The sequence below is a fragment of the Rhinolophus sinicus genome, chromosome X (genome assembly GCF_036562045.2).
Source record: "Rhinolophus sinicus isolate RSC01 chromosome X, ASM3656204v1, whole genome shotgun sequence".
NCBI lineage: Eukaryota > Metazoa > Chordata > Mammalia > Chiroptera > Rhinolophidae > Rhinolophus > Rhinolophus sinicus.
In genome coordinates this window covers 72,707,014-72,995,371 of record NC_133768.1, presented here as the reverse complement: position 1 = coordinate 72,995,371, position 288,358 = coordinate 72,707,014, and the positions used below count along the sequence as shown (strand labels likewise).

Sequence of the window (288,358 nt, the reverse complement as noted above, 5' to 3'; positions counted from 1 at the left end):
CTAGTTGTGTGTACCTCTCTCGTGGACACCCAAAGTGACCTGTGTATTGAAATTGTTAGCCTGGGAGGAGGGGCTCTGTCTTGGATTAACAGTGAAAATTTCCCCTGCTCAAACAGATCCATGGGAATCTGTTTATTATCAAAACACTTTTGGAAAACTGATGACAATTTTTACAGGTAAGAAAAGTTTAAAATAAAAATTTATTCTTTATAAAATTATATTAATGGCTAGTTCATATTTTCTGAGGTGGGGGCAGTGTTATGGGAAGGAAAGAGCACCAGACTTGACTCAGGTACCTGTTCAGGTTCTGTCATTTATTATCTATAATATCTTGGACAATTGACTTAGTTTCCTCCTCTCTAAAATAGGGACTGTCTTTAGCCTATCAACCTCATAGCTTTGTTGGAATGAAATTTAAGCAGTTACTTATATGATCAAACCACCCTGAAATTGTAAAATTTCATAGTTGAATTTTAATAAGCACTGTGAAAGGACCTTCAGTGTAACAAACAGTCTGCCTTTCAAACGCAGACACAAGCCCCAGAAATTTCTGGGAGAAACTCTTGGAGATCTGGCATAAAAGCCGTTCGGGTAAGTTACAACAGAAACTAATGCTTGTGACTTTATTCCTAGAGGTAGCTGAAGTATTTCCTTTTTTTTTTTTGTTTTCCCAGCTTTCCTGGATACTCCATTTCCTAATCAACTATGAATATATGAGCAGTAGCTTTGCTTGAGTTGCTGGGAGTGATGGCTTTGGTAGTTGCCATTGGCAATGGCTTACAAAACCTTCAGTTCATGCTATTGCTCCAAAGATAGGCTGCCTGCGTGTTTGAGTACAATGAACGTGTTATGCCACTGTGAATGCACTCAGCATGCTAGGAAAATGGGTTTTCTCCCTAGAAATCACTTTAAGGATTCATACTATTTAAATTCCCAAAAGATATGGAAAATTAAAAAAAATAAGTTATCTAAAATCATGGGCAAGCTTACAAATAATCCATAAAAGCAATACCACAGACATAAGAACAACACTAAAAATGGCAGGAGGAATTCCAAAACAATTGCTGAAATATGAAAAAGTAAAATGAAGACAGTCATAGGAATAAAAATAAAATTATTAAGAGAGTCCCTTTTTACTTTTAAGAAAGGGGAAGGGTGAAGATGCGAGTGTTGATGTAATCTATTATATACTTTTTGTGTACTCTTCCCCCTTAAACATAAAGAAACCTATAAATAGGTCGGTGAGGAGTTAGTAGAAAGGAAATTGTCTTTTACTATTGCTAGAGGGTACAAATTATAAATGTTGATATTTCAAAGCTTTCTTATATCTATTTTTGTGAATCCATGAATAGTACATGCAGTTGGACACACCACAACTGAAACCAGATAGAATATGATTATGATTAAAAAGTATGATTAAAAAGAGTATGATTAAAAAGAGAGAAATGGGCAGAAGATTAAAAGAATTAACCGTCTTGAAAATGCTTACAGAAATTAGAATACAAAAGTACAAATCTTTGGTTGTGTTAGGATGATAACATTAGACATGATTTTACTCTTTTTCATTTTTGCAAATGCTCCTTAAAGGGCTTACATTGTTTTCAGATTTTTCTTTTAAGTTAAGGGTTAAGGCAGTCAGAGAAAAAAAGAACGATTAACTTCAAAAAAGAAACAATGAAACTACAATGTGATAATATTGTCAAATTGCTGGAAAAAAGAATACCAAAAAAGCAATCTAGAATTTGATATCCACCAAAAAAATCTTTCAAAAATCAAAGTGGACATGCCCACACAAATACATTCAATTGATTTTTGACAAGGTACAAAAGCAATTCAATGGACAAAGAGCCTTTTCAGAAAATGGTGCTGGAACAATTGGACATGCAGAGGCAAAAAGTGAACCTTGGAGGTGGCCGGTTATCTCAGTTGGTTAGAGCGTGGTACTAATAACACCAAGGCTGCCAGTGCCATCCATGCATGGGCCACTCTGAGCTGTGCCCTCCTTAAAAAAAAAAATGAACCTTGACCTAAAGTTCGTATCTTCTACAAAAATTAACTCAAAATGGATAACAGACAAATGTAAAATATAAATTACAAAAAAGTTCAGAGAAAAACCATACCAGTAAATCTTTGGGATGTACAACTAGTCAAATAATTTTTAGACTTGACACCAAAATCACCATACTATAAAGGGAAAATGAGAAATTGGACCTCATCAAAATCCTATGAATTATATGAAAACTCAAACTATATACTGAGAGAAAATAGTTGAAAAATACATAGCTGACAAAGGGATCGGATCTAAAATATAAAAAGAAATCTCAAAACTCAACAGTAAAAAAAAAAATCCAATTAAGAAATGGCCAAAAGACATGAACAGACATTTCACTGGAGAAGATGTACACATGGTAAGCAAACACATGCAAAGATGTTCAACATTATTACCTATATCAGTTTGCTAAGGCTGCCATAACAAAATACCACAGACTGGCTTAAACACAAATGTTTCAACTTCTGGAGCTGAAAGTCTCCAGAATATCAAGGTGTTGGCTGCTCTCTTGAAGCCTCTTTACACGGTCATCCATCAATGCACACGTGTCCCTGGTGTCTCTTTCTCTTCTTATAAAGACACCAGGTGTACTGGATGATGTTCCCACCCTAACAGCCTCATTCCAACTTAGTCACCTCTTTAAGACCTTATCTCCAAATAGTTAAATTCTGAGGTACCGGGAGTTGGGACTTCCAACATGAGTTTTGGGGGCACACAATTCAAGACATAACATTAACCACCATGGAGATGTAAATTAAAACCACTATGAAATACCATGACATGCCTATCATTTTGGCTAAAATATAGAGGACATCTAATGCTAGAGAGATTTCAGAGAAGCTCGATCACTTTATACATTGTTGGTGGGAATATAAAATGGTCCAGCCACCCTGGGAAAAGAGTATGGCAGTTTTTCACACAACTAAACATGCTCGTGCCGTACAACCTAGCAACTGCATTCTTGGTCATTTATCCCAGATAAATGAAACCTTTTGTTCACACAAAAACTTGTATATGAATGTTTATAGCAGCTTTATTCATAATATCCAAAAATTGGGAACAGTCCTGAGGTATTTCAGTGGCAGAATGGTTAAACACACTGGGGCACACCCACACCATGGAATACTACTCAACAATACAAAGATACACACGACAGCTTGGATGAAGCTCCAGAGAATTGTGGTAAATGAAAAAAGCCAATCCTCAGAGGTCACATACTGTATGATTCCATTTATATAATATTTGAAAGGATAAAATGAGACTAGGTTACTAGTTTCCAGGAGTTGTGGCGGACGGGAGGGAGATGGATGTGGCTGTAAAAGGGCAGTACCAGAGTGCCTTGTGATAGAGAACTGCTCTGTATTTTGGATGTGGTAGTGGTCAAACAAATCTATTCAAATGATAAAATTGCATAGAACAAATATGCTCACAAATACAATTAAAACTGGAGACATTTCAGTAAGGTCAGTGTACTGAACCAATGTCAATTTCCTGGTTTTAATATTGTATTATATTTATGCAAGCTGTTATCATTGGGGGGACCTGGGTAAAAAGTATATGGGGTCTTTCTATATTATTTCTTAGAACTGCATGTGAATCTAAAATTATCTCTTAAGACAAGTTTTAGAAAAAGGTGAACTAAAGGTTTTTTCAGACAAATAAAAACTAGGAAAATCTGTTATGAGCAGACTCCCACTAAAAGAAACATTAAATACAAACAATCCAAGATGGCAGCTTACAGATGCAAGTAATGAAGAACAATAAAAACAGTAAATCTGTTGGTAAATCCAAGTAAATATTGACTGTATGAATCAACAATAATGTCATGTAAAGTCAATATATACAGAGAATTAAATTACACAGCAACAGTAGCAAGTAAGTCATGAGGAGAATAAATCAGGTTAAAGGGTTGATGCAAGAAGCATGAACTAAAGATTAAAGATAACAAGAATCATTCATAATGACAATGGATTCAATCCACCAGCAAAAGATAAGCTTTTTTTTTTTTTTTAATTTTAACATACACGATAACTTAAGACTCAAAAATTTTAAAGCAAAACTAATAACATGGATGGATCTAGAGGATATTATGCTAAGTGAAACAAGTCAGGCAGAGAAAGGCACATGCTATATGGTCTCACTTGTTGACTACTAGAATTAGTGGGGTGATCACATTGCAAGGTAAAAAATGTCAAATCTTTATATTGTATACCTGAATCTATTATAACTAATATAATATTGTTTACCAACTAGACTTAAATAAAAAAATAAAGAAAAACTTGATAGAAATAAAAGTCGATATAGCCATAGTCATAGGATGATTTTATCATACCTCTTTCTGTAAATGACAGAGCAAGCAGACAAAAGTAAGTCAAGCTATAGAACTGTACTGTCCAATACAGTAGCCACTGGCCACGTGGAATGACTGAGTAATTGAAATGTGGTTAGTCCAAGTTGAGATTTTCTGTAAGTGTAACATACACATTGGATTTCAAAGATGTAGTATGAAAAGAATGGGCAGTGAGAAGTAGAGACAGGTGAAGTGGACAGGGGAGGAGGTCAGGAACGAGTTGCAGCTCCTGTCCTGCAGAGACCCAGAGCCCTGTCCACTGCTGCCACTGGCCGGGCCCAGACTCAGAAGAAGCAGTAAACCACACCTTCCTCCATGATCTGATGGTAATGGTGGTGGCCACTCCAAGCCAGATTGGCTGGTCTCAGGGTCTTCAGGCCCGACTGTCAGGCCTCAAGGAAGCTCTCACCAAGTTACCAAGGATCCTGTCTGGTATGGCAGGGTGAAAAGAATGATGGCTACCCAAATACCACAGAAGGCCACTAGGGGCTTCAAGGACTCAATTAAGGAGGGTCTCTGTGGACCCAAGCTCAGCCCCTTTTTCAGGCCACAGAGCCATGCAGATCCTGCACCTGGGGTGACTGCTGTGTCTCATTTGGACAAGACTCCACCTCATGAATTTGGGGGTGGGAGGGCACAATTCAGCCCATAACAGCTAATAAGAACATAGAAGTAAGCTCCACATCAACAGACATCAGGGAAATACAAATCAAAACATCAGTGAAATATTACTTCACACCCATTTAGGGTAGCTACAATAAAAAAAGACAGACAATAAACAGTGTCGACAAGAATGTGGATAAATTGGAAACCTCATACATTGCTGGTGAAAATGTAAAATAGTGCAGCCACTTTGTAAAACAATTTGGCAGTTCCTCAAAATATTAAACAGAGAGTTGCCATATAATCCAGAAATTCCACTCCTAGGTACATACTTAAAAGAAATTAAAACACATGGCCGCACAAAAACTTGTACCACAAATGTTCACAGCAGCATTACTGAGAATAGCCAAAAGGTGAAAACGACCCAAATGTAGATTAGTTGTTGAACTGATAGATTGCGATATATCCACACAATGGAATACTACTCAACAATGAAAAGGAACTAATTGCTGATAGTTAGTTACCACATGTATGAACCTCAAAAACATTATAAGTGAAAATAGCCAGATGCAAAGGACCAAACATTGTATGATTCTCTTTATATGAAATGACAAGGAAAGATAAACTGATATAGATAGTAAAAGGAAATCAGATATTCACATGGAAAAGAATGACACTTGACCTCTATCTCATACCACTCACAAAAATTAACTAAAAATGGATTAAAGACTTAAATATAAGATCTAAAACCATGAAACTCCTAGAAGAAAACAGAGGAAAAAGGCAAAAAGTCTCATTGACATGGGTCTTGGTGATGATTTGGAAATCACACCTAAAACACAAGCAACAAAATAAAAAATAAACAATTGGGACTCCACGAAACTAAAAAGCTTCTGCACAGTGAAGGAAACCATCAACAAAATGAAAAGACAACCTATGGAATGGGGAAAAAAAACATATTTGTAAACAATCTATATGTTAAGGGGTTAATTTCCAAAATATATAAACAATTCATACAATAGCAAAAAAAAAAAAAAAAAAAAAAAAAAGAGCAAAGGACCTAATTACCCATTTCGCTAAAAACGATATACAAATGACAAACAGGTACATGAAAAGATGGTCAACATCATTAGTCACTAGGGAAACGCAAATTAATGAAATATCACCTCACACCTTAATAGGCCATCATCAAAACAAAAGGAGATAACAAATACTGGCTAGGATGTGAAGAAAAGAGAACCCTTGTGCACTGTTGATGGGAATGTAAATTGGCACGGACACTATGGAAAACAGTATAGAGGTTCCTCAAAAAATTATAAATAGAAATACCATATGATCCAGCAATTCTGGTTCTGGGAATATATCCAAAGGAAACAAAAACACTAATTCAAAAATATATGTGCACCCTCATGTTCATAGCAGCATTACTTACAACAGCCAAGATATGGAAAGAACTTAAGTGTCCATTTATGGATGAATGGATAAAGAAGCCATGTATATATGTATGCACACACACACACACACACACACACACAGAGGGTGTCAAAAAATGTATACACATTTTAAGAAAAGAAAAAAACTGTATTAAAATCATAATACTCAATATATACTGATAACAAAAGATGAATACAAGTCACATTTGACTTCTGCAATTACAAGAGGTGCTCAAAGTGGTTACCATCAGCATCCAGACACTTCTGATTACTGCAAACTACTGCTTGAGCAACATTGACCAAAATGCTAACATCTCTTAAAATATGTATATATTTTGGGTGTGTATGCACATATACACACAATCCGATATTATTCAGTCATAAATATTTAGGAAATCCTACCATTTGCATGGACCTTGAAGGTATTACGCTAAGTGAAATAAGTCAGAGATAAACAAGTACTGCATGATCTCCCTTATATGCAGAAGCTAAACAAAACAAAACAAAACCCACACACACACAAAAAAAGAGATCAGATTTGTTGTTACCAGAGGCAGGGGGTGAGGGGAGGGGGAATTGGAGGAGGAAGGTGGCCAGTTATAAGATAAATACTTGGGATGTAATGTACAGCATGATGGCTATAGTTAACACTGTTCTGTAAGATACAGGAACGTTAAGAGAGTAGATCCTAAGAGTTCCCATCACAAAGAAATTTTTTTTCTTTTGTTTTTATCATATCTGTATGAGATGATGGACATTCACTAAACCTATTGGGGTAATCATTTCACAATATATGTAAATCAAACCATCTTGATATACACCTTAAACTTATACAGTGATCTAAGCAAATTATTTCTCAATAAGACTGGAAAAAAATTAAAAATCAGTGAAGATGCTAAAACTCTTCGTAAAAGACGTAAGAATGGCCCATACGTACATTAAATGATGCTGAACTGCATTAGACATCAGTGAAATACAAATTAAAACCACGATATGAAATTCTACTACACACCCTACAGAATGGCCAAAATTAAAAAGTCAAAATTTAAGAACGCTCAGTGCTGGAGAGAATGTGGTACAACTAGAGCTCTCATATATTGCTGATGCGAATGCAAAATGATTCACCTAATCTAGAAAACAGTGTGGAAGTTCCTTAAGAGGTTAAAAATACATTTACATGTCCCATCAATCCCATTTCTGGGCATTTATCCTAGAGAAATGAAAACATGTTCACAAAAAGATTTGTATGCAAATGTTCCTAGCAACGTTATTCATAATAGCCAAACCTGGATACAACTCAAATGACAATGCACAGGTGAATGGATATACAAATTGTGTTACATTCATACTAATGAAATACTACAAAGAATAAACTTCCGATATGGACCACAGCATAGATGAATCTTACAGGCATTATACTGAGCAAGATATGGCAGACATAAAAGAGAATGAACTGTGTGACTCAATTTCTATGAAACGCTAGTAAAGATGAAATTAACATATGACAGAAAGCAGATCAAGGGTTGCTTGGGCCTGGGGGTAAGGGCGGGACATGGTTGGGGAATAAGGGAACTTTATTGGGTGTTGAAAATGTTCTATACCTTGACTGTGGTGTGGTTGGATACACCACATGTCAAACTCATCAACATGTACACTTTAAATGAGTGCATTGATTTGTATGTAAATTATATACCTCAATAGTTTATTTTAAAGGAAATCAGAGAAATGCAAATCAAATCTGCAATGAGATACCATCATACAACGACCAGGTGACTAAGATGAAAAGAGGTAGACCATTCCAAGTGTGGATGAGGACGCAGAGCTATCAGAACTGTTGATTACGATTGACTGGGGTATTAGTTGGTACAGCCATTTGAAATACCACTTGGCATCTATGATCCCTGCCTCCTGATGTTCACGCCGTTGTGTAAGCCAGTCCCCTTGAGAGTGACCGCGACCTGTGAGTTGCTTTTAACCAACAGAATATGGCAACGGGGATGAGATCACCACTGTGAGATTATGTTACATTATGTAAGACACTGTCTTGCCAGCAGATTTGCCGTAGAGACTCCTTGCTGGACTGATGAAGTAAGTGGCCAATTTGGGGAAGCCTACTTGGCAAGGAACCTTGGGCAGCCTGAAGAAGCTAAGGGCAGCTGGTAGGAGCTGAGTGAAGCCTCCAGGAACTGCGATGGCTTCCAGTTGACTACCAGCAGAAAGCTGGGGCCTCCGGACCACAACCATAACGAAACAAATTCTGCCAACAGCCTGAGTGAACTTGGAAGTGGATTCTTCCCCAGTTGAGCCTCGACATGAGAACCAGCTTGGCTGACACCTTGGTTGCAGCCATGTGAGATCCTAAGCAGAGTGAGGCAGCTAAACTGAGCCCAGAATCCTGATCAACTGAAAGGGTGAGTGAGATAATAAACGTGTGTGTGGTAATCTGTTACACAGCAATAGAAAACAAAGTGTCCAATGTTCATTCCAGCCTCTTAGTGTGCCTTCCTGTACTACTGAGGCTAAAAACCTAAAAGGATACTTCCCAGATTCCCTTGCAACTAGGATTCTGGATATATTACTGGCCAATCAGATGTGTACTCGTGAGACTTGAACGACAGACGGGAGTTGGAGGCTATGCTACTGCCATTTCTGCTGGTAAATGTGGTTGTGAAGATGTTTGGCTGTTTAACTGCAATTTAGTCGCTAGCTATGGGTATTGGGAAGCTTGGCATCTATTTTGCTGATGTAAATCATAGCAGTTGGGGCATGGATCTAGAGGTAGCAGCTGTAATGTTGGCTTTTCATCATAGCAGTGGGAAGTAGCAGTTTCCTAATTGTAGAAGAATTAGCAACTCCCTTGGTGACCTGGTTCTGTGGTGTAGCTTTGGAAGTTGTTCTTGAAAGCTCAATTTAGAGTCAGTCCTCTTGATAATTCTGTAAGCCACTTAATGTCTGGTAATACATCTTTTCCTGACTAAACTAATTAGAGTGAATTCTGTTCTCTGCAACTGAATCTTAACTAACATAAGACGGAAGTCCTCAAGTGATAACTGAGTTAAGTGTAAATAAAAGTTTATCGTAACAAATAGTAATATGTAAACCATTTTTCACGTTTATTATAATAGATTTACAACATGTAGTTTTATAAAGACAAGTAAAGCCACCTTATAACATATTTAATTTAATGTATAAGGTATAATGTACTGGTTCAAGTTGACACAGATAAGATTTTTAATATTAAGAACCCATTTGCTTAAAAAGGTAGCAACTATAAAATTACGTGTTTAGCTTATTTCTCCTGCAGACTCAGAAAATAAATGTTTATCTCTTTAACTTGTATGTATAATCTTTTTGCAACTAAAAAATCTCTTTAAGTATTCAATTATAATTAATCTAGACTACAGTACTTAGGTAATCTTCAATACTATGACTTTAAAATCATACTAAATATTAATAACATATGCTCTTAAGAATCTTTTCTGTAAATACAATTGACAAAATAGTCAACAAAGTATGTGCAATAGTGCCTTTGTACATGAGCACAGAGCCTTGTGTCTTTCTTAGAGCTACTGCAGTCTAATTTATCAATCATTGCATAATAGTAGATATGTGGTAGTTTACATATAAACTATTAACTCCAAAATGTGCACATGTTTTGGCAAATCATTTCTGAGAAAAGGAATAGATGCTTATTTACCAACTATCTCTTTAAGTGGTATTTTCCTTGAAAAGACAAGGTTGAGCAAATCATTTTAAAGACACTACTAGTAAATGCTTGGCTGAGCCCAATTCATGACATTTTGAAAGGGTCTACTTATAAAATCTTGAGTCTCTCTGAAAAGAACATATTCTATGGTGACAAAGCCCTCTGTGTTAGGCCTTGTTCACAGTGGAGTTTTGCCAAAGGCAGACCACTCGTATACCAATTTCTTTCCAGAAAGGGAGACTTGTTGGGTCACTCTAAAGGATGTCTACCCTTTCTCTGTTTCACATCCAAAAAGTCAATGGGATTAAAACCAAAGTCTTTTGTGAAGAAAGAAGCTGCAATGGATTTCTCCCCACAATTCTGAAATCAATTGATTAATAAATTGCTCTTGTCAGAAACAGCGCAGAAGGTTAGACAGGTGTGTGATTTGCTTTTTTTTTTTAAAGTGCTAACAAACCTTATTATTTCTACATGGACTTTCATTGTAATGGTAATGACTAATATATAAGCAGCATAAAGTACATAGAAATTATACATCTAAATCAGATAGTCAGAACTTTTTAGACAGATACCAGCAATTCTATACATTACCTTAACAATCATTATAGACAAGTATACTTTATGAACTTGCGAGACTAATACAATAATTCAGTCTATCTAACGTAACTTAAAATATAACTGGTGAAAATCCAAAATCTAAAGCTAGAACCAAAGCAGTCACAGGCTATTCTGAGACAAATGCCAGAAACCACAGTGCTCCGAAGCATTTCAAGTAATTTCTCAGTTTCATGAGACCTATACAGTTAATTGAATAGCTTCTTAATCCTTCTGAAAAGGCTGGCTTTATCCTGCTTAAATCTAAATCTAATATTGTTTTCCCTTATATTAGCCCTGCCAGAGTTTTGAGTTCTTGCTTTGTTTTTATCAGTAGCAGTTAGAAGAGTGAGTCAGCAGCTTCTGAACTGCTCAGGTAGGGAGAATTCCAAAGTTACGAAAAAAAAATATTATTAGAGGACCGAATGAGATTAATTTTAAAAAGTTAATACTATTTCAGTTAGGTAACTTGAAAATGAGTCCCCCCCATATGGTAATATTGTAGATAATTAAGACTATAAATCCAAGAGCCTGGTTTTCTAAAGCATTCTAATAAGACTAAGGCAATTTGGAAAGTAGCATTTATCAATATGACATATCATCATCACTAATACTCAAACATAACACACATTTTCAAAATTATTGGTCAATTCATATGTAAATAGCAGCACAAACAAGTAACTTCTTACTAAAGCGATATGATGGCGCCCTCTGGTGGTACCATTTAACATAGTCCCCTGATATTGCATATCATGTGAAATATAAAATAAAAAGTACACTGGTATTGGAGAATATCAAAATTAGAGATTACCGCAAAGGAATGAATCACTGTTCTTCCAAATAACTTTTTTAAACCTTTGAGCACATTGGTAACAAGATAAATCCCTGATTTCTACTCCCAGGAATTAAGCTGACAGCTACAGGAATCTTAGTAAACTTGTCTGATAGGCAATTCCTGTTAAGAGATTTACATCTTGGTTCTAGAGCTTAACTGAGAGATTTTTGCATTTTCTAGTTTGGCTTCTACATCTGTGGGTTTCTCAAAAAACTTCACCAATGCTGGTTCATTCAACAAAGATGCAAGAATCTGTTCAAATGCAAATGACCACTGAGGTTCTTCCCTGAGCAAGGAGGGATCTTTCTCCAAGCTGCTCTCTGCTTTCTCCTCACTGGCTCCTCTAGAGGCACGAACTGTACCAGAGAATCCTTTGGCTGATGATATAGGGCTATGTAGTTTCCTTCCAACTTCTTCCATCCTGAGCAAAAGGCTGGTCACAACAGCAATGGCTTGATATAATGACTCTTCTTCACGGTCCCCATGAAATAAGTTATAAAGGGTCTTTGAAAACTGAATAAATTGTGACTAGAAGACACAAGTTAGAAATATCACATTTGATATTAGATTTAGCAAATATAAAGAGAACTTAGAAGTGAATAGTCTCCTATTTAGAATTTGTACTACTTAACCTTCACCACAGAAGTTACAAGAACTGATAAATCCTCAATAAACCTTGGTTCTAGAAAGATGAGTATCAACCATGGAAGAAAATTCCATTTAAGTCATCTCATTTGTTGCCTAAAAGCAGTATATTATATACATATATTACATATTTAATAACTTCTGGACAGTTTACCTGACAGCATTCCTTCAGTGTTAGGTGGTACTTTTAATTAGGTAAAGTCCCATTTTTCCCTACATTAGATCATTCATTCATTAACCAATCTTAATGAAAGGATTAAGATGAGATCCCCTTGATCTTCTCAAAGGGCTAGAGCCGGCAGCTCAACAGGGATGACTTAAATTTAGGGAAGAATGTTTTGGGAACTATCTAGTAGTACAAGGTAGCTCCAAGGGGCTGGGCCCATTTGGACATGTTTCTCTTTATAAAGGCTGAGGTGAGGCCCATGTGCAGAAATAAACTGGATTGTTTGCTAATTTCCAGTGGATAATCCATAGACATTCCTAGAAGATATCTGTCACTTAAAAAAAAAAAAGATTCCAACACAAGAGTCCTGTAAGTCAATCCTACCAGAAAAGTTTATCTGTAAATACAAAGCAAATACGAAAGGACATACTTCATAAAAATATATTGTACAAACTTACAAGTTTTATTTCTTTTTTTCTTTAGTCTGTAGTACTATTTATAAAAATTTTAGAATACACCTTATTGATTCATTTTAAAAAGTACTTATTTAACTACCAAATTACCTATTCTACTGAGAAATACTAAGCTATTTGATAGTTCTCATTTTGGTAAAGTTCTGGGAATCCTTAGTATCTATACCAACAGATTTTCAGTAAAAAAAAAAAAAAAAAAAGAATAAAGACCAACTGAATACTGTGTAAGAAAGAGACAGGTTTAGAATTTTGTCAGTACTAGTCATTAGTATAGTTTGAGCAGGTTCGAACACATGCTTAGGAACCAGGGTATGACCTATTTCAGTAACTTCTTATTCCTAGTAACTAGCACTGGGTGTGTCATCTAGTAGGCACTAAAAAGGTTTTACTGAATAAATGTACATTTCTAATAAAGCTGGAAATAGAAAACACTGAAATACACACACACACACACACACACACACACACACAGAGGGTGCCAAAAAATGTATGAGATCTCTTAAAATGTGTTTACATTTTTTTGGCACCCCGATATATATCCATCCTTTCTATAGGTACAAATGTTGTCACAGCAGAGGAACAACACTGAAACACTAGATGCATTTCAGTGTTAAAAATATTTGATCTCCCTCTTCTGTGCTCATGTAAAACTTACAGAGATGATACATAGATTACTTAACTATTTTTGTAATAGCATGTTAATTATTTTAGAGTTGTATACACCCACATTCATAAAAATAAAAAACAAGAACCTAGAATCTTTTCTTTGAAAGTACTATACCTGATTCATTCTTGGTAAATCTTTAATGTTTTCTTCTTTTTTGGAAAGCTCATCTTGCCACTGACTTAGATATGCTTGAATATCAGCTTTTCCTTTGCCTGAATGAAGGGAACAAAACCATTCCATAATAAACAGCTCACTGTATTTCCCCAAACTCAAAAAGAATAGTTGTAATTGAAAGACATTTCATTGAGTTACAAGAGTCTACCATTTTGAATTCAGGAAATGATCTGAATTTACCTTTTATTTCACCTACTGGTTCTCAGGATGCTTCGCCATTTCCACTAAACTAAAACTTTTACTTTGGGAAGGCTGGGGACTAGGGAAGATGTGAGGAGAGATTGAGAAGGATGCATTTTTGATTAAACAGTGCACCCTGGATTGATCATGCAAATTTCATGCAGACATTCTCATACATACTACTAAGTTTAAAATAGCTTCTACATGATGTTCTTAATATGCAAATACTGAAGTGGTCTATGCTGGCTCTTTCTCAAAAATTCAAGACACTACTTATTCATTCATTCCTTTGAAGAGTTTAATCAAGATGATATTAATGTGACTTTATTAATAATAATTTAAGATTCCTTAGACAATTAGATGGGGGTACTGAACAACCTGGGTAAGTTGTCATAAATAAAGAGATCTTCAGCAGTTATTTTGTAACTGTTACTCAAAAACATAAAATGATGGACTTTTCGAGAGCAATTTGACAGCCTCTATTAAAATATTAAATGTGTATATTGTTGGTGACTCAGAATTCACATACCTCTATGAATTTACCCCATCCTAAAGAAATATGTATAAAAGTATGCTAAAATTTAAGCATAAAAAAGTTTGTTGCACCATAGTTTGCAACATAAATCATTAGAAACAACTTAAATATCCATCGGTATTAGGCTACTATGAAAATAAATTATGGTACAACCAAACAATGGAAAACTGCAACCATTAAAAAGAATAAGATAGACCCAACTGTATTAAGCTAAAATGTACTTCTGTAATGTTCCTTTAGTTTCAAGCAAACGGCTGAGTGAGTTGTCCATGATATATCGCAAAATCAAAAAAAGCAAATTGTAGAACAGTATTTACGGAAAGTTTCTTTTTTTAAAAAAAGAGAGATGTCTATATATGCTTGTGTATAAATAGGTCTGGAAAGGATATAAACCAAAATGTTTTCACATTTACTTTAGGGTGGTATTGGTGGGGGTATGAAAACTTCTGTACTGTTTAAATTTCTTTTACAAGGATTACCTATTACTTTTGCAATTAAAAATAATTACCTTTAAAGAAAAAAATTAAGCAATTATGGGTCATTTACTATTATAGTTTTATAACTTCTGAGACTTAAGTACCAAGATAAGAAAGAATAAATTGTTAAACTAACATGAAGGAACTGAAAAAGCTTTCAGGACAAATCAATAGCCTTTTAAGGGAATCTGCTTTTCCCCTGTGTGTAGTTAATATTTACAAAAACAGTAACTTCATAAACTAAATATTTCTAGATCACAGTACCTTTTTCAGGGCTGTTTTTTACTGCTTCTGCTTCCTTCTCATTTTCAAGCTTGGAAACTAGAGGAAAAGAGGACAACTGCATTTTGTAAAATATTTAACAAATACCTTTGGAAAGTAAAATAAGTTTTGATATAAAGACTTATAAGTACATGTTCTTTTCTTTAATTCAGCAAACAAATTTTAGTTGATGTGACCTCCTGTCATTAGAAGACAAAGTACTGAAGAACTTTCATAGTAAAAAGAACATCCACAGGGAAAAAAATCCTAGAGGGAAGTATACCAAATATTAAGTATTTATTTCTGCGTGGTATTTCCTTCTTGGTGACTTTCCTCAAATTAAATTGTATTACTTTCACTATTAGGGAAAAAAAAAACATACTGGAAGCCAGAAGACTGTGCTAATAGTCCTGACCGTGGCAATAACTCACCGTGAAATCCTATACTCCTTCCTGGGCCTCAGTGTCCTCATCTATAAAATTAAGTGTTGACTAGATGATCTGTAAGGTCTCGTCAAACTCACTGTTCAAACACTAACATAAGTATCCATAAACATATATTAGTCAGGACTTGCCTCTCTATAAGACATTCATATTCATGGAAAAGAAACAAAGGACACAAAAATAAGTTCATAACACTTCCAAATTATGTCCTGGAGACAGACTCATCCCTGTCTCTTACACCTACAGTAATGTATAATAAGTATTCACTGTTTGAATAACAGCTATGACCTTTAATTATCAAAGATTCCATTGTCTTCGTTGCATTTTTAACAAGGCATGAAAATGATCTGATACATTTTAGAAATTTCTGCAACATAAGTAGGAACAAAATGCATTTTCTTTCTAATTCTCCAGTAAACAAAAATTTCTATACATCAAAACCCAAAATGCAGTTTAGTCAATCAAATATTTATGGCGTATTTACCATGCATTTAGTACTGTGCTAAGTGCTCTGGTAGCACAGAAGAAACAAGGTCTGATTAACACAAATTTTACTAGAGGTAGCTGGGTAAAGAATATTTAAGCCAGGAAGATCTCTATGAGTGACTAATCATCAAAACAGATACATTTTTGAACAGATATTTACCATGGAGCTGACTGAGATAAAGTAATTCTTCCTCAGAAAGTTCATCTCCTTTTGAAGTGTCCTTAGATTTCACCTCAGTATAAGCTGAAAACAGATAACCCACATATCACATTTACTAACAATGAGGGACAGACATAGGCCCTGTAATAGGTCAAGTAAATCTGGGGGCAGAGAGTTAAACAAAGGGTTTCTGAAAACGAAAGACACATTAAGAAATGTGGAAGTGGTACTACTTTACTGTATAGCAAATAACAAAAATACTGATCACGTTGAGTTCCATTATTTCTCCTACTTGCTTTTTAATAGGTTTCTGAGAGCCATTACAAATTGAAATAAGAAAATCTGGCATTTGGAAATCTCTGAAAATGTGACTTCAGTCATTTAAAAACATCTTCAATAATAAGAAAAAAACATGAAGTTGAGTGCTCTAACAAATACGTAGTGGTTTCTTTTTCTATTTTTGATTCTTTGACTGAAAGCATATTCATTCCATGACAATATTAGACTTTTTAATAGCAATTTGAGTTGACAATGAAAAGGCCTTCATAATTAAATTACTAGGTTGTTTGTCTTTTGTTTTTTAATGCTGTGTTTGTGATCTGAGAGTGTGAAGAGTTAAAGATGGCTTTTACATTTTTCGTCTGGTAAAGAATGGTTCCTGGCTATCCTGGGAACACTCTTAAAAGAGAGCCCAGGTGTAGCTTTACACAAAGCTGTTTGTTTTTGTGAATTGCTTTATCTAAGCTAGAAGGTACTTTTGCAATGTTCCTTTAGTTTAAAGCCCAAGACTGTTTTCCAAAAATATGGATCAGGCCTGGAAAAGGCAGCCTCTTAAGGTGAGTGGGAAACACTTAAGTAAACGGAATGGTGTGGCAACACTGAGGCAGCGTGGTAGAATAAAAGGAAACCTGAGCTTTGGAGTCAGACCTCAGTTTGAATCCCAACTATGCAATTTATTAGCTGTGTGATCTTCGGCAAACAATTTAATATTTCTGACACTTAGTTTTTTTATTGTCTAAACTGGAAGGATAATACCACCTTTCAGGGATATTGTAAGGACTAAATATAAGAGTGCATGTGAAGCAGGGAGCATTTGAGATCTTGCTCCCCAGCATATGTCATCAGTTTGGCTCAAATAAATAAATTCATAAATATTCAAAAAAAAAAAAAAAAGAATGCATGTGAAGTAAATGCCTTGACAGAGCTGGTGCTGAACAAATGGTAGCTTTTATTTTGTTTCCTTTTCCAAATGTTTACTATCCCTGCTGCCTGGTCTCATTTTTTCTGAACAATTTGTAGTGTTTCACAAGTTTGGCAGTTTGTCTAAAGTTAAATTCTACTCTCTAATGACAACAACAACAATAAAAATTCAACAGTATACCAATATTTAAATGATACATAGCTCTTATATACAAACGATTGATCACTAAATTGATTGACCACTATCAGGAAGGAAAGCTGTGAACCCCTCTGTTACACAAACTCTCTCCCATAGATTTCACTGTACCTATACATCAGCAAAAGTACTGGTAGTACGATTCATGGGCCACAATAAGGGAACAACCTCATGTCATACTGAAGATTATGTTACTATGCTAAGTGAAATAAGTCAGACCAAGAAAGACAAATACCCTATGACCTCACTTATATGTAGAACCTAAAGAACAAAATGAACAAACAAAACAGAAACAGACACATAGATACAGAGAACAAACTGATGGCTGCCAGCTGGGAGGAGGGGTTGGGGGGTTAGGTGAAAAGGTGAAGGGATTAAGAAGAAAAAAAGAAAATTATGCTATTTGTTAAAATGGAATTATATCTGTAATTATATTTCTTAAAATGGAATCAACTCCTGTACATCATTAAAGACTGTTAAACTCTTACCTGGAGGAATATGCAGCTTAAAAAGCAGCTTAAGCTTCTCAGTAAAACTTCCATTATACATTATGTCTGTTCAATAAAATTCAATAGAGAATAGTCACATACCCAAAGAACATTCAATCAGTTCCGGCAACACAGATTAATTAAGGTGCAGATATCAACCAGGAATTAGAATTCAGAAACCTTTTGTTACTTAAGCTAACAGTTAAACAACCACCCAGTTAGCCAGATTATCTTCTAGTGTATAAGCAAAACACCCTTTATCAGAGGGATAAAATGCTCTTCTGTTGATCTCCCTTTCCCCAACCGCAGATTTCTTTTTTCTTTTGAATGCAACCTTATGCCTCATTTGAGGAGAAAACTCCTCTTCAAGGGGCAGTCCCTGGTAAGAAAGCATGCTGGGGTGTCTGGAAAAGAAAGGAATGACAGAACTGGTGGCCCATCTACAAGCACAACATGTTTGTTGGATATTCCTCTATCACTTTCCTAGGCTATGCAGTTGGATTTTTACTGAGGGGGATATCCTCCTGAAGTATATCCATTTGCCTGGGTGTGGGAAAATTGGGACATCCTCTTTCTTCATGTTAACCGTTAAAACATCCATATTTAACAGCTTGCTTTTCTGGAAAGGTAGGGGCAAAATGAGACCAATATACTTAGGTTTAGCAACAAACACATAAACTGTCCAGTTATTGCTAACGCTGGACACAATGTAACTCAGGATGATAAAAATCTGACCAAATCTGCAATAATAGGCAGTACTAAGTATTTCTAGGGGTACCTTTATGCTTGCTTTAAAAAAGAAAATTATTGGACACCATCCTACCAATTGCAGAGGAGAATTCTTTGAAGTTTATAAGGCAGTCCGAGTTTTCATCCAACAATCTGAATGTCCATAAAGCTAATGAGTCTCTGTTCGCAGAATGAGCCCAGGGACTCAACAAGTGATACAACACTCTGAATTGCTGGCAGTCAATCTGATACTGTTCCAAATATGGCAGACTGGGGTCATGGTGCTTTAATATTGGATAACTCAAACACCAGTAATAAGTAAAAAACAGCTCTTTCTATTAAAAACAAACAAAAAAGGAGAGTCATTAAATCAGAAAAAGTAATTTCCTAACTTTCTTTTAAACATGTATATTAAATTAATTAAAGATGAGATATTTAAGCATGACTGTGATAAAATTCTACTAAAAGAATATTGTTTTTTATTTAAAGAAAAAGAATACCTTAAAGATGACATAAAGTTCATCCAATTCATGAAGGCTCAATTTCACATCTTGAGATACAACACGCAACTTTAAAAAGATTAAAATCAATTTAGAATTTAACACTTCAGTATATAAATTATCTTTGAATCCATTTAGAAATCTCCCTCTACCAGAATATTTTTATTCTAACTTTAAAAAGGAACAAGAAAAGTAAATGAACCTATTTTGCCCTTTATAAAGGTAGTATATAGACTACAGTTGAATTCTACTATTATGTACTTTGACCTTCATCTTTTCATACCAGAATCACTGCCGAAGGACAGCCACTTAATGTCTATAAATATAAGCAACAGTATTCGAAGTCTCATTCCGTATGTTCCTCACTTGCCACATAAGCAATTTGTTAATTCACCACGAGGGGTTGTCACTAAACACTTCAAAGGTATTGGGAGATGTACAGTCCCTCTCTGGGCCAAAAAAACGTAATCCAAGAAGTAACAAGCTTAGAAAAAATATAACTTTAACGTACCCCATGAAAAATAAGTATAACGGTACAATGATTTTGGTATTTAAGAAATTTAAAAGTGAGGGTAAAAAGGCTAAAATTAATGAAAGGGGAAATAAAAAAAAACCAGTAGGCTCAATAACTGGTTAATGGAAAAAAACAAGTAAAATAGACAAATACCTGGCAAGTGGGATAAAAGTACAAATAAATATCTTTGAGAAGGAAAATGATAATATAAACATAGATACAGGGGTTATTAAAAGTGTCCAGCACACAGAAGGTGGTATTAAATATCTGTTGAATGAATTCCATAATCTTTATATGAAACGGATAATTCTGTAGGAAAATATAAATGATCAAAATTAACTCAGGAATAGGAAACTCTGAATAGACAGAGTTAAAAAGGTAATCAAAGACCTGCCTCCCATCAAAAGGTAGCAGATACAGATAGTTTTACAGGCTCATTTCTTCAAATTTTCAGGTAACAGATAATTCCTATGTGATCTAATCTATTGCAGAATATAGAAAAATGTGACTTATTCCAAAATTCATTCTAAGACGAGAATACAACTCTTAGATGAAAACTAAAGTTAGCACACACACACAAAGAGAAAAGTACGCCAATGTCACTTTAACATAAATGTATAGAACCTAGCTAAACTACCAAAATTATCAACAACGTGACCAAATAGGATTCATTCAAGATCCAACAGAAGTCTAATATTAGGAGTTCTTTAATATAATTTACTCCATTAATAAAGTAGAAAAATACATAATCTCAAGGTATGGAAAAGTCACTTGATCAAAGTTAACAGTCAATACTGATTTTTGAAATACCAAAATCTTTTAACCTAGAAACTGAATGAAACTCCTCAATCTGACAAAGGACATCCTTTAGAAATCAACAGCAAACATCACATTTAACAATAAAATGCTAGAGGCATTCCTATGAAATTCAGCAGTAAGAAAGTCTACTCTCACTGCTATTATTTAATTCTTCTCTAAAGATGATACCCAATATAGTAACACACACTCACACACACACACACACACACACACACACACACACACAAACAACAACAACAAAAAACCCAACCTAAAAAATGTATGAATATCAGGAAAGGTCAAAACTCTAAGACTAGACATGATATGCTTGCCTATTCAAAAAATTTGAGAAATTAAACCAAAAAATATTAGAACTAATGAGAGTCAGTTACACAGCCACTTAATAAACAACATATGCAAATCCATAGCTTTTACATACACAGCGATAAACAAATTAGAAAATGTAAAGGAAAAAATGATCTCATTCATATTAGCAACAAAACCTCAAATGCATACCAGTAGATAAACCCAACGAGAAATGTGTAAGACCCATATATGAGAACTATAAATACTTACTAAAGAACCTTTAAAAAGACATCATTAAAATGGATATTAAAAACTTTTTAAAAACCTCACCAGATTTCAAAATGGACTATAAAGCCATACTAGTTAAAACAGTATGGTGCTGTTGCAGGAAAAAAAGAGACTCCAGGCATAAACCCATGTATGTATATAAGTATTTAGCACATGAAAAAGGCAGATTACAGTACAGTACAGTAGGAATGGACTACTCAATAAATGGCATTTAAACAATGGGTTGTTTCAGTTGGAAAAGAAATACCATTCGAGTCCTACCTCACATTGTAAACAAAAGATACTTTACGTGTATTACAGAGCTAAATGTTTTTTAAAAAATCAAAGCAATACCAGTACCATAAGCCAATATGACAAAGTATGTTTACAAATTATACAATTTTAAATAGGAAAGGCCACTTGCTAAGTTTGACATAAAACCAACACAACATGCAAAAAATAAAAGATTGAACTATGTAAAAATTTGAAACTTGTATACTCTGAAACATACCCTAAAGAAAATTAAAAAAAAAAAGATTAAAGGGAAATATTAGTCACAAATATAACTGATAAAGAATACCACTAATATATAAAGAGTTCCTACAAATCAATAAGATAAAGACAACCTCACAGAAAAATGGGCAAAGCCTATAAATAAGCAATTAAGAAATGAAAGAAGCTATGTGATCAGTGAAATAAAAAGTACAATTTTATTTTTTAATCTATCAAATTGGTGCAAATTAAAAACAACAAAAGAACAAGACAAACAAATGAGAAACAGAAACTCATAGACACAGACAATAGTTTAGTGGTTACCAGAGGGTAAGGGGGGTGGGGGGTGGGGGGTGGGAGATGAGGGTAAGGGGGATCGAATATATGGTGATGGAAGGAGAACTGACTCTGGGTGATGAACACACAATGGGATTTATAGATGATGTAATACAGAGTTGTACACCTGAAATCTATGTAATTTTACTAACAATTGTCACCCCAATAAATTTAATAAAATAAAATTTAAAAAAAATTAAAAAAAAATTTTAATATCTGATGTTAGTGGGAGTGTGGGAAAAGGGGAATCATTACACACTGTTGGTGGGATTATATTTGGTACAAATCCTTTGGAGGACAATTTGGCAGGACCTGTCATTTTAAAATGGGTAAACCCTTTGACCCAGCTTCCACTTCCAGTAATCCACCTTACAGAAATTATAAATGTGTAATAATAGATATGCGAGGATGTTTAGATAAGGTATTATAAGAGCAAAAAATGTCATACTAAATGTATATCCACATATATAGTTAAATAAAGTACAGCATATCCATACTATGGTATACCATTCAGTACATTAAGGAAAGTGAGGTAGCTATGTATGTACTGATATACAATGACCATATATTTTTTGACTGAAAAAAAGTAAACTGCAGAAAATGTCAAGAACCATATGACTTCACTCATATGTGGGATATAAAACTGAAAACAACAAAGGATCAAGACAAGCAAACAAACAACTCATTGACACAGACAACAGTTTAGTGGTTACCAGACGGGAAGGGGGAAGGGGATTGGTAGATGAGGGTAAATGGGATCAAATATATCATGATGGAAGGAGAACTGACTCTGGGTGGTGAACACACAATGTGATATATAGATGATGTATTATATAAGTGTACACTTGAAAACTATGTAATTTTACTAATTATTGTCACCCCAATAAATTTAATAAGAAAAAAGTAAGCTGCAGAACAAAATGACTGGTATGATCTCATTTAACAAACTGTATTACCACCCCCTACCACACAAGCGCGCGCGCACACACACACACACACACACACACACACACATTTATGTCTATAGATCCACAGAAAAAGATGTGGAAGGTTATCTGCCAAGTCATTTTAATATTGGTTACTCCTGGGGTAGGGAACATTTACTGTTTTACATTTCTATAATGTTTGAATAATTTACAATGAACATATATTACTTCAGTATTATTTTTAAAGTTAATTTATAAAAACTAAAACAAGGAGGCTCTATGCTATTATAATTATATTACAGCAACATCAGTGATTTAATTGAAATCTAAACCCGGAATCTTCAGAAATGTTAACTTTCCCAGATTTGTACCTCTGAGGACTTGGCTTTTAAACAAGTAGGTTTACAAAAGCAATACATATACTTATGATAAAAGCTCAAACAGTACAGAAGGATACATATACAGCAAAGTAAAACTCTCCCTATTCTGATAGCAATCTGTTAATTCTATTCATCAGAGGTAACCAATATTAAAAGCTTCTTATGTAGCCATCCAAATATTAACAAGGAGAGAATTTCAAACACACTGTTTTCTACCTTTCTCACTTTACCTTAGGTATCTTAGGATAATAATATGTATTACCAACATTGACTACTATGTAGGTCTGCTGTTCTTATTGATGGCGCACATCACAAATATGTTATGCTTAAGTGGGTGCATCATAACATTCACTATTGAAGGTCAAATAATACAAAACATATTGGAGAAACCAGCATAATTCAATCAGAAGAAAATAACTTATTTCCTCTCAAAAAATTTATAGTAAGCTAAACTGTGGCAAGAATCTAGCTCAAAAGTTTAGTTATTTTCATTTTCTTTACATAGAATGATAATATTTTAAGGGAAGTAGAAGAAAAAAATGTTACTCCAACTGGGTTTCCCCCATTGAGTGAATACTCACCACATTCTGTTTTGTTGTTTCCTCTAGGGTCTGTATCACAAACAACCTATTTCGACAGCGCATGCTGTATATATCTTCACAACAAATATTACCATATTTCTGTAAGAAATATGGTTTCAGTGGATACACATTCATAATCAACAGTCACTTCTCTTACAACTGAATTTCATCAGATTCAATTCTCAGAGGCCTTGGTTCTATTTTGAGCTATTTTCCTAACTTGTTCAGTGATTATGCAAATTTTCACCTCCCACATTTGTTTTTCCACATATTCACTGAGAGCATTCCATCTACTATGTGTCTAGGCTAAGTACAAGATCATTGGTAAAATTCTTAGTCCCTAAGGAGAGAATAATTTTCACCTTTTTACATAGTGATAGTTAAAAGTGGTCATTATTTGTGAAAGTAAGAGAATCTAATATCATTTAATGAAAAGCAAATGGAAGCAGAGGAAGCTATATAACCTAGGAACAGTTCACAGAACTCATTTTTAAAGTGAATCGTATTTTAAATGATATCTTTACTTGCCTTAGTATCTTACCCTTAATATACCACTAGAGACATAACTATAGTATTGATTATTTTAAACATGCTATGCAATTATATTTAAGGTATTAAAAATCTTACCTCATTTGACTCTCTAATCAAATCTGTAATATCCACTCTAATATGACTTTTTCCATCATTCACATTTGAGCCTTGCTGAACACTTGAAGGCAATGGGCTATCCTTATTAGTGACACTGTCAAAGAACCTATCCAAAAGTGATAGTAATACAAGAATTAGTGGAAGCAAAATGCAGAGAAAATGACAGCTAATTTCTCCCTAGTTAGTCAGAGGTTAATTTCAACTATGAGGACTAAGGAAGGTCTTATGAAGAAGTGGAATTTGAAAATGACACGGAATTAGTAAGACACGGGAGTGGGGAATGGGATGGTGAAGAAATTATTTCAGAGGTAGGGAGGAAAGTGTGATGGAAACAAACAGATTCAGTTTAAGGCAAATAGCACAGAGCCCAGTAAGGATGCAATATAGGGTATGTAGAGGCATGTAAGGAAAAATAAGAATAGGTACTCCTAGGCTTTAACACAGTGAGTTCTAAATGCTAGAGTGAGGTATTTATATTTTATTCTGTACATCATGGGATTTTATGTACCATTGTAACAGTTACCCAATCAAATATTCATAAGTAAAGCTCAGCCAACCTGATTGAAACCACTTGAAAACCAGAACAATTTCCCCCACTGGATATTAAATATTAGCAACTATCCATCCCTCTTCAAATTACTTTTACACAGAGACACTTTATAGCTCAAACTGGGACTATGAAAGTTCCAGCATAATGAAACAACAATATCAGTGGTTTACTTCAAAAGCATTTACTTTTGTTATATTCTATTTGAAAACAGAGGAGTGCCTTAGGCCTAGCTTTTTCATTCAACTAGCTTTGTGACCTCGGGCAAATTGTTTCAAGTTTCTAGGGCTCAGTTTCCTCATCTGTAAAATAAGGGGACTGAACAACATAATATCTAAAGGGCTCTTTGGATTTAAATATTATGGTTCTTATGGTACCTGTTTAAAGCTGTCACAGCTTCAGCATCATCTTTACATGCCAGCAATTTGTCTAAATTATAGTCAAGTATTGCCAATCCCAGTTGTAAAATGGCCTTTATTCCGTCATAGAAAAAACAGTCCACCACATTTACTGCACTTTCAATAGGTAGCACGCTAATAAAAAGTGTGAGGAACCATGAGAGAGAAACTGAGGAAAAGAATGTCATATCAGTCATGTGTTCTGTCAGCTGGGGAAGGTGATCCCTAATAAGTTCTTCAAAGACGGCCTGATCCACCAGGGCACCTGGAGAACATAAAAAGAAGTTTAAAAATTAATACCTTTCAAAAGGACTTGTTTCTGATACTTCCCACTTCTATTACTATAGTATGCTGATATATCTCATTTCTCTTCCTTAAATTATGAGCCTCTTCAGTGCGTTTTCTATGTTTCATGTATGTCTTTATCTGCTACCATGTTTCCCCGAAAATAGGACATAGCTGGACCATCAGCTCTAATGTGTCTTTTGGAGCAAAAATTAATATAAGATCTGGTATTATATGATACTATATTATATTATGTTATATTATATTACATTACATTATATTATACCTGGTCTTATATTATATAAGAACCGGTCTTACATTATATTAAAATAAGACTGGGTCTTATATTAATTTTTGCTCCAAAAGACGCATTAGAGCTGATGGTCTGGCTAGGTCTTATTTTCAGGGAATCACGGTAGCAGAGGGTCTTGCATGAAGAAGCACTTGAGAAAGTCAATTAAAATTCATTTGAACAATTATTTATTGAATTGTTATTATGTGTATCAACCTGCACGTGTTATAAGAGATATACCAATTACTGAAATGGTCTCATCTTCAAAAAGCTTAATATCTAGTAGAATGTAAGATAAATACCCACCTATAATGAAAGGCAATACAATCAATATCCTAGCCATGATACTGAAGGCTTATGAGGGTACAAAGGAGAGACCACCTATGATTTTAAGGTAGGTGACCATAGATCTATAAATATTTGATGACTGAAGAAAATATTACACAATTAAGGAAACAACTTGATCCCTTTCAAATTTTGAAAATATCTATACAAGTCATATAAATTTGGAGATTTTAAGCTGATTCAAATCTATCTCTCATCAAGAAACTATTAAAAAATTTCCAGCAGCTCTCGATGCTTCAGATCACCACTGTTTTAACAATATGGAGATAATAAACTTAGAATTTCTATTTTATTAAGAAACAGGCCAGGTACTTTAGTCTTTAAAAAAGTAACATATTAATTTTCCCAATTGTTATTCAGTACAAAAAGCTCTTCTCTTGAGCATGTCAGTGAATGTGACATTTTGATATTGCTTGCATTTTGTATATTTTAAAACCTAATTGATCAGTTCTTCCATTTGATAGGTAACTGGATAGACAACAGGCATATAAATTGTTTGGAAAAGAAATACAGTTATATATGTTTATGTGGGGTTTTTTTGTTTTGTTTTTTTTTTTTTACCAATTATTCGACGATTAAAATAATCAGGCAACATTCGTTCACACACAGCAACCAAAAGCCAAAAAGCTTCTTCCTCTTTTGCATACAGAAGCAACACTGAAGTCAAAATGTTCATTGCCTAAAATTCACAGAAAAATAAAAAATAAATACCATCATTTATATCTCCATTCACTTAAACTGCTTTTCAAAAAAAAGAGCCCTGTATCGATAACTTTCTTTTTTTAATTAAAGTTTATTGGGGTGACAACTGTTAGTAAAGTTACATAGATTTCTCACAGTATATGTTCACCACCCAGTCAGTTCTTCCATCACCATATATTTGTGTATCAATAACTTTCAATGAATAAACAGGACTGATATGTAACACTTATGGGTGTCCCACCCATTATAATTGAATCTGTGGCAGAGAGTGCTAGCTATTCACCACAATCCATCTCCCCTTCTTCCATGGTATCTGCACATACGTGTGCTCAGCCACACATTTTGCAGACTTCTATGTGAATAAGTGTGGCCATGAAACCAAGATCCTTCAGTAATATGTAGGTGAAATGATGCGTGCAGCTTCCAGGCCTAGGTGATCAGATCTCCCCCAACTGTTTCTCCACGCTCTCTCCTCCTGCCCCTGAGTAGTAATGGCAATGAAAGAGCACCTTGGAAGCCATGTTTTGAAGATGACAGAGCCTGCTATTAGCCTAAGTCCCTGAATAATCTCATAGAGGAGAGCTACCTACTGACTTAAATACTTGCTCTCCTTTGTTTATTCTTTTAAGTAAACTTTTATGTTTTGAGCTATTATCTGTTTGAGATTATTTGTGTTAGCAGTCCAGCATACCCTAATTAATGTAGGATTTTTTTCAGTGATTCTGCTACTGCCCACAAAATAAAATTCAAACTCCTGACCTATCCCAATCTACTTTATTGATTTTTTTCTCTAACTACTTCACTTCATTCACCATACATACACTTCTACTAAATAGAACATGGTCCTATATACATTCCGCATCTACCTCTACCTGTATTTGGTTACATTGATCTCTTCACCTGGAATGTTTTCATTCCTTTTCCATACATACAAATTCCACAAATATGCAAAATCTACAAATGTTTTCTCTTCCATGAAGCCTTCTTTGATTCCTCCAAGTGCAAATAATTTATCCCTATTATAAATCCTGATGGGACTTTATATTTCTCTAATAATCTGCCTCATTTGTTTTTCATTTGCCAATGAATGTTTTAATATCCTGTTTCCCCAAAAATAAGACCTAGCCAGACAATCAGCTCTAATGCATCTTTTGGAGCAAAAATTAATATGAGACCAGGTCTTATATTATATAGTAAAATAAGACTGGGTATAATATAATATAATATAATATAATATAATATAATATAATACCAGGTCTTATATTAATTTTTGCTCCAAAAGACGCATTAGAGCTGACTGTCTGGCTAAGTCTTATTTTCGGGGAAACACAGTACCTACCAGTCTATATATTTTTAAAGTGAAGACCCTTATCTGATTCATCTTGATATATTCTTCAGCACCTAGCACAATATAATTTACAAAGCAGGAATTCAATAAACATGCTAGATATAAAAGAAAAATGAATTAATGAAATATTAATTCTCCTAAGTATTTCCACTACCGTTCTACTTAGATTAATAATATCCACTATCAATTGCTGCCCACCCGCTTGTCATTATTATCACAATTTTTAAGCTAGTGGAGCTGGATTTGATGTGATTGTATCACCTGGAATAAGGACACAGTTGGACTCATAACGAAGTCATACCTGGCAGTATCCAATTTTGGGATTCCTGTATGCGTAAGCAGTGAGTACCCGTCTCAGAGCAGATATGCCAGTGTCACTCTGAAAGGCTGGGTGCTCAGGCAGGGAGCGACGCAAATCACGTTCAATTTCTTCAGTAGCCAAGTTACAGGTCCCTAAGGATTGCTCAACCACGTCAGCATAATAGCCGGGATTAGCAGCCATGTCATTAACAGCACCTGTCAAGATGATTGCATTGACATACAGAAGAAGAAGAATATAATAAAGCTACTACTTGTGTATGTACACAAAGGATTGGAATACCTTTAAATTTAGTTTTATGCTTAAGTAGTATGTGAGCACAAACAAAAGAAAAAGCATCACACTAGAATCTGTAACATGAGGACCCCAATTTTATCCAACAGAATAACATTTTCATGAACTGTTTTTTCCCCCTTAACTTTCTTTTGACACTAGAGATAGACATCTGACCCCCAACAATTAGTTATGTCTTGCCTGATAAATTAATCTGCTCAGTGGATAGATGAAGTCTGACAATTAAGTTCGCGAACTCATCCTAGGAAAACGTGCTACATAGCTCACTGCTGAATATCACTATGGTCACTTTCGAAGAACTCCCCTTGGGAAGCTATGCACCAATGCCAGCACCTAGTGAACCCTTCAAAACAATTTTGGAACTCTTTTTCTGGAAAGGCCATAGGAGCTGTCATCATATTACCTTGCTGTCCTGAATGTCATCAAAATGTCTTCCTTTCAATATTTCCTTTATCTTTGGGTAAAGAAAGAAGTCACTGGGGGCCAGATCAGGTGAGTAGAGAGGGTGTTCCAATACAGTTATTTGTTTACTGGGTAAAAACTCCCTCACAGACAGTGCCCTGTGAGCTGGTGCATTGTTGTGATGCAAGAGCTCCTTCAGGACCATTTTTGCACACACCTTTCCCATGCCAAGATTTTCAGTTAAGATTTTCCAAACTGTTTCTCTATCGATGTTTACTTGGTCTACTATGCTTCTCACAGTCAGCCAACAATTTTGATGCACAATTTGATGACTTTTTGCAATGTTATCGTCAGTTCTGCTCCTTACTGGCTTCCCTGACCTCTCTTCATCAGTGATGTGTTCTGTCCCCTCAGAAAAACGTTTAATCCATTTGTATACTGCTGTTTTCTTCATGGCATCATCCCCATCAACTTGGACTAGCATGTCCCTGATATCACCTCCAGTCTTGCCGAAGTTTAACAAGAAAATTAATGTTTGTTCCTTGCTGTAATTCAAGCTCAGACATTCTTGCGATGGCATACAAAAACATGCAACAATAATGAACACCACTCAGCAAGACACCGCCAAACATCGACACGAACACAGCTGTGAGACACTGATATACCAAGGTTATGAAACCTTACTGAGCTGTTTGTACAGTGCTGCCAACGTAAGCACATGTTGACAAGTTCGCGAATTTAATTGTCCAATCCCGTATAGGTAAGTACACATAACTAATGCACCCTCTTTGACTGGTCTGGATTCATGATGAATAAGACTTTGTCCTAGCCATCTTTGTAAATATTTTTATTTAGCTTGGTACATAACTCCTAGAAGGGGCATAATTCATGTCTGTTAAATAAAGTGAATAAATATAATACCTGAAAAAAGCATCCAGAGCTCTCCTCTTAAGGTCTCTGGAATCCCTCTTATAACCAGATCTTGAGTCTTTTTGGTCCGAAACATGCTAACACCACGTCCACATTCTGCAAATAGGATGTTCCATGACTGTTCCTTCATCTTTTCTTTTAACTACAACCAAAAAATAAAATAAAGTAAAATAAAATAAAAAATAAAATAAAAATCAAAGCAACTAAACATAATGAGAAATTAACTTCTTTCAAATAACTTGATAACTGTCTTCATCATGACACAATACCTATGGAAATCAAGAACAGAAGATCAAAAGCAGTATCCAGGGGCTAACACTGGACCACTGTCATCACAAAAATCTTTTAAATCCACGTGAACATAATAGCTTTAATGTACTACTTTAATTCTTAGCTAAACTCATATAAAAATGGAAAAAGCATTACACTTAGAAGGTAAAGCTTTGAGCCATCATTCTTCCCAAATCACTTCGATTAGGACTGATTATAAATCTATGCAAATGAAACCCAATACTCAACTTTCATCTTTTATCTTAATTCATAATAGTCCTTTTGTGTAATGGAACCAACCATAATACACAGTAGTACCTGCTGGAAAACCTTTCCAAGCCCCAAAAGAAGAGTGTTCAGTTGTAGCATCTTCTAGTCTGCTCTAAGATTTTTATTTTTGATCAACTGTTTTAGTCCATAGATTTAAATATTTTGTTTCCCTACCATTTTGGAATTAAGAGTCTCCAAATTCTGAGGGTGAAATACCGTCATTAAGGCTTCAGTGTTCACAGTTTTACTGCATTCTCTCTGACATGTTAAAGATTGTACCTCAATATTATCAGATGGGTCTGCAGAATCAGAACTTACAGGGACCTGAAAAAGAAAGAATGCAATTGTCTGAAATGTATGTTTAAAAGTTTCTGCAATAAAAGGTGCTAATGCTTTATTTTTCATTTATAAACCACAATCTAAAGCAATGTCTTAGGGAGACATTGTTTTTCTATCAAAATTAGAGATGTCAACAAATCAATGTCTGGAACAGGAAACTCAGGACCTCAGTGAACCCCCTCGACTACAAAAGCAACAAAATACTGGCAAAACATAAAAAACAAACAAACAAAAAACCACAACAGTTCAGAATGTAGGAAATTAACCACAGGCACAGAACAAACTGAAAAGCATGAATTCAATCAAGTAAAACTAATGAACCTCAATGAGAACACCAGAGTCTGTGAAGTTTTAACTCGAGGCTATTCCCATCTGTCACCCTCCCAAGCTCAGAGGTGTGGTAGTGATGAAAGCCAGCATCATCACAGCAAAGAATCCTTTGGAGCTTCATTAAAAGCCCCATGCCCAGGACACAGTCAATATTTTGACCAAACTAGCAGCTCCCCGGAAAATCTCCATTCCCAGGATGCTGTTATCATTTGATTTCATTCAGAGCTCAGCTCTGTGAGAGAGAAGCCCCTTCCCCACAGCATTAGAGCAAAGCAGAGCAATCTTCTGATAACATCACAGCTGTCTAAGGCTACTTCATTATGGGGCAAACAAGACCCTGGCTAAAAATGGAAAAGGAAGACCTGGAGAATCAGATGACCATAGGGAACTTTGAAAGGCGCCAACATATTCTTGAGTATCTAAATGTATGCATGCATGTGCAGGGCTCTGAATCTGCCCAGGAAAGAAATGGGACAGGAGGAAGTCCCAGTCACTCAACTCTGGCAGACTTTGGAAGTAAGAAGTGAAACCTAAGGCTGATTTATAAACTGCTGGAAGTTTGAGGTATACTTTTGCACAAAGATCCCCTTGGCAAAGGTGGAAAATTTCATGGTTCAAGGCATTTAAGGAAGTCTTCTGACCCATCATTGGCTGACCACTAATTTATACTGACTCTGGGTGATCCAAGGAAGCCACGCCTAAAAATAAGAACATGAAGTATAAACAAAAAAGCAACAACAAAAATGTCCCTGAGGGGACAGAGTTGTTGGATTTTGTAAAGTAAGAATGTAAAGCAGATGTTAAAGAACTAAAGAAAACTACCTTCAAAAAAAAAAAAAAAAGATCCAGTTAAAAAATAGGTAAAGATCTAATTAGAGACCTTATCAAAAAAGATATAAAGATGACAAATAATAATTTGAAAAGATGCTCAACATCATGTCCTCAGGGGATTGCAAATTAAAACAACAATGAAATACCACTGCACATCTATTAAAATGGTTCAAATCCGAAACACTGATAACACCAAGTGCTCCTGAGGATGTGGAACAACAGGAACGCTCTCTCATTCATTGCTGGTGGGAATGCAAAACAGTATGGTCACTTTGGAAGACTGGCAGTTTCTTACAAAGGTACGTACAGTCCTACCATATGCTTAGCAATTGTGCTCCTAGGTATGTACCCAAATGAGTTAAAAAGTTATGTCTACACAAAAACCTACACATAAATGTTTACAACAGCTTTACTCATAATTGCCAAAACTTGGAAGCAACCAAGGCATTCTTCAGTAGGTGAATGGATAAAACATTGCAGTATATCCAGAACATGAAATACTTTTCAACAAAAAAAAAGAAATAAACTATCAGCAAAACTAAGGGTTTTTTAATTGAAAAGATCAACAAAACTGACAAACGTCTGGCAAGATTTACGACGAAAAAAGGAGACAGGACTCCAACAAATGAAATTAGAAACAAAAGAGGACACATTACAACTGATACCACAGAAATACAAAGATCCTAAGAGACTACCATGGTCTCATTTATACTACGAAAGATTTTAATTTTGATGAAGTCCATTTGACTATTTTTTTTCTTTTGTCATGTGTTTTTGGTGTCAAAGCTAAGAAAAAACATTGCCTAATTCAAGGTCATGAAGATTTAGTCCTGTTTTTTAAGAGTTTTATAGTTTCAGCTCTGACATTTATTTAGGTCTTTGATCCATTTTGAGTGCCTTTTTGTGTATGGTCCAACTTTTAGAGAAATTAGCAAGACTGATCAGATTTTACTTCTGTCCTCATATCAAACTAAGGAATATCCTGGGTACATACATGAAGAGAAGGGAAGATTAGAAAGTTGGGGTAATAAAACTCTTGATGGCCAACATGAAGGTTCTGTGTCTGGAACTGAGATGTATGTGTGTGTGTATACACACATACATATGTATATTACATGTGTTCATTGTGAGTTTCTATTATCAAAGGGAAAGTTAGTCTTATCAACACTGCATTATAATTGACTTAAGCATAATAATCTATAACTGACTGAGCATAATCTTTTCAGTCTCTGGAGAGAGAGGTAAAAGCCTCTATAATTCAACTCAAACAAAATAATATAGCTAGTAGAGTCAATGTTGATTTTTCTTTGAATTTTTAATTACAACATAAAAACTTATGATAAGTTTTATCAACGTACTAAAAACATGAGGTTCCTAGGCACTGAAAAAATTAATTTGAAACTATCTACGTTTCCATGAAAAACACACTAAACATCAAAATCAGGCCCTTAACTGCTCTTTGCTAAAAATATTTGCTTCCTCTACTATTTTACTAGTAAACAGATATGCCACTATTTTGCTTTGGGCTAGATTATGTAAACAAGGCTGACCCAATTGATACTAAATAAAAGATATTTAGAGTGGTTTAAAATTGCTGTCTCTCTACAGCAGTAAGAGAGTCCTTTTCCTAGGCCTTGTTGAATTCTCAAATATAGTTTGAGTTGTTAAAAGACATGTTCTATGAAAGTACAAGATGTATATATTTGATAAACAACACATACAGTTAAGAAAGATCAAATAATAACAGTCCTGTAATAAAGTACGGTTTCCTAAAAAGGATAAAAACCTTAATTTTCACTTCTGCTTTATGATGTGACGGAGAGAATACGGTGTTTCCCCAAAAATGAGACCTAACCGGAAGATAAGCCCTAGCGTGATTTTTTCGGATAACATCTCCTGAACATAAGCCCTAATGCGTCTTTTGGAGCAAAAATTAATATAAGACCTGGTCTTATTTTCGGGGAAACACGGTATAATTTCTTTGGTTTTAGTCTTTTAAAAAAATAAACCTAAGTATCAATAGGAAAGGTACTATGAATTCTATTTGAAGTAAGGGACCAGAAAAAAACACAAACCTTTATTTCAAAATGATTTGGTTGATGTATAATTACCTCTGTACTAATATCATGATATTGAGTTGAAGCTGCCCCGCACTTGAGCCTGAATTTTGCCACCAGTTGTTCAAAGTCTTTAACTTCACTGAAGCGAAAAGCTGTTTTTCCTTTGATGCTAATGATGACAGATTTGCTGGAATCATTTGTCTTCTCTATAGCGAAGACCTGGGGGATAAAACATAGTATAAATGAATCACATTTTCCCTTGTTGCTGACACCTTCAGGCAAAATGTGTTTAGCTTACTCTTTTGTGGATAAAAGTTTAGGTCCCTGGTATGACTAAGAAACAGACTTTGCGTACCACTGATACAAGTAACCTCAGTGTGAGTTATTTCACTTCTTAAGGAAAAGGTGTAACTAACATGTTGCCTTTAAAAATGACAATACAAATGTAAAAACTCAGTGCTGCATTGCCAATATCTTATTTCTGACTTCCATAAAAGCTATCAATTCTATTCTTTTTGACTGTGCATATCAAAAGTGATAGTCTAAGTTTTGATATTCATGCCACAAGTGTCTGAGTGATCATGTTCCACTTTGTGTCATCCTAATAAACCCTTATGTTGTTTCTAAATTTTTTATTTGTTCTATTTTCACTTTCAACAAGAGCTATTAAGGATCTTATCCTAGTATTCTTATATTGAAGACTGGAACTCTTATCCTGAAGAATAATGCTGAACTTCAAAAAATGATTATTTAAAAATTACTAAAAGGATGTTATATACTGAGTTTTTAATAACTTACAGAACTAAAGGGCATTTTACTCTGTGAATGATAACATTTTCAAACCAAAAAACTGATAAGTAACCAAATTTACATTACCTCTCGAAATGGAATGATTACACTACATAGATTGCCATCCTGGCTAGTAAAGCAGATATAGTTTTCAGAAATGCACATTTTGCCACGAGCATTGAAGTGGCTGAATGGTACCCATAAGAAACATTCATGCACTTCTTTCAAAATTTCTTCTTTGGGCAGTCTGAAAAAAGCATTAAACTGCTCACTGTGGGCTCGATCTTCCAGACCTCTGCAGGAAAGAAAAAAAGGTGGGGGTATAGCTTAAATAATGACATTTATTTATTTATTTATTTATTTATTTATTTATTTATTTATTTAATTTTATTTTATTAGTTTCAGGTGCACAAGACAAAGCAAAACTTAGACGTTTATCATTTATATCCCTCACACTGTGTGAACCCCCCTGCCCCTATCCACTATCCCTCTGACCTCGCACAGAACCAATACATTTCCACTGTCTCTATTCCTAATGCTGTACTCCGCTTCCTGTAACAATATACATACAAATATATAAATATACATACATATATATATATTTATATAAAATTACAGTTGGCATTCAGTATTGTTCAGCTTCAGGTGTACTGTGCAGAGATCAGGCATCTACATCATCCCTGAGGTGGTCTCCCAAATGGGACAAATGTCCATCGGATACACTACAACATCTTTACATTATTGATTACGTTCCCCAAATTAATTTTCAAAACCCCGTGGCCATCTTGTGGTTACCGACTATTTTCTAAACTTCTAACCTTCCCCTTATCCCCACCCCCTAAGAAACTGTGGTTCATTGATACAATGGAGTATTACGCAGCCATAAAGAAGAAAGAAATCTTACCATTTGCAACAACATGGATGGACCTAGAGAACATTATGTTAAGTGAAATAAGTCAGAAAGAGAAAGACAAATACCATATGATCTCACTTATATGCGGAATCTAAAGAAAAGAATAAGTAAATGAACTAATCAGAAAGAGTTTTGGAGACATAGAGGAAAACCTGAGGGTAAATAATGACTTTCAAAGTGAACATATGCCTATGTTGATTCATCTAAATGCACTGTAAAGCAGAAAGATTAAACACTATGTGCGATGTTCTTCAACAAATTATAAAATGGAAGAAACACACTGATTCCTAAAAAAATTCATTTTGTTTATTCTCTTTTCCAATTTTATATTATTAGTGGATTACAATGCACAAAAAGTTAGAGAAGACAGAGGTCTTCAAACCATCTGTTAAGGGGTGATTTGCTATAAGATTATATTATTATTATATAGTCATGTGAAAGTGGATATGGCTAAAACCAATCTTGGCAGACAATAATTGTTATATCTGGTTATCAGAAAATCAAGAGAGTTAATCATTTCAAACAAAATGAAATAATGAAAATTTATGGCATCAAAATTTAAACAGGAAAAATAGTGCATAAAAGATAATATTAAAACTAAGTGAAGCAAAAATGGAAATGGATGTTTAAAAAATCTAAAGTACAGGCAAGATAAAACAACACTTCTTGACCAGAACAGGACATAGGATAGGTCTCAATAAAAACAGATGAGTGGTTTGGTGCTATATAAATATATAAAGAATAAGTGCTTAAAAAAGTACAATTTTTTTATTGTACTTCATAAAAATGGAGTATGAGATACACCTCTGGAAATCTCCAGTGGAATTTACAACAAAGTGAACAACGATAATTCCACAAAGGACTCTGTGCGCAGCAGACAGGTAAGGCTAAGACACACACAGCTGAAATCACCTAAAGGTGGGCACACTGGACAAGCAGAAGAGGAGGAAAGGGGGAAGTACAGTCACGTGGGCTGGGCTGGCGCAGGAGCAGACCTGAGTTCAGTGCTCTGAGCTCCCTGCATCCCGGAGCTACTGCAGTCATGGGAGAGGGAAGAACTCGGACTGCTAGGGCTCCGTTTATGGCCCACAGTCCTGCCTGAGGGATCAGCATGTTAACACGGCTGAACACAGTGCACACGGCAGAGACCTCTGAGCAAAGACTGAGGGAAGAAGGGTGAAAACAGCAGTTTAAGCCCTCACTGCCTAGCAGAGGGCGGAAGGCTTAGGCTCAGAGCCTAGCCACCCCCTCCCCACCCTCCAAGAGCTCGCCCCACCCCCACCCTCCCAATGCTAGAAGCTGAACAGTAGCAGTGTCAGATCAAAAGAACAGAATATTTGCAGTTCTGAGAACTGAGGCCCTCAGCCATGGAATTGCAGCCTAACTGGTTCCGGCAAAGGGGAGGGAGCCTTGGGTGAAGGACTGGCTGTGCTGGTGGTCACTGCTATTGCTCTGGGCCACCTCTCACAGCCCACCCTGCCCCAGCCCCCACCTATCTGGGTGGATCCCTGCAGGAGTAAACAGAGTCACTGAAACACACTGGCCCTGAAGCTGATGCAGGAAGAGCTTTGAAACTTCAGAAGCTCTCCACATCATCCCATGGAGGTGATGTCCTGTGACCCAGGCGACCTTTTCACAGAGGAGAAGCCTGCCTTCCAGGGAATCCCCCCGTGGCGAGAGAAGCCGGAACAGTGCAGAGAAAATATAACACTACAGCATGGGAGAGAACAAAAGGCTGCAGTCAGAGAGAAAATAAAACATTTTACCAACACCTACTGAAAAACAAAAGAAAGATCTCTTCCTATCAGCCTGTTGCAGAAGCCAATCCTGTAGATGCCTAGGAAGAGAAATAATAATTCATTAATTGCCATGAATAACCAAGGTAACAAGACAGCACAAAAGAAAATGAAGACTCCAGAAAATGAACTTAAAGACATGGAAATATGTGATTCAAATGACAGAGAATTCAAGATTGCAGTTCTGAAAAAACTCAACGAGATGCAAGAAAACACAGGCAGTTTAATGAACTCAGAAACACAATCAAAGAACAAAATGAACATTTTACCAAAGAGATTGAAATTTTAAAAAAGAACCAAATAGAATTTCTGGAGAGTAAGAACTCGGTGGAAGAAATGAAGAATGAAATGGCCAGCTTGGGTAACAGAGTTGCCCAGAGGGAGGAAAGAATCAGTGATACTGAAGATAGAAATCTGGAAATGACACATATGGAAGAAGAGAGAGACTTGAGAGTTACAAGAAATGGAAGAACTCTAAAAGAACTTTCTGACTCCTTCAGAAAGAACAATATAAGAATAATGGGCATACCAGAAGGAGAGAAAGAGTGAAGGGAACAGAGAGTATATTCAAACAAATAGTCAACCAGAACTTCCCAAACTTGTGGAAAGAACTGGATCCTCGAATCCAAGAAGCAAACAGAACACCTAATTACCGCAACACCAACAGGCCTTCTCCAAGGCACACTGTATTGAAGGTGTCAAAAACTAATGATAAAGAAAGAACCCTCAAGGCAGCCAGGGAAAAGAAGATGGTAACCTACAAAGGGAAGCCCATTCGATTATCATCAGATTCTGCAGCAGAAACTCTACAAGCCAGGCGGAAATGGAATAAAATATTCAAACTGTTGAAAGAGAGAAATTATGAGCCAAGAATAATATATCCAGCAAAGATATCCTTTAGATGTGAAGGAGGAATAAAGACCTTTCCAAACATACAGAAACTGAGGGAATTTTCTAACACACGACCTGCATACAAGAAAAACTGAAGGAAGCTATTTGACCTGAAACAAAAAACAAAAGAATACAAAACCATGAGTAGTATTATGAACAGACAGAAGCAGGAAATGGCAACCCCTACACCGAATAGGACACTATACACTTAAACATAACATACAGGGTAAAAAAGGAAAAGAAAAAAACAACAACACTTACAAAAAGAGGAAAAAGACAACTTGCTACTGCAGCACAGAAAGTAACTCACAGCATAAACAGGGATAATTGGTGCCAACAAAAACGTAAAAGAGGAGAGAGTAAAGGTTGAACTGGCACAAGAGAATGGAGAAAGCAAGCATACTGAAGTAAATGGAATACTCTAAATATCAAACTTTCTTTTGCATAAACTTAATGGTAATCACTCAAAAAAAATCCAGAATTGAAATATATAACATAAAAAAGAGAAGAGATGGAAAAATCATAGAATACCACCACACTGACATAACAGACAGCAAAAAAAGGTGAAGAAACAATGGAGACACCATCCTACCAGAGATAGATTGATAGGAAATTCCCACATATCAATAATCACCCTAAATGTAAATGGACTGAACTCGCCAATAAAAAGGCACAGAGTAGCACATTAGATCAAAACACTAAACAAACGTATGCTGCCTCCAAGAGACACATCTCAGCTGCAAGGGAAAATAAAAGACTCAAAGTGAAAGGGGGGAACTGACACTCCAAGCAAATGGTTTCCAGAGAAAAGCAGATGTAGTCATACTGATATCAGATGAAACAGACTTCAGGATAAAAAAGGCAACAAGAGACAAAGATGGACATTTGATAATGATAAAGGGGACTATACAACAAGAAGATATAATAGTCATCGATAGTTATGCCCCCAATCAGGGAGCATTGAAACATACCAAGCAACTACTAACAGAACTAAAGGGAGAAATTGACCAAAACACAATTATAGTAGGAACCTAAGTACATCATTGACAGCTATGGATAGATCATCCAAACAGAAAATAAATAATGAAATATCAGCCCTAAATGACACATTAGATGAAATGGACATAACTGACATTTATAGAGCATTACATCCTACAACATCAGACTATACATTCTTTTCTAGTGTAAATGGAATATTCTCAAGGACAGACCATATATTGGGACATAAAATCAACCTCAGCAAATTTAAGAAGACTGAAATCATACCAAGCATATTCTCTGATCACAAGACTGTGAAATTGGATAGCAACTCCAGAAAGAAAGCAGGAAAAAACACAAATACATGGAGATTAAACAACACACTTTGAAAGAACGACAAGGTCAAAGAAGAAATGAGAGGAGACACCAAAAGATACATAGAAACAAATGACAATGAAAATACACCCTACCAAAATTTTGGGGATGCAATGAAAGCAGTTTTAAGAGGGAAATTTATACCATTACAGGCCTATCTCAAGAAATAAGAAAAATCCCAAATAACCTCACATTACACTTTAAAGAACTAGAAATAGAGGAACAAATGAAACCCAAAGTCAGCAGAAGGAAGGAAATAATAAAAATCAGAGCAGGACTAAATGAAATGGAGAACAAAAAGACAATAGAAAACAGTAACGCAACAAAGAGCTGGTTCTTGGAAAAGATTAATAAAACTGACTAACCTTTGCGTAGAGTCACTATGATAAAAAGAGAAAAGACACAAATAAATAAAATCAGAAATGAAAGAGGGGAAGTTATCACGGACACCACAGAAACACAAAGGATCATCCAAGAATACTATGAAGGACTATATGCCACCAAATTCAATAACCTAGAAGAAATGGACACGTTCTTAGAAACATATAGCCTTCCTAGGCTGAATCACGAAGAACTGGAAAATCTAAATAGACTGATCCCCAGTAAGGAAATTGAATCAGTCATCTGAAACCTTCTGAAAAGCAAAAGTCTTGGAACAACAGATGGCTTCACTAGTGAATTCTGCCAAACATTCAAAGAGGATCTAATACCAATCCTACTCAATCTCTTCCAAAAAACTGAAGAAGAGACCATACTCCCTAACTCATTTTATGAGGCCAATATTACCCCGATACCAAAACCTGGTAATGATAACAGAAAAAAAGAAAATTACAGACCGGTATCTCCAATGAATACAGATGTAAAAATCCTAAACAAAATTCTAGCAAATCGAATGCAAGAATGCATTAAAAAGATTGTACATCACAACAAAGTGGGGTTCATCCCAGGGGTACAAAGATGGTTCAACATCTGTAAATCCATCAATGAGATATACCACATAAACAATATAAAGGACACACATTATATGATTATATCAATAGATGCAGAAAAAGCATTTGATAAGACACAATATCCATTTATGATTAAAACACTTAATAAATGGGTATAGAAGGAAAATACCTTAACATTATACAGGCCATATAGGACAAACCCTCAGCTACCACTATAGTTAACGGTGAAAACTGAAGCCCAATGTTCTATGTTCAGTAACACAACAGGGCTGTCTCCTATCATCTCTGCTTTTCAACACAGTACTGGAAGTGCTCGCCAGATCAATCAGACAAGAGAAAGGAATAAAAGCATCTAAATTAGGAATGGAGAAGTTAAATTGTCACTTTTTGCCGATGACATGATGCTATATATATATATCCCTAAAGACTCCACCAAAAAGCTTTTAGAAAAAATAAACGAATATAGTAAAGTTGCCAGCTACAAAATCAACCTACAAAAGTCCCTTGATTCCTATATACTAACAATGAAATCTCAGAAAAAGAAATAAAAATAAAAAAAAAATTCCGTTTGCAATTGGAACAAAAAGAATAAAATACCTAGGAATAAACTTCACCAAGGATGTGAAGACTTATACACTGAAAACTATAAGACATTTTTAAAAATAAATTTAAAAGACACAAAGAAATGGAAAGACATTCCGTGCTCATGGATTAGAAGAATCAACATAGTTAAAATGGCCATATCACCCAAAGCAAAATACAGATTTAATGCAATCCCAATCAAAATCCCAATGGAATTTTTTAAAGAAAGAGAATCAAAAAAATCATCAGACTTGTATGGAACCATAAAAGACCTCGAATAGCCAAAGCAATCCTAAAAACAAGGAACAATGCTGGAAGTATCACACTCCCTGACTTCAGCTTGTACTACAGGACAATAATAATCAAAACAGCATGGTAGTGGTAGAAAAACAAACACAGAGACCAATGGAATAGAACTGAGAACCCAGAAATAAACCCACATAAATATGGACAGAAAATTTTTGACAAAGAAGCCAAAAATGTACAATGGAGAAAAGACAGCCTCTTCAATAAATGGTGCTGGGTAATTGGTAAGCCATGTGCGAAAGTTGAAACTAGACTGCTATCCGTCACCATGTGCCAAAATTAACTCAAAAAGGATCAAAGACCTAAACGTGAGATCTGAAACAATAAAACTCATATAAGAAAACATGAGTGCTAAACTTATGAACCCTGAGTTCAAAGCACATTTTATGATTTTGACCCCAAAGGCTAGGGAAGGAAAAGCTAAAATAAATGAATGGGACTATATCAAACTAAAAAGCTACTGGACAGCAAAAGAAACCATTGACAAAAGAAAGAGGCCACCAACTGAATGGGAGAAGATTTTTGCAAACAATGCCTCCGATAAGGGGCTAATATCCTAAATATATAAGGAACTCATATAACTCAACAACAAAAAAACCCCCAAACAATCCAATTAAAAAATGGGCAGAGGACCTGGACAGACATTTCTTCAAAGAGGAATACAAATCGCCAATAGACATGAAAAAAATGTTCAACATCACTAATCATCAGAGAAATGCAAATAAAAGCACAATGTGGTATCACCGCACACCAGTTACAATGGCTATCATCAACAGTACAAATAGTAACAAGTGTTGGAGAGGCTTTGGAGAAAAAGGAACCCTCATACATTGTTGGTGGGAATGCAGATTGGTGCAGCTGCAATGGAAGGCAGTGTGGAGGTTCCTCAAAAAATTAAGAACACACTTAACATCTGACCCAGAAATGCCTCTCCTGGGTATCTACCCAAAAATCTGAAAACATTTATCCGTAAAGGTGTATGTGCTCCAATGTTCATTGCAGCTTTACGGTGCTGAAGACATGGAAGCAACCAAAGTGTCCTTCGATAGATGAATGGATAAAGAAGTTGTGGTATATATATACACAAAGGAATACTATTCAGCCATAAGAAAAGATGAAATAGTATCATTTGCAACAACATGGATGGATCTTGAGATTATTATGCTGAGTGAAATAAGTCAGATAGAAAAAGTACAGAACCATATGATTTCACTGATATGTGGTATATAAAACTGAAAACAACAAAAGAACAAGACAAACAAATGATGAAAAGACAAACTCATAGACACAGAATAATTTAGTGGTTCCCAGGGAGGAGGGGGGAGTGGAGTGGTAGATGAGGGTAAAGGGGATCAAATATATGGTGATGGAAGGAGAACTGACTCTGGGTGGTGAACACACAGTGTGATATATAGATGATGTATTACAGAATTATACACCTGAAATCTATGTAACTTTACTAACAATTTTTACCCCATCAACTCTAATTAAAAAAAAAATAGTACAGTTTTTCTAGAGGCAGTAAACACTTGAGCTAAGCAGCAATGCCATCTGGGGTAGTTAGTAAATTATGCAAGTTCTAACTCAAAGCCAACAAAGTTAAAACTAAATTTATCCTCCCAGCATATACTATTTGAATATGAGGCACTTCATCATATCTTTCAAAATAATTCTGATAAATATGAAGAGACAACCATATTAATTTTTACCCCACTTAAAGAGTAATTTGGTGGGTTATTTCCCTATTACTTAAAAGAGTAGGTGTATTTATATCAATGAAAAGATGTCCATGATATATTATTTTAAGTGGGGGGAAAAAAGCAAATTGTAGGATATATGATGTTTAACCCAATTCGTGGTTTTTTTTGCAAATATTTTTAAATTCATGCATTAAAAAGCTTGGAAGGATATACACTGATTTTAATTATTGTTATTATGTTTCTGTGTTGTTATACATATTTGGAAAAACAGTAAGCCAAAGCAATAAAGACATTTCATTTCATAAAAATGTCATCTGGGGACTAAGTCTAAATAAGCTGTTGTTCCTTTCAACTTACTAGAGAAAAAGGATTTAGATATATTTGATTTTCAATAGGCTCTCTTAAAAATGCAGAGACAAAAATGCATGTCCTATATCTCATTTAAATATCACTGTCCTAATGAATAACTCATTGATAGATGGCCTTTTAGAGGACATTTTAAGGGAAATAAAACTGCTAAATAGTTTATTTATGGTGGCCAATCAAGAAACAAACTACGAAAACAAATGCCCAACTACAACATAAGTAGGATTCTTAATTTTATAGAGTTCTATTCATAAGTCATGCACACTGGGACCTAATTTTGGTAATAGGTGTGAAAAATTCACCTCAATGATCTATTTTCCAGAAAAGCAGGCAGGCTCACAAAGGAATTCTTATGCATATAGTTTAGGAATGGTTTAGGAATAGGCAAGAGGAACGATTATACCCAGTTAGAACTATATAGTAATCATACAGCCAAGCGGATCACTTATCCTGGTTTATCTATAGGACCATGGCTTAGGTTCCTCTTACACTTTCCCATTTAGTCTATACCCTCATTCTCCTTGTCAGAAGCGGCTTTTACTAGCTATTTCTGGATCCTCTCTTCTCTCTGCCCCCCTTTGGCATGCTCATTTCAGTCAAATGTTCTTAGTGTTGAGCAGGACGAAAGAGTCAGTTTCAGCAAACCAAGGAGAGTGGCAAACACCTATTGGACAAATACTTCTGATGCAGGCACTAATAATGATTAACATTTATCTACTGCTTTATATTTTACAAAATGCTTTCATACATTATATTGCTCATTGCAGGTAGAAATGACAGATGAGAAAACAGAGGTGCTGAGAGATTAGTACTTGTACAAGGGTTGTTCTACTCTCATTCTAAAGCCCATGGCTCCGCTGACTACACTAACTTGCCTCTTCATAAAAAACAAAACATAAAAAACAAAACAAAGCAAAACAACAACAAAAAAGAGCTCTTTCTAAATTATATTTGAAAATAATACATTTAACAATTTCAGACCCAAAACTATCTATACTACTCATAGAAATTTAGAGTTAGACTAAGAACACACACAAATCTCTACATTTCAAAAAGCACTCCAGGGCAAATCCTACTGGGATCTCAAGAAATAATTTTCAAACCTAACTTCTATTGTTTCTTAGGATTCAATTTCAGGGTGAGGATACTACCTGTGAAATGCATATGAATAAACTAAAACACACACACGCACACACATTGATAACTAACTCCAAAGAAAAACTATCATGTAATATAGAACAGTTAACTTTTACCGCTAATTAATGCTACTGTTCTTTGGTCAAGCAATTCTTTAAAAAGTAAGTATTAATTAAGCTTTGAATACCTTTTGGTGATTTGTAGAGGATCATCAAGGATTGGGTCATCATCAAATGTTTCCTTATCAAAAAGTCTCTTTATAGCATAGTTTGCCAGCTGTTCCATCAGAAGGTATGTTTCATTAATATGCAAAAACATTGAAAAGTAGTGACTCTCCCCTTGGGAACACACATGAATACTCTCTGTCAGTATGACATTTGAAGTCTTTTCAAGTTTTGAGACTGCATCCCAGGAGATAATGAGTTTTACTGCAATAAGAGTTATAAGCAGATACCATTAAATTTCTCAATATTTATTAATGCTTATCAATCAGGTCTTTTGAAACAATATTTAACTATTTGAAAAATGCTATGAACAACTAACATACTTGCATGCAAGATCAGTTATAATTTTGAGTCATAACCATGAACACACAATAATTGGTAACTCTAGAAATAGATACATACCATATTTAGCCATGTATAATGCACACTGTTTTGCCCAAATTTGTGAGGGAAAAATAAGGGTACGAATTATACATGGGTAGTACTAATTCTGTATCTATATAAATGCTTTTAATTCTTTTATTTACGCTAATGAGTTAAAAGTGTAACTCTAGAAATCAATAACGATAGCTATATGCAAAATAATACCCTGGAATACGATGATCGGTTTTGTTGAACTTACGACAAACTTGCAATGATGAAGAGTTCTTGGCCTTCTATGATACGTAAATTTGTTACCGGTATATAACATTTCTTTTACCATAATATGTTAAAAAATAAATGCTATAATTCCTTTATAATACAAAAAACAAGTACCTAAATGTAAACAAATGAACATTTGAATTAAAAAATTAAAACGAAAGATTTTTTTCCCTGAAAGTTTGGGCTAAAAACGAGGGTGTGCATTATACACAGGAGCACATTTTGCATGGCAAAATACAGTAATTCTAAAGATTTCTAAAAATATGACTTGATATTTAAATCTGTTACTTTACATAATTACTGATATACAAGCTACATGTGTACTATCAACAGTACTGTTTTATTCTTCTTTGTAGCTGTGGGACATTAGGTACTATGGCTACTATATTTATATTGTATATTTAAAACAAGGATTAAAACATGGACTGAGGAAGGCGGGTAGTTTAGAACAAGGGAAAAAAGGAGTTATACTCATATGTCACCATCACCATTTAATATTCATTCACTTCCCACAATATGCAAGGCATTCTATACATATTTCTAATGATTCCTACATTAAGCAACCAGCCTAAAAAGGATACTTTCTTTAGATGAAGTGAAATGTCAATGTACAATTTAATTACCCTTAATATCAATCATATTGTTTATATATAACCTAACACCACCAAGGAGTTGAGAGTTCCTCAGCAAGTTCAAAGTCATGGTAAGCAATAGAAACCACTTACTTTCTGATCCCAACAAAAAAGAATAGAAGCTCAGAAAGTTGGTGCTGAGATACAGCCAACCCTGACAAGGAACCCGTCCTTTCCAATAACTGCATGAGTAATAGGTCACTAACTTCTCCTGCTCTGGTAAACCAAAACATTTTTCAAATTTCAAAAGGGCTTCTCGAAATTTCTCAGGATCATCTTCTTTTGCAAAAGACTGTTTTCCCTCTTCAGCAATTAATCCCTAAGGGAGACAAAATATTTTCTGAAAATTAATAATTACCTACTAACAAAAATATATTTTATATGTAAACAGTTCATTGAACACAACTGTGTATATCTATGCAGGTACATGTATCATATGTATATATGTGTATTACATACTTAGGGTAGAGATAACCAGATGTTCTTTAATTTTGTCATTAGGCTTTTTCCAATGCCTCATAAACAGCTACGAAAAATACAGGTGCTAAATACTGTATTGATTGGGTGAAGGGTTCAAACTCCAAACTCAAGAGACAGTGAAATGAAAATATCCCTACGACAACTCACAAGGGCACCAAAGACTAACCACTGACTACAATTTTCTTTAGCACTGATTATGACATTCATATGTGTGCTTCTGATAATCCTGAAAGGTGCCAATAAAACAATGACCTTCCATGCAGCCCGTGATCCTCAAATAAGTGGGAGAAAGATTTTTGTATTCCATCTATAAATTATATCCATGCCACTTACTCTTATCTTTCCTTGTACAAAATTAGTAATATCTTCATTTGAATCAAACACAGATAAGGTCTTCATGATATTTTGTTCCAACCAATCCCAGTGTTTCGTTATTTCTTCTCTGTTGGCTCCTGATTAATAATGAAAGAGAATAAAAGACTCAAGAAAAACTCCGCAATGAAAGTGTTCTCGATATTTTCACACTTAGTTTAATAAAATTATAAAAAAATGCATTTGCTCATTTTCAAAAATTATGATCATAAAAATGTATTAGTTATTCTCTACTTCGTCCCTATTATTTCGCTTAGCATAATAACCTCAAGATCTATTCATGTTGTCACAAATGGCACTATTTCATCTTTTCTTATGGCAGAACAGTATTCCATTGTGTATGTATACCACATCTTTATCCAGTCATCTATGGAAGAACACTGGTGGGCATGAACACTATTTTTCATTATAAATAAAAAGAATAAAATAGTCAATGAAAGAGGAGAAAAGTAAATACAACTTGAGAAAAGATAAAATTCTGAAAACAAGATGCCAGTAACTACTGCCTAAAATAATGAGTATCTTTTAAGAGAATATATAGAGTAGCAGAACACAAATATACATAATTTAATCCTTGGACTTCAAATAATAGTATTGTTCCTATAATCTGTGTGACTGTAAACAGCATGCACATGGCAAGCCTATGCTCACTGTGGATTTCAACTGTGGCAACTCTATTTCAGAAGATATGTAGCCTTTGCCCAGAGTCACCCTTAAATTAAAAGACCTAGTCATTACTGGTGCAGCCACTATGGAAGGCAGTGTGGAGGTACCTCAAAAAATTAAAAATAGAATTACCATATGACTCAGCAATCCCTCTCCTGGGTATAGACCCCAAAAATCTGAAAACATTTATCCGTAAAAATATATATGCTCTGATGGTCATCGCAGTGTTATTTATGGTGGCCAAGACATGGAAACCACCAGTGTCCTTCCACAGATGATTGGATAAAGAAGTTGTGGTATATATACACAATGGAATACTGCTCTGCCATAAGAAAAGATGAAATCGTGCCATTTGTGACAACATGGATAGATCTTGAGATTATTATGCTAAGTGAAATAAGTCACACAGAAAAAGTCGAGAACCATATGATTTCACTGATATGTGGGATATAAAACTGAAAGCAACAAAGAAACAAGATAAAGAAAGAAAGAAAAACTCATAGACACAGACAACAGTTTAGTGGTTACCAGAGAGTAAGGGGGGGGAGGGGTATGGTAGATGAGGGTAAAGGGGGTCAAATATATGGTGATAGAAGGAGAACTGATTTTTGGTGGTGAACACACTAAGTGATATGTACATGATATATTACAGAATTATACACTTGAAACCTATGTAATTTTACTAACCATTGTCACCCCAATAAATTTAATAAAAAAAAAAATCAAAGGGCAAAAAAAAAAAAAAAAAAAAAAAAGAAATTTTATGAGTGGTTAGAAATTCTGTAGCCAAGGTTAAATCCATGTTACCTGCTGAATCAGGGTTAGGTGGCTTATTGAAGGTCAGATTAAATAAATTAGCTCTGGGTTGCTTTCGTTTGAAGAACATTTCTATATCTATCAATCTCTCCATAGAACCCACAAACCTTTAAGATTTCCCCAGCATTGTGGATTAGACAAATCTCAAGCAAAAGAAGTATCTTGACTTCTTAGTGTTTTAGGATATCCGGAGAGTGACACATTAAAAATTTATTAGAACGGCAAACTTGCCTATTTCCTACAATTCAGTTAGAAGTGTGTTCACGTTATTCAAGTCGCCATACCAAGTATAATAATTTTCTTTAATGAGCTACATATAAAAACCATGGGAGGGGACTCGGGGACGAGGCTTTGTGCTGGCGGGTAATGGGACACCCACGGCAGCAGTGCGGTACCAGGGAAGGGCTGCTGCTTGTGTGGCCCTGGCCACCTCCCCAGGCCCAGCCCTCAGTGACAAGGGAGCTCTGAAAGCCAAAGCTGGAGCCAGGCAAGGCCAGCCCTGACAGGGGAACCCGTGGGAGGGCTTCCTCCGACCCCCAGCCAGGCCGCCGGCCCCCTCCCTGAGGAGAGCAAACCGGGTGGTTACCCCACCAGAGTCATTTGGGTTGGTTGCCAACTCTGAACATATTGCAAACATCTGGGTCACAAGACTGCAGTATCTAATTTCTTATAGGAAACATACACTTGATATATTAGAAAGTAGCTAAGACAACAAGAGGATTTCTTGGGTTTCACAAATGTTTAGTGAAATTGATGCAGATAACCTGGGACATGTAACTCTGTGTAATATGGCACAGTATATCGAAAACCTCAATCCTGGTTTAAACACTAGCAAAACTGAGCTTAATTTCAAAGAACTGCACAAATTCAAGGACAAAGCTGGTACTGAAGTCACAAAGGAAGAATTTGTTGAGGTTTTCCCATGGGCTTTGTACTAGACCTGAAATCTATTTCCTTTTAGTTCAGTTTTCAAGCAATAGAAAACCACCCCAAACCCAAAGGATGAGGTGCCAAAGATGTGGTGGATCACTATGTCTATGTGCAAGTTCATGGAATCCCTGCTGACTGTGCAGAAGAAATGACAAAAACTGTGAACCAGCATGGAGATGCTCCCATTTTTGACGAAAGCTTTGAATTTCAAATCAAACTACTGGAACTGGCTGTGGTTCACTTTATAGTACTAGATGATGATGACACTGAGGGTGAATTTATTGCTTAGTGCACTATTCCTTTTGAATGTTTACAGACAGGCTACTGCCATGTCCCCCTGCAGTAACTGACTGGAGAGGTCCTAGCACATGCCTCTGTGTTTGTCCATGTGGCTATTACTAACCGAAGAGGAGGAGGGAAACCTCATAAAAGGGGCCTTTCTGAAAAGAAATCAGGGAATATGCAACTTCGAGAACACTGTGGATTAAAACTGTAGATGAGGTGTTCAAGAATACCCAGCCCCCTTTATGGGATGCCACTGCAGCATGCAGTGGTGTCACTCAAGCTCTGTGGTCTCTCCTCTGTGGCCAGTCTCGTGCAGTACATGCTGGTGGTGTCCTCCCCACCCCTGCTTTCTGGGGCCTGGTAACACACCCTGGGTGGTCCTGAATCTCAGTGAGCAGTATCCCACGATGGAGTTGCAGGGAATCATGCGTGAGGTTCTAAAGAAGACTGTAACAACTTATGACACGATGATCCAGTCCCTCAAGGCCTTGACTGAAAATGCAGATGCTGTGTATGAAGAGACTGCACAGTGTCAGAAGGCAGCCATGGAATCCCATCAACACTTGCACAGCATAGGTAACCAGGAAGGTTGGAAGGAACGAAAACTCCAAAAGAAGTGGAGAGCTTTACCTGGAATATTACCATCTTAAAGGGACAAGCAGCTCTTTTGAAATATGCCAAGAACCAGACTTTGGGGAACCTAAAACAAATCCATTATGCTGCTGTTTCATGTGGACTGAATAAACCAGGCATAGAAAATGCCAGAGCCTGGAAGTCACACCTGAAAAAACAAACAATGAACCTGGAGAATGAGGGAACTTCCTAGAAATCATTATGGAGTTTTAACTCTGGGATCAACTGTAGTCAAACAGAACATTTCCTTTGCACTAGTGAAAATAATATTTGGGATTTTAAAGCACAAACAGAATAGCTAATTACGGTATATTAAAACTGTGAATGTATGTAGCAATCTGGTGTGTGAAGGCAAATAAACTCTTTAACAAGAAATTATATTCCTGGTCTAAGTATGTTATATTTATATACAAACACATCATAACCCAGTTCCATTGTAAACAACATACTGTTCACTCTAGTTCCACCAAGGGAAAAAACACTTTCCTAACTGAAAACAATTTCTTAAGATGGAAATGGATTGTAATGCCAAATTCGTATTTATTGGAGAAAAAGCTAGTCTATGCATTTTATATATGTGTGATTGCTAGAGTCTCTGGGTTACCGATGATTCTCGTGGCATGCCTGTCGAGCCATAATTACTAAGGAGAATGTAAGTGGACAGATTTCCTGAATCTCCAGGAACCTTGCTAGGCTATGGAGTATAAGGAAAATGTGCAATTGGACTGAAGCTACTGGCTGAAGACATGTGCTGGGTATATATACGCTGTAAAAGAAACCAATATGGAAGCAACACATTGTAAATAGTTTTTCATTGTATGAAACAGTGTTCACAATAAAAATGTTTCATGATATTTCTAAAAAAAAGCCATGGGAAATTTTTAAGGCGTTTGTTCTGGTCCTTTATGTATAAGAAGCTTCATTAGTAGGTAACTACTATATTTCTGCATCAGGTCAATTTGGAGGAATAAGTTATATAATCATTATTTAAATAAAAAGTAGAAGAGACATTTTTTTCTAAATAATTTCTACCAACCAGATTTAAAGTCGAGGTTATTGGCGTCTCATAATGTCAGCTGGTGTAACGTCTTCTTCATTTTGTTTAAATAACATTCAATTTAAGAGAGCCAGAAGAAAACATTCACCAACAACACTGAGGGAATTTAGAGGGAGATGCAGAAAACAAGCCACACATCTTTAAAAATTAATTGTATGCTGTAGCTATATGTTCACAGATATAAACTATCCAAAAGTCACATGAATTTTTTAAAAAAAGTGTGTCTACTTGAGAAGAGAAGGGGAGAAAAGAGAGAGAAAAAGAAAAAGGCAGTTGTTCAATATTAAAAAGGCCAAAAATCTGGGATTCTAAGTTAGACCAACATTATAATGGCATCATAAAAAAAGTAAGCTGTCATTGCGTGTTTTTTGTTGTTTTTTTTCGGGGGGTTGCTTTATTAGGAAGAATTATCCTAATTCCTTTTCTACTCACAATATAAATATGTGGAAGGATCTGAACCTCCCAGCAGGAATGAATATGTAGCTTTACCTGAAAGACATCCTTTCATATTTCAAGTATTTCAAGAATATGATGTCTTTTGTGAGAAAATATGTGTGTAACTAAAGAAGATTCAATTTTTCAGGCTTACACTTTCTTAGGGGAGGACATTTATGTTTTGGGCATGATTCTCCTCATCTGAGTGATTACAGATGAAACAAAGTATTATTTCATGTGAAAGTTGTCATCTTCCCTGCAGTTAAGTGAAGCAGGAGAATTAAGCTGAAGAAAGGGGTCATACAGCAGCAGCAAAGACCAACATTTGCTCAGAAGCAGCCCTGCTGCAACACATGCTTCATTCAGGTGCCTCACACTAATTGATTTTTTAAAAAATCATAATAATCTGTAGCCTTTCTTAAGTAAACAATTAGAAGTCTTCCTATTCTCTCAAAGTAGAGTTGCACATTTAACTCATTTCTAAATCAAAACAACTGGGGATTATAAACACATCGATTCAATTTATTAGTACCCTTATTTGTTTGAATTATAGGTTTTAAAAATCATACTCACCACATGCAATTGACAGGTAAACTTGAGAATCTGGTGTCTGGTGTAGAATGCGAAATGGAGCTACTTTAGCAGTTGAGTCTAAGACTGAATCAAGAGTCCCAACAAGAAGCCCTGTTGTAATAAAGAGACTGTTGAAATAAGGATTTTACAAAACATAGTATCAATAGCACTTCATATGACAAAAAACAAAACAAAAAACAAAAAACAATGGATTTACTTTTTAAAATTCTAACTCAGTTTCCTTACAGAGGCTTTTCTTAAATAAAAAATATATATATATATATATATTCTGGATGAAGATATTACACTGTTTAGATGTGAGCAGTGCTTCAGAAAATGATCTTTCAATAAAATAAGTCAGGTTCAATTGTCCAAATCTCATGATATATTTATAGCACTTATATACCTCCTTTACAAGGTTCTGTATATAGCAGATAAGAATGTAGATTCTGGTACCAGAGACTACCTGAGTTTGAATCCTGGCGTTATAAAAATAAAATGAGTTATTGTTACATATAAAACATTTAGAACAATGCTTAGCACGTAGTAAAACCCTCAATGTTAGCTAATACTATTACATGAGAAAATCTTAGATATTTAAACAAGATAAAACTATGATTAAAATAATTAGGTAAAGGGGTGGCTGGTTGGCTCAGTTCGTTAGAGCACAGTGCCCATAACACCAAGGTCATCAGTTGGATTCCCATATGGGCCAGTGAGCTGCACCCTCTACAACTAGATTGAAAACAACGACTTGACTTGGAGCTGATGGGTCCTGGAAAAACACACTGTTCCCCAATAAAGATTTAAAAACAAATTGGTAAAGCGGTTTTCTTTTTAACAACTCTTAATTCAATTGGGAATTCAAGGCTTCTGATCAATTAGTTCCAATTTAATGATCTGATAATATTGGCTGCTCCTCCCTAAAACAAAGTTGGCTGTTTTCTTGAAAAACAAACTAATTTTTCCCTTAGGGTCTTTGCTAAGCAATTCTCTTTTTACCTGCAAATGCTAACGCATGTCTTCTACTAGCACAGTCCAGCTAATTTAAATTCGACATTTCCCCCATGAAGACTTCACTGGCAACCTCAAGCAATAATGCCTTCCTTTTCTCTGATTACTTACAGCACTTAAAGTCTATACAACACAACCTATCATTTTGATTATTAGGCCAGTTATAACAACTACTTGCTAAATGTTTCAGGTGTATTAATCTTGTCTTCTTACCTAGATTATCAATTCTCTGAGGACAATAACCACATCTTCTACCTCTGGGTTTGTATCCCTAACTTTTAACATATTGCTGAGCACAACAGGAGCAAAATTTGTTGGCTTTAACTCTATCAATGGGATGGCTGAAATATATAAATCTACCTCCCTTTTCTGGAAGCTTTGATTGGTTGAGTGTTGGTTTTGCTTCATGAGGCATTTATCTTTAATTTAGCATACAGATTTTTGAGAACAAAATTAAGTCAATTATAAAGCAGGTTTTTGGCTATTTTCCTATCTTTACCCACTTAAAAGGAGTTAAGATTTCAAGCAGGCTTTGAATGAGAATATAGGTAGGTTGGCAGATGTGAGGAAGTTATCATAAGCATAGCGGGAGGTAAATTAGAAGAGTAGGAGATAGAAGAAAGAGATAAAGAGAAATTTGGCTCAGCTAAAAGAAAAGAGTGGGAGAGTAGATATAGGAATTAGTAAAAAGCAAAAATAGGGGTCACAAAAGCAGCATGCATAATATCAATCAGCAACCTGACAGAGGGTTTTGATAGTGGGGGTAAAGTATTAAGAAAAAAGATTTGGCAATGGCAACATGTGAAGATGATAGAGAAAAGAAGTTATCTGATAGAAAAAAGTTACTGTATGAATTTTTGTTTAAAAGAACAGAACCAAAAGAGGTTAACTTTCTTCAGGTTGAAAACAGAAATCAAGTGTATGACTGTGTATGAGGTCTGCCAATTAAGTTCGTGAACTTGTTGCAATGATGTCGCTTACCTTTTTTTTTTTTTTAATTAAATTTATTGGGGTGACAATTGTTAGTAAAATTACATAGATTTCAGGTGTACAATTCTGTATTACATCATCTATAAATCCCATTGTGTGTTCACCACCCAGAGTCAGTTCTCCTTCCATCACCATATATTCGATCCCCCTTACCCTCATCTCCCACCCCAACCCCACACCCCTCTGGCAACCACTAAACTATTGTCTGTGTCTATGAGTTTCTGTTTCTCATTTGTTTGTCTTGTTCTTTTGTTGTTTTTGGTTTATATACCACATATCAGTGAAATCACATGGTTCTCTGCTTTTTCTGTCTGACTTGTTTCGCTCAGCATTACTCTCTCAAGATCCATCCATGTTGTCACAAATGTTCCTATATCATCTTTTCTTACTGCGGAATAGTATTCCATTGTGTATATATACCACAACTTCTTTATCCATTCATCTATCGAAGGACATTTTGGTTGTTTCGATGTCTTGGCCACCGTAAACAAAGCTGCAATGAACATTGGAGCACACGTGTCTTTATCTCTAAATGTTTTCAGATTTTTGGGTAGATACCCAGGAGAGGGATTGCTGGGTCATATGGCAATTCTATTCGTAATTCTTTGAGAAACCTCCACACTGCCTTCCATAACGGCTGCACCAGTCTGCATTCCCACCAACAGTGTATGAGGGTTCCTTTTTCTCCACAGCCTCTCCAACATTTGTTATTATTTGTCTTGTTGATGATAGCCATTCTGACTGGGGTGAGGTGATATCTCATTGTGGTTTTGATTTGCATTTCTCTGATGATTAGTGATGTTGAGCATTTTTCATATGTCTATTTGCCATTTGTATGTCCTCTTTGGAGAAATGTCTCTTCAAGTCCTCTGCCCATTTTCAATTGGGTTGTTTGTTTTTTGTTGTTGAGTTGCATGAGTTCCTTGTATATTCTGGATACTAGCCCCTTATCGGAGGCACTGTTTGCAAAAATCTTCTCCCATTCAGTTGGTGGCCTCTTTATTTTGTCAATGGTTTCTTTTGCTGTGCAGAAGCTTTTAAGTTTCATATAGTCCCATTCGTTTATTTTAGCTTTTACTTCCATTGCCTTTGGAGTCAAGTTCATAAAATGCTCTTTGAACCCAAGGTCCATAAGTTTAGTACCTATGTTTTCTTCTATGCAGTTTATTGTGTCAGGTCTTATGCTTAAGTCTTTGATCCATTTTGAATTAACTTTGGTACATGGTGACAAATAGCAGTCCAGTTTCATTCTTTTGCGTGGCTATCCAATTCTCCCAGCACCATTTATTGAAGAGGCTGTCTTTGCTCCATTGTATGTTTTAGCTTCTTTGTCAAAATTATCTGTCCATATTTATGTGGTTTTATTTCTGGGTTCTCAATTCTATTCCATTGGTCTATGTGTCTGTTTTTCTGCCAATACCATGCTGTTTTGATTATTGTAGCCCTGTAGTACAAGCCAAAGTCAGGAAGTGTGATACCTCCATTATTGTTCTTTTTCTTAAGATTGCTTTGGCTATTCGGGGTCTTTTGTGGTTCCAAACAAATCTGATGATTTTTGTTCTATTTCTTTAAAATATGCCATTGGGATTTTGATGGGGATTGCATTGAATCTGTATATTGCTTTGGGTAATATGGCCATTTTAACTATGTTGATTCTTCCAATCCATGAGCACGGAATGTCTTTCCATTTCTTTGTGTCTTCTTCAATTTCTTTCAAAAATGTCTTATAGTTTTCAGCATATAGGTCTTTCACATCCTTGGTTAAGTTTATTCCTAGGTATTTTATTCTTTTTGCTGCAATTGCAAAAGGAATTGTTTTTATTTCTTTTCTGAGATTTCATTGTTAGTATATAGGAAGGCAATGGACTTTTGTGCGTTGATTTTGTAGCCGCAACTTTACTGTATTAGTTGATTGTTTCTAATAGCTTTTTGGTGGAGTCTTTAGGGTTTTCTATATATAGCATCATGTCATCTGCAAAGAGTGATAATTTAACTTCTTCATTCCCAATTTGGATGCCTTTTATTTCTTTCTCTTGCCTGATTGCTCTGGCAAGGACTTTAACACTATGTTGAAAAGCAGAGGTGATAGGGGACATCCTGTCGTGTTCCTGAACGTAGAGCAAAGGGCTTCAGTTTTCTCCATTAATTATGAGATTAGCAGAGGGCTTGTCATATATGGCCTTTATTATGTTAAGGTATTTTCCTTCTATACCCATTTTATTAAGTGTTTTAATCATAAATGGATGTTGTATCTTGTCAAATGCTTTTCTGCATCAATTGATATAATCATATGATTTTTGTCCTTTATTTTGTTTATGTGATGTATCACATTGATGGATTCGTATGTTGAACCATCCTTGTGCCCGAGGATGAACCCCACTTGGTCGTGATGAATAATCTTTTTAATGCATTGTTGTATTCGATTTGCTAGAATTTTATTTAGGATTTTTGCATCGGTATTCATTAGAGATATTGGTCTGTAGTTTTCTTTTTTGTGCTGTCCTTACCAGGTTTTGGTATCAGGGTAATGTTGGCCTCATAAAATGAGTTAGGGAGTACTGTCTCTTCTTCAATTTTTGGAAGAGTTTGTGCAGAATTGGTATTAGATCCTCTTTGAAGGTTTGGTAGAATTCACTAGTGAAGCCATCTGGTCCCGGACTTTTGCTTTTGGGAAGGTTTTGGATGACTGATTCAATTTAGTTACTGGTGATCGGTCTGTTTAGATTTTCCAGTTCTTCATGGTTCAGCCTTGGAAGGCTATATGTTTCTAAGAACTTGTCCATTTCTTCTAGGTTGTTGAATTTGGTGGCATATAGTCCTTCATAGTATTCTTGGATGATCCTTTGTATTTCTGTGGTGTCCGTGATAACTTCCCTTTTACGTTTCTGATTTTGTTAATCAGTGTCTTCTCTCTTTTATCTTAGTAAGTCTAGCCAAGGGTTTGTCAATTTTGTTAATCTTTTCAAAGAACCAGCTCTTTGTCACATTAATTTTTTCTATTGTCTTTTTGTTCTCTATTTCATTTAGTTCTGCTCTAATTTTTGTTATTTCCTTTCTTCTGCTGACCTTGGGTTTTACTTGTTCTTCTTTTTCTAGTTCTTTAAGGTGTAACATGAGGTTATTTATTTGGGAGTTTTCTTGTTTCTTGAGATAGGCCTGTAATGAGATAAATTTCCCTCTTAAAACTGCTTTCGCTGCATCCCAAAAATTTTGGTAGGATGTATTTTCATTGTCATTTGTTTCTATGTATCTTTTGATCTCTCCTCTAATTTCTTCTTTGACCCAGTCCTTCTTTAAAAGTATGTTGTTTAATCTCCATGTATTTGTGTTTTTCCCCGCTTTCTTTTTACAGTTGATATCCAATTTCAAAGCCTTGTTATCAGAGAATATACATGGTATGATTTCAATCTTCTTAAATTTGTTGAGACTGATTTTATGTCCCAATATATGGTCTATCCTTGAGAATGTTCCATGTACACTAGAAAAGAATGTATAGTCTGATGTTTTAGGATGAAGTGCTCTATAAATGTCAATTATGTCCATTTCATCTAATGTGTCATTTAGGGCTACTATTTCGTTATTTATTTTCTGTTTGGATGATCTATCCATAGCTGTCAATGATGTATTTAAGTCCCCTAGTATAATTGTGTTTTGGTCAATTTCTCCCTTTAGTTCTGTTAGTAGTTGCTTGGTGTATTTGGTGCTCCCTGATTGGGGGCATAAATATTGATGACTGTTATGTCTTCTTGTTGTACAGTCCCTTCACCATTATGAAATGTCCATCTTTGTCTCTTGTTATCTTTTTCACCTTGAAGTCTGTTTCATCTGATATCATTATGGCTACACCTGATTTTCTCTGGGTACCATTTGCTTGGAGTGTCAATTTCCACCCTTTCACTTTGAGTCTATGCTTGTCCTTGTAGCTGAGATGTGTCTCTTGGAGACAGCATATGGTTGGGTTTAGTTTTTGATCCAATCTGCTACTCTGTGCCTTTTTATTGGTGAGTTCAGTCCATTTACATTTAGGGTGATTATTGATATGTGAGGATTTCCTGTCATTCTATCTTTAGTTTTCTGGTAAGGCTGTGTCTCCATTGTTTCTTTGCCTTTTGTTGTTGTCTATTATTTCTGTGTGGTGGTATTCTATGATGTTTCCCTCTGTTTCTTCTTTTATTTCAGTATATATTTCAATTCTGGATTTATTTTGAGTGGTTACCCTTAAGTTTATGTAAAAGAAAGTTTGATATTTAGAGTATTCCATTTTCTTCAGCACGCTTACTTTCTCCATTCCCATATTCGGTTCAGGCCTTTACTCTCCCCTTTTTGAGTTTTGTTTGCCACAAATTGTCCCTGTTGATGGTGGTCGAATAGCCTCCTTTAGTATTTCTTGTAGTGCAGGTCGTGTATTAGAAAATTCCCTCAGCTTCTGTATGTCTGGAAAGGTCTTTATTCCTCCTTCATATCTAAAGGATATCTTTGCTGGATATATTATTCTTGGCTCATGGTTTCTCTCTTTCAATAGTTTGAATATTTGGTTCCACTCCATCCTGGCTTGTAGAGTTTCTGCTGAAAAATCTGATGATAATCTAATGGGCTTTCCTTTGTAAGTTACCGTCTTCTTTTCCCTGGCTGCCTTGAGGATTCTTTCTTTGTCGTTGATTTTAGACATCTTCAATACAATGTGCCTTGGAGAAGGTCTGTTGGGATTGAGGTAACTAGGTGTTCTATTTGCTTCTTGGATTCGAGGGTCCAGTTCTGTCCACAAATTTGGGAAGTTCTCATCGACAATTTGTTTGAATATATTCTCTGTTCCCTTCTCTCTTTCTTCTCCTTCTGGTATGCCCATTATTCTTATATTGCTCTTTCTGATGGAGTCAGAAAGTTCTTGTAGAGTTCTTTCATTTCTTTTAAGTCTCAAGTCTCTTTCTTCTTCAATTTGCGTCATTTCCAGGTTTCTATCTTCGATGTCACTGATTCTTTGCTCCATCTGGTCAACTCTACTACCTAAGCTGGTTATTTCATTCTTAATTTCTTCTATTGAGTTCTTAATCTCCAGAAATTCTATTTGGTTCTTTTTTAAGATTTCAATCTCTTTCGTAAAATGTTCATGCTGTTCTTTGATTGAGTTTCTGAGTTCCTTTAACTGCCTATCTGTGTTTTCTTGTATCTCGTTGAGTTTTTTCAGAACTGCAATCTTGAATTCTCTGTCATTTAAGTCACATATTTCTGTATCTTTAAGTGCCTTCTCTGGAGATTTTTCACTTTCTTTCTGAGCTATCTTGTTGCCTTGGTTATTCATGGTGATTACTGGTTTACTATTTCTCTTCCTAGACATCTACAGGAGTGACTTCTGCAACAGGTTGATAGAAAGCGGTCTTTCTTTTGTTTGCCAGTACTTGTTGGTAGAATGTTTTATTATTTCTCCAACTGCAACTTATTTTTCTTCTCCCACACAGTAGTGCTATGTTTTCTCTGCACTATTCCAACTTCTCACGCAATGGGGGGATTCCCTGGGAGACGGGCTTCTCCTCTGTTAATAGTTCGTCTAGGTCACAGGGCGCAGTGTCCCGGTGGGTATGCGGAGAGCTTTTGATGTTCGAAAGCTCTTCCAGCTGCTGATTCAGAGCCCATATATTTCAGCAGTTCTGTTTACTCCTGCAGGGATCCGCCCAGATAGGTGGGGTCAGGGGCGGGGTGAGTTGTGAGAGGTGGCCCAGAGCAATGGCGGCGACCACCACCACAGCCGGTCCTGCTTCCACTGCTCTCTCCCCTTTGCTGGAACTAGTTGGGCTGTGAATTTGTGTTTGCGGTCCACAGATCTCAAAACAGCAAATTTTCTGTTGTTTTGATCTGACACTGCTACTATTTCGCTTCTAGCACTGGGCAGGTGGGGCGGGGCGAGCTCTGGGAGGGTAGGGAGGGGGCGGCTAGTCTCAGTGCCTAAGGCTCCGTTCTCTGTTCGGCAGTGCGGGCTTAAACCACCGTTTTCAGCCTTTTTCCCTCAGTCTTTTCTCCGAGGTCTCTGCCGTGAGCGTTGGGTTCAGCCGTGTTATATGCTGTCCCCTCAGCCCTGTGGAGTCCTGGCGGAGCCCTAGCAGTCCGATCTCCCGCAGCTGCGGTAGTTCCGGGAAGCAGCGAGCTCGGCACACTGAGCTAGGTCTGCGTCCTGCGCCCGCAGCTCCGTCTCCGCGCACTTCTCCCTTTCCTCCTCCCTCCACTCGCGCGAATCTCCCACCTGTAGGTGATTTCAGTCGGTAGTGGGCCTCTTCGTGTTGCTTGTCTGCTGTGCAGGGAGTCCTTTGTGGAGTTTTTGTTGTTCGATTCTTTGTAAATTCCAGGGGAGCTTTACAGAGGCTCACCTCACTCCGCCATTTTTCCGGAAGTCCCTCGCTTACCTTTTTTTGATATCAGAGAGATTATTCATTATGCATTTGTACCAACTGGACAAACAGTTAACCAAGTTTACTGTTTGGAAGTGCTGAAAAGGCTGCGTGAAAAAAAGTTAGATGACCTGAACTTTTCACCAACAATTTGTGACTCTTGCATCACAACAATGCACCAGTAAATAAATAACTATATTGGAACACCCTCCCTACTCACCTGATTTGGCCCCCAATGACTTCTTTCTTTACTTGAAGATAAAGGAAATATTGAAAGGAAGACATTTTGATGACATTCAGGACATCAAGGGTAATACGATGACAGCTCTGATAACCATTCCAGAAAAAGAGTTCCAAAATTGCTTTGAAGGGTGAACTAGGCACTGGCGTCAGTGCATAGCTTCCCAAGGGGAGTACTTCAAAGGTGACCGTAGTGATATTCAGTATGAGGCATATAGCACTTTTTCTAGGATGAGTTCGCGAACTTAATTGTCTGACCTCGCATATAAATATACACATAACTCGACAAAATTGTCAAAATAAAGCAATTATAACTTCAAATAAAAGCATTTATTAAACATAGCACTGTTTTATCTGCTAGATTTGCTTTTTAAGAACTTAAATTCAAAAAAAGTTTTCAAAAAAGTATTGTCAAATTCGTGAAGAAAATCATTTAATTTTACCACATTTGAAATAAAACTAGCTCTAATCTGATTTCCTTATTTACATACACTAGAAAAAAGTAGTATTAGAAGAACAGGAGAAAGAACAGAGATAAAGTTTGACTGAAAGATGCTCGTGGGAGTATGGACGTGTGAGGAACAGAGAGGAAAGGAGAGGCCACAGATAATCACTCCTGAGTAACATCGTAACAATTAGTTCTCTGATAGAAAGTTTTGAGACTGGGGACAAAGGGGTCAAAATCACTGGCAGGAAAGGTCATTTCTTTTTGCAGCAGAAAGGTTTACAAGGTAACTGCCGTACACTGTGTAGAAAGGAAATTGTTCAGTTTTTGTAAGTGCATTAAATCAGGCAATTAGTATAAAACTATGCAACAAATAATTTGGAAGCTAGTTCTAGAATACATTTTCTAGTCACTTGGGGAACTCTTCCAGCTCATTAAGCTATAATAATCAAGTCTTTGCAAGTCATTCAGGAATTAATATGTGCCAATGTCTGGGTTCTAAAAGTACAAAAAAAAAACACAAGCTGACAATCTTGGTTTGCTTTTCCATATACACAGAGGTTTATCATCTGACTGCCTGAACATCCAAGGTCATGAATCAGCCTACCCATGGGAAGTTCTATAGCTATAGTAAATTGGGAAGAGAACAGATACTGTCTTTCAGCTGTGTGAGAAAAGAAGAGATTTAAAAAGATAAAGAAATTCAAGCCATCCGTTGAATGTCTGTAACTGAGTAAGGTACCAATGTTCTAGGCCTTATTAAAGGTCTATAGGGTTTCAGGAGCATCCTGCCATACCAGTAACATGAAACTTCTTAAGGAAATTCACCACCATAATTGATGTGAAATACTTTTTACTAAATGGCATAGCAAGATAATAAGAAAGCAAGGCTCTATGATTAAAAAAAAACCAAAAAAACAAAACAGGCATCTTGCAGGTAATGATTACTGTCCATGGACCAATGGCTGAATGGAGATACAGCACCACTGACTTTGAAGATGAAAGATATCTTGACAGGTCATGTAGTCCAATCTCCCGCACATTCATCTACCCTATATTACCCCTGATAGCCTCGCTTTTTCCTTTATAACTCGAATTTACTTCTCCCATGGCAGCATATATTGGTGGGAATTTCTATTAATCAGAAAGTCCTTTCTAAAATATGAAAGGATTTATATATATCAAATGTTATAGTCGGGGCTGGCTTCATGGGCTTGTGACCTGCCCATAGGGCCCCATGCCCACAAGGGCCCCCATGATTTGGTTAAATGCTTTGCTATCACCATATGGAAATTCTTAATTTTCAAACAAAAAGCCCTACTTGTTCATTTTGCACTGGGCCCCACAAATTAGGTAGCTGATACTGGTTATAGTGGTTTTCTCTGGGAAGTGGGATAATGGGTAATCATTATTTTCTCTTTTATACTTATACATGTTTTCCAAAATTTTTACAATAAACACCTTTTTAACCTTTTAGAAAAAATAAAGCTATTTCTTACACTTAAAAAAAGGAAGATCTTTCTTAGGATAGATAAAATGCTACTTCTTTGCAATTTGGGGGCAATACAAAACATACTATACTCTATTCAACATGATGGGTCGTCAAATATGATTACAGCTATCTTGTCTCCTCTTGCTTATTCTTCTTTTTCTTCTAGCTTAAAATACACCCAGTTCTTTTAACTGTTTGTTGTATGAAACTGTCTGGGCCTCTTATTATTTCTTCTACCATTCTCTTGTCTATTTGTCAAAGTCTCTTATAAAATATGTCATTCAAACCTGAATACCAGGTATGGTCTGAACAATTGCAGGTTTATTATATTGTGGGCTTCATGGTTCTGTTAGTGCAGTCTAAGATCATACTAGCTTTTTAAGCTACTACATCATATTATCTTACTAAGCGTGTGATCAACTAACCTACTTAGATCATTTTCACAAATATAAGAACCAATCTAGGTACTCTGTCCCATACAGCTGATTTTTAAAAACCTAAAAGCAATGTACATTTATTTACTCATGTTAAATTTTATCTCACTGATTTCAACTAAGCATTCTAACTTGTACAGATCTTTCTGAATCTTGATTTTATCTTCTATGACACTGATTCTCAACCCAAACTGCAAATTTGAATCATTTGGAGGCGTTTTTGAAACTACTCAAGCTCAAGTTTTCAAACTATTAAAGTCCAGAGATCCTAATTTAATTCATCTGGAATAGGGCCTGGAGATTCTATGTTCCCCTTAATTTTGTATTATAAAAAATTTCAAGATTAAGTCATAAAATGGGGGCATGAGGTGAGTCTCTTAAAATCTCCCCTGGAATTTACAAAAAACTGAACAACTATAACTCCACAAAGAATGCCCTGCACAGAAGACAGGCAAGATGAAGAGGCACGCAACTGAAATCACCTAAAGGTGGGCAAATTGGGCGAGCAGGGGAACAGGGAAGCAGGAAGTGAGGTCGACGTGGGCCGTGCGGAAAAAGGAGCAGCATGGCACAGGAGCAGACCCAGAGCTCTGAGCTCCGAGTTCCCTGCATTCCAGAGCTACTGCAGTCACGGGAAAGGGAAGAACTCGGACTGCTAGGGCTCCATTTATGGCCCACAGTCCTGCCTGAGGGATCAGCATATAACACGGTTGAACACAGTGCACACGGCAGAGACCTCGGAGCAAAGACTGAGGGAAGAAGGGTGAAAACAGCGGTTTAAGCCCTCACTGCCTAGCAGAGGGTGGAAGGCTTAGGCTCAGAGCCTAGCCACCCCCTCTCCACCCTCCAAGAGCTCGCCCCACCCCCACCCTCCCAATGCTAGAAGCTGAACACTAGCAGTGTCAGATCAAAAGAACAGAATATCTTCAGTACTGAGAACTATGGCCCATAGCCATGGACTTGCAGCCCAACTAGTTCCAGAAAAGGGCAGGGAGCTTTGGGTGCAGGACTGGTTATGCTGGTGGTCACTGCCATTGCTCTGGGCCACCTCTCACAGCCCACCCCGCCCCTGGCCCCACCTATCTGGGCAGATCCTGCAGGAGTAAACAGAGCTGCTTAAACACACAGGCTCTGAATCTGGTACAGGAAGAGCTTTGGAACGTCAGAAGCTCTCCACATCCCCCACCCACACAGAGGCAGTGCCCTGATATCCAAGCAACCTGTTCACAGAGGAGAAGCCTGCCTTCAAGGGAATCCCCCATGGTGTGAGAAGCTGGAACAGTGCAGAGAAAATATAACACTACAGTGTGAAAGAGAATAAAAGGCTACAGTCGGAGAGAAAATAAAAATTCTACCAACAGCTACAGGAATACAAAAGAAAGACCTCTTTCTAACAACCTCTTGCAGAACCTACTCCTGTAGATGCCTAAGAAGAGAAATAATTATTCACTAATTGCCATGAATAACCAAGGTAACAACACACCTCAGAAAGAAAATGAAAAGTCTCCAGAAAATGAACATGAAGACATGGAAATATGTGACTTAAATGACAGAGAATTCAAGACAGCAGTTCAGAAAAAACTCAACGAGATGCACGAAAACACAGGCAGTTTAATGAACTCAGAAACACAATCAAAGAAAAAAAACACCGAACATTTTACCAAGAACATTGAAATTTAAAAAAAAGAACCAAATAAAATTTCTGGAGGTTAAGGACTCAATAAAAGAAATGAAGAATAAAATAGCCAGCTCAGGGAGTACTGTTGACCAGATGGAGGAAAGAATCAGTGACATAGAAGATAGAAATCTGAAAATGAAACAGAAGGAAGAAGAGAGAGACTTGAGAGTTAAAAGAAATGAAAGAACTCTACAAGAACTTTCCGACTTCATCATAAAGAACAATATAAGAATAATGGGCATACCAGAAGGAGAAGAAAGAGAGAAGGGAACAGAGAGTATATTTAAACAAATAGTCGATGAGAACTTCTCAAACTTGTGGAAAGAACTAGATCCTCGAACCCAAGAAGCAAAATAGAACACCTAATTACCTCAACCCCAACAGGCCTTCTCCAAGGCACATAGTATTGAAGCTGTCAAAAATTAACGACAAAGAAAGAATCCTGAAGGAAGCCAGGGAAAAGAAGGCGGTAACCTACAAAGGAAAGCCCATTAGGTTATCATCAGATTTTTTCAGCAGACACTCTATAAGCCAGGAGGGATTGGAATCAAATATTCAAACTATTGAAAGAGATAAATTATGAGCCAAGAATAATATATCCAGCAAAGATATTCCTCAGATATGAAGGAGGAATAAAGACCTTTCCAGACGTACAGAAGCTGAGGGAATTTTCTAACACTGGACCTGCACCACACGAAATACTGAAGGAGGCTATTCCACCAGCATAAATAGGGATAATTTGTGACAAACAGAAAACATAAAAGGGGGGAGAGTAATAGCCTGAAACAGAATACGGGCATGGAGAAAGTAAGCATACTGAAGAAAAAGGATACTCTAAATATGAAACTTTCTTTTATATAAGCTTAATGGTAATGACTCAAAAACAAAATCCAGAACTGAAATATATAACATAAGAAGAAACAGAGGGAAAATCATAGAATACCAACACAAGGAAATAATAGACAGCAACAAAAAGGCAAAGAAACAATGAAGACACAGTCTTACCAGAAAACCAAAGACAGAATGATAAGAAATCCTCATATATCAATAATCGCACTAAATGTAAATAGACTTAACTCACCAATAAAATGGCACAGAGTAGCAGACTGGATTAAAAAAAAACAAAAACAACTAAACCCAACAATATGCTGCTTCCAAGAGATACATCTCAGCTACAAGGACAAACATAGACTCAAAGTGAAAGGGTGGAAAGTGACACTCCAAGCAAATGGTATACAGAGAAAAGCAGGTGTAGCTACACTGATATCAGATGAAACAGACTTTGGGATAAAAAAGGTAACAAGATACAAAGATGGACATTTCATTATGATAAAGGGGACTATAAAACAAGAAGACATAACAGCCATCGGTATTTGTGCCACCAATCAGGGAGCACCAAAATATATCAAGCAACTACTAACAGAACTAAAGGGAGAAATTGACCAAAACACAATTATAATAGGGGACCTAAATACATCATTGACAACTATAGCTAGATCATCCAAACAGAAAGTAAATTAAAAAATATCAGCCCTAAATGACACATTAGATGAAATGGACATAACTGACATTTACAGAGCACTTCATCCTACAACATAAGACTACACGTTCTTTTCTAGTGTACATAGAACATTCTCAAGGACAGACCGTATCCTGGGACATAAAACTAGCCTCAGCAAATTTCAGAAGATTGAAATCATCCCAAGCATATTCTCTGATTACAAGGATTTGAAATTGGATAGCAACTGCAAAAAGAAAGCAGGAAAAAAACACAAATATGTGGAGATTAAACAACATTCTATTAAAGAATGACTGGGTCAATGAAGAAATAAGAGATCAAAGATACATAGAAACAAATGAGAATGAAAATAGAACCTACCAAAATTTCTGGGATGCAGTGAAAGCTGTTATAAGAGCCTATTTCAAGAAAGAAGAAAAATCACAGATTAATAAACTCGTGTTACACCTTAAAGAACTAGAAAATGAGGAACAATTGAAACCAAAAGTCAGCAGAAGGAAGGAAATAATAAAAATCAGAGCAGAACTAAATGAAATAGAATAGAAAAAGACAACAGAATAAATTAATGTGACAAAGAGCTGGTTCTTTGAAAAGATTAATGAAATTGAGGAACGCTTGGCTGGACTCACTAAGATAAAAAGAGAAAACACACAAATAAACAAAATCAGAAATGAAAACGGGGAAGTTATCATGGATGCCATAGAAATACAAAGCATCACCCAAGAATACTATGAAGGACTATATGCCGCCAAATTCAATAACCTAGAAGAAATGGACAAGTTCTTAGAAACATATAGCCTTCCTAGACTGAATCACGAAGAATTGGAAAATCTAAATAGACTGATCACCAGTAAGGAAATTGAATCAGTCATCTGAAACCTTCCCAAAAGCAAAAGTCTTGGGCCAGATGGCTTCACCAGTGAATTCTACCAAACCTTCAAAGAGGATCAAATACCAATCCTGCTCAAACTCTTCCAAAACATTGAAGAAGAGACAGTATTCCCTAACTCATTTTATGAGGACAACATTACCCCAATACCAAAATCTTGTAAGGAAAAAAACAAAATTACAGACTGATATCTCTGATGAATACAGATGCAAAATTTCTAAACAAAATTATAATAAATCAAATGCAACAATGTATTAAAAAGGTTATACATCACTACCAAGTGGGGTTCATCCCAGGGGCAGAAGGATGGTTCAAAATATGCCAATCCAACAATGTGATACACCACATAAACAAAAGAAAGGACAAAAATCATATGATTATATCACTTGATGCAGAAAAAGCGTTTGACAAGATGCAACATCCATTTATGATTAAAACACTTAATAAAATAGGTACAGCAGAAAAATACCTTAACATAATAAAGGTCATATATGACAAACACTCAGCTAATATCACAATTAATGGTGAAAATCTGAAGCTCTTTGCTCTATGTTTACGAACATGACAGGGCTGTTCCTATCACCTCTGCTTTTCAACATAGTATTGGAAGTCCTAGCCCGAGCAATCAGGCAAGAGAAGAATAAACGGAATGCAAATTGGGAATGAAGAAGTCAAATTGTCACTTTTTGCAAATGATATGATGCTATATACAGAAAACCCTAAAGAATCCACCAAAAAGCTATCAGAAAAAATACATGAATACAGTCAAGTTGCCAGCTACAAAAATCAGTGTATAAAAGTCCATTATATTCCTATATACTAATGATGAAATCTCAGGAAAAAAAACAAACAAAACAAAACAAAAAAACAATTCCTTTTGCAGTTGCAACAAAAAGAATAAAATACCTAGGAATAAACCTAACCAAGTGTGTGAAAGAACTATATACTAAAAACCATAAGACATTTTTAAAATAAAATGAAGAAGACACAAAGAAATGGAAAGTCATTCCATGTTCATGTATTGGAAGAATCAACATAGTTAAAATGCCCGTATTACCCAAAGCAATATACAGATTTAATGCAATCCCTATCAAAATCCCAATGGCATTTTTTTTAAAGAAATAGAACAAAAAAATATCAGTTTTGTATGGAACCATAAAAGACCCTGAATAGCCTAAGTAATGCTAACAAAAAAGAACAATGCTGGAAGTATCACACTCCCTGACTTTAGCATGTATTACAGGGCAACAATAATCAAAACAGTATGATATTGTCAAAAAAACAGACACACGGACCAATGGAATATAATTGAGAACGCAGAAATAAACCCACATAAATATGGACAGAGAATTTTAGACAAAGGAACCAAAAACATACAATCTTTGGAGAAAATACAGCCTCTTCAATAAATACTGCTAGAAGAATTGGAAAGCCATGTGCAAAGAATGAAACTAGAGTGCTATCCGTCACCATGTACCCAAATTAATTCAAAATGGATCAAAGACCAGGGCAGCTGGATGGCTCAGTTGGTCAGAGCGCAAGTTCTGAACAACAGGGTTACAGGTTCGATTCACACATGGGCCATTGAGTTGCGCCCTCCACGGCTAGATTTAGGACAGTGAGCTGCAGCTGGGCTTACAGAGGGGCAGCCCGATGGCTCAGTGGGTTGGAGCATGGGCTCTCGACAGCAGGGTTGCTGGTTCAGTTCCTGCATGGGGTGGTGGGCTGTGCCCCCTGCAGCTAAAGGTTGAGACCAGCGACTGGACTTGGGACTGGGCTGTGCCCTCCAAGTCGCTGTCCTAGATTGAAGGACAACGACATGGAGCTGATGGGCCCTGGAGAAACACACTTTTCCCCAATATTCCCCAATTTAAAAAAATGGATCAAAGACCTAAACATAAGACCTGAAACAATAAACTACATAGAAGAAAACATAGGTACTAAATTCATGGACATTGGGTTCAAAGAGCGTTGTATGAATTTGACTCCAAAGGCAAGGGAAGTAAAAGCTAAAATAAATGAATGGGACTATATGAAACTTAAAAGCTTCTACACAGCAAAAGAAACCATCGACAAAATAAAGAGGCAACCAACTGAATGGGAGAAAATTTTTGCAAACAGTGCCTCCGATAAGGGGCTAATATTCAAAATATACAAGGAACTCATGCAACTCAACAACGAAAAAACAAACAACCCAATTGAAAAATGGGCAGAGGACCTGAAGAGACATTTCTCCAAAGATGACATACAAATGGCCAACAGACATATGAAAAAATGCTCAACATCATTAATCATCAGAGAAATGCAAAGAAAACCACAATGAGATATCGCCTCACACCAGTTAGAATGGCTATCATCAACAAGACAAATAGTAACAAGTGTTGGAGAGGCTGTGGATTAAAAGGAACCCTCATACACTGTTGGTGGGAATGCAGACTGGTGCAGCCACTGTGGAAGGCAGTGTTGAGGTTCCTCAAAAAATTACGAATAGAATTGCCATATAACCCAGCAATCCCTGTCCTGGGTATCTACCCAAAAAATCTGAAAACATTCAGAGATAAAGACACGTGTGCTCCAATGTTCATTGCAGCTTTGTTTACGGTGGCCACGACATGGAAACAACCAAAGTATCCTTAGATAGATGAACGGATAAAGAAGTTGTGGTATATATACACAATGTAATACTATTCAGCGGTAAGAAAAGATGATATAGGAACATTTGTGACAACATGGATGGATCTTGAGAGAGTAATGCTGAGCGAAATGAGTCAGACAGAAAAAGCAGAAAACCATGTGATTTCACTGATATGTGGTATATAAACCAAAAACAACAAAAGAACAAGACAAACAAATGAGAAAGAGAAACTCATAGACACAGACAATAGTTTAGTGCTTACCAGAGGGTAAGGGGGTTGGTGGTGGGAGATGAGGGTAAGGGGGACCAATATATGGTGATGGAAGGAGAACTGACTCTGGGTGGTGAACACACAAGGGGATTTATAGATGATGTAATACAGAATTGAACACCTGAAATCTATGTAATTTTACCAACAATTGTCGCCCCAATAAATTTAATAAAATAAAATTAAAAAAAAAAATTTAAGAATCAAATTACCATATGGCCCAGCAATCCCTCTCCTGCGTATCTACTCAAAAAATCTGAAAACATTTATCCATAAAGATATGTGGGCTCCAAAGTTCATTGCAGCTTTGTTTACGGTGGCCAAGACATGGAAACAACCAAAGTATCCTTAGATAGATGAACGGATAAAGAAGTTGTGGTATATATATACAATGGAATACTATTTGGCCATAAGAAAAGATGAAATAGTATCATTTGTGACAACATGGATGGATCTTGATATTATAATGCTAAGCGAAATAGGGAAAGTGGAGAACCATATGATTTCACTGATATGTGGGATATAAACCTGAAACGAACAAAAGAACAAGACAAAAAAATGAAGAAACAAAAATTCATAGACATAGACAATAGTTTAGTGGTTACCAGAGTAATGGGGGAGGAGGTTCTAGAAGAGGGTAAGCAGGGTCAAATATATGGTGATGGAAGGAGAACTGACTCTCAGTGGTAAACACATAATGTGAGATATAGATGATGTATTACAGAATTATACACCTGAAAGCTCTGTGATTTTCCTAACAATTCTCACCCCAATAAACTTTAATTAAAAAATTCAAACAGATAAATAAATAGAGAATAACATATTGAATCTTCTATGTGTCCATAATCTAACTTTAATAATTACCAACATTTTGTTAGTCTTCTGTCATTTACCCCTCCTAGAATATTTCAAAGTAAATCCCAGACATCATATCATTTTACCTGTGAATTCTCTAGTTTCATTTAGTTTGTTTTAAAAGGTTGTCAGTTGAATCTAACATGCAGCCAGTGTTGAGAAAACTGATCTATGGTATTAATTGTCCCTTTCAATTTTCACACACCTGCAAATTTGGTAAACATTTCTTTTTTTTGTACTGGCCAATGAAAATGATAATCAGGTAGGACCAAGGGCTGAGTGTTGGAGGAGAAGCCAGTAAAACAGCATGGTTTGAAAATGGCACTTATTATCAATGTGCTAGTTTAGTACACTTTAGTTTGACAAGTGGTTCTTTCTGCTTGTAAACTAGATTGAGGGCACTGCGTAAGGCAACACTGCTCTAGCCACAGAAGAGTCATTTAAATGAACTTGCTAATTACAAACAAGATTTATTTCCGGAGAACTGACTCTGGGTGATGAACACACAATGGGATTTATAGATGATGTAATACAGAATTGTACACCTGAAATCTATGTAATTTTACTAACAATTGTCACCCCAATAAATTTAATAATAAAAAAAAAGATTTATTTCCATTCTAAGTAAAATGTTCTGTTATAAATTCTGGCTATAGAAATGATTGCTGAAACTTTACAGTGAATTCTGTATCTTGTCATAAATTGCCATGTTTACAAAGTCAAACAAGTATACCTTTACTGAATTTTTTATAATCTCAACTGTATTAAATGTTAATGAACAAACTAATTAGTAAACTGCCAACACACTTAGTAGGAAATACATTCAAATAGGAGAAAGTAGTGTTTTCAGTAGAGGTTGTGGGTTTTCCTAAAGCCATTGCTTTTGCTACCAGATCTAAGTCCTTAAAACAGGACGGTGAATGCTTATTTTAGAATAATCAAATATCCACAGTTGGCATTTTGAAAGCTGCCAACTTTATACTAAAAGCTTTGGAAAACAGTTAATATTAAGTCTTCTTTTGTCCTGTTTTCCCTCTCTCTATAGTCTTTTAAAGACATTTACTTGGAAACTGGAAATATGTAAGCACTCATTTCCTTCCCTAATTGAAATATTTGCTCATTAAAGGATTTAAAAAAATTGTTAGGGAAGTAACTGATGCCACAAAATGACAGAATACAAGGGCATGTGGGCAAAAAAAAAAAAAAAAGAATACATGACTTATCAATCAAACCCAGCTACATTTCTAAACATTAAAACAGGGAACTATGAGAATTGTCACCATCTTTATTTACAGCACCTTCTTATACTTTAAAAAGTATGCATCAATGTACAAAAAGAGTAGTCCACAGAAAATTAAAGAAAATACAATATCTGAGTTCCTAGGTAGGTGCAAAGCAACAAGCAAGTGTGGCAGCAAATGAATAAATTAATTAGTATAGTACTTTAAAAACATCTAGAAGTAAAGCTGGCTATTATTTTGGTTAGTTCAAAACAAGAGGATAACTAATACAATGATAAAAATCAACAAATGTGATTATCCGTTGTTTTAAAACTTCACTTCTTTATAATGGAGTAAGAGAGAAAAAAGAGCAGGCTGGAGTTGAAAGAGCAGTGGAGGCAACAAGTAACAAAGGTTTAATTCTCAGGTCCCTTTAATTCTCTATCTCAGGTTTTCATCTTCCATAGATGAGGTCATTGCTCTTCAACATTTTCTAGTTGCTAAGGGCACTATCTCCTGAGTCTCATATTTTCAAACATAAATAAATGAATCTGGAATACTTGCTAAGTCCCCAACAACTGCAATTTTCTTTTGCTTTTATACTATATTATTCCTCCCACTTAGAATGTCCTGTCCACCCCATCCCAGATACTGTTAGTGCTCACAGATGATTGATTTAAAAAAAAATCCAAACTGGTTTTTGGCAAGTTGCACCACAGATGTCATACAGGAATTCTGCCAGCAGAATACCACCTATTGTTATTAATCACTGCTTCTAGGAAATCTTTGTATCATTTAACAGGACATCTGATGAGAACTTACACCAGAGCTGGCCTTGTAAAATCGCTTCGGAGGTTTGAAATGGCCCTTATTCATGACTACTTAGAAGCCATCTAAACCAGGCTGATATTATTGATAACCATAGTAATTATATATTTGTTTGCTTATTTGTTTATTATCTGTCTGTTCCACCAGATTATAAACTGTGAGGGCAGGATTACTTCTGTTTTATTTCCACTGTATACCCAACATCCAGTACCGTAGCCAGCTACTTCCCCTACTTCTCTGCTTCCCTTTGCAGTAAAATCTCTAGAAAGAATTATGTATATTCACTCTGACCCCAAATATCTGCTTGGCTCGTACACTCTAGTCCTTCTGGTCTCTGCTCATACTATGTTTCACCGAAAATAAGACCGGATCTTATATTAATTTTTGCTCCAAAAGACACATTAGGGTTTATGTTCAGGGAATGTCATCCTGAAAAATCATGCTAGGGCTTATTTTCCGGTTAGGTCTTATTTACAGGGAAACATGGTAGGTCACCTTAAAGAGACCTTCCCAGACCAAATTCATATAAAATGCCAGCCCTCTCCCCTCTCTATCATAATTATACCTTACTTTTTTTCCTCTTGGTATCACTCATTACCACCAGCCATATATATTATTTGCTCATTTGTCTCCCTCAACTAAATGTTAGCCCCACAAGAACAGGGATTTTGTTTTGCTCACTGCTGTTATCTCCAGGACCTAAAACAGTGCTTGGTTTTAGACGGCACTTGTAATTATCTGTTAAATGAACATATCTTGTACCATCACATTTCCTTTTGTGCTTACATAGTGGCAGCAAAAAGGAGAAAACTGGGTAAATTTTCTAACGTAAAGGTAATATAAAATCCACGTCATATCTGTACTCGCATATAACTGCATGGGAAACATTATAGTGCCCTTTATTTTATTATTAATTTTTGGCTTACCTTACATCCACAGTCCTTCCACAACTGTCCACCAGAAGCATAGACTTTCACCAGTGGAATCATTGTTTCTTCTTCAAGTATTACGTTTTGAAAAATGTAACTAAGATAACTAAAGTTATATGTACTCTTCAATAGCACTCATTAAGACAAGTGCTATTTACATCTATAGAAGCTCTATTTGAGAATTTCTAGGTTTTGGGCAATCATAGAACAAAAAGAAATGCTGCTGTGATATTTTATTCTAATTCTTGTGCATTGTTCTGATTATAAACCATAAATGCACAATCACTATCATACCAAAATTCTTGAATAATTAACTACCAGTGTTTTGCTTTTGTAGTGATATCATTGCATACTGGACATACTCAATGTTACTACTCCAAATCAATTTCTATATACAACATGGGAAAAGAAATTATTAGGGCAAATGGTATAAATATAGATCCTCATTTGGTCTTCAGATTCAGAAAATGGCACTTACCATCTTACTCCTCTTTAATAGATAAATTAATATCAAACATTTACATATTTGTTCACAGGTTTCAAAGCTCATTTGACTCACATAACAATGCTGTGTGGTAGGGAAGATAAGTTTTGTTCCCATTTAATAGATGAGGAAACAAAGCCATTATAAAACAATTACAAATGAACAGAGGCATACAAATATTAAAGAATCAGGGAAGATACAGGGTTAATGGGGTAAGTGTAGTCACTGGACTTGGTAATATATTTATGTATTTGTGGATGGTGGCTTATAGTTAACTTATTAAAAAGAAGCTCTCAGAGGGTAACCCCTGGAGAGGGCAAATCACACTGTGTCCCCAACTAGCAGATCTTCCTAAATCCTACACACTAGAGTGCTTAATAGAATGTAGCCCCATAATTCCACTCATGTAGTAGCTCTCATTTGCCAAGCAGAACAAATTGATTTGTACTTAATAAGCCAAATATGCATAAATTATTTTTAATCATGTAAAATCTGGTCCTAAATTTAGATGCCACAGAAGAGTCATTACAATTAATCAGGCCGGGGGAACAAGGAATAATGTAAGGTAACTGCAAAAATGCAGAATGGTGAAATTACTTCTCTAAATGAAAGAAATCACTTTATCTGTAAAATAATCTTATGTATAACAATTTTTTCACAAGATATTCCCCCTGCTGTGAAGAAGGACAATTAAGTAAAATAAAGTTACACAAATGGTAAGTAATCTACCAGATAGCCACTAGAAGTGTTTCAGAATTTAGAAAAGGACCTGAGAATTCTAACTTACAAACGAGTCTCCTGCTATAACTATACTAGGGTTCTCTTTTGCCCAATTTCATTATTATAAAAAAACAAAACAAACTACAAACTAGAGTCACCAAGTCCACAGCGAAAGTCATTACATTGCTAGTGGTTATTGCTAATTATCACATGGCAAAGAAATGAAATCTTAAATAAAGTACAACTATTAACACTTCTAGATGGTCATTATCTTTTCTTCATTAAACAAAATGTATAAATAAATCTTTTAAAGGAGTAGCACATAACATTAGATTTTAGAAAACCAAATGGGCAAAGGCAAGCTTATGCTGGTACACAAACTCCGTGAGAGCTAATCCAAATGTGGATTTGTGGTAAAGCAGAGCAAAGCTCTTGACTTCACAATTTTAAGTAAGAATATAGTAATTGAGCAGCCATGAAAATCAGCACACACTTTAGCTCTAGACCAAAACAAAAACAAACAAAAAAACCCCCAAACTTAAAAAACATCTTTGCTCCTTTCTTATCCATTGTTTAATTTACATGAAATATAGTGGCAGTTCTCACATGGTAATTTGAAGCATCTTGATAATACCACAGGTAAAACAATCATGCAGAGATATAAACCGACCACAAAAATGGGCCTATGGATATTCTCAACATACACGTGTGGTAGAAATCTTGGTTTATTTCTTCAGGCATATCTCATGGGAGTGGGTGGGATAGAGAGGAGAAACTGGTGCAATTGGTCCATGCTTTAAGAAAGCATTTCAAATGAAAAACCACAGAAAACAAGGAGTGATTATTTAAAGGAAATGTGCAACAAGTAAAAAAAAAAATTTAATACATTACAGTGATTTGATTCTCAAGAATCTGATTTGCCTATTATTTTTCAGGAACACTGTTGTACAAAGTGAAATACACTTCTTAATGTGGGCAAATGTGGGTAAATGTTGGCAAGAGCACCAGAAAATTTCTGATCAAATAAAATTATGGGGAACCAAAATATTATGCTGCAACATGGGGCTATAAGACCTATTTTAAATATATCCTGCCCTGTTCTCAATGGACTCAAGAGGATAAATTACATCACTGGGTAATTATGAACACTGATCCTCAAATTTTAATCTGGAAAATATATGCATCTATTAAATGGAAAATTCTTCTGCAAAATAGCATTTGCAACTTTTAAAAATCAGAGAATGACAAAATGTCAATATTAACAAGACAATTTTTCACTACAATATTTTCAAAAGGGCCTTTTTAGAAGCTGGATAAGATGAATAGGTCTTACAAGATTAAAAAAAAAAAATGTCCTGTAGAACCTCAGAATTTTCTCCACCCTGGGGGCGGCTTGAAAAAAAAGGAAGCACACATTTATTACCACATCTTAACAACACATATTACTTTGGCACTTATAGCTTTCATTTTATCCTCTCAACTCTATGAGGTAGACATCATTTCACAGAAGAGGACAAGCAATGTAATCTCCTCTTCCATGAATCTTTATCCAATCCTTCAGTTATTTGGTTCTAACTATAATTTACCTGTTACTAGTTACTGGTTATAACTATAATTTGCCTGTTGTACTGGTTACTTCCCCCTAACCCCACCTTCTCCCTCTTAGGCGATCTTATGGGCACTTCATGGCAGGGAACTGATTCTTAATTGTCTTTGTACCCTAGTATGCCATGTGGCACATAGTAGGCACTTACAGCTGAATAAATAAAAAAAAAATTGTCAAATGTCATTCAACAAGTAATGAGAGTGGGACTAAAATGCAGCGTTTCCTATTCTTTGGCCCTCTTCCTGCTACATCACGCTGCCTAAATTAAGCCTGGTCCAGCACTTCAAGGCCACAACACCAAACTAGAAATTGTCACAAAAAAGAGATCTGGTCTCCCCACTGTCCAAAAGTTTAAATGCCCTGCCTGAGACGAGTGGTCTCAAAATAAAATTATTTCCTGGCTTCAAAACACTTAACCAAGGAACAGTTTTGATTTGTAAATCAAAGAATTGAAGGCAGGATGGCTTAAGCGGGAAGAGTTAAACCTCTGTTTGTTTAATTGGTTTGCTTACAACCATGGCTTTGAAAGAAAGAGCAACGCCACTCAAAACCGAAATAAATTACGACAGTTACTCTGAGAGGGGATCCCAAGGACTGAAAACTTGGAGATAAAGTACAAGATGCTAAATTGGAAGAGGTCAGAAATTTTGGGACCTCTCCTATGTTCTCCCCCACAACTTCCCTAATCTCTCACTTGAAGCGTATCCCTCAGGATGTGATTGCGGTAATTTCTCACCGTCGTCCCTGCCCACCACTTACACTCCTTAGGGTGGTGATTATCGATAGTGGGTTTTGTGAAAGAAGTTAAATCCACAGTAGCGAACTGGCCCCAGTCACCAGCCTAAATGCGAACGGTCGAGGTCTAACACTCGTCATCAGCCCCCTCCCCCATGGGAAGCGACAGGGTTAGTACTTTGCCTCAGAAAGAACATCTCCTCCCTTTCCTGTCCCAAGCAAAGAGCAACTGCTGGTCCAGTGAGACATTCTCAGGACTCGGGGAGGGCAACGCAAAAGTGGTGGCAGGAGAAGAACCCCTGTCCCTCCACCCAGGGTTTAGGCTGGTTCGGGCGGAGGGTGGCGACGGCTGTTCTCACCACCTTTTATGTACCAGCGACCCCAGCCCTGAGGGGTAGGGGTGGTCACAGCTTACCTGTGAGCCCCCCTCCGCCTTCCTCTCCGTAGCCCCGACGCCGTTGCAGCACGAAGTAGTCGTTGGACCTTTCCATCAGCCACAGCTTGAGGGCATTTTTCAGGAGCACTTCCTCAGGCTTCAGCCACATCGCCAAGAACTTTGTGCCGCCTGCGAGCAGCGCCCCAGATGCCCTCCTCACTTCACCCTCCACCTGTCTTTTCCCCTCTACTTCTCCTGCCACCAAATCTTCCTCAGGCGGCAGCGGCTCAGGTTCAGGTTTTCCACACTACCCCCAACCCTCCCTTCTCTCCCACGTAGGCAGAGAGATTGCCAATTCCCTCCCACGGCGCTACCGCCCGACTGGAAAATAGTCCCGCTTCTTCACCTCCTGGGAATTGTAGTTTCCTACCAGCATTTCTGTGCTCAAGGCGCTGGAATGTGGGACTACACTTCCCACAATCCAATGGAGTGAGAACTGGGAGGGGTGCTTTCAAAGTGGGTCCCGCCACCAGTTAAGTGTATTTTGGCTGTCTAAAGTTTAAAGAGGGATTTTATTTAAATAAGTGAGCCCCAGGTATAAAAGTTGCTTCTTCTCATTCTTTTACAGCCAAGGGTGTTAAACTGTAGAAAACAAAGTTTCTGGAATTTTGGAGTAGCGAATGGCCCATTCTGGGAAGCAACAGTAGCAGCAACTAACATTGAATGAGCTCTTACTAGTTACTATGTACTAAAGCGATTGCGTGTACTTTATCTAACGTGATCCTTACAGAAGTCTTGCGAAGTAGATTGCTTCAATTTTGCACATAAATGAAAGTGCAGACGGATGAATTGACTTATCCAAGTTCACACAGTAAATGGAGTCTGATACGATTTCTTGTCTAATTCAAAACCTTCCTTAGATTAAGCTCTTTCTGTCCTTACAGGAAGAATATAAACTCTCCTGAAGCCACACAGTTTTCTTCACGGTGTGAGCCCTTTCTTTCTCTCGCTACCCTCCCCCCCATCTGTTTACTTAATTACTGTAATCAGCCACAGAAAATGTCTGACTTTCCTTTTCAGGATCTAAACAATTTATAAGCTTTTTTCTTTCTTTCTCAAGCTCTTTAAGAAAAAAAATCCCTTTCAGTGCAGCCTTCACCTCCTTGTACCTTGCCAATGATACACAGCTGCTTAAACACTAAGGTGAATGAGGTCAGTGATTTGCATGACATTGCAGTGAGGAATTATTTGAGGGACGTTTTTATTTATTGCAATAACTAAACCCACCAAAATCAAAGACTGCACTAAAGTGAAGTTAGGTTTATAAGAAGGAAGGAATTGGGAGGCAATGTACAATAAACAAGGGGCTCTTGGCAAGCTATGTTGAGAATGAAGCCTCAAGGCCATTTGGCTAAAAAGGGGGAGGCGGTGAGACACACCCAAATGCCAAGTCATAGAGCCAAAGAACTCTCCCTTGGAGCAGTGTCTCTGGTGTAAACCTCAAGATGTGGACCAGGTCAAGGGAGGCAGATGTGCTAAAAGCAGAGAATTTTCTTGGGTGAGAAAACGGGTCAATTTGCAATTGTCACAATTAGTCCCAAGTAGCTTTCTGGAGAGGAGAAGAGGCAATCCTCCCAGGGCCCAAACTGCAATGTATCCCTGGGAAAAACCTTCCCAATTTGGATGTGTATTAAGGAAGATAATTTCTTTTCCTGGTGAAAGATCAGTAAATGTAGCAAATGTAGAGAGATGTGAGATGCCCTTCTTTTTTACCTTTCCTTCACTTTTTAAAAATCTTCCCCATCAAACCACATTGTTTTCCAATATCCTACAGGTTAGAGTTGTGCAAGGGCTATTCAGAACTGGATGGTTCCTCTGCCTCTTTATGGCAACTCCATCCAGATATGCCCACATGTTCCCTGTTATAGAACCAGACCCACTGGTGGCTCAGCAGGGGCATTTAGAGAGATCCTGCTTTAGTAAACATTTCACTGCTTATGTAAAGAAACATTTTTTATTAGTTTCAGGTGTACAAAACAATGTAATAGTTAGACATTTACACCCCTCACAAAGTGATAACCCCTCCCCCAATCTACTACCCCTCTGACATCGTGTATAGCTGTTACAATTCTATTGACTCTATTCCCTATGCTGTACTCCACATCCTGTAAAGAAACATTTTTGAAAGTAAATTGCTCCTGTGATATAAATTTTGGCTTGATCATAAACTGTATTTTAAGCCTTTGCAAATAAAAGTGTTTTTCTGAAAATGCCTTAAAAATAGATCATGTCACTATTCAATATTCAATTGTGCATGCTAATATAAATTGGTTTTAGGAAAGGAGTGGAATTACAAACTGCTTTGGATATCATTGCTGGTACTATATTTGTGTGTGTGTGTGTGTGTGTGTGTGTGTGAGAGAGAGAGAGAGAGAGGGGGGGGGGGGAGAGAGAGAGAGAGAGAGTCTTCATTGAGAAGCTTGCACATTTTTACATCCTTACTTTACAGATGAAGAACATGAGGCTCAGAGAAGTTCAGTAACTTGCTTAAGGTCACATAGCTAAATAAATAGCACAGCTGGGATTTGAACCTAGATTTGTCTGACTACAAACCATGACACTATACTACCTATGCATATGATCTGTAAATACCTCAAATACAACATGTCCAAAGCCAGACTTATTTCCCCAATATTCCCTGTGCCCAGGGTTGTTCCTTCTACTAGGTTCTCATAGTTCGGAGCACCACTGTTTACCAAGATGCTCAAGCTAAGAACTTTGGAATAATCTTAAACTTCGTAGTCTTACCACCTCCACTGTCACATATGCACACCCTTCTAATTCTTTTTCAAAAGCCCATCCTATTCTCCTATTACCACTTCAGATTAGCGCCTCACTTTCTGGCTATACTATTATGGTAGCTTCCCAACTCATCTTTCTGGTTCCAATTTTGCTTTCTGATATATCTCAGTCACATATTTATTGATACAATATTATACCATGCAGAGATGAATAATACCTCATTTATCCAGAGTCAGTCAGTCTTCCAGCTGGCCCAGGCTTGTAAATTATAGCCTCAAACAACTATGTAAAAAGATACTAGGAAACCCCAAATAGCAGTTCCTAACACTGTGCCATGGAAAAGCTGAGGATGTCTCTCAAGGTTTTACTGGCTTCTTATTTAAAATGAATTTCACAAGCTTACTTGATGCTTTAGGGTCTAAAGCAGGTTTAGAAGCAGTAAGAATAAAAATGGGAAGAGCACTGTTAGAGAAGAGCCTTTTAAGGCTTTGCTACTCAAAATGCAGACCATGGACAAGCAACGCCTGCATCACCCAGGAGCTTGGTATAAATTCAGAATCTCAGACCCCATTCCACAGCTGCTGAATCAGAGTGTGCATTTTACCAAGGCCCCCAGGTAATATGTAGGCACATTAAAGTTTTAAACACACTAATTTAAAGCAAATTAGGTATTTGAAAATCAAACTCTACAACAAATCGGAGGTGATTACTCATGTTTCCATTAAGAACTACGCAGGCATCTTTTTAAAAATAAGCTCTGTTAATGAATTTTAGGTGACTGAATTGCTTTTCTAAGAAAAGTTTATACCAGGACATGCCAATTAAAATTTTCTAAGGCAGTGGTTGAGAACTGAGATATCAGAGAAGAAATTGCCACTACCCATGCTAAATCCTATTTATTTATATATACTACTTTCTAACCATTAAAATCTAGGTATGTCCACAAGTGTCTCACATTCATGAGATTGTATGTTTCTGTAGGAAAAAAAGTTCAGAACTAGTGGGTACGGTTTCTCAAACTTTTCACTTAATTAGCTGTATGGTAGAGGACAATGAACATTTATCTTTGGAGGTCAAAGGGCCCAACATAATCATGAATTTCTTTTAAGTCTTATGTAAACCTAAATTTTACATTAGTATGTTTTTTTGTGTGTTTTTTTTTGTTTTTAAATTATGTTTTAAAATATTTTTAAAATCCACTCCAGAAGAAGAGGTAAGGTAAACAACTCAAAATTTGTTATAGCCTACAGTGATAAAATTTCTCCAGATGTTATAGAACTTAATTAAAATATTTAGTAAATGAACAAAAACTAGATATGGGGGGACGGAGAAGGAATGTTCCTAGCATTCCAATTGTATCTTTAAATGTAGTTTTCGTGATTTCCCTGGGAACCATGTATGAGGTCAGACAATTAAGTTCGAGAACTTGTTGCAACGATGTTGCTAACCTTTTGCTTTCAGAGGGATTCTTCATTATGAATTTGTACCAACTGGACAAACAGTTAAGCAAGTTTACTATTTGGAAGTGCAGAAAAGGCTGGGTGAAAAAAGTTAGATGACCTGAACTTTTTGCCAACAATTCGTGGCTGTTGCATCACGACAATGCACCAGCTCACATGGCACTGTCTGCGAGGGAATATGTAGCCAGTAAACAAATAACTGTACTGGAACACCCTCACCTGATCTGGCCCCCAGTGACTTCTTTCTTTACCTGAAGATAAAGGAAATATTGAAAGGAAGACGTTTTGATGACATTCAGGACATCAAGGGTAATACGACGACAGCTCTGATGGCAACTCCAGAAAAAGAGTTCCAAAATTGCTTTGAAGGGTGGACTAGGCAGTGGTGTTGGTGCATAGCTTCCCAAAGGGAGTACTTCGAAGGTGACCAGAGTGATATTCAGCAATGAGGCATGTAACACTTTTGTCTAGGATGAGTTTGTGAACTTAATTGTCAGAACTCATATATTCCTATTTATGAGATAATACAACCTGACTTCTGCTAAACTTACAAATAAACCCTCAGAAAACTCCCCTTGCTTAAGTTAGACATTCCCGATACATACAAATATATCTACTGCCACTTAAAGGAATCCGCTTATATTTTGATTATACGAGAGTAATAAAGTCTGTTGCTCAAACTATCTTTTTTTATTGTCAAAGGATAACAGCTAGGAGAAAATTCGCAAGTTACATGGCATTCCTCTCCTTTGTATATACCCAAGAGAATAAAAAACATACACAAAGATTCATACGTAAATATTAATAGCACCGTTATCCATAATGGCCCAAAAGTGAGACTGACCAAGTGTTCACTAACTGATGAATGGATAACCAAACGTGGAATAGCCATACCATGGGATACACGTATTACTCAGCAATGAAAAGGAATGAAGCACTGATGCACACGTCAACATGGAGGAACCCTGAAAGTATTATGCCAGGAAGAAGCCAGTCACAAAAGACCACATATTGTATGATTCCACTTACATGAAATGTCCAGTATTGGCAAATCTATAGAGACAGAAAGCAGATTAGTGGTTGTCTGGGGCTGGGAATGGTAGCAGAAATTGACAGCAAATGGATCATGAGGGAACTTTTTGGGGTGATAAAATGTTCCAAAACTGGATCATAGGGAAAGTTGCACAACTCTATGCATTTGCTCAACATCACAGAACTGTACATTTACAATGGCTGAATTTTTGGTATGTAAATTATACTTGAATATGGCTGTTAAAATTTAAAAAGATTATAAATTCCCTCCCAAAAGAACCCCATAAAACTTAAAATAATTAACTCTCTAAGACTATAGGCCTTGTTATATAGCAGCAGACACTCATACACTTGGCATATTGCCAAATAAGACATACGTGTACCCTGGTTTGATAATCATGGTTCTGAGGCATTCCAAGCATCTGTTTATTCTTAACATATTTTATAAAAGAAGGAGATGTGCTTAACTCTTTAACAGCATCCCAACAACCACACCTCTAAAGAGAAGGCTGAAGGTAAATAAAACTTTAAAGTAATAAAATGCCTTAAGTCTTAGGAGGGATAAAGATGGCCTGGCATCAAGGTCTTTTTTAACCTTATATTATCCGTGGTCAACCTTATTATTTACCTGACTGACATTTAAAAAATAATTCATGGTAGGTGCTTTTATATTACAATGGCAGCAGTTTCCATGTAATGAAATATATAAATGTATATCATACTAAAGTTTTAGTTTTTATTGATCAAATATATCAATTACCATTTATATGCAACCAATTTTTTACTCCCAAATCCAAGCATATATTAAAAGTTAGTATATGATCACTAAACTTAACAGACAAAAACTTTTATTGGAATATTTTATTTACATTTTATATTTAAATAGAATCAATACAAATCGGGATATATTTACAGCATTTCAAATCAGTGTACAAGAATGCAATGGTTTCATCCATTCTACATTTAGCAAACAAAAATACACGTCTGTTGTGTCTTTACCTAAATTCTGCTGGAATTTGCACTGGAAACAAAACTCTAAAACCAAAGATAAGCCACACAGAATAAAAATAAAGTGCATTTTTAAATAGTTCTATTTAACTTTGGTGGATGAAACTTCAAACTTTATATTAAGGCACCTGGAATTCTCCCCTGTCCCCCAATTCTTTTTCAAACACCAAGAAAATGCATTCACGAAATTTATAGCTACATGGACAGAATTTTAGTTTACCTAATGTAATTTTAGCACATTAAGGTAGAATGTAAACCCAATTTTCAAAGTCAATGTTGTTTGGAAAACATTTTCTACAGACTGATTTCTTCAGGCTAACTCATACACAAAGATCAATTACCAATTTTGTGTGACTTATTTTCAAGTAGTATAATTTATATACTCTGCTTATGAAAATCACATAAGTTTGAGAAATAGTTATACAACATTTTAGTAAGGAAACTTGTCAAATCTGTGTCACTAATATACCAATCAATTCAGTCCAGTCCATATTCTCTGATAAACTATGCTTGACACTTACATGAAGTATATTTAGCCTAATTTAAAAAACAAGAAATAGTTAAAATGAATATTTTCCTTTAATCTTGTTCTATCAACTTAATGTAGCTTAAATAGACATTTCATGAAGTACTAACCTAAGTTTGCATTGCTTTTTACAATACAATTCCAGATCAATATAAGCACCTGGAGAAAAACCCTGACACATATAGCCCAAGCTAAAGTAGTAGTATTTTTAATTAAGATACTATCATAAAATAAAGTGATTATAGCTACTTCACATTTTAAAAGCAACAGGTTTTTATAAGAAAATTTTTATAAATGAAAAACATGACTACTTGAAGAGAGTTTTGAATGTTTAAAAATCTTGCTATCACTATTGAGAAGAAACTTGCCTATGAAAAACATGAGTTTGTGGGAAAAAATTAATAGATTAAATATTTTAAGCCATTTAACTATAGCATAATATTAGTCATCTCAGCACTTTCAGTATCATTCTTATTTTATTACATTTATCCAGTTCATTAATAGTAAACTAGGCCGATTGGCAGCTCTGTTATTACTAAAAGTTCAAGTTTTCTATTGACACAGATTTTATGATTTAATTTCTCGAACAGCAGTCACTTGATCAGGAGTTTCATCTTCTTCAAAGGTTGGGTTGTCAATATGAGGAACAACATCCACTGCCACGGAACTTGCTTCATGGTTTACCAGCTGTAGATTTTCATCTTTAGAAAGAAATAGCAATTTTAGGATGATACTACCTTTCTCTTCTTTCAAACAATATTCAACACTCAAGTCTAAGAAGCCTTTCTTGTCTAATTCCACCATACTCTGATTATTACATTCATTCCCTGTTCCTTTAATAATTATATGATTTATGCCATGACTTACATAAAGCACATATGGCATTATTATATTTACAATTGGTCTTTTTTAAATTCACATGTGTGCTAACATCTTCCTAGATTATAGCCTCCTTAAGAGCAAAAGTTATGCCTTCTGCTTCTTCTCTGTCCTAAACACAAGTTCTTAAACCTAGCTTCACATTTCAATCATATGAGCACTATAAAAAATCACCTATGCTTTTTCAAGTGCATAGATAGATAGGCAGACAGATAAAAAACAAAAACAAAAAAAAAACAAAACAGAAAGTTGGGGAGAGTGCCCCAAATGGAATACAAACGGTAATAAATGAACGTAATTATATAATATAACCATTAAATGTATAACCATTTTGAAGAATTGTATACCTGAAATTTATGTAACTTTACTAACAATTGTCACCCCAATAAACTTGAAAAAAAAACAATTAACTTAAGTAACTTTGGAAACAGTATTCTGACTACATCGTATAAGGCTAAAAACAAAAAGAACTGTACACTAGTTAGTGAAATTGTTTTTCACAGTGTTGTGAGTTAGCAATATTGAAATTATTTTATGTGTGTTCTAGGATTGAACAAATAAGTTACTGTATTGTAGATAATGAGAGCCAGGTTTCTCACTGTTAGTGAGAGGGAAATTACAAATAAAGAAAAGGGAAGGCTAGAATAAACTCTGTATTGTTGGATTGGAATCAGATGTCTCAGTATGTGCTCACTGTTTTTCAGATAGATAGATAGATAATATAGATATATAGATAGATAGATAGATAGATAGATAGACAGATAGATAGATAGATAGATTGAATTATGTACCATGTTTCCCCGAAAAAAAGACCTAGCCGGACAATCAGCTCTAATGCATCTTTTGGATAAAAAATTAATATAAGACCAGGTCTTATTTTATTATAAGACTGGGTATCATATCATATCATATCACCAAGTCTTATATTAATTTTTGCTCCAAAAGATGCATTAGAGATGATTGTCTGGCTAGGTCTTATTTTCAGGGAAACACGGTATGTAGATGAGTGTGTATATTTGTGTGAGTATATACACATATTTCCTACCTTTGTTCATTAAAAGGACTAACAGCAATCACACCCCAATAGCAATGAGCATACCTAGTGCCTAGATCTTGGTTTTGAAATACATAAAAGGCCCCTTGAAAAAAATGACTGATTCAAGGGCTACGGCAAGGAGAGTATAAGATTAACCTAGATTCTAGCCTAGAGGTCAGCAATCTATAGCTTGCAAGCCAAATCCATAGCTAATAGTGGTTTTCATACTTTTAAAAGGCTGTAAGACAAACAAAAAATGCAAGAGAGACTTATGGCCTTGAAAGCCTAAAATATTTACTATGTTGCCCTTTACAGAACAAGTTTGCCAATCCCTGGCCTAGAACATTTTGTGGTGCCAGAAAGTAAGGAAGTGCTCAACAAAAAAAAGAAAAAAGATGGAGTGTGTTAAAAGAAAACAGAAACCAACTTGAGGGAGTTCTCAATGACCAAGTCAAGGATAATTTAAGCAATGAATAAATCATGAGAATAACATTATAGAATAAAAGAAATACCTATGAATCTATACTATTATAAATAAATAATTGAATAAATAAATGAAAGAAAGATAGCTCTTCCTTTAAATAGAAACTTAATGTAGAAAGAAGGATGGAAATAAAAAAAATCACCATTGGCACACACTTCCATAGTAATTATTGCAATCAAGGAGCATCAATGATTGCTAAAATTAGTGAGTAAAAGTATGATAAGAAACAGGATATTTGCATAGTCTCCAAGTGTCTCTCTATACGATAATTGATGATTATGAAGGAAAAAGAATAGTAACTTTGAAAGGAGAATCTTGGCAGATACCACCTTAACCAATTGAGCAAAGTTAAAACCATCAGTAATAAGAAATGGACATCATGTGTCTCATTATATGGTAAGAGGCAGAGAAGGGCATGACATAATTTCTGTGATATTCTTGCCCCATATAGAAAAGGACAAGGAATTTAACCATTGGGAAATGGCAGAGGAATTGAAATTGAGGGACATTCTACAAAATAACTGACTAGTAGTCTTCAAAAGTGTCAAGGTCATGAAAGACAAAGACTAAGGAACAGTCTTTAGTCTTTGAAACTAAGATTAGAAACTAAGAAGCAATTACAACGAAATACAATGTGGACCTCTCAACAATTTGGTTACAGAAGGAACATACCCAAACATAATAAAGGCCATATATAACAAATGCTAATATCTTACTCAATGATGAAAAGCTGCATGTTTTCCCCCTAAAATCAGGAATAAGACAAGGGTACTCACTGTCACCACTTCTATTCAACATAGTACTGGAAGTCATAGCCAAAGCGATTAGTCAAGAAAAAGAAGTAAGAGCCCTTAAAATCAGAAAGGAAGAAGTAAAACTGTCTCTGTATCCAGATGATATGACCTTATATAGAGAAAATGCTAAAGACTCCACCACACGACTATTGCAGGATACAAAATCAACATGCAAAAATCAGTCGCATTTCTATATACTAACAATGAAATATCTAAAGCAAAATAAAGAAAATCCTATTTACAATAGCATCAAAAACAATAAAATATTACGAATAAATTTAACCAAGAAGGTGAAAAACCTGTACAATGAAAACTGTAAGACATTGATGAATGATACTGAAAAAGACACAAATAAATGGAAAGATCCCCTGTTCATGTATCAGATCAATTAATATTGTTAAAATGTCCATACTACCCAAAGCCATTATAGATTCAATGCAATCCCTATCAAAATTCCAATGGCATTTTTCACAGAAATAGAAAAAAACTATCCTAAAATTTATATAGAATGATAAAAGACCCCAGATAGGCAAAGCAATCCTGAGAAAGAAGTGCAAAGTGGGAGGCATCACATTTCCTGATTTCAAACTACTACAAAGCTATAGTAATCAAAACAGCACTGGCATAGAAACAAACACATAGATCAATAAAACAGAACTGAGAGCCCAGATGTAAACCCATGGACATGCAGTCAACTAATATTTGACAAGGGAGCCAAGTACTCAATGCGAAAAAGATAGTATTTTTAATAAATGGTATTGGGTAAACCGGATATTCACATGCAGTAGAATGAAATTGGACCCCTACCTAACACCATTCACAAAAATGAACTCAAAATGGATTAAGGATTTAAACACAAGAACTGAAACCATAAAACTCCTAGATGAAAACATAGCGAAAAAGCTCCTTGACATTGGCCTTACCAACAATGTTTTTGGTAAGCAACACCACCAGAAATAAAAAACTGGGACTATATCAAATGAAAAAGCTTCTGCACAGCAAAGAAACAATCAACAGAATGGAGAAGGAACTTACAGGATGGGAAAAATTGTCTGCAAACCATGTATTAGATAAGGGGTTAACATCCAAAAAATATAAGGAACTCACACAACTCAATAGCAAAAAAACAAGTAATCCATTTTAAAAAATGGTCAGAGGAATTGAATAGATATTTTTCCAAAGCACACATACAAATGGCCAACAGTTACATGAAAAGATGCTCAACATCACTAATCATCAGGGAAATGCAAATCAAAATCAAAATGAGATATCTCCTCACACTTGTTAGGATAGCTATTATCAAACAGACAAGAGGTAAGTGTTGGCAAAAATGTAGAGAAAAGAAAATCTTAAGGCACTATTGGTAGGAATGTAAATTGGTATAGCCGCTATGGAAAACAGTATGGAGGTTCCTCAAAATATTAAAAACAGAACTACCACATGATCCAGCAATTCCATTTCTGGGTATATATCTGAAAGAAATGAAATCACTATCTCAAAGCGATATCTGCATCTCCATGTTCACTACAGCATTATTCATTATAGCCAAGACATGGAAACAACCTGTGTCCACTGACAGATGAACGGATAAAAAAAATGTGATTATATACAGAGGGTGCCAAAAAAATGTATCCATATTTTAAGAAAGGAAAAAAACTGTATTAAAATTGTAATACTCAATATACATTGATAACAAAAGATGAATACAAGTCATGTGTATACATTTTTTGGCACCCCTGGAATACAGAATATTGTTCAGCTATGAGAAACAAGGAAATCCAGCTGTTTACAACAACATGGATGGAACTTGAGGGCATTCTGCTAAGTGAAATAACTCAAACAGAGAAAGACAAATATTATATAACCTCACTTATATGTCGAATCTTAAAAAAAAAAAAAAGCTGAACTCATAGAAACGGAGAGTATGATGATGATTGCTAGGGGCTGGAGGATAGGGGAAATGGGGAGATGTTGGTTAAAGGGTACAAGCTTCATGTTATAAGATAAATAAGGGCCGGCCCAGTGGCTCAGGCGGTTAGAGCTCCATGCTGCTAACTCCGAAGGCTGCCGGTTCGATTCCCACATGGACCAGTGGGCTCTCAACCACAAAGTGCCAGTTCAATTCCTCAAATCCTGCAAGGGATGGTGGGGAGCGCCCCCTGCAACTGAAATTGAACACGGCACCTTGAGCTGAGCTGCCTCCCGAATGGCTCAGTTGGTTGGAGCGCATCCTCTCAACCACAAGGTTGCCAGTTCAACTCCTCGACTCCCGCAAGGGATGGTGGGCAGCGCCCCCTGCAACTAAAATTGAACACGGCACCTTGAACTGAGCTGCCGCTGAGCTCCCGGATGGTTCAGTTGGTTGGACCGTGTCCTCTCAACCACAAAGGTTGCTGGTTCGACTCCTGCAAGGAATGGTGGGCTGCGCCCCCTGCAACTAGCAACGGCAACTGGACCTGGAGCTGAGATGCACCCTCCACAACTAAGACTGAAAGGACAACAACTTGAAGCTGAACAGCACCCTCCACAACTAAGACTGTAAGGACAAAAACTTGAGTTGGAAAAAAGTCCTGGAAGTACACACTGTTCCCCAACAAAGTCCTGTTCCCCTTCCCTAATAATTAAAAAAAAAAAAGTATAAACTATCGAACAAAACATGGAGATACATTTAAAAAAAAGATAAATAAGTTCTGGGGATCTAATGTACTACATGGTGACTACAGTTAATACTGTATTATATACTTGAAAGTAGCTAAGAGAGATCTTAAATATTTTCATCACACACAAAATTTTTATAACTATGTGAGACGATTATTTTTTTAACCAACAGTAGTGTGGTAATCATTTTGCAATATATATGTGTATCAAATCATCATGTTGTACACCTTAAACTTACACAATGTTGCATGTCAAGTATGTATATCTCAATAAACCTGGCGGGGATGGGGAAGGAAATGCAACGTGGGATCCTGGGATAGAAAAAGGACATTAGTAGGTTAATTGGTGAAATTTCAGTAACATCAGTAGTTTTGTTGATATTTTATCAGTTAATTTCCTGGTTTTGATCACTGTATATGTTTATACAAGATGTTAACATGTTGAAAAGATGGGTGATGGATATATGGTCATTCTTTGTATTATTTTTGAAACTTTTTTTTGACTCAGCCTGAAATTACTTGAAATTAAAATTAATAAAATTAAAAAAAAACCTGGTCTTGGTCCCACCCCATATGGATTCTGATTTAACTATTCTGGAGTAGAGCCCAGGCATTGCTAATGTTTAAAGCTTTTTTGAGTGATTCAAATGTGCAGCCAGGGTTATGAACTAAGGGCCTTATTCAGTGGTTCTCAAAGTGTGGTCCCAGGACCACTAGGATCATTATCACCTCGGAATTGTTTAGAAATGAAAATTCTCAGGCCCCACCTCAGATCTACTGAGTCAGAAATTTGTAGCTACTCTATTTTAACAAGCCCTCCCGGTGATCTGATGGGTGCTTAGGTTTGAAAACCAATGCTCCCAGAGACATCATCAAAATAGCAGCGTGAGGTGAACCTCTGTAAAGCTCCACTGGAATTTACAACTAATCGAACAACAATAATTCCACAAAGGTCTCCCTGCACAGCAGACAGGCAAGACGAAGAGGCCCACTACTGAATTCACCTAAAGGTGGGGGAATCGCGCCAGCGGGGAGGAGGGAAGGGAGAAGTGTGGAGACGGAGCAGCGCGGGGCAAAGGATGCAGACCTAGCTCAGTGCTCCGAGCTTGCTGCATCCCGGAACTACCGCAGCTGCGGGAGAGGGAAGAACTCAGACTGCTAGGGCTCCGCTTATGGCCCAAGGGCTGAGGAGGCAGCATATAACACGGCTGAACCCAACACTCATGGCAGAGACCTCGGAGGAAAGACTGAGGGAAGAAGGCTGAAAAAGGTGGTGTCGTGCGGGAGACCCTGCTCGATGCGCCATGTGTCGTGCGGGGAGGCCTGCGGGGTCTCTGCTCCCGCTCCCCACATAAAAATGCAGGATATGGTGAGGCCAAAAAGGAATACCAATGGAGCCATAGGTAGGGGAGTCATACCACTATGGTCTCACTGGAGGCTGGGTTCACCGGACGTGAGAACTGCTGTCCGTTTTTCTGCCAACCGACCAACGACTCTCCTCCACTCTCCTCGGCTCTGTTCCTCGGTAGCCGCAGCAGTTATATTCGCGGCCAATTGGCTACCTGGATACAGCTGAGGAACAATCAGCCACAGCTGATGGCCATCCACCACCCGAGCCAGCACCCTTCCATGTGAGGCCAAGAGCCTGTAAACTACTTTCTAGGTCTCTGTCCCCACAGGTGGTTTAAGCCCTCACTGCCGAGCAGAAAATGGAAGCCTTAGGCACTGAGACTAGCCGCCCCCACCCTACCCTCCCAGAGCTCGCCCCACCCCCACCTGCCCGGTGCTAGAAGCAGAACAGTAGCAGTGTCAGATCACAAGAACAGAACTCTTGCTGTTCTGAGAAATGTGGACTGCAGACACAAATTCACAGCCCAACTAGTTGCAGCAAAGGGGAGGCAGCTGTGGAAGCAGGACCGGCTGTGGTGGTGGTCGCCGCCATTGCTCTTGGCCACCTCTCACAACTCACACCGCCCCTGGCCCCACCTATCTGGGCGGATCCCTGCAGGAGTAAACAGAACTGCTAAAACATATGGGCTCTGAATCTGGTGCAGGAAGAGCTTTGGCACTTGAAAAGCTATCCAAATACCCACACGGACACTGCGCTCTGTGACCCAGGCAAACTATTAACAGAGGAGAAGGCCGTCTCCCAGGGAATCCCCCCATTGTGTGAGAAGCTGGAATAGTGCAGAGAAAATATAGCACTACCGTGTGAGAGAGGAAAAAAAGGGCTGCAGTCGGAGAGAAAATAAAACATTCTACCAACAAGTACTGGAAAACAAAAGAAAGACCTCTTCCTATCAACCTATTGCAGAAGCCACTCCTGTAGATGTCTAGGAAGATAAATAATAAATCAGTAATTGCCAGGAATAACCAAGGCAAAAAGACAGCTCAGAAAGAAAGTGAAAAGTATCTAGAAAAGGAACTTAAAGATATGGAAATATGTGACTAAAATGACAGAGAATTCAAGAATGCAGTTCCGAAAAAACTCAACAAGATGCAAGAAAACACAGAAAGGCAGTTTAATGAACTCAGAAACACAATCAAAGAACAACATGAGCATTTTAAGAAAGAGATTGAAATTTAAAAAAAGAACCAAATAGAATTTCTGGAGATTAAGAACTCAATAGAAGAAATTAAGAATGAAATAACCAGCTTAGGTAGTAGAGTTGACCAGATGGAGGAAAGAATCAGTGACATCAAAGATAGAAACCTGGAAATTACACAGATGGAAGAAGAAAGAGACTTGAGACTTAAAAGAAATGAAAGAACTCTACAAGAACTTTCTGACTCCATCAGAAAGAGCAATATAAGAATAATGGGCATACCAGAAGGAGAAGAAAGAGAGAAGGAACAGAGAATATATTCAAACAAATTGTTGATGAGAACTTCCCAAACTTGTGGACAGAACTGGATCCTCGAATCCAAGAAGCAAATAGAACACCTAATTACCTCAATCCCAACAGGTCGTCTCCAAGGCACATTGTATTGAAGCTGTCTAAAATCAACGACAAAGAGAGAATCCTCAAGGCAGCCAGGGAAAAGAAGATGGTAACATACAAAGGAAAGCCCATTAGATTATCATCAGATTTTTCAGCAGAAACTCTACAAGCCAGGAGGGAGTGGAACCAAATATTCAAACTATTGAAAGAGAGAAATTATGAGCCAAGAATAATATATCCAGCAAAGATATCCTTTAGATATGAAGGAGGAATAAAGACCTTTCCAGACATACAGAAGCTGAGGGAATTTTCTAATACACGACCTGCACTACAAGAAATACTAAAGGAGGCTATTCGACCACCATCAACAGGGACAATTTGTGGCAACCAAAACATAAAAAGGGGAGAGTAAAGGCCTGAACCGAATATGGGAATGGAGAAAGTAAGCGTGCTGAAGAAAATGGAATACTCTAAATATCAAACTTTCTTTTACATAAACTTAAGGGTAACCACTCAAAAAAATCCAGAACTGAAATATATACTGTAATAAAAGAAGAAACAGAGGGAAACATCATAGAATACCACCACACAGAAATAATAGACAACAAAAAAGGCAAAGAAACAATGGAGACACAGCCTTACCAGAAAACTAAAGATAGAATGACAGGAAATCCTCACATATCAATAATCACCCTAAATGTAAATGGACTGAACTCACCAATAAAAAGGCACAGAGTAGCAGATTGGATCAAAAAACTAAACCCAACCATATGCTGTCTCCAAGAGACACATCTCAGCTACAAGGACAAGCATAGACTCAAAGTGAAAGGGTGGAAATTGACACTCAAAGCAAATGGTACCCAGACAAAATCAGGTGTAGCCATAATGATATCAGATGAAACAGACTTCAGGGTGAAAAAGACAACAAGAGACAAAGATGGACATTTCATAATGGTAAAGGGGACTATACAACAGGAAGACATAACAGTCATCAATATTTATGCCCCCAATCAGGGAGCACCGAAATATACCAAGCAACTACTAACAGAACTAAAGGGAGAAATTGACCAAAACACAATTATACTAGGGGACTTAAATACATCATTGACAGCTATGGATAGATCATCCAAACAAAAATAAATAACGAAATAGCAGCCCTAAACGACACATCAGATGAAATGGACATAATTGACATTTATAGAGCACTTCATCCTAAAACATCAGACTATACATTCTTTTCTAGTGTACATGGAACATTCTCAAGGATAGACCATATATTGGGACATAAAATCAGCCTCAGCAAATTTAAGAAGATTGAAATCATACCAAGCATATTCTCTGATCACAAGGCTTTGAAATTGGATATCAACTGCAAAAAGAAAGCAGGAAAAACACAAATACATGGAGATTAAACAACATACTTTTAAAGAATGACTGGGTCAAAGAAGAAATTAGAGGAGAGATCAAAAGATACATAGAAACAAATGACAATGAAAATACATCCTACCAAAATTTTGGGGATGCAGCGAAAGCAGTTTTAAGAGGAAATTTATATCATTACAGGCCTATCTCAAGAAACAAGAGAAATCCCAAATAAATAACCTCATGTAACATCTTAAAGAACTAGAAAAAGAAGAACAACTGAAACCCAAGGTCAGCAGAAGAAAGGAAATAACAAAAATCAGAGCAGAACTAAATGAAATAGAGAACAAAAAGACAATAAAAAAATTAATGTGACAAAGAGCTGGTTCTTTGAAAAGATTAACAAAATTGACAAACCCTTGGCTAGACTCACTAAGATAAAAAGAGAGAAGACACAAATTAACAAAATCAGAAATGAAAAAGGGGAAGTTATCACGGACACCACAGAAATACAAAGGATCATCCAAGAATACTATGAAGGACTATATGCCACCAAATTCAATAACCTAGAAGAAATGGACAAGTTCTTAGAAACATATAGCCTTCCAAGACTGAACCATGAAGAACTGGAAAATCTAAACAGACCGATCACCAGTAACGAAATTGAATCAGTCATCCAAAACCTTCCCAAAAGCAAAAGTCCGGGACCAGATGGCTTCACTAGTGAATTCTACCAAACCTTCAAAGAGGATCTAATACCAATCCTGCTCAAACTCTTCCAAAAATTGAAGAAGAGACAGTACTCCCTAACTCATTTTATGAGGCCAACATTACCCTGATACCAAAACCTGGTAAGGACAACACAAAAAAAGAAAACTACAGACCAATATCTCTGATGAATACAGATGCAAAAATCCTAAACAAAATTCTAGCAAATCGAATACAACAATGCATTAGAAAGATTATTCATCATGACCAAGTAGGGTTCATCCTCAGGGCACAAGGATGGTTCAACATCCGCAAATCCATCAATGTGATACATCACATAAACAAAATAAAGGACAAAAATCATATGATTATATCAATTGATGCAGAAAAAGCATTTGACAAGATACAACATCCATTTATGATTAAAACACTTAATAAAATAGGTATAGAAGGAAAATACCTTAACATAATAAAGGCCATATATGACAAGCCCTCAGCTAATCTCATAATTAATGGTGAAAAACTGAAGCCCTTTGCTCTACGTTCAGGAACACGACAGGGCTGTCCCCTATCACCTCTGCTTTTCAACATAGTGTTGGAAGTCCTTGCCAGAGCAATCAGGCAAGAGAAAGAAATAAAAGGCATCCAAATTGGGAATGAAGAAGTTAAATTATCACTCTTTGCAGATGACATGATGCTATATATAGAAAACCCTAAAGACTCCACCAAAAAGCTATTAGAAACAATCAACGAATACAGTAAAGTTGCTGGCTACAAAATCAACGTACAAAAGTCCATTGCCTTCCTATATACTAACAATGAAATCTCAGAAAAGAAATACAAAAACAATTCCTTTTGCAATTGCAGCAAAAAGAATAAAATACCTAGGAATAAACTTAACCAAGGATGTGAAAGACCTATATGCTGAAAACTATAGACATTTTGAAAGAAATTGAAGAAGACACAAAGAAATGGAAAGACATTCCATGCTCATGGATTGGAAGCATCAACATAGTTAAAATGACCATGTTACCCATAGCAATATACAGATTCCATGCAATCCCCATCAAATCCCAAAGGCATTTTTTAAAGAAATAGAACAAAAAATCATCAGATTTGTTTGGAACCACAAAAGACCCAGAATAGCCAAAGCAATCTTAAGAAAGAAGAACAATAATGAAAGTATCACACTTCCTGACTCTGGCTTGTACTACAGGGCTGCAATAATCAAAACAGCATGGTATTGGCAGAAAAACAGACACATAGACCAATGGAATAGAATTGAGAACCCAGAAATAAAACCACATAAATATGGACAGATAATTTTTGACAAAGAAGCTAAAAACATACAATGGAGGAAAGACAGCCTCTTCAATAAATGGTGCTGGGAGAATTGGATAGCCACGTGCAAAAGAATGAAACTGGACTGCTATCTGTCACCATGTACCAAAATTAATTCAAAATGGATCAAAGACTTAAGCATAAGACCTGACACAATAAACTGCATAGAAGAAAACATAGGTACTAAACTTATGGGCCTTGGGTTCAAAGAGCATTTTATGAATTTGAACCAAAGGCAATGGAAGTAAAAGCTAAAATAAACGAATAGGACTATATGAAAATTAAAAGCTTCTGCACAGCAAAAGAAACCATCAACAAAATAAAGAGGCCACCAACTGAATGGGAGAAGATTTTTGCAAACAGTGCCTCCGATAAGGGGCTAATATCCAAAATATACAAGGAACTCATGAAACTCAACAACAAAAAACAAACAACCCAATTGAAAAATGGGCAGAGGACCTGAAGAGACATTTCTCCAAAGAGGACATACAAATGGCAAATAGACATATGAAAAAATGCTCAACATCACTAATCATCAGAGAAATGCAAATCAAAACCACAATGAGATATCACCTCACCCCAGTCAGAATGGCTATCATCAACAAGACAAATAGTAACAAGTGTTGGAGAGGCTGTGGAGAAAAAGGAACCCTCATACACTGTTGGTGGGAATGCAGACTGGTGCAGCCGTTATGGAAGGCAGTGTGGAGGTTCCTCAAAAAATTACGAATAGAATTACCATATGACCCAGCAATCCCTCTCCTGGGTATCTACCCAAAAAATCTGAAAACATTTATACATAAAGACACGTGTGCTCCAATGTTCATTGCAGCTTTGTTTACGGTGGCCAAGACATGGAAACAACCAAAATGTCCTTCGATAGATGAATGGATAAAGAAGTTGTGGTATATATACACAATGGAATACTATTCGGCGGTAAGAAAAGATGATATAGGAACATTTGTGAAAACATGGATGGATCTTGAAAGTGTAATACTAACCAAAATAAGTCAGACAGAAAAAGCAGAGAACCGTATGATTTCACTGATATGTGGTATATAAATCAAAATCAACTAAAGAACAAGACAAATAAATGAGAAACAACAACTTATATACACAGACAATAGTTTAGTCGTTACCAGAGGGTAAGAGGGGTGGGGGGTGTGAGATGAGGGTAAGGGGGATCTAATATATGGTGATGGAAGGAGAACTGACTCTGGGTGGTGAACACACAGTGGGATTTATGGATGATGTACTACAGAATTGTACACCTGAAATCTATGTAATTTTACTAACAATTGTCAGCCAAATAAATTTAAAAAAAATGTTAAAAAGAAAAGAAAACCAGTGCTCCAATAGAACTTAGCACATGATAGGACACAGAGTCATGAACTAATCAATTATATGTTTACAGAGTTATTTAAATCAACTATCACCATAATAATCAATGGTTAATAGGCAAGTTTCCCAAACTAGTAATACATAATCAGAGATAAATCTATTCTAGGTGGTCATTTATTCAACACTTATTTGAGTATCTATTACGTGGTAGGCTGTGCTAGGTGCTGGATATACAATAATAAATAATAGGATACTGTCCCTACCCAAAGGAACTTTTAAAAGTTTTAATATAATCGAGTATAATAAGTACAATGATAGAAGTTCTATGGAAGCAGACAGTACGGCCACCCATGTGAGTCAAGGGAGGTTTCTCAAAGGGGGTTTAGTTTTAAAAGAGGAATAGGAGTTAAAGTGAGTTTCCCCGATTTCTTGTGGGAGAAAAAGCGGAAGGAATGGAATGGGCAGAGAGAAGATAGTGGCTCAAACTAAGACTGTAAAATTAAGGTTGGAAATTAGGGAATGGATTAGAGAAAAAGGATGTAGAATCAATTGGAAGTGGGAGAGGGAAGAATCAAGGATCGCCTTAGTTTCTGGTTTGAGGCACCTGGGTGTGTGTTACTATCATTCATGCAGATAAATAATACAGGAAGAGGAACGTGGATCATCATTTCACTTGCTTCTCAAATTCTCTACAAAAACTTCTACTTACCACCCTCCTCCATAAGAACAGAGCACAAAAAGTAGGTTGGAACTTTAACAAGCCTAGCAATAAACTACATTATCTTGTACACTCTCCTTTATCTTCTCTGAATTCTATTACCATACAGTTACGGGAATAAAATCTCATCTGGGACAAATAGACAATGATTCTCTATTATAGGTAGAATATTCCAGAGATTATTAAGATTCTTATGACGACTTTATAGTCTAGGATATGTCTGAAGATTAGATTACACGCAACACAAGGTTTTCATTTGCATGACAGTATTTCTCATGACATCTTTAGAAATGGTATTTATGGCACTGATAGGCCTACAGAGGACAAAGGTTTATGTTACAGGAAGCTGACTTTTGACATTTCGTAAGTCATGTTGACATTTAGTTTTTTTCCTACTTGTATGCCAGAATTAGGTTATCTCAAAATGAGGATTGAGAAAAAATGTTCACACCATCAAAAACCAGGAAAATGGTGGAAGTCAAAGAAAGGGAAAATAATTTGTTATAGGGGTTTTCTCTTTCTAAGGAAAAAAGTAACATAATTCCCTAAAATTTATTTACTGCTATGACACGACTATGTTGCAATACTGATTTACATGAATTTGAGAATAATATATAGTATCCACACAGGATACATTCCAAGACCCCCAGAGATGCCTGAAACTGTGGATAGTACCGAACCCTATATATACGATGGTGTTTTTTTCCCCCTATACATACATACCTATGATAATTTGTAAATTAGGTACAGTAAGAGGTTAACAATAATAACTAAGAAAAAATAGAACAATTATAACAATATACTGTAAAAGTCATGCGAATATGTTCTCTCAAAATATCTTATTGTACTATACTCACCCTTCTTGTCATGATGTGAGACGATACAATGCCTTATGTGATCAGATGAAGTGAGGTGAATGACATAGGTATTGTCATATAGCATTAGGCTACTATAAGGGTTACCTTAACACAAGCACTGTGATGCTATGATAGTTGGTCTGACAACCAAGGTGGCTACTCAGTGACTAATGGGTGGGGAGCATATACAACAGGAGCTTTCATCCTGGTACTTAGAATGGTGCACAGTTTAAAACCATTTATTTCTGGAATTTTCAGTTTAATATTTTCAGACTGTGGTTGACTGGCAACTGAAACCATGGGAAGCAAAATGGAGGATAAGGGGGCACTACCGTATTCAATTTATTTTTCAAGGTTTGTTCATTTCATGGTAAGTAATCAACAGGTGGCAGCACACAGCACTCTTAGTTTTGATCTGTGCAAAAGATGGGTTCCTGAGAAGTTGTGTATAAATCAAGCTTTTGTAAACTGAATTATATTTTATCATTTCAGAACTTCTTTATCTTAACTTCTGATTGATCTGCAATAAACAACAGCTTCAAAAATTCAAAGTTTCTCCTTGGTCTTTGTATATTAATAAGCCAACACTTAAATGTATCAGAGAGAAACTTTACAATAAATCTTTTGCTTCGGTGAATAATACCCACTCCTGATGCATTTTATCTGGTTCAGGTACATTTGAATATGCGTATATTAACTTAAGGTAGGGGTGCATCCTGCAGTGCATTGTTGTTTATAGAAAAAAATCTGAAATGTGTTAATGGATGAATGGAACAAATGCTAAGAAGCAGGACTATGACCCACAATGGATCCTTTGTGGGGTACTTGACCCTCAGCATGGTGCTTACTTGCTGACTGTACATGTTCCTCCAAAGGTGGTTCATCTGCTCCCTGAACTGAAGCATATCCGGATGATGCAGTCTCACTGCGATCATCCTCTTCATGAGGAGAGGCACTGCTGGATGTGTCATTGGACACAGGGACTTGTAAAGACACCGATCCATCTTCAACACCCACCTTTGGAAAGCATTTGAACAAATTAAAAGACTGTCAGAGTACACACTTTTCCTTGCCATATCACTACAAAGTTTCTTCCTAGGTGACTCATTATAGCAATGCTTTTAGCCTTATAAACCTATAATCCCTTTTGACAATCACAAAAATCTCTTTCTGGTCCCTGCCAGAGCAGTTAGAGTAACTGGGTCCACCAAAGGGGCAAAAGATGTTACAAGCAGATTGTCACCATATCTGACATGTTCATCTGGGTGGTCCCAGCACTTCATAATATAATGCCTGGTCCAAGGTAGGCAATCAAAAAAAAAAAAACAAAAACAAAAACAAAAACAACAACAACAAAAAAAAAAACCATGTTATTCCCTAGGGGAATTGAGAATCACTGTCTTCTATATATCTCCTCAAATTGGGAAGATTTTGTTGAGCTTGACTTTCTGTTGTGTGTATTATGATAAAGGTAGTTTTTTTTTCATTTACCAAATATAATTATAATTTAATATTTATTGTACTTTCTGAAATAATACATTCTCCTAAGTTTGGTTGCTATGCAATAGTAAGAGAATAAAAAACAGAATAGGGTATCAGAAACCAGTTGGTATTTTAAATGGTTATTACTTCAAAATCTGACCAAACAACAAGTACATTTGAGGAAAAGGAGGAAGAAGGAAAATGGAGGTGATCCAACATGGCACCTCACTGTTACTATGATATAAATAGATCAAACTTTTGTTACAAACTCTAAAGCTGGCACATTACATAGCTAAAAAATAAGGATGTTAGTTTCCCAAAGGCCCAGGTAGATAAATAACACATAGCTTGAGTTCCTTCATATAAATAGTTTAGCAATGTTTACCTCAATTCCCAAAGCTTTGAGTATGTCACATTTGCACATGGGGCAAGTCCTATGTTCTAACAGCCATGGGTCAACACATGTCTTGTGGAAAATATGGCTAATGAAGGAAAAAAACAACACATACTTTAGTTATCAGTTATGAAATAGCAACTCTTTGCCTAATATACTACAGGTTACCCTGTAATTTTACTTAGTCTTTTAACAGATGCTTTTTCCCCTTTTAAACATATTACAGCATAAATGCTAAGGAGACAAGCAAGCAAAATTTTGAAATTTCATAACGTGGTATTTTTAAATATAAAAGCCCTATTATTCTAGCTTCAAAAGACATAGTTTTAGTACTCATTACTTGAAAAATGGCCAAGATGCTACCTGACCTAAGACTTTGCTCAGTATTTCAGATCTTAATTATCTTGTTCCCTACTGAGCACAATATTGTGGTGATACTTTAGGCAACGTGATACATTCCAAGAGTACCACTATTTAATAGCTGAAAGAAAGACTATTATGAACAACTTTCCAGAGAGGGATAATAAAAAAACAAAAGAATGAAGACTTTCAAATAAGTGCTAATAACTTGATTGTTTTTTCCTTAATAGGATTTTTAGAATGAATTTTAATTAAATAATCCAGTATATATATGTAAAATTGTTGTGCTGGCTAGGTTCTAAGTTTCATATGGAACTAGTTTCCAAATTGTACCAGATTTTGAAAACTTTATGTAATTAGCCTTATACCAATTTCAATGATATTAAAAAATTAAAGCATTCTCTTATATTTAAATGAAAATAACCTAAAAAGAAATACTTTATTCACATCAATTTGGAAACATTCAAAATAGTTTCTCCCCATTACAATCATTTTTGTAATTCAGCAATTCTTATTGATGCTATATACGAACATCAAACTTACTTGCAGGTTAAGATGCGCACCAAATCATTTGGTTTATACAGTTCAATACACACAGCACAACTATCTCCATCTGGGCCAATTTCCTATGAGCAAATAGTTATTGTTACACTGATGGATAAGAAAAAGTACATTAAGCTACAGAGAAAGATCGGAATATACACGTACTTAAATTGCATAAATTCTTATAGAAGGAGGGATGTCATATCACTACATGACTATGTTTCAATAACAATTTTAAATTATATAGAGTTAATTGGAATCTGAAAAAAAAAGTCAAACTTATGCAAACAGAGACCAGAAAAGTGGTTGCCAGACGTGAGGGTTGGAGAAAATAGGGAGAAGTTGGTATACAAGTAAAAAGTTTCAGCTACAAGATGAATAGGGTCTGAGGATCTACTGTAAAACATGGTGACTATAGTTGATAACACTGTATTATATAAATTGAAATTTAAAATAAAATTATTTAGACTTAAAAAGTTAGAAGAATAAAGTCAACCAAAAGGGGAACAGGACAAAGGAAACATGGAACATTGATTTAAACTGTTTTTCAATTTACAAAATGTCATTTGTATAAATTCTATAGCTATGTTTTTCCATTTAAAGAAAATCAAAATATAATTCACATACAGTAAAATTCACTCTTTTTAGTATATAGTCTTGCAAGTTTGGACAAATATTTTAAGTTCCTATAGTTTTGGCTTTTCCAGAATGTCATACAAATGGAATCATACATTACCTAACCTTTGAGTCTGGCTTCTTTCACTTAACATAATACATTTGAGATTCATCCATTTTGTTGTGTGTATCGGCAGAGTCCCCCCTTTATGTTGCTAAATAGTTTTCTATGATATGGATATACCACCATTGTTTATCCATTCACCAGTTGAAAGGCATTTGGGTTCTTTCCAGTTTTCAGTAATTATGAATAAAGCTGAACAATTATGTACAGGTTTTTATGTGAACATATATTTTTTCCCCTCTAGGGTGACTATCTAGTATTGAGATTGCTGGGTTCTTTGGAAAGTGTATGTTTGACTTCATAAAGAAAGTGCCTGTTTTCCAGATTGACTATATAGTGTATTCTTACCAGGGAATGCATGAGAATTCCAGGTATTCCACATCTTGGCCAGCTCTTGGTATTGTCAGTTGTATTATTTCTAGCCATTCTCATTCTCTGGTACAGTCCAAATCATGAATGTGCTGTGGTATCTCATGTGGTTTTTATTTGCATTTCCCTAATAACTAATGATGATGAGTATTGTTTTATGTGCTTTTTTGTCATCCATATATATTCTTCAGTAAAATGTCCAGTTTTTCCCAGTTTTTTCACTGGATTGTTTTCTTACCGTTGACTTTTGAGTGTTTTTTATGTATTCTGGGTACAGCTCTTTATCAGATATGGGATTTGGAAATATTTTCTCCCGTTCTGTCACTTGTCTTTTCAGTCTCTTAATAGTGTCTTTCAAAGAGCAAAAATTCTCAATTTTCACAAAGTTAAATTTCTCATTATTTTCTTTAATGGACATGTTTTGGTGGCACATCTAAGTAATCTTTGCCTAAGCCAAGTTATGAAGATATTTTTCTCCAAAGTTTTCTTCTAAAATTTTTTTTTAATTCTAGGTTTTATATTTAAGTCTGTGATCCATTTTGAGTTAATGTTTACAAAGAATATAAAGTATGGATTAATGTTCATTTTTTTTTGCATATGGATAGCCAATCATTGCACATGAAGAGCCAACAACTGGCTATCCTTTTTTTATTGAATTGCCTTTGTACATTTGACAAAAATCAATTGACCACATGATGTCTATTTCTGGACTCTCTCTTCTGTTCCATTGATCTAAAGGTCTATCCTTTCTCAATACCATAATATTTTGACTACTGTAGCTTTAAAACAACCCTGGAAATCAGGTAATGTGAGGCATCTAAATTTGTTTTTTATCAAACTTGTTTTGGTTATTCTAATTCTTTTGCTTTTCCTTATAAACTTAGAATCAACTTTTCAATTTCTACAAAAGCTCCAACTAGGATTTTGATTGAAACTGCATGGAATCTATAGATCAGTTTTGGAGCAATTGATATTTTGACAATACTGAGTCTTCTGAACCATGCACATGGTACAGCTCTCCACTTATTTAGGTCTTCTTTGATTTCTCTCTTTCTTTGGTGTTTTGCAGCTTTCAGTACATAGATCTTGTATATATTTTGTAAGATTTATACCTATGCATTTAATAGTTTTAGTGCTATTATAAATGGCATTTTTTTATTTCAATACATTCTATAGACATTTTTTGATACGTGTTTTATACATTGATGGTAGTTTTCAACTGTCGTAAATCTGAACATCGATGTTCAAGTAAAGTTATACTGAAGTGTACTGTATTAGTTTCCTGTTGTTGCTGTAACAAATTACCATTACTTAGTAGTTTAAAAGAATACAATTTATTCTCTTCTTGTCCTGCAAATCAGAATTCTAAAAATCAAGGTGTTGGCAGCGCTGGGCTCCTTCTGAAGGCTTCAGGGGAGAATCCCTTTCTTTACCTTTTCCAGCTTCTAGAGACTGTCAGCATTCCTTGCTCATGGCCCCTTTCTTGCATCACTCTAACCTGTTGCTTCCATTGTCACATCTCCTACTGTCAAATCTCCCTATTCCTCCCACTTATAAGAACATTGTGATTACATTTAGGACCCATCTGGATAACCCTGAATAATCTCCCCATCTCAGAATCCTGAATTTAATCACACCTCTAAAGTCCTTTTTGCCATATAAGGTAACATTCACAGGTTCCAGGAATTAGGACCTAGATATCTTTGGGGGCCATTATTCAGTCTACTTCCAGCATCAAATAAATTTTAAAAAGTCAATAAGGTTTATAAATGGCAATGAGAATACTACTTGGAAAAAATATCCAGCTTTCACAATGGCTTGCTAAGCACTGCTTTAAAACAAAAAGCCTTTTCAAGTCATAAATGTACCTTGTCTCCTTGTTTCAGTGTGCGTAGTTGAAGCCTTCCAATCGCTTTTTTAGCATCAGCCTTTAATTGTCTCTGTAATTTAAAAAAAAAAAAAAAAAAACAGGTATCAGAAAAATGTGTTTTTTTTTTAAATAATGAAAAAGGTAGAGGATTAATAAATATTTATGAGGTTAAATGAATTTTAAAAGATGAGATTCAATTAACCATAATATCCCATTTATCTGATATCAGGCAGGATTTTTCAAATTACCGAAATTTTTCACTTATATTTCCCTACCTTCTTAAATAGTATCTTTTGGCTACAGTGGTAAAGCTACGTGTCCCTGTTACAAATGAATTCAGATGCTATGAATTTTCAAAGCAATTTTCCTGTTTTCAAGCTCAGAGAACCTTCAAGGATGTCTTTCCCATTTTTTTTTTTTTTTGAACTGTTTTTTGCTTGGTAGAAAATGCACAGGATTTGGATTCAAATGGACCTAGATTCAAAATGTGACTTTGTCACTTGCTAAATTAATAATCTTAGATAAATCATTTACTCCTTTGAGTTTGTTTACTCATCTATAAAATGAGGATTAATACCAACTCTGACAGCGTTATTTGGTATTGGGGGGAAAATACTGTTTATAACCACTATCGCCTTATGAGGAGGGTAGATTCTGCAAGTGGTAGGACTGTTTTTTTCCCCCACTGAGCATATACCTAGATGAGTCTGGACATGCAAAGGCAAGCCCCAGGCTCACTTAGGGAATAAGGACTAAAATATTATACATAATTGAATCAGAAGGGTATAGGGGGAAATCCAAGAGGTGAGGGAAAGATAAGAACTATAGTAATCAATGAGAGATTGTCCTTCGTGGGGTGAACTGGCCAAAGGAAAAAACTCCCAGATGGTATGTGATATTCGGTGTTAATTTGAAGTTATTTGTAATGCCACAAAAAGTTCTTCTGTCCCTTTCATTAAAATCTAGCACATACTGAAATACTTCAAGTGAATATAATTTATGTGTAAATTGAGGAAGAGGCTAGATTTTACACCTGGATGGGTGCTGTGTGGAATAGAGAGATATAGCATGTGCAACATGCCAAAATAATAAGCAGTCTTCTTACTTTGAACTGCAAAATGAAAAGAAAAAGAAAAAAACTTGGTAGAAATTCAGTAAAAATGAGGCACTCAGAACCAGAGGTCACTGTGAGAATGTAAACAGCTTCCTCATCCCACTATATGTAGCTTCCCCCCTAGCAGGAACACCCACGCCTGACATCTAGGTTATGTGAAAATTAAAGATAATATAAGTAAAGCATCCAGCATAATGTCTGGCATATAGCAGACACTCGAGAACTCGAGAAAATGTTTATTAGGTGAAAATATAAAGTACCATTCATCAATAAGCCTTACAGGTTCTTGTAACTTGTTTATACATATCTGTAGCAAATATATTTTGGAAGGGAATAATCCATGAGTATAGGTACGTGAGGAAGTATCTTAATGCCCAAACCTACCTCCTATATATCATTTTGTGAAAGGCATGTGGCTTAATTCCAAAGAGATAACTAGTCAAACTATTTCGTTGCTGTCACAGGAACAGCAGAAACTTCTCAGATTGTTACCTCACTAGGAAATATAGCTTATCAGAAACAGTTAAAAGGCCCAGTCCTCAGAGGGAAAAAGGTGCTAACTGAGGTCCTTTCATTCCCACTTAAGGACTTTATTGTGAGTTAACTCACAAGTGGGATTCTATGATGGTACTCTATTTTGAGCACACATATTTTCCTTTTATTTTGTTACTTGTGTCATAAGTAAATAATAGAGTGACAGTGAAAGAAAGTACACTTAGGATCGTTAGAGCTAGAAAAATGCTTAAAGTTCACCTAGTCTGAAATCTGACAGGTAAGAAAACTGATGCTCAAAGAGGAGGAATGGCTTGCTTAAAATCTCGGAGTTGGGTTAGTGTCAGTCCCACTGAAACCCAGAGTTAAGTGTTCCTTCTGCTGAGATTTTTTTCTTTCTTTTTTTTTTTTTTTTTTTTTTTGATGTAGGCTTGGACCAGGAAGCTAGTACTACTACTTCCTTATGTTTATATAATTATTATATAATATAAAAATATTTTTATATATCTTACCTCATTTAATCATCATAACAACTATCTAAGGAGATAATGCCCCCATTTTAAAGATAAGCAAATGGAGGCTTGGAAAACATCAAGAACAAAAAAAACCCTTGTCCAAAAGGGCATGCAGACTCTAAATGATAGATATGTTATTGAAACTCTGTTCTTCATATTCCAAGATTCCATTACAATACACCCATCCATAACTTAGCTACCTTATGAAGGTTTGCCGACTCCTGGATTCTACGGTTTGTCACATAGTACCCAGTCCTTACAGTGAACAACCAGTATGCCCACAGGATCCTGGCCCTGGCCTAGACTTCCAGACATTACTACTTTCTTTTCATACAGATCTTGAGTTATTTAGACACCAAGATGAGGAAAATGCAAATGATTAAAAAAAATTAGAGCCAAGAAGAGAAAACAGGAAAAGAAAAAAAAAATGTAGTTGATGATGTCTTTGACAATCATTTTGCACTTTGCCTTTGGAGCACTTCTGATTTAGGTTTAAGCAACAAGTTCTACGACACAACTGGAAAAATGCACTCACAAGGAAGTGATAGATCACTAGTATATTTACTTGATTAAGTCTATATAGTCTGATTTCTCATTCCAAAACATTCAATTCAATACAGTATAAATGGCTGAGTCTCCAATGCTAGTGCTTATCAATTTATTAGGAACGAATGCTAAATATATAACTAATTACATCCAAGACTAATGCAAATGAATTTGAGGGATGGTATCAAAGGGAAGCTTTAAATAGCCAAGTCTTCGCCAATGAGAACAGAACTTACATGCAGACCAATGTCAAAAAAAAAGAAACCAGTGGGGGATACAAAAATACAAGGTAAAACCCAAGGTGCTAGAAGATCCTAAGCAGGGGACTTGATTATGAAGGATTTCTAAAAGATTTGCAGGACAGTAGAAACCAATGTTTAACAAAGCAGCCCTGGAATAAACAAAAAAATCCTTTAAAAGGAAATTTGGATATTTCCAGTAACTCCTGCTGAGCTTTTATAAAGAAAAGAAATGCCATTTAAATAAAATATGGATATGCGCTATGTGATTTTGGTAAGAAGCACAAACTATATTTTTAGAGTTTGAATGAAATTCAATCACAAAAATGCCATTAGTACTCAAAATATTCCACTGTCACATTGATAGCAAGCGTTTCCAAGATGCATTCACTTCTCTAAAAACTGAAATATGAGAACAACATTAAGATCAAATAGTTTATACTGCATACCTATGTTTGGATACAGTTACTTAAGTCGAACTTTTGTGGGCTCAAATATGCCTCAAAAATTTAAAGACAATATGCCACAATTCAAACTGTAATTTATATTTTATTCCTTAAAAAACATAATTTCAAGACTATATCTACTTTGTTTTACAAATTACATTGGACACTTTTTCAATGCCTCTCCACTGTATCAGAATTCTCACCTACCCTATAAATTCCAATAGGACACTGTTTCTAGTTCTTATCATATTTTATAATTGTACTATTCACGTCTTTCTCTCATACCAGATTGAGAGTAGCTTAAGGACTGGGCTTCAATATTTTTTTTTTAATTCCCATACTGCCTAATAGTTGTGCAAACAATAGCTTTTGAATTTAGAAAATTAAAACGGATTTTCATGATTTTCTTATCCAAGTCACAGTTTTATTGATTAAAGTAGTTACAAAAGAGTCATGGGGATATAAAGTACAGTATGGGTAACATAGTCAATAATATTGTGAAAACTATATATAGTGTCAGATGGGTATTAAATTGATCGAGGGGATCACTTCATAAATTATATAAATGTCTAACCACTATGCTGTACACCTGAAACTAATATAGAATAACATTGAATGTCAACTATAATTAAAAAAATAGTATGGCATAGGGAATATAGTCAATAATACTATAATAACTATGTACATTGTCAGATGGGTAATAGACTTATTGGTGTTATCACTCTGTGAGCTATATAAATGTCTAATCACTATGTTGTTTTGTACACCTGAAACTAATAAAAAAGGTAAAAAGAAAAAGTAAAAGCCTGTACTCCATTAAATTTGGGAAAAGAAAGGTTTAGAGAACATACCTATATGGACCCCTACCATGTGTCAGGTTCAACTCGATGCTTTTTACATGTGTCATCTTGTTTAATCATTAACAACCTATGGAATAGGTATTTTAATATCCAAGTTTTATAGACAAGAAAAGATTCAAAAGCTTGACTAAAATCCAGGCAGCTGGTTAGTTGCAGAGCTGTGAATTAATTCAAGCCCAGGTTCTATCTGGCTTTGAAGCACATGATCTCTCCACTATAGTACACTGTCTCCATTATCCAATAGCAAAGAAGCCTTTAAAAGACTTCACATTCATTGTAAAGAAGATAAATGAAAGAAATAAGAAAAAAGAAATCTCAAAGTCAGCTATTACCCAATCTTCAAATCCTTTCTAAATTGTTTACTAATTGAGATTTGGGGGACTCTTTTAAACAAGTATTTTATACCAATAGACTCTCCCCTCGACCTTCCCTATCCTAAGAGATACCTGGTCTAAGAATATTTGGCACTAGAGTTGAAGACTGATACAAAGAAGCTTGGTTGTTGGCCAATATTTTTCTAAACAGAAGCTTAATGTCATTATTCAAAAGCAATCACTCTAGTCACTGATGAATCTCAGTTATATGCAATCAAAAAATATGGTGAATGTTTAAGTTAAAAAAAAATATTACAGTAAAAGACACACTGCCATTAATCCCCCTCAAAATACTTCCCCTTGCTTTGAACACACTTATCCCATTGTTCTTACCACTTTCTGAAGGAGTTCTGGAAGTCCTCTTTCATGAGTGTCTTTAGTTGCGCTGTTACGGTTGCCTTAATGTCCTGAATTGATTCAAAACATTTACCTTTCATGGTCATTTTGACTTTGGGGAAGAGCCAGAAATCGCATAGTGCCAGAGCCAGTGAATAAGGTGGATGAGGACACACTGTAATGTTTTTATTTGACAGAAGAAATTGCCATACCAGAAGTGATGTGTGACACGGGGCCGTTCCATTGTGATCACAAAATATGGTGAGTGCTGCTGCTGAGTGCCATCCAATGGAAAGGCAGGGATCTTCAATACCGGAAGCGGCACATTGAACCTTAGTAACAGTGTGTGACAAGTTCCAACTTGTTTGATGCAGTCAGTTGGGTGTGAGCTACTGTTGAGAGAAGGTGTGTTTTAAAGTGTCCTATAAATTGTCCTCCATCATGACAAGATTCCATGTCATACATCGCTTCTGGTATATGGAAATTTCTGTCAAATAAAAACATTACGGTGTGTCCTCACCCACTTTATTCACTGGATCTGGCACCATGCAACTTCTGGCTCTTCCACAAAATCAAAATGATTCAGGACATTGAGGCAGCCATGACAGCGCAACTGAAAACACTCACAGAAGAGGCCTTCCAGAACTGCTTCAGAAAGTGGCAAGAACGATAGGATAAGTGTGTTTGAAGCGAGGGGTAGTATTTTGAGGGGGATTAATGGCAATGTGTCTTTTACTGTAATATTTCTTTTTAATTTAAACATTCACCGTATTGTTTGATCACACCTCATATATTTTCTTGGTTCTGAGTAGGACTTTATTTGGGCTGAAAATGATATCCTACCTATTTTATTTGTGTTTTTATTTCCAATTAAGTAAAATAAATGTTTCAGTCTGGTGATTTGTCAGCCTGTATTTTGGTCTCAAGGCATTCAGCTTTTAGCTTAACTGAAACCCACATAATACTAGGCATGTAGTTAAACCTAATTACTTGACAGGAGGCAGGGTGTACAAAAGCAAGAAAGGTGGGAGGATATAAGCAAACTAGATATTCTTGCATTTAAGTCACCACTTTTTAAAATAATTTTGTTTCATAAAAATTTGGCTCAGAATTTGTAAAATAGAATACTTAAAATCAAGAATTATAGTAAGAGAATTCTTTTCTTTAGATATATTCCTGTGAACAAAATCAATGTTTGAGTCCTGTGGCTGTTTAAGATATGTGTATATAAGAACTTAAATAAATCTATCTTTTTTCCAATAAAAACCTATGCATAATATTTACATGAAAGTATCCCTAAAGGAAAGATGAGATACGGGCTGTAAAACAGCTTCCCATAAAACTAGAAGTGCAGAGATGGGGATAAATAGGAATGCAGACCACACGCATGAAGGTGATCCCTGTGAACAGTGTGAGGAAATACCCTCTAAGGAAAAGCAGTGAGAGAAAGGGGATTTCGACCCGGTAGATGGGTTATGGGTCAGATCATAGCATTTTTCAAGGAAAGATAATCAAAACCTTTAGAATCAGTGATATAAATATAAAACTAGAGTAAGTGAATATATAAAAATCCTGAGACCCCATTATAAGAGCTTCCTTTTGTTCAGTGAGAAAGTCAGAGAAAGACTATAAAACTAGATCCTACTCAGACAAGAATTTGTTTAAACTGCTCTCCTTATATAAGAGTCAAAATAATGGTTTTGTAAAAGGTAGTAACTCTCAAATAGGGGCAGGAACAGATACATGCATAAAAACACACCCACTACAAATGTGTATAGTATATTGATAATGTATGCAGACACCTGATAAACCTTCCAGTTAATTGCATGTACTAGTAGAGAAAACTTAATGTAACCATTGAGAAATATTTCAGATATTTTTAGTTATGCTTTAAGTTCAAGGACAAATTTTAAGATATTAATGTAGCTTAGCTCTTCCTTGTCTGAGACCACACAGGACTGCTATCTCTTTGGCAATGAACTACATGGACATGTGTGACATATCTCTGCTCATAGAGCCAATTTGAGTTTCAGGGTCTGAGGCTCAGATGGGGGGCGAGGGCTGGTCACTAGGTAATTCTGCTAGCAACTGGCCATGCTGCCTGAAACTTAGGACCCCAACAATGAAACCAGGTGCACATCATCAATCTTCATCGTTATGCCAAGCAACCTTAACAAGCTGGTACAACATGGTTCATTGCTCCAAGTGTCTATAAAAAAATATCATCAATCACCAACATAATGAACACTTTAAGGAACACATTTCCAGGGTTGGTCAAGGGCCAATCATGGGTCCCCTGGAGACTTGGAAGGAGTAAGCAACTAGATCTACCATGTTCTCTCTCTCCTCATAATCCACCCCTCGTTCTTGGTCAAGGTCTTTCAAACAACATAACAGTCATAGTTATTTGGGCTTCTACAGTTAGTTACAGCATCTCTACATGAGGTACAGTAAGAACAATATAAGCATATCTAGTTCTTTAGAAGCCAACGAAGGGTGAAAATAGGCTCAAAGAAACAATTCTTCCAGTCCATAACAACATTTGAAATATATTTATACTGATATACCTATTCAGCATGTTTACTCCTCCACTGATCTATGGCCATTGAACTTTGTGATCAACTGTACAGAGCTATTTAATATAATAATGAAATAAATCTATTTCTTCCTCAGGCCAGTCCCTCTTTACTGTTATCACATCCTGGGGAGGTTTTGATTTCCCAATAATGTGATTATCATGTGACTTATCTATGTAAGGTAGTTGAATCTTACCAGCAATACTAGTATTACACCATATCACAACATGGTTATGATACCGTTTGGTTTGGTTACAACATAAATCAGGAAGTATCACAGAGTGTTTATTAAACCTTCCTGGAAGAATTGTTCTCTGCCCACATACCAGATATTATGTGCAAATGTTGTCACCAGTGATGATGATTCTGTCAGTTATAATTTCCATGTTAGCTGAAGACAAACCAATCATTTGTCTCAACTCACATTATTATATAATTATAGGTTCCCATTGACTGTTGTGCGGTAAGGCCATCTCCCTCTGCTGGGGGATACATGAGTATCATTCAGTTTTATTCCTATTCCTACCAGCTAGTTTTACATTGGCCCACCCTTCAGTCAAGATCAATCAGAGATCAACAATGCACAAGTAAGTTACAATTTCATCTAGAAAATTTCCATAAATTTGGGGATCTGCATGTGTCTCACAGATGCTCTCTCTAAGCTTCCATAGCTGAAAATGGAAGGCGGTTAATCCAGGGCTACTTGGGCCTCTATTTGCAGTAAAATAGTTAACAGACCCTGTTGTGTCAGAGTATATGCTTTTTCCTAGTCTTGAGAGGTAGCATTCTCTAGCATTATGCACTGGATCTGTGTGACTATATTATCAAGGTTTTATCTTCTTTCTAAGTGGATTCTCATTCGTTTCCCTCATCTTGTAAGATGATTCCTTCCAATCTATTATGGAGAGTAAATTATTTTCTTCTGAAAGTCACTCTTCATTAAAAGTAAATTCAGCTTGTTCCATTATACCTAGGCCTGCTTGTATTTCACCTAGAGCCCTCTTTTGTTTCACTGGCCAATGTTTATTTAATCCAACACCTGCCTTGTTGCCACTGAGTATTAATTGCTTGAGTACGGTTAGGATACATGCACTGTACCTACAAATGCCGGGTGTCCTATGCCAGAGTCAAATGTATGGTGTTTACTCCCAAATTCAGTTTATTTTGAACATGCCATAGGTTTCCCATAATATTCCTTGTCTCAGGTTAGAGTTGTTCTCAGAGGGGACACGAATCGACCACGAATGCCTAGTACATTATCTTCACTCACAACCCAGTGATACTTTTCATCTTGTTTAAAAGCTTTCCATCCACAAAAACAGGGATGACATTTGTTCTTACACATTATACCATGACATGTCATATTTGGGCATTTTGGTCATCAAAATTTATGGTTACACATTTATCAGTTTTCCTGACATATAGTATGCATCATAATGGCTCAGAATTTACAAATGACTGAATTTACAAATGAATTCCTAATATTCTAATGAAACTAAGTTTCCATAACTTAGTTTCATTATCATTTCTACCCACAAGATGGAGATAATGCAGTTAACTATTTAGTGATAGTTACAGCCATCATATACATCAAGCTCTACCTTTTAAAATAAATAGGAAGGAAAATTAAATAACATATAAATGGCATTCTAGCACTTTCAAATATTTATAAGCAAAAGGGATTATCAGTCATATATTTAACACTTTAGTCACCAAGGGATAAACAGATATAGCCCATTAAGTAGTGAAAGAGGCCCTCTCAAATGCCTTCTCAAAAAGTGAGAGGTTTCAATTCTATTCTTTACCATTTGTAATATATTTAGTAATACATTATATAATAATATATTAATTATACATAATTAATGTAATATATTAATAAAATTTTCATAAAATATATTACACAATATATTTTATAAGCTCTGAAAATTGCTTATGAACAATGAGACCAAAGTTAGATATACAATGGAACTTGTAGGACACCAGGCAGTTCTTTACAAGATGTATTACTTGCTGACAGGGTTTAATGCCATGTTAATAGATTTAGTATAGCACCTGGAATAGAGAAATACAAACACCACCATGAACATATGCAAACCAAATACTCTTGTCATTGTAACTATAACCTTTGAATAGTTACTCATACATGATACCAATTTCTTTCCAACCTCAGAGATAAAAACTGCACAATATACAAAGGTCAAATATTAACAGTGTGAAACTACTGAATGGCCTGGCACAGGAATTTGGAACATCCTTTTGATGACAGCTAGTAACAGGCTGAACCTGCCACCAATGTGATAAGCTGCTTCTCTGAGGAGGACAGAAGTCAATTAATTTTAAACATTGAGCTAATCATCACTCATTACCATATGTGGGTATCTAATCTTTATGAAGATTTTATAATAAGATTTCAATTTCTCATCTGTTCCTAAATTCAATGAACTTTCTTGCCATATAGAAATCCTCACTGCTCCTTCACTCCCAAATAAACTGGGTTTATCTTTGCTTATTGGAGAAAGAGTGCATGAAGTGGCCAGAATTTCACTGTCTTTGGAGGAATTTCTCAGTACACATAAAAATATATTCTTGCACCTATTATATGATTGGCTGAAAGCTTTAAATCCCTACTGAGCATTCTGGAGAAGTGGCATACCACTCTATCGCTATGGTGAAAATACTTGAGAAGGGGAGGAGGTAAGAAATGATGGTGGCTTGCATCAGGGTGGAAGCAATAGCACTGGTGAGAAATAATCAGATTCTGGACATACAACGAAGGTAGAACCAACAGGATTTGCTTATGGAGGTTATATGGGAAGTGAGAGAAAAAAGGAAAAAGAATAACTCCAAGGTTTCTGGCCTGGAGTGAAGCGAAGTTCTTTTCAAAATGGAAGCAATAATAGCATGCTTGTGTGTCCACAGTAACAGAAGACAAGGTAGAGGCTATATGTTAAAGACATAGATGCAGATAGTTGGTAGGTGTGGAAGGAGTTTGTGGAAGTACTCTTTTGATTATTTCGATTTTCTCATTGGGATAAGATCCAAGTTGAGATCTTAAAATACAAGTTGAGAGTAAAGATGCAGGAGGTGTTGATGGTTTAAGGGGAAGGGAACATACATGATTAATCGCCTAGGAAAGCAGGACAGGAAATGGATAAGAAAACATAGTATGATTGTTAGGCAGCATTATGGGCTCACTCTGAGTTTATGGTCAAAAATTTAAAGTGAGATCAGTCTGTACATACGTCAATGTTTTTCTGTTACTTCAGCTTGCAAAGTGCAGGTAGAGTAGGTGGAAAGTAGGATTTAACCAGGGCTGGATTTTGACAGCACGTGTAACAGAGAGAAGAGCCAAGGTAACTGAAGATGTATGCACGGGAGTGACCATGGAAATTAAGCTGGGTAAGGAGAGAAGTGAGGATATGAGGGGAATGAGGGGCAGTTTAAATGTCATAGGATCAATGACACATAACTATAAGTATTTCCATGTTCAATGATGCTTTGAAACATTTGCTCTATTATTTTTATACTTTGTACTTATTCATAAATCAATTGTTAAAATATGGTAGAAATTATGAATACATGACTGTTTAGAGCCTAGCACTGTTTCATGCACAATTAGATCATTAAACCTGCCTTCTCTTAACATTCAGCCTAGTCTCTCTTCCCAGCCCTGGACCCACAAACAAATGCACACATGCACAGGCATATAAGTATATGGAAAATAACAGTGGTTACCTTTGGGTGGTGACTACAGTTTTTTTGTTATATGGGGTTTTGGGTGAAGGTTCTTCCTTGTACTTTGTACTTTCTGCTTTTTTGTTTGTTTTTGAAAAATCTCTTTGGTCGTTTGCAAACTGATTAATGTTCTTTGTTTCAGGTGTACAAAACATAATGATTAGACATTTACACCACTCACAAAATGATAACCCCACCAAGTCTACTACCCATCTGACACTGTACATAGCCATTACAATACCGTGGCTATATACCCTATGCTGTACTTTACATCCTGTGAACATATAGATATATATTTATATATCTATATAGATACAGGTATATATATTTAACTAAACAAGACATTAAACATTATTTTATATTAGTTTTTAGAAGTACAGCACAGTGGTTAGGCATTTATATAATCTATGAAGTGATCCTCCCAATAAGTCCAGTACCCATCTGACACCCTATATAGTCTTTACATTATTGATTATATTCCCCATACTGTATTTCACATCCCCGTGACTATTTTGTGACTATGAATTTGTATTTTCTAATCCCTTCACCTTCTCCCCCATGCCCCAATCTACCTCCCATCTGGCAACAATCAGTTTTTTTTCTCTGTATCTCTGAGTCTATTTCTGTTTTGTTTGCTCGTTTATTCTGTTCTTTAGATTTCACATATAAGTGAGATCATATGGCATTTGTCTTTCTCAGTCTGACTTATTTCACTTAGCATAATATTCTCTAGATTCATCTACGTTGTTGCAAATAGTAAGATTTCATTCTATTTAATAGCATAGCAATAGTCCATTGTATAAATGTACTACAATTTCTCTATCCAATTGTCTATTGATGAGCATTTTGGTTGTTTCCGTATCTTGGCTCTTGTGAATAGCACTGCAGTGAACATAAGGGTGCACATATCTTCTCAAATTAGAGTTTTGGGTTTCTTTGGATAAATACCCAGAAGTGTAACTGTTGGGTTATAAGGTAGTTCTATTTTATAATTTTTTGAGGAACCTCCATACTGTTTTCCATAGTGGCTGCACCAATTTGCAATCCCATCAACAATGCAAGAGTTCTCTTTTCTCCACATCTTCGCCAGCACTTGTTGTTTGTTGATTTACTGATGATAGCCATTCTGACAGGTGTGTGGTGGTATTTCATTGTGGGATTTTTTTAAAATTTCTCTGATGATTAGTATTGTTGAGCATCTGTTCATATGTCTATTGGCCATGTGTATGTTTTATTTAGAGAAATGTTTATTCATGTCCTCTGCCCATTTTTCACCTGGATTGTTTATGTTTTTGGTGTTGAGTTGTATGAGGTTTTTTTTTTAAATAGATTTTTGGATATTAACCCCTTATCAGATATGTCATTGGAAAATATCTTCTCCTACTCAGTAAGATGTCTGTTTGTTTTGTTGATGGTTTCGTTTACTGTGAAAAAACTTCTGAGTTTGATGTAGTCCTGTTTGTTTATTTTTTCTTTTGTTTCCCTTGCCTGAGGAGATGCATCAGTAAAAATATTACTAAGGGTAATTCTGAGAGTTTATTTCCTATATTTTCTTCTAAAAGTTTTATGATTTCAGGTCTTATATTTAAGTCTTTAAATCCATTTTGAGTTTATTCTTGTATATGGTGTAAGAAGGTGGTCCAGTTTCATTTTTTTGCATGTATCTGTTCAGTATCCCCAGCAACATTTATTGAATAGACTGTTTTTACCTTAATGTAAATTCTTGTTTCCTTTGTCATAGGTTAAATGACCATATAGGCATGGATTTGTTTCTGGGCTCTCTATTCTGTTCCATTCTGTTTTTATGTGTCTGTTTTTATGCCAATACCACGCAGTTTCAATTACTATAGCCTTGTAGTATAATTTAATATCAGGTAGCATGAGACCTCCAGCTTTGTTCTTATTTTTCACGATTGCCATGGCTATTCGGGCTTTTTAATGGTTCCATATACATTTTAGGATTATTTGTTCTAGTTCTGTGAAAAATGCCATTGGTATTGTGGTAGGGATTGCGTTTACTCTATATACTGCTTTGGGTAGTTTGGGCATTTGAACTATATTAATTCTTTCTATATATAAGCATGGTATTATATATATTTCCATTTATTTGTATCTTCTTTAATTTCTCTCTTCAATCTCATAATTTTCTCAGTACAGGTCTTTTTCTTGCTTGGTTAAATTTATTCATATTTTATTTTTTATGAAATTGTAAATGGGATTGTTTTCTTAATTTCTCTGATAGTTCATTATTGGAATATAAAAATGCAACCGATTTCTGAATATTAATTTTGTATCCTACTTTGCTAAATTCATTTATCAGCTCTAACAGTTTTTGGGTGGAATCTTTGGGGTTCTCTCTATATAGTATCACGTCATCTGCAAATAATGACAATTTTACTTCTTCCTTTCCCATTTGGATGCCTTTTATTTCTTTTTCTTGTCTGATTGCTGTGGCTAGAACTTCCCGAACCATGTTGAATGAAACTGGTGAAAGAAGGCATCCTTATCTTAAGGGGCATGCTTTTAGCTTTTCCACATTGAGTATGATATTAGCTATGGGTTTGTCATATATGGCCTTTATTATGTTGAGATATGTTCCCTCTATTCCCACATTGCTGGGAGTTTTTATCTTAAATGGATTCTGGACTTTCTCAAATGCTTTTTCTGCATCTATTGATAGGACCATATGATTTTTACTTTTCATTTTGTTTATGTGGTGTATGACATTAACTGCTTTGCACGTAGTGAACCAACCTTGTATATCAGGAAATAATCCCACTTGATTGTGGTATATGATCCCTTTTTTCCCCCTTCTTCCACCTCCCTGCCCCTCCCCCACACACACACCAGTTCAAGCCGTTGTTTCTCAGACTAGTTGTGTAGGACATAGCTCCCTGGCCCATGCTGGTATTATGAGCCTGTGCTCCCCCCCAGCTGAAGCAGTCAGTCGCCGGTCTTGGGTTGGCCGCTCACAGCAGCTCACGGCAGCTCTAGCCAGCTACCGGCCACTCATGCTGGCTGCAGGCCACTCATGCTGGCCACCGGCCGCTCATGGCAGCACACGGTAGCCCATGTCGACCTCTGGCTGCTCATGGCAGCCCAGCTCCAGGGAGAGCCATTGTTCACAATCTTAGCTGTAGAGGGTGCAGCTCACTGGCCCATGCAGGAATCGAACCAGCGACCTTCGCCCTTGGCGTTAGGAGCACAGTGCTCCAACCACCTGAGACACTGGGCTGACCTCTGATCTTTTTAATGTATTGCTGAATTCGGTTTGCTAACATTTTTTGAGGATTTTTGCATTTATATTAATTACATATATTGGCCTATAGCTTTCTTTTTTTTCTTTTTGTAATGTCTTTCTTTGGTTTTGGAATCAGGGTAACAGTAGACTTGTAAAGTGAACTTTGGAGCCTTCCCTCCTCCTGGATTTATTGAAATAGTTTGAGAAGAATAGGTGTTAATTCTTTTCTGAATGTTTAGTAAAATTCACCTGTGAAGCAATCTGGTCCAGGACTTTTGTTTGTTGGGAGTTTGTTGATCACTGGTTCAATTTCGTTGGTAGTAATCAATATGTTCAGATTTTCTGTTCCTACATGATTCAGCCTTGGAAGATTGTATGTTTCTAGGAATTTATCCATTTCTTTCAGATTGTCCAATTTATTGACTCACAATATTTTCTTAAAATTTTTTTTTTGTATTTCTTTTTGTCAGTTGTCACTTCTCCTCTTCCACTTCTGATTTTACTTATTTGGGTCCTCTCTTTTTCTTGATGAGTCTGGTTAAAGGCTTTTCAATTTTGTTTATCTTTTCAAAAAACCAGCTCTTGGGTTCATTGATCTTTTGTATTGGTTTTTGTTTAACATTTTATTATTATTATTATTAGTTTCAGGTGCAGAAAACAATGTAATAGTTAGACATTTATCATTTATATCCCTCACACAGTGACAATCCCCCGCCCCCCATCCACTACCCCTCTGACATCGCACACAGCCATTACATTTCCACTGTCTCTATTCCTAATGCTGTACTCTGCTTCTTGTAACTGTATGTATGTATGTGTGTGTGTGTGTGTGTGTGTGTATATATATATATGTATATATGTATTTATATATATATATATATAATATAAAACTGTAATTGACATTCATAATTTATGCACCCCTATGTTTATTGCAGCACTATACACAATAGCCAAGACCTAGAAACAACTGAAATGACCATACGTAGACGAATGGATTTTTTAATCTATTTCGTTTATTTCCACTCTTATCTTTATCATTTCCTTCCTGGTACTCACTTTGGGATTTGTTTGCTGTTCTTTTTCCAGTTCCTTTAGGTGTAAAGATAGACTGTTGATTTCAGATTTTTCTTGTTTCTTTAGGTAGGCCTGCATTGCTATGAATTTCCCTCCTAGGAATGCCTTCGCTGTGTCCCATAGATTTTGGGTCATTATGTTTTCATTTTTGTCTTGAGGCATCTTTTGATTTATTCCTTGATCTCATCGTTGACACATTCATTATTTAGTAGCATGTTGTTTAGTCTCCATGTGTTTGTGTGTTTTTCAGTTTTTTTTCTTGTAATTGATTCCTAGTTTTATACCACTGTGGTCAAAGAAGACACTTAATATGATTTCAATATTCTTAAATCTATTGAGACTTTTTTGTGGCCTAACATGTGGTGCACCTTGGAAAATGTTCCATGTGTACTTGAAAAGAATGTATATTCTGCTACTGTGGGGTGAAATGCTCTAAAAATATCCATACGATCCATGTGGTCTAGTGTGTCATTTAAGGTCGCTGTTTCCCTGTCGATTTTCTGTCTGGAAATCTGTCCAATGGTGTCAGTGGGGTGTTAAAGTCCTCTACTATGATTGTGTTGTGCTTGATCTCTGCCTTTATGTTGGTCAATATTTGCTTTATATATTTGGGTGCTCCTATGTTAGGTGCATATATACTAGGGTGATGTTCCCTTGTTGGATTGATCCCTTTATTATTATGTAATGTTCTTCTTTGTCTTTTATTATAGTCTTCATTTTAAAGTCTATTTTATCTGATATAACTATTGCTACTCCAGCTTTTTTCTCGTTTCCATTTGAGTGAAATATCTTTTACCATCCCTTTATTTTTAGTCTGTGTGTGTCTTTTGATATGATGTGGGTCTTTTGTAGACAGCATATGCATGGGCCTCACCTACCCTGTGTCTTTTGATTGGAACATTTAATCCATTTACATTTAAAGTGATTATTTATAGGTACGTAGTTATTGCCATTTTATTATTCATACCTTTTATTTTCTTTTGTTTTCTTCTTTCTTCTGTTTAAAGAAGCCCTTTTAACACTTCTTGTAATGCTGGCTTGGTGGTAATGAACTCCTTTAGCTTTTCTTGTCTGGGAAGTGCTTTATCTCTCCTTCAATTTTAAATGATAGCCTTGCTGGGTGGAGCAGTCTTCATTGTAGTTCCTTGTTTTTCATCACTTGGAATATTTCCTGCCACTCTCTTCTGGCCATCAAAGTTTCTGTTCAGAAATTAGCTGATGGTCTTATGGGAGTTCCCTTGTACGTAACCAGTCTTTCTCTTGGTGCTTTTAAGATTTTTCTCTTTGTTTTTAACCTTTGCCATTTTAATTTTGATGTGTCTTGGTGTGGGCCTGAGTTCATCTTGTTTGAGCATTCTTATAAGCAGTGTTTTAATCTCTGTCTCTGGTAGGTTGGTTGCCTCCATTTCGTTTAGTTCTATTTCTGGAGGTTTTTATTGTTCCTTTACTTGGGACATGTTTCTTTGTTTCCTTATTCTGGCTGCCTCTCTGTGTTTGCTTCCATGTTTAGGTAGATCTCCTATGTCTCTGTCTTTGCTGCATGGCCTTATATAGTATGTGTTCTGTGTGGTCCAATGGTACAGTCTCCCTGATCTCCTTTGCGTGTGGTCCAGGAGTGTCACTTGAGTGTGTTGTGTGTGTTTTCCTGTTGTAAATGAGCCCTGATTGCTTTTGACACATCAGTGAGGGGGACTGACTTCCGGGCTGACTGACTGTGAGGACTGTCTACGCTCACAGTGTATGAGCTGCTTTGTGGGGGCTAGCCCCTTAGAGGATTCGCCCCCACAGGCTCTTGTGCCTGTTTAGACACTTCCCCCTTTGGGTGTTCCACTTGTAGGGCTAAGCAGGTAGCACTCTGGTGTGATCTGAAGCCAGCCTCTGGGTGTGTTGTTTCTGGTGTCTTTTGGGAGGGGCGCCCATGCAGGCCAATTTCAGCCTTGCCTGTTCCTGGCCAGCTGCTACCTGGTAGGAGCCACAAAGCTATATGTGGTTGACTGCTGCCAGTGCTGTGCCTGGAGGCATGTGGGGTGGCTTTGCTGTGAATCAAGGCTAGCTGCCACCAGTTATGGGCCTGAGCCTGCTTAGTAAAATGGCCAGGTCCCGTAGACCTACTGCCACCCGCCGGCTGCCTGTAAGGTCCAACTGTTGAAAGAGCCTCCTTAGGTTCAGGGGCTAGGCTGCCTGAACTGGTGCTGAGTGTCCCAGGCAATGCAGCACTAGCTGGGTAGGGTGGAGTTCAAGTGAGTCACTAGACATGGCCAGTGGTGGTTTTTAAAAAGTTAATGCAGATTCAGTTCTTCCACCAGTGCCCATCCTGTGACCACCTCACCCTTAGAACACCATAACCAGCCACCACTTGCTTCAGGCTTGCAAATTCCTGACAGCTGCCCAAGAGTGGCTGCGGTACAGGTTTTGTGTCTCTGTTAACCACCAAAATCTCCCGGGACCATCATAGGCTGTCCACTGCTGTAAAAGGCCTCCATGGCTTGTGGAGTGGGGCCAGCCACCCAGGTGCCCAGAGTGCCCCTGACAATGTAGCTCTAGGTAGGCAGGGTGGGACTCCATGGAGCGAAGGGTTGTGGTCTGTGGTTTCTACAAAGTCAATGCTGTCTCTGTTCCTGCACCAGTCATGGGCCTGCAATCACCCCGCAAAAATGCCCCGAGTACACCACAGCTAGTCACCACCATCTCAGGCCTGCAGATTCCCGAGCTGCCTCTGAGACACTGTGGTGCAGGTCTTGGGTTACCGCCCACCAGTAAATGTTTCCAGTGTCACCACAGGTATTCCACCAGCTGCAAAAAGGCTTCTGCAGCCTGTGGGGAGGGGGCCAGCAGCCCAGCAGTCAAGAGTGCCCTGGGTAAAGTAACACCAGTTGTGAATGTGGGGTGGGGAGGTGGGGGGTATGGGGGGGGAGGGGATCCAGGTCGTCACCAAGGCAGTGCGCATGTACAGATTTCACCAGACCAATGCGGTCCTAGACTTGACCCTTTGAAGGAGGGCTTAACCCTGAAAAGATGGTGTCCTCCTGTAAACCACACGTGTATCAGGATCCACACAGGGACAACAATGGCTCCTGTCCCTCCAGCTCCTGCACCAAAGCCACACCACTCAGTCCTTCCCTGCATGTCTCTGGGCCTCCTGAGCTGCCATCCCTCCACCAGAGACCAGGTGAGTGCCCACAAGCGAGTGAGTCCATGTGCCGGCTCTACAGGAGGGTGTCCGGGTTTCTAGCTGCCCTTCTCCCCATCAGGAAAGGCAGACAGAGTCCTCGATGATTTTCACTATCAGATGCCATGTGAACTCCTCTTCCTGGCACAGGACCCCTGGGCTGGGACCCGTCCATCTTCAGGGGGAACATCTGCCACCGAGGTGTCCCTCCAGGTATTCAACCACCATCTGTGGGCTTGGGGTTAGCCCGCTTTGGGTCTTCCCCTCTCCTACCGGTCTTGATGTGGCCTCTTGTTTATATTCTTAGTTATAGGGGTTCTTCTGTTCTGCTAGCCTTCAGATGATTCTTGAGATTAATTGTTCTATAGTTTATTTGTAATTTTGGTGTGATCCTGGGATGCAGTAGGCATAGCATTTACCTAATCCACCATCTTGGACCTCTCTTGCAAATTCCCATGTATTTTCTTTCTTCTTTTTTTTAAAATTAAAGGTATTGGGGTGACAATATTTAGTAAAACTACATAGGTTTCTAGTTTACATTTCAATAATATATCATCTATATATCACATTGTGTACTCACCACCCAGAGTCAGTTCTCCTTCTATCACCATATATTTGTCCTCCATTACCCTCTTCTACAACCCCTCCCCCCTTACCCTGTGGTAAGAACTAAACTGCTGTTTGTGTCTACGAGTTTTTGTCTCTTTGTTTGTTTGTCTCGTTCCTTTGTTGCTTTCAGTTTTATATTCTACGTAAGAGTGAAGTCAGATGGTTCTCGACTTTTTCTGTCTGACTTATTTTGCTTAGCCACTATGGAATACAATTCTGCCATAAGAAAAGATTAAATACTCCCTTGTACTTTCTAATTTCTAAATTTTCTATATTGAGTATGAAATGCTTTTGTAATTTAGGAAAAGACTATTTAAAAAACATACATATTTATACCCATATATAATTAAATGCTGGCTGTGCTCCATAATGAGGTTTTAGAAAACTTAATCAGGTAGGATTAAGGCCATAGACAATTTACAGAAATTAAAAGATTTGAGAGGCTATAAGCTGATATACTTTTAAAAATTATCAGGTTTTGTAAAACATACGCATGGATTATTATCAAGTGAAATATATTAAAACGCATGACATCAAAACTAAATTAATACAGTAAATTAATTTTAAATTGGAAGAAAGGACCTTTACAAACCTGCTTTCTGGTTTGAGCTCTTGTGTTCCGTAATCTTCGAGCAGAATAAAAGATAAAATAGCCCACAGTTGCTGCCGTAATAATAAAAAAGGACACAGAAACGAGGAAAATTGAATAGTGATTCACCCAAGGGCCATGTTTTTTCCCTACTTCGATGACCATTGTTACTTGTATGCCTCTTTGAATTGATTGTAGGATTTTTGTGCCTTTCAGATTGCCAATCATGATTGCAACAATGTCTCCTGCACCTGTAAAAGAAAAGGAATTTAGTTTTGCTTTGGTAAAGCATTCTTAGTATAAAAATCCAAGTGCTAAAGTGATTTTAAATGATTCCCAATGAGACAAAGAAAGGATACTCATTTATTTAATTAATATTTATTGGGCACCTAATATGCATATATAAATTATAGCAGATATACACATGCCAAGACTTGGTTACTAGTCTTAAGGAACTCATAGTTTAGTAAGGAAGCTGTGATACATAACACATATCTCCACTCTCCACAGATTAACCACTGATAATTCAACAGTTGAGTCTGGGGCCTAATTTGCCTCTTATATGAAGGCTTTCTGTAAGATAAATAGTCCCCTGGATGGTAAAGAATAGGGCTTACATCCTATGGAATCTGAGATTTGGGAAAGACAGAAATATTTTAACTACACACTTCCCAATTTATAAGGTAGGATAGACTTTCTCAGGAGCTCACTACTAAAAAGTGTAACGATTTACATATTAAGATTAGTAATTTGAGAAAAATAATGTTTACAAGCCCAAATGTACTATATATATATATATATATATATATATATATATATATATATATACATACACACACACACACACACACACATATGTATACATTTATTTAATCCCAAATGTACTATACATATATATATGTATATATGTGTGTGTGTGTATGTATATATATATATATATATATATATATATATATATATATATATATATGCCATTTTTTTATATCCTCAAAATCAATATAAAATTTGTCCAAGGTCCTCTAAGGTTTTGCATGGACCTAATCTGGTTAGCAATGAATATAAAACTGATAGAGATGTATGTTACTATTCAACACCAACTAAAATCAATTCTAAAATTAGACTAAATTCATTACTTAGTCCAGTAGTCTAAGTGTTAGTTGTGTTGACCCTGAGAATGAAGGTACCTACTAAGAAGGGCTCTTGGTGGCTGATTGGGCTCAAATATAAAAATAGAGCCTAGCAGTCATTGCTGAGCAAGGGCCTCTCATACAAGCCGTGCTTCAGGGAGAAGCTTCCACTGAACGGCCTGCCTGCATTATGTTCCTGCCATCTGAGCCAACCTTATAAAGGAGTTCCTGGAGTTGTATTTCAACCAATATGACTGGGATTTTCCCAGTCCAATCATAGCTGTGCAGTTACAACCTCATTAACATCTTCACTAACCAATCAGGACAGCGTTTTTTTGGACCAACCAAACTGAGGATTTGGAGTCCTCATTTGCATGAGAATGGAGCAATCAGAGACCAGGGGCAGTGACTTCTCTATATAAGTAAGCTTCCCTGTGGCTCTTGGAACGCACTTTCCCTGGCTGGAGCTATACCAGCTAAGCTGACGTGCTGGAGCAGAGCAGAACTGTCTTGCTGGAGAGGGGCTGAGCTGCAACACAGGGACTGCTTCACGCCCAGGGCCACCTCCCAGCTATGCTTTTCTCCAGCTGAGCTGTATCACAATTGAGCTGTTCCACATCTGTGTTATATCACAATTGAACTGTTTGCACTGAATAAAGTTTCCTCCCCCTTCACTGCACCCCAAATTGGGAATTTCTGTTGGTGCTGACTGGCACCAACGACCATAGACCATCGGGGTTAACAGTCTAAAAGTCTAATCTCTGTAGCACTTCCCTCTCTAACCCCCCACTAATCTTTCTCCTCCCTACCGCCCAACTATATAAATGTTGTGAGAAAAATAAAGGACAAACATCTTTCTTGATGCTGTGAGAATGTCAGATGACTCATGCCATTTCAATGCTTATCAAGGTTTATATTCTTTCTAGTTTATAGACCAATAACCTTAAGCAAAAGAATAGAGTTCTTTGAATGTTAAGAGATTACCAACCAGAGAAACCTCCCACTGATATTAAGTTAAAGTACTATCTTGGTTAATGATCAAACTCTAATCTGGAATAAACAAAACCACACACACATGACTCTAAAAGGCCCTTCAGACTGGAATTTAAATACAAAAGTACAATATTAAAATAGTATCCATACTTTTAATAATCAAATTAAGAGTACAAACCTTAAATAGCAATATACATAGCAGAATTATTACCCAGGTAATCCCTTAAATTTACTGCCCCCAGTTGCCAAAGTCTTCAAAAGACCAAGATCCTCTCTTTACTTGAAGGTATATATTCCAAATATACATTTATAAGGTATTGTTACAGTTCTTTAAAGTTCTAAAAGATACTATTTTTATTTATGATTGTCGTGCGGGAGACCCTGCTCGCTGCGCCATTTGTCGTGTGGGGCGGCCTGCAGGGTCTCTGGTCCCGCTCCCCATACAAGAACGCAGGATATGGTGAGGCCAAAAAGGAACACCCACGGAGCCATAGATGGGGGAGTCATACTTAGTATATTCTCGCCGGCGGCACTACACTCTCACTGGAGGCTGGATCCACACTGTCCGCAACCAGCCATCCTAACTGCAATCCGCGCTTGCCAGCCCAGCCACCATCTTCTTGCTAGCCCCCATTTTCTTCTCTCTCCTCCTCTCCTAGCGTAGCCACAGCAGTTATATTAGTGGCCAATGGCTCACTGGTTACAGCTGACGGCCAACTAGCCACAGCTGATGGCCATGCAATCACAGTTGGCCATTTACTACCTGAGCCAGCACCTGTCTATGTGAGGCCGAGAGCCTGGAAACTACTCTCTGGGGCTCCGCCCCCACAATGATAGCCAGTTAAATGCTTTTATAACTTTACTGACTTGTTTGCAATCACTCATTTGGTAGACACTGATGATTCATTCTCTTCATGTTTACAGGGGAAAAAAAATCTCAAAGGCAATGGGAAGTGAAGGAGTCTGAAATGCTTACAGTGGCAACTTTTTCCTCTATCTAGTATATGACCCAAATATCCTTTATGGGTCTAGAGAACTGGTGATTTTGCAAGAGAGTGGCTCATTTTTCTATTTATTTGGGGCTTTAAATGTCTAGCTTTGGCACTAAAAGCATAGTCTTTGTCTTTTCTCTACAAGCCATCTGTCAGGAAGATTTCTGGTTATAAAGTTTTGATTAACTATATATAACCTAGCATTCATTTTTGATACTGTAAACTGTATAATCTTTGAAGGCATGGATAATTCTAAAAATCAGGTTTGGGAGTACATAATAATTTTAAAGATTTCTTTTTAATAATAGATGTGTTCTGATTTTTTTTGACTAACAGAAATACGTTTTCATTCTTTTAGAAGATATGAGGTGGGTGGCAGGGGTGAATGCTCAGGAACATACACACCATTGTGGTCAGATGGAGATTAAAAAACAAGGATAGTCAAGAAATACATTGTCTATACATAATGAACAATGCTGTGCTTCAACCACCCCAATTCATATTCATACAAGCTATATATAGTCCAACTACTGAATCAGCTTTCTAACCACATAAAAGACCTATTTCTAAGTGTTATTACATATGTCCTCTTTACATGCCCCTACAACTATTTAAAAACTGTTCCCCCTCCACTGTTTCCAACCACAGTTAATGGCATTACAACTATCTGGTCACCTGGTTTAGGAACCTCAGAATCATGTGTGAATACTTACTGCTAACCTACTAAGTCATGTAGATGCTACTTCCTTGGCATCTCCTGTGGTATTTTCAGATTCTTCTTTCCATTCCTGCTGCCTATATAATATAGGCCGTCATAATGTCCTTACATGAACTACTTCATTGACCTCCTAATTGGTCACTGAATATCCAATTTTCCCCCGTCCCTTCATCAGAGTTTACCTTCCTGGTGGACTTTTGACATCACTTGGTTGAATAATGCCTGTTCCCTGCTCAGAAGTCTTGACTGACTCCTTATCCCCTATTAAAGTTTGACTCCTCAGCCTAGTATTTAAAGCATTATATGACATGGTCCCAACTAACCTTTCAAGTTGGATATATCTCCACTACACTCCCATGTCATGAACACTCAGATCCAGCCACATGGGATTAACTATTGTCATTCACTTTTCATAACTCTCCTTTAATTCCTTCTGTTCCCTCAGCCTAAAATGTCCTAATCTGCTCTGACACTTCCACCATCCTTCTCTGCCTGTCTATTACTCAAATCCCAGCTCAAACATTGCCTCCTATGTTAATTTCCCAAGTTCCAAGTTGGAATATAAATGTTCTCTCTCTTTTTTTTTTTTTTTTGTCACTTGGTTTTAACATCTTCTAGTACTTCACTTTGCTTTGCATTTCAATTGGCATGCCATATTCCCTCTCTAAGAACATTTTAAGGACAGAAACCATCTTTTAATTATCTACAGTAATCCTTTCCATTATCTTGTATTGTCAGGGAATTAGGTGTTCCATATAAATAAAATTTTCAAGTAATAAAAATTTTTACACAAACATTTAATTTTAACAATTTTGAATGGACATTTAGAAAAGTAATCTACGGTGCCTGATTTTCCTACCTAGGATATACTGATTATGATTTATTATCGACAGCAGATCATCTTTGTAAGCCATTATTTAATATAGTAGTAAGGTTATTTGTCCCCAAACTGTTATGGATTTTTCACCATAGTCATAGATTTTTGGAGCTTGATTGGACCCTAGAGATCATTCAGTTTGACTCATTTTTGAATTCTCACTTTGAGTAATTTTCTTTGGAGGAAGAAGATTCTCACTTGTTGTAGCTAGCAGCATCTCTCCTCTCTTTCTAATCCTGTCAACTGAAAACTCAACCAAGCTTGGGTCTGAAGAACGAGAAAAATAGACTTCCAGAGAGAGAGCTTGAGGGCTTCAGTGTAAGTACCCTCTGATATTTATATTGGTTGCTCAGTGACATTTTTGTTTACTTCCTGAATGCTGGTTATGCTCTGGATAATTGAGGTTGCCAGATAAGATTTACCTATAAACTAAGTGCTTTATATGCATTTAACATATTTAATCTCCACATCAACCCTACAAGGTAGGCATTGCTATTATCCCATTAAAGATAAGGACTGACTGACTTGCCTAGGACAATACAAGCTAATAAGTGCACAACTGGTATCTGAACACAGGCAGTTTGGCTTCAGTGCTTCTGCTCTTTACCACCTTTACCTACATCAGTTTTCTATCTTCAGTGAAATCTAAAGCTTTTATTTGACTGCAAAATGAAATTTAAATAGGTACATTTGGGGGAGGGTGTGTGGTAAATGATTAACAACTGGTTCTCGGGGGCGAGGGGAGTAGGAATCCTTGATTTGCAGCATGTACCAATTTCCATGGTATAAATACTACTTCCAGGGCCGTATGAATGTGGAGTTGGAAAATTATGGGTACAGTTGGCTGAGCCATATGAGTCCAGCACACCGCTGGACATTACCAAGTCAAAACTCAAAGACAAGTAGTATACAGTTCAAAGCTTACAACAAAATTACTTGGTTTATTCATTTCACTTATTCATACCTACTTGGAAAAGCCAGTCAAAGTTCATGTACAGTCCCAAGTTAAATTTGCTTTTCTACTTGCAACTCTGTTGAAAACCACAAAATATGATACATACCATGAAATTCCAAAGAATAACCACAATTCTTCTTGTGGAAAAGGAAAAAAAAACACTTTTCTGATTGGTGTGTGTGTGTGTGTGTGTGTGTTGTTAAAGCAGGCCTTGCTGAGCCTTTGTCTCCCTTAGGCTTTCTCTGTCCCTAAAATATTGGAGACTCACAGGGCTATTATTATGCTTCAGCTGATTCCAAACCTCTTAAGTTAAAATTAGTGACTTTATAAGTGATCTTTTTAAAATATCACAAAACATATTCTGTATGTAAAGTTAGCCACTTATTATAAACACCATATATGTAGTCATATTCAGAACTTATTCTGAATATTTACTCTCTATAATTTCTGGTGTATTGAGGAATATAAAGTGAAAGGAACATTGAAAATGCACACATAAAGGCCAGAAGCTTTTCTCATCTTAACCAAGATTTAGAAAATGGGAAGAATGGCATTTTTTCAAAGAGACGATTAAAATATAATCTTTTGCCTATTTGAAAGGCTGAGGTACTGATATTTCCTTCCTAGAGAAACTCAAAGCACTGTTCAGGTGCTTATGAGAATTGATCTTCCTTGAAGATAAGAGTTCAGGCCCTCAATAGAACAAGTTCAATTAACAGATAACCAACTTATATCATTGAATACATGTTCTTTATGCTGCAGAATTTGGATTATCAGCTTATTCTTTTACAGCAGTACAACAACATATTAAATAGAAATAGTTCTATTGCAATCTTTAAAATTATTGCTATTTCCTCAGAACATTCTTAGTTGATCTTTAAAACCAATATTTATGTACTAATACACAGACTCTTGTACAAGCTATCAACCTTTCCACTTTCCTATCTAAAATTTCACTATACCAACAACCTCCTTTGGAAAGTACCGTATTTTGCCATGTATAATGTGCACTTTTTTGCCCAAATTTGTGAGGGAAAAATAAGGATGTGCATTATGCATGGGTACTAATAGTACTAATTCTCTCTCTATATAAATGTTTTTAATTATTTTATTTATGCTTATGAGTTAAAAGTATAACTCTAGAAATCAATACCGATATCTGTATGCAAAATAATATCCTGGAATACAATGATGGGTTTTGTTGAATTTATGACCAACGTGCAACAATGAAGAGTTCTGGGCCTTCTATGGTGCCTAAATATCGTAAATTTGTCACCAGTATATAAAATTTCTTGTACCTTTTATCTGTTCTTGTGTTTTAGAATTATTTGTTACATAAAATTTCTTGTACCATAATATGTTAAGAAACAAACGCTAAAATTCCTTTATAATACAAAAAACGTACCTAAATGTAAACAAATAAAAATTTAAATTAAAATGAAAAGTTTTTTCCCTGAAAATCTGGGCCAAAAACGTGGGTGCACATTATACACGGGAGCACTTTATACATGGCAAAACACGATACCAGGCTTAAGAAACCAAATATGGGTTGAACAGCTCAGTTGATTAAAACATAATGCTAATAAGATCAAAGTTATCGTTCAATTATCCTTCTTGTGGAGTAGTTATATACAGAAGACAGTACTTCAAATCTCAATAATTAAGTTTTTTAAAAAAGTATCTACACACATGTCAGACACTGTGCCAGGCCTTGGAGTTACAAAAAGAAATAAAATATATCCCTTCCCTCTAGGCCCTTGCAAATGACTCCTATATAGTAACCATTCATCACTAAGCCAGTGAAACAAATTGTGCATATCCATCACCATGGCCTGCAATAGAAAAAAAAATTCCAAAGCACATTCTGAACTGATACTGGGTTAGTAGAATATCTTCCTATATAAAAAAGAAAACATGTTTTTCTTCAGTGTCCAATAATTTGTAAAATAACAAATTGTACTTGTTTTGATATTTCTGAATTTGGTAGTGCTCTTTATTTAAAAATATTGGTAACCAGAAATAGAGTAGAGTTTGAGCCAGGGAAGAAGCACAATGTAGCAAAAATAACACTGAAGTGGGAATCAGAACACTGGGTTGCAGTTTTTACCTCAAGGAGGTAAGGCTGTACTGAATTTCTAAAGTCAAGTTCTGGCAAAGGAATATGACTACATTTCTTCTTTTAGCCTTATGGAATTTCCAAATCAACTATTAATTTCATTCTGTTTTTCCTGAAAACATAGCACCCATTCCCCCACTCCACCCCCCTAAAAAAGAAAAGAAAAAACTATGTTGAAAGTGTGTGGGACCTGCAGTGGTGGGCATCCTGGATGCGTTTTTTTTTTTTTCTTTTCTGTTTTTTTTTGTACCTTTTGACTCTTTAAGAAAACTATTACTGACAGACAACCAAGATGGCGCAGCAGGTAAATGCTGTGTTTACCTTCTCTCACAACCACATAAAAATTACAACTAATTTACAAAACAACCACTATTGAGAATTGCCTGAAATCAAGCTGAACTGAAGCCTTTCGACTAAGGAATTGCAGAAGAAGCCACCTCCAGACTGGTAGGAAGGTCAGAGACGCAGAATGCGTTGGTCACACACACACACACACACACACACACGTGACCATTAAAGATCCGGAGGGCTATTTCTGTGGTGGGGGTGCCCCCATCCCCTAAAGGAGTGAGAGATACCAGCCCCACCACAGCCCAGGGTTCTAGTGCCGGGAAGAGTAGTCCCATAATTTTTGGTTGTGAAAACCAGCGCAGATTGTGACTGAGTGAGACTGAGTGCAGCTGCACTCACAGGTGCTACTCTTAAAGGGACAGTGCGCAGACTTACCCACCAATGGAATCACTCGCTCTGAGCTCCAGGCTGTGGCAGCGACTGGAAAGGCGGCAGAGACACATGGTGGGGAACTGAGTTGTCTGGCTTGGGACAGGGACTGGAGAGGCGGCTTTATCCTTGACAGGGAGCTGGCAGAGGCCATTTGTCATGCGGGAGACCCTGCTCGCTGCGCCATTTGTCGTGCGGGGCGGCCTGCGGGGTCACTGCTCCCGCTCCCCACATAAGAACGCAGGATATGGTGAGGCCAAAAAGGAACACCCACGGAGCCATAGATGGGGGAGTCATACCACTATATTCTCTCTGGCGGCACTATACTCTCACTGGAGGCTGGATCCACACTGTCCGCAAACCGCCATCCACACTTGCCAGCCCAGCCGCCATCTTCTTGCTAGCCCCCCATTTTTTCTGCTAGCGTAGCCACAGCAGTTATATTAGTGGCCAATGGCTCACTGATTACAGCTGACGGCCAACTAGCTACAGCTGATGGCCATCCCATCACAGTTGATGGCCATTTACTACCTGAGCCAGCACCTGTCTATGTGAGGCTGAGAGCCTAGAAACTACTTTCTGGGGCTCTGCCCCCACACCATTGTTTCTTGTTGAGCCCTCCCCCTTCTGGGTGTGTGAACACATGTGGCTGCCATTTCTGAGTCTCCCCCGTTTGCTCACCCTGCCCTGGCGATTTGAGAGCTGGCCCCACCCAACTTTCAGGTACACCAGGCAGCTTCCAGTGCCTTTCTCATGCATGCCGACTGCCGGCTTTGGCTTAAGCTGCAGACTTTCCTAGGGTTTCTCAAAGGTTTGCAGAACCCAGACAAGCAGTATCCGGCTTCCGCTGAGTGCAATTTCCTGAGGCCTAGCAGTCGCCTGTTTTCGAATGTTTCAGAACTCAAACGGTCCTCCGGAATGGATTACGTTCGACAACCGAGGTACCACTGTACATAGAAACAAACACAGGGAGGAAGCCAAAAAATGGGGAGACAAAGAAACAGGTACCAAATGAAAGAACAGAACAAAGTTCCGGAAAAAGAAATAAGTAAAATGGAGATAAGCAATCTATCAGTGTGGGGGCAGAGCCCCAGAAAGTAGTTTCCAGGCTCTCGGCCTCACATAGACAGGTGCTGGCTCAGGTAGTAAATGGCCATCAACTGTGATTGGATGGCCATCAGCTGTGGCTAGTTGGCCGTCAGCTGTAACCAGTGAGCCATTGGCCACTAATATAACTGCTGTGGCTACGCTAGCAGAGAGAGAGAAGAATGGGGGCTAGCAAGAAGATGGCGGCTGGGCTTGCAAGCGTGGATGGCGGTTTGCGGACAGTGTGGATCCAGCCTCCAGTGAGAGTATAGTGCCGCTAGAGAGAATATAGTGGTATGACTCCCCTACCTACAGCTCCGTGGGTGTTCCTTTTTGGCCTCACCATATCCTGCGTTCTTATGGGGGGAGCGGGACCAGAGACCCCGCAGGCCGCCCCGCATGACAAATGGCGCAGCGAGCAGGGTCTCCCGCACGACAATCAGACACAGAGTTCCAAACACTGGCTATAAGAATGCTCAATGATCTCATAAAAATGGAGCTGGAAACCATAAAAACCATAAAAAAGAACCAGTCAGAAATAAAGGATAAAGTAACAGAAATGAAGAATATATTACAGGGAATCAACAGTAGATTAGATGAAGCAGAGGATCCAGCCAGCGATGTAGAAGATAAGGTAGCAGAAAACACCCAACCAGAACAGCAAAAAGAAAAAAGAATCCAAAAAATTGAGGAGACTTTAAGGGGCCTCTGGGACAATATCAAGTGTACCAACATTCGCATTACAGGGATACGAGAAGGAGAAGAGAGAGAGCAAGGAATTGAAAACCTATTTGAAGAAATAATGACATAAAACTTCCCTAACCTGGTGAAGGAAATGGACATACAAGCCCAGGAAGCAAAGAGAGTCCCAAACAAGATAAACCCAAAGAGGGCAGCACCAAGACACATCATAATTAAAGTGGCAAAGGTTAAAGGCAAAGAGAATCCTAAAAGCAGCAAGAGAAAAGCAGTCGGTTACCTACAACGGATAAGATTGTCAGCTGATTTCTCAACAGAAACTTTGCAGGCAAGAAGGGAGTGGCAGGAAATATTCCAAGTGATTGAAAGCAACGACATACAACCAAGATTGCTCTATCCAGCAAAGCTATCATTTAGAATTGAAGGACAGAAAGGGAGCTTCCTAGACAAGAAAAAGCTGAAGGAGTTCATCACCACCAAACCAGTATTACAAGGACTCTTAGAGGGACTTCTTTAAGATGGGAGGGGGTTAAGGATGGGTGAAGGGGGCAGGGATTAAAAAGAACAAATTGGGTGTCATACAGTAATCATGGGGATGTAGGGTACAGCATAAGGAATAGACTCAACAATATTGTAATAACTAGGTATGGTGCCAGATAGGTACTAGATCTATCAGGGTGATAGATGGGAATGGGGTTGGGGCAGGGTCAAAAAGGTGAAGGCATTAAGAAATACAGATTGATAATTGATAATTAATAATTGATTGATAATTAACACAGTATGGGGAATATAATCAACAATGTTGTAAAGATCATGTAAGGTGCCAGATGGGCACTGGACTGATTGGGGGATCACATCATAGACTGTGTAGATGCCTGACCAATGCACTACACACCTGAAGAGCTGAAGTAGAATAATATTGAATGTCAACTATAACTAAATATATAGGTATATATAGTCACAGGATGGGTTGTACAACATAGGGAAAATAGTCAATAGTATTGTAACAGTTGTATAAGATGTTAGAGGGGTAGTAGCTTGAGGGGGTTATCACTTTATGAGGGGTTTAAATGTCTATCACATTGCTTTGTGCACCTGAAACTGATAAAAAATTAATTAAAAAAACAAAACAAAATTGAAACCTAAGGACAACCGATCACAAACAGCCAACTAGGCTTTCCCAAATAAGATATCTACTTAAGCTATAGCCAATCAAATAATTTCCATGCTCTGCTTCCATATCATCTCTATAAAAGTCTTTCCCTTAGCTCCCATTGGTGGAGTGTTTCTAACAATTTCCAGTTTGGCACTGTCCAATTCAAACTAATTTTGGCTCAAATAAACACTTAAAATTTTTAAAAATATGCCTCAGTTTATATTTTAACAATAGCAAGTCAAAGTTTAGATCACCCAAAATGTTGTTGACAGAGAAAATTTAGTTTAGAAATTACTCCAATATTGAAGGTGTTAAAGTAATCAAATTAGTCCCAAGACGGAGTTACTCAAGCTAAGCCCCATATCAGCAAACCAAAACTTAACTAAGTTTACTTGCTGGCTCTCCCAGAAAAGGAAGGCCTAGGTCAACCAATTCATGCTTGCTTGGTCAACACAAGTTACCTGATGTGGGCCAAGACTTCCCTTTGCTCCATATAAAAAAAGTAACCCTGCTTTAATCAATCAGCAAATGCCCAGTATAACGTGCTTGTTCCTGCTCACTTTGGTCTATAGAAGTATCTTGTACAGCTCTTCAAGAGACTTTCTGCTAGATTGGTTACTGCCTGATTCATGAATTGCTGAATAAAGCCAATAAAATTGTTTAAATTAAAAAACAAAAAATATTACTATCATGAGGTAAAAATTACTCTCTACAGGGTGAAAAAATTTGCCTTATTGTCTTCTGGAATCTGTAATTTTACTTTTGTATATCATTAAAATACCTTTTTTTTTTTTTAAATGAATTGACTTTTTAATATATGGTCTAATAAAAAAATTTAAGCAAAAAAAAAAAAAAAAAAGTCTGATGAGAAACACTGACCATTAATAGGACAACAAACCTCTATGGCCTAAACCCTGATCATAGAACAGCTGTCATTTCAGGATTTGAATCTCTAAATTTGTACTTTGTATCAAAGGTGATTGTGAGCCAATTTACAGGCTTTTCCTTCTTGGATTGTTAGGCAAAATCATTAAGACAAACTATAAAACATATTAGCTAAATGCCTCACTATCTGATTGAAGAGATAAGTCAAGGATTTATTCATAAATTTTAATGTATTATATCTGATACATTTTTAGAGTTGAATAGCAGAAAAGCTGTCATTTTTAGAATTCTAATGTATTAATACCATTTTATATTTGACAATTTAATGATCAAGAATAGCTAATCTGGACCTTAATTGCTTAAACACAAGTTCCTACATCCAGTATAACTTAAACCACACTATCTTGATACTACAAATATATCAGTCACTTAATCCTATAAGGAATCCTTGAACTTCCTATTTAAAAATCATTAATGACACGATATGGCTCAAGTTTTTCACATTTGCACTCTGCTATCTAAAGTATTTTGGGAGAAGGGGCAGCTTAGGAAACGGTAACGATTAAGTAACAGAAGAAAGACAGACTCCAATTTCAAGTGTTCAACAATGAATAAAGGTTTGAGCAGGTGCCTGTCTTAGGAACAAAGGTAAATAAAGTAGGCTGCAGCAACTCTTACTACCGTTACTGAATATCACTCAATTAAAATGTTAATATAAATAAGTGGTATCTATTCTTAGCCCTACTGGCAAAAAAACACTCTCTAGTCATTATTCATAATATGTAGAAATTTGGCCTAGGATCCTGCTGGTGGCCAACCCCTTTCCTGGCTTTCAAAAGGCTAATGATATGGTTTTGGTCTAATCTTAATTATTCATTTGTGAACACAAATTCACTGAACAAATATTTATCAGGTGCAAAATATGTAGTAAATTCTGTGCTTCTGGACTTCTCCCCCCACATTTAAATATTAATGTGTCAAAATGTAAAATAAATTCTTAAACATTTTACAATATATTAAATATTCTAAGCATGATGGCATACTTACAGCACTTTGGCATTCAAACACAAAATACAAGGAGGTGGGGAAAACTATTCAGTATCTATTTCAACCAGTATTCCACTTTTAATATTAGAGTATTTACAATGAGTGAGTTACAAGTAGTAAGGGCAATTGAAGGCCAAAGTAGCTCTTCTAAAACTAAGCTCACATTCAATACTGCCCAACGTCCTGATAAATCAACAAGGTCAGCACTTCTGAATTCACTCATATCTAGAATGAACAAGATCTAAGTGTGAAGAATTCCAACATAATTCTTTAACAAACATTTCTTCCATCAGAAAATCTGGAACCAATTCAACTGGACTTCAGGAATATTCATTTTGTCCACAGTAGCTTTCAAAGGCTCACTTTCCTACCCTATAGCTCAAACTCTTTGGGCAACTGGGGAAGGTCAGTGTATTTCAAGGACGGATAACAAAGGTCATCAGACCAAGCAGTCCTAAGTGACATTTTTAAAAAAGATTTGTATTACAAATATAGCTAACATACAATATTATATTAGTTTCAGGTGTGCACCATAGTTATTCAACATTTATATACCTAAAGAAGTGATCACCGTAAGTATAGGAACCATGTGACCCCATACCACACTATCACATTAATATTGATTATATTCCCTATGCTGTACATTATAGCCCCATGACTTATTTGTTTTATTCCTGGAAATTTGGACCTCTTACTCCCTTCATCTTCCCCTCTTTTATTTTCAATTACAGTTGACATTCAGTATTATTTTATATTAATTGCAGGTGTATAGCATAGTGGTTAGACATTTACATAATTTGCAAAGTGATCCCCCTACTAGTCTAGTACCCACCTGGGTACATACTTATTAATACATACTTACTAACATATTATTCACTATATTTCCATCTGCTTTACTTTATATCCCCATGACTATTTTGTAACTACCAATTTGTACTTCTTAATCCCTTCACCTTTTTTACCCTGCTGCCACACCCCTTCCATTGATTACTCCGATAAATCTAGTACCCATCTGACACCATACATAGTTACTACAATATTCTTGGCTATATTCCTTATGCTATACCCAACATCCCCATAATAACTTTGTGACAACCAATTTGTAATTCTCAATCCCTCCTCCTTTTTTCACCCACACCCTCAAACCCCCTCCCATCTGGCAACCATCAAAATGTTTTCTGTATCTATGAGTTTGTTTGTTTTGTTTCCTTATTTTGTTCTTTAGATTCCACTTATAAGTGAAATCATATGACATGTCTTTCACTATCAGACTTATTATACCCAGCACATTACCCTCTAGGTCCATCCATGCCACCACAGATGGCAAGAACCCATTCCCTTCCACGGCCAAGCAATATTTCATTATATATATGTACCACCTCCTCTTTATCTATTCATCCATCAATGGACACCCAGGCTGTCTCCACATCTTGGCCATGGTAAACAACGCTGTGATGAACACATGGATGCATATGTCCTCTTGAAGCAGCGTTTTTGGTATGTTCCGATAAACGCCCAGAAGCGGGTTACTGGGTCCTTGTCTTTTGTTATAGCCTTTGTTTTAAAGTCTGTTTTGTCTGGTATAAGTATAGCTATTGCACAGCATTTTTTTTTTGGTTTTGTTTTGGTTTTTTTTCATTTCCATTTTCATGAAGTATCTTTTTCCATCCCTTTACTCTGTTTGTGTGTCTTTCAATCTGAAGTGAGTCTCTTGTATGCAGCATGTGTAAGGCTCTTGCTTTCTTATCCATTCAGCCACCCTATGTTTTGATTGGAACATTTAATCCATTTACATTGAAAATAACTGTTGATAGATATGTAGCTATTGACATTTTATCATTTATATTTTTGATCTTCTTCATTTTCTTCTTATTATTCTTTAAAAAGTCCCTGTAGTAACCAACTGAATGGGAGAAGATTTTTGCAAACAGTGCCTCCGATAAGGAGCTAATACCCAACATATACAAAGAACTCATGCAATTCAACAACAAAAAAAAACAAACCCAATTGAAAAATGGGCAGACTACCTGAAGAGACATTTCTCCAAAGAGGACATACAAATGGCAAATAGACATATGAAAAAATGCTCAACATCACTAATCATCAGAGAAATGCAAATAAAAACCACAATGAGATATCACCTCACCCCAGTCAGAATGGCTATCATCAACAAGACAAATAATAACAAGTGTTGGAGAGGCTGTGGAGAAAAAGGAACCCTCATACACTGTTGGTGGGAATGCAGACTGGTGCAGCCACTATGGAAGGCAGTGTGGAGGTTGCTCGAAAAATTATGAGTAGAATTACCATATGACCCAGCAATCCGTCTCCTGGGTATCTACCTAAAAAATCTGAAAACATTTATACATAAAGACACGTGTGCTCCAATGTTCATTGCAGCTTTATTTACGGTGGCCAAGACATGGAAACAACCAAAATGTCCTTCGATAGATGAATGGATAAAGAAGTTGTGGTATATATACACAATACAATATTATTCAGTGGTAAGAAAAGATGAAATAGAACCATTTGTGACAACATGGATGGATCTTGAGAGTATAATGCTAAGCGAAATTAGTCAGACAGAAAAAGCAGAGAACCATGTGATTTCACTGATATGTGGTATATAAACCAAAAACAACAAAAGAACAAGACAAACAAATGAGAAACAAAAACTCATATACACAGACAATAGTTTAGTGGTTACTAGAGGGTAAGGGGGTGGGGGTGGGAGATGAGGGTAAAGGGGATCAAATATATGGTGATGGGAGGAGAACTGACTCTGGGTGGTGAACACACAATGGGATTTATAGATGATGTAATACAGAATTGTACACCTGAAATCTATGTAATTTTAGTAACAATTGTCACCCCAATAAACTTTGGGAAAAAAAGGCCCTCTAACAGTCCTTGTAATACTGATTTTATGGCGATGAACTCAATTAGCTTTTTCTTGACTGGGAAGCTCTTTATCAGCCCTTCAATTTTAAATGATAGCTTTGCTGGGTAATCTTTGTTGTAGGTCCTCACTTTTCATCACATTTGCCAATCCCTTCTGGCCTGCAAAGTTTCTGTTGGAAAATCAGCTGACAATCTAACAGGAGCTCCCTTATAAGTTACTAGTTGCCTTTCTCTTGCTGCTTTTACAATTCTTTGTCTTTAACCTTTGCCATTTTAATTATGATGTGTCTTGGTGTGGGCCTGTTTGGGTTCTTCTTGTTTGGGAACTCTCTGCGCTTCTTGGATTTGTATGTCTATCTCCTTCACCATGTTAGGAAACTTTCAGTCATTATTTCTTCAAATAGGTTCTCAATCCCTTGTGTTCCCTCTTCTCCTTCTGATACCTCTATGCTGCAAATATTGTTATGCTTGATGTTGTCCCAGAGATCTTTTAAACTATCCTCAGTTTTCTGGATTCTTTTTTTTTTTTTTTTTTTTTTAATGTTGCTGTTCTGATTGGGTGTTTTCCAAATCACTGATTCATTTAGTCTGCTTCATTTAGTCTACTGGTGATTTCTTCTACTGCATTCTTCATTTCAGTTATCATATTCTTCACTTCTAACTGGTTCTTTTTTTATGGTTTCTGTGTCCTTTTTTAATGCATGATGTCTCTTTGTTGAAGTTCTCACTAAGTTCCTTGAGCATCCTTATAACTATTGTTTGGATCTCTCTATCTAGTAGGTTGCTTGTCTCCATTTTGGTTTTTTTTCTGGAGTTTTCTCCTGTTCTTTCATTTCAGACGTATTTCTTTGTTTCCTCATTTTTGCTGCCTCTCTGTGTTTGTTATTAAGTATTAGTAGATCTGCTGTATCTCCGAATCTTGGCCGGGTGGCCTTATGTAGTAGGTGTTCTGTGGGGCCCTGGCACAGTCTCTCTGGTCACCCACTCTGGGTGCTCCAGGGTGTCCCTTGTGTGGGTTGTATGTACCTTTGTGTGGCTTTGTGTACCTTGATTGCTATTGGCACATCAGGGAATGGGACTGGCCCTCAGGCTGATTGGCTGTGGGGTTTGGCTGTGTCCATAGCTTATGGGTTGCTATGTGGGGGACTTACCCAATGAGTGAGATTTACTCCAGTGGGCTCTGGTGCCTGTTGAGACCACCCCTTGTGTGTGCTGCTTGTGGGGCTAATTGGGCAGTGCCCTGCTGTGGTCTTAAGCTAACACCCAAATGTATTGGTTCTGGGGCCTCTTGTGAAGGGCGCTGGTGCAGGTCAACCACTGCCTGTGATCGGTCGGGACTACAAGGTAGGAGCTACAAAGGGATCCATGGTTGTTTTATGCCTGTGCTAAATATGGAGGCAAATGGGGAAGACTGCAATGTGAACCGAGGATGGCTGCCACCAGCACCAGGCCTGGGGTAGCTCGGCAGAAAGCCAGGACACCCCGAGGCATGCTGACACCTTAAGGTTCAGCCACTGATAGAGCCTCATGCAGTACACAAGTTGGGTGAGGCAGGGACTCAGGGAGTCACTAGAGTGGGAAGAGTTGTGGTCACCAGGTTAATGTAGATTCTGGTTTGGTGCCAGTGCTGAGCCTGGAGCTACTTAGCAAAAGTCTCAGTGTACACTGAGGTCAGTTGCTGCCTGCCTAGGGCTCACCAACTCCGATAGTTTTCCAAGAAAGAGTGCAATGTGGGTGGGGCTGGCTGCTCCTTGAGAAAGTGCCTCCGGCATTGGGGGAGTTGAGTGGGGCAGTCTCAGGGGAGCTCATCAGACCAATTCAGATTCAGATTTGGCCAAGGGCATGCGGGGAGGACTCAACACACAAAAGATGGCCCCCGCACACCAGCTGCATAGGAGGAGGACTCCACATAGGAAAAATGGCGACTACTCTCCAGTCCTCATGCTGAAACCACACATCTCAGTCTGCTCCCCATATGCCTCTGACACCCCAACTCACTGTCCCTCCACCATGATCCAGGGTGAGTGCCTGTGAGTGACTCTGTGTACATGCCCTTTAAGAGGACATGTGGATTTCCCACAGCCTTCCATCCAACCTGGGTGGTTGGAATCCCCACTGTTTTTCACAGCAATTTGCTGCGAGGACTTCCTGGCTACAGTACTCTGGGTTGGAGAGCCTGGTGTGGGCCTGGGGCCCCTTTCTCCACCAGAGGGTACCTCTGCGGCTCAGATATCCCTCAAGATTCTCAACCACCATACTGAGGTTTGGGGCCAGCCCGGTCTGCATCTCTGCCCCTCCTACCAGTCTCAACATGGCTTTTGTTTTTTATATCCTTAGTTATAAAACTTCTGTTCAGCTAGACTTCAGATGGTTCTCCAGGTTGATTGTTCTATAATTTAGTCGTAACTTTAATGTGTTCACCTAAGGAAGCAGGCACAGTGTTTATGTATTCCACTATCTTACATCTCCCCTAAGTGGCATTTTTTTCATACCAGTAAAAAATTCTCTAAACTTTTAAGCCAGATTAGCCTCTCTTTCTTCAAATTCCTGTTTTCTGACAATTTTTCACCCATCTGATTATTGTCAGCCACAGATGAACCTAATTTAGGTTTCTTAAATTGCTTCATAGCAGCTCCCTGGATTAAAAAAAAAGTTCTAAATTTCACCTCAACAAATAAATACTCGTATACAAATCATTTCTCTAAAGTATTGGAAACATATGTCTGTGGTTCACTGGCAACCAGACAAATCAGTACTGCACACCCACTTTAATATGTCATAATGCTATTAACTAGCCTTTAGTTAAATTCTTGTCTGTTTGGGATAGGAAATAGGCATTAATATAGGTAAGCTGTTGGTTAAAGAAATGGTTCTTAACATTCTGCGTTGTTACAAATCATCTTTTTGGAGGACGGTTGGTGGCAGTAAAGATGACCAATACCACTTTTTATTATTATCATTCTTTTAAGCCAACAAACGAAATAAAGTCACACTGTCATGTTGTCTTTCTTTCTTCCCTGCACCCTAAATACTTCTGCTGTACTTGTTGAAGGCAATCCAGTTGTCCCTCATATCACTGGAGGATTGGTTCCAGGGTCCCCCTTGGATACCGAAATCTGCAGATGCTGAAGTCCTCGATATAAAATAGCATAGTATTTGCATATAACGTATGCACATCTTCCCAAACTTTAAATCAACTCAAGATTATTTATAATACCTAATACAACATAAATGCTATGTAAATAGTTGTTATACTCTATTGTTTAGGGGAAAATGACAATAAAAACATCTGTACAGGCCACCCCTGTACAGATGGCTCAGTTGGTTACAGCATGGTGCTAATAACACCAAGGTTGCCGGTTCGATCCCCACATGGGCCACTGTGAGCTGCACCCTCCTTAAAAAAAAACAAAAAGTTCATACATGTTCAGTACAGACCCAACCAACAGGCCTAACTACACAGTACACATCAGTAACAATATAACATTTTTTTCCTGAATATTTTCGATCTGTGGTTGGTTGAATCTGTGGATGAAGAATTCAGCAGATATGGAGGGTTGATTATACTACATTAAGGAATGAGTCACGATTCGATATAGCACCAAAAAAAAAAAAATCTGGTAGATGGAGTCCTCAGGAAACAGCATATTAAAGACACTAGGGAATTAGAAGCAACACTGTTCAAAAGGTCACAGATGCATTATTTGTGGATGACATGTCATACTCACAAATAAACAATTCTTAGAATTCTTATTAAAAAACCCTAAATGGGATCAAATATATGGTGACATAAGGAGAACTGACTCTGGGTGGTGAACACACAATGGGATTTATAGATGATGTGTTATAGAAATGTACACCTGAAATCTATGTAATTTTACTAACCATTGTCACCCCAATAAATTTTTTTTTAATTAAATTTATTGGGGTGACAATTGTTAGTAAAATTACATAGATTTCAGGTGTACAATTCTGTATTACATCATCTATAAATCCCATTGTGTGTTCATCACCCAGAGTCACCTCTGGCAACCACTAAACTATTGTCTGTGTCTATGAGTTTCTGTTTCTCATTTGTTTGTCTTGTTCTTTTGTTGTTTTTGGTTTATATACCACATATCAGTGAAATCACATGGTTCTCCGCTTTTTCTGTCTGACTTGTTTCGCTCCCCAATAAATTTAATAAAGATAAAAAAGAAGTTAAAAAAGGTAAGTTACAGACACGATGGCCCTTTATTCCCAAAATATTTCTGTATATTTCCTAAGAACAAGAACATTCTTTAACATAACCACAGTACAATTATCCAAACCAGGAAGATGACATTGATACAGTACTATAATCTATAGACCTTATTCATATTTAAACCAATTGTCCCAATATTTTACTTTATAGCTATAAATGTATTTCCTGATCCGGAATCATACAAATTATACTTAGTTGTCAGGTCTCTTTAGTCTTCTTTAATCTGGAACAGTTCCATAGTCTTTGTATTTCATGACTTATTGAAGATATTTTGTGGAATGCTCCTTAATTTTCTTGATTGTTACAAATTGTGGTAAAACATACATAAAATTTACAATCTTAACCATTTTTATGTGTACACTTCAGTAGTGTTATGTATATTCACACTGTTGTGCAAACAATCTCTGGAACTCTTTTCATCTTGCTAAACTGAAACTCTATATCCATTAAACAACGAGTCTTAATCTGAACAGAAAACAGAAAAAAATCCTAATCCTGCCTGGACTATTCTAATTTTCAGCAGTCATATGTTTAGCATACTGTTAAGAACCCAAGGGCTAGATCAGCATTTCTCCAAGCTTTTGATCTCGGGACTCCTTTATACTCTTTAAAGTCATCGAGTATGCCAAAAAATTTTTGTTTGTGTAGATTATTTCTATTCATATTTACAATATTAGAAATTAACACTGAGGAATTTTTAAACTAATCATTCATTTTAAATAACAGTCATAAATACACATTAATGTAATTAACGTATTTTTAATTAAAAATAACTATATTTCCCCAAAAATTGTAATAAGAAAGATGGCATTGTCATTTGTACAAGTCTTTGTAATGTTAGACTTTAAATCATCTCTAAGTTACTTATAATACCTAATATCTGCTTCTGCATTAGATCTATTGTGTTCTGTTCTTCTGATTGAAATATAAGAAGGAAATCTGCACTTACACAGATATGTAATTAGAAAAATGAAGAGTGTTTTAATAGCATTTTCAAAAAAATTGTAGATATTCTTCTTTGATACTATACCAAAACTCAACAAGTGGTAGTTTCTTAAACGTTAGGTGCAGGTAGAATTTGTAACCATACCAATGAACTGTGTTAAATGAAAATCCATTTATCTACCTTGTATATTAAATGGACCCTTTATCTATGCATGGTTTTGTAGTATCACACATTGGTCATTTGGAAAGTACTGGTTCACTGAGTTATGAAGATCCCAGAAATGGTGACTCATTTCAAGATAATACAATATCAAAAAAAATCAGTTATTCTTTTGATACTATATCACGACTGATCTCATCAGAAAAGCCTAAGTATTAGGCAGTTGTCAAGTTCCCATGGTGGATAAGTTTTCTAAAGTTCTAATTTTTGTCTGCACACTTAAATTTTATCATTAGCAACAAATAATGCCATTTGGTTTCCTTGAAATGACTGGCTCACTTAGTTCATTTTTGAGAAAAGGTCTTCCAAATACCCAAGTCTGAACAACCACTGTTAGTAGTTCTTTCAAGTTGAAAAGAAGATGTTTGAAGAAAGCAGCTAGTTCAGCTCACAACTCAGTCATATAAGTGCTTTTCCTTCAGACAACCATCATACTTTGGTCTGTTCCAGAAGTCCTTTACACCTACTTCCAATTTTATCACACGGAATATACAAAAAAAGTTGTGTATGACAGAGTAGGATAAATAATAGGATAATAAAATTAATTCTTCCTGATTCATCAAGAACATTTTTAAGTGAACTGACATTTTCTTTTTACTATAAATGCATGGAGGCATAGTATACAATATAGTTTTGTGCCTCTGTCTTAATTTATGCTAAGGTACCAGCAGTTTTTCTGTCCACTGCTTTTACACCCTCTGTGTAAATGTCAACACAGTGAATATGGCAAAAAATGTCTACATATTATAAAAATAGTTTTGACCTCATGGACCCCTGAAAGAGTCTCCAGGACCAGCGGTTCCAGATCATATTTTGAAAACTGTTGGGCCACAGTGATGATCCCCAAACATTAATATGAATGAGGATAACCTGGGAAACTTGTTAAAACACTGAACTCCCAGAACAGATTCCCTGATTCAGTATGTCTGGGGTTGGGCTGGGGAATCTGCAGTTTAAGAAGTTCTGTGGGTTCTTCGGCTGCATGTCATCTGCAGCCCATACTTTTAGAAATACTGGGCTGGAGTTTGATCATAGTTTGACTGATGTTATTGTCAAGGAACTCTAAAACAGTTGGCTAGTCACTCTAACCAGATTAGTGCCAATCCTTTACGCTGCATAGAAAATCTCTGCCACTAGAACTATTTAGTTTTTATCAGTAAGTACTTCACATAGATAAGTTTGAAAATTAGCCATATCAGAAACAGGCCCATTGCTTTCCTGTTATAATACAATTCCACTGTCATTACTGTCTCATCTAAATCACTATAACTACCTCCTAACTGGTAACCAAGCCACCAGTCTTAGCCCTCCAATTCATTCTCCTCGCAGCTACCACCAGATAAGTGTTTCTAAAAGGGAAAAATATTCATATTATTTATTTGCTAAAGGCCCTTAAAGAGCTCCATTTCACCAACAGAATAAAGTTCAACCTCTTTTTATATGATCCTGGTCCATGTGGGTTAGACATTCAGCTTTTACACTGCCTAAGTGCAGACTTCCCTTGAGGTTCTCTGGTTTACTCGAGTTTCACTAAACGATTAACTCCTTCAGGTTAGGGACTAGGTCTTTCATCACTGTATCTACGTCTAGTGGAGTGCCTGGCATATAATACATGTCTAATAAACGTTTGATGAATGCAATTTTAAGTATGCTATTTTTAGTGATAATTTGAATCTTGATTCAATCTGAAAGCAAATTCATCCTTAAAGATAATTGTGATGAACAGAGTCTAAGGTACACCTCCTCCCTATATTCAAAGACGGCATATCTTGACAGGACATATCTGCCTATAGCAAGGATGTATCATATATGCGTATATACAGATAAAAAGTTAAACACTAATCCTACTTTATAGGCCTTGGGTTTAGTGTGACGCATACTGCCACAGTGCTGATCCCACTGAAATGACCATACTGTCAGAGCAGCACTAATAGTGGCAATAATCCCTCTCCAAATGGTGCTTGACTACACCTCAGTTTCTCACTTACATTCAGGAGCTAGGACAGATGTCATTTTAGCCCTAAGCTCAAGTTAGAACCCAGTCATTTTGGGTTCAATAGGAGACTGGTGATTTGAGCACTTAGGAGGAGATTCAGAGAACATAAAAGAGAAGTGCTAAAGCAGTTGGACAGGCTGAGTGTCTACACAACCTTAAATTTGTGCTGATATTGCAGAAATGAAAATAACAAGATATGCTATTGCAAGGTCATGCAGAAATTGTAGTATGTATGTTATTTAATTAATCAGGTATCCTGTAATTGTATTAAAATTGTTATGCTAAAGTGTCCTATTATCATAGTTTTTATTTGGGGTTAGTAAGGTTTGTACAAACCAAATTCAACATTTGTTGTTGCTATGTATTAATACCTTCTAGAGGAATGCAAATCAGTTAACTCCACAGCATCAATGTATTGAATCCTTTGGGATAATAAATTGTGCCATATCCAGAGCTGTTCAAAATCTGATAAGAATATTTTATGGTGCAAGGTGAAGCCACCACTGACTAACAATATGCACACAGCAGCTTAAAAACAGACACATATTTGTTGGGCAGTATAAAAGGATAAAAAGGAGATTTAGGGATTTTAGGGAAAGAAAACTTACACAAATGAACATTAGAAATTATGGTATCAAAAATAAAAAAAATAAAATATATTATGGTGACCCTTTGTCCTTGTATAAACTGGTTATGTTTTCCTGCAATGTGAGACCTTAGGAAGGAGAATTCCACTGAATAAATTATCGCTGTACCCAGGATAAAAAATATGAGCACAAAACCAAGCCAGGGCCTAGACTTACAATGAAATTAGGACATGGTCTCCACCACTTGCCACTTTACCCTTCATCTTTCAGACCAGGTAAAACTAGCACAAGAATGTATGGAAGGGACGGACATGCACTCTGTACCTTAAATATTGTCAAACTCCAGAGAGGGCCATTTTTGTGTACATCTACAAGCACTATGTATACTGATATTTGAGTGCCAGAGTAAAATATCATGATTAGCCAAAAAAATGTGATGGAGCCTGAAAATATGAGCTCCCTGGAAGGAAAGGACCATGGCATTGTTTATCTTTAGCTACCCCTTGCTCACTCTTCTCCTTCTACCACAACATCCAGCACAGTGCTGGTCATAAAGGGGTATTCAAACTTTTGTTGAAATTGGAACCTCTTTTTGCATGCATTCTCTTCAGGTATAGTTTCTAATAGGAGAATTAGGTTGGAAATTGCATCAATCATTAAAATTAGGAAGAGCATTATGTTGAGATAGGATATTCATTTTGACCTGGCTACAAGAACCTAAGGGTGCAAAAGTTACAGAAGTTCAATTAGTATTATATCAGGTATCCCAATCATTGAAAAAGAGAATTTGGTATGACTCTGCAGCAATTTTGGTATCATTTAATATAAAAAAATTCATAAATAAGAACATTCTACAAACCAAAAAGATTAAATTTCTTCCTGTATGAAGTATTATAAAAAGCTAACCTCTCTAGTAAGGCCCATATACTAATGATAAAAACATACATGAATCTGTCTCACTTGTGTTTTTATCCTTTCATAATAAGTTGTTTCTGAAAGTAAATAAGGAGAACAAACCTAGCTTGTAGCACTACACTTTGAAGTCAGATTAACCTGATATGAAAGGTACCGTATTTGTATAAAGATATATAACTAAAATGTTTGTCACCACAGTTGAAAACATTCTGTTCTTATCATAGTGAGATAACTGGCTTAGTTACTCCTTGACATTGATGAAACTTTGATAGTTAAAATATGTGGCCAGTGCAATAAAATGAGAAAGAGATACAGTGAAACAGAGAGAGAGAGAGAGAGAGAGAGAGAGAGAGAGAGAGAGAGAGAAATTATCAGGTGCATGACAACCAGAGTTTTCCAAATTATATTTCGGATGTTTAGTATTTTTGAGAGAAAAGGTTCTATAAATCAAGAAGTTTAGAAAATAATGCATTGAACAAAGTTAAACAGTGTTTCTTTAGCATATCAGAGGCTCTAAGAAGCCCTGCAGTGACACGCATCGCTAATCTCCAAGACAGTGCTATAGATGAGGGTGAGGAGATGGTTAACCTATCCTTTAATGAACCAGGCTGTGTACTAACTGCTTCATGTATTACCTAATTTATCCTTCACAATAACCCTATAAGGTAGGTACATTTATCATCACCCATTCTACAGATTTAAAAAAAACCACTGAATTATAAAGAGGTTAATTTGGCTAAATTCACATGATACGTTGGGATTCAAGTCAAACTCCATCTAATTCCTAAGTCCCCTCTTTTCACTGTGCTATCAAAAGGTCCATAGCCATTTCTATTTGGAATTTAACATCTTGATTTTAAGGTCTTCCTGCTGCTTAAAACAGAAATACACGTCATCAAAATGGCAGCGTGAGGTCAGCCTCTGTAAAGCTCCCCTGGAATTTACAACTAATCGAACAACAATAACTCCACAAAGGACACACTACACAGCAGACAGGCAAGACGAAGAGGCCCACTACTGAATTCACCTAAAGGTGGGCGAATCGTGCGAGCGGGGGAGGAGGGAAGGGAGAAGTGTGGAGACGGAGCTGCGCGGGTGCAGGACGCAGACCTAGCTCAGTGCTCTGAGCTCGCTGCTTCCCGGAACTACCGCAGCTGCGGGAGAGGGAAGAACTCGGACTGCTAGGGCTCCGCTTATGGCCCACAGGGCTGAGGGGACAGCATATAACACGGCTGAACCCAACGCTCACGGCAGAGACCTCGGAGAAAAGACTGAGGGAAGAAGGCTGAAAACGGTGGTTTAAGCCCTCACTGCCGAGCAGAGAATGGAAGCCTTAGGCACTGAGACTAGCCGCCCCCTCCCTACCCTCCCAGAGCTCGCCCCGCCCCCACCTGCCCGGTGCTAGAAGTGGAACAGTAGCAGTGTCAGATCAAAAGAACAGAATATTTGCTGTTCTGAGAACTGTGGACCGCAGACACAGATTCACAGCCCAACTAGTTCCGGCAAAGGGGAGGGAGCTGTGGAAGCAGGACCGGCTGTGGTGGTGGTCGCCGCCATTGCTCTGGGCCACCTCTCACAACTCACCCCGCCCCTGGCCCCACCTATCTGGGCGGATCCCTGCAGGAGTAAACAGAACTGCTGAAACATACGGGCTCTGAATCTGGTGCAGGAAGAGCTTTGGAATTTCAAATGCTCTCCGCATACCCACACGGACACTACGCCCTGTGACCTAGGCGAACGATTAACAGAGGAGAAGCCCGTCTCCCAGGGAATCCCCCGATTGTGTGAGAAGCTGGAATAGTGCAGAGAAAACATAGCACTACCTTGTGAGAGAGAAAAAAAGGCTGCAGATGGAGAGAAAATAAAACATTCTACCAACAAGTAATGAAAAACAAAAGAAAGACCTCTTCCTATCAACCACTCCTGAAAATGTCTAGGGAGAAGCCACTCCTGTAGATGTCTAGGGAGAGAAATAATAAATTAGTAATTGCCATGAATAACCAAGGCAACAATACAGCTCAGAAAGAAAGTGAAAAGGCTCCAGAAAAGGAACTTAAAGATATGGAAATATGTGACTTAAATGACAGAGAATTCAAGATTGCAGTTCTGAAAAAACTCAACAACATGCAAGAAAACACAGAAAGGAAGTTTAATGAACTCAGAAACACAATCAAAGAACAACATGAGCATTTTATGAAAGAGATTGAAATTTTAAAAAAGAACCAAATAGAATTTCTGGAGATTAAGAACTCAATAGAAGAAATTAAGAATGAAATAACCAGCTTAGGTAGTAGAGTTGACCAGATGGAGGAAAGAATCAGTGACATCGAAGATAGAAACCTGGAAATGACACAGATGGAAGAAGAAAGAGACTTGAGACTTAAAAGAAATGAAAGAACTCTACAAGAACTTTCTGACTCCATCAGAAAGAGCAATATAAGAATAATGGGCATACCAGAAGGAGAAGAAAGAGAAGAGAACAGAGAATATATTCAAACAAATTGTTGATGAGAACTTCCCAAACTTGTGGACAGAACTGGATCCTCGAATCCAAGAAGCAAATAGAACACCTAATTACCTCAATCCCAACAGGCCTTCTCCAAGGCACATTGTATTGAAGCTGTCTAAAATCAACGACAAAGAAAGAATCCTCAAGGCAGCCAGGGAAAAGAAGGCGGTAACCTACAAAGGAAAGCCCATTAGATTATCATCAGATTTTTCAGCAGAAACTCTACAAGCCAGGAGGGAGTGGAACCAAATATTCAAACTATTGAAAGAGAGAAATTATGAGCCAAGAATAATATATCCAGCAAAGATATCCTTTAGATATGAAGGAGGAATAAAGACCTTTCCAGACATACAGAAGCTGAGGGAATTTTCTAATACACGACCTGCACTACAAGAAATACTAAAGGAGGCTATTCGACCACCATCAACAGGGACAATTTGTGGCAACCAAAACATAAAAAGGGGAAGAGTAAAGGCCTGAACCGGAATATGGGAATGGAGAAAGTAAGCATGCTGAAGAAAATGGAATACTCTAAATATCAAACTTTCTTTTACATAAACTTAAGGGTAACCACTCAAAAAAAATCCAGAACTGAAATATATACTGTAATAAAAGAAGAAACAGAGGGAAACATCATAGAATACCACCACACAGAAATAATAGACAACAGACAAAGGCAAAGAAACAATGGAGACACAGCCTTACCAGAAAACTAAAGATAGAATGACAGGAAATCCTCACATATCAATAATCACCCTAAATGTAAATGGACTGAACTCACCAATAAAAAGGCACAGAGTAGCAGATTGGATCAAAAACTAAACCCAACCATATGCTGTCTCCAAGAGACACATCTCAGCTACAAGGACAAGCATAGACTCAAAGTGAAAGGGTGGAAATTGACACTCCAAGCAAATGGTACCCAGAGAAAATCAGGTGTAGCCATAATGATATCAGATGAAACAGACTTCAGGGTGAAAAAGATAACAAGAGACAAAGATGGACATTTCATAATGGTAAAGGGACTATACAACAAGAAGACATAACAGTCATCAATATTTATGCCCCCAATCAGGGAGCACCGAAATATACCAAGCAACTACTAACAGAACTAAAGGGAGAAATTGACCAAAACACAATTATACTAGGGGACTTAAATACATCATTGACAGCTATGGATAGATCATCCAAACAGAAAATAAATAACGAAATAGCAGCCCTAAATGACACATTAGATGAAATGGACATAATTGACATATATAGAGCACTTCATCCTAAAACATCAGACTATACATTCTTTTCTAGTGTACATGGAACATTCTCAAGGATAGACCATATATTGGGACATAAAATCAGCCTCAGCAAATTTAAGAAGATTGAAATCATACCAAGCATATTCTCTGATCACAAGGCTTTGAAATTGGATATCAACTGCAAAAAGAAAGCAGGAAAAACACAAATACATGGAGATTAAACAACATACTTTTAAAGAATGACTGGGTCAAAGAAGAAATTAGAGGAGAGATCAAAAGATACATAGAAACAAATGACAATGAAAATACATCCTACCAAAATGTTTGGGATGCAGCGAAAGCAGTTTTAAGAGGGAAATTTATATCATTACAGGCCTATCTCAAGAAACAAGAAAAATCCCAAATAAATAACCTCATGTTACACCTTAAAGAACTAGAAAAGGAAGAACAAGTGAAACCCAAGGTCAGCAGACGAAAGGAAATAACAAAAATCGGAGCAGAACTAAATGAAATAGAGAACAAAAAGACAATAGAAAAAATTAATGTGACAAAGAGCTGGTTCTTTGAAAAGATTAACAAAATTGACAAACCCTTGGCTAGACTCACTAAGATAAAAAGAGAGAAGACACTAATTAACAAAATCAGAAATGAAAAAGGGGAAGTTATCACGGACACCACAGAAATATAATAGATCATCCAGGAATACTACGAAGGAATATATGCCATCAAATTCAATAACCTAGAAGAAATGAACAAGTTTTTAGAAACATATAGCCTTCCAAGGCTGAACCATGAAGAACTGGAAAATCTAAACAGACCGATCACCAGTAATGAAATTGAATCAGTCATCCAAAACCTTCCCAAAAGCAAAAGTCCGGGACCAGATGGCTTCACTAGTGAATTCTACCAAACCTTCAAAGAGGATCTAATACCAATCCTGCTCAAACTCTTCCAAAAATTTGAAGAAGAGACAGTACTCCCTAACTCATTTTATGAGGCCAACATTACCCTGATACCAAAACCTGGTAAGGACAGCACAAAAAGAAAACTACAGACCAATATCTCTGATGAATACAGATGCAAAAATCCTAAACAAAATTCTAGCAAATCGAATACAACAATGCATTAAAAAGATTATTCATCACGACCAAGTGGGGTTCATCCCTGAGGCACAAGGATGGTTCAACATCCGCAAATCCATCAATGTGATACATCACATAAACAAAATAAAGGACAAAAATCATATGATTATATCAACTGATGCAGAAAAAGCATTTTACAAGATACAACATCGATTTGTGATTAAAACACTTAATAGAATAGGTATAGAAGGAAAATACCTTAACATAATAAAGGCCATATATGACAAGCCCTCAGCTAATCTCATAATTAATGGTGAAAAACTGAAGCCCTTTGCTCTACGTTCAGGAACACGACAGGGTGTCCCCTACCACCTCTACTTTTCAACATAGTGTTGGGAGTCCTTGCCAGAGCAATCAGGCAAGAGAAAGAAATAAAAGGCATCCTAATTGGGAATGAAGAAATTAAATTATCACTCTTTGCAGATGACATGATGCTATATAGAGAAAACCCTAAAGACTCCACAAAAAAGCTATTAGAAACAATCAACGAATACAGTAAAGTTGCTTGCTACAAAATCAACGTACAAAAGTCCACTGCATTCCTGTATACTAACAATGAAATCTCAGAAAAGAAATACAAAAACAATTCCTTTTGCAATTGCAGCAAAAAGAATAAAATACCTAGGAATAAACTTAACCAAGGATGTGAAAGACCTATATGCTGAAAACTATAAGACATTTTTGAAAGAAATTGAAGAAGACACAAAGAAATGGAAAGACATTCCGTGCTCATGGATTGGAAGAATCAACATAGTTAAAATGGCCATATTACCCAAAGCAATATACAGATTTAATGCAATCCCCATCAAAATCCCAATGGCATTTTTTAAAGAAATAGAACAAAAATCATCAGATTTGTTTGGAACCACAAAAGACCCCGAATAGCCAAAGCAATCTTAAGAAAAAGAACAATACTGGAGGTATCACACTCCTGACTTTAGCTTGTACTACAGGGCTACAATAATCAAAACAGCATGGTATTGGCAGAAAAACAGACACATAGACCAATGGAATAGAATTGAGAACCCAGAAATAAAACCACATAAATATGGACAGATAATTTTTGACAAAGAAGCTAAAGACATACAATGGAGGAAAGACAGCCTCTTCAATAAATGGTGCTGGGAGAATTGGATAGCCACGTGCAAAAGAATGAAACTGGACTGCTATCTGTCACCATGTAGCAAAATTAATTCAAAATGGATCAAAGACTTAAGCATAAGACCTGACACAATAAACTGCATAGAAGAAAACATAGGTACTAAACTTATGGACCTTGGGTTCAAAGAGCATTTTATGAATTTGACTCCAAAGGCAATGGAAGTAAAAGCTAAAATAAACGAATGGGACTATATGAAACTTAAAAGCTTCTGCACAGCAAAAGAAACCATTGACAAAATAAAGAGGCCACCAACTGAATGGGAGAAGATTTTTGCAAACAGTGCCTCCGATAAGGGCTAATATCCAAATATACAAGGAACTCATGCAACTCAACAACAAAAAAACAAACAACCCAATTGAAAAATGGGCAGAGGACCTGAAGAGACATTTCTCCAAGGGGGACATACAAATGGCAAATAGACATATGAAAAATGCTCAACATCACTAATCATCAGAGAAATGCAAATAAAAACCACAATGAGATATCACCTCACCCCAGTCAGAACGGCTATCATCAACAAGACAAATAGTAACAAGTGTTGGAGAGGCTGTGGAGAAAAAGGAACCCTCATACACTGTTGGTGGGAATGCAGACTGGTGCAGCCGTTATGGAAGGCAGTGTGGAGGTTCCTCAAAAAATTACGAATAGAATTACCATATGACCCAGCAACCCCTCTCCTGGGTATCTACCAAAAAAATCTAAAAACATTTATACTTAAAGACACGTGTGCTCCAATGTTCATTGCAGCTTTGTTTACAGTGGCCAACACATGGAAACAACCAAAATGTCCTTCGATAGATGAATGGATAAAGAAGGGGTGGTATATATACACAATGGAATGCTATTCAGCAGTAAGAAAACATGATATAGGAACATTTGTGACAACATAGATGGATCTTGAGAGTATGATGCTAAGCGAAATAAGTCAGACAGAAAAAGCAGAAACCCATATGATTTCACTGATATGTGGTATATAAACCAAAAACAACAAAAGAACAAGAGAAACAAATGAGAAACAAAAACTCATAGACACAGACAATAGTTTAGTGGTTACCAGAGGGTAAGAGGGGTGGGGGTGGGAGATGAGGGTAAGGGGGATCAAATATATGGTGATGGAAGGAGATCTGACTCTGGGTGGTGAACACACAATGGGATTTGTAGATGATGTAATATAGAATTGTACACCTGAAATCTATGCAATTTTACTAACAATTGTCACACCAATAAATTAAAAAAACAAAACAAAAAAACCACAGATATACACAGTGGAGAAAGAAAGAGGACAAGATAGTTGTTTCAGTTTCTTGATTATGTGATTTCGTTATGCATTTCTGAGAAATTGCTCAGAAAAATAGCAATTTGGATACCACAGTTTTTCCCCTGCTTCTGCATAAAGAACAATTACATATTTCAAAGTATGGTAATGAACAGCTGTAACAGCCAAAGGAGAAATATTAGGTATAGTAATAAAATTGCTAGCAAAAGGTTCAACAGAACTAACATTCACTAAATGCCCACTATATGTCAAATACTTTATTTACAACATCATAGAAAATGGTCATTATTATCCCCCCTTTGATGAACAAGACACATGAAATCCAAGTTAACAACTTGGCCCAAGATCACATATTTATTAATTGGTAGGGTTGCAATTCAAGCCAAACAGTCTGACTCAAGGACACCCATCCTTTCATTGTAGTATACTGTCTCCCAGTTTCAAATGGAACACATTCATCTTTGGTACAATAGATTGAAATAAAAATAGAGCAATCATGTAGCTTTCCTTACCATCAAAGGATAATCTGTTAGCCTTTTAATTACATCACTCAAGGTAAGTCAATTTCCTTGTTTTGTTTGACAGCTCTACCAAAAGGCATCAGCCATATAGGAGCAAACAAAAAGGTTGGGGGCTAAGGCAAGGGAGATGACTAGCACTTTTGCACTGGCCAGTTTCAGTCTTTCTTACACATCCTCTCGCCAAAACGAAATGATGGTGGTGGAAAACAATAATTCCAAATACCCTACAACTCAAAGTATTTTGGAACTGTGTTAAATATAGGTTGTTTGTAGATCTATAAATGAAAACCTCATTCAATATACCCATACTTTTCTAGCCTTCATCTGAATTACTCTTGAAATCCTCTACTGAGAAAAGATGTACCAACTTGGAAACCTATTAATGGCTAACTAAGCCACAAGTCAAAGTTATGTTCTTAAAACTTTTAGGAACATTTCAAGTGCTATTAAAATAAGCCAACTTTTTCTCAGATCATCATAGGTTAGGAAAACAAAATGCAGAGTCCATAAGGTAAAACATGTGGAAAAGCTGAGGGAGAGAGCTTTGATCAACATCACAAAGAAACTGAATAATAGAGAAAACTCTCTAAAGCAGCATGATTTGGAAGTCAACCCTTGAACAACAAGGGTTAGGGGTGCTGACCTCCCCTTTCCCACACACAGTCAAAAATCTGTGTATAAATTTTGACTCCCTTAAAACTTAACTACACTCGTTCCTCTCTATCTGTGGGGGATTGGTTTGAGGATACTCGTTATATAAAATGGGATGTGCTCGAGTCCCTTATATAAAATGGCATAGAAGAATGCATATAGTTCGCCCTTAACATTTGCAGATTCCCAACTGCAGATCCAAAATACTGTTTTTGGTCCACGGCTGGTTGAATCTGAGGATGCAAAATCTGGGGATATGGACGGTAGACAGTATACTCGTATTTATTGAAAAAAATCTGTGTGTAAGCGGACCTGCACAGTTCGAACCTGTGTTGTTCAAGGGTCAGCTGTGATAAACTCTGTTTCATAGACTACCATTATGAACAATAACCACAAAAGAAACACTAATGGGTTGTGTTTCAAAAATTCATTTGTAAGTCTGTTGTTTGGAATTAGAGACAGCACATTTTTCCATAGTAATGTTGTCACACAGTGTTTGGGTTTCCAAATGAATCCATAGATTGTTGCATATGAAATGCTTTGAGGGATAAAAACTGCAAAGCAGATACAAATGACTGTCTTACCCATATTTGTAATAAAACTTTTCAGAAAACAGCATCACTGAAATACCTAAAGCTAAACAAAAGCATTTAAAATTGATCGTAAATACTACTAGTACATAAGAAAAATGCTTATTTAATCAGGAGGATTACATGATTGATGGGAGGTTTTTGCGGAGATTGTGGGAGTGAATTATTGACACATTTAAGGTCCTTAGATACTGAGAGAACTGGTTTGTTATAATGTTTAATTTCACTTTAAAAGTAGTGGAATCACATAGAAGGAAGCTCAAATTTTTTTTGAAAAGAAAGATAGGGCTCTAAGAAGGAGTGTGTGTATGTGTGTATGTGTGTGTGTGTGTGTGTGTGTGTGTGTGTGTGTGTGTAAAATTATCTAAGGTAGAATTAATTAAGCTTTGAAAGGCAGAGGAAGAGGATACAAAAGTGGATCACAAAATGTGTCCTAAGGGGTGGCTTGTTAGCTCAGTTGGTTAGAGCATAGTGCTGGTAGCACCAAGGTTGCCGGTTCGATGCCTGCATGGGCCACTGTGAGCTGTGCCCGCCTTGAAATAAATAAATAAATAAATAAACAAATAAATAAATAAATGTTTACTTGAGTTTGGCATTTTCTTATGCATACCACCAACTGGTGGAATTCTGTATAGCTGAATATTACTTCAAGGGAAATGTTGATTTTAAAAATAAATAATTCAACTTAAAGATGCCTTAAATGCAATTTGGATTGAGCTTGTACATTCTGCCCATCATTAATCAAGTATAAAAATAAGAATACCATGATTCCTTTCTGCCCTTATTCTAAAATTTTGTCCCGTTTTCTAGAATGACAAAAATTATTGTCACACGATGAATCCAGTGTGTCATGGGTGAAAACCACCAATATATTGAAGGGGGCTAGTGAGGGAAAGCTTCTTTGGGGAAAGAAACAAAATTACTAAGAAAAGTGAGGCATGTGTGTATATGTATGTAAGACGGGAAAGAAAAAAATACAAATAGTGATACAAAGGGTAAAGAGAAATATTCTCTATTAAAATAGGAAAAGTCAGTTCTTCAGTGGTCAAGGCTCATTTTACATATTAAGAAACTCGTGTTAACAAGAAAGTGTCATACTAACAATCATATGGGTTAGATATATTCAAAAGACCAAAGCAATTCTTTGTTAAATTCTCATAATAGTATGTAAATCATTTCTATTTTCAGACATACTTTGTTCCTATTGTTGCTATAGTCACGTTATTAATGCTTTCTTTGGTATTTATCAGTGCTACAGGAGTATTCTGGATGTTTTTTAAATAACTGATTTTTTACTGATTGTAAGTATAAAGGATATTCATTATAGGAAATTCAGAAAATACAGAAAAATAATAATGAAGATAATTTTATAATCAGAAAGGGACTACCTATAATTCCACCAACCAGAAATAACCAAGGTTAACATTTTGGTGTATTATCTTTTTAAAAGCTAAGACTTTTTAGTTGCAGGCAACATTTAACTATGCTACTTCAACATTTTATCTGAAACTATGATTAATATCTTGAGACAAACATATACACACACATCAACAATTGAGTTCTAGTACCATCATCTTTCAAAAAAGGTCAAAATAAATAGGATTGAATAGGGTTTTGAAAATCACTGATTTATATCTAACTTGAGCATTCAAGCAATAAACCAAATAAATTACAACCAGGTTCTGAACCTAACAGTCTCCTCCATCAAGTAAGGCATAAATCACCAAAAGTTATTTTTGAAAGAAACCAATATTGTAACAAGCCTATGGGTAACAAGCCTATTGTAACAAGCAGTAACTATATGCCACAATATATAGAAAGACATACCTACAGCCAAAAGAGAAAAAGACAGAACAGGAAATGGAATAATAACCAAGAGCCCTTGTGCTCTGCTTTGCTGTAAGGCTCCAAAGTGGGTGTTAACATCAAAATGCGGCAACTCTGAACTGGCTTAGTAACTGCTTCAAAAAACTGAAAGTACTCTATGCTTGGAAATAACTTCCTACACTATGTAGCTGACGATCACCACAGTTAACTAGCTCCAATGCAGTGAAGGGGACTTTTTGTGGTTGACTACACTCCTACCACATGCTGCAAGATGTCATTCCCTGAAGGGACAAGGTTGACAATGGTGCTGCTTCAAAAATTCTTCACTTTGGGGTGTGAGGTACTCTTCCGGGGTTTTGGTACTATTGTATCTTGATCTAGGTGCTGGTTACACAGGTGTGTTCACTTTTTGAAAATCCACTGAGCTATACACTAATGATTTCTGTACCTTTTTGGTATGCATTAATGCTTCCATTAAATTGACATATACAAAAAATTATTCATCCCTACGCAATATCTGTGGTACCCTATTAAGCAACTTTGGGGAAAACCCCAACAATAGTTTACAGTTCAGTGGCTATCGTGAACAATAAAAGCCATTTTAGTCAATTAGGTACTACTTAACCAAGCAATAGGGAAGCTGGGCACAAATTTCATTTGTGACAAAGACATCACCAACAGGAATTTTATGAGAGCAAAGGAACTAAAGCACAAATGGTGATCAAACCTTTCAAAAGACCAAGGTCACAATAGGCAATGCATATGGGTTAGGTCAGATCCTTTATGGCTAGTAAGTATATTTTTATGTAAAACTCTGTGAGGCATATTTTTGTTTTAAATGTTCTAATTCACACCCCTCCCTATCACCATTTCTGCACTTCCTTTCTGCTCGTTAATGGAAAGGAAGCTCAATCTTGCCCCTCAGTCAAAGACTACCACCTTCAACTTATAAGAGAACCCTCTTTCTATTTTTAATTAAATGGAGATGCTTACAATAACAAGTAGGACACAAAACTGTATATACAGTATATAGTTATTTAAACAATATATATGTAGGACAAAAGAAGAAAATGACAACAAAAACACTCCAAAATACCAAAATGTTTATATCTATGTGTTTTTATGTTTTCCTTTAAATTGTATGTATTTTCTTAATACTACATTAATACTCATGAAAAAATAATCATTATGATAAAAGATACAAAACTATGCCTATACATGGAAAAAGAGACAAGAAGGAATCTTAATGGTGCTATCTCTGTAGAATTATGCAGTATTTTTTAGTTTTATACTTCTCTATGTTTTCTAAGTTTACTGCAAGAAGTATGACTAATTTTATAATCAGAAAATAACTTAGAAAATGTCTCTGGTACTTTCCTCTATTTCCTCCATTTAAGCCTGGGCACGTAGATTAAATATAGCATTCTGTATGAGATAACACACATCTTCCAGGGACTGGGGGGAAAAAGTTCTTTATGTGCTCAGAAAAACAATGTGCTTATCAAGCTATATATTTTAAAGGCTTTTATGTTATGTAATTCCACATTCACCAACATGCTCAATGGGAACATTTTAATTGGAGACATAAATTGAATGCTTGTATAAATTAAGTTTTTAAATCATCAAAAATAGAATGAGAAAAGTTCACTGTAGAAACTCGTTGTCATTATTTCTGTTACCTAGCTCATTTTGCCATTAAAAATCCATAAACTGGCCCATGATGACGATCACCATAAAAATTAGGAAGCTTGCAATCTTGAAGTATTTGTACACTCTTATTCCTCCCACTTTACCTTAATTATTTTGTATATTCAGGTGAGAAGCACAGTACCTAGCATACAGTAGACCCCTGATAAATGTTTTCAGTGAATTGAATTTCAATCCCCTTCAATTAGATACTTTTCTAGCGAATCTTAAGACTCTCTGGTATTCTTGGATATTTAAAGCAACTTAAGCATTTCCAGAGCAATACAGTAAAAAAGGTTTCTATGTGGAATATGAAAATTAATAAAACATTAAATTGATTACAATTCAGTAGAAAGGTTAAATATATAAACAGATGACTATAGCAAAACACAGAAAGTAGTATGATAGATGAAGTGCAAAGGGAGCAGAGATTATTTTGGTTTTGATGTGGGCTGTGGTGGGAAGAAGAAAATAAGGAATTCGAAATACTTCAAAGATAAGGAGGCATTTGTGTTGGGTTTTGAAAGATAGGTAAGTTTTGACCAGCAAAGGAAAGAAAAGGGTACATAAGCAAAAGCAGAAGTACAAGCAAAGGAATGATGAAATGAAAGGATAAGAACATTTAGGGACCAACTGGAAAGAAGAGGTACAGAAAGCTACAAAAGTAGGATTATGAGTCTTGTATACCACGCTGGGAAATGCAGTCTAAAATTTAAAAGTAATGGGTTTTGAGCATATGTAATGAGAACTGTGTTCCAGTGGCAACGTGGAAGAAGTATTGGAGGGAAGTAATGACTGGAGGCAGGGAGACCAATTAGGAGGTTAAGCATTTGTTCCCACGAGAAGAAATAGGAACTGAAAGCAGAGTAATAACAGTTTCAGGGAAGAAGGGGACTTAAGTGAGAAGATTCAAAGTGACAGAATCAACTGGATGTGGTAGTTAGTTATTGGAGGGGGAGTAGGGGGGGTCTAGTTTTGAATTCAAGGAAAAAGGGGTGTTAGATGAATAAATTAACAAAATAATAGAAATGAAACAAAAGAGAGGCAAAAGAAGCAAAAGACTGCTTGGGAGGGGGTTTCGAAGTAGTGGTCAACAGTGTAAAACACGGTACTGCAGAGATATCAAAAAGGATGTATCTAGAAACGAATTTAGGAATTAGGAATGGTACTTTACTTTGGTAAATCATCACCACCTAGTCTCTTCTTATTCTCCCCGAACTTCTCACACTACTAAAAAAAAAGGATTCTTTTCAAAGGCGGGGAAAAAAACAAAAAACAAAAACTAAATGTCAAGTCTTTGAGCAGAGATCGGGTGGTGATAAATCAGTGTAAAATACTATCCAGAAGTCCTTTGTGAATGGAAAGATTGATTGGAGATTGAAGGAGAGGCAGTTATTTGAGAAAAGAATGATAAACACAGGTGGGTCAAAAGATCATTTTCTTGTAAGAAATTCAGTCTACTCACCCTATTCCTAAAGAGTTAAATTTAGGATTTCAGGTAATGTGGACTTTGAAGTACTCTAGGCTATTAATTTTCAAATTGTGTACAACAACCATAAGATTCAATTTTCATTTTCTAAAATACATTTAACTATAATAAAAAATATATATACTAGCTTCCTATATGCCAGGCACTTTCTTAACCATTTTATCTGGATTATCTCATTTAATCCCAGCAAATTTATGAGGCAGTCTTATTATGCCCATCTTAAATAGGAGAAAACTGAGACTTAAAGAAGTAAAATAACAGGTCTAAAATTTTAAAAATAGTAAGTGACAGAGCCTAACCTCTTAATATGCTCTACTGTCTTTCAATAATGTACAGAAGCATCTGTTTTCTATATCAGACTGTAGCCCACTGAAGACCAAACAATCATTAGCTTAACTGGTTGGTTCATTCACTTTCTTACAGCCCCCACAAATAATCCTTCTCCTGCCTTCTCTTTGAATAATTTTCAAGATCTTGTACATGTGTCATGGATTATGAAGGTTGTAGCTCCACAGGGTCTTTCAATAAATTCATGCCTGCACATGTTGACTCAAGGAAAATTGTACAAGCAAAGTACCTACACTACTTAAACCAATGGGCTGCGCTCAATTAAACAGTATCTAAGGTTCAGTCCCATCTATGTGATGAAAGTAGAACAGTTAGCTGCACAATAACAAAAATGTGTACCTTGACTCATTGTGACAATTCTACTTTTATTTATTTTTATTTTTTTATTGGGGAATATTGGGGGAAAGTGTGTTTACCCAGGGCCCATCAGCTCCAAGTCATTGTCCTTCAATTTAGTTGTAGAGGGCGCAGCTCATTTCCAAGTCCAGTCGCAGTTTTCATTCTTAGTTGCAGGGGGCACAGCTCATCATCCCATGTGGGAATTGAACCGGCAACCTTGTTGTTGAGAGCTCACGATCTAACCAACTGGTAGCTCAATGGCAGCTCGTTGTCTTCAATCTAGCTGTGGAGGGTGCAGCTCACTGGCCCATGTGGGAATCGAACCAGTGCCCTGTTGTTCAGAGCTTGCACTCTAACCAACTGAGCCATCCGGCTGCCCCAGTGACAATTCTACTTTTAGATGATGTTAGTGCTTACTCTAAGTTTTGGCTGCTTCTTACCTGATTTTCATAGTTAAGACATATGAACAGTGGTTAAACTTTGAAACCAAAATGGTCTCTTAATTTTCTTCCAGGTTTCTGGATCAATTTGATTGAAAAATACCCACAGATTGCAAGATAAGCTGTTAATAAACACCTATCATTTGCTATTATTTATCTGTGTGAATAAGAATTTTCTGAGTACTCTGCAACAAAAATAATACTATACAGAAACAAATTGCATGGGTTGATACAAGGTTACAATTTTTTGTGAAATGTTGGTATACATAAAAATAGCCTCATTTCTTTAATTGATCACTCTTATACAGTGGAGTTTCTCTCTGATAAAAGTTTTAAAGAAACTGTTCCAAATCAGTTCTAAATCAGAATTAAATCACTTAGTTCTGTTGACTTGCAACAAATCAGTCTTCATGGTCACCAGACTGTAACAGGTGACAGTGTGGATGCTCAGCACAAACTCGAACTAATGACAAACAATTCAAGCACAGGCCCCTGTGAGAGTGAGTGAAGAGAGATTCTCTAAAGAAAGAAGACAGCACTGGCTTTTCCACATTTGGTGGCCCTTGTGTAATTCATAGGAATAAATATAGAGTTAATCAACACTTAAACCTTAGTCTTATCTCTCTACCACTAAGGTCCAAGATTAAGTCATTTTTGACCAGAGATTTCAGTGATCCCTAGGATTTCTCTCAGCGATGAGTAAAGCAAACAATACAGCACTTTGCAAGCAAATATTCAACAACATACGTGAATGAAATGCAAAGTGATTTTTCTCTCGTGTTGAAAAGTAGTTTCTCCAGGAGTTCAAGGGAGAAATAACTAGGTAGCTTTTTAAGCCAGATAGTCTAATGGTACACTTTGCTATAGTCAGCATATCAGATAAGATATATTTTTAAAGTATCAAAATATCTTTCTGAATGTAATTTAAAGTGATCAATATTTAGGGCTTTATTTCTAAATACTATACAGAAGCAAAATAGCCATGATTAGATTCCCAGTGCATTCATGTCTTCAAACTGATGGTTGCATAATCATATATTTGTATGTTAATCTTCTGCATCTTGTTAGCATCAACCTACTATCATAAGTAACTTTAACTGAATATTTATTATCTGCTAGGTAGCTTACATATGTTATCCTTCATAATCACAGCAATGTAATTAAAACTCAAAATGGATCAAAGACCTAAACATAAGACCTGAAACAACAAATTGCATAGAAGAAAGCATAGGTACTAAACTTATGGACCTAGGGTTCAGACAGGAGTTTATGAATTTGACCTCAAAGACAAGGGAAGTAAAAGCAAAAATAAAGGAATGTTAGTGTATCAAACTAAACAGCTACTGCACAGCAAAAGAAACCATCAACAAAACAAAGGGGCAACCAACTGAATGGGAGAAGATATTTGCAAACAACACTTCCCATAAGGGACTAATATCCAAATTATACAAAGAACTCATACAACTCAAAAACAACAAAACAAACAATCCAATTAAAAAAATGGGCAGAGGACCTGAACAGACACTTCTCCCCAGAAGACATACAAATAGCCAACAGAAATATGAAAAAATGCTCAACTTCACTAGCTTTCAGGGAAATGAAAATCAAAACCATAATGAGATATCACCTCACACCAGTTAGAATGGCTATCATCAACAAGACAAATAATAAGTGTTGGAGAGGCTGTGGAGCAAAAGGAACCCTCATACACTGTTGGTGGGAATGCAGATTGTTGCAGCTGCTATGGAAGGCAGTGTGGAGGATCCTCAAAAAATTACGAATAGAATTACCATATGACCCAGCAATCCCTCTCCTGGGTATCTACCCAAAAAACCTGAAAACATTTGTCCGTAAAGATACATGTGCTCCAAAGTTCATTGCAGCCTTATTTACAGTGGCCAAGATATGGAAACAACCAAGCTGTCCTTCGATACATGATTGGATAAAGAAGATGTGGTACATACACACAATGGAATACTATTCGGCGGTAAGAAAAGATGAAATAGAACCATTTGTGACAACATGGATGGATCTTGAGATTATAATGCTAAGCGAAATCAGTCAGACAGAAACAGTAAAAAAACATACGACTTCACTCATATGTGGTATATAAAACTGAAAGCAACAAAGGAACAAGACAAACAAACAAAGAAACAAAAACTCATAGACACATATAACAGTTCAGTGATTACCAGAGCTTAAGGGGGTAGAGGGGATGATAGAAAAGGGTAAAGGGGGTCAAATATATGGTGATGGAAGGAAAACTGACTGGGTGGTGAACACACTTGAAACCTATATAATTTTACTAACCAATGTCACTCCAATAAAATAATAATCACAGCAATGTAAATATTATCTCTACCATCAATAAAACAAAAAGGGATCCTAATGAATGGGAGAAGATATTTGCCAATGATATATCTGATAAGGGGTTAATATCCAAAATTTATAAAAAACTCAACTCAACTCCAAAAAAAAAAAAAAAAACCAAGAAAACCAACCCAATTAAAAACTGGGCAGAGGACATGAAGAGACATTTTTCTAAAGAGGACATACAGAAGGCAAACAGACATATGGAAAAATGCTCAACCTCACTAATCATTAGAGAAGTGCAAATAAAAACCACAATGAGATACCACCTCACCCCAGTCAAAATGGCTATCACCAATAAATCAACAAACAAGTGCTGGCGAGGATGTGGAGAAAAGGGAACACTTGTGCACTATTGGTGGGATTACAGATTGGTGCAGCCACTATGGAAAACAATATGGAGATATCTCAAAAATTTGAAAATGGAATTGCCTTATGACCCAGCAATTCCACTCCTAGGTATCTATCCGGAGAAATCCAAGACTCTAATTCAAAAAAGTGTATGCATCCCTATGTTTATTGCAGCACTGTATACAACAGCCAAGATATAGAAACAACCAAAATGCCCATCGGTAGACGACTGGATTAAGAAACTGTGGTACATTTATACAATGGAGTATTACGCAGCCATAAAGAAGAATGGAATCTTACTATTTGCAACAATATGGATGGACCTAGAGAACATTATGTCAAGTGAAATAAGTCAGACAGAGAAAGACAAATACCATATGATCTCACTTATTGTGGAATCTAAAGAAAATAATTAAATGAATGAACTAATCAGAAACAGTCTCAGAAACATAGATGAAAAACTGAGGGTTGCTAGATGGGAAGGGGGGATAGGAATAAGGGGGAAGGTGAGGGGATTAGAAAGCACAGTCAGTAACCACAAGACTGCCACAGGGATACGAAAGTCAATTTGGGGAATGTAATCAATAATGTTGTAAAGATTCTGTAGGGTATCCGATGGACACTTGTCTCATTAGGGAGAGAGACCACCTCAGGGATGATGTAGATGCCTGATCACTGCACTGTACACCTGAAGCTGAACAATAATGAATGCCAACTACAATTTTATATATATATATATGAATTTTATATATATATATATATATATATATTCATATATATATATATGAAGTGGAGTACAGCATTAGGAATGGAGACAGTGGAAATGTAATGGCTGTGTGCGATGTCAGAGGGGTAGTGGATGGTGGAGGGGATTATCACTGTGTGAGGGATATAAATTATAAATCTTTAACTACTACATTGTTTTGTACACCTGAAACTAATAAAAAATGTTTAAAAAGTAAAATAAATAAATATTATCTCTATCTTACAGATGGGGAAACTGAGAGTCAGTAAATTAAATAATCTGACCAAGGACACAAAGCTATTGTTGTGTGGTAAATCCAGAATTTAATTCACATTCATGACTACAGTGCCTGTGCTTTTCCTAGCATACCGTACTGTCTCAATAAAGTATAAGTTGTATATAGAGTGATAAGTAAGTACATATAGTAGGAGCTCAACAAAAAATAATTTTATTGTCCCCTAAAACTGTCAGATAAATATTAAGCTGATATTCTTAACAGAAGTAAGATGAAAGCAGTCTAAATAGAAACTCTCTAATTAAAGATTTCTCAATTCCAAATCGTTCATGCAAAGGAATCTCTTTTGGAGGAGACAAAGTCAAACCCTTGCATTTAGGTAGCCAATTGAAACGTAAGGACGTTTAAACTTATCAAGTCCTTAGTCTTCATTTTTATTAGTCTTTAAAAATAAATTTCATTCTAATCAATGAATTATCAACCAAGAGAGATACAGTTTCTCATTTATATACATTTAAATACAGTTGCTCATTTAATTAACATAATATCGAAGAATCACAGCATTTTAGAACGGGAAGTGATATTAGAGTTCATCCAGTTTACTTTTGTCTCTGCATACTCTGCCAACTTGGCCTCCACCTCCTACCTCTATACTATCACTTGACTAGCGAGTAACTACCTTGTTTCCCTGGGTCTTATATTAATTTTTGCTCCAAAAGACACATTAGAGCTGATTGTCCGGCTAGGTCTTATTTTCAGGGAAACACAGTAGTACAAGGTCACAAAGCTGGTAGAGGCAAAGAAGAAACTAAAATCTCCTAAGCAGTGTTCTTGCCATTATGCCACCCAGCCACTCAAAGCAAGTGTTCTCTAGGCAGGGCTACACACACTGTTTTAAGAAAGAAAGAAGAAAAAAACTCCCTCTAAGTACTTACTTAAATAAGCAGATTCATCTCTTCAGTGACTATCAGCTAACCTTTACTGAGAAGGATGATGTATTGAACTCTTTACAGGCATTATTTCATATCATCCTCAAGTCAAACCTGTGGGAGTAGTTCTTAGTTCTTTCCCATTTGATTGATGAGGGAACAGACTCAAAGACTTCAAATAAGTTGCCCAAGGTCACAGGACTAGTAGGCAATGGAGCCAGAATTTATCCAAGGCCTGACTTGAGGCCCAGCTCTCAACAACTATGATACACTGCTTTTATGTGTCTCTTCCTTTTTCTCCCAAAATGTTTTTTTTTTGTTGTTTTTTTTGTTTTTGTCCCTTGGGGCTTAGGATCACTATACATATAGTACAGATACCTAATCACAGTTAGGGTTTCTGGAAGGGTAACTGCAAAAGAAAAACTGAAACCCACCTCCTCTCCACAAATGTTAAGACCCACTTGGACTACTTTTCCAAAGTCTAGGCCTTTGCTATCCTCCTGCATAAACCTCTTCTTTTTTCAGTAACATTAATCACCTCTTTTGTCACTCAATAACCCTAAATCAGATTTTGTTCAAAGGCAAAGGAAAGCACTGCTACCAACAATCATTTGGGACCCGAGATCCCTGGGCAGAGATGAGCCCAAGAGCTAAGCAAAGTTTCTACCAAAACTGCAATGAGGTTAACAGGGCACAGTAACACAATCTTGTACCTGATACTAGAAAACATGGAGAAAAACAAGGAGAGCAGAGGGAAAAATCTGTTGCAGGCCTGAGGTTGTTAAACAGGAAAAGAGTGAGGAAGGGATTTCCAGGCTGTCTTCTCCGCAGTCATTTCAAAGCCAATGCCCACCACCAATTAATCCAACACAAGGCACCCTTTCGAAATACCAGGACAAGGCAAAGCAAAGAGCCCCACCAGTCCGTCTCGAGTTGCCAGCCTCCGCAGCACTCCGTTTGTCTTACCCTTTTCCACCACTGAGGCAAATTCGAAAGGATTTTCCGCCCAGCCCCCCACCCCCGCCACCCACGCAGGGTGAATCTAGGGGAGGAGAGAACCCTACCTCACTTGGTGGGGACAGAAAGGGCACTCGTTTTCTTTCGGAGCAAGGAGGTAGAGGAGGAGAACACTGCAGAAAATAGAAAAAACTGGCCTTGGCAGGGGCTTGAAGGAGCGCAATTTAGTAGCTGCACTCACCCGGGTGAGACATGGGGATGACCTCATTGCGGGTCCCCGGGAAGTTAAAGATGACGGCTCCAGACGCCCCTCTCTCGTAGGCCAGATGGATCTTGTCTGCGAAGGTGCAGCCCCCTCCGCGCTGGATGAGGGCCAACCAAGAGACTTGCACGGTGTTCCCCCAGTACCCTGGGACCGTGGGCACAGTGAAATTCGTGTTCGGGTTACAGGCGTTGAGCGCCCCCGGCCCGTCGGGCGGTACCAGGACCCCAGCCACAGGCTCGAGCGGGGAATCCTGGCCGTACACGCCCTCCTCGCTCAGCTCCCACACGGTGCGGTTCACTCCGGTTTGCGGAACCCGCCAGGACACGTTGAGGTACGCTGTCCACACGGCTTCGGCTCCCCGGGAGCCCGGGGCTTGCGGACTCAGAGCCAGCAGGAAGCACCACGCCAGCAATCGGGAAAAGCGGCAGCCACAGCGGCAGGAGACCCAGGCCCCGGGCGGTGGCCCCATGGCGCGCGCGCTCGGCGGTTCCCTAGGGCCCCAGGCACGAGCTCTCCTAGCTCTCGGCAGGACCCTGGCCTTAACCAGGTGCGCGCCAGGTGGGGAGGGGTGCGGGGAAAGACTGACGCACGCTGCGAGCTAGGTTCGCGCCCAGAGGCACGTAGAGTCGGTAAAGACACTGCTGCAGATGCAGCTCTTCTCTGCTCCAGTCCTCTACGCTGCTGCTGCGGCCGCTTCGGGCGCTGGGGATTTAGCATGAAGCTCCGCCCAGCCGACTGGGGGTAGAGGTGGCTGGGAGGGAGGAAAGGACACTGCGGGATCCGCCTCTTAAAAGGGTAACAGGAGAGACAGGCATTAGAGTAGGATGTAAGGCTGTGTGGCCAGGTGTGTCGCGTGGTTTTAGGAAAGGTGGACAGGTGAAGAACTATAGAATCTGCGAACATGAAAAAAAAAAAAAAAAAAAAAAGCTCTCTGGTAGCATTCGAGTCCGTTTTGAATTGCAAGAATACATTTTTCATCCTAACATTTGCCTAAAGGGCGTTTCAGGCTTAAGGTGCCAGAATGTGAAACTTCTTATAAAAAGCACAGATCAGAAGGGTCTGAGTTGTAGTCAAGAGAATTTTGGTAGGTGCGTGGTGCTGGGGGCAAGCCCTTTACTGAGTTTCGGGGTGGGGGAGGGGGCAGGAAACGCGCGTAACCTTTTTTTTAACCTTCCTACTTTTCTGCCCCAAAGAAACCTCTTACCTGTGTATTTCCTTCTTACTCTTAGCCCATGCTTAATATATACTGCACCAGAGGCCCCTTATAAAAATAATTTTAGTCCTCAAAAAAGAATCCGTTTTCACACACCTCAAAACTAAGCCTCTTTTTATCTTACACAAACCAGGTTTATCCAAATGGAGATGTCTGTGCCATTCATGGCCTTAACTACATAATCTTTCTCCATTTCCCGGTAAATAAAAGGAGCCCGACTCCCCATGGCGATTCACTCAGGGCACTATTGCATTATGATTTCTCTTTACTATAAATGTAAAATTGTATGCACCCTGTCAGTTACTGCATTCAGTAGGTGCTCAGTAACTATGCATTAGATTAAATTGATAATACACCTCGTGTCTGACAGTTATGGATAACTTTTGACGTTGGGGAAATTCTCTGTGCCTCAGTTTCCTCATCAGCTGTAAAATAATAATAGCACCTACCTCTTAGTGTTGTTCAGATGATTAAATGAATTCATACACGTAAAGCACTTAAAACAAGTAGAATGTGAAAATTATATCTGTTAAATACTATTATTAAACAGGTTCAGGGACCCAATACTTTTTAAATAATCTTAAAGTTATTACATTGAGGTAATAATCAGAGAAAATTATGTTCAGAATGTTTAGCTTTAGCCACTTTTTCAGTTCAAAGAAATATAATTTACTTTATCCAGCCCAACATTTGTTAAATTACTGATCAATCACTCCCCCCTGTTCCTGGTCCAACATTTACTTAATAAATATTATTTCCAAAGATTAAACATGGGACAATTCTGCACTTGATACTTTTATAGCTTGAGAGAAACCTAGTGGAAAATTAACACCATAATCAAAGCATGGCATTCCCAACTACTGATGATGTTAATCTCTAAAAAAAATTACCTAGGGGAAAAGAGAAGGGTAGGATCAGCCACCTCTATGAAATGGCACAATTCCAGAAATTGTCTGAATTTGTTAGTGAAGAGCTCTCAAAATTCAGTCACTATTATCTGCATTACAATCAACTATGTATATTGTGCTTTGAAGAAACAATGTGTTCAAAACAAAAGATATCTTTTATAAGGTACCTACAAAATGAAGTTTGGAGAGACATTCACTAACATTCATTCTTTTCTTAAATATTTATTGCACATCCACTACACGTCAGCCATGGGCTAAGCCTTGGGGTAAAAAAAAAAATCAAATAAAACATGAACTCTGCTCTCAAAAAGCTCATAAATGAGCTTTGACGATCAAACAAGCAAACTGACGATTGCAGTATAGAGTGCTATATGTATATAGTGTCGGTGGTCTGAGAGAAGTATGCATAGGGCAATAATGGGTAATAGAGAAGAGGAACCTAACCCAGATTGGGAAGTAAGGAAAAGCTTCCCAGAGGAGGTTATACCTGTGCTGAGTTTGAGAGGGTTAGCCTGTCTAGGTAAAGAACAATACAAGGAAAGGCATGAAACTGAAAATGGTGGGTAACAACAAGTACAGGCTTTACAAGGCTCTATAAACACAAAATGGTTGGACGGAACCCAGAGTACAAGAGATAAAGTTAGAAGTCCACAGATTTAGTTCTTGAGAGTCCTTTAGGTAAAGCTGGGGAGTTTGAACTTTATCCAAAAGCAATGAGTAATATAATCAGGGTTTAAACAGGGAGTAATATATAATCACATTTGAATTTTAGAGATCATTATATCTTCTCTGTGGATAATAGATGGGGAGGGACAAGAGTAGAAACAGGGCGCACAGATAGGAGGTTGTTGGCAGTGATCCAGGTGAGAGATGAAGGTAGGCTGGACTAGGCAGGTAGTGGGGATGAAGATAAGTATACAGATTGGGAATGTATTTTGGAGGTAGAATCAACAGGACTTGTTTGGAGGATGAAAGAGAGAAAAGTGTTAGGGATTGCTCGGAGGTTTTTGGCTTGGAAGAGTGGATAACGATCAGGAGGAGGGTTTTCAACATATAGAGCTGGTAGGAGGGAGAGATGACTTCAGTTTAGATATTTTGATTTTGAGGGACCTATGACATAACTAGGTAGAACTCTCAGGGAGTTGGATTTTCTGATTACTGAACACCTACTAAGTGCAAGAAACCGGAGAGACGCGGGTATACAGAAACAAAAGAAACAGTCCCTGCCCTCAATGAGTTCACAGTTTAGTAGAAAATTCAGAGAGGTAAACAGATGATAAGGGTACGGAGTAATAAATGTTATGACTGAGGAAAGCATAAGATGCTATGGCAACATAGGTGTGGCTGAGTCTTTAAGAACAAACAAGAGTTAATCAAACAAAGAGAGTAAGAATATTCAGGCATAAGCAGTAGTATATTACATGAGAACACCAGGGAATATCCAGGGAACTAACATGTAGTAGTTAGGTATGGCTGAGATGTAAGTCGCGAAGGGGGAGCCAAGGGAAGTAACACTGGTCAAGTAGGTTGTGCCAGAACATGAAGAGTTTAGAAAACTATGTTAAAGAGTGTAGACTAGATACACATGCACACATATGCACACATAATACACATACATAAAGTAAATATGGCAAAATAATAATTGTTGAATCCAGGTCATGGGTATGTAGGTGATCATTGTACTATTTTTCAACTTTTCTTAAACTTTAAAGTGTATTTAAACACTTTAAAAAAGAAAGTGTATTTTAAACTTTCTGTAATGATGAGTTTAAAATTGTGACTTTATATTAAAGTCTGTGGAACAAATGAATATGATCAGACCTAGGCTTAAAGAGATCTCTGGATTGTATGAGGGCAAGACAGGACACAGCGACTAGTGAGGAGGCTAGCATCGCCAGCACTATTCTGCAGGTCTAGTCCAACTGTGGAGATGGAAGTATCAGACTATCATAACTTGATAACATGAACCATTAAAATCATCCTATGAACTCCCCTTGCTACAAGTTCATCCTCACCAAGCAACCTTCTTATTATCATTTAGCTCCTCATGTAAATATGCCTACAGAGAGATAATGCACTGATGGGCAAACACTAGTATCTGGTCTAGTTATGCTTCTCATTATAAATTAATCAGTTGGCATTCTGGCTTATATATTGGTCTCTTGTGAATTTGGTTAAGTGTGAGCCAATCCCCAGGAGCCCACTTTTTTGTTATACTACCAATCAAATTTCAAAGCTTACAAAGATAAGAACCAGACTGTAGATCATGACTGTATCAAAGTCCTTCCACGCTATGGACACTTGTCTGGGTAACTCTCTAGCTTTCCCCAGCCATATCCCTCTGTCTCACTGTTATTTCTTTTCAAACTGCAACAGAGCCTGGCTGCTAGGAATGAGGTCAGCATCGTCAGAGAGCTCCTGAGAAGTGAAGAATCTCGGGTCCCACCCCAGTCCTCCTGAATCAGAATCTACATTTTTCCCCCCATTCTTCCGCCTCCTCCCCCACTCCGGTTCAAGCCGTTGTTTCTCAGCCTAGTTGTGTAGGACACAGCTCCCTGGCCCATGCTGGTGTTATGAGCCTTGTGCTCCCCCCCCGCTGAGGTAGTCAGTTGTCGGTCATCGGTGGGCCGCTCATAGCTCACGGCAGCTCTCGCCAGTTGCTGGCCACTCACACTGGGTACCGGCCGCTCCTGGCAACACACAGTAGCCCACGGCAGTACACAGCAGCCCGTGGCAGCCCATGGCAGCTCACGCGACCTTTGACTGCTCACAGCAGCCCAGCTCTTGGGAGAGCCATTGTTCACAATCTTAGCTGTGGAAGGCGCATCTCACTGGCCCATGTGGGAATCGAACTGGCAACCTCAGTGTTAGGAGCACGTGCTCCAACCACCTGAGCCACCGGGCTGGCCCAGAATCTGCGTTTTAACAAGATTCCCAGGTGATTCATACATACACGTAAGTTTGAGAAGCCCTGGCGTAGACTAGAGTATTCCTGATGGGTAGCCAGCATCTACCCTCAGCAAGAATACTCCCAGTGTTAGAGCTTACTACCTCACAAAGCACCATATCCTGAGTAGTACTACACATTTTTTGTTGGAAAGTTCATATAAATGTAGTTTGACTTTGCGGTAGTCCTTTCTCCACCCAACTCTTCCAAGTTCAGCTGCATCGCCACCAAACCAAGGCCTTCGGTCTGAGCAGTTTCCCTATACCAGACCTTACCTTATTCCTGACCCTCAAACCAAATTTACTAGTCCTAGATGTATTCCCCCAGGACCCTGTTTTTAAGGTTAACAACTGCCACTATTCATTGAGCATCTACTGTGTGCTTTACATGCATTATCTCATTTAACTCTCACAACCATCCATTATTATTCCCATGTTCAGAAAAGGAAACTGGCTCAGAGAGAATTAGCAACTTGCCTACAATCATATAGCTAGCAACTGAATCAAATTAGGATTCCAATGCATTTCTGACTATAAGTATTAATAGCTGATAATGACTAAGTAGCTTCCTTAGGGAGAGTGGCATTTGCATTTTAACATTGCCTTGCACCAAACAAAGAAAGTTCAAGTGAAATGTTTTCTTGTGTGCATTTCAGGCACTGGGACCAGTGAGGGAGATATATTTGGGCCAGGAGCCTTTTTGAACTCCTCAAATCCTACCACAAAGACTAGTCCTGCCAAATATTTGTATCAGCAATACTGAACAGAAAGCTGTCCTGAGCGGTGCACTATCTAATGATGAACTGATAAACAGAGCAGCATCCTGTAGAAACAGCAGGGGCACCATTGCAACCGATTAAGTTTCCAATTACACTTAGTTTCTGCAGAGGTGCAGAGATGGACGGACGATAGTGAAAAATCACATCTGGCTTCTTACCATCAAATAAATGACAAAGCACCATCTGGGACAACTAGTGTCCTGCATCTAAGTGATGCTGTGGCTACACAGCTTGACAGTATAAATGTAGAGAATGTGTGGAGAAGGGATGGCAGTAAATTTCCAGCCCTGACAGCTGCTCTATGGAGAGCAAGAAGAAAACGATGGGGGTGTGGAGACAGCGAGCAGCCAAAGAAAACAAAACAAAAAGCCTAAGTGTGATATTGCAGCATACTTTCAAATAATACAACATCACTGGTAAATGCAGGTAAAACTCAGTCAGCTCAAGTGGGTATATAACCATTAGAAAACATAATTTTTTAAAACGAAGCATTCATACACTCAAAGAAAAGAGAATTTCAGACAGGGGCTTCACAACAGTAGATGTATCTGAAACTGATAGCAGTCTTTTCACACCCATAACATTAATGGCTACCATTGAGAGCTTACTATGGGCCACATACTTTATACCTATGACATAAGTATTATATGCTACATCTTACAGAAGAAGAAACTGAGACTTAGGTTAAGTAACTTATTGAGGTCACCCAAGGTAACCGAATGACAAAATTGGAATTTGTGTCTTAGTACAAAACTACACTCTTCCCATTGGAGCACTTTCCACTCTATACATTACTATCTTCAAAAGTAGACGTAGGACGGAAACATATTTATTGAGAACCCACTATGTGCCAGATACTTCACATCCGTTAATTATATCATTTGATTTTTTATAACAGGTAATTCAATTTTACTATACAGTAATTCCCATTTTTCAGATGAGGAAAATGAGGTTCAGGAAGGTGAATTATTTTGCCAGAGGTAACACAGCTAGTAAGTGGCAGAGGTGGAATTCACATGGGAGTGTGTTTGACTCCAAATTCTATGCCATTTTCACTCTGCTGTACTACCTTTCCACATACATAGTGAGGGTATTATTACAAGGTGGAAAGAATGAGTGTTTTTCAGCCACATCCAGTAACACGTTTTAGCACACTAAGAACCCCCTCACCAGAGGGCCCTGATTTCCTGCTGAGGAGCCCCAGAGACCCTAGATAACAGAGATTATGAGAGCACATTTAGTAAAGTGCGTCATCATCATTCATAAATGTCTACATCTTCAGTTGTACACAGTAGCTCACATGAGTGTGTGGAGAAGAGTGCCTGAAACTGTGCAGAAAGGGTGTTTTATGTCCACCGATGGAAACTGGTACAGAAAGGACTTGTGTTAGTGGAGGACAATGCAGAAAATTTAAGCTAAATTGTGTTGACTTGATTGCTTCTGGGGCATCAGATTAGCTATTTTGGGTTTGGGGAGATGATTGAGGGGATCCAAGATTGCTAAAGAGGGATAAGAGTGGGGGAGGGCCCAAGGCATGGGGGCAGGAATGGCTTCAGGGAAAACTTGGGCAGGGAAGGTGCTGGAGGGAATGATGGACATGAGTGGTTTTTACCCTGGACTGTGGTGTCAGGACAATCTATTTGGGAGACTCATCTGGTCTCATGCAGTCTGCTTTCCTTCCTTTTCAGGTTTCTGGTAAGATGAAGACTTCAAAGAATTACATTTGTGGGTACAAGAGATTTATGTATATGTTATTTAAAAAAACCCCAATTACTTGGGGAAACTGGGAGAGAAAAAATGTTTTTAATAAATTGTGCCCTATAGATATGACCACATATTTCATGTTTACTTCCAATTCATTCATACTATTCATTAGACTAGATCCACAGAACTCCCCCATTCCATTCTGTTATTTTTAACTTTGCTGGTTATGTGACACCGAGGAAGTTTCTCTTTCGTCTTTCTCCACTACAAAAAAAAGGGGGGAAAATAACAACAAAAAATTGCATATATATATTTGAACCACTTAATGTTCCTTCAGATTAAAGCCTAACAAATCAAATAGTATATGTAAAATAAATATCTATGATCCTGCCACTGCCTGTGACAAATGACAGAAGAGCTGTAGAAGAGAGTTGCCTTGGCAGGCATGGATAGGATCATTTTACTAAGTTAGGGAGGAGTTAAGTGCTTAGAAATGCACGTGGACAGTAAGTGTTTTTTAACCTACAGACAGAATGGGAGTGTTTCTTAATGGGGATCGAATTTGATTCCTAGCAAAGCTGGGGCTTCTGAAAAGCAATTTAAGAATAAATATACTTAGATAGTAGTACATAATCACAATCACCTACTGAGGCCAAGCCTTGCCCTTTAGAAGCTAAAGTCTGCCTGAGTGTGGGCAAAGGCAGCCTTTGTATTCCAAGGGGCAAAGTCACAAATCCACAGCTGTCAACTATATGCATTAGGATTAGCTGCAGCTGGTCAGGGCTCAAAATTGATCAATAACTCGGAGTAAACAAGTATCTGGCAATAAGTGACAAGGTGCTAGCACATAGTTGAGACAACTGAAATTGTTTGGCTTACCACTTGCGATTCACACAGTAATTAAGTTCTGTCACAACAGAATTAGGTAAGTGTTATGGTTTTGTTGGTTGCAGGAAATAGGCAAGGGACAAGCAGGGTATTTTCAAGAAAAGGACATTTTATGGCTACAAAAATTACTTTAGTTTGACTTCATCACAAATCATGCAGTAACGTATAGGAAATTTAATGAGGAAAAATACTAATGGGAACATCAAAAGGAAAAACATGCCCAGATCCATTAACCCACAGCACACTGTGGAATCCATAAAATCACTTCTCCCTCAGCTGATAATCTTCCAATTAGTGTGCATTAAGTACACTTTTTTCTTAAGCTGTCTCCATGGAACTTTGGGTGCAGATAGCATCAGTATTCTTCATGTTCTTCATAGAAAACTAGTTCAGAAGCAGAAGTCAGTGACTACTTAATATTCTGGAAGTTGTCAACTCTGGAACCACAGAACACCTTTTACCAGAGGCAATGAGGTGGCTCAGCAAGGTTTGCTTTTTGTGGGGGAAAAAGAGAGAGAGAGAGAGAGAGAGAGACAAAGACAGAGAAAGCAGAAATTGAAATCCTGAAGCTCTTGTTTGTTTGAAGAAGAGGCTCTTCAAGTTTACCTTCAGTGATCCTACAAGTTCATTAAATGTCTTCATTTTTCTTAGGTGGTGATGTTTGAGGTGTTTAGAGACCTGGTGAGAGCCTATGTTTGGGCCCTACATGGTGTTTTGGGCACAGCACCCTGCTGATTTTAGGACCTTCTATTTTGCTGAATTCAAGGCAGGATGAAACCTTTTCAGCACACACATTCCAGGAAGCAGGTTATCTTATATTAGTGCTTTTAATCATGCCCCACATATGGCATTTTCAGCAGAGGTCTTCAAGTTCCAAGACAGACAGGTAATAGTCAATTCCTTAAAAGTAGCATACTGGAAAGTGGATTTATAATGCCTGCTGGATTTATAGTCCAGCTTTCTTTTTAACAGAATCTTACCCCTGCCACTGCAAGTTGTTTGGTAGCAATGAAGAAGCTAAAAATAAGCACACTTTCTGGGGAAAAAAATGTGCTACACTAATCCCGTGTGATCACGGCAATTAGTATACAAATTTAGGAATAAAACATTTTTACTAACCTTGACCTTCTGGGCTGTCTGGCATACAAAATTGTAAGTGATAAGCATCTGTGGGCATATAGGAATAATAATTTTCTCTTTTGGAGTTTTAGTGATTTTAAAAGAAAATTCACCCATTCTGTAATTTATTCATTAGAATAATAAACATTTTTAGAGCTTCTAATGTCTACAGAGTCTTATGATAGTTGCTGGGGAAGATAAAAAGACGAATGCAACAAGGTCCCTCCATTAAGTATCTCAGACTACGGGGGGTAAACTGTATCAAGACAAATTTTGTGGGCCCTCTCTTTGTTTTTGCCTGTATACATTTAGATTATCAGCAGTACAAGCTTTAATTGAAAACAGTCTAATCTCAATTAGTCTACTAATAGAGAAGTGATGTTAATTTTCTCTTAGACTGCTGTAAATAGCCTTCTAACTGGTCTCCCCGCTTTTAGTCTTTCCCCCACTCCAAATCATTCTTTTTTTTCTCCAATTGATTAATAATCTTTTTTTTTAATTTTATTAAATTTATTGGGGTGACAAATCATTCTTCATATTATACTTTCTAAAACATAGCTATGGTTATGCCACTTCTCATTGCATATTGAAGTAAATATAAATTTCTAAACTTGGGAGGCTAGGCCCTCAACAATCTAGGTCCATCTGACCACTGCCCCCTTTATGCCTTCACTGTATTTGACACATGAGCTGTATTATATATAGCATCTTCCGTACTGTGCTGTATTTATTTACTGACATACCAATCTTCTCCACCAGAGACTGAGTTACTTGAGAGGAGGAACCATGTATTTTTCTTCTTTGTGGCCAAGCTCTTAGCTTGGCATGTTAGAGTATGTTTGAAGAGCAAGTAAACAGATGGCAAGAACTGGAGGACAGGCTGGCTAGTTTGCTGGCTAGGTGGTATGCATTTTTTTTTACTGTTTTTAAAGTATAATTTATATAGAGTAAAATTCACCCTTTTTAGTGTACAGTTCAATACATTTTGACAAACATATACAGTCATGTAGGCACTACCACAGTCAAGATATAGAACAGTTTCATCACCCCCAAAATTCCCTCTTGCTGTGCCTTTGTAGGAAAACCCTTCCCCCCACTCTTAACCCCTGGCAACCCCTTGTCTATTTTCTGTCCCCATAATTTTGCATTTTCCAGAATGTCATATAAATTGAATCATTCCATATGTAGCTGTTTGTGTCTGACTTTTTTCACTTAGTGCAATGCATTTGAGATTCATCCATGCTATTGCGTTGGCATGGCATTTAAACACAAGAGAGGTCAGAGAGATGGCTGCTGTGAGGGGGCTACTGTGAAAGTCCTGTGTGAGTATAGCAGCAGGAATGTTTGCTTCTGACTCAAGGAATTAGGGGAGATTTCATAGAGAAAGTAACATCTGAGCAGGGCCTTGAGAGATAGTTGTGGTTTTGCTAGGTACACATAGTAAGGGAAAATATTTCAGTAAAGGATATAGCAGGAACAAAAATTCAGAGTCCGAAAAGAGCAGAGCAGATTTGGAGAACATTATTTCAATTTGGCTAGAGCACAAGAGGGGCAATAGTGGGAGATAGGACAGCAAAGTTAGGTCAGGGCTTTGTTGACCTCGAATAACATATTTAGGAGTTTGGTCTTGATTTGTTAAGCAGTGGAAGTGGACAGCCATTGCAGGCTTTTGACTCAAGCTCTTTTCAGAGGAGAATAAATAGTGCTGTCTGCTGGTCATTCCGCTGCCTTGCCTGAGCTGAAGGAGGCTGCTCTTTGTCCGAGTGGGTATACAAAGGTGACTTTTAAAACAAGGCAACAAATGACATCTAAATATATCAAAAGCATACCAAGGATGTATAATATCTGTACTATCAGTACGTGCTAGAAAATGTATTCATGAAATGACTGAATCCAGTATCTACCAGTGGCCTCTTATCTTTCCGTTCATTTGTATTCTCTCAATTCTCTCTATGGTCAAGTTATCCTGGATCTTATTTTCCTAGTTCTCCACAGAAACATCTTCACTGGGGTAAGTAAGAATTAATGTTAGGGCTTCTGTTTTAGCAGATAAGCAATAAATAATTCCAGTTGAACAGCATTTCTTTCTTTTGTAAGACCAAACTATCCAGTGATAGTACTCAAATTCCTATGTAAAAATTACTCATTCCTACTTTAGATGTGTTTTTTTGTTTGTTTGTTTGTTTTTCTGGGACAAAAACAGACGTTTCACCACCGAGGATATGCAGATGGCAAATAAGCACATGAAAAGATGTTCAACATCATTAACCATTAGGGACATGCAAACGAAAACCATGTGATACCACTGCATACCCACCAGAAAGAGATTAAAAAAAAGGAAAATAGTACCAAATTATGGCGAGAATGTGGAGAAACTGGATCACACATACACATACATTGTTGGTGGAAATGTAAAATGGTACAGCAACTCTGGAAAACAGTCTGGCAGTTCCTTATAAAACCAAACATGCAATTAACATATGACTCAGCAATTTCAGCCATGGGCCTTTATCTCAGATAAATGAAAATTTCTGTTCACTAAAAGCTGTATGTGACTGTTCATAGCAGCTTCATCCATAATTGCCTCAAACTGGAAATAACCCAAATAGGTGAACGGTTGAACAAACTGTGATACTTTGATACCATAGAATACTACTCAAAGGAACGAACTATGAATATAAGCAACAATCTGTATGAATCCAGAGAATTAGACTGAGTGAAAAAAGTCATTCCAAAAAGATTACATACAGTATAATTCTATTTATATAATATTTTTGAGATGAAAACATTATAGTAATGGAGATCAGATTAGTGGTTGCCCAGAGTTAAGAAGGTGTGGGGTGGAGATGTGTGTTGCTAAAAAAGGGCAACATGAGGGAGCCCTGTGGTGATGGAACTTTTCTGAATCTTGACTGTGGTGGTGGTCACATGAACCTACACATGTGATAAAATTGCATAGAACATACAATTTTGTACATGTAAAACTAGTAAAATCCAAATAAGTTGGGTGGATTGTATCAGTTGCAATCTCCTGGTTGTGATATTGTATCATACTTATGTAAGGTGATTCCATTGTGGGAAACTGGGTGAACAGTAGAAAGGATCTCTATTTCTTTCAATTACATTTGAATCTACAATTTTCCCAAACAAAGAGGTTTTTTTTCGTTGTTGTTGTTTTTAAAGAGGAATATGTGTTGGTTGTAGAAATGCATATAATACATTACTTGAATTTAACTTCAGGAAAAGATCTTTTATTTTGCTGAAGAATTTGGATGTTTTCTTATGACATAAAATTAAAAAAAAAAAAAAAAGCCGTGCTTCTAGTTTCAACTATGTAGTCAGGAAACTTAGAGCCCAAACAGGAGCAGTTATTTCTGCTTCTGCTAGAGAGTGGTTCTTAACCTCTTTTTGGGTCAGAGTTACTTCTGAAAATTTGATGAAACCTATGTACAGAATACATAAACATACAATTTTGTGCACAATTTCAAGGAATTCAATGGACCTCATGAAGCTTATCCAGTGACTCCATGTTAATGTTCCTCTATTGCTATGCTGTTCAATATGGTAGCCAATAGCCTGACATGGCTATTTAAAATTGAATAAAATTAAAAATTCATTTCTTCAGGCACATTAGCCACATTCAAATGCTCAATAGTCACAGGTGGCTAGTTGTATGTACTGGACATCACAGAGATAGTTCTCTTGGATAGCATTGCTCTAAAACATTTAGAATAAGATTTACTTTATTTTTGACATTATAAAGATTGTATTATTTAAATATTTCCTTCACATTTCAATGGTTTTCTTAATCACCTAAGCTATGAGAGACTTTCCTAGACTCTCTTGAAGCTGGTCTGACTGGGGAGGAGGATTTTTATATATTCTAAGACATCTTAAAATATAAAGTTTTGTTATCCAGGAAATTATTGTCTGAGAGTTTGATTCTACTTGATGATTTTGATATATAATCATTGGCCCCTATACAGAAAAGAAGGATATTCCAAGAATACCAAGATGTCATGAGTGCAATTTAAAGACTTTGGAGTGGAAAGAGGTTTTCATTCTAACAAGAGAAAGAGGAAGAGAATTGTTATATTGAAATATCTATGGCCTGGTGATATATTTTATCCATGTCTTTGTTATCATCAGTCTTTCTTAATATGTTTTTTAAACTGCAATACTCCTGGAATTTTAATATTGTAATCAAAGTTAGTGGTGCCATAATAAATGAACCAAATGAATGTCTAAAGTTGCAGCATCACAATTCAGATGTCCATTGTATGTTTGTATTTGTTTTTGTTGTATCCTATTTATTTCACCTTCTTCATTTAAAAAATATTAAAGTCTAGTTGACATACAATATTGTATTAGTTTCAGGTGTACAACATAGTGATTTGACATTTATATACTTTACAGTGTGATCACCACGATAAATCTAGTAACCATCTGTCACCATACAAAGTTTTTATGATATTATTGACTATATTTCCTGGGCTGTACACTACATCTCTGTGGCTTATTTATTTTATAATTGAAATAAAAAACTTCTACACAGCGAAGGAAGCCATCAACAAAACAAAAAGACATCCTAGTGAATGGGAGAAGATACTTGCCAAAGATACATCTGATAAGGGGTTAATATCCAAAATTTATTTTAAAAACTCATATAACTCAACATCAAAAAAGGAAGAAAAAAAAAAGCCAAACAAACATCCCAATTAAAAAATGAGCAGAGAACATGAAGAGACATTTCTCTAAAGAGGACATACAGCTGGCCAATACACATATGAAAAGATGCTCAATGTCACTGATCATCAGAGAAATGCAAATAAAAAGCACAATGAGAGACGACCTCACATCAGGCTATTATAAAAAAAAAATCAACAAATAACAAGAGTTGGCGAGGATGTGGAGAAAAGGGAACTCTTGTGCACTGGTGGTGGGATTGTAAATTGGTGCAGCCACTATGGAAAACAGTATGGAAGATCCTCAAAAATTTAAAAATAGAACTACCATAAGACCCAGCAATTCTACTTCTGGTTATTTATCCAAAGAAAACAAAAACACCAATTCAAAAGGTACATGCACCCCTATGTTCATTACAGCATTATTTACAATAGCCAAGATACGGAAGCAACATAGGTGTTTATCAATAGATGAACAGATAGACAAGATTGTGATAAAAAATATAGTGAATGTTTAAATTTTAAAAAAATTATTACAGTAAGACACATTGCCATTAATCCCCTTCAAAACACTCCCCCTCACTTTGAACACACTTACCCATCATTGTTGCCACTTTCTGAAGCAGTTCTGGAAGTCCTCATTCATGAGCATCTTTAGTTGTGCTGTCGTGGCTGCCTTGATGTCCTGAATCAATTCAAAATGTTTAACTTTCATGGTGATTTTGATTTGGGGGAAGAGCCAGAAGTCACATGGTACCAGATTCAGTGAAGAAGGTGGATGAGGACACACCATAGTGTTTTTATTTGACAGGAATGACTGTACTAGGGGTGATGTGTGACATGGAGCCTTTCCTGTTGTGATCACAAAATATGGTGAATGCTACTGCCGAGTGCCATCCAACGGAAACACAGGGATCTTCAATATGGGAAGTGGCACGTTGAACCTTAGTAACAGTGTGTGACAAGTTTTAACTTGTTCGCTGCTGTCAGTCGGGTGTGAACTATGGTTGGGAGGTGTGTTTTAAAGTGTGCATCATCCTCCATCATGACAATGCTCCGTGTCACACATGGCTTCTGGTACGGCAATTTCTATCATATAAAAACATTGTGGTGTGTCCCCATCCACCTTATTCACCGGATCTGGTACTGCGCGACTTCTGGCTCTTCCCCAAAGTCAAAATGATTCAGCACATTGACGCAGCCATGACAATGCAACTAAAGACACTCACAGAAGAGGACATCCAGAACTGCTTCAGAAAGTGGCAAGAACGATGGGATAAGTGTGTCTGAAGCGAGGGGAAGTGTTTTGAGGGGGATTAATGGCAATGTGTCTTTTACTGTAATACATTTTTGTTTAAACATTTACTGTATTGTTTAATGACACCACACATATCCAATGGAATATTACACTGCTATAAAAAGAATGAAATCTTGCCATTTTTGACAACATGAATGGATGGGTAAAAAATGAGATTTACTGTACTTAAAAAAATCAATTCCATGTACTTATACCTTCAAGAATATTTCAGCTGCATGAAGACTCTGTGTGGCCTATCTGTGCGCCTTCAAGGACCCCAGCCTAAGAAGCCCCTCTTTAGATGGATTCTACCTTATCCATAAATGTTTTATTTTGTATTGGGTTTAAGCAAGAGGATAATTTAAATCCCTTGTGAATTAGGTGGGCTATAGATCCTAAAGTTTTATCATTTCAATTATATATAATGGCAGAAGAAGGCAGGGCTGGCACTTGCAATAGGAAGGATTGTTTCAAGTGTATTAGGTATTTTGGGAGGGGAACAGATATAGATGAACAGATATTAGGAGATAGTCAAGAGTTAGGTTTATCTACATAATGCCAAAACAATTGGTTGAAAGTGGAATACTCACTTGCTTTGTTTACCTAATATATTTTGTTTCCTTTAGTGTCATGTAAACATATATGATACTGATTGTGTCAAAGGGTTATTAAAACAGATAGGGGAAGAGCAAGATTTTAGATCCTATGATGGGAAAATAAATAACTGAGTCAAATAACATTTTAGATGTGTAGGCAGAAAAAAGGTGGAGAAAATGTAAAGCAACTTGTGTCTTGCAATAAATAGCTTTCTGGTTCATTGTAGTTTGTCAAGTATTTAGGAAGAGAAGGCATTCATGCTTAAAGTGGTAGTCATTTAGCAAAGCTCTGATGATTTTTCTCTTATTAGAAGAATTATATTCTTAAAATGTAAACAATCTCTTTGCATTCCTAGCTTTCTCCTTCAAGTATTGAAACCAACTTTTTTTTTCTTTTTTGAATTGAATTTCTTTTTCCATCTTAAGCTAGGTACACACCAGAATTTTATGTTGAAGGTGTAATTTTCTCAGGGTCATTGTTTATTAGGCCCCTAAAAAAGAATTGAATCAGATCTCAATTAAAGATATTAGTAGATGGGAAGCAGTGATGTAGATAATACGAAAGAGCAGATAATAAAAAATGCACTTGGAGTTGGCTTTGAAATGCATTTTTCAGCACGTTTTCATCTTATGTTTTACAGAAGCATTCCCTTCAGACCCATAAGCGGTAACTGTGAAGTAGCTTGAGTGATCAAAGAAGGTTAGTCTAAGATTTAAACACTGCTAGTGAACTGGCTGCATGCAGATAATTAAATTAACAACATGACTTAGTATATTTATATTCTGTATATGACCTTATTCCCATGAGCTTACTCCTGTGACCACTAAAGAGAATGTATGGACTCACTGGTCTTATTCATTTCAGGAATTTATTCAAATCTTCAAGCTGCTTGGTTTTAAAGTAATCAATTAAATTGATTTTTGTTTTATTCAAATCTATTTGGCTGACCTTGACTAATTGAGTATCTCAGGGTTCTCTTAATTGAAAGAGTTGCCATATGGTGTCAGAAGACATTGGCAATTTTACTTCAGATGCCAATATAGCATGTTACTGTTTAAATACGCTTGAGAGAAGTACCAAGGTGTTTGGATTAGCCTTGAAAGTGCTCAACATGCCCTCTGGTGGGCCTTTCTTATATAAGGTTGGCACAGAAAAATGCTGTGTCATCTGGTTGTATAGTGGGCTGAGAAAAGGAATTCCACTGTAACTCTCACAGGTGATGAATAAACCCTAAATATGAATTCACAAGTCTTTCTGGCAGAAATAAGTCCGATTCACCTAGCTACTTTCAAAGCTACGTAAAAGGAAGATTTAAAATGCAATCTAGACCCAAAAAAACCGAAAACTTTGTTATATGCTTAGAAACGCCCCTGTGTTTTATGAAATAAGATAATCTTATTAATTATTGTCAGGTAATCTCTCCATAAATGTGTAAACCAACTAAATAATTCTACCATTATTATTTAATTATTACATTATTATGTAAACCAACTAAATAATTCTGCCACCAGAGGATGTCTGTGAAGAGGTGGATTTTAATTCAAGATTTTTGCAGGTTTTGCAAAGGTAAATTTCCAGCTCTTGCCCCTATCCGGTGGATGGGGGGTGTTATATGAGGCCTAATCCTATAAATCAGCACATATTCCTAGAATTTTGCTTATGGAGAAGAATGGGGAATTAGTTTCAGTGGTTTCTTTAGCAAAATTATTTATATATTTTTTGGATCAAAACATTTTTTAATATCCTGTGTGGTAAAGTAACAAATATCCAGCAAGTATATTCCCACCAACTTCCTTCAGTCAAATGGGGTTTTAAACAGTTCATTTGCAAAAATTGCATAAATAGCCACATTTTAATGGACCACATATTCTTGCTTATAGCTTCAGAAGAAGCAAATTATGAAACTAGATGGAATCTAGAGAGACTATTGTTTCTACTCTCTCCAGTGCCAACTGGCACTCAAAAACTAGGACTGGCCAGAATATAGCTGGCTGTTTTTTTTTTTCTTTTTCTTTTTTATTGGTTTCGGGTGTACAAAGCGACCTAATAGACATTTACACCCCTCACAAAGTGATAACCCCCTCCCCCAGCTACTACCCTTCTGACATCTTATATAGCTGTTACAGTACCGTTGACTATCTTCCTTATGCTATTTTCTTTATGAATTTCTTCCTAAAGTACCAAGATCAGCCTTTCACACTCCTGAGAGTAAAAAAGATTTTCATTTTATCAAACTGAAATCTTCTGGGCTCATTTAAATCGATGTCCTCAATTAAATAATTGTTCTCTGAATTGTCTGAAACACCTTTTTCAATTGCTTACACCATTAACACAATAAATAATAACAGGTGCCAAAGTAATGCTTGGAGTACTAGAAATTTGCCTTTTGGTGTGTATTAATCGTTACTATTTTCCTTTGTTACGGATGTTAGTAGTATGTCAAAGACAAAAGTGAACCTGAGTCAAGGACAGGAAAACAAACTATTAATGGATTTGCGATTATCTATTATTTTCATATTTCAGTAGAACATGGTAGTAGACTGTTTAGCCTCTCAGAAATCACAATACAATCCATGCAGTAATTAAATTTATCTGAAAGTAAATTTAGGACACTGTGGCTTTTGTTTGTTTGTTTTTGCCATTTTGTTTGGCTGAAAGAAAAGAAGTCTTGAATTACCCTTCTACTCTAAGTAATATTTTCTTCCTCTAAAGTGGAAATAGGGTATGTGTGTTGAGAAGACATTTTAACATATATATACATATATGTATGTGTGTGTGTATATACATACATACATATATATGTGTATATATATATATATACACACACACACACATATATACTATCTCCAAGTTCTCACTGTAATGAAATTGCAATAATTTCCATAAGGAGTTATAGCATAAAAATGTCCCAAATGAATATTAAATATAACCCCACAAAACACCACAACTTCATGTTTTTAAAATGTAATTACAGGGTAAGGGCACAGGTCAGTTAAATGGAAGCCTAAAGTACCAGACTTCTAAGGTATTACTGCTTGAAAGAGACACGTTTTGTCAGTATTTACTGCTTTACTAACATTTTAAGTATTCATAGAGTGAGAATTAATGCACTGTCTGTGGACATCTGTTGTTGTTTTGTTTTTTCAGAGAAGTATCAATAGGATATCCAAAAGTTTAAACAATTTTTACAAATGAACAATGTGGATATTCTTTTAGATTTAACTTTTTTCATTGCTGTAAGTACAATCCAAACGTACAGAATAAAGAAAATAGAACTCTACTTTCATTATGAAATTATTTTGCAAATAGAGTAAAACTACTAAATCACACTTGCTTGAAGTTGGCAAATTCTATAATTGGAATTATAGAATGTAGTAATATTTCATTATTTTGGAGAAAGACTAGGACTCATTCTATGATGAAAGGGAATTCATGATACATATAAGTGCTACATTGGGGTCAGTTACCTTGTGCAAGAAAATCAATTTTTTCCAGCACCTTAGGAAATATTCATTTACATAAAAGCAATTGGACTATTAATTAAAATCATTTACATTGTTCTTCGAAGCAGATTTCTATATTGCATTAGCTTTGATTACATTACTGTATATGTCTGGAAAAATGCTTTTTAAAATACCCTTCCATAGTTCAGAGATTTCCTGTTAGACAGGCTTTCCTTATAAAGTTTTAACAAAATACAATGTGCAGCTTTATTATTTTCAAGTAATGCAATAACAGAAATGAATTGCAACTAAAATCATGCCAAAGAGAAGCACTGTTGGTATCATTTAATGAATAGGCAAAGATTGTTTGAAGGAAAATAACTGCTTTTATGTACTGCTTAAAAAGAGTTTCTATTCTCTGAAGGCAGTTAATTGTCTCCCCACCCCTTTAAGTCCCATCCCCACATTTTTAACTTAGATTAAACACTGGTGAGAATTAATGAGGTTTTTATTATACTTAAATTCACATAGTATGATGCAGATCACTACATCTCCAATAGCATATACAAATAAGTGAAAGAATACTACTAATTTCACCATATCTTGCAGGGAAACAAGATATGAACTAGAATTTGGTTCTTTACTCCATGACCTTGTGTGGGTATAAGCATTCTGTGTAGGTGTATGAATCACGGGTGGTAATCTAGGCAGTTCCTATTGCCAGAGCTTTATATAGAAGCAGCCTAACAAAGAAGTCATGTCCCAGACTGCCAGCGGAAGGTGAGACACCAAATAGCTTCAGGGAGAGGTGACAGAGACAAAAAGAACATTGTTAATAGCTAGCAAGGCTGTCATTAAGCTGACACCCTAATATGTCTGGTGTTACCACACTCCATTGGCTATAGATAGAATTATGAAACAGGTTATGTATTTTGGGAGAGAATATACTCCCCTTCTCAGCCCCATTCATTCATTTGTTCATCAGTGAGGGCCTAGCGTTAGTCAGTCACCATGCTAATTAAGTGCGATGTATACTGAGATGAATGAAATGAGGTCCCTGGGTCTCCAGCAGTCTAGTAGTGCTTCCAGGTCACAGCTCATCCTATCTGCTAGTTTGCACTCAAGTCACTATCAACAAATTATACCCTACTATGGTATCAGTTGTTAAAGATGTTACCTTTCCCAGGACCATGTGCCTTTAAAACAGGGACTCAAAGACCCTATAGCTTTTAAAATCCAAAGGAATGCTGCTTTAATGATGGATGAAATTTCAGGTAATGCATCATAGGGAGGAGGATACTGTTGGGCAAGAGGATTCCTAGGATGCAACTAATCACACCACACAAGTGAGTGGCTCCCAATTCCTTCTCCTAGACACAAAAGTAAAGTCATTTTTTAACAAGCAAAGGAAATGACCCCTCCTGATTAACAGGAAAAAATAGGTTTTAGTGGCAAAAAACATTGAAATTCAAATTCTACCATTAGAAAAAAGCCAAAAAGTCAATACTGCTGATTGAAAATTGAATGGATGATGTAAACAGGAGACAGGTTCATATAGTGAACAGTCTAATGCTCTATGTTGTTCAAAAGAGCAAACTAGGAAAAATATGTGAAAGTGAGAGGGAGGCACCTTTTGGTGTAGTTTGAAAAATAATTGTTTTAAAAACCTAAGCTATCCAGCAATGAACTGAACTGCCTTGTGAGATGATGAGTTTTCTATCACTAAAAGTATGTAAGTAGTAAATGGATGGCCACCAGACAGGATTTTAGTTGAAGGGATCCCTGAAGTACATGGAAAATTTATGTATTTGTTAATGTCTAGTCTATAAATCTATTAGTCACTGATAATTAGGAATCCAGGAAAGATACAAATGGAGACATAAAAATAGGCAAAAAGCAAATTAACATGACCTCAACTATATTTCTAAGTTTTGAGTAGGTGCCAAGTAAAGGAGAGATCAGGGTAAACTGTTAGTCAAGAAAGGCTTCTAATAGGAAATACATTTTGGCCAAGAGTTTAAAGTGAGAAAAAGACATGGATAGGGGAAGAAGAGGGAGAATAATCCAAGAGGGGGGATGATTTTATCAGCATCACCTTACTACTGCCATTTTTTTGACTGTCTACTACAGAATAGGCACCATGCTAACTGCTTTCTTTAGATGTGTTATCTCAGTTAACCCTTACAACCTCCCTATAAAGTAGTACTATAGTATTCCCATTTCACAGATGAGACAACTGAGATGAGAAGACTGGAATTCAGACAGGTTAAATAACTTGTCCAAGATCACACAGCTAGAAAACAAATACTGGATTTGGTATTCAAATCCAGGTCTGTCTCCCTTTGAAGACTATGACCTAAATCACTCCCACATTCCACTGCTTCTCATAGAACCCATGTTGTATGCTTGAAGGCTCAGAGAACTATGAAATGTAAAACTTGGGAAGACAGGACAAATGTTGGCCCTCAGTACATATTATCCATTGAATGAATAAGTAAACCATTGCTTTCTAGATGAAAAAAAAAACAGCCTATTTTTATGTCTTCTTTTATTCCCGTGTTAGAAAACCCAATTGTCAGCCAGAACTTGCTCTCTCTAAGAGGTTACCTCCCAGCCACTGCACAGCTTCACCTGGCTGAGGCCATGGATCTGTAAACAAGAACAAATAGTACCCTAGGGCTTTACGCCCTGGGGTTTAACCTCACCTCTTGTATCTCAGGTGGGTGAGGTATGATGTGGTAATATGCAACATGCTAGAGCTCTACTGTTTCTCTTTAAGTCTTCCTTCAGCTTCTCTTGTTGAGCCAAAATGCTGCAGTTTTTAGGAGAGAAAGGATGTGTTCTTTGTGAAATGGTCAGAGAAACTACACATCTTCCTTTAGCCAAAATGCAACTTAGCCCTCTGTCCATCTGATTTCTGTTCCAAGAATTCTTCACAAAGCCCTTTGGTAAATATGGCCCTTTTTGGTATATCCTTCACAAAGCCCTTTTTGGTATATCCTGGCTTTTTGACAAGACATTTTCTAAGAGCATTTGCCTGGATGATTGGAATGGTACTAACTCTCTCAGAATTAACCACCGTGTCCCCCAACTGCAGCCAAGCTTACTGTACTTATTACTGAACATTTAGATGCTGGTTGTATCCTATAGGAGGCTAATAAAAATAATCAGTGGAAAAATTATTTTGATAAATGGTTATTTGGTCCATGGAGACATTTTTAGAGCTAAAGTAATGTCAAACATCCTATTTGACTTGAATCTACACTCCTCTGCTTCCTCCTTGCTGAACTGACTGCTCTGAGGAAAAGAACTCAATTTACATTTTTATTTAAAAGCTAAAAACATATACAAGTGAATGGAAATTGGATTTAATTCAATTCTGGCATGCAGGGCATCCAGACATTTAATGATTGCAATTTTGACATCCTAAGCCCTTGACTAGGTTTCTACCAATTTTGACTAAAATCCAAATCTCCTCAATGCTGATAGGTAATTAGTATTACTCATAACACACAGATCATTCCCCAGAACACGTGATTTATTAAAATGGCCCAAAATAATTTTATGTGCTCTTTCTTTATAATTTCATATTTTTGTGCAACATCCTCCAGATACACAGGTAACACTCAACTGAAGCCCCGACTACCACCTGATTTAAGAATTTAAAGCAGTTCCATTAGGAACCTGAGGGCTGGTTAGTTTTAGATTCAGGTCATTCAGCACCAATTACCTTCCACTGTACTCCCTCGCCCTGCCCCAAGACTACATGCCCCTCCTTCACCCTTGGAATCTACCATCACAGCTCTAGGATACTTCTGATCTAAATTCTTTCATATTTTCATCTCTACCCTGTTCAGTGTAGCCCTTCTCAGCTCCTTCAAGAGTGCCTGCTCTTTTGTGAATAATTCTCTTACATTCCGTATACACTGCCAGCCTTCTACGCTGATAAACGAAGTCTGTATTTGTCTGAGACAAGTTTAGTCCAGAATTTAGTTTGAAACCTTGTCATTAGTGCTCCCTGGTCTCACATTAATGTCATCCTTAGTTGTTGCCCTAAATGGAAGCTAATTTGGTTAATATTCACTCCTGTGCTTCTCTCTCCATACCGCTTATTACGTTGTTCTTTCACTGCTCCCCTCCCAAAAGCTTCCACTGTGTCTTCTAGCTCTCTGGTTACATAACACACTGTTAACTAGTAAAATCCCCTCATTTCCTCTTCACGGAGGGTTCATACTAAGGCTTATGATAATTCTTTATGATACCTGACCCATCATATCCCCGAGGACATCACTTCTCCTTCAGTTATTTTCAGTAGAGGCAGCTCATCCTTCTGTACCCCACATATTTCAGGTCTCTAAAGGGTCTCCTCATTTCCACATGGTTGCTCCCAGACCATGTTTCCCCCTCCCTCATGAATAAAACCCTTGCTTCTTGGAGACCTGTGGCAGTCAAGAGACTCATGGCACTTGGCTTAATCACCCCCCCTTCCTTTCCTCCCTGTTTGGTTATGGACCAACCTCTCAGTCATTCATTGATAGATAGATAGATAGATAGATAGATAGATAGATAGATAGATAGATAAAGAGGGAGAGAGGGGAGGGGGAAGAGAGAGAGAGAGAGAGAGAGAGAGAGAGAGAGAGAGAGACTTTGTCATTTGGATCACAGTCATTCTCTCCACCCTATCATCCAACACTCTGGCCTCATTAGGATTCAACTTCAGGGATATTTGCCTCCATTCCACTTTACGCACCCCACACCACACCCATACTGTGCACATTATCATCATTCTGATCTGCTCAACTTCTGAAATCTTAACAGAAATACTCCACTTTTTGATTGCCTACACTGTAACTCTCCCTTTTATACTCCCACTCCTGATATTTGACTTCTCTGCTATCATCTTCTACAACTTTAACATCCATGTTGATAACCCTTCCAACACCCTGGAATTTCATCATCTCTTCAGCTCCAATAACCTTAACACTTCCATGATAGTGCTTTTCATATTCTCTTTTCTACTAGTTGTATAAATATCGGTTCTCCCTACTACATTTTCCTCCTGAGGACAATGATAATGTTTTTGTACCAGTTTTGTACAGTGCCTGCATAGCACATACTCACTAGAGAGGTGCTGTCATGTACTGGTTAAGAGTATGAACTCTGGAGTCAGGATATTAGAGTTTAAACCCTAGGCTTGCAACCTACTACCTGTACGACCATGGGGAAGTTAACCAACTTCCCTGCCTCAGTTCCCTTATATATAAAATGGCGATACTATGTACCTCATGGAGTTGTTGAAGTGATTATACTTAGAAGAATGCTCAGCACATAGCTAATAGAATACTTAATAATTGCCTTCATAAAGGGCAAAGGAAATAGATTTTAATAGGAATTAGGTGCAATACTGAAAGAAAACAAAGAGCTCTAATTATTAGGACTAAGGATACAGAGAGACAGTCATTGAAAATAGAAATTGAAAGCAAATAAATTATTAAGCAAATTTTCATGTGGACATGACAGGTTCTGAGCATAGGTGGAATAGGTTGTCACTTACATGATATGGAGAGGGATGTTCTGAAATACCATTTCCCAAATTACTGTTCTATAGTTCTGTCAGAGGTACTGATATTATCACTAGGTAGAAATTGGGTTTGCTCGCTTAAGTCATGATGTTTCCAGGTACAACAAGTGAAGTTCCCCCTGGGATACTTTATTAAAGTAGCTCCTGCATAGCTAGCAATTCCCTAAATGAGCAGGACATGGGGCTTGCAAGTTTAGATGCAAATGGATATGATTTATTTACTGCCTAGGGAAAAAAAGTTTGCATGACGGAAGAAGGGGAGCTGGGATAAGAGGATTTAGGAACCAAGGCTTGATGAAAAGAAAGGGAGAGAGTATTTAAGGGGAAGTAGGCTGTTTGATATAATCCTGCTCATGCATTTCTGTCTGTATTTATGCGTGCGCGCACGTGCACACACACACACAGTGTGCATGCACATTCCTTTCTAATAACTGTGAGTAATTTTGGGCAAAATTAATGACCTGGCAGCAAATCATAATATAATAAATAGAACATTAAAAGTTTAGGACGAAGAAACCAAGAGTTAAGCAAAGAATATGTTAATGAACAAAAAGCACGCCTTTAGACTCTAACAAAACATTCCTTTATTTTAAAATGGAGAAAAGGGAGACAAAATGAACTTTAGACAGCTCAGAGTAAACTTACTTCATTTTTTCCCCCTGGAAACTAGCATCCAGAGGTACTGTATCTTTTACTTCCTTATAAAAATATAAATTCTTATGCAATTATATATGTATGTGCCCGAATGGTGAGAGACAGAAAGAGAGAAAGAGAGCACTTGGAAAGTTATGTGAGAGCATGAAAGAGAGAACCCTGTTATTGTAAGCCAGGTGATATTAAACCTTGTGAGGTTTGTAGAGTTTCATGAATTTGAAGCATAGCTGAGATATTTTCCAGACCTAACATGTTATGTACTTGTTGGTACACTCATGATCATACCAGTTTTTAAAATAACTGTGCCATGTTTTATCTAACTTGTGGTATAATGTGATTGTCTGTTATTTTGATTATGAATCTGTATTTTGCCCATGTTTTTGTAGTTTCATCTTTACTACTCACTATGGCACTTCATCTTGTTGTAATAAACATTTTTTTTCTAATTTTTCAAGATATTTTAAAATTTTGTTTGTGTTTTACAACTTGACACTCCACTTGGAGCCATTTGTACAAGCAACAAAAATATTTGTAATCCTTTTTTCCAGGGCACCAATAAAACTATATTTGAAAAAAGAAATGAAAAACAAACTGTCCCTTTTACCTATTGTTTCTGTATATCACTTAATTATTTCTCCTAAGCTGACAGTAAAGTATTGGATTTCCCCTTTGGTTCATATGCTACAATAGTGAATATATAGTTATATGTCATGTAGCAACATGTCAGTCAATGACAGAGTGCACATGTGACAGTGGTCCCAGCTTAGGAGCATCAGGCTATACCATACCGCCTAGGTGTGCCTATACCAGATAGATTTGTGTAAGTGCACTTTATGGTGTTCACACAAGAATGAAATCTCTGAACGACACATTTCTCAGAATGTATCCCTGTTGTTAAGCTGTGAATGACTGTATCTGTATTTATATATCGATCTACACAACACATATATACCTATAAATATATATATTTATATTCTAGCTTGTCAGTAATAGTAACAAGATTCAAAAGCCTTACTGAAGTCCTGAAACTTGATAAAGAACACCTTCCAGAAATTTCTATCAGACAAAACACTTAACGGTGGAAGGGTGGGAGCATTTTTTTTAGTAAGGTCTGGAACAAGTTAAGGATGTACAATATTATGGCTACTGGAGCCCTAGACAATGGACTAAAACCACCGGAAATAATTAAAAGGTACAATTAATATAAAAGACATGGCAAAACTTTGTAGAGAAAATGATCATTTATCTTGAAAATTCAAGAGAATCAATGGACAAGTTATTAAAATTAATAGGGGGTCAACAAGGTGGTCAGATGCAAGGTAAACATAAATAATGATGCAAGATCAGTATCGATAGCATCCTTTCTATCAGCAATAACTATGTTCATGGAAGTATTGTCTACAAAAGAGCAGAATGGAAAACAAACCAAATGTTTATTAATAGGGAAGTGGTTAAATAAATTACGTGTGTTCACACACTATGAAATATTACACAGTATTTGAAAGAATGAATTAGATCTAAATGTAAACTATTGACATGGAAATAACTCCATTTTCTACTGCTGAGTGACAAAAGCAAGCTACAGAATAATTTTGTTAATGTTAAAAATAAAACACAAGTTGACTATGTAATATATATATACATACATACATACATGCATACATACATACATACATACATACATACATACATATATATATATGAAAACAAATAGGAAAAGCCTGAAAGGTTAACTAATGAAATGAATAGCAATGTAGTTATCTCTCAGGAGAGGACTGAGATTGGGGGCAGTAGTCAAGGGAGACTTTAATTGTATTTTCAGGTTTTCTTTTCTTTTCTTTTCTTTTCTTTTTTGAGGAGAAGTATAACTTGTATAGGTAAAAATAAAAACAATTTTAAAATGCAATGGCTTGCTGAATTCACCTAATCAACTTCACTTAAACCTGTACATCTTTTGATATATAAAAGATAATTGTTTTCCAGCTTCTGAAACTTTCATTTGTTCAACAGCTATTGAAGACCATGCGCAATGCTCAGTACAACGGATACAAGGCCAAGCATGACAGACATGGTCTCTGCTGTCCTGGAACTTACAATCAAGTGGGAGAGACAGATAATAAGCAAATAACAAAATATTTACAAATTCTAAGAAATTTAAACAGAAATGAGCAGTGAGTTTTGATGGGAAATAATGTGGTTAAGGGAGACTTCTTACAAGAGACATTTAAACTGGGATTTGGAAGATCTGTTATGTGTGATAGTAGTGATGGTGGTGATGGTGAGAAATGCAAGTAAAAAGGGTCTCACAACATAAAAGCTTCAGGTGGTAGAGAAAATATCTGAAAGTCAGAGCTTTATGAGGGAGAGGGAGAGCGGCACTGTTGGTTGAAAAGGTAGGAGGAGGCCAAGAGCATGCGAGTCCTTTTAGGCATCGTAAAGTTTAGCTTTTATTCAAAGCACAATGGAAAGTCACTGAGGGCTTTGAGTAGAGGAACAATGTGATCCAACCTATATTTTTTAAACAAGATCACACTGGCTACCATGTAGAGAAAATATGGGGTAGGCAGCAAGAGTGGACGCAGGAGCCCAGGTGGAAGCCATTTGTAGTGTGAGAGATGATAGTAGCCTGCTCTAGACTGGGGGTCATAGTGCACATGGTTATATGTTTGGAGGCAGCATTATGTGAAAATATGAAGGAGAAATGACTTAAATAGAGGGAGCAGCAGGTGTAAAAGCTTGCTTATATTTCTCTATTGATTTAGAAACAAAAGACTAGGGTGGCTGTGGCATAGTGATGTGGAGGAGAGGGGAATGGAATAAGGTCTGATCATTTAGGCCCTTTTCATACATGGCATGAAGCCCAGATTTAATTCTAATTGGACTGAATTACATTTTCCACCGGATCACTCTGGCTGCTAGGTGGAAGACAAGACACTATAGAGGGGCAAGAGTAGCAGGGAGACCCTTTAGGAGGCTATTATAGTAATCCAGGTGAGAGATAATATTGGCCTGGGTTTGGATGCAAGCTGCAGAGGTGGGAAAATGGGTGAATTTAAGAAATACTTGGAGGGGTAACAAACAGGAATTCATGTTTCATGAGATGTGGAAGTAAAGAAGAGGGAGGTATCAAGTACTTTCAGGCTCAAGGGCAGGGAAGAATTTAATGGAATTGAGGGACTGAAAGGAACCCAGTGTGCCTAGAAATCAGCGAGTGGGGTGTGTGTGAGAGGAGCTGAGGTCAGAGTGGTAGGCAGGAGCCAGGTGGTTCACAGATGAGTGAGGACATGGAAAGGAGTTTGCATTTACTCTAAGTACCATAAGAAGACACTGAAGGATTTTAAACTGAGTGTGATTTATCTTTTCTAAAAAGCCACTTTGGCTTCAGTATGGGGAGTGGTCTTGGAACAGGACAAGAGAAGCAGGGAGATCAGATAGGAAGTTACTGCAGAGGTCTGAGGATGAAGTCTTGGAGATGGATACAACTAGACAGATTTGAGATTTATTTGAACTGGAACTGATTAGTTTTCTTGTTTTTTAAATTTATGTAGGATTCTATTTTTGTTTTTTTATTTTTTTTATTTTTGACAGTCTATTCAGTAAATGGTACTGGGAAAACTGGACAGATACATGAAAAAAATGAAACTGGACCACCTTCTTATACCATATACAAAAATAATCTCAAAATAGATTAAAAACTTAAATGTGAGACCTAAAATCATAAAACTTGAAGAAAACACAGGGAGTGAACTGTCTGACATTGCCCTTAGTAATATTTTTTTCCTGATATCTCTCTTAGGGAAAGGGAAACAAAAGAAAAAAATATATAGAAATGGGACTACATCAAACCAAAAAGTTTTTGCAAAGCAAAGGAAACCATCAATAAAACAAAAAGACAACCTTTTTGTTTGGGAGAAGATATCTCCCAAACAAACGATACATCTGATAAGGGGTTAAACTCCAAAATTTCTAAAGAACTCATACAACTCAACACCAAAAACAAACAAACAAAAAACCCAGAACAAACAATCCAATTAGAAAATGATTGGTTTTCTTGAATGAAGCTTTTCTTAATGTGTATGTGAGTCTAAGCCTTATTGAAGTTTTTAATCTTCTCACTTCATTTATATGCTACGCTGTTTTCATTTCCCCACTCATTTCGAGAAAAAAAAATTTTTTTTCCTAAAATATGTCAGTTTACTGCTCTGATTAACCCTTCCTTTCCATGCACTTAATTACTCTGGATTTTGTGAGTTTTCATTATTCTTAAATGCTGTAAACCTCACTCTGTAATTCACTTTGTTGGACAAAATCAAAATGATAAAAGCATAAGAACCATTTTATCCCTTTCAAATTATTGACTTTGTGAAACTAAGCTACCTTCAAATCTAAGCGTTTCTTAAGGCAATTTACCTGTTTATTAGCATACTTAACTTTCAAAGCCTGTTTGCTCAACAAGCAAGTACAGCGGTATCTCGTTTTTCGAACGTAATCTGTTCTTGGAGACTGTTCGAGTTCTGAAACATTCGAAAACAGTTGACAGCTAGGCTTCAGGATCTTGCACTCAGCGGAAGTCACGTGACATATTGGATTTCTGAGGCGTGTTTGAAAACCGAAGCATTTACTTCTGGTTTTATGGTGCTCGTAAACTGAAATGTTCGTCAATGGAGATGTTCAAAAACCGAGGTACTATTGTACTAAACTTTTTCCGAATTTTTGGCTTTAATGACTGAGGCATCCAGACTTTTGTTGCACATCTGGGACAGAACTGGATGGATCTTTCTGAAGCATTTGGAAAGGGCTGTTAAGAAGTTATATGAGTAGGACATGTCGTAGTAGAAATGGCAGCGTGAGGTGAGCCTCTTGAAAGCTCCCCTGGAATTTACAACAAATTGAACAACTATAATTCCACAAAGGACTCCCTGCATAGCAGACAGGCAAACTTAAGAGACACGCAACTGAAATCATCTTAAGGTAGGCAAGTTGGACGAGTGGGGGAGCAGGGAAGTGGGAAGTGCGGAGACCTGGGCCAAGCGGGCACAGAAGCAGACCGGAGCTCCGAGCTCCCTGCATTCTGGAGCTACCGTAGTCGCGGGAGAGGGAGGGAAGAATTTGGACTGCTAGTGCTCCGCTTATGGCCCACAGTCCTGCCTGAGGGGACAGCATATAACACGGCTGAACCCAACGCTCACAGCAGACACCTTGGAGCAAAGACTGAGGGAAAAAGAGTGAAAACGGAAGTTTAAGTCCTTACTGCCGAACAGAGGATGGAAGGCATAGGTAACAGAGCTTAGCCCACCCCTCCCCATGCTCCCAGAGCTCGCTCCACCCCCACCCTCTCAGTGCTAGAAGTGGAACTGTATCAGTGTCAGATCAAAAGAACAGAATATTTATACTTTTGAGAACTGTGGCCTGCAGCCATGGATTTACAACCCAACTAGTTCCAGTGTGAGGGAGGGACCCCTGGGTGCAGGACTGGCTGTGCTGGTGGTCATTGCCATTGCTCAGAGCCACCTGTCACAATCCACTCTGCCCCTACCCCCACCCCCACCCCACTTATCTGGGCAGATCCCTGCAGGGGTAAACAGAGCCTCTGAAACACACAGGCCCTAAATCTGGTGCACAAAGAGCTTTGGAACTTCAGAAGATTTACACATCCCCCAACAGAGGCGGAGCTCTGAGACCCAGGTAACCTGCTCACAGATGAGAAATCCAACCTCCAGGGAATCCCCCCATTGTGTGAGAAGCTGGAACAGTGCAGAAAAAATATAACACTACAGGATGAGACAGAATAAAAGGCTGCAGTTGGAGAGAAAATAAAACATTCTACCAACACGTACTGGAAAGCAAGGAAAAGACCTCTTCCTATCAACCTGTTGCAGAACCCACTCCTGTAGATGACTAGGAAAATAAATAATAATTCACTAATTCCCATGAATAACCAAGGCAACAAGGCAACTCAGAGAGAAAATGAAAAGTCTCCAGAAAATGAACATAAAAACATGGAAATATGTGACTTAAATGACAGAGAATTCAAGATTGCAGTTCTGAAACAGCTCAACGAGATGCAAGAAAACACGCATAGGCAGTTTAATGAACTCAGAAACACAATAAAAAAATGAACATTTTACCAAAGACATTGAAATTTTAAGAAAGAACCAATAGAATTTCTTGAGATTAAGAACTCAATAAAAGAAAGGAAGAATGAACTAGCCAGCTTAGGTAATAGAGCTAACAGATGGAGGAAAGAATCACTGACATCGAAGATAGAAATCTGGAAATGAAACAGATGGAAGAAGAGAGAGATTTGAGAGTTAAAAGAAATGAAAGACCTCTACAAGAACTGTCTGATTCCATCAGAAAGAACAATATAAGAATAATGGGAATACCAGAAGGAGAAGAAAGGGAGAAGAGAACAGAGCATATATTCAAACAAATAGTTGGCGAGAACTTCCCAAACATGTGGAAAGAGCTGGATCCTCGAATCCAAGAAGCAAATAGAACACCTAATTACTTCAACCCTATCAGGCCTCCTCCAAGGCCTGTTTTGTATTGTATTGAAGCTGTCAAAAATTAACGACAAAGAAAAAATTGTCAAGGCAGCCAGGGAAAAGAAGGTGGTAACCTACAGAGGAAAGCCCATTCAGTTATCATCAGATTTTTCAGCAGAAACTCTACAAGCCAGGAGAGAGTGGAATAAAATATTTAAACTATCGAAACAGAGAAATTATGAGCCAAGAATAATATATTCAGCAAAGATATCCTTTAGATATGAAGGAGGAATAAAGACCTTTCCAGACACACAGAAGCTGAGGGAATTTTCTAACACATGACCTGTACTACAAGAAATACTGAAGGAGGCTATTCAACCTGAAACAAAAAAAGCAAAAGAATACAAAACCATGACTAGTATTACGAACAGACAGACAGAAGCAGGAAATGGCAACCCCTACACCAAGTAAGACACAGTACACTTAAATATTACATACAGGGAAAAGAAGAAAAAAAACCACTTAAACAAAAACAGGAAAAAGCCAACTTACTACTGCAGTGCAGAAATCAACTCACAGCAAAAATAGGGATAATTTGTGACAACAAAAACATAAAAGAGGGGAGAGTAAAGGTCTGAACTGGCATAAGGGGAAGGGGAGACTAAGCATGCTGAAGAAAATGGAATACTCTGAATGTGAAACTTTCTTTTACATAAACTTAATGGTAAACACTCAAAAAAAAAATCCAGAACTGAATTATATGTAACATAAAAAATGAAGATGCAGAGGGAAAATCATAGAATATCACCACACTGAAATAATAGATATCAACAAAAAGGCAAAGAAACAATGGAGACACAATCTTACCAGAAAACCAGAGATAGACTAATAGGAAATTCTCATGTATCAATAATCACCCTAAGTGTAAATACCCGAACTCACCAAAAAAAGACACAGAATAGCAGACTGGATAAAAAAAACTAAACCTGACTGTATGCTGCCTCCAAGAGACACATCTCAGCTACAAAGACAAATATAGACTCAAAGTGAAGGGTGGACCTTGACACACCAAGCAAATGATATCCAGCGAAAAGCAGGTGTAGTCATACTGATACCAGATGAATCAGACTTCAGGATAATAAAGGTAACAAGAGCCAAAGATGGACACTTCATAATGATAAAGGGGACTATACAACACGAAGACATAACAGTCATCAATATTTATGCCCCCAGTCAGGCAGCACCGAAATATACCAAGCAACTACTATCAGAACTAAAGGGAGAAATTGACCAAAACACAATTATAGCAGGGGACTTAAATACATCATTCATTGACAGCTATGGATAGATCATCCAAACAGAAATTTAAAAAGTCGTATCAGCCCTAAATGACACATTAGATAAAGTGGACAAAATTGACATTTATAGACCACTTCATGCTAGAACATCAGATTACATGTTATTTTCTAGTGTACACAGAACATTCTCAAGGATAGACCATATATGGGGACATAAAACTAGCCGTAGCAAATTTAAGAGGACTGAAATCATCCCAAGCACATTCTCTGATCACAAGGCTTTGAAATTGGATATCAACTGCAAAAAGAAAGCAGGACAAAAACACAGATATGTGAAGAATAAACAACAATTGGGTCAAAAAAGAAATAAGAGGAGAGATCAAAATGTATATAGAAACAAATGAGAATGAAAATACATCCTACCAAAACTTTGGGGATGCAGTGAAAGCAGTTTTAAGAGGGAAATTTATATTATACAGGCCCATCTGAAGAAACAAGAAAAATCCCACATAGATAACCTCAAATTACATCTTAAAGAACTAGAAAAAGAAGAACAAATGAAACCCAATGTCACCAGAAGGCAGGAAGTAATAAAAATCAGAGCAGAACTAAATGAAATAGGGAACAAAAGGACAATAGAAAAAATTAATGCAACAAAGAGATGGTTCTTTGAAAAGATTAGAAATTGACAAACCCATGGCTAGACTCACTTGGATAAAAACAGAAAAGACACAAATAAAAATCAGAAATGAAAGAGGGGAAGTTATCACGGATGCCACAGAAATACAAAGGATCATCCAAGAATACTATGAAGGACTATACGCCACCCAATTTAATAACCTAGAAGAAATGGACAAGTTTTTAGAAACATATAGTCTTCCTAGGCTGAATCACGAAGAATTGGAAAATCTAAATAGATCGATCACCAGTAAGGAAATTGAATCAGTCATCCAAAACCTTCCCAAAAGCAAAAGTCCGGGACCAGATGGCTTCACTAGTGAATTTCACCAAACCTTCAAAGAGGATCTAATACCAATCCTGCTCACACTCTTCCAAAAAATTGAAGAAGATACAGTAATCCCTAACTCATTTTATGAGGCCAACGTTACCCTGATACCAAAACCTGGTAAGGACAACACGAAAAAAGAAAACTACAGACCAATATCTCTGATGAATACAGATGCAAAAATCCTAAACAAAATTCTAGCAAATCGAATACAACAATGCATTAAAAAGATAATTCATCATGACCAAGTGGGGTGCATCAATATGCAGAAAAAGCATTCGACAAGATTGAACTTCTATTTATGATTAAAACACTTAATAAAATGGGTATAGAAGGAAAATACCTCAACATAATACAGGCCATATAGGACACTCAGCTAATATCATAATTAGCAGTGAAAAACTGAAGCTCTTTGCTCTACATTTAGGAACACGACAGGTCTGTGCCCTATCAATTCTGCTTTAGGATGTAGTATTGGAAGTCCTAGCCAGAGAAATCAGCAAGAGAAAGAAATGAAAGGCATCCAAATTGGGAATGAAGAAGTTAAATTGTCACTTTTTGCAGATGACATGGTGCTATATATGGAATAGGCAATGTAAACAAATGAGTGTGGCTGTCTATTAATAAAACTTTATTTATGGACAATGAAAAAAAAGAAAGAAAACCCTAAAGACTCCATCAAAAAGCTATTAGAAACAATCAACGAATACAGTAAAGTTGCCGGCTACAAAATCAACGTACAAAAGTCCATTGCAGTCCTATATACTAACAATGAAATCTTAGAAAAAGAAATTAAAAAATGAAAACAATTACTTTTGCAATTGCAACAAAAAGAAGAAAGTACCTAGGAAAAAACTAAACCAAGCATGTGAAAGACCTATATTCTGAAAACTATAAGACATGTTTAGAAGAAACTGAAGAAGACACAAAGAAAAGACATTCCGTGTTCATGGATTGGAAGAATCAACATAGCTAAAATGGCCGTATTACCGAAAGCAACATACAGATTTAATGCAATCCCCATCAAAATCCCAATGGCATTTTTTAAAGAAATAGAACAAAAATTCATCAGATTTGTATGGATCCACATAGCCAAAGCAATCCTAAGAAAAAAGAACAATGCTGGAGGTATCACACTCCCTGACTTCAGCTGGTCAACAATAATCAAAACAGTATGGTATCGGCAGAAAAACAAACCCATAGACCAATGGAATAAAACTGAGAACCCAGAAATAAACCCACATAAATATGGACAGATAATTTTTGACAAAGAAGCCAAGAACTTACAATAGAAAAAGACAGCCTCTGCAATAAATGGTGCTGGGAGAATTGGAAAGCCACGTGCAAAAGAATTAAACTAGAGTATCTGTCACCATGTACCAAAATTAACTCAAAATGGATCAAAGACTTAAACATAAGACCTGACACAATAAACTGCATAGAAGAAAACGTAGGTACTAAACTTACAGACCTTGGGTTCAAAGAGCATTTTATGAATTTGACTCCAAAGGCAAGGGAAGTAAAAGCTAAAATAAATGAATTAGACTACATGAAAGTAAAGAGCTTCTGCACAGCAAAAGAAACCATCGGCAAAATAAAGAGGCAACCAACCGAATGGGAGAAGACTTTTGCAAACAACGCCTCTGATAAGGGGCTTATATCCAAAATATATAAAGAACTCATGCAACTCAACAAAAAACCAGACAATCCAATTAAAAAATGTATTCTGAGGACCTGAATAGACAGTTCTCCACAAAGGACATACAAATGGCCAATAGACATATGAAAAAATGCTCAACATCACTAATCATCAGAGAAATGCAAATAAAAACCACAATGAGATATCACCTCACCCCAGTCAGAATGGCTATCATCAACAAGACAAATAGTAACAAGTGTTGGAGAGGCTGTGGAGAACAAGGAACCCTCATACGCTGTTGGTGGGAATGCAGACTGGTGCAGCCGTTATGGAAGGCAGTGTGGAGGTTCCTCAAAAAATTACGAATAGAATTACCATATGACCAGGCAATCCCTCTCCTGGGTAACTACCCAAAAAATCTGAAAACATTTATGCATAAAGACACGTGTGCTCCAATGTTCATTGCAGCTTTGTTTACGGTGGCCAAGACATGGAAACAACCAAAATGTCCTTCGATAGATGAATGGATAAAGAAGTTGTGGTACATATACACAATGGAATACTATTCGGCAGTGAGAAAAGATGATATAGGAACATTTGTGACAACATGGATGGATCTTGAGAGAGTAATGCTGAGCGAAATAAGTCAGGCAGAAAAAGCAGAGAACCATATGATTTCACTGATATGTAGTATATAAAACTGAAAACAACAAAAGAACAAGACAAACAAATGAAGAAACAAAAACTCATAGACAGAGACAATAGTTTAGTGGTTGCCAGAGGGTAAGGGGGGAGGGGGTGGTAGATGAGGGTATAAGGGTTAAAATACATGGTGATGGAAGGAGAACTGACTCTGGGTGGTGAACACACAATGTGATATATAGATGATGTATTACAGAATTGTACACCTGAAATCTATGTAGCTTTACTAACAATTGTCACCCCAGTAAACTTTAATTAAAAAGAAAAGAAGTTATATGATTACTTAAGGGTATCATAAGGACCTCCTTCTATTTCCAACCCCATCCAAATGCCAATTCAAAACACACTGCAAATTGGAAAACTCTGAATGAGAGGTTTTCCTCCAAGTCCTAAGCTATATACTGTTCCTCCTCAGTGGGAGCTCTTCTCAGATTGAAGTTGTCTCCTTCAGAAAAAGAAACCTGCTAGTAGGGAGGCTGTAAATAGACTGGGCCCAGGAGTAAGGACATTCTGTCCCCACAACATGAAACCATGAGAGGCAAGCGGTGCATAAGCGTTCCTTAGGCTTGCTTGAGATCTTGATGGCAGCCTATAGGGGGTGGGGAGGCACAGGAATATAAAGCAGGGGGAGAGAATGCATTTGTACAACAGTAAGGGTATGGGCATAGTGCACTGTCAGTGACAAAGAGACAAGCAGGCCATGACATCTGGGACCTGTCCTGGCATCATCATTTGGGTGTTGGTGTTTTCTTGATGAATATAAAGAGTCTCATGGAACATCAACACAAGAGGTCAGTCTGTGACCATGATGACTCAAGACAAAAACAGGCCCAATCCATCATCATGTCTGAACAGTCAAAATCTGAACAGTGTCCAAGCCAAAAAAATGACCAAACAGCTGCCATCCTGGCTGCTTCTTTAACAATTACAGCTGTAGCTTCGGGTTAGTTTTCCCCATTTACAAATAAGATTTATTTTGAAATCCAATCACTGAATTACCCCCACTTCATGACAGCATCCGAGTCCAGAGCACAGCCAGCAAGAGGGACCAACTCAGCCTGGTTTTCCCAGGGATTTCCTGGTTTTAGCACTAGAAGTCTCACATTCCAGAAAATCCTTGTCTTAGGCAAACTGGGATGGCTTTTCAATGGCCTGCTTCCTCAAACCCTCCTGCAAATCATCTAAAGCAAGCCCAAATCTTTAAGTCCTTTCTACCACCCTCTTATTGAGATACCCCATAGTTTCCCATGGTATGCATTCTCCCTTTGTTGCAACAAGTAATAAATCCCACTTTTCCAACTACTGGTCTGTTCCTAGTGGTCTCTGCTTGGAGGGCCTTGAGCTCAGTAAGAAGTAAAGATGCAAAACATCGTGGAAACGCTAGTAAGGCCTAGCATGGAAAAATGGACTGGGGAAATGAAGAGGTAGGTAGAACTGGGGAAGAATGAAAAGGTGCCACGGCCCTGAGGAGACTCGAGTGTGGTTTCCAAAAAAGGTGGTTTTTAGGGGTGATAAAAGATGAGATGATGGAAGGTGAAGCCATGAGCTTTTGTAGGAGGAGGAGGAGCTGTTGCCATACCCTCTGTGCCTAAACAAAATGAAACACTAATGAAAAACAGCAAAAACAAAAGCAAAATTGGCTGATGTTATGAAATAATGACTCAATCTTCAATGGCCTAGAGGCTGATCATAGAGTTTTCACATCCACACTTGTTTTTCTCTGTTTGTCAACTGCATTATATAATAGTTTCTATATAAGTGAAATTTCTGGGAAGGAGGAACTGCAATGACACACTAGTTGACAGGTCTTAGTGCAAAACACTAAGTTTGTAATTCTTTGGGGTTGTGATTATTCAATGTTAATGATCAGTATTCATTAAATAAAATAAAAGCCCTAGAACAGTGCCTGGCATATAGTAAATGGCAATAAATATTACCTATTGCAATTACTAACATTATGTTATCTTTTCAACGTGCGTGTTTTAAAATGGGTAATGCCTCAGGTTTTTTTTTTTTTAATGTGTTTGATCACATATCCTTGGTTCTGAAGGCATATATTCAATGATAAATATAACTTCCATGTTTTTTAAACTCAGCTCAGAGCCGTATATACAAATTACTGTGTGCATACCTTTTGGTGAGATTTACTGTAAGTGACCTTTGGTAAATCTTTTAAATTCAGTAGCTGCTACCTACATTCCACTAGATGTTGGCCCCTATTGCATGTTGCAAAGCAAGTTTTGAAAACACGACTACTATTTAGTTTCATACTGTTTATACTTTACAAATAGCTGGGAGAGAATGTGACTGTCCATGTAAAAGTAAACCTCGAGTGCTCAGAATCTAGAAGTTGAAACATCAAGGAAGTAGGCTCCTTAAAACAGGTTTAATTTCTAATTTTCATCAGAAAGCTGCCTCATTTACTTCTACAAAAATAAAAGTCACTTGTAAAACTATAGGAACATACAGGAAATGCTTATGAAGTGCTCTTATTTTAAAAATAATGTGAATGTCTGAGTCTGGGCAATGTCCAGGATATGTTACAAAAGGTAGAAAGTAGAGTTTTACATTTACAATAATTTTGTACTGCTGAAAGACCATCTGACCTGGTTTTTCAATACCCAGAAAAACAAGACGCTTGTTTTTCAAATATTAGTACTAAATTGCTATATTACAGGTATTTGACCTGGAATGTTTCAATCCCTCTACTATTCGTAACACAATTTTCTCTCTTTTACAATTCTGACATCTGTTTAATTTACATTAATTTTCTCAGAGGCTGAACGTGTGGTGGTAGCACCAGTTATCCTGATATTGTGTTCTGTCAACTCTTACCTTTTTTAAATTATTACCCTTTTTTTTTTTTACCGAGACTGGGGCCCAAAATACCCATACTCACCTACAGTATAGAAACTTGGGTCAGGAGTCTACTTGTTCAGTGGCTTAAAAAGCATTTATTTGGAATGTGGCATTTTTTAATGAAATGCAATAAAAAGTAATTCTCAGAAGTAAATACCTTTATAAAGTTAATAAATTGATGATTATATTTTCTTAAGAAGTCGTAAGTGAACATTTTTAAGGGAGACCTTTATTTTTTATGTGAATTGCAGTGTTATCATATTTCTGCCATACCCTTTTCAATGTATAATGTTTCTCACAGAGCAGTTTTATATGTATTAGTCCCACAAACAGATTCAGATCTTACCTGCATACACCAGACAGTTGAATTCTCATTTCTGTAAACATTTTGCACACTTACAACATGCTATTGTTTAATCATAATAATGAATCAGTTTTGCAGCTACCACATACTTGAGTACATACAACTCCTTTTGCATGAGAAAATGAATCAAACTGAAAAGTACAAATTAACAATGGAATAAAAATATTTTTCTTTAATGTTTAGAGGTAAAAGCATATATTACTAAAATACAACTATATAATATACACTGAGAAAACGAATACAGCTAAGAAAACCATGAAAGAAAATAGGAACCATTTCATGAATTGCTTTTCTCCCTGGAACAAATTAATTACAAATATTAATAGTAAAGTAATTCCAAGTCTTGCCAGGCAAGAACATTTAAAATAAAATTGTTTTACACCATCATTGTCAGATCCTAGAATAATTCTAGATAGAAATATCATTATAAGATAAACAAAGACATTAACCCTTTTTGGAAATCTATTATTACTTACCGAAATTTGCCATCTGTATCGTCTTGTTGCCAGGCTCTGGAGCGTTGTAAATCACAACAGCGTCAGCATTTCTTCTGCCTGCTGTTTGAATTTTTTCTGAAAATGTACAATTACCTCTTTCTATCAGTGCAATCCAGGGCTTCTCAGTAACAGTAAACTCAGTGTTGTAGTCACAAGCTTGGTAGTTATTGTTCTTAGGGATGCCCACCACCCCCATAGCATCAGCCACTGGTGAGGCTAATCCATAAACACCACATTCACACGTCTCTGTTGTAGTGTAGTTGCTGGTTTCATTGTAATAAGTCACAGTCACGTAGGCATTCATTGAAAAAGACGTTGTGATTTTAAATAAAAAGGTAAAAATTACAAGCAGCGGAAAACAACTGGACTTATTCTCCTGGTTCATTGCTCGTTCATTTGAGCATAAAATTTAAGATGTCTGCTGATATTTCCAACTATCAGTCACCATTTGTCCACTCAGGTCCCCGCTAAGCAGAAGTTTGAAATTTCAGTTGCAAGTAGGTAACTGATCTCACCTCAAGCAACATAAGCTCTGAATACATCAGCTCTATTTCACTTTAGTTATCTACATTCTCTTTTGCCTGCCCCTCCTCCAACTGTACACACACATAACCCTTAACCAGGACTACCTTAGTAATAAATAACACCATCAACTTTATTCCACATGTGAACTTATCAGGGTTGGATGACTTCCTACACTGACATTTTTTTTCTTCTTGATTTTCCAGCTAATGCACTTTCATAAACATGGAGTGGATTGGAACAAGGAACTGGACTCTTGGGAATCCCACGTGACAAGTCTGAAAGTCACCTCTCTCAGAATTTCTAAAACACCAAACTGGTTTTCCAAGACGTGCTGAAATATGCTATCAACCAGTTCAGCCAGGAGTAAGTTAAGATCCTCAATTTTAATTGCTGTGGAATTAGTGGAATTTATTTTACAGCTTTCCCCCCTCTTATTTGTGGAATTTTTCTTAACAGGCTCCCCAAGGAATATCTTCTGCTGCCTTGTTTATTCGTTGAAAAGTAAACATATTTCAGTGGCTAGAGATCCTTTCCTTTCAACCATAGTACCTTACCCATGGTAGGCACTCAAATATTTGTTCATTGACTGATACCTATGAGTTGCTACATTCCATTAATTTTTATGTCCCATGTGTTATACTCTAACACAATTGTTCAAGATTTAATTTTTAACATTTAGAATTTTAAATTCTAGTTCTCAAATGTATAGACTGATTTTTTTCAGTGCTTCCTTTATTCTAAGCTCTATTTTTAATCAGAGTTCACTAAGCACTAGCACCACTTGGACATTTCTATGGGGTCAACTGGTCTGGGCAAGTTGCTGGGATAGGGAGATTGTGATGTGTGCCAAGGGCTGGTGAAGGAGTAGATAAATGGACAACAAGACAAACAGAGATATCAGGAGTCAGATTAAGCCAAGAGTCAGCAAACTAGACAAACAGGCATCAGGCTGTTGGAGAAACAGAAAGACACCAGGTCAAAAGGAGGGCAGGCACAATGGTAGTCCAAAGTCCAAGGAAAGTAGTCTAGAATCAGGAAGACTACTAGAGTCAAGGGGACAGGACAACAAAAAAATAGGAAACTAGGAAACATCGTTGAAGGAGATGATCAGTGAGGCTATTTCTCCCCCCTACTTCTTGTCTGTTCTTAGGCATCTGGAACATTAGCGTTGGAGTGGACCCTGCAGGTAGAAACCAAGTTAATGCCACTTAGCAGTGGGGAGGAGTTCAGGGAATCTACATTTGAACCTAGTGAATAAACCCCAACAGAAGCACAATACGAGTATAAACCTCTCTATCATATTATACCTGCCAATTACATCATCTGTGTATCCCCTCCCCCATATCACCTGGTATTAGTAGCACTTTATGCATAATAATTACTTAATAATTATTCATGAACTTGAACTGGAAAGTTTAAAGGTCTTGTGTATTAGCTTATGGTATATTTAAGAGTAAATGCAAATAGTTTATTATTTTGCTACTAGCACTACCATTTTGATGTTAAAATTCATAATAAAGCCGAATACAGGCTTTCTACAGTATACAGGCTTTGTCTAGTGTACAGTGAGTACACTAGACAAAAACAAACCATCAAACTGAAAACAGAAGTGTTATTGTCAAAACCATTAGTTTGCTGATTGCTAATAGACATAGGTGATAAATTCAACATCAGCATTCAACATACAAATAATTAGCAAAGTCCTAGAAATTTGATCTAACCTTTTCTTACCAGTTACTAACTTGTTTCTAAAGAAAAGACTTTTCCTGAAATAGTTTAGAAACCTATCAGTGAGGAGTTGGCTAAAGCCATTAGAAGTCCAATTTTTTAAAATAGTATTAACACACCAGTTTCAAAACTTCACATTATATTTTTTGCACAAGTTAAATCATTATATGCCTTACAAATGGTAACTTTCCCATTTGTGGCAGTGCCTGTGTATTAAAGAGAACTTTGTTAGACTATTTTAAACTGCTCTGGAGGTTGAAATGCATGATTTTATATGGTGATCAGCATTATATACCTTGTATATAAGTGCTTTTATGTTTACTTTTTATGGCTTTCAGAGTCATAACTTATAAAGATAATTTTAGATCGGTTTTTAAAAATTGCAGTTAAGTAAAATTCCTTGAACAATAAATTCTCATCAATGCAATTTTCCTGTTAACTCTTAAGGCAATTTGCTGGAGGGTGAGTGGTCCAGTGCTTATTCAGTGTTGTTCAAGTTTTGTCTGGGGAACACCTCTGTTAGGCTCACTTGAAAGTTTATTAAAAATGAAGATTCCTGGGTCCCACCCCCAGTCATCCTGAATCAGAATCTAAGGGAAATATCTAGGAATTCACATTGTAAGTAAGCTCCCCAGGTAATACTTATGTACTTTATAATTTAAGAACGTTAGATTATACAAACTGTACATGATGAATAGTACAGGATCTAATTCTAATTTTGACAGATTAGCAGCTGTTATTTTATTTAAATCTCCTTGTGGTTCAACTTCCAATCTATAAAAGTTTGATGTTTATTTGTACTTTAGGTGGTGCTAAAATCCAAAAGTTGGCACAGATGCTGATGCCACAACAGCTGGTATTATATCCTTAGGAAAACAAAAAAAACCTCTCTGGGACTTTTTCTTCATTTACACAATAACAGAAGTTGGGATTAGAATTTATCAGGACTTTTCTACATCTGACATACTAGAACTCTATGAAAATGAAAGTTGTTTAGAAACTATCAAATTATTATATTTTTCCTCCCTACCATCACAATTCATGATGAAACTGCATTGAGAATAGATGAAACTGTAGGAGGTAAGTTGAAAGTATTGGGTAAAGCTTGAGCTCTAGTAAAACTAACAGTGTCTGAAACAGTACTATATACCGGTGGTTTTTCAAACGTATCTACACATTAGAATCACCTGAAGAGGTGCTTTCTATCTTGAAGCCCAGGTTACACCCCAATCAGAAACTTGGGGAATGACATCTAGGCATAGTAATTTTTAAAATTCTCCAGGTGATACCAATTTGAAGCCAAGTTTGAGGACCATTTCTATACAGTACTGTTTCAAACATTTAATACTGGACTTTTTCAATTGCTTCTACCTTAATATTAAGGTAGCAAATAACTTAACAAATATTAAGTATCTTAGTAGAGGTATATAATTAACATTAATAGAGGCATACAAAAACTTATCTCTTAGGCAAGGAACATTTCAAAAATTTCCATGTGATTAAACAGCTATAGCAAACCCACCATTTGGAAACGAGGAAGCACAAGGCTGTGTTTCTAATACGAGGTCTGGCAATTAAGTTCATGAACTTGCCACCTTGCACTTACATTGGCAGCACTGTACAAACAACTCGGTAAGGTTTCATAACCTTGGTATATCAGTGTCTCACAGCTGCATTTGTGTTGACATGTGGCGGTGTGTTGCTGAGTGGCATTCCTTAAGGTTGTTGGGTGTTTTTGTGTGAAGTCGAGAGAATGTCTGAGCTTGAATTAGAGCAACAAACAAACACTAAATTTCTTGTTAAACTTGGCAAGAGTGGAAGTGAAATCAGGGACACGTTAGTCCAAGTGTATGGGGATAATGCCGTGAAGAAAACTCAGTGTACAAATACTTTAAATGTTTTTCTGAGGAAAGAGAACACGTCACTGATGAAGAGAGGTCAGGACGGCCAGTAATGAGCAGAACTCACGAAAACATTTCAAGCATTCATTGAATTGTGCGTCAAAATCGTTGGATGACTGTGACAAGCATAGCAGACCAAGTAAACATTGATAGAGAAACAGGAACATCTTAACTGAAAATCTTGGTATTAGAAAGGTGTATGTAAAAATGGTCCCGAAGGAGCTCACTGATGAACAAAAGCAAAGGAGAGTCTAAGTTTGCCAAGACCTTTTGGAGAGGTGAGGCGATGTCTTGGGCCAAGTATCACTGGTGATGAAACATGGGTGTACCAATACGACCCTGAAACAAAGCGTCAAAGAGCACAATGGAAGTCAATCAATTTTCCACAACCAAAAAAGTTCCATCAGTACAAATCAAGAGTCAAAACAATGTTGCTAACCTTTTTTGATACCTGAGGGATTATTCATTATGAATTTTTACCAGCTGAACAAATAGTTAACCAAATTTACTGTTTGGAAGTGCTGGAAAGGCTGTGTGAAAAGTTTAGAAAAAACGACCTGAACTTTTCGCCAACAATTCATGGTTCTTGCATCATGACAATGTAGCAGCTCACATGGCATTGTCTGTGAGGGAGTTTTTAGCCAGTAAACAAATAACTGTATTGGAACAGCCTACCTACTCACGTCATCTGGCCCCAAATGATTTCTTTCATTGCCAGAAGATAAAGGAAATATTGAAAGGAAGACATTTTGATGACATTCAGGGTATCAAGGGTAATACAACAACAGCTCTGATGGCTATTCCAGAAAGAGTTACAGCATTGCTATGAAGGGTGGACTAGGCACTGGCATCAGTGTATAGCTTCCCAAGGGGAGTACTTCAAAGATGACCTTAGTGATATTCAGCAATGAGGTATGTAGCACTTTTTCCAGGATGAGTTTTCAAACTTAATTGTCAGACCTCATAGAATACAGGTAACCCTTGATTATTCATAGCCATCTTCCAATTCTGGGGTAGGTGACTAACTTGGTGTACATTCAAAAGAAATAAAAATTAATTTTAATATTATCCCAAGCCAAATAAAAATAACTGACATCTGATTGAAAATCACTTGATGTTAAAAGTCAAGTATGCCTAGGACCATATGACAGCAACGATACCTGAAAATCATCTACATTTTACTTGGTTATTAAGATATTACCTTTGTGATTTGGGGGGGGGTATAATTTTTTGAGTGCTAGAATTTTTTTCTTTCAGTGAGAATTTAAGAACTGAACCATAAAAATTAGGCAAGATGCCTGAATCTGTATTTCAATGTCATCTACAGAATTTATATGGACTATACCTACTTTCAATCTCATTTGCCATCTAGCTGGTCCCCTTGCTTTCATTTTTATTCCCTCATTAGTAGTATACATGTCTGAATGCTGGTCAGAGACCCAAAATAATGGTGGCATAAACAAGACAGAAGTTTATTTTTCTCTCATGTAACAACCAAAAGAGGTAAGCAATACAAAGTTGGTATGGCAGCTCCACAATATCAGGGACTAGGCTCCTACTAGCTGGTTGTGTTGACATCCCTCGAATGTTGCTCTAGGAATGTCTCACCACTACCATGCTCACATTCCCAGCAAAAAGGGGAGAAAAAGAGAGCATTTCCTTATAATCATTGAGGAACAGTTCAGAAAGTGTATGTATCACTTACGTTCACTTCCCATTGGCCAGAACTTAGTCACAAGGCCATATCTAGCAACAAAGAAAACAGGATAAAGTATTCTTTATTCTAGCCATGTACCCAGGTAAAAATTGAGAGACCTATTACTATAGAAGAGGAGAAAAGGTATTAGGCTACAACTAGTAAACCTCCTTATATTCCATTCTCCTTCCAGGATACAGTGGCCATTCTAAAACATGAATTGAATCATGGTATATGCTGGCCACAAACCATTTAATAGTTTCCCAGTGCTCTGAATATACAAACTAAAATTCTTACCATGGCCCCTAAGGCTCTGCATAGTCTGTAAGAGCCCTGTCTATTGGCTTGTCTTGTCTTGTATCCCACTTTCTGCACTCCAGCCATATCAGTTCTCATTCAAGTCCTCAAATATATCTCGTGCTGCAAGGCCTTTTCATCTCAAGTTCACTTCATCAGGAAAAACTTTCCCAGTGCCCCTACACACACTCACCTCCACCCACCCCGGGACAGGCTTCCTTTGTTAAAAGGCTCTAATATAAACCACATATGTTTCCTTTGTGGCATCTGTATCACTTATTTGTGTACTTATTTGAATGTCTTTCTCCTCCACAACACTGTAAGCTCTATGAGAATAGGGGTAATGTCTGTTTTTGCTTGTACTGTGTTCCTAGTGTTAACCCAGTGTTTGCCACAGAATGGCATTCAAATATTTGGATACACGCTGCAATGATTCGGCTCATTATTTTATGAGCCCCAGGATATAGAGAAGTTTATCTCACAGTGAACTAATCCACTAACAGAAATTTTATTATTATTCAAACATTTTACTTTGTGCTCAAATTAGAGTTTAAAGAAACAGACTTTGTAGTTATAAGCCTAACCAAACAATTACTTTGACAATTTTACATTAAATTATTTAGTCTTTTTCTGTTTCAGTTCCCCATCTACAAAATAGATTTTAAAATCTTGTTAGGGGTAACTTCTAGATCTTAAGCTACTATCATGTTTCCCCCAAAATAAGACCAGGTCTTATATTAAATTTTGCTCCAAAAGATGCATTAGGGCTTATGTTCAGGGGATGTCATCCTGAAAAATCATGCTACGGCTTATTTTCTGGTTAGGTCTTATTTTCGGGAAACACAGTAGGAGTCAAATACAGTAATCTCAGAATAGCATCAGAAGTACTTGAATTTAAAGAGTGTTGCTTGATTGTCAATGAAAATGTGCGTATCACTAAAAAATCTAAAATATTTCAGATTACTGTTTTGAAATACACACACACATATGTCACTAAAAGGGGCAACAAATTAGGAAGAACAGTAACAGTGAAAATAACTGGGATTCTAACATTTCAATGTTTCTTGTTGTTGTTACGAGTTGCTGTAATTGATAATGGTCTAATCATAACTTTAAAATGTTCTTCAGAGAAAACCACATTTTCGTGAAACACATTTAAATTACACAAAGACAATTTCAGTGTTCTAATAACTATATTAATAGACCAAAGGAATCATAGAACTGGATGGATCATTATTTTGCAAATTTTACAAATAAGGAAATTAAGGCCAAGCAGTTTAAGTAGCTTTTCTTAAAGTTCCACAGTGATTTAGGGACAGAGCTGTGGGTAGCTTTACATCTGATTTATTTCCCCAAAATCTACTTCCATTTTTTTCTAGTATAAAGGAAAGCAAAAACTTAGGGCTACACATAGTATCAACATAACAATGTAAAAATGATGGATAACATACTGGGTGGTATGATATGGACCAAGAAATAAGTTCATATGTGATGTTTCTATTTTGGAAACTTGGTACAAACATAATATGACTTGATGCAAATGTAATCTCAACTTTAATTTTTAGATGGTCCCCAAATCTTGTTTTACTTATTAATTTTTAACCTTTTTCCCTAAAATTCCTTTACTAAAAACAGTTGGTTATTGAAATAAGCAGTACTGCATAATACATATTTCACCTCACATCCATTTACCTGCAAATGATTGCATAGCAATGCGTAAAAAAGAAAAAAAAAACCCAAGAAATAAAATGTACCTGAAAAGGTAACAACCAGTGAAATATCAACCAGCTCAATTGTACTATATAAATGATATTAGAAAAATATAATTGGTTATACGACATCTGACAATTAAGATCGCTATGAATAATCAAGGGTTACCTGTATTCTATGAGGTCTGACAATTAAGCTTGCAAACTCATCCTAGAAAAAGTGCTACATACCTCACTGCTGAATATCACTATGTCACCTTTGAAGTACTCCTCTTGGGAAGCTATGCACTAACGCCAATGCCTAGTCCACCCTTCACAGCAATTTTGGAACTCTTTCTGGAATGGCCATCAGAGCTGTCGTATTACCCTTGATGTCCTGAATGTCATCAAAATGTCTTTCTTTCAATATTTCCTTTATCTTTGGGTAAAGAAAGTCATTTGGGGCCAGATGAGGTGAGTAGGTAGGCTGTTCCAATACAGTTTTTGTTTACTGGCTAAAAACTCCCTCACAGACCATGCTATGTGAGCTGGTGCATTGTCACGATGCAAGAACCATGAATTGGCGAAAAGTTCAGGTCGTTTTAGTCTAACTTTTTCATGCAGCCTTTCCAGCACTTACAAATAGTAAACTTGGTTAACTATTTGTTCAGCTGGTAGAAATTCATAATGAATAATCCCTCAGATATCAAAAAAGGTTAGCAATATCATTTTGACTCTTGATTTGGACTGATGGAACATTTTTGGTCATGGAGAATTGGCTGACTTCCATTGTGCTCTTTGACGCTTTGTTTCACGGTCATATTGGTACACCTATGTTTCATCACCAGTGATAACATGGCCCAAAACATCGTCTCACCTCTCCAAAAGGTCTTGGCAAACTTAGACTCTCCTTTGCTTTTGTTCATCAGTGAGCTCCTTCGGGACCATTTTTACATACACCTTTCTCATGCCAAGGTTTTCAGTTAAGGTTTTCCTGTTTCTCTACCGATGTTTACTTGGTTTGCTATGCTTCTCACAGTCAGCCGATGATTTTGATGCACAATTCGATGACATTTTGCAATGTTTTTGTCAGTTCTCCTTGTTACTGGCCACCCTGACCTCTCTTCATCAGTGATGCGGTCTCTCCCCTAAGAACAATGTTGAATCTATTTGTACACTGCCATTTTCTTCATGGCATTATCCCCATAAACTTGGACTAACATGTCCCTGATTTCACTTCCACTCTTGCCAAGTTTAACAAGAAATTTAGTGTTTGTTTTTTGCTCTAATTCAAGCTCAGACATTCTCGCTATGGCACACAAAAACACGCAACAATAGTGAATGCCAGTCAGCAGGACCCTACCACACGTCGACACAAACGCAGCTGTGAGACACTGATATACCAAGGTTATGAAACCTTACCGAGCTGTTTGTATAGTGCTGCCAATGTAAGTGAAAGGTGGCAAGTTCACGAACTTAATTGTCAGACCTTGTAATCTATTGTCCATATTAGCAGAAGGTATCTAGCTAAAAACATCAAATATTGTTAGTGTTACTAAATAAGAGTTTCAAATTTCTTAAAAATCGTTTTCTTAATATGAGTAAAATGAATGCAGTATAATTCCAACAAAGAAATAAAAATGGCAGGGAGAACATGTGCTCAGATTCTTCCTTTAATAGCTTACCAATGGATTTCAATGTGTATATCTCATGTGCCATCTAAAATCAGAAACTTCAGAGAGAGAGACTATTGTCCTTTTGTAGACTATGTAATATTTCATAATTTACTAATTGATTTGTTACTCTGAAGGCAACATCACAGTGGTATATTTGTGTTGATTTGCAATTAATGAACCCATATTGTCACTTGCAGGTAAGTTCTGATGGTATTTGCTATTTTTCTTAGGAAACTGCCACAGTAGCTATCTAATTTTGCAACATCCAGAAATGTGGACAAAGATGTTTAACTTCAAATTTGGATACAAACATTACTAGAATATAGAATAAGTTGCTAGGGAAGTTGTCTTTAAAAATCCTAAATTAAAAAAAAAATAAAAAAAATCCTAAATTAAAAAAAAGTTCATATTTCACATTCAATATGAGAGTAGAAATTATACCTGCTAAAGTATGTAGTTTTGAAATCCCAGCCTGAGGTTTTAGTCAATAGCTACTTAAGTATTATATTTTTCCCTTCCCCAACATTTGTGTGGCACTAAAATTGAATTGTCTTGCAAAGTTACCATAGCTAAATGCAAAAACTCAGATTTTGTTTGATAAAACAACAGTTTTCAACCCACAGGGAAGAATCATACCGGCTCATTTAGCAAGAACATGTAGATCTACCACAGGCCAAAAATGCGGAAGAAAGATATCAGATCCATTCAAAATGAGATGGGTGACCAAAAATGTTATTGTGTTTAACTTCTTTAATAATACACTCAAAATTTTAACGTGAGAAGTAGTCACAATTTTAATAACATTTAAAAACAATTATAAAAACAAAAGGCTGAACACATTTATGAACAAACTGCAGCATCTGTCTTTAGGTTCATGAACTGTCTAATACATTTAAAATGTGTAGCATATGAAGTCACAGAATCATAGGGCTAGGAGGAAACTCCACAAGTTAACAGCTTTACTATAATCAGATTCCTCTTGATACAGAATAATTATAAACTCATGTGATGGTCATAGATGTCAACCATAGGGCCTTGCAAATGTGGACAGGCCATTTACAGTTAAAATGAAGTATAACAGACAACTAGAATAAAACCACCTCCCTTGTTATTGTTTTATACTTTCAATATGAGCACTTAAAATGTTAACATGAGGTAAAATTTCACTATTTAAAGTCACACTACATGTACAAAATTACAAATTAATACAGCAAGTATATAGACATACTGTAGCCTCTGGCTTTAAGATCACACGCTGGTCAAAACATTTAGAAATTCAAAGGATATGAAGTCACAAGAGGGAGTAGAAAACCCTTAGCAGGCACATTGTATAGCCAAACAAACTATAGAGGGGGCAATTGGACCATAACAAAAGCATGCTTTTGAAAATGATAGCAACTACTACTACTTTGGTTGTGAGACATGCAGGTGGACCACTTCGGAAACATTTAATCTCCAAATTAGCAATTCAAAATTTCCCATTATAGGTGAATAAAACTGGCAGGATGTTAAATGTCCATGAAAAGTTACTCTTCTAAGTCAGGATACCTTATGCTGAAGCTTTAGAACAAAAGCACACTTCACAAAACAGTGAACACAAATTTTTGTAAGTCAAGATAACAGTCATATAGAAGTAAGGTAAATTTTCTTGATACACAAAAAATTGTTTTAATGACTGTTTCAGTAATGAATTTAAAATGAAACGTTAGCTCCAATTTACAAGACAAACATAAAACCACTTAATAACTTTAGAGTTTATGTAATATTCTTTCAGAAAAACAGTTACTTGAAATTACCAATAAAATGATAGAATACCTTTAAAGCAGTGACCTCTTTGTGACATATAATAATTTCATTTGCCAATTTTTAATAAATATTATCTGGACTATAAATTTTATGCAAATAGACTTCTACCTTGTTGTTACCCAAATTACAGATATCCAAGATACAGACAACATGCATTCTATCCAGTTCAGTTACTGCTTTTATAATATCACCTAAAAGTAAAAAACAGATGGTAAGTATTGTAAAATAGTTAAATATTTACTTGGATTTAGTATCACGTAAGCTGATATTTTTTTCTTATATTACCACTGTCTTTCATCTTCTTCTTCCCTCCAATTCATCACACAAATTCATCAAAGTTATGTTATAGCAACTTCTGCAGAAAACGGTGAATACATCAAACAGCTGCTACCAACAATGTCAAGCTATGGACTGGTTACTCCAAAGCCATATTTCATCATTTTTATTTTTATTTTTTTTTTAGTTGAGCAAAGTAAATCTACATATTGTCAAGGTAATAAAAAGAAATCAGTTCATAAAAATGTTTAAAAGATGACACCAATGTTATACTATAAGCCAATGTATTACATTATTCTGTACCTATTTTTATCTTTCAGTTTGGAATCATGGACGGAATGGAAAAATTTAATTCAGACAGATTTGGGTTCAAATCCTAGCTGTTACTCATGCTGATAAATTGCTCTGATTTTCAGTCTAATCATTTGTAAATAGGGGATAATCATGTTCACCTGGCAAGGCTATGACTGGGATTAGTCGTGACTTATATAAATGTGCAAGCACAGTGCTTGGCACAGAGCTAAATGGACATTATTATTATTAATGATAATGCTATGTCATGAAAAACGCGAAATACATCATCCTGCTTTTGATTACTGTATCACTTTTCTCCTCTAGAAATTCTTGCCCTTCATCTCCCAAATGCTAAGTTCCCTGGGAGAACGGTACGGCATATTTTCATGTGATCATGTTGGTGACTGTTGGAAGAATATTGGCACTGGCAACTATTAGGTAGCTGAGAAATTTGCCTTCATATTTTATTTCAATAATAGCATTTAGCAGAAGAAATGTGATGAAAGTGGATATTATGTGAAGCAAGAGCACAAGTGCACAAATATTTAAACTACATATTAGGACACTAATTAAGAAATCTGGAATTTGTGGAAGTCTAAGGGGCTGTAATGTAGGAAGTAACACTGTAAGTCAACTAAAATATAATCTCTAAAATAGACTGGGGAAAAAAACCTCATCTCTTATAAAATTAGCTCCTCAAATTCAGTTTGCAGTAACCATTAATGCCAAAAGTTAATCATCGGGCCCAGCTCATAAGACTTGTTTAAAAACAACATACACTCAACAGTTTCATCAGCATAGAAAGACCCACCACAAAATCCTAAGTTATTAAAGGCTTTTTTAAAAGCTCTTTAAAATGTAATATCCTTATAAGCTCAATGAAAACTGCTTGAAACTTTACCACATGCTTAGGAAATAGAAATGCCAACAGAAAGTGACTAAAATAATTATTGACACATAATTGTATAGGTATATAGAAATAATTTAAGTTTGGTATATTATGTAGCAGCCTAAATGATTAGTTGATTGAAAGGTTTCACTATTGGGATTACATACATTCCTAGCATTCCTCAAGGAATTCATGGCGTTTCACTTGAATATCTAAACATTTATAAGAGAAAACAATTGTACTTCACTGTACTATGGAGGTATGAAAATTTCAGGCAATTATAAGGTGAAAGGATAAATTGTCTCTCTTGAGTTAAAAGGAGAGAAGAGTAGAATTTGCACTGCTCCATATGCATACCACTTAGGCCTAATGAATACTGACGTTTAGAACTGTGTTATAAGAGAATATTCTTAATGCCTGTCTAGAATGGAAACCATTAATCCATTTAATTTTATTGAAAAATATATTCTCACTTGTAAGTCTTGGGGTATATTTACCAAATAACCCTTTAAACTATATTAAACGTTAAGGCTAGAACTGTTTATATCATAATATCTTAAGGTTAGGGCTGTTTACAATATTAATTTTATTTTCTGAATGAAAGGAATGCTGAGATTGGCTTACCTGCTATTGCTCTTGGACCTGGCACCCTTTCATTGCCACTTCCTTCCTGTGGATACACACAGCTGTAATTCATGCAGGTTAATAATGTGTCTATTTGAGATGTTCGGATATCTTCTGGACAATACATGGGTAGGAATGCAACATCAACTGCTATCTCATGGTTCAGACCTGTTATAGAAAAACCACACTTCATTAAAAGTTCATTGGGTTAGTACATGTGCTAATGAGGCCAAGTTTGCTGCTGATCCTAACACATGCCAAATAGCTTCACATCTGTAATAAACTGTGGTTCAAAGCTGCAAACTAAACCCTTAGCTGTGCAAACATTTATGAATACATGATATTGGTTGAAAGAGGAGCTACTTCAGTGTAATCTATCACTACTGCTAGAAATAACAATGCAAAAAATTTTCCCTACTGATGAAAGGCTGAAATCTTAATATCTAGAGGACAGACTAGTCACATAAATGAAGACATGTAGAGTGCTTTCTTGGTCATTCATGACATGTGCCATTACTACACAGGAGAATTCAGAGAAGATTATTGGTTCCCTTATTGCCATTTGGACTTAAAGATATATGATATGGTATGTATGGTAGTAACTAGGTCTCATCTGTCCTTGACATACAAGTGTCAATCACTTATCATTAGGACTGTAAAAGGCTGCAGTAGAAAAGGGGCTACAGAGGAACAACCCAAGTGAATCCTGACCTATGACTGTCATTTCTTTATATGGGTCAATGTCACCTAGGGTGGATAAAAGGCAAGGGTTGAAGCTGGGTACTAAAGGATGAGTAGTATTTAAATGAACAGGAGGGTATCCTGGTCTGCATCCCCCTACTGAACACCTACCCAAGGGCCCCTGCCCTCAGAGGCTGCAAGGGAATCTCCACCCCAATCCTTACCAGGAGCTGGTCCAGGCAGAGCCCAGCACTGAGTGGGTCTGTCTCCTGCACCAGACCACATCCCTCCACTGATCTGGAAATGAAGGCCCAGGGGATATCGGGGAGGAGGGTATTGGTAGTTGGAAAGAGCCTTGGGTAGGGGAAGCCAGTACTCATGACTGGGAGGGACACGAGGGGGCCATGACACTCCTACCCCATCTGTGGAAACCTGAGGGTCCAACTGGGGGCAACTGTCCTCCCCACCAGCAGCCCCCAGATTCTGGACGCCTGGCCTCTGTGTCCTAGAAGGAACCCTCCTGTAGTCTTTGTCTTGATCTTTCTTTTTAAAATTAATTGGGCTCACAATTGTTAGTAAAATTACATAGGTCTCAAGTGTACAATTTTATAATACATCATCTATACATCACATTGTGTGCTCACCACCCAGAGTCAGTTCTCCTTCCATCATCATTTATTTAACCCCCTTTACCCTCTTCTACCAACCCCTCCCCCCTTACCCTTGATCATTCTTGATAAACAGTGCTATCCCAACCGACTAACCAACAACAACAACAACAAAAAACCCACCAAAAATAAATAAATAAACAGGAGGGTATTTCAGGTGGGGCAGGGAGTAGTCACACTAGACTAGAGTGAGCAGCCCATCATGGCTGCAGCAAGGGTAAACACAAAGAGCAAAGCTTTAAAATCCTATGAATTCTTCCCAGACATGCAAACCAAAACCCTGGGAGGTATCCTTAACTTCACTCCTCCCTTTTGTTCTTCCCTGATGTTGGTTACCATGTCCAACAGATTCTATGACCTTAATATATCTCCTATTCATCCCTACAACGATTCTTAAGTACTGAATATGGGCCACTGATGGGCAAACAAAGTCCTTCCTGTTGAGTTGTAAACTAATCCAGAAATGCAAGTCCATTCTCTGCTTTTCATGGGCAAATGACACTCACTAAATCCCATAGCTTCAGTGTAACATACAACTAACGGCTACTTAAAGATTTTTAAGAATTACTAAAATTTGGTATTCATAAACTAAAATAGTTATGGTATCTAGAATTTATGGAGGATTCCAACGCAGGATTATAACAAGTGTAGCCACCCCTTAATATTATATATGAATCTTAGCAATGCTGCAAAACTCATGTGAAAGTGCACATTCTGGTACTTATTTCTTTGATTTCAAGACTAAATTTAACTTGAAAATATACCATCAATTTAATACATTTTTTAATAAAAAGGAAATACTGCATTAAATGTACTCATTGACCATAAGATGCATTCCAACTTGCAAATGTGAAAAAAAGAAAGTATGCCTTAGAATTGAGAAAATATCAGAAGTTTTAAAATCCTGATATTTTCAGGAAGGTAGCTTTATTATCAGCATGTCATTGATACTATTTTGAGTTACTTTCTAAATTGCAAAATAAGGTGATTTCTAGTCAACATTATTAATAACATTTGTTGTGAGTTCTTTGGTTGAACTACAGTTCAGAGTTTTGTTGGAGAAAAAAATAACAGGGTTCCTATATATGAGTGTTTGCTTTCTCTGTGACAGAAGACAGGTTTAGAGACTCAGGAGACATAATCTCTAATCACGGTCTGGTTTTGACCTAGCCAGGAAGTAGTACTAAAAGATATCCAAATTTCTTTTAACTCTAAAATATCTAATCAGGAAAAATCTCCTTTCTCTCTCCCCGCCAGAAAGCACACAGAAAATTACTGCCCAATGGTAGAAATTTGGTTATTTGCAAGTACCTAGTAACAGCTACTTTTTCTGTTTCCTTTTAAATGCTCTGTTTTGTTTTATCCACACATGGCTTATTTTTCACTGTATTCATCCCTGTAAATCACCTTAAATCCTTGAAAACATGTAGGATATAAAACAGCATCATTCTATAACGGATTAGAGCTGGCAGGGCAGAATGATAAGTTTGCCCTGTTAACATTTTTTAAAAATTTTTTATTGGGGAATATTGGATATTGGGGAACAGTGTGTTTCTCCAGGGCCCATCAGCTCCAAGTAGTTGTCCTTCAATCTACTTGTGGAGGGCGCAGCTCAGCTCCAAGTCCAGTCACCGTTTTTAATCTTTAGTTGCAGGGGCCGCAGCCCACCATCCCATGCGGGAATTGAACCTGCAACCTTGTTGTTGAGAGCTGGCGCTCTAACCAACTGAGCCATCCAGCTGCGCCAAGCCTTCTTAACATTTGATTCTTGCTTTTATGTGATGCACAGCAAAAGCCACAAAGGTTTACAATTACTTGTAAAACAGCTGAGATGTGTAATGGATCAGTAACATGTTAAAAAGAAGAAAAATATTCAATTTCTATGTTTCCAGATGAATTCATGATTGCCATGGTTACTTTTTATGAGGTATGGGAAATCCTTGCTGTAATTTTTGTCTCTAATATGTAAAACTAAGACTGATAAACTACCAAAGGGACCAAGTAGTGCATTCTAATAAAAGAAGCATTTGTAATGTTTAATAAAAAATATTTTAAATTAAAAAATAAACATTTGAAACTTAGGTCTAAGACTGTCTGAAAGAGTTAGTGGAAATTCATACTTTTCATAGATTACACACATATACACAAACACATGTATGTACACATTTATGTGTAAGGATGTAGGGAAGTGGGACTGGGAGAGAGTAAAGGGGAAAAAGTATGAATTTCCACTAACTCTGTTGGACAGTCTTAGACCAAGGTTCAAATGTTTTTTTTTTTTAATTTAAAATATTTATTATTATTAAACATTGCAGATGCTTCTTTTATTAGACTGCATTACTTGGTCTCTTTGGATAGTTTATCAGTCTTAGTTTTACATCAAACTAAAAAGTTTTTTCACAGCAAAGGAAATCATCAATTAAACAAAAAGACATCTTACAGAATAGGAGAAGATATTTGCCAATGCTACATCTGGTAAGTGGTTAATATCCAAAGTTATTTTAAAAACTCATACATTTTTTTTCTCTGTATCTCTGTCTATTTCTGTTTAGTTTGCTCGTTTATTCTTTTCTTTAGATGCCACATACCGTGTTTCCCTGAAAATAAGACCTAGTCGGACCATCAGCTCTAATGCGTCTTTTGGAGCAAAAATTAATATAAGACCCAGTCTTATATTATATTATATCATACAAGACCCAGTCTTATAGTAAAATAAGACTCAGTATTATATATTATGTTATGTTATGTTATGTTATATTATATTATATTATATTATATTATATTATATTATATTATATTATATTAGTCCTGGTCTTATAGTACAATAAGACCAGGTCTTATATTAATTTTTGCTCCAAAAGACGCATTTGAGCTGATGGTCCGGCTAGGTCTTATTTTCGGGAAAACACGGTATAAGGAAGGAGGTGGGGAATAGAAAGTGCAAATTAGTAGTCATAATAAAGTCATGGGGATATAAAACACAGTATGGGGAATATAATCAATAATGTTTTAAAGATTCTGTAAGGTGTTTCCCTGAACTTATCAGGGGGATCACTTCATAGATTGTGTAGATGGCATGACCAGTACTCTATACATCTGAAGCTGAAGTAGAATAATATTGAATGTCAACTATAGTTATATATACAATCTCCACAGAATGTGGAGTACAGCATAGTGAAAATAGTCAGTGGAATTGTGACAGCTATATACAATGTCAGAGGGGTAGTAGATTGGGGGGATTATCACTTTGTGAGGGGTGGAAACGTCTATTACATTGCTTTGTACACCTGAAACTAATAATAAAAAAAATCTCATACAACTCAACACCAAAAAACCAAACATCCCAATTAAAAAAAGGGCAGAGGACATGAAGAGACATTTCTCCAAAGAAGACATACAGTTGGCCAACAGACATATGAAAAAATGCTGAAGGTCACTCATCATTAGAGAAATGCAAATAAAAACCACAATGAGATACCAACTCACTCCTGTCAATAAATCAACAAAGTGTTGGCAAGGATGTGGAAAAAAAGGAACCTTCGTGTACTGTTGGTGAAATTGCAAATTGGTGCAGCTACTATGGAAAACAGTATGGAGGTTCCTCAAAAAATCAAAAATAGAACTACCTTATGACTCAGCAATTTCACTCCTGCATATTTATTTATCCAACGAAATCTAGAACATTAATTCAAAAATATATATGCACCTCTATGTTGACTGCAGCACTATTCACCATAGCCAAGATATGGAAATGCCTATCAATAGACGAAATGCCTGCAACCAAAATGCAGCAGCCGAAATGCCTATCAATAGATGACTGGATAAAGAAATTGTGGTACATTTATACAATGGAGTATTACTCGGCCATAAAAAATAATGAAATTTTACCATTTGCAACAACATGGATGAACCTAGAGAACATTACGCTAAGTGAAATAAGTCAGACTGAGAAAGACAAATACCATATGATCTCATTTACATGTGGAATCTAAAGAACAGAATAAATGAACAAACAAAACAGAAGTAGACTCAGAGATATAGAGAAAAAACTTATGGTTGCAAGATGGGAGGTGGGTGGGGATGGGGGAGTAGGTGAAGGGATTAGAAAGCACAAATTGGTAGTCACAATATAGTCATGGTGATATAAAGTACAGCATGGGGACTATAATCAATAATGTAAAGATCATGCAGGGGGCCAGATGGGTACTGGACTTATCGGGTGGATCACTTCATAGATTGTGTAGATGCCTGACCACTGCGCTATACACCTGAAGCTGAAGTAAAATAATACTGAATGTCAACTATAATTTTACATATATATGTATATACACACACACACACACATATATATAAATGTAAGTATATATAGTCTCGGGATGTAAAGTACAGCATAGGGAATATAGTCAATGGTATTGTAACAGCTATATGCGATGTCAGATGGGTAGTAGATTGGGGAACGTTATCACTTCGTGAGGGGTGTAAATGTTTAACTATTACATAGCTTTGTATACTTGAAACTAATACAATAAATAAATATGTTTAAAAATGTGTTGCCTCCTTTAAATTTCTATATGTTCTATAGCTACTTCTCAGTTTTGAACGTGAGGAAATCAGCTTCCCATATCAGACAGATATGGGAAATTTATTCAGTAGCTTCTTTCTATTCAACCTGAGTTACTTGAGAATTTTATTTTCTTCAGGGGCTAAACAGACTTCTATTCACAGGAGCTTCTCTTGATTAGTACCCTTTTCTCTTTAACCTACATTTTACCTTTCAATGGTTCAGTTCCTCTGAGGAAGAAGCAAATAATATGGACAAGAAAGTGGTGGTTAATGGAGAACAGAATCAATTTTAGAAGTAATCAGATAGTCAGGGGTGAGGAAAATTCCCTAGGTTCTCAATCTTCTCTCCCCAAATACTTTCCAAGGACTTGCCAATGTTTAAAAGCTCACAATTAGAGCTTAATGTATCTAGAATTAGTGCTTCATCCCTTTGGTTTGAGCCAAATAGGAGCTCTGTTTCGGTTTAATGTTTTCTTGTGAGGATGCTTAAATTTTTGAAGCAAAATAGTATCGTCTGCATCTAAGCATGCTAAATAAATAACGTTCAAAGAGAAGAACAGTTGACTTACCTAGGATGGTTACTTCAAAATGTCCAAGGCTTCGGGCACTCTTAAAATCATTAAGTTTTGGGGGCCTTTCTTTTGGTGGTATGTATTTTGCAGGCTGAGAATTATACTGCTGAATGAGAAAATCTTTGTGTTCCAAAGTAAATTTCCGTGGAATACTTTCAGGATAAACACAGCTGTAATGCAGGTGCTCTACTAAGCCAAACTTCTTCTCTCTCCACAGCTGACTTTCCCACCTATGACTTATAGTTTTTCTGGCTTTGCCGTGCATACTAGTCCTTGTGCTTTCTGGACCTGTTGAAGACACAATGAGGTAGACAGAATTGACCTATAAACTAACCAAGTCAAGTCATGCACTACAAAAAAGAAAAGATTAATGAGGAATAGTTTAATTAACTTTAAAAATCAATCAAAACCTACAAAATGTAAATTGAATGTCCAAAAGATAATTCTTATTATAGTGAGGAAAGAACTAAATTCATTTTCAAAATAAACTTTTACTCCAAAGTATTAAACGGTGATATTATTTTCTCTGTTAACGGCTTTATGGAAATTTGTAATTATCTTCTTTATATTTTTGTATATTTTCTAAATGCTCTTAAATAAACATATTCCTTTTATATTCAGTGACATATTCAAGTTAAGTGAAATTCATGAGAATAATAACCTTTAGAGATGGGACTACCACTCAGTACTGGAGGAATTTAAGCTTAAAACAAAATTTTGTTAATCTTTGTTAAAAGTAGCCTGAACAAATACAAAACACAGTCTTTTTCTTGGATATAACTCTCCTTCAAAAGGACCACTAATTTTTTATATATGATACCCCTTTCACATATAAATAAAATATGGAAAAGAGGGAACTAAATTGAGATAAAAGACCACTTTAATTCTTGATTGTTCTGTATCAAGTTAATATGTCATTTACATACAATTTAACACATTTAGTTTCCGAGGCGGAATACAATTTCTCCCCTACATATTATGACATCCAATAATTTAGCAAATAATTATTGAGCACCTATTTTGTACCAGATATTGTGCTAACAAATTTTGCAAAACAATATTTTTTAATTAAAGTTTATTGGGGTGACAATTGTTAGTAAAAGTACATTGGTTTCAGGAGTACAATTACAATAATATTTTAAATGAATAACATACCCTGGGAACTGAAGACCTATATTGGAAACTGAAAAAAAAACAAAAAAAAAAAACAGATTTTGGAGAGGCTGTCTTTTCTCCATTGTGTTTTTGGCTTCCTTGTCGAAAATTATCTGTCCATGCTTATGTGGGTTTATTTCTGGGTTCTCAATTCTCAATTCTATTCCATTGGTCTGTGTGTCTGTTTTTCTGCCAATACTATACTGTTTGATTATTGTTGCCCTGTAGTACAAGTTGATAGCCTCTTCAATAAATGGTGCTGGGAGAATTGGAAGGCCACATGCAAAAGAATGGAACTAGACTATCTGTCACCATGTACAAAAATTAACTCAAAATGGATCAAAGACCTAAACATAAGACTTGAAACAATAAACTGCATAGAAGAAAACTTAGGTACTAAACTTATGGACCTTGGGTTCAAAGAGGATTTTATCAATTTGACTTCAAAGCCAAGGGAAGTAAAAGCTAAAATAAATGAATGGGACTATATCAAAGTAAAAAGCTTCTGCACAGCAAAAGAAACCATCAACAAAATAAAGAGGCAACCAACTGAATGGGAGAAGATTTTTGCAAACAATGCCTCTGATAAGGGGCTAATATCCAAAATATATAAGGAACTCATACAACTCAACAACAACAAACAAACAAAACAATTGCAAAATGGGCAGAGGACCTAAATAGACATTTCTCCAAAGAGGACATACAAATGGCCAATAGACCTATTGAAAAATACTCAACATCACTAATCATCAGAGAAATGCAAATAAAAACCACAAGGAGATATCACCCTACACCAATTAGAATGGCTGTCATCAAAAAGACAAACAATAACAAGTGTTGGAGAGGCTGTGGAGAAAAAATTACCCTCAGTTATACAACATAAAGACGTAAGAGTCATCAATATTTATGCCCCCAATCAGGGAGCACCAAAATATACCAAGCAACTACAAACAGAACTGAAGAGAGAAATTGACCAAAACACAATTATTCTAGGGGACTTAAATACATCATTGACAGCTATGGAAAGATCATCCAAACAGAAAATAAATAACGACATAGCAGCCTTAAATGATACATTAGATGAAATGGATATAATTGACACATATAGAGCATTTCATCCTAAAACATCAGACTACACATTTTTTTCTAGTGTACATGGAACATTCTCAAGGATAGACCATATATTGGGACGTAAATTCAGCCTCAGCAAATTTCAAAAGATTGAAATCATACCAAGCATATTCTCTGATCCCAAGGCTTTGAAATTGGATACCAACTGCAAAAAGAAAGCAGATAAAACCACAAATATATGGAGATTAAACAACATACTTTTAAAGAATGACCAGGTCAAAGAAGAAATTAGAGGAGAGATCAAAAGATACATAGAAACAAATGACAATGGAAATACATCCTACCAAAATTTTTGGGATGCAGCGTAAGCAATTTTAACACGGAAATTCATATCATTACAGGCCTATCTCAAGAAACAAGAAAAATCCCAAATAAATAGTCTCATGTTACACTTTAAAGAACTAGTAAAATAAGAACAAATGAAACCCAAGGTCAGCAGAAGAAAGGAAATAACAAATATCAGAGCAGAACTAAATGAAATAGAGAAGAAAAAGACAATAGAAAAAATGAATGTGACAAAGAGCTGGTTCTTTGAAAACATTAACAAAATTGACAAACCCTTGGCAAGACTCACTAAGATAAAAAGAGAGAAGACACTAATTAGCAAAATCAGAAATGAAAAAGGGGAAGTTATCATGGACACCACAGAAATACAAAGGATCACCCAAGAATACTATGAAGGACTATATGCCACCAAATTCAATAACATAGAAGAAATGGACAAGTTCTTAGAAACATGTAGCCTTCCAAGGCTGAACTATGAAGAAGTGGAAAATCTAGACAGACCGATCACTGGTAACAAAATTGAATCACTCATCCAAAACCTTCCCAAAAGCAAAAGTCCGGGACCAGATGGCTTCACTAGTGAATTCTACGAAACCTTCCAAGAGGATCTAATACCAATCCTGCTCAAACTCTTCCAAAAAATTGAAGAAGAGATAGTACTTCCCAACTCATTTTATGAGGCCAACGTTACCCTGATACCAAAAGCTGGTAAGGAAAACACAAAAAAAGAAAACTACAGACCAATATCTCTGATGAATACAGATGCAAAAATCCTAAACAAAATTCTAGCAAATTGAATACAACAATGCATTAAAAAGATTATTCATCACTACCAAGTGGGGTTCATCCACAGGGCACAAGGATGGTTCAACATCCAAAAATCCATCAATGTGATACATCACATGAACAAAATAAAGGACAAAAATCCTATGATTACATCAATTGATATAGAAAAAGCATTTGACAAAATACAACATCGATTTATGATTAAAACACTTAATAGAAAAGGTATAGAAGGAAAATACAACAAAGGCTATATATGACAAAACCTCAGGTAATCTCATAATTAATAGTGAAAAGCTGAAGCCCTTTGCTCTACGTTCAGGAACACGACAGGGCTGTCCCCTATCATCTCTGCTTTTCAACACAGTGTTGGAAGTGCTTGCCAGAGCAATCAGGCAAGAGAAAAAAATAAAAGGCATCCAAATTAGGAATGAAGAAGTTAAATTATCACTCTTTGCAGATGACATGATGCTATATATAGAAAACCCTAAAGACTCCACCAAAAAGCTACTAGAAACAATCAACGAATACAGTAAAGTTGCTGGCAACAAAAGTCCATTGCATTCCTATAAACTAACAATGAAATCTCAGAAAAAGAAATACAAAAAACAATTCTTTTTGCAATTGCAGCAAAAGAATAAAATACCTAGGAATAAAGTTAACCAAGGATGTGAAAGAGTTATATACTGAAAACTACAAGACATTTTTAAAAGAAATTGAAGAAGACACAAAGAGATGGAAAGACATTCCATGCTCATGGATTGGAAGAATCAACATAGTTAAAATGAATGAAACTGGACTGATATTTGTCACCATGTACCAAAATTAATTCAAAATGGATCAAAGACTTAAGCATAAGACCTGACACAATAAACTGCATAGAAGAAAACATAGGTACTAAACTTATGACCTTGAGTTCAAAGAGCATTTTATGAATTTGACTCCAAAGGCAAGGGAAGTAAAAGGTGAAATAAACGAATGGAACTATATGAAACTTAGAAGCTTCTGCACAGCAAAAGAAGCCATCTACAAAATAAAGAGGCAACCAACTGTATGGGAGAAGATTTTTGCAAACAGTGCCTCCGATAAGGGGCTAATATACAAAATATAAAAGGAACTCATGAAACTCAACAACAAAAAAACAAACAACCCAATTGAAAAATGGGCAGACGACCTGAAGAGACATTTCTCTAAAGAGGACATACAAATGGCAAATAGACATATGAAAAAATGCTCAACATCACTAATCATCAGAGAAATGCAAATAAAACCACAATGAGACATCACCTCACCCCAGTCAGAATGGCTATCATCAACAAGACAAATAGTAACAAGTGTTGGAGAGGCTGTGGAGAAAAAGGAACCTTCATACACTGTTGGTGGGAATGCAGACTGGTGCAGCCGTTATGGAAGGCAGTGTGGAGGTTCCTCAAAAAATTACGAATGGAATTACCATATGACTCAGCAATCCTTCTCCTGGGTATCTACCCAAAAAATCTGAAAACATTTATACATAAAGACACGTGTGCTCCAATGTTCATTGCAGCTTTGTTTACGGTGGCCAAGACATGGAAACAACCAAAATGTCCTTCAATAGATGAATGGATAAAGAAGTTGTGGTTTATATACACAATGCAATACTATTCAGCGGTAAGAAAAGATAATATAGGAACATTTGTGACAACATGGATGGATCTTGAGAGTGTAATGCTAAGTGAAATAAGTCAGACAGAAAAAGCAGAAAACCATATGATTTCTGAGATATGGTATGTAAACCAAAAACTACAAAAGAACAAGACAAACAAATGAGAAAAAAAACAAAACAAAACAAAAAAAAACCTCATAGACACAGACAATAGTTTAGTGGTTACCAGAGGGTAATGGGGGTGGGAGGGGTGGGAGATGAGGGTAAGAGGGATCAAATATATGGTGATGGAAGGAGAACTGACTCTGGGTGGTGAACACACAATGGGATTTATAGATGATGTAATACAGAATTGTACACCTGAAATCTATGTAATTTTACTAACAGTTGTCACCCCAATAAATTTTTAAAAAGGAAAGAAATCAATCAAAGACAAGAGAAAAAGTTAATAGGACTAAACTGAGGATTGGGCAATGATTTAAACTTTTTTATCTGCCAGAAATGAATCTCCCCTCCCAAAACTAATAAAAGTATATAATTAGAACAGCAACAAGTAGCTATTACAATGATCTAAGTTATACTGAGTGCTCCTGATTGACTTGTTCTACAATATAGCACGCAAAGAACAAGTTAGAAAATGTTCCAATTTTTAAAAATTAAGTAGTTACATTTACCTTATAGAAAAAAATTCTTTTATTGATAAGTCAGAATATTTTCTACACCTGCTTTCTTATTTGAGTGTTAATATTAAGGACTGGCAAGATAAAAATTCTTTCTATTAAAAATTCTTCTGAAAAATCATGCTTTGTTTTTCTAATTTAGTAACTTGGGAATGTAATTACCTATCCCAATTATATTCATAATTAATACAAATGGGTATAAAATTCAATACAAAAGATTTGTAGGCACTGGTTGTGAACAAGATTTCAAAGTTAATTTGAAAGAGACAAAATACATCTAGAGTTTAGGTTTTTAAAGATATAAGATGCGGGCTGCTGGTTAGCTCAGTTGGTTAGAGCACCAGGGTTTCTGGTTCAATCCCTGCATGGGCCAGTGTGAGCTGCGCCCTCCACAAGTGCACTGAAACAACTAGTTCACTTGGACTGATGGGTCCTGAAAAAACACACCTGAAATAAATAAAAGTTAAAAAAAAGTGAAAAAAAAATGTATGTATGTACCCCTATGTTTATATAAAAAAAAATAAGATGGAAAATTAAGAACTAGAATTTTTTTAAATTATTTTTAGCTTGAATACTACTAAAATTACCATATGACACACATGTTTTTAAGCCTATGCATAACTAAGATACAGGTTAATTACTTAGAAAAATTATACTTTTGTGTACAAATATATGATTACATATTGTAATTATAATGATAAGTGTCATTTTAATGATTCATTTTACCCTTATTTCTGGTAAAAATAGATTTCTGTTTTAATGAAGAAAAAATTCAGGGGAAGACCACATTTAGGTTGTGAAGTAACAAAGGCACAGTATAAATGCATGCACATAGGCACAGTGGTTTTTTTCTTCACCAAATCTACTCTGAGCATTTCACAGTGTGGATAAAGTGATATGTAAGGGGTATATGGAGGCATGGGGGAGAGAGGAGCTTTTTCTTTGCCTCGTCCTCTCTTGCTTCCACTGACCCCAGCCTGGGGCAAAGTCTACAAGGCTAGAAAAGAACAACGTATTCCAGTCAGTGACCAGGTCTATAATTAGTAGAAAGTAGATAACAGACTTTTTAAAGGATTGTGTAAGTCAGAGGCTACCTGTAATGTCTTGTGATCTTAGTAGTACTGTTATTGTTTATTGTTAACATTTAATGCATGTCTTATGTACTTATGTAAGTTACCAGATATAAAAGATAAAATGTTAAACTTTGTAGCCTTCAAAAAACCCAGCAAAATCAAACTATGCACAAAAATTACATATTCATAAAACGAGTGACTTTTAAATTTACAGACATAGTAATTTTGAAAACTATCATGAAACATATCTGTGAATACATTAGTAACCATGTTAACACATATAATCTAATTCATTCTATAAACTGCAATATAATAAACAAGTGGGACCACATCAAACTATAAAGCTTCTTCAAAGGAAACAAAACCATCAACAAGATGAAAAAACAACCTACGGAATAAGAGAAAAATTACATATCATTTATCTTATAAGGGGTTAATATCCAAAATACATAAATAACCTATTCAACTCAATAGCAAAAAATTAAACAACTCAATTAAAAATGGATAGAGGATCAATTTACAATCCCACCAGCAGTATATGAGAGCTTCTTTTTCTTCACAACCTCTACATCACTTGTTATATTTCTTTTCTTATTGACAAATAGCCATTTGAACAGGTGTGAAGTAGATCTCATTGTGATTTTGATTTGCATTTACCTAACAGCTAGTGAAGTTGAGCATCTTTTTGTATATCTGTTGGCCATTTGTATGTTTTTGGGGTAGAAGTGTGTGTTCAGGTCCTTTGCCCATTTTTAAATTGGACTCTCTGTTTTTTTGTTGTTCTTTTTTTTTTAAATTTATTGGGGTGACAATTGTTAGTAAAATTACATAGGTTTCAGGTGTACAATTCTGTATTACATCATCTATAAATCCCATTGTGTGTTCACCACCCAGAGTCAGTTCTCCTTCCATCACCATATATTTGATCCCCCTTACCCTCATCTCCCACCCCCCAACCCCCCTTGGACAACAGTATGGAAGTTCCTCAAAAAATTACGAATAGAATTACCATATGACCCAATAATCTTTGTTCTGGGTACCTACCCCAAAAATCTGAAAACATTTATCCATAAAGATATGTGTATACTAACGTTCATTGCAGCATTATTCATGGTGACCAAGACATGGAAATAACCAGTGTCCTGCGATAAATGATTGGATAAAGAAGATGAGGTACATAGGAGTATATATAATGGAGTACTACTTGGCCACGAGAAAGGATGAAATACTGCCTTTTGCAACAATATGGATGGATCTTGAGATTATTATGCTAAGTGAAATAAGTCAGACAGAGAAAGGTGAGAACCATATGACTTCACTCATATGTGGGATACAAACCTGAAAGCAACAGACAAAGAAAAAGCAAAAAACCACAGACACAGACAGCAGTTTAGTGGTTACCAGAGGTAAGGAGGAAGGGAGTGATAAAAGAGAGTAAAGGGAGTCAAATATATAGTGATGGAAGGGGAACTGACTCTGGATGGTGAACACACAATGCAATATGTAGATGACGTTTTATAGAATTGTAAACTTGAAACCTATATAATTTTACTAACCAATGCCATCACAATAAATTTAATAAAAACGGGCATAGGATCGAAAAGATGCTCAGCCTAACTAATCATCAGGGAAATGCAAATCAAAACCACAATGATATAAAACCTCACAAATGTTAGAAAGGCTATTATCAAAAATACAAGAAATGACAATGTTGGGGAGGATGTAGAGAAAAGGGAACCCTTGTGAAATGGTGGTGGGAATGTAAACTGGTACAGCCACTATAGAAAACATTTTTACTGTCCTCAAAAACAGTAAAAAGGGAACTACCATAGGATCCAGGAATTCCGCTACTGAGTATTTATCCAAAGAAAATAAACACACTAACTCTAAAAGACACGTGCACCACCATGTCCATTGTAGCATTATTTACAATAGCCAAGACATGAGAACAACTTAAATTTCCACTGGTGGATGAATGGATAAAGACAATGTTATACACACACACACACACACACACACACACACACACTCACACACACAGGTGCTAAAAACTGTATACAAGTGGACACTTTGGTCAAGCAGTAGTTTGCTGTAATCAGAAGTGTCTGGACGCTGATGGTAACCACTCTGAGCACCTCTTGTAATTGCAGAAGTGAAATGTGACTTGTATTCAGCTTTGGTAATCAGTATATATTAAGTATTACAATTTTACAAGTTTTTTTTCCTTTCTTAAAATGTGTATACATTTTTGGCACTGTGTGTGTGTGTGTGTGTGTGTGTGTGTGTGTATTAGAATATTACTGATAAAAAAGAATGGAATCTTGCATCTCCAACAACATGGGTGGACCTTTATGACATTATGCTAAGATAAATAAGTCAAAGAAAGACAAACACTGTATGATCTCATTCTGAAAAAAAAAAGAAAAACAAAAAACTGAGCCCATAGATACAGAGGATAGATAGGTGATTGCCAGAGGCAGTGGTGGAGATTTGACAAAATGGATGAAAAGGGTCAAAAGGTACAAATTTCCAGTTATGAAGTAAATAAATCATGGGGATGAAATGTAGCACATGTTTACTATAGTTAATAATGTGGTATTGCATATTTAAAAGTTATTAAGAGAGTAAACCTTAAGAGTTCTAATCACAAGAAAAAAATTTATAACTATGTATGGTGAGGATGTTAACTTGACTTATTGGGGTGATATCTCAAAATATATACAAAGATCAAATCTTGTATACTTGAAACCAATATAATGTTATGTGCCAATTATACCTCAATTTAAAAGAAAACAATAATGAATGTAAATGAGCTTTGTAAATTACAAAGAACAATTAAAATTTCATTCATCAGCCACTTGAGAAACTATCTTGTAACAGAAATGCCATTTGGGGGCTTGGGATACTAAATAAACAAGGTTTAGCCTCTGCTCTTCAATGAAGATAATATGTACTTTAGTTACATTTTCTTAATAGTAAGGACCATTAAATTATCAGTTTCTTCCCTGACTTTAGCTTGTACTACAGGGCTACAATAATCAAAACAGCATGGTATTGGCAGAAAACCAGACACACAGACCAATGGAATAGAATTGAGAACCCAGAAATAAAACCACATAAACATGGACAGATAATTTTTGACAAAGAAGCAAAAACCATACAATGGAGAAAGGACAGCCTCTTCAATAAGTGGTGCTGGGAGAATTGGAAAGCCACGTGCAAAAGAATGAAACTAGACTGCTATCTGTCACCATGTACCAAAATTAATTCAAAATGGATCAAAGACTTAAGCATAAGACCTGAAACAATAAACTGCATAGAAGAAAACATAGGTACTAAACTTATGGACCTTGGGTTCAAAGAGCATTTTATGAATTTGACTCCAAAGGCAAGGGAAGTAAAAGCTAAAATAAACGAATGGGACTATATGAAAGTAAAAAGCTTCCGCACAGCAAAAGAAGCCATCAACAAAATAAAGAGGCTACCAACTGAATGGGAGGAGATTTTTGCAAACAGTGCCTCCAATAAGGTGCTAATATCCAAAATATACAAGGAACTCATGCAACTCAACAACAAAAAACAAACATCCCAACTGAAAAATGGGCAGACAACCTGAAGAGACATTTCTCCAAAGAGGACATACAAATGGCAAATAGACATATGAAAAAATGCGCAACATCACTAATCATCGGAGAAATGCAAATCAAAACCACAATGAGATATCACCTCACTCCAGTCAGAATGGCTATCATCAACAAGACAAATAATAACAAGTGTTGCAGAGGCTGTGGAGAAAAAGGAACCCTCATACACTGTTAGTGGGAATGCAGATTGGTGCAGCCACTATGGAAGGCAGTGTGGAGGTTCCTCAAAAAATTAAAAATAGAATTACCATATGACCCAGCATCCCTCTCCTGGGTATCTACCCAAAAAATCTGAAAACATTTATACATAAAGACACGTGTGCTCCAATGTTCATTGCAGCTTTATTTACGGTGGCCAAGACATGGAAACAACCAAAATGTCCTTTGATAGATGACTGGATAAAGAAGTAGTGGTATATATACACAATGGAATACTATTCAGTGGTAAGAAAAGATGATATAGGACCATTTGTGACAAAATGGATGGATCTTGAGAATATAATGCTAAGTGAAGTAAGTCAGACAGAAAAAAACAGAGAACCATGTGATTTCACTGATATGTGGTATATAAACCAAAAACAACAAAAGAACAAGATGAACAAATGAGAAACAAAGACTCACAGACACAGACAATAGTTTAGTGGTTACCAGAGGGTAAGGGGGGAGGGGAGTGGTAGATGAGGGTAAAGGGGATCAAGTATATGGTGACGGAAGGAGAACTGACTCTGGGTGGTGAACACACAATGGGATTTATAGATGATGTAATACAGAATTGTACACCTGAAATCTATGTAACTTTACTAACAATTGTCACCCCAGTAAACTTTAATTAAAAAAATAATTATCATTTTCTTTAAGATTTGTCCCAAATAACTAACAATTATCAACATGTTGTGTTGTCAAACATGGCGGCATGAAGGATGCTCCTTGAAATTTGCCCTGAAAGTTACACAAATTGAACAGCTATAATTCAAAAGATATCCTACACAGCACACACGCATGTCTGAGAGATCTGCACATCCAAACATCTGAAGGTGGGCATATTGGGGCAAACAAGGGAGGACGGATGGGGGAAATGCAGAGATGTAGGCTTCAGGTTGCAGCCCAGAGCTCACTGCAGTGCCCAAAGAGGAAAGGATTCAGGCTGCAGGTGCAATGTACCCTCCCGGTGGCCCAAAGTCCTGCCTGAAGGATCAGCATATAATACCGCTGAACACAGTATTTGGGGTAGAGACCTCGGGGCAAAGGCCGAATACAGAAGAGTGAGAACTGTGGTTTAAGCCCTCAGTGCCAGGCAGAAAACAAAGACATAGAGCCTGGCTGCCTTCCCACATTCTCCCAGAGCTCGCCTCCCCCCGCTCCACCTTTCGATGTTAGAAGGCTCCAGGAGAAACTGTAGCAGTGTTGGATTAAAGAGCAGAATATATACAGCCCTGGAAACTGGAGAGACAGTCCTAGAGCTGTAAACACACAGTGCAGCTAATTCTGGTGACAGGGAAGGGGCTGAAAGGGCTGTGGGTCGAAAGTCGCCACTGCTCAATGCCACAGACTCCAGCGGCCTCTCCCAGGCCACCCCGCCCCAACCTTTCTGGGTGGATGCCTGCGGGGACAAACAGGGTGGCTGAGATACGCAAGCTCTGCATCAGGCTGCAGGGGCAGGTTTGGGATTTCAGAAGCTCAGAATCCCATCGCCTACCACATCCTCCCATGGGGCGGTGCCCAGAGACCAAAGCAACCTGATCACAGAGCAGAAGCCCACCTTTCAGGAAACGTCCCATCATGAGGGAAGCCAGAACAGCGCAGGAGAAAATAAAACACTGCAGTGTAAAAGAAAATAAAATGTTACAGTGACACCTACTGGAAAACAAAAGGAAGACCTCTTCATATCAGCCTGCTGCAGAACCCACTCCTATAGATGCCCAGGAAGAAAAATAATAATTCATTAATTGTTATGGATGACCAAGGTAACTAGGCACTCAGAAAGAAAATGAAAAAATCTCCAGAAAATGAACACAAAGACATGGATATATGTGACTTGAATGACAGAGATTGCAGTTCTGAAAAAACTCAATGAGATGCAAGAAAACTCAGACAAGCAGTTTAATGAACTCAGAATCAAATACAATGAACAAAATGCATATTTTACCAAAGTGATTAAAATTTAAAAAAAGAATCAAGTAGAAATTCTGGAGATGAAGAACTCAATAAAAGAAATGAAGAACGAAATAGTCAGCTTAGGAAATAGAGCTGACCAGATGAAGGAAATAATTAGTGACATCAAAGATAGAAATCTGGAAATGACACAAATGGACGAAGAAAGAGACTTGAGAGTTAAAAGAAATGAGAGAACTCTACAAGAACTTTCTGACTCCATCAAAAGAGCAACATAAGAATTAATGGGCATACCAGAAGGAGAAGAAAGAGAGAAGGGAACAGAGAGTCTATTCAAACAAATAGTTGATGAGAACTCCCCAAACCAATGGAAAGAACTGGATCTTCAAATCCAAGACGCAAAAGAACACCAAATTACCTCAATCCCAACAAACTGTCTCCAAGGCACATTATATTGAAGCTGTCAAAAATTAATGATTAAGGCAGCCAGGGAAAAGAAGACAGTAACATATAAAGGAAAGCCCATTAGTTATCATAAGATGTTCCAGCAGAAACTCTACAAGTCAGGAGGGAGTGGAATCAAATATTCAAACTATTGAAAGAGAGAAATTACCAGCCAAGAATAATATATCCAGCAAAGTTATCTTTTAGATATGAAGGAGGAATAAAAACCTTTCCAGACATATGGAAGACGAGAGAATTTTCCACCACACAGCCTGCACTGCAGGAAATAAGAAAGGAGGCTATCCGAAACAAAAATTCAACAGAATAGAAACAGTCAAAAGAATACAAAAACCATGTGCAAGATTACTAACAGGCAGACAGAAACAGGAAATGGCAACACCTACACAGAATAGGGCACTATACACGTAAACATACATAAAGGGTAAAGAAGATAAAAATATAAAAAAAAGGGAAAAGAGAATAAACAGGCAACTTGCTACTGCAACTCAGAAATCAATTCACAGCATAAATAGGAATAATTTGTGATAACAAAAGCATGAAAGGGGAGAGAGTAAAGGTCTGAATTTGCAAAGGGGAATGGAGATAAGAAGCATGCTGAAAAAAAAGGACTACTGTTCATATGAAATTTTCTTTTACATAAACTTATTGGTAACCACTAAAACAAAACAAAACAAAGGAAAACAAAAGAAAACAACACAGAACTGAGACACGTGACATAAAAAAGAGGAAAGACAAAGAAAAATCATAGCATACCTGGATGTCATCATACAAAAGGGCAGCATGAGGTGACCCCACTGAAACCTCCCCTGGAATTTACAACAAATTGAACAACTATAATTCCACAAAGGATTTCCTGCACAGCAAGCAGGCAAGACTAACAGACACTCAACTGAAATCATCCAAAGGTGGGCAAATTGGGTGAGGAGGGAAGGAGGGAAGCAGGAGGTACAGAGAAGCAGGCCGTGCGCAAATCTGGGCCGGAGACTGGAGTTTGGAGCTACCTGCATTCCAGAGCCACCGCAGTCGCGGGACAGGGAAGCATTCTGACTGCTAGGGCTCCGCTGATGGCCCATAGTCCCGCCTGAGGGATCAGTATGTAACACGGCTGAACCCAATGCTCACAGCAGAGACCTTGGAGCAAACACTGAGGGAAGAAGGGTGAAAACAGCAGTTTAAGCCCTTACTTCTGAGCAGAGAATGGAATGCTTAGACACGGAGCCTAGACATCCCCACCTCACCCTTCCAGGGCTCACCTCACCCCCACCAGCCCAGTGCTAGAAGTGGAACAGTAGCAGTGTCAGAACAAAAGAACAGAATATTAGCAGTTCTGAGAACTGAGGCCCACAGCCATGGACTCACAGTCCAACTAGTTGAGCAAAGGGGAGGGAGCTGTGGAAGCAGGACCGGCTGTGGTGGTGGACCCGGACATTGCTCAGAGCCACCTCTCACAACTCACCCCGCCCCTGGCCCCACCTATCTGGGTGAATCCCTGAAGGCATAAACAGAGCTGCTGAAACATAAGCCCCTGAATCTGGTGCAGAAATAGCTTTGGAATATCAGAAGCTCTCCACATTCCCCAACGGAGGCAGTGTACTGAGACCCAGGCAATCTGCTCACAGAGGAGAAGCACAGCTTCCACAGAATCCCCCCACCCCCGCCACATTGTGTGAGAAGCGGTAACAGTGCGGAAAAATATAACACTGCAGTGTGAGAGAGAATAAAAGGCTGCAGTTGGAGAGAAAATAAAGAATTCTACCAACATCTACTAGAAAGCAAAAGAAAGAACTCTTCCTACCAACCTGTTGCAGAACCCACTCCTGTAGATGTCTAGCAAGAGAAATAATAATTAATTAATTGCCATGAATAACCAAGGCAACAAGACAGCTCAGAAAGAAAATGAAAAGTCTCCAGAAAATGAACTTAGAGATGTGGCAATATTTGACTGAAATGACCGAGAATTCAAGATTGCACTTCTGAAAAAACTCAATGAGATGCAAGAAAACACAGACAGGCAGATTAGAAATGAACTTAGAAACACAATGAAAGAACAAAGTGAACATATTACCAAAGAGATTGAAATTATAGAAAAGAACCAAATAGAATTTCTGGAGATTAAGAATTCAATAAAAGAAATGAAGAATGAATTAGCCAGCGTAGCTAATAGAGCTGACCAAATGGAGGAAAGAATCAGTGACATTGAACAGAAATCTGGAAATGACACAGATGGAAGAAGAGAGAGACTTGAGAGTTAAAAGAAATGAAAGAACTCCACAAGAACTTTCAGAAAGAGCAATATAAGAATAATGGTCATCCCAGAAAAAGAAGAAAGGGCGAAGGGAACAGAGAGTATATTCAAACAAATAGTCGACGACAACTTCCCAAACCTGTGGAAAGAACTGGATCCTCGAATCCAAGAAGCACACAGAACACCTAATTACTTCAATCCCAACAGCATCTCTCTAAGGCACATTGTATTGAAGCTGTCAAAAATTAATGACACAGAAAGAATCCTCAAGGCAGCCAGAAAGAAAAAAAAAGATGGTAACCTACAAAGGAAAACCCATTAGATTATCATCAGATTTTTCAGTAAATCTCTGCAAGCCAAGAGGGAGGGAATTAAATATTCAAACTATTGAAAGAGAGAAATTATGAGCCAAAAATAATATATCCAGCAAAGATATCCGTTAGATATGAAGGAGGAATAAAGACCTTTCCTGACATACAGAAGCTGAGGGAGTTTTCTAACACAAAACCTACACTACAAGAAATGTTCAAGAATACTATTTGACCTGAAGCAAAAAAGCAAAACAATACAAAGCATGAGTAGTATTACAAACAGACAGACAGAAGCAGGAAATGGCAACCCCTACATCAAATAAGACACTGTACACTTAAACATAACAAACAGGGTAAAGAAGAAAACACTTAAAAAAAAAACAGAAGAAAAAGACAACTTGTTAATTCAGCACAGAAATCAACTTACAGCATAAATAGGGATAACTTGTGACAACAAAAACATAAAAAAAGAGAGAGTAAAAGTCTGAAGCAGCATAAGGGAAAGGAGAAAGTAAGCATGCTGAAGAAAATAGAATACTATAAATATGAAACTTTGTTTTACATAAACTTAATGGTAACCACTCAAAAAAAAAAAAAATCCAGAACTGAAACTTGAAGAAACATGAAAAATGAAGAAACAGAGGAAAATCATAGAATACCACCACACTGAAATAACAGACAGGAACAAAAAGGGAAAGAAACAATGGAGACACAGTCCTACCAGAAAACCAAAGATAGAAGGAAAGGAAACCCTCATATATCAATAATCACACTAAATGTAAATGGACTCAACTCACTAGTAAAAAGGCACGAGTAGCAGATTGGATCAAAAAACTAAATCCAACCATATGCTGCCTCCAAGAGCCACATCTCAGCTACAAGGACAAATATAGACTCAAAGTGAAAGGGTGGAAATTGACACTCCAAGCAAATGGTATACAGAGAAAAGCAGGTGTAGTCATACTGATATCATATGAATCAGACTTTGGGATAAAAAAGGTAACAAGAAACAAAGATGGATATTTCATAATGATAAAGGGGACTATACAACAAGATGATATAACAGTCATCACTATATATGACCTCAATCAGGGAGCACTGAAATATACCAAGCAACTACTAACAGAACTAAAGGGAGAAATGGACCAAAACACAATTATAGTAGGGGACCTAAATACATATTGACAGCTATGGATAGATCATCCAAACAGAAAGTAAATAAAGAAATATCAGGCCTAAATAACACATTAGATGAAATGGACATAATTGACATTTATAGAGCACTTTATCCTAGAATATTGGACTACACATTATTTTCTAGTATACATGGAACATTCTCAAGGACAGACCATATATTGGGACATAAAATTTAAGAAGATTAAAATCATCCCAAGGATATTCTCTGATCACAAGGGTTTGAAATTGGATATCAACTGCAGAAAGAAAGAAGGAATAACCACAAATATGTGGCGATTAAACAACATACTTTCAAAGAATAACTGAAACAAATGAGGATGAATTACACCCTACCAAAATTTTTGGGATGCAATGAAAGCAGTTTTAAGAGAGAAATTTATATCATTACAAGCCTATCTCTAGAAATAAGAAAAAGCCCAGATAAATAACCTCACATTACACCTTAAAGAACTACAAAAAGAAGAACAAATGAAAACCAAAGTCAACAGAAGGGAGGAAATAATAAAAATCAGAGTAGAACTAAATGAAATAGAGAACAAAAAGACCATAGAATAAATTAAGGCAACAAAGAGCTGGCTCTTTGAAAAGATTAATGAAATTGACAAACCTTTGGCCAGACCCACTAAGATAAAAAGAGAAAACACAAATAAATAAAATCAGAAGTGAAAGAGGGGAACTTACCACAGATGCCACAGAAATATATAGTATCATCCATAATATTATGAAGGACTATATGCCAACAAATTCAATAATCTAGAAGAGATGGATATGTTGTTAGAAACATATAGCTTTCCTAGGCTGAATCATGAAGAATTGGAAAATGTAAATAGACCGATCAACAGAAAGGATATTGAATTAGTCAACTGAAACCTTCCCAAAAGCAAAAGTCCGGGACCAGATGGCTTCACTAGTGAATGCTACATAACATTCAAAGAGCATCTAATACCTGTCTTACTCATACTCTTTCAAAAAATTGAAGAAGAGACAATACTCCCTAACTCATTTTATGAGGCCAACATTACCCTGATACCAAAACCTGATAAGGATAACACAAAAAAAGAAAATTACAAACCAATATCTCCGATGATTACAGATGCAAAAATCCTAAACAAAATTCTAGCAAATTAAATGCAACAATGCATTAAAAATATTATACTTCACGACCGAGTGGGGTTCATCCTAGGAGCACAAGGATGGTTTGACATGTGCAAATCAATCAATATGATATACCACATAAACAAATAAAGGACAAAAATCTTATGATTATATCAATAGATGCAGAAAAAGCATTTGACAAGATACAACATTCATTTATGACTTAAACACTTAATAAAATGGGTATAGAAGGAAAATACCTTAACACAATAAAGGCGATATATGACAAACCCTCAGCTAATATCGTAATTAATGGTGAAAAACTGAAGCCCTTTGCTCTAAGTTGAGGAACAGGACAAGGCTGTCCCTTATCATCTCTGATTTCCAAAATAGTACAGGAAGTCCTAGCAAGAGCAATTAGGCAAGAGAAATAAATAAAAGGCATCCACATAGGTAATGAAGAATTTAAATTGTCACTTTTTGCAGATGACATGATGTTATATATAGAAAACTCTCAAGAGTCTACCAGAAAGCTATTAGAAACAATAAGCGAATATAGTAAAGTTACCCACTACAAAATCAATGTACAAAATTCCATTGCATTCCTGAATACTAACAGTGAAAACCCAGAAAAAGAAATTGAAAAAGAATTCCTTTTGCAATTGCAACAAAAGAATAAAACACATAGGAATAAATTTAACCAAGATGTAAAAGACCTACACACTGAAACTATAAGACATTTTTAAAAGAAACTGAAGACACAAAGAAATGAAAAGACATTCCATGTTCATGGATTGAAAGAATCAGCATAGTGAAAATATCCATACTACCCAAAGCAATATACAGATTTAATGCAATCCCCATCAAAATCATAATGTCAGTTTTTCAAGAAACAGAACTGAAAGTCATCAGACTTGTATGGAATCAAAAAAGATCCCGTATAGCCAAAGCAAGCCTAAGAAAAAAGAACAATGCTGGAGGAATCACACTCCCTTACTTCAGCTTGTACTACAGGGCAATTATTAAAACAGTATGGTATTGGCAGAAAGACAGACACACAGACCAATAGAATAGACCAATGAAATAGAATCGAGAACCCAGAAATAAACTCATATAAATATGGAGAGATAAGTTTTGACAGAGAAACCAAAAACATACAATGGAGAAAAGACAGCCTCTTCAATAAATGGTGCTGGGAGAACTGGATAGCCACATGTAAAAAAATGAAACTAGACTGCTGTCTCTCACCATGTACCACAATTAACTCAAAATGGATCAAAGACCTGAAACAATAAACTGCATAGAAGAAAACTTAGGCACTAAACTTATAGACCTTGGATTCAAAGAGGATTTTATCAATTTGACTTCAAAGGCAAGGGAAGAAAAGCTAAAATAAATGAATGGGACTATATAAAACTAAAAAGCTTCTGTATAGCAAAAGAAACCATCAACAAAATAAAGGGGCAACTAATCGATGGGAGAAGATTTTTGCAAACAACGCCTCTGATAAGGGGCTAATATCCAAAATATATAAGGAACTCATAGAACTCAACAACAACAAAAAACAAACAATCCAGTTAAAAAATGGTAGAGGAGCTGAATAGACATTTCTCCAAAGAGGGCATACAAATGGCCAATAGACATATGAAAAAAATGCTTAACATCACTAACCATCAGAGAAATGCAAATGAAAACCACAATGAGATATCACCTCATTAACTGGATTAACTGGATAACAGCAGTTAGAATGGCTATCATCAACAAGACAAATAATAACAAGTGTTGGATAGGCTATGGAGAAAAAGGAACCCTCATGCAATGTTGGAAATACAGATTGGTCCAGCCACTAAAGAAGGCAGTGTGGTGATACCCCAAAAAATTAACAATAGAATTAATTACCATATGACCCAGCAATCCCTTTCCTGGATATCTACCCAAAAAGTCTGTAAACATTTATCCGTAAAGATATATGCACTCTGATATTCACTCCAGCTTTTTACAGTGGCCAAGACATAGAAACAACCAAAGTGTCCTTCGATAGATGAATGGATAAAGAAGTTGTGGTATATATATACACAATGGAATACTATTCTGCCATGAGAAATGATGAAATAGTGCCATTTGTGACTACATGGATGGATCGTGAGATTATAATGCTAAGCGAAATCAGTCAGACAGAAAAAGTCGAGAACCATATGGTTTCACTGACATGTGAGATATAACACTGAAAACAACAAAAGAACAAGACAAACAAATGAAGAAACAGAAACTCATAGACATAGACAGTAGTTTAGTGGTTACCAGAGTGTAAGGGGGAGGGTGGTGTTAGATAAGGGTAAATGGGATCAAATACATGGTGATGGAAGGGAACTGACTCTGGGTGGTGAACACACAATGTGATATATAGATGATGTATTACAGAATTGTACACTTGAAACCTATGTAACTTTACTAACCATTGTCACCCCAATAAACTTTTATTTTAAAAAAATAGTACACTTGAAGGGATATGCTACTAAAGAAACAAATCGATAAGTATAAGTTTGTTTATATTTATTTTCACTTTGATGATACCACAATATTGTTCTAAAGTTGGGACAAGTATTTTTGACAAGGACCTAACCTAATATAAATGAAAACCAGCAACAAAAATAGCTTGCTATATATCTATTCGACGTACTTATATTATGCTAATGGCAGGCATGACACAAAAACATGTAGAATCAAAGGGTAATCTGTATGTAACAGTGTTATGTGAAGATTTCATTAATACTACTACTAATAATAATTAAAGCAACATACGTTGGAAGATGCTTGGCATGTCTGGTTTATTCCCTTTTGTTTGTGCAGAAGTTTCTGGCTGAGGTAAAGGAACTCTACAAAAGATGAAAAACAGGATAACCAATAGTATAAAAAAGAGATATAATATCAAATTGAATGAACGAAATGAATTGCTTCCATCCAGAATTTATTCTAATTTAATAAATTTAGAAAATATATGTTTAGTTTCTTAAAGTGGTGCATTAAACATTTAAGAAAAATACTTTTTCAAGTTTTGAACAATTATCTATACATAACATAATTCAAATACTGCAATAGGTTGAAATATTCTTTTAAGGAGTATTCCACAAAAGGAAGTACTCAACTTTATTAAATATTAACTAAAGATGTATATATATACACAGACACACACACGCAGGCGCACATATTTCATTCTCGATGACAGGAATTTAAAAATTAGTTCAATGGCTTATTTTCATGTTTACTTTATTCAAATATTCTGGAAAACCATCTGGCCTAACTCGCCATCTTCATTCCAGAATTTTTTATAAGCCTCATGCTACTTCAAATCTTCATGCTTTTCTTTCTGAGTGGAACAACCCTATATCCCTTTTCCTTTGCCTGATTATTTAACTCAGGCATTATTTCCTATAAGAAGCCATCCTTGATCTCTAGTTAAGGCTCACTGCTTCTTGTATATGCTCTCACAGCACCATGACTAAACTTCTATCAGCGTTCATCACACTTGTATTGCAATTTCAGGTTTATTAGTTTGTCTCTTCCACCTGATTCTTCTGTAAGCCCTACAAAAGTATAGACTTTATTTATTTTTGTATTTCCACATAATATCTGCTCACTAACTGTTGATTGAACTGAAATGAATGGAGTAAAAAGGCAGTATCTTATTTTGAAGCTGAGGAGAAGCCTACTTTCATAAAGAAAGATTTCCATCTTACGGGCTTTTAGCATTCTTCTGTGGTTGAGTTTTTTCTATTGTTGTATTCCAAAACTAAAACCATAAAATAAAATAGAAATGTCATATTGTAGAATGCCACATAATATTGCTCAACTTATTTTATCAAAGGATGTGTCTCATAATAGTAGTATTCTTCATTTTATTAGTGAGTTATTAATGAACTAAAAAGAAGTAGCTTTCATGAAGGAAGAGTGCGTCCATTTAACTACAGAACTCTAGGAAATTAAAAAAAATATTGTGTAGTTGTAGTTTTATTTTTTTTCAATTATTGAAAACATGGTATTTCTAGAAATTAGTAAATTGAAACCATCAACTCTGCGAGAAATGTAAATACTAAAAATATTTAAATTATATGTATTTTGAGATGCTTAAACAGCACATTTATACTTTTAAATACATATGATTATAATTTTTTTCATCTGAAATAAATTAGAAAAAAAACAGTTTTTCAAACTCTAGGAGCACCATTATATTGTACAGAATTTTGAAAGTGCCTTAGAAGATTTTTACTGGAATATGTAGTAATTCATTTGTATGACTTAAATGTCTTAAAGGTGCTAAGTGAGAGAAGTGGAGTATACAATGTCTACGAGTATCAGCTGAGACAACTGAAAAATGAAAAGACAAGAAGTATAGAAGGATAACTAAGGACAGAAAGGCACGAGAGGGCTTAAAGAAGAGAAGATAAAGATGCATATGATGGGTAGTGGCTGAAAGAGTTTTGAGATACATAATAGAAAAAGCCTCAACTGCCTTGAAGAGAATATTGGTAGAAATATGAATTTTGAAGGAGAATCTGCTGAGGGTTCAGAAAGAAAAGAAGAAACCTGTGGAAAAAGCTTCTGTTGTCTTAGAGAATACATATATTGTCATGAAAATAATATTGCTAGAAATATGAATGTAAAAGGTGCTTCTGGTGAGGTCTGACAGAAATGAAGAATGTGGTATCGGAAACTGGATGAAAGGTGATCCTTGGTATAAAGTAGCAGAAGACTTGGCTGAATTCTGTTCTCTTGGATGGAAAGTGAAACTTATATGCAATGAACTTACATATTTAGCTGAACTTCTAAGCAATGTGTTGAAGGTACAACCTGGTTTCTCCTTGCTGCTTATAGTAAAATATGAGAGAGTTGAAAAAGAAATTATTAAGAAAAAAGGTACCAGATCTTCAATACTTGGAAAATTGTCAACCTATTCATATTGCAAAAAAATGAGAAAGTTTGCCCTGGAGAGAACACCCAGGGTTTGGCTGGACAACCATTTGCCCAAGAGATTAGGCCTGTGACTTGTGGATCAAATCAACCATCTCAGTAGGCATGCTACTAGCTTAGACTGAAAGGGACATAAGTGGGACAGAATGAAGAATGGTTGTCAGATTTCTGGAATTCTACAGTCAAGAAATGAGGCAACAGAGATACCCAGTTGTGATCATATGTTATCCTTCAAATAAAGGGAAGAATGATCCAGAGGGTGTGGCCCTTTCCTCAGTTACAGAAGGCAGGGCCATCTCCTCAATTCCAGAGTACAGGGCCACCACTCAGTGCCACCTGGTGGGCCCAGAGGACATAGTATCATGCCAGAAAGGATAATTCTGAAATCTTAAAGTCAAATGGAATTGGCCCTGCTAGGTTTCAGATGTGCTTGTGACCCATGATCCCTTTTTTCCTTCCAATTTCTCCGTTTTGGAATGCCTGTCCCACCATTGCATTTCAGACAGATAACGTGTCTACTTTCACAGGTTCAGTCATGAAAAAAATTTTTGCCCCAGAATGAATCACCCTACATCTTATTCATACATGATTTAGATGATATTTAGATGACATTTTGGACTCAGAGTTGATGTTGGTATGGGTTAAGAATTTGGGGGATGGTGTGATTGGGTGAATGTATTTTGCATGTAAGAAATGAATTATTAGGGGACAGAGGGCAGACTGTTATGGGTTGAATTATGTCCCCACCAAATATCAATATGACTACCAATATGTAAGCAATTACATCTTCAGGGATTCTCAGAATGTGATCTTATTTGTAAATAAGGTCACTGAAGATGTAATTGCTTAAGATAAGGTAAGACTGGAGGGGACCAGTTTTCCAGAGTGGGTCCCTAATCCAATATGGCTTGCATCTTTACAAAAAGGGGAAATTTGGACACAGATGTGCCAACAGGGAAAATGCCATGTGAAGATGAAGGCAGAAATTGGGGTAATGCTTCTATAAGCTAAGAAATGACAAAGATTGCCAATTAACCACCAAAAACCATGGGAGAGGCATGGAACAGATTCTATGAGTTGTGAGCAAACAATACTGTGAATGTTTAAATAAAATTTAAAAATTACAGTAAAAGACACATTGCCATTAATCTCCCTCAAAATAACACCCCCTCACTTCGAACACACTTATCCCATTGTTCTTGCCACTTTCTGAAGCAGTTCTGGAAGTCCTCTTTTATGAGTGACTTTAGTTGCGCTGTCGTGGCCACCTCAACGTCCTGACTCAATTAAAAACATTTACGTTTCATAGTCATTTTGACTTTGGGGAAGAGCCAGAAACTTCATGGTGCCAGATCTGGTGAATAAGGTGGATGAGGACACACTATAATATTTTTATATGACAGAAATTGCATACCAGAAGCGATGTGTGACACAGAGCCGTTACATTGTGATCACAAAATATGGTGAGTGCTGCTGCTGAGTGCCATCGAATGGAAAGGCAGGGATCTTCAACACCGGAAGCGGCACATTGAACCTTAGTAACAGTGTGTGACAAGTTTTAACTTGTTTGGTGCAGTCGGTCGGGTGTGAGCTACGGTTGAGAGCAAGTGTGTTTTAACACGTGCCATAAATCATCCTCCATCATGACAATGCTCTGTGTCACACATGGCTTCTGGTATATGGCAATTTCTGTCAAATGAAAACATTATGGTGTGTCCTCATCCACCTTATTCACTGGATCTGGCACTGTGTGACTTCTGGCTCTTCCTCAAAGTCAAAATGATTCAGGACATGGAGGCAGCCACAGCAGTGCAACTAAAGACGCTCACAAAAGAGGACTTCCAGAATTGCTTCAGAAAGTGGCAAAAATGGTGGGGTTAGTATATTCAAAGCGAAAGGGAGTATTTTGAGGGGGATTAATGGCAATGTGTCTTTTACTGTAATACATTTTTAAAATTTAAACATTCACCATATTTTTTGATCACACCATGTACATAACAGCTCTCACTAGGAACTCATCCTGCAGATACCCTGATCTCAGTCTTCGGCAGCCCAAAAAATCTAAAATGTCTTCTAGTACAACCACTCATTTTATAGGGTAGAAACAAGACAAAAACAAACAAAAGAGGGCTATGCCCAAAATTAATACAAATGACTTACAGTTTGGTATATTGCCCCTGCACAATCCTTTTTTTCTTGGTAGGGCTCAAACTTGTATATGTAGTTTGAGAACACTGAGAACTCATAAGGCCATTCTCCTGGTGCTGTTTACCATCTATTTCCTGACTTGGACTTTCTCTTTCAGCTGTCTGGGATGTTGAGGGTCGGTTACCATTCTAAAACCAAAAAATTAGAGAATACATTTCAAGCTTATTCATAAAAATTACTTTTCTCTTAAAAGTCTACAATTTTAGTTTATCCATTTTTCATAATCTTAAGAGTTGTGACAAAATGTTGCAACCATAATTCTGCTTTTATAAAGATGATTTATAAAATTCCATCGGCTGTTAAAATATTGTTAAAAGGAAGGTAAAGTCCCTCTTATATTAGTATAGCTTAAAAGTTGCAATAGATGTGCAATTCCACATGGATAGTAATCCTAGAAATAATTTTTAAAAGATAAACTCATGGAAAAAATTAACTTGTTTGTCTTGATTGTGCATAGATTTCAGAAGTAGCATCTTCTATTAGAGCATTTATTTTACAAGAGTCATTGCTAACTCTTATAGAACCTGGGTAACATTGCCATGCCAGATACAGAGGTAAAAACTTCCTGTGGAAGTGTTCCTACAATTTTGGTCTTGACAAAAGGTAGGAATAGAATATACAGGCATACCTCATTTCATTGTGCCTCACTTTATTGTGCTTTGCAGATATTGCATATTTTTACAAATTGAATGTTTGTGGCAACCCTGTGTTGAGCAGCAAGTCTATCAGCACCATTTTTCCAGATGGCTCAGATGACGGTTAGCATTCTTTAGCAATAAAGTATTTTTTAATTAAGGTATGTGCATTGTTTTTTAGACGTAGTGCTATTGCACACTGAATAGTCTATAATATAGTGCAAACACAACTTTTATATTCACTGGGAAACCAAAAAATTCATGTGACTTGCTTTATTGCAATATTCACTTTATTGCAGTGGTCTGGAACCAAACCTGCAATACCTCAAAGGTATGCCTATAATCATATATACCACCTGGGAATTTAAATAATGACAATCATGATAGGTTCAAATTATGTAGAAAGCAAAAATAAGATACCGAGTTTTGAGTGCCTATCAGAAGCTGGGACCTTCAGCCCAGCCTGCTCCACAATAAATGACAGAAAAAGGAAACAGCCAAAAAACAATTTTTTTTTCTCTTAGACTGGGAAGGGGGTATGGTCTCACAGTTGTGTGTGTGTGTGTTTTTTGTTTTGTTTTGTTTTGTTTGGCATGCTTTCTTAATAAAAACAACAAAGAAAGAATGTTTAAAAAAAGAATACAACGAACAAGGTACCAACTGTAATTATGATCACAGTGCTTTCAGAGATATACTATTGACTCTGGCACCATACCCGAAGTGTTTCTGATGCTGAGGCACTTTCAGTTGCACTGCTATGGGGGATATACTTTATAACGGTAATTATCCCCTGAATTGCAATGCGCTTTTGTTCCCTATACTGCAAGTCTTCAATCTCCTTCCTCACTTCACTTATAGCTGTCAAGAGCGACTCAACTGCAAAAGAGTATTTCCAAGAAAATTGTAAGTTTTAAAGAACTGAAATGATAAAAATAAGAATTAGATTTGCAATGTAATTTCACAATATAAAATTATAAACTTGCTACAGAACGTAAATTTGCAAGACTTTATGTTTATACTTGGTATACGCCTATGTAATTTCTGTAAAAGAGGCAAAACATATTTATCAGTTAAATTGTGATACAGTCTTCTAGCCTGGAATTTTAATTTGAAACAGAAATTTTGCATACTGAATGTAATTTATATATCATATTTCAGACTATAAAGTGCTGCCGAGCCACTGAATTGAAACACACATTTTAATATTTTTAAACATATACTATATATCAATGGCATTATAAAGTACAAGAGGATGCTAATATTTAGATGATGATAGATCAGTATTTCCAAACTTCTCTTCCCCCCCAAAAAAACCATGCAATTATCCCATGGCTTTTAAAAAAGAATATACCTATGTTAAAGTTCTCAACTGTCATATCTTAATTGTACTAAAATAAATTAATTTTAGGCCTCTCATCAGTACTTATTCTGTATCTCATTTATTTTGGTGTCATTTTTATTTAAAGGTAGCACTCGATTTTGTTATATCCTATATATCACTCTACAGAGCAGCATAATGCAGTTTTCAATATCTTGATATCAGGTTTCCAGTATCCCCACTGATATCTTTAATCTCTCTATGTAATGTCATAGGAGTTGAAATCTACTAAGGTCAGACTGGATCTCAATGATATTAAATCAAGATATTATTTCTAGTTAGTCATTGTCTATGTTCTTTCTCTTCCTCTAATCTAATAAAACAAAAATATTAAACTTTAGGAGGCATAACATGTATTTTAGGTCCTCATAAAGACACAATTATTATCAGTGAGTGTTGCTACACTTTGACTCACTCCCCTAAAATAAAAGAATAAAGGTGACTAACTGATATAGCATATACAATACATATAGCATACAAACATAGCACAAAAAATTGGCAATTACATTAGTACCTTTAACAGAACTTCTATACTTCGAAAATGTCTCCGGCACTGGTGGATAGGGGTAATATCCCCCAATAACAGAATTTTTCATTTCCCCAGAATCGGTCTTTGTTTTAATCCAGTGAATAAAATTTTTTACCTTGATATCATTGGCACACAGTTGGCTTCTATGACCTCTTTGTAAGAAGGTTAAAGTGCAAAAAAACACACAAAACAAAACCGAAACAAACAAACAAAAGAAAAAAACAACAACTCACTGTAATAAACTGCATGGACATTTGTATAAAAACAGTTTAATATTAAAACAGTTTCTTATGTCACCAAGAAAAGAAGTCAAATTCACTTATTCTCTATGTAGCAAATAATTATACATAATATGCATACAAAAATTATCAAAGAGTAAACAAATCTTAAGTCAAGAATAAAATCAGACATATTAGAGTTTAAGTGGACTAAACAGTAGCTGTCTACAAGATACTAAAGAGCCTTAAGAAAAAGAAAACTAATAATCTGGAATTTTTCTAACTATCCAAATGGTTGGCATTTCCTTAAAAAATTGATTTTTAAATCATGTATTATCTTGAAGGTATGACATCATGTATGAACTAAACTGCCTGAGTATAGTTCAACATTTAAATTCATGTTCTTAAAACATACTTAAAAGTGATATTTACATCTCATGTTATTAATACATATTTAAATCTGATATTATTAGTATTTATAAAATGAGGTATTGACAAAGACATGTGTTATACACTTCCTAGGACTCTTCTTTTGACAAATTTCCTAATTACCTATGTGGTAGCATTCTAGGAAACACACCATCCCACACCATTCCCTCACTCATCTGGAAACTTGTATCTTTATTGTTTTCACATCCATTATCAAAGGTAATAGAGGAAAACAATGTACTTAGAGACAAGCAGTGAGACTCTTCTCTTCTTACTATATAAGTAAAATGTGAGATTCCAGGGCTAAAATTTGATGCACATTTTTGTTTTATTTAGTATTTTAAAATATTATTAATTGAATGCATATTGTGATATAGGCCCTTACAGTTTTCAATCAAGCAATTTATGATTATCTACTTTACATCAAGCAGGAAATAAAGTTAGCTAAAGGACGTAAACATAATTCTCCCGTAAGTCACAAAATTATTGCTTCAATCATAAATAATCTAGAAGCAATATATTTCATAGGCTACATACTCTTTGTTAAAACATTCTTATAGTGATAAAGGTGATCAAATAAAGCTATCTTGTGGTTGAAAGTTGTAATGTGAAAGTTAATTTAATGAAGAGAAAATATATTACATTTCCAATAAAGTATATACAAAGAAACTGCTTACCAGTAATAAACACGTGACTCTCATTTGTAGTGGTGAGGTAAAGCAGTTTAGGTACTTGAGTATCATTTCTGACAACTTTCAACTGTGTACACATAAAATATGTCACTGTAGAAAATAAAAACACTTATGAAATTACTTCTGCATTTCAAAGAGGACATACCAAGATCAGGATGTAACACAGTGCTCCTCAAACTTTAATAAACAGAGGAATCACCTAGGACAATTGTTAAAAAGCACAATAAGATTCAATAGTTTTACGGTGGGGCTTGAGATACTCCATTTCTGATAAGCTTCTAGGTGATATCGTGTTTCCCCGAAAATAAGGCCTGGCTGGACAATCAGATCTAATGTGTCTTTTGGAGCAAAAATTAATATAAAACCCGGTATATTATATCATATCATATCATATATATCATATATTATATTATAGACTCGGTCTTATAGCAAAATAAGACTGGGTCTTTTTTTTAATTTATTGAGGTGACAGTTGTTCGTAAAATTACATAGATTTCAGGTGTACAATTCTGTATTACATCATCTATAAATCCCATTGTGTGTTCACCACCCAGAGTCAATTCTCCTTCCATCACCATATATTTGATCCCCCTTACCCTCATCTCCCACCCCCTACCCCCCTTACCCTCTGGTAACCACTAAACTATTGTCTGTAAGACCGGGTCTTATATTAATTTTTGCTCCAAAAGACGCATTAGAGTTGATTGTCCAGCGAGGTCTTATTTTCAGGGAAACACGGTACTAGTGCAGCAAGTCCCTTGATCACACTTGGAACAAGGATCTGACACTTATCTTTTCCTTTAGATAAAGGATCTAACACTTTTCTCTTAGAAAGTACAACAGCTGCACCTAACTGAAGTCACTGCTTGTTGCACAGTTGAAGAGTGCAAGAGTCTTTCTAATGGGGCACACAGTTGAATGTGAACAGTTATTCCTGCAGAGAAAGAAGCTTAGTTTCTCCGTGATGATTTCACTCATTAACCCAGTCTAACACTGATCCCTGAATTACTCTGACTCCTTCCACCAGATAGGGCTATACAGTATTAATTTGAATTTGCTTATGCAAGTGTTCTACATGTGTTGATTTTAGATTTTAAGCCTCAATGACAGGACTTATACCCTCTATTCTTTTCTGTTCACTTTGCTAACTAACTTGATAAACTAAAAAGAATCCCTGAAAATAGGATTATAATGTCTTCAGACTCCAACAACTTTCAAGAGCTATCATTTTAAATTATATACCGTGTTTCCCTGAAAATAAGACCTAGCCGGATAATCAGCTCTAATGCTTCTTTTGGAGCAAAAATTAATATGACCTGGTTTTATTTTACTATAATATAAGATCGGGTCTTAATATAATATAATATGGTATAATATAATACGGTATAATATAATAAGTATAATATAATATGATATAATATAATATAATACCGGGTCTATATAATATAATACAATATAATACTGGGTCTTATATTAATTTTTGCTCCAAAAGACGCATTAGAGTTGATTGTCCGGCTAGATCTCATTTTCAGGGAAACAGGGTATTAGGTTATTTGGGAAAATTCATTAGTCCAACAATTCTTAAAAATTTTAACTCATTACATGCCGAAAACAGTTATGGTTTTACAAACTAGTAAATGAAGAAGTAAATGTAAATACTTGTAATCTCACAATAACAGTAGGGTCTCATTTAAGAATAAATATTTCCCTAGAGCATGACAATAACTATAAATTCATTTCTGACCTCTCATATTTACTAGATCTTTATTTTGTAGCAATGAAAATAAAGGAAATCTGTTCAAATGACTAAAAATAATTCTCTTAATTTATATCGCCTTTCCTTTATTTCAAAAACTTTAAAAATAATGTGAGTACTCATGGTTAAAGATGTCAATCTAGGAATATTAACAAAATCTCTAACTTTAATTTCATGACTGTTAAAAATCAGACATTTCAGATCTAACACTCTAGCTGTTTGACACCTAGGGAATTACTTAATCCTTCTGGACCTTTGTTTCCTCACCGGTAAATTTATAAAAACATGAACTCTTTAAAAGGTAACTGGGAGTACAAAGTGAGATAACATGCATGAGAATCTGGTACATAGTAAACACTCAATATTAGTTTCCCTTAGTCCTTCACTTACCTTAAAAGTAAATTGTACACCTGAAATCTATGTAATTTTACTAACAATTGTCACCCCAGTAAATTTAATAAAATAAAATTAAAAAAAAAAAAAGATGCCCTACTACCAAAAGATTCTGGTATTCCAGAAGACCCCTGGTCGCGTTCCCCTTCATAGGCCTGAAGTTCCCTTAAGTACTCACCAGTCATTTAACGATTTTTTTCCTTTACTCTTGGTCAAAAGATGAAAATAAATTGTGATCGCAGTCAACTATTATATTAAAGAAAACCTCACCAAAGTCTACACAAACCTTTCTTAGAAATTTACATTTCACATTATCACAAGAAATAGAACATACATGCATGGCAACTTTACTGTGAAAAACAATTATCCAAAAATTGTGTCAGTTTGGTGCTTACAGTGGCTACAAAGAGAGAGTGAAATGGCCATAAAACCCATCTAAAATAAAGTAATGGAATTATTGCCTTATCAGAGGTCATCTATACCAATTATTTATCCCCTTAGAGAAGTTGTATGAGAGGTTATAGCTCCATTCACCTTGGAAGACCAGGCCTTGGTTTTGGCTAAAACTCTCGTTCTGCCCTCTCCCCCAATAGCTGGACCAAGGTTTGGTTCTATTCAGATACATTTTAGAAATTAATCTCACAAGTAGAGGGGTGGAATCTAATGAGGTAATATCTGAATGTTGCATAATACTGTTTTGCAACAGAGAAGAAAGGGGTAGCAAAACAGCCTTGTATATGGTCTCTAGGTCTCCTGACATTCTACAATTTCTACCATGTTGCTAATTTTTTAAAAACTGCAAATAGTCAAGAATTGGGAGTTTCCCCAATGTTGACAAACATTTAACAATTGGTATTTTATTCGTATAATCATTTGGAAAATAGTAAAATAGTACACCATATCTAAAATAGCTTTATGCTACAAAGTCAAAGAAGGAAAATTTACTGAAGTTGTTAAAAAGTATTACATATACTTTTTTCTTATAATAGATCTGAAGACTAACTTGTTATATAAAATGTATAGCAAGGCATACCTAAAATGTTTTCAGATAAATAAAATTAGTGGGAAAAATACTGATATGTCTGAATGAATGCAAGGGGAAAAAGTCAACACCAAAGTAAGTAAAATATTGACCAGCTGGTATAACACCACCACATTAATATTAATTTAATACTCAAATGCAATCATACTTGTCATTGTCAGTGTTTAATTACAAAGCCTGCTAATCCTCTACCAATTAATTCTACATGAGTAAAATCTTCATCGTCTTTAATGGGAGTCTACTTAGTCAATTTCCAAGTGGATACTAAGGGTATTGACTACCTATGTTTTAATTTCACTGACTCTTAAACTTTTATGTCTGAAATATTAATAATGAGAATTGATTAAAGAACCTGTTTTCTGAAAAACTAGTTTCAATCCCAAATTAATTCTGAATAGAAAACCAGAAGGTGGTTAATGTTTGTAGTACCAAATATAATATTAATATAGAAAAACTTAAATATGCTATCAGACTGCTCAAATTTGCTACCTCAATATCATGAGGCTTCATAATTAAGTTTACTAATTTTTAAGTTAGTGCCCACACTTCCAAAAATAAAGAGAAAAAAATTGGAACTAAGTACTTGGGCAAATATTTTCAAAGATTTCTGGCTGAGATGTAGAAAACAGTTCTACTACAAATGGTTGTTCTGAAGTCCCGTCAGCAATGTGAATCCAGCGATGTGACCAAAAATCTTCACAGTTTTCTACAAGGATAGAATATTAGAATAAATGAAGATAATTGAATATGCATGTATGAATACAAAACTATTCACTGTAATACATTTTATGACTTTCAATTTCAAAAGCTTACCTTTTGACCCCCTTTACCCTTTTCTACTACCCCCACCCCCCTTACCATCTGGTAACCACTAAACTGTTGTCTGTGTCTATGAGTCTTCATTTCTTTGTCTTGTTCCTTTGTCAGTTTTATATCCCACATATGAGAGAAGTCATATGGTTCTCGACTTTTTCCACTTAGCATAATAATCTCAAGATCCATCCAAATACATGGTGATGGAAGGAGAACTGACTCTGGGTGGTGAGCACACAATGTGATATATAGATGATGTATAATAGAATTGTACACTTGAAACCTATGTAATTTTACTAACTACTGTCACCCCAATAAATTTAATTAAAAATAAAAAGCTTACCTTTCTTTTTTGACCGCTGGACCCTTCCTACAAAAACTAAAATGCCAATAATATCACAGATTTGCTTTTCTGGCATATCATCTAGTTCTGATCTAATAAAAGAAACACAATTGTTAAATGGATATTGTAGCTTTAACAGTGAAAACGTATTTTATAACTATCATTGTGAAAATGTACATTTACATAATTACTGCAGCAAAATTTTGGGTAGATTTTGAGCAGATATAATAACATTGAGAATTATTTAAGATATTTTACAAAAAGCAATTTACCTTGTGATAAAGCGGTGACTTAATTTTGGCAATCTCCATTCTGGTTTCACCTGCCTTTCTGGAATTATAATGATATTAGTTGGAGGATCTCGAAGGTTCAGGCACACTTCTGAAAAACAAAAATATATTACTTTAATATTGTATTTAATATATATTAAATAATATACACATGTATAAATTATGCAGGAAAATAACAGAATGAACACTTTTGAGCACATCATTAAACCTAAGAACTAGACCATTATCAATAGCTTTCTTCTACCTATTGCTACATTGTCACATCCATTTATCTCCCACCAAAGGTTAACCATATCTTAAATTTTGTGTTTTATCATCTGCTTAATTAAAAATCACTTATGTGTTTTCCCCAAACAAAATACTGTTTGGATTTCTTTATTTTTGAATTTTAATGAACAGAGTCATATCATATACAGTACTGCAGGACTACATTTTTCACTCAACATTATGTTCCTGAGATTCATCCATGCAGCTGTATGCAGTAGTTTTTTTTCCTCATTTCCACTGCTGAATAATGTTCCAGGATGTTGACACACTTCAATTTTATTTACCCATTATCATGTTGATAGAATCTGGATTATTTCCAGTTTTTGTTATTACAAGTAGGGTCACTATGAACTTTTTGTACATGTCTTCCTGCGTACACAGACAAGAGTTTTCTAAGGTATTATACCCAGGAGGGAATCCCTGGATTGTATAATATACAAATGTCCTACTCCACAGGATAATTCGAAACTATTTTAAAGGACCTACTTATAGTTCCATCAACAATGTGTAAGAATTCACATTGATCCACAATCTCTCCAAATTTTGGTATTGTCAAATTTCTTATTTGTCAATCTAGTGACACAAAAATCACAATTTGTTGTGATCTTATTTTAAAGTTCCATTATTACTAATTATGTTGAACATTTCATATTCTTATGGTTCATTCATGTATCCTCTTCTGTTAAATACTTGTGTCTTTTGCCCATTTTTTCTATTGGATTATTTGTCTTGTTCTTATTTATAGGACTTCTTTCTATATGTTTGATACCAATCCTTTGTTGATTATATCACTGCAAATATTTTCACCCAGTTTGTGAACTGTTTTTTTCATTCTTTTTATGGTTTCTTTTGATGAACGAAAGTTCTTAATTTTAATGTAGTTAGCTTTAAAATCTTTTTTTATTGGTTACTATTCCCTGTGCCTTATCCAAGAAGCTCATCCTGATCCCAAGGTCAAAAAAACTTTTCTATTAAGTTCTTTTAAAAGTTTTACCTTCCACATAAAAGTATTTGATATACCTGGGATTTATTTTTTTATATGATATGATAGGGATATAATATCATTTTTACTCATATATACAATCAACTTTCCCAATACTGTTTATTGAATGTTGGTTCCTCCTTCCTTGATGATCTGTACAGCACATCTGGCACATATCAAAATTTTACATGTCTAGGGCTACTCCTCGACTCTGTATTGTGACTTGCTGGTCAGTTTGTCTATACCTGTACCAATACTGCATGGTCATAAATACTTTATAATAATTCTTGAAATTTTAGGATTATAATAATCCTATAATAAATAGGATTATTATAATTATAATAATTCTTGATAATTGTAGGACAAGTCTTCACTTGTTCTTCAGTCCCCTATCATTTTCTTCAGAAGTGTATTGACTATTCTTAATAATTAAGTGCTTCCACATAAATTTTAGAGTCAGTTTGTCAGTTCCAGAATAAAAACATCTGACAGAATAGCACTGAATCTATAGATCAATTTGGGGGGAACTGACACACTTATGAAATTGAGACTGACCTCCTACATAGGAACATGAAATATTTCTCCATTTATTTAGGGATTCTTTAAGGTCTTTCAACAAAGTATTATAATCTTCTCCAAACAGGTTTTATCTATCTTCTATTAAATTTACTTTTAGATACCTTATAGTTGTTGTTGACAAAGGAAATTATGTTTTCATAATTATAATTTCTAACTCTTCATTATCAGAGTGTACAAAATCAATTGTACACTCCAATAACAAAGAGTTAGAAATTACTGATCTTATAGCTAGCTTTGCTAATATCTTATTGTTTTTAATACTTTGTGCTATTTTGGATTTTCTTTGTAGAAAAATCTAATTTGTGGTAGAGGAGGGGAAAAGGGGTCAAATATATGGTGATGGAAGGAGAACTGACTCTGGGTGGTGGACACACAATGTAATATACAGGTGATGTATTATAGAAATGTACACTTGAAACCTATATAATTTTACTAACCAATGTCACGCCAATAAATAAATTAATTAAATAAATAAATGAAAGCAAAGAAAAATCTAATTTGTGAATAATGACAGTTTTGTGTTTTCCTTTAAAATCCTATGTCCTTAATGCATTTTGTCTGCTCACACTGGCTAGGACAGCCAGTAAAACATTAAATGGAAATAGTAATAGGAGGTATCCATGTTCCTCTTTTCAGAAAGAAATATACCTAAATTTTCCCCATTAAAAGTTGTGTTTGTTGTTTTGTTATGATTTTGTAAACATCCTTCATCAGGTTAAGGAAGGCTCCTTCTCTTGCTATTTTCTTTTCTAAATTTATAAATGGGTGTAAAATTTTAACAAATGCCTTTTGTGATGCTATTAGGATGACCATTATCTTCTAATCTGCTAATGTGGTGAATGATACTTACAGATTTTCATATGTAAAAACAGCTTTGCATTGCTGGAGAACAATGCAACTTAGTCACAGTGTGTGATAATTTTTTACATATAAATGAATTCAGTTTGCTAATACGCTATTCATAATATGTATGTATATGTTCATGGCTGAAACTAGCCTTTAAGTTTCCTCTTTCATACTATTCTTGTTTTGTTTTATTTTTCAAGGTTATATTGGTATCAAAGAATGTGTTACAGAGTATGCCCTCTTATTCCGTTCTCTGGAACAGTTTTGGAATGATATACCATGTTTCCCTGAAAATAAGACCTAGCCGGACAATCAGCTCTAAAGCGACCTTTGGAGCAAAAATTAATATAAGACCCGGTCTTATTTTACTATAAGACCCGGTCTTATATAATATAATTAATATAATATAATAAAATATATAATATAATACCAGGTATAATATAATATAATATAATATAATATAATATAATATAATATAATATAATATAATATAATATATAATATAAAACAAAACCAGGTATAATATAATACCGGGTCTTACATTAATTTTTGCTCCAAAAGACACATTAGAGCTGATTGTCTGCTAGATCTTATTTTCGGGGAAACATGGTACTCTTTGAACATTTGATAGAACTTGCCTGTAAAATTATGTGTGCTTGGTATTTTCTTTGTAGGAAGATTTTAAACCTCTGATGTAATTTCTTTAATAGTTATGGAAGTATCTAGGCTTTCTATTTCCTTTTATTTCAGTAAGTAATATTTTTCTAAGGATTTTCTGTGTAGCAAACAAAGATTAAAAAAGGATGAAGAAACTTGACTTCTTATCCTGTCTATTACCAGCCATGTAAATAGAATTCCAAATTTACTTCACCTCTATTAGTCTGTCTTTTCATATGTGAGTGAGTCAAGTTTGTATTATATGATATTGCCTTGAACCTAGAAAACAGTTTGCGTGTTACAAAGTGCTTTTATTATCACAGTTACTCCATTATATTCAAGGTCCCTTACAGTTCTAAATGTTAGTATTTTGAAGGAAATAAATAGCCCCTTTCCCATCAAACCAAAAACACTTGATGCTACTATGTCAATATGTATTATGCAATACAGTCTGAAAAATCTCAAGATTTAAAAATGTTTATTATTTGGGTATGCCAGCTGAATACTACTTTGTAAAAGGTAGAACAGAATGATATACAAAGTGGCAATATACAAATTCATATATTACCAGCTAATAATACCCTTTCTTTTAAAATAGAATTTTCATTTTTATAGGTTTCCATGTGTTAGGTCTTTTAAAAATACATTTCAGTTTCTATAACTTGGGACTACACGTAAATATGAAAAAATAAACCAAGATGAATTACCCTATTAGTTTGTCTTACAACATCAACACCTGGAAGGCACTGATGGTATCGCAAATCCCTATTCTCTTACCGACCAACTCCAGTCCCCGATACATACTTTTCCTTATTTATACTGCTCGTAACATTCAAACTGCCGTGTTATTATTATTCTTAACCCCCAATTACACTTTCTCCTATCCAACCCACTCTCCTGCTTTCCTGATCATTCATTGTTTCCTCAACTAAATTTCTATTCATTTCCTCTCCTCTTTTGTTCACCACATTTTCTTATTATTTACTGTCATTAGTCTTTCATTTTACTGTAGTTTGTTCACCTTACGTATCTGTTATCCCACTAGACTAATTTTTAAGTGTAGAACTCTATATTACTTATCTTTTTATCTCCTGTGCCTAGCATGGTTTATAGAGCTGTTCTATTTTTCTCTTCAAAAGATTATTGATCACTTTGAGGTAGGTAATTTTTAAAGATCATAAATCAGTAGTTGTCAACCCTAGCTGTGCATTAGTCATCTGAGGAATTTTGAAGACATACCAATGTTTTAGTCCCCTCCTCAGAGTAATTAAATCAGATTCTCAGAGGGTGGGGTGCCCGTCCTTTCTGAAAGCTCTCTAAGTGATACAAATGTACAGACAGGATTGAGATCTACTTATACATGTAGACTCAGCAAGCTACAGCCTGCAGATGGCTGCTTGTTTTTTTCAAATAAAGTTTTACTGTAACACAACCATGTCCTTTCATTTTTATATTATTTCTGGCTGCTTTCACTCTAGAAAGGCAGGACTGAGTAGTTGTGAAAGAGATCATATTGCCTGCACAGGCTATAATATTTACTCTCTGGCTCTTTACAGAAATAGCTAGCTGACCTCTGATAAAGAGGGAATACATACTATTACTCATCTAAAAGTTATATAATAGCGACTGATGCTAACACTGATAAGAAGTAAAATTGTTTTAAACACTAAACAGGATATTTTCAATATATTCTCATCAAGGCTCTTATTTTTAAAAATATTTTTTTATATTTGCAATTATTTATTTGAAAGTACAAATAACCTGTCATATCTTAGAGCGCTTCCATTATGAAAGTCTGGCTGTATAATCCTATATAGCAGAGATAACATACTTCTTGATTCCTTTTAAGTTTTTTTTTTATTCCTGTTAAGTTTTAGTGGCTGTTTATCTTCTGACCACATGGTGTCTATTTTTCCACTTTCCATATGTTTTTTTTTTTTTCCTTTTGCTTTGTTCTGTTTTACTATTTATTAAATTTATTGGGGTGACATTAGTTAGTAAAATTATGTAGGTTTCAAGTGTACATTGCTATAATATATCATCTATACATTGCATTGTGTGTTCACCACCCAGAGTCAGTTCTATTTCCATCATCATGTTTTTAAGGTTTAGAAGCAGCTATTAGTACCAGACACATTTCTAGATTTGCCCACAGCCATGTAAAAACTGTCATTCAAATTAATTATCTTTATACCAGAAAAGAGTGTATCTAGTAGAAAGAACACTACATTAGGCATCAGAAAAACCAGGTTTTGATTTCCATTATGTCAGTGATTTATTACGTGACATCAACAAAGTCATTTGCCTTATCTGTTACTGACAATGGATGTCTCAATTTTTACTAAAGCAATTTTATTACTTGGATATGCTTGGTCATGGAAAAGAAGTTATAAATTGGTAGACATAATAATATGTGTTGTGAATTAACTTCCTTTTGCCAACTTTTACTATATTTGTTCAAATAAGTCCCAACATCAATATCAGTTTAATTTCCTACCTTTCTATAAATAAACAGTAATGAGATCAATGGATAAATTTTACCTAACTATCTAGGTAATGACTTGTTCATCTAGCAAGATGTGATTGATGTCTACCAAATGTTGAAGGTTTTAATAAAGCGAGGTTTTCCAAAATACACATATATTTCAGGAAACAATGAACAAAGACTATGTTATCTGAATATTCTCTAAGCAATTATGCTCAATGGATTAGCTAGGGAATTTAGAATACATAGAAATATGGGTCCAGTATAAAACTATTATAAGCCCAAAACAATACTTAAACTTGTTGAGTGACAGATTTACCATTTTGAAAAATGGAAATGAAAAAAAAAATATATCCATGTCTTAAAGCAATCAATTAATATGTTAATTTTTTTTTTCTTTTCTTTTTTTTTTTTTAAATTAAATTTATTGGGGTGACAATTGTTAGTAAAATTACATAGATTTCAGGTGTACAATTCTGTATTACATCATCTATAAATCCCATTGTATGTTCATCACCCAGAGTCAGTTCTTCCATCACCATATATTCGATCCCCCTTACCCTCACCTCCCCCCCCACCCCCCTTATGTTAATTTTAATGCTTCCAAAATATTTAGGATGATGCCAAGATGTCACAATTTTTATTTCAATACTAATTAGGAAGAGCCCTTTCAAGATTGCATCAAATGGCAACATTTGAATATTGGCTATAGGTTAGATAACAGTATTGTCTTAATTAAAAATTTTCTCATTTTGATGACTGTACTGTGATTACGTGCTAGAATGTTCTTGTTCTCGGGAAACAGAGACTGAAATATTATTGAAGTGTTTAGAGGTAAAGGGGTATGCATGACGGCTGCCACTTACTGTCAAATGGTTCAGAGGACAAAATAAAGAGATAGATAGATGATAGATAGATAGACAGATAGACAGATAGCCAGATAGATAGATAGAGATAGATGTAAAGCAAAGTTAAATGTTAACAATGGCTGAATCTGTATGAAGGGTATATAGGAGTTATTTACACTGCTCTTTTAACTTTTATGTAAGTTTGAAATTATTTAAAAATAAAATGAGAAAAAAGCCCTTTTGAATAATAGCTTGTAGTAGATGTGGTATATATATACAATGGAATACTATTCTGCCATAAGATGAAATAGTGTCATTTGCGACAACATGGATGGATCTTGAGATTATTATGCTAAGCAAACTATGTCAGACAGAAAAAGTCGAGAACCATATCATTTCACTGATATGTGGTATATAAAACTGAAAACAAAGGAACAAGACAAATGAAGAAACAAAAACTCATAGACACAGACAATAATTTAGTGGTTACCAGAAGGTAAGGAGGAGAGGGGTAGTAGATGAGGGTCAAAGAGGTCAAATATATGGTGAAGGAAGGAGAACTGACTCTGGATGGTGAACACACAATGTGATATGTAGATGATGTATTAAAGAATTATACACCTGAAACCTATGTAACTTTACTAACAATTGTCACCCCAATAAACTTTAATTTAAAAAAAAGAAAGAATACTAGCTCGTAGTAACAGAAAACTATACTTAAGTCATTAACTTAATATTATAATACAAAAATAAAAAATAATAAAAATAAGCGTACCTCAAATGGAGCTCATTCATTAATCGAAAATAAATATCTCAGATAACCTTTCTTAATACATGCAATAATAAATAAGTACATTCATTGAGTGCTTGAAAATGTTATAGATACAGGAATTTAAAGGTTTATCAGGTTCTAACAGCTTCAGTAATTTTTTTAAAGTGTATAGTTTTTAATGTTTTAACATGTCACTCACGAAACCATCACCACAACCAAGACAATCAACATATCCACCCCCAAATTTTTTCTTGTGCCCCCTTTTTATTTAGATAAATAGACTTTATTTTTTAGAGCAGTTTAGGTTTATAGAAAATTTGAACAGAAAGTATAGAGTTCCCACATACTCCCTGTCCACCCCCAACAGTTTCTCCTATTACTGACATCTTGCGTTGGAGTAATACATTTGTAACAATTGATGAACCAATATCAATATATTAACTTAAGTCAGCTTCAGTGATTTTTAAGAGTCTTTGGCTGATATGGTATTTTGTAAATGTAGACAAACAAAATAGCCATAAAACAAAAAATACATTGAATACTTAACCCATTGTAGAAATTAGTTTGATCTGTGGATCCACAGGGAGAGGCCGCAACCTCAATGGATAACTCTTTTTAACAGAGTAATCTTGAAGCAGAAGAACTAAGCCAACCTGCAAACTTTTATACCACTCAGGACACAGGGCATTCCACATAATCACTGACACCGTGCCTGAACTGTCAGCAACTTCCAAAAAGGTCTAAAAAAAAAAAAAAAGTAAAAATACATGCATATTTGTTACTTTTATCTACAGGATGTTAAAATTTTAAGAATGAGGAAGTAAAACTACAGTGGAATGACTAAATAATTTCTGATATTGTATGACAGAATCTATAACTATGAAAAGTTATGAATGAAGAATTTTTAGTGATATGAGAAAATACTGAAGAAAATGTTAAGTGATACAAAATTTTATGTACTATATTATTGCCAGTTTATAAGATAACTTAATACATGACATACATAGTCATATGAAATATGACATGCATACATATACAGATGGATGTGATATATACAATGTGATATAGATATATACACATATATGATAAATGTTGTAGATATATGATATATACACAAAAAAAGAGAATAAAACCACTATAATGTTAACAGTGGCTCTCTCTGATTGATATGATTTGGGGTGATACTATTTATGAGCCTTGTTTATATAGCTTTCCACATTTTCCAAATTCCCTAAAAGAGTACATAACATTTATAATAAAAACTTAATAAAAAACCCAAAATAATTATTGATAACACGTGAAAATACAGTAAAACGTAAAGTAAAAAAAAGACAGAAATCAAGAAATTTCTCATCAGCATTATATGGCACATAGAGTCAAGACAACAGAAAGGTGTCAGATAGATTTGACAATTAGAAGGTCTCTAGTGAGTGACCAGTTGAAGAAAAACACCAAACTAATTATGCTGAGGAGTAAATGGGAGGCAAGAAAGTGAAAACATCTAGTGTAGACTACTTCTTCAAGGAGCTTGCCTGAAGAGAAGAGAGGAAAAGGAGTCCTGAAGTCAAAGGATATTTATTTTCCTCTATTAAAATGGAAGACTAGAATACGTTTATATGCTGGTTTACAAAGCACAGTAGAGAAGAACACGTTGAAGATATATAGAAAGGTGTGAAGGAGACCAGCTGGATCAGGTAGTTAAAAGTTACCAATACAGAAAGAATTAAATTGAACATATAAATGCTATTTAAACATAAATTATCCTCATATGGAGTCATGTCTGTAAGTTATAATCTATTACTGTTAAATTAACATATAATAATATAACATTTTATCATTACTTATACCTGGTATGGCTCAATCATGTTTTTATCAGGTTTTCCATAATATCGCAATCTTGATTTATGCAAGATTCTCACAAGCAATGCAGGAAAATTCCTTCTGTTATTCCAGGTCATTTCAAGGTGAGAAAGGGAAATTATTTTGGTATCTAGAATACAAAATAGAAAAAAATATATATTCCTTAGTATGTCCTGGTAATATCAAAATTCTATTTTAATGGTTAAAAATAGTAGCCAGATCATACCCGAAGTAACACCTTTTCACCAGCTAAGCCAGTTTTGTTTCTTCTCGCATACCAAACTTAGTAATACACACTATGCCTAATAATAATAGGTAATATATATGACTTACTATGTGCCTGGAACATAGATAAATACCTATATTAACTAACACATTGTTCCATCTAGAATGCCCTCCACCCTGTTAAACTGTGTAATTACTTTCTAGAAGACTTGCATCTAAACTCACCTCCCTTTTTGTGGAAAACACTCAATGCCATGGATTATTTTCCTACTACTAAGCCTTCACGTATCTAACTTATAGAATTGCTTTATGATACATTTCTGTATTTCCCTCACCTTAGTCTCATATATGTAAGTTGTATCTTTCCCAAGAATGCCAGACATGGTCCTGTATCAGGGTCTTTGCCCTTGCTACCCTCTCTGTCTGGAATGTCTTCCTCTGAGATACCCAAGTGACTTCCTTCCTCCTCTCCAAGTTTTGCTCAAAGGTCACCTTCCCAGTGATGTTATCCTTAACATTCCTATTGAAAACTGATTCCTTTACTTTTCTCACATCCCATTTTATTTTTCTATATAGCACTTATATGCCATATAATTTACTTTGAAATGTTTTAATCTCCAAGCCTGCTAGCAAGTACAAGAACTGCTTAAAAGCTATTCACCATCTTTAAAAGATTAACTTGTATTTCTGATTTTATTCTTCCTTGGGTTAAGAAGCGTTCCACCTGAAATTCTCTCCACATTTTGCTCTCACATAGACCACAGTCCCAACTTTTAACACCTGAATTTTTGTTTGTTCCAATATTTGTTTCGCTAAGGCATCTTCCACTTCCATTTTTATTTACATAATGTATCACCTATTCAACATTATGGCACAAAAACCATACTTGTAATTTCTTTTTAATAAGAGTTTAAATGGTATTTTATCATCCTACCTGTACCATTAAAAAAACCCATTATTTTTAGTATTAGGATATCTGGTGTAATTCTCCTTCCAGATTCTTCCAGTGCATTACTAGCCCAGGATCACAGGTCCTAATATCTGATCTGATATAATTAAGTGATTTTCTTTTTAAAATGGTCAAATCGTGGATCAGCTCTGAATTATCTGGAGGGTATGTGGAACACTCTTGACCAATGAAGGCACATACACCTCCCTTACTGGCTGGAAAAAATTCAAGAGATACATGGTTTTGCAACACCAGAGTTCTAAGAGCCACTATTTCTGTTATAATTGGGTCTAGAGAGTTAGTTTGATCAGACATGTGGCTGGTTAACATTTTCCCAGTTTAGGTTTTTAACTCACAAACTTTATAGAACATACATATCTCTCAAATCCAAAAAGAAATTATAGACTATACATAGACAATGAAGAATGTTTAAATTCATAGAAATAAGTGTATTCATTATCAAAAGAATGAAAATAAATAAACTAGATATTCAATATAAAAAGATAATAAGCAATAGAACAGTGATTCTCAAACTTTTTGGTCTAAGAACCCCTTTATATTCTTAAAAATTATTGAAGACCTCAAAAGCTTTTGCTTACATGAGTAATATCTATCAATATTTACCATATTGTAAAGTAAAACTAAGAAATAAAAATTTTTCATTAATCCCCTTAAAATAACAATAACCTATTATGTATAACATAAACATGTATTTTCAAAAAAATGACTGTTTTTCCAAAAGAAAAAAATGTATTGAGAAGAATGGCATTGTTATACATTTTGGCAAATCTCTTTAGTCTCTAGCTTACTAGAAGACGGCTGGATACTCATATTTTCTTGGTCATTCTGTTGGTTTCAATGTCATATGTCAAGTAGCCTCTGGAAAACTCCACTATATACTTTTGAGAGAATGAGAGTGAAAAAAGTTAAATAAAGCCTTAGTATTGTTATTATGAAAATAGTATTGATGTGAATCCCCTGAAAAGGTCTTCGTGATCCTTGAACTACATACTGGAAAAAAAAAGTTGCAAAAGAATAAACCTAAGGAATGCGAAAAGGAATAAAGGTAAGAGCTGAAAAAAATTAGAAAGCAGTAGAACCAGTAAATCCAATTCCCTGGAAAACGGAATTAAAAGGTAGACCTTTGACAAGTGTAATCGTGAAGAAAGAAAACAAAAATATAATGTTTAAAATGTGATCAACTATAAACATAGAAAAACTTGAAAATATCAATGTATTTCGTTGGATTATATATTTTATAATCCTCTAGGAAAATACTAATTATTAATATTGCTTTAAGAAGCAGAAGAGAACTGGAATAGACCAATAACCATGGTCGAAAATGAAAAAGTTCACAAATAATGACATCCAAAAATGCCCCAGGTTCACATAGTTTTATAAGAAAATTCTAACAACTTTTAAAGAATAGCTCTTTCCCTTAACTATAAGTTGTCCTAATACACAGTAAAATACAGAAATTGTACCAATTCATTTTACAAACTTAGATAAATCATAAAAAAACATGACAGAAATAGTACATAAAACTATAAACCCAAATCATTTGTGACGGCACAACTTTTAAATAAAGTACTTATAATTTTTATATACCAGTATGCCACATTTCATCATGACCAAGCAGATTCCTAAACATCCTGTCTTAATCAGGAGGGGGATGTTATAAATTCTGAATAATTCTAGAGATTGACACAAAAATGCAAGTTTAAATAATTTTGTTAAAAAGTTAAGAGTAACCACTAAGAGAATACAAATATAATGTATAACTTCTAAAGCTCTAGAGAAAAAATATTTAAATCCTGCAAAAGCTTTAAAAAACCATGACATATAGTAAATATAAAGTAGGATTGCAAGATCAGGTACAAACATCATAAACACATTAAATTTAATTGTATTAAATTCACTTCCTAAAAGAAAAATAAATAACTGGTTTGTGTCAAAAAGCAAAATTTTGGTTTCTTAAAAGAGACAAAACTAACATAAAATAGAAATAAAGGGATGAAAAAAGATACATACACTAGGTCAGTGATTCTCAGAGTGTGGCCTTTGCTCCAGCTGCATCATTACCACCAGTAACTTGTTAGCGATGTAAATTCTAGGGCCCTATCACAGACCTACTGAATCAGAAACTGGTGGTGGGGCCCAGAAATCTGCATTTTAAATAATTTTTGAGGTGATATGGATGCCCACTCACGTTTAAGAACCATTGCTCTAAACGCTAACTAAAAACCAGCAAAAAACGGTAAAGACTACCATCAGACAAGATATAATTCAAGGCAAAAAGAGACAGAGAAATTCCATATTGATAATGAGTAAAATCCACCAATAAGATACTAATATCTTATAAAATGTTATACATTTATAGCAACAGCTAAATCAAAAACATTTAGACATATAAGGAGAAATGAACAAAACCAGCATCATAAAGAGACGCCAATATTTCTCTCAGAGAAATGGGCAAATAAAATAGATTAAAAATAAGGATATGAAATATTTTCATTAAAATTTAAAAACTTGATATAATAAGGAACTTCATATCTAATAAGTAAGCTCTTTCTAAATGTCTGGGGGTTAAATAGGAACTCAAATTTAAAATTATAAAATATGACTAACGAGTAACAATAAAATCTCTACACTTGAAAACCTGGGGGGATGCAGCCAAAGCAGTACCCATGGGAAATTTCAGAATTTTAAAAGCTTTTAGAAGAGATAAACAAGTAAATAAATGAACCACACATTCCACTCAAGAAGGTAGCACAAAAATATAATGAACAAAGGAAGTAAAGGAATCAAAGATGATAGAAATGAAGTAGAAAATTTCTCGCCACTATAGACTTCTCAATTAGTAAAGCCAAGGGTCCTTTTTTTAATACCAATAAAATAGACAAACTTCTGGCAAGGCTAATCATGAAAGAAGGTGAACACAAAAAAAATCAAGAATGTAAAAGGGGATATAACTAATAAGACAGATTAAAGACTAGACTGCTGTATACAACATTGGAATCTAAGTGAAATGAGATTTCCTAGTGAAATATAAATTCTCAAAAACAGCACAACTGGACTCAAATAGCATAATCGGATTCATTACGTTTTCTACAAGAAATTAATAAGGAGTCATTCTTCCAACCCCCAATCCTGGCCCAAGGCCCCAGATTCAAATACTTTCGGGGGTTAATTCTACCAAACCTTCAATGAACACATGATTTCTGTAGACAGAGAAGAATGAGCAAGCTTCCCAATTCATTCTACTAGGCTAATAGTCATTAATCTGATATCAAAATTGGACTGAAATACTTCCCCCCCAAAAATAACAAAATTTAATAACCAAATTAACTTGAATATACAGATATAAAAATAACAACCATGACCAAGTAGAGATACAAAAGTGGTTCAACATTAGAAAATCCATTAATGTAACTTATTTCATTCATTTTTTTAATTCAATAAACACTTACTGAATGCCTACTGTGTGCCTGACATTGTTCTAGGTATAGGGAAAGTGGCTCACAACAGTAAAAAACCAGTCTTTGCCCTCATGGATCTTATAAACTAGTGGGAAGAGGAAGAAAACAAACAAAATAATTTCAGAGTATTATCAATTCTGTGAAGGGTATGTGCACTGTGATGTAATAATAATAAGTGGGTAGGGAATACATATTTAAATAGTTCTTTTGTAATTTTTTTTATATATTTGAGTTGAATCCTGAGGATGGGGAGGAACTTTCCAGAAAGAGGAAATAGCTGGAGCAAAGTACCTGAGGCAGGGAAGAACTTGGAGGTTTGAGGATCAAAAAGAAGTCTGGTATTGCTGAGGCAAAATGGAGCAGAGAGGTTAGAGATGAGGTTAGAGAGGTGAGTAAGGGGATTATATAGGGCAGGGGTCTGCAAACCATGGCCCATGAGCCAAATCTGGCTTGCTATCTCTTTTGTAAATAAAGTTCTATCTTAACACAGCTAAATCCATTCATTTAAATATTGTCTTTGGCTGCTTTTGCAATACAATGGCAGAGTTGAATAGGTGTGACAGAGACACATGTAGCTGTCAAAGACAAAAAGATTTACTATCTGGCTCTTACAGACATAGGGCCCTGTGGACCCCAGTAGGAGGTCTGGATTGTCCTCTAGGTGCAGTGGGGAGCCACTGGAGAGATTCAAATGGGCGAGTGGCATAATGTGACTTCCATTTTAAAAAGTCATCTTTGAAATCACAATATTGGTTACCTTCAGAGTCGGATACTGACCAGGAGAATGCATGAGGGAGCGTTTTGGGGTGCATGAAATATTCTATGTCTTGATCTAGCGGGATGGTTAGATAGATGATAGATAGATAAATATATACATATATATACATATGAAAAATGTATCAAGCTGTATTTTTAAGACTTTGTTACTTTGCTGTATACACATTATACCTTAAAAGTTTTAAAAGCACAAAAATGTACTATAAACAAAGATAAGAGAAAAGGGACAGAGTATACGAAAATAATTTACAATATATGGCATACAAAAACTTAAAACCCATTAGTAAAGAAATCCTATAAATTAGTTAGGAAATGTAACAAGCTATAATTTAAATATAGTACAATATGAGAAAATGGATAGATAGATAGATAGATAGATAGATAGATAGATAGATAGATAGATAGATAGCCTATCTATATCTATACATATATTCATTGGAATGTAAATTAGTACAACCTTTTCAGAAAATGATTTGTCAATATCCGTCACATTAAAAAAGTCAGATACTTTAAACTAGCAATTACACTTCTAGGAATCCATCCATTCAACAGAAATGCTTAAACATAGTGTATATGTGTATACCCTAATGAGCTTCAGCCCTGAATCTAAAACAGAAAAAACAATAACTGCCTAAAATTACAAATTACCTATTCACAAGGGAATGATTATATAAATCATTGTACATCCGTACCATGGAAGAGTGTATGAACAGATGTATATTAAAGATGCTTAAGACAAGTGGAAATAGCAAATCACACAACACCATATAATTCTTTTTTTGTTTTTTTCAAAGATACACACCAAATGGATGACAGTTTGGAGTTTTGAGAAGACAACTGAAGGCATAAGAGGAGGGAAAGGAGTCTTTCACTCCACCCCAACATTTTATTAAAAATTTCAAACACTGAGCAATCCTGAGTGAATACCAGTATACCCACTTCTAGATTTTGTCATCAAAATTTTACTATACTTGGGTCTTACATTTTTAATACAACATACTTTTTTAAACTTTTGGATTTTTAGCACATGGACATTGCCTTTTGTAATAAAAGTATGGTTTCAATAATGAATAGATATTACTTTCACAACCAGAAAAGTAAAATATATTTTTACAAATTAGTATTCCCCTTTTAATTCTTCTTCTAGAGCACCAAATTTTCATTTATATATTCAATTCTAAAAATAAAAATAATCAACAGAATAGTGATGCACTGTTGCCTTATTCCACGCTTGAAATTAAAAAATATTATTCCATTATTTCATCCCTGAAATTACTATCTTGCTTTTAAAGCTTAAGTTATTTAAATCATCCTTGGTTACACGTTTCTAGAACATCTTTTTTCCTTTATAACTGGATATTAGTTTAATTGCACGTTTTTGACGCAGTTATCTTTTCACTCTCAAGTTTGTTGCTCTTACACATCGTAGTAAGATTATCTATGGTCTAGTATTATGACTGCAATATTAAACAAAACAAAACAAAACCCTGAAAAGCAGTCAACGTAGAAAATTATCATCTTTCCCCTTCCAGTACTTTCGCTTTATTTTTTGCATTTTATGTCTTCCCCATTCCATACACGTGCATGCTTATAGTGCTATCATTCCCCTTACTTCCATCTCTTACGGATAAAATATATTTGAGAGCAGTTGCTGATGATGAGCTGGCATTTTCTGGTTAACTTCCTACTTCTGATACAAAAGAACTGAACTTCTCTGGTCAGTATTGCATGTTAAAAATGAGAATTCCAAGTCTTCCCCAAAAAATCACCCGTTCTAAAAGCCATATTTACGTAACAGCTACACTCAAAGACATACAAATGGCGTTTCATTAATGTAAATTATTAAGGAATAAATCACAGAACATCCTTTTTTGGAAGGTTAAAATATGCAAAACCACAAATATTTACAACTTTTACACCAAATTCAAACCTATACACTTTCCAACTAACACAGAAAGTACTATTTCCACAATTGGAATGGGAATGCCATTAAGATTAATTTCACTTAAGTCAAACATGTAATGAACACATGAGGAATAATAACCGCGACACCAGTGTGTTTGCCAGATTAAATTTAAGATGTATTCTGAGACTTCCTGAGCTGCTACTTACACAATCAAAGCAAGACACAAGCCGTGCAAATTTTATTAAGGGACCATCTCTCCGTCACTCGTGAAAAAATTTTGTCTACTATCACTCCCAATGAACAATACCAAAGCACCTTCGTTTCCTTTCCCAATAACGCAAGCTCTCGAAAACTATTTTTTAATCTCTCAGTCGTTCCCTCCAATTACTTACTGTTAAAATTGTGTTCCTCAGGTTGCTTGTTGGTTAACCAGATATCTCCATACGGATCTTCATTATTCCACAGGGCTAGGTAATGACTTTTCCCGCCCCTTAAAGGCCTCTCCGGTATCTCCTCATGCGCACTATTTCTGAAGGGAGTTTCTAAAGAAATAGTTTCCAAGGTCTCCCCACAGTGGACGTTATCCATGCATAGGATCCCCTGGCCTAGCCTTCTCTCGTTGTAAAGACAAGAGACTCTGAAAATTTTCATTTCTATGCCAACTTTAAGGATATTTTTATATACGAGAAAGTTCAGACTGGGGTCCAGGTAACACTTCTCCTGGTACACCCCGTCCGAGATCGTCACATCATAGCAGTAAAGGGGAGGTTTGGGTATCGTGTCTCGTGGCTCATCCTCTAACAGGTACCTTTGGACTGCCAGCACAGCGACAGGCACCACCTCCGAGGGGGTGACCCACTGGAGAGGAGAGTCCATTATTTGCTCAAGAACCTTTTGGATCCAGGACCTCGGCCCTTGGGCATTGGCCCTTCGGATCACTCCTCCAGGGACCGCTGCCCGATTTCTCTCAGGGTTCCGCCGGTCCGGCCCAGCATGTGAGGGGCCGGCCTGAGGCTGGTCTAACTCACCAGACATTATGGGGAAATTGCGTACCCTCTTCCCACCCAAAAGCTAGTTTGTCCAGTCCGAAGCTGAGGGACTAAGAAACCGCGCGCTTGAGCGACGAACGCTACTCTGCCCCGGCTGACTGGAAAGGCGCCGCTCCTATCACAACTGCAAAGACCTTCCGCGCGCGCTCATCAACTCTCACGCCCCGCCCCCGGGTTGGCGCTCTTCTGAGGCGCGGTTACTAAGCATCACACACGTGGTTACGTAGCAGGTCCTCGGACCTGGTGCCCGCTGGATTGCTAGGGGAGGAGGAGGGGGGAAAAGCCTTGGTTGTCATGGTTCCCAAAGCATAAGGAGGGGGAGGGGAAGGAGCGCTCTTGGCTCTTCTAGAAAGGAGTGTGTCGAGAGGCTGTGGAAAAGAGAAAGTGGCTAGAAAGTGGCAAGTAATCATAGCTCAGGGTTTGGGTGGCTTTGGCCTTGAACCAGCAACGAAAGTAAATTAGAGTTGGTTAATATACATGAATGTGATAACATGGGTCCCCTGTAGTGTGAAGGAAACAAGATAATATATGCACAGCCTTCAGGACAGTCCCTAGCACAAAAAGTCCTCCATAAATGTTAGTTGTGATTGCTATTAGCATTAGCATAATTGAGTGCAGGATGGGTGAATTGGTGATTAAGTGCTAAGGAAAACAGAAAATTAGAGAACTCGCGTGGTGAAGAGCTGTCTTTAGATTCCTTAAAATGTACTTAGGTTTTATACAATACCTGGCTAAACATAAATAGGATATAGAATTTCAGAAACTGCATTTCTAAACTACAAGGAGTGTGTATGGAATGAATGCAAAGTAAAAAGGCTGATAAAAATAGAATTGAAAATAAAACATTTGTTATGTGTACCCAGATGTGCCAGTGTATACAGAATATAATAATTGCTGTAAGAATCCATTTCAAAATGGTTATAGATTTGTTTAGATTGTATTAATCTCCCTTTGCTCTCCATTTCATCATTATTTAATCACTAATTCTGAAGTTTCTACTATGAGGCAAGCACTCTTGTAGGCCGTTAACAGTAGTCGGGCTCCTTTAATCAAGCTTCTTTTCATTGCCATTATTAATATTTAGCTAATTTACTCATTCTACACATATTTCTTGAATATCTGCTCTGGGCCAGGTACAGTCTTGCTATGGAGACAAAAAACATAATAAGGGGAAAGGGAGCGGAGAAGGCAGGAATTAATATTTTATATAGCGTGTAATTAGGGAAAGGATCTATATTGAGATTGAACAGAAACCTACAGGAATTGAGGGAGTGAGTATGTGGTTAACTTCTGAAAGGGCATTTGTGTCAGAGGGAACAGTTAGAGTAAGTTTTATGAGACAGCAGAATGCTTGATATTTTGAAGGAAATGCAGAAGTTCAAAAAGTGCTAGCTATTGTTACTATTATTCTAAAAGGCAGATAAAGACATAACATAAAATCGTAGAATGCTAGAACTATAGGGAGCCATTAGGTACCCACTAATTCAGTGTTCTTCAAATTATGAATTGTGAGGCATTAACAGAGTCATGAAGTCATTTTACTGGGTCACTACCAACAAAAATCTGAAAAAGAATCAAGCAGAACATGTCAAAGTGCATTGCACATGCAAGGATGAGGAAGGCTTCATAAAATTTTTGTTTCAGATTTGTTGGTATGTATATGTGTATACTGGGTGGTGATGTAAAATGTCTTTATTTTTTAATTAAAGTTTATTGGGGTGACAATTGTTAGTAAAGTTACATAGATTTCAGGTGTACAATTCTGTAATACATCATCTATACTGAAGCCTAGAAAAGGGGACTAACATGACCAAGATCACCCAGTAATAAGTGACAGAGCGTCAGAACTACTAGTCAGGTCTCCTGATTATCAAGCCAATGTTTTTTTCATGACATAATGTTGGACAAATCCTGGATTAGCCCCTAAATACATAATTTTTAATTTGAATAACCTTGTTTTGGTTATTTTTATTTTGGTTATTTTTACTTGAACAACCTTGTTTGATATTCTCACTTATTTAACTATCCTTTCATTTATTTGTCTTGGGTTTGCAAATCAGCGTCATTCCCTGGCCTTGGACGTTGGACATTGGAGGTACACTTGTAGGTTCATCGAAATCATAAGATTATGACAGTGTGGGTAGAGATCTGGGGAAAGAGGAAAAAAGTGGCATGATTAGTTGGTGCTAAAAGGATATGGAGAGTTCAGATGCTATCTCAAAAAGTATTTCGGTAAGCTCTCCAGCATCACCAAGGTAACAAAACAGGGCCTGAGGGTGGGTGCCTGGCAACCAGAACACTACGACCTCCCGCTCAGTGCTGCCCTTTTCCAACATCTTTCCTTTTTAAGGCTGCTCTTGATGATTTCATTAACTAAATTGCCTCAATATACAAGGATGGATCCACATAGTTTATAATACCACCCCCCACCACCTCGTTGGAATCAAGGATGTTACTATGTCACCTTTCTATCAAATGTCAAATATGTTTTATTTGTTGGATGTGCATAAACAAAAGTCTCTTAACACAGGCTCACCATAACAGTAGTTCTGGACTCCTCAGTGTGTCAAACGAATGCTCATATTTGCCCCAATGCTTTTGGTTATCCTGAGCACATATTAGATGCATAATGAATGATTCATTCATGCTATTTCCCCCCTTCTCTTCTGTCCATTCAAATTCTGCTATTTTTCATAAAGGTCTCAGTGTGTTAGCTTTTCTTTTGAGTCTCTCTCTCTCTCTCTCTCTCTCTCTCTCTCTCTCTATATATATATATATATATATATATATATATATATGTATATATATATATATATATATATATATATATATATATATATATATATATATTTGTAAGAGATTGGATTTTAGATTTGAACATTTTCAATTTATTAGATCTCTGTTTCCCTGATTATTAGAAAAAGGGTGACTTCCAGAAAATTTCCAGGATTCCACAGATTAATTTCTTTCCACTCATCTTAATGTGTCATCCTAATATGATGTATTTAGCATGCTTCAATGTTTATATTCCTCCTCTCAAGAATTTCTGTTTGTTGAAATATATGGCTAAAATTTGATGACATTTTGGGAATCTGAAAACCAGTATGTATACTGGGTTGCTTTACCTGAAATAAAGCTGAGCCAGAAAGTTGGTCCCCAATAAGCTATTTATCTAAAGATGACAGTGTTAGAGAAAGAGAAATACTATATAATCTCAATTATATGTGGAATCTAAATAACAAAACAAACAAACAAAACAGAAACAAACTCATAGATACAGAGAACAAACTGATGGTTGCAAGAGGGGTTGGGGGTTGGGGAGCTGGGTGAAAAAGGTGAAGGGTTAAGAAATACAAATTTGTGGGGGCGGGGGCTTCTGGTCAAGATGGTGCAGTAGGTAAACACTGTGTTTACCTTCTCTCACAACCACATCAAAATTACAATTAAACTACAAAACAACCATCATTGATAATTGCCTGAAATCTTGCTAAACCAAAGCCCTACAACTAAGGATATGCAGAAGAAGCCACCTTGAGAGTGATCGGATGGACAGAGATGAGATGGGGAACAGGGTGGTTCCACACTCGACTGTGACCATTAAAAATTGGGAGGGATATCTCGTTGTGGTGGATCCCCTGGAGGAGCAAGGAGTCCCAGCCCGTCTGCAGCCCAGGGTTCCAGTGCTGGGGAGAGAAGTCCCCATAATTTCTGGTTGTGAAAACTGGCAGAGATTATGCCTGAGTGAGATGGAGGTGGCTGCAGTCCCACGTGCTCCTCTTAAAGGGGCCAAGCCAAGCTTACTCACCAATGGAATTACTAGCTCTGAGCTCCAGCATTAGAGCAGCAATAGGAGAGGCAGCAGGGATATATGGTGGGGAATTGAGTTATCTGGCCTCAGGACAGG

General features: G+C 36.4%; 3 protein-coding genes and 1 pseudogene across 5 annotated transcripts; 1 reads left to right on the top strand and 3 right to left on the bottom strand.

Moving 5' to 3' along the window:
• Positions 1-9,525: 9,525 nt before the first annotated feature.
• On the bottom strand, positions 9,526-79,160 carry TBC1D8B (TBC1 domain family member 8B). Of its 2 annotated transcripts, none has more exons than XM_019717708.2 (21): positions 78,865-79,160; positions 53,089-53,199; positions 47,655-47,773; positions 46,935-47,160; positions 45,531-45,771; positions 35,437-35,644; positions 34,612-34,779; positions 31,175-31,324; positions 30,452-30,602; positions 28,817-29,031; positions 27,027-27,144; positions 25,523-25,808; positions 24,578-24,704; positions 23,951-24,049; positions 19,351-19,419; positions 18,945-19,185; positions 18,122-18,187; positions 16,238-16,321; positions 15,152-15,208; positions 13,637-13,734; positions 9,526-12,099 (listed from the first exon to the last, which is right to left on the bottom strand). In XM_019717708.2, the coding sequence occupies exons 1-21, from the start codon at positions 78,992-78,994 to the stop codon at positions 11,704-11,706; spliced, it is 3,360 nt and encodes a 1,119-aa protein (XP_019573267.2). In that variant the 5' UTR covers positions 78,995-79,160; the 3' UTR covers positions 9,526-11,703. The 2 variants fall into 2 exon arrangements, with proteins under 2 accessions (XP_019573267.2, XP_019573268.2); XM_019717709.2 differs by having other exon boundaries at positions 11,556-12,099; positions 31,217-31,324; positions 78,865-79,125.
• LOC141569708 (inactive phospholipase C-like protein 2 pseudogene) lies at positions 49,542-51,203 on the top strand (annotated as a pseudogene).
• Positions 79,161-84,965: 5,805 nt separating the features above from the next.
• RNF128 (ring finger protein 128) lies at positions 84,966-213,912 on the bottom strand. 2 transcript variants are annotated; one of them, XM_074323513.1, is made up of 7 exons: positions 213,354-213,912; positions 126,448-126,695; positions 106,528-106,599; positions 103,552-103,634; positions 102,640-102,736; positions 101,621-101,789; positions 84,966-86,354 (listed from the first exon to the last, which is right to left on the bottom strand). In XM_074323513.1, exons 1-7 carry the CDS (start codon positions 213,757-213,759, stop codon positions 86,221-86,223), a joined length of 1,209 nt encoding a protein of 402 aa, XP_074179614.1. In that variant the 5' UTR covers positions 213,760-213,912; the 3' UTR covers positions 84,966-86,220. The 2 variants fall into 2 exon arrangements, with proteins under 2 accessions (XP_074179614.1, XP_074179613.1); XM_074323512.1 differs by lacking the exon at positions 213,354-213,912 and adding an exon at positions 172,684-173,417.
• A 9,747-nt stretch (positions 213,913-223,659) lies between these two features.
• Positions 223,660-284,580, bottom strand: RADX (RPA1 related single stranded DNA binding protein, X-linked). Its single transcript, XM_019713863.2, has 14 exons — positions 283,798-284,580; positions 276,057-276,199; positions 274,757-274,949; positions 266,756-266,864; positions 266,484-266,575; positions 265,911-266,033; positions 262,122-262,226; positions 260,783-260,947; positions 259,606-259,766; positions 258,208-258,383; positions 253,882-253,955; positions 233,256-233,546; positions 226,775-226,942; positions 223,660-224,882 (listed from the first exon to the last, which is right to left on the bottom strand). Exons 1-14 carry the CDS (start codon positions 284,438-284,440, stop codon positions 224,752-224,754), a joined length of 2,574 nt encoding a protein of 857 aa, XP_019569422.1. The 5' UTR covers positions 284,441-284,580; the 3' UTR covers positions 223,660-224,751.
• Positions 284,581-288,358: the final 3,778 nt, after the last annotated feature.

Bases quoted from the DNA above. Each gene is read 5' to 3' on its own strand.
- RNF128 (XM_074323512.1), bottom strand. From the start codon at position 173,176: ATGGGGCCACCGCCCGGGGCCTGGGTCTCCTGCCGCTGTGGCTGCCGC. The intron at 126,696-172,683 runs GTGAGTGCAGCT...TTTCTTTTACAG, and splicing joins CATCCCCATGTCTCACCCGG to GTGCAGGAGACATTGTTGCA. The intron at 106,600-126,447 runs GTTTGTAAAGGT...TTTAAATTACAG, and splicing joins GAGCTCAAACCAGAAAGCAG to AGACAATTAAAGGCTGATGC.
- RADX (XM_019713863.2), bottom strand. From the start codon at position 284,440: ATGTCTGGTGAGTTAGACCAGCCTCAGGCCGGCCCCTCACATGCTGGG. The intron at 266,865-274,756 runs GTTAAGTATTCA...TTTGTTTTTCAG, and splicing joins CAAACTAATTTCTACAATGG to AAGTGTGCCTGAACCTTCGA. The intron at 258,384-259,605 runs GTATGGTGCCAG...TTTTGGTTTTAG, and splicing joins CAGCATCAGAAACACTTCGG to AATGGTAACCGACCCTCAAC.
- TBC1D8B (XM_019717708.2), bottom strand. From the start codon at position 78,994: ATGTGGCTGAAGCCTGAGGAAGTGCTCCTGAAAAATGCCCTCAAGCTG. The intron at 29,032-30,451 runs GTATTATATTTA...TCATCTTGACAG, and splicing joins GCTCTGGATGCTTTTTTCAG to GTGCTGTTAATGACATGGCT. The intron at 19,420-23,950 runs GTGAGTATTCAC...ATCTTTTTAAAG, and splicing joins AAACAACAAAACAGAATGTG to TTGCGTGTTGTATCTCAAGA.